The sequence below is a fragment of the Pseudorasbora parva genome, chromosome 13 (assembly GCF_024679245.1).
Source record: "Pseudorasbora parva isolate DD20220531a chromosome 13, ASM2467924v1, whole genome shotgun sequence".
NCBI classification, from domain to species: Eukaryota; Metazoa; Chordata; class Actinopteri; order Cypriniformes; family Gobionidae; genus Pseudorasbora; species Pseudorasbora parva.
Window position 1 is genome coordinate 12,266,764 of NC_090184.1, and position 233,435 is coordinate 12,500,198.

The following is a 233,435-nucleotide window of genomic DNA, read 5'->3' on the forward strand; positions in this document are numbered from 1 at the left end:
TTTCTATGCATATATATAGATTCCTTCTGATGCAGTGGTTTAAGGATGACCTTTTGAAATTATTTGTGGCCAAATAGTCTTTGAACTTGAACATTCTACACAGACTTTATGACTACCTGTTGTTTCATCAGTAGGTCAAGGAAGACATTTTTTTGGCAAAAAGACAAAAATCTGACCATAGATTCAATGAACTTGAACTTTCTATACACATAAATAGATTCCTTCTGATGTTTTATTATCTCTTTAAGGATGACCCTTTGAACTTATTTTTGCCAAAGAGTCTTTGAACTTGAACCTTCTTATAGACTTATGATTTTCTGTTGTTTCTTCTTGTAGATCAAGGATGAGATTTTTTTAACAAAGAAAAAAAAATATTCTGACCCTGGATCCCATGAACTTGAACTTTCTATGCATATAAATAGATTCCTTCTGATGCAGTGGTTCAGGGATGACCTATTGAACCTATTTGTGGCCAAATAGCCTTTGAACTTGAACATTCTACACAGCATTTATGACTACCTGTTGTTTCATCAGTAGGTCAAGGAAGACATTTTTTGGCAAAAAGACAAAAATCTGACCATAGATTCAATGAACTTGAACTTTCTATTCATGTAAATAGATTCCTTCTGATGTTTTATTAGCTCTTCAAGGATGACCATTTGAACTTATTTTTGGCCAAAGAGTCTTTGAACTTGAACCTTCTTTACAGACATATTATTTTCTGTTGTTTCTTCAGTATATCAAGGATGAGATTTTTTGACAAAAAAAAAGATTCTGACCCTGGATCCCACGAACTTGAAATTTCTATGTATATAAAAAGATTCCTTCTGATGCAATGGTTCAGGGATGACCTATTGAAACTATTTGTGGCCAAATAGTCTTTGAACTTGAACATTCTACACAGACTTTATGACTACCTGTTGTTTCATCAGTAGGTCAAGGAAGACATTTTTTGGCAATAATAAAAAAAAAAAATCTGACGCTTGATTCCATGAACTTTAACTTTCTATACATATAAATAGATTCCTTCTGATGTTTTTTTTATCTCTTCAAGGATGACCCTTTGAACTTATTTTTGCAAAAGAGTCTTTGAACTTGAACATTCTTTACAGACTTATGATTTTCTGTTGTTTCTTCTTGTGGATAAAGGAAGAGATTTTTTTGACAAAAAAAAAAAAAAAAAGATTCTGACCCTGGATCCCATGAACTTGAACTTTCTATGCATATAAATAGATTCCTTCTGATGAAGTGGTTCAGGAATGACCTATTGAACCTATTTGTGGCCAAATAGCCTTTGAACTTGAACATTCTACACAGACTTTTTGACTACCTGTTGTTTCATCAGTAGGTCAAGGAAGACATTTTTTGGCAAAAAAAAAAAAAAAAATCTGACACTTGATTCCATGAACTTGAACTTTCTATACATATAAATAGATTCCTTCTGATGTTTTATTATCTCTTCAAGGATGACCCTTTGAACTTATTTTTGCCAAAGATTCTTTGAACTTGAACCTTCTTTACAGACTTATGATTTTCTGTTGTTTCTTCTTGTGGATAAAGGATGAGATTTTTTTGACAAAAAAAAAAAAAAAAAGATTCTGACCCTGGATCCCATGAACTTGAAGTTTCTATGCATATAAAAAGATTCCTTCTGATGCAGTGGTTCAAGGATGACCTTTTGAACTTATTTGTGGCCAAATAGTCTTTGAACTTGAACATTCTTTACAGACGTATTACTTTCTGTTGTTTCTTCAGTATATCAAGGATGAGATTTTTGACAAAAAAAAAGATTCTGACCCTGGATCCCACGAACTTGAACTTTCTATGCATATAAAAAGATTCCTTCTGATGCAGTGGTTCAGGGATGACCTATTGAAACTATTTGTGGCCAAATAGTCTTTGAACTTGAACATTCTTTACAGACGTATTACTTTCTGTTGTTTCTTCAGTATATCAAGGATTAGATTTTTTGACAAAAAAAAAAAAGATTCTGACCGTGGATCCCATGAACTTTAACTTTCTATGCATATATATAGATTCCTTCTGATGCAGTGGTTTAAGGATGACCTTTTGAAATTATTTGTGGCCAAATAGTCTTTGAACTTGAACATTCTACACAGACTTTATGACTACCTGTTGTTTCATCAGTAGGTCAAGGAAGACATTTTTTGGCAAAAAGACAAAAATCTGACCATAGATTCAATGAACTTGAACTTTCTATACACATAAATAGATTCCTTCTGATGTTTTATTATCTCTTTAAGGATGACCCTTTGAACTTATTTTTGCCAAAGAGTCTTTGAACTTGAACCTTCTTATAGACTTATGATTTTCTGTTGTTTCTTCTTGTAGATCAAGGATGAGATTTTTTTAACAAAGAAAAAAAAATATTCTGACCCTGGATCCCATGAACTTGAACTTTCTATGCATATAAATAGATTCCTTCTGATGCAGTGGTTCAAGGATGACCCTTTGAACTTATTTGTGGCCAAATAGTCTTTGAACTTGAACATTCTACACAGACTTTATGACTACCTGTTGTTTCATCAGTAGGTCAAGGAAGACATTTTTTTTGGCAAAAAGACAAAAATCTGACCATAGATTCAATGAACTTGAACTTTCTATACATATTAATAGATTCCTTCTGATTTTTATTAGCTCTTCAAGGATGACCCTTTGAACTCATTTTTGATTTTTGTCATTTTTGATTTTTGTCTTCAAGGATGACCCTTTGAACTCATTTTAGATTTTTGTCTTTTTGCCAAAAAAAATGTCTTCCTTGACCTACTGATGAAACAACAGGTAGTCATAAAGTCTGTGTAGAATGTTCAAGTTCAAAGACTATTTGGTTTCATCAGTAGGTCAAGGAAGACATTTTTTGGCAACAAAAAAAAATAATCTGACGCTTGATTCCATGAACTTGAACTTTCTATACATGTAAATAGATTCCTTCTGATGTTTTATTATTTCTTCAAGGATGACCCTTTTAACTTATTTTTGCCAGAGTCTTTGAACTTGAACCTTCTTTACAGACTTATGATTTTCTGTTGTTTCTTCTTGTAGATCAAGGATGAGATTTTTTTAACAAAGTAAAAAAATATTCTGACCCTGGATCCCACGAACTTGAACTTTCTATGCATATAAAAAGATTCCTTCTGATGCAGTGGTTCAGGGATGACCTATTGAAACTATTTGTGGCCAAATAGTCTTTGAACTTGAACATTCTTTACAGACGTATTACTTTCTGTTGTTTCATCAGTAGGTCAAGGAAGACATTTATTGGCAAAAAGACAAAAATCTGACCATAGATTCAATGAACTTGAACTTTCTATACACATAAATAGATTCCTTCTGATGTTTTATTATCTCTTTAAGGATGACCCTTTGAACTTATTTTTGCCAAAGAGTCTTTGAACTTGAACCTTCTTATAGACTTATGATTTTCTGTTGTTTCTTCTTGTAGATAAAGGATGAGATTTTTTTGACAAAAAAAAAAAAAAGATTCTGACCCTGGATCCCATGAACTTGAACTTTCTATGCATATAAATAGATTCCTTCTGATGCAGTGGTTCAGGAATGACCTATTGAACCTATTTGTGGCCAAATAGCCTTTGAACTTGAACATTCTACACAGACTTTTTGACTACCTGTTGTTTCATCAGTAGGTCAAGGAAGACATTTTTTGGCAAAAAAAAAAAAAAATCTGACACTTGATTCCATGAACTTGAACTTTCTATACATATAAATAGATTCCTTCTGATGTTTTATTATCTCTTCAAGGATGACCCTTTGAACTTATTTTTGCCAAAGATTCTTTGAACTTGAACCTTCTTTACAGACTTATGATTTTCTGTTGTTTCGTCTTGTGGATAAAGGATGAGATTTTTTTGACAAAAAAAAAAAAAAAAAGATTCTGACCCTGGATCCCATGAACTTGAAGTTTCTATGCATATAAAAAGATTCCTTCTGATGCAGTGGTTCAAGGATGACCTTTTGAACTTATTTGTGGCCAAATAGTCTTTGAACTTGAACATTCTTTACAGACGTATTACTTTCTGTTGTTTCTTCAGTATATCAAGGATGAGATTTTTGACAAAAAAAAAGATTCTGACCCTGGATCCCACGAACTTGAACTTTCTATGCATATAAAAAGATTCCTTCTGATGCAGTGGTTCAGGGATGACCTATTGAAACTATTTGTGGCCAAATAGTCTTTGAACTGAACATTCTACACAGACTTTATGACTACCTGTTGTTTCATCAGTAGGTCAAGGAAGACATTTTTTGGCAAAAAGACAAAAATCTGACCATAGATTCAATGAACTTGAACTTTCTATACATATAAATAGATTCCTTCTGCTGTTTTATTAGCTCTTCAAGAATGACCCTTTAAACTTATTTTTGGCCAAAGAGTCTTTGAACTTGAACCTTCTTTACAGACTTATGACTTTCTGTTGTTTCTTCAGTATATCAAGGATGAGATTTTGATGAGACGTATTACTTTCTGTTGTTTCTTCAGTATATCAAGGATGAGATTTTTGACAAAAAAAAAGATTCTGACCCTGGATCCCATGAACTTGAAGTTTCTATGCATATAAAAAGATTCCTTCTGATGCAGTGGTTCAAGGATGACCTTTTGAACTTATTTGTGGCCAAATAGTCTTTGAACTTGAACATTCTTTACAGACGTATTACTTTCTGTTGTTTCTTCAGTATATCAAGGATTAGATTTTTTGACAAAAAAAAAAAGATTCTGACCGTGGATCCCATGAACTTTAACTTTCTATGCATATATATAGATTCCTTCTGATGCAGTGGTTTAAGGATGACCTTTTGAAATTATTTGTGGCCAAATAGTCTTTGAACTTGAACATTCTACACAGACTTTATGACTACCTGTTGTTTCATCAGTAGGTCAAGGAAGACATTTTTTGGCAAAAAGACAAAAATCTGACCATAGATTCAATGAACTTGAACTTTCTATACACATAAATAGATTCCTTCTGATGTTTTATTATCTCTTTAAGGATGACCCTTTGAACTTATTTTTGCCAAAGAGTCTTTGAACTTGAACTTTCTTATAGACTTATGATTTTCTGTTGTTTCTTCTTGTAGATCAAGGATGAGATTTTTTTAACAAAGAAAAAAAAATATTCTGACCCTGGATCCCATGAACTTGAACTTTCTATGCATATAAATAGATTCCTTCTGATGCAGTGGTTCAAGGATGACCCTTTGAACTTATTTGTGGCCAAATAGTCTTTGAACTTGAACATTCTACACAGACTTTATGACTACCTGTTGTTTCATCAGTAGGTCAAGGAAGACATTTTTTTTGGCAAAAAGACAAAAATCTGACCATAGATTCAATGAACTTGAACTTTCTATACATATTAATAGATTCCTTCTGATTTTTATTAGCTCTTCAAGGATGACCCTTTGAACTCATTTTTGGCCAAATAGCCTTTGAACTTGAACATTCTACACAGACTTTATGACTACCTGTTGTTTCATCAGTAGGTCAAGGAAGACATTTTTTGGCAAAAAAAAAAAAAATCTGACGCTTGATTCCATGAACTTGAACTTTCTATACATGTAAATAGATTCCTTCTGATGTTTTATTATCTCTTCAAGGATGACCCTTTGAACTTATTTTTCCCAGAGTCTTTGAACTTGAACCTTCTTTACAGACTTATGATTTTCTGTTGTTTCTTCTTGTAGATCAAGGATGAGATTTTTTTAACAAAGTAAAAAAATATTCTGACCCTGGATCCCATGAACTTGAATTTTTTATGCATATAAAAAGATTCCTTCTGATGCAGTGGTTCAAGGGTGACCTTTTGAACTTATTTGTGGCCAAATAGTCTTTGAACTTGAACATTCTTTACAGACGTATTACTTTCTGTTGTTTCTTCAGAATATCAAGGATGAGATTTTTTGACAAAAAAAAAAGATTCTGACCCTGGATCCCATGAACTTGAACTTTCTATGCATATAAAAAGATTCCTTCTGATGCAGTGGTTCAGGGATGACCTATTGAAACTATTTGTGGCCAAATAGTCTTTGAACTTGAACATTCTACACAGACTTTATGACTACCTGTTGTTTCATCAGTAGGTCAAGGAAGACATTTTTTGGCAAAAAGACAAAAATCTGACCATAGATTCAATGAACTTGAACTTTCTATACATATAAATAGATTCCTTCTGCTGTTTTATTAGCTCTTCAAGGATGACCCTTTAAACTTATTTTTGGCCAAAGAGTCTTTGAACTTGAACCTTCTTTACAGACTTATGACTTTCTGTTGTTTCTTCAGTATATCAAGGATGAGATTTTTTTGACAAAAAAAAAAAAAAAAAATTCTGACCCTGGATCACATGAACTTGAACTTTCTATGCATATAAAAAGATTCCTTCTGATGCAGTGGTTCAAGGACGACCTATTGAACCTATTTGTGGCCAAATAGCCTTTGAACTTGAACATTCTACACAGACTTTATGACTACCTGTTGTTTCATCAGTAGGTCAAGGAAGACATTTTTTGGCAATAAAAAAAAAAATCTGACTCTTGATTCCATGAACTTGAACTTTCTATACAAATAAATAGATTCCTTCTGATGTTTTTTTTTTTATCTCTTCAAGGATGACCCTTTGAACTTATTTTTGCATAAGAGTCTTTGAACTTAAAAATTCTTTACAGACTTATGATTTTCTGTTGTTTCTTCTTGTGGATAAAGGATGAGATTTTTTTGACAAAAAAAAAAAAGATTCTGACTCTGGATCCCATGAACTCGAACTTTCAATGCATATAAATAGATTCCTTCTGATGCACTGGTTCAAGGATGACCTTTTGAACTTATTTGTGGCCAAATTGTCTTTGAACTTGAACATTCTTTACAGACGTATTACTTTCTGTTGTTTCTTCAGAATATCAAGGATGAGATTTTTTGACAAAAAAAAGATTCTGACCCTGGATCCCATGAACTTGAACTTTCTATGCATATAAAAAGATTCCTTCTGATGCAGTGGTTCAGGGATGACCTATTGAAACTATTTGTGGCCAAATAGTCTTTGAACTTGAACATTCTACACAGACTTTATGACTACCTGATGTTTCATCAGTAGGTCAAGGAAGACATTTTTTGGCAAAAAGACAAAAATCTGACCATAGATTCAATGAACTTGAACTTTCAATACATATAAATAGATTCCTTCTGCTGTTTTATTAGCTCTTCAAGGATGACCCTTTGAACTTATTTTTGGCCAAAGAGTCTTTGAACTTGAACCTTCTTTACAGACTTATGACTTTCTGTTGTTTCTTCAGTATATCAAGGAGGAGATTTTTTTGACAAAAAAAAAAGATTCTGACCCTGGATCCCATGAACTTGAACTTTCTATGCATATATATAGATTCCTTCTGATGCAGTGGTTCAGGGATGACCTATTGAACCTATTTGTGGCCAAATAGCCTTTGAACTTGAACATTCTACACAGACTTTATGACTACCTGTTGTTTCATCATTAGGTCAAGGAAGACATTTTTTGGCAAAAAAAAATAAAAAATTCTGACGCTTGATTCCATGAACTTGAACTTTCTATACATGTAAATAGATTCCTTCTGATGTTTTATTATCTCTTCAAGGATGACCCTTTGAACTTATTTTTGCCAAAGATTCTTTGAACTTGAACCTTCTTTACAGACTTATGATTTTCTGTTGTTTCTTCTTGTAGATCAAGGATGAGATTTTTTTAACAAAGAAAAAAAAGATTCTGACCCTGGATTCCATGAACTTGAACTTTCTATGCATATAAATAGATTCCTTCTGATGCAGTGGTTCAAGGATGACCTTTTGAACTTATTTGTGGCCAAATAGTCTTTGAAGTTGAACATTCTACACAGACTTTATGACTACCTGTTGTTTCATCAGTAGGTCAAGGAAGACATTTTTTTTGGCAAAAAGACAAAAATCTGACCATAGATTCAATGAACTTGAACTTTCTATATATATTAATAGATTCCTTCTGATGTTTTATTAGCTCTTCAAGGATGACCCTTTGAACTTATTTTTGGCCAAAGAGCCTTTGAACTTGAACCTTCTTTACCGACTTATGTCTTTCTGTTGTTTCTTCAGTATATCAAGGATGAGATTTTTTTGACAAAAAAAGATTCTGACCCTGGATCCCATGAACTTGAACTTTCTATGCATATAAATAGATTCCTTCTGATGCAGTGGTTCAAGGATGACCTTTTGAACTTATTTGTGGCCAAAAAGTCTTTGAACTTGAACATTCTACACAGACTTTATGACTACCTGTTGTTTCATCAGTAGGTCAAGGATGAGATTTTTTGACCAAAAAAAAAAGATTCTGACCCTGGATCCCATGAACTTGAACTTTCTATGCATATATATAGATTCCTTCTGATGCAGTGGTTCAGGGATGACCTATTGAACCTATTTGTGGCCAAATAGCCTTTGAACTTGAACATTCTACACAGACTTTACGACTACCTGTTGTTTCATCAGTAGGTCAAGGAAGACATTTTTTGGCAAAAAAAAAAAAAAAAATTCTGACGCTTGATTCCATGAACTTGAACTTTCTGTACACGTAAATAGATTCCTTCTGATGTTTTATTATCTCTTCAAGGATGACCCTTTGAACTTATTTTTGCCAAAGAGTCTTTGAACTTGAACCTTCTTACAGACTTATGATTTTCTGTTGTTTCTTCTTTTAGATCAAGGATGAGATTTTTTTAACAAAGAAAAAAAAGATTCTGACCCTGGATCCCATGAACTTGAACTTTCTATGCATATAAATAGATTCCTTCTGATGCAGTGGTTCAAGGATGACCTTTTGAACTTATTTGTGGCCAAAAAGTCTTTGAACTTGAACATTCTACACAAACTTTATGACTACCTGTTGTTTCATCAGTAGGTCAAGAAAGACATTTTTTGGCAAAAAGACAAAAATCTGACCATAGATTCAATGAACTTGAACTTTCTATACATATAAATAGATTCCTTCTGATGTTTTATTAGCTCATCAAGGATGACCCTTTGAACTTATTTTTGGCCAAAGAGTCTTTGAACTTGAACCTTCTTTACAGACTGATGACTTTCTGTTGTTTCTTCAGTATATAAAGAATGAGATTTTTTTGACAAAAAAAAAGATTCTGACTCTGGATCCCATGAACTTGAACTTTCTATGCATATAAATAGATTCCTTCTGATGCAGTGGTTCAAGGATGACCTTTTGAACTTATTTGTGGCCAAATTGTCTTTGAGCTTGAACCTTCTTTACAGACATATGAGTTTCTGTTGTTTCTTCAGTATATCAAGGATGAGAGTTTTTGACAAAAAAAAATATTCTGACCCTGGATCCCATGAACTTGAACTTTCTATGCATATAAATAGATTCCTTCTGATGCAGTGGTTCAAGGATGTACTTTTGAACTTATTTGTGGCCAAATAGTCTTTGAGCTTGAACCTTCTTTACAGACGTATGACTTTCTGTTGTTTCTTTAGTATATCAAGAATGAGATTTTTAGACAAAAAAAAAAAAAGATTCTGACACTGGATCCCATGAACTTGAACGTACTATGCATATAAACAGATTCCTTCTGATGCAGTGGTTCAAGGATGACCTTTTAATCTTATTTGTGGCCAAACAGTCTTTGAACTTGAACATTATATACAGACTTTACGACTACCTGTTGTTTCAACGTGATCTCATGAAAATACGTGAGTATTTTTACGTAGTGTGATTCTACTACACGTATATTTACTAACGTTTTCACACACAATAAAACGTACAATACTGACTTATTAACAGCACTGAAATGTACAATATTGACGTATTGACAGCACTAAAATGTAAATTATCGACGTTAACGTGTAAGCAGCCAGCCACCGGCTCCCATAAATCATGGCATTAAAATTGTTTATTTTATATCCAATAGTCACATCAATACATGTTTTTAGTCACATTTATTAAATGCATTTTACTAAGTTAATCAACCTAATATAAAATAACAGAAATATAAAATAACATTTTGCTCTCGTGACATCACTACACACTCATTTCGGGTGACTATGTTAAAAGAAGACTGAATTTTAAAACCGTCAGATGAATAACATTCTTGCCAACCATTTTGTAGTATTTAGCTTGTTGTTTGCTGTGAGACATAAAAAGGCATTTTCTCCTATTCAGCAACTGGCGATCACAATATACACCAAAACACAACATCAATTCACAAAACGCAACACTTTATTCGTTTGCTGTAATCCAAATCGTTAGAATCCATATGTTTGCGAGAAACAAATCTAAAATTGAGCCCGGTGATCTTCATCTCCTCTCAGTAGCGCGACGGCAAACATCAATTCTCGCGCTCGTAAATTCAAATTTAAAAAACGCGCCCTCATGAAGCGTTACGACATGATTTACGGCAGTGGCATCGAACGCTCATTGGCTCTCGCCTGCTTCGTCACAGATTTTGACATGTCGTGTTTCAGTCAATCGACTGAAACACGACATGTCAAAATCTGTGACGAAGCAGGCGAGAGCCAATGAGCGTTCCCATTTCAATTGTATTTGAAATGGGAAACGCGCAACTTCACGGAGAGAAGCCGGATTAATATTTTCATTGATTAATAGCTAAGCTAACATTCTGCTCTGTACCTCATACAAAACTATTAACGTTATATACCACCAGAGAGGACTGCGACTGCAACACATCTTCATTTGAACTACTTTTGGTACCGCTTTTGACATTTTTGCAATAAATAAATTATTGTGAGTACACTGGTCTGTCTGTTATGCTTTGATTTATAACAGTACGTTGTTTTAATAAATGCTAATGGGTAGGTTTAGGGGTAAGTGTAGGATTAGCCGTTCAAAATATTTTTTTTAATGCTATATTGTTACCAAAATCGTCATTTTCCAACGTTTTACCTTTTATTTTCTTTATATTCTGTATTAAATTGGTAGGTTTAGATTTTAGGTAGTGTTAAGGGATCGTAGATTAATCAATAAAATGGTCAAAGGGAAATTATATAGATATCTTTATGATATAACAAAAAAAAAAAATGTTTTTACCAGAATAAAGTTTTCTATTCTCAAAAAAAAAAGATTTCATGATGGATTTGTAAATATTTTATGTTTTTTAGCTGTAAAAATGTAATAATACTACGTTTAAATGTTGCAAATACGTCTATATTTTACATTTTAGCACTTCTCCAAACGTACTAAGACATACGTTTAGTCTCTTTGAAAGTAACGTATTAATACCTACGTATTAAGGGTGAGACCAGGCTGGTTGTTTCATCAGTAGGTCAAGGAAGACATTTTTTTGAAAAAAAAAAAAAAAATTCTGACGCTTGATTCCATGAACTTGAACTTTCTATACATATAAATAGATTCCTTCTGATGTTTTATTATCTCTTCAAGGATGACCCTTTGAACTTATTTTTGGCCAAAGAGTTTTTGAACTTGATCCTTCTTTACAGACTTATGATTCCCTTTATCGAGGGAACTCGCACTGCGTCATCGTAGCAGATCGCCGCAGATCGTGGGGCTCGGAGTTGGATCTTTCAGCAGGATTAGGGAATGTTGAGGCATCTCTCTCTTCATCTGACGATTCAGAGGATCTTCCGCCACGTGTGGAAGCCCGCGCTGCGGCTTCTTCCCACGAGGCGGAGGATCAGGTGCTCATGCTGTCCGATTCCGAGGGGTCATTGACGATGAGCACCGAAGCAGGCGCAGTGGGGCAGTCGCCACCCCACTCGCAGGCTATGGAGGAGCTCGTGTAGGTTTTGACTTGCGCTGTGGCCAAGCTTAGTTTAGATTGGCCACAAGAAGAGGTGCACGTCCAGCCGCCAAATAAGCTGGACGAGCACTTCTTCAAGCGCCGAGCCCAGCCTCCACACAAGCAGTCTGCCGTTTTTCCCCGACCTGCACAGTGAGCTGTGCAGGGCGTGGGAAAAACCCTTCTCAGCGCGTTTGACTACGCCCCCTGCACTTGACTTCGCTAATGTGCTGGGGGCGTCTGAGAAGGGATATGTTGCGCTGCCGAGGGTTGAAGAGGCGCCACCTCTCACCCGAGACAGCAGCTTCATTGAAGACCCCGGCATTGCCCTCGAAACCATGCCGAGAGACATTAAAGCTGGTGGGAAGGGCATATAGTGCGGCTGGTCGCGCTGGTGGGTGCCTGCACACTTTTGCGGTTCTGCAGGCCTACCAAGCGGACTTGTTGAAGGAGCTCGATGAGGGCGAGGGTCCCTCCCTGGAGGATGTAACTGAGCTGAGGAAGGCTGCGGATTTGTCTCTCCGCGTCACCAAAGAGGCGGCCCGTGCTATCGGCCGCTCCATGGTGGGTTTGGTGTGCACGGAGAGGCATCTCTGGCTTAACCTGTCGGGGATCAGGGAGAGAGACAGACACTTTCTCCTTGATTCCCCGATTTCGCCTTTCGGCCTTTTCGGCGGCGCTGTGAGCACCGTCATCGAGAGGTTTCAGGAGGTGAAAAAGCAGGCAGCCGCATTCAGCCAGTTTATCCCTCGCCACTGGGGCTCCTCCAGCAGGGCTGCCTCGAGTGGGCAGTCTCAGCCAGCACAGGGCTCCTCGCACCGTGAGGTGCAGAAGCAGAGCGTCGCTTCTCTTGCCCCTCCTGAGGGAGCTTGGCAGACGAAGCGACGCTCTCACGGGAAGTCTTCGAAGCCGAAGACCGACCTGAGGGAGGTCATTCAGGCTAAGAAGGCTTCCAAGCGGTCCTAGCTGCGGCAGGGCCGCTGAGAGCTGTCCCCCACGGGGCGGAGCGACCGAGGTCGTTCTCCCCCGGAGCTCTCGGGAAATCGATGTTGTGCTCCCGCAGTCAAAAGGGCTCCGGGCCACGTCATTTCCCCATGTTCGCGCGCGGCTCTGGCCAGCACATATAAAATCTGCGGCAGAGCAGCGAATGCGTTCGCACACCGAAAATCTACCTCGACTAGTCCCTGCCGGTTATCCGCTTCAGGGGGTCGAAGGAGAGGTTCGGTCGATGCCCCAGGCCAGCCTCGAGAGGCTGGTGCCCTTATCAGAGTATCTCGGCGCATGGTCATGCCTTCCGAATATCTCTGTGTGGGCCCTGTGCACTGTAGAACGGGGCTACAGACTGCAGTTCAGAGTTCCTCCCCCAAAATTTGGGGGGATAGTCTGGACGGTGGTCGGTCCCGAGCAGGTGGGGGTAATGGGGCAGGAAGTACACTCTCTGCTGGTAAAAGGGGCGATAGAAAGGGTCCCCCCGCCAGAGAGGGAGGTCGGGTTCTACAGCCGGTACTTCATAGTCCCCAAGAAGGATGGGGGGTTGCGTCCAATTTTAGATCTCAGGCTTCTTAATCGGTCTCTGAGGAGATACAGGTTCAGGATGCTAACTATTCCTGTTATCGTGAGTCAGATCCAGTTCGAGGACTGGTTCGTCACGATAGATCTAAAGGACGCATACTTCCATATATCCATCCTTCCCAGTCACAGGAAGTTCCTGAGGTTCGCTTTCGGGGGCGAAGCCTTCCAATATCGGGTTCTTCCCTTTGGCCTAGCCTTGTCACCTCGCACCTTCACAAAGTGCATGGACGCAGCCCTGGCTCCGCTAAGACTCCAGGGCATCCGTGTACTGAATTATATCGACGACTGGCTGATCATGGCCAGATCGTACGATATGGCAGTTCAGCATTGAGATGCTGTTCTAGCCCACATGAGGTGCTTGGGACTGAGACTCAACGCGAAGAAGAGCGTGTTGACGCCCTCCCAGAGAATCACGTTCCTGGGAATAGTATGGGACTCGGTAACGATGCGGGCATGCATGTCACCCGCGCGTATCGAGACCGTGCAGGCTGAAGTCTCCAGTATAAGGCTGGGCCACTGCATCACTGTCAAGCAGTTCCAGAGACTCCTGGGTCTCATGGCAGCAGCGTCCAGTGTGATTCCGCTCGGCCTGCTCCACATGAGACCACTACAGTGGTGGCTGAGAACCAAGCCCAGATAGCAGACAAACAGTGAATCAGCGTTGAATCAATGTTAATGCATCAACTAAAATATCATTGAATCAATGTTGCGATGTCAATGTTGAGAATGTTGATTTTTCATCAGGTTTACACCCTGAAATAATGTTATTTCAACGATGAAAAATAGATCAAGATGGGCTTAAAATCAATAGTTTTCCAACTAAAATTAAACCACTTATTTAAGTGAATCAATGTTGAATCAATGTTAATGCATCAATCAAAATATCATTGAATCAATATTGAAATATAACTTTGATTTTTCATCAGGTTTTGCACCGTGAAATAATGTTATTTCAACAATGAAAAATAGATCAATCTTGCTTTATGTACAGCAGGATTCTATGCCAGTTAATTTGTCTCGTTATTTTATTCATTTTAATCAGAGACCGTGTGTGGCTGCAGTCGATATGATTTTGCATCAAAAAGTCACTCAAAGTAAACAACATCCTTCAGTTTACATGCAAATGTATTTATTTATGCCCCCACAGTTACAGCAGGAAATCTCACATTGACTTAAAACAATTACATCTGAATTTATAACACAAATGAGAAGAGCCTGGAAAAACATGACAATGTGCATCTGCAAAATGGAAGTAAATACAAATGTAAACTTGCCAATAAATACAGAAATGACACAGTACTACTGAAAGAAAGAATGTAGAAGAAATAATAAAATACTCCAAACTCCGGGGTTTCCACCATGAGCAATGCCCCGAAGCCTTTCAGGTTGTAATGGAGACAGTTTTGCACCGTCCCAGCAAAGATAAACCCTGATGCCTCTTATTATCAGCATTCACGGCATCTAAAACAACAAGAAGTTAGTAAATATTTGGAAATGTGATTAATTATACATTACAAATATAGCCTAATACAAAATGAAGTGAAACTTGAAATTTTATCAAAATCTTGATATCCCAGTTAAAACGGTAACATTAAATTCAGGACTATTTAATGCATTTTAGTATAGACTTTAAAGGACCTGCAGACGCACAATGAATGAAAAAGCAAAGGGAATATATCCGGTGTTTTATCTAATAATATTATTGTATTTAATAGTAAATAAATAAAGTGTGAAAATGAAACAAGTAAATGAATGACCAAATAGCTAAATTAAGAAAATAAAAGAGGAGCTGTATAGGCTAAATGGTGGTTTGGAAAATATATTTTTTTTCCATTTACAACACGAACTGGAGGCACAACTGTTTACTAAAATTTCTGTAGTTTGATATAGCTGCCTGCAGAACTTAAAGATCTCTTTTCTGTTTTCTTGCTGCATTAAAGATTAAACTGTAATGATGTAATTGTGATCTGCTCTAGTGATGATATCTCACAGCTGAAGTCAATCAGTTCTAGTTCTGCTTCAGCTGTGAGATACTCTCACGAGTGGCGAACACAATTACTGACAGAAATACATCTAACCTTCCGATCGCCTCTCGTTTATACACTGGACGAATATAGGATGATTCAAAATGATTCATCTGTGTGTGCAACGAGTAAGATACGTTTGTGGATCCGCGCCGCGCATTCATTGACTTGTGAGTCGATCCTATATGGTCTCAAAATCTAAATGAATCAAATAGGATCGACTCACAAGTCAATGAATGCATGCGCAGCACCGTTTCCACAAATGCACATTTTACTCGTTCGTTGCACGCACAGATTAATCATCTTAATACTAAAATCATCTCATAAAATAGATGAACACCTCACAACAAACGACGCACAACAAAAAAAGAAAAGAAAACTCTTTTTTTTTTAAAAGAGTTGCACGAATCAGAATTCGGACGCAATTCACAGTGTATATGCCAATCTTAAGGAAAAAAAAATGAATACAAATATGATATGGTTTGGTGAAAAACAAATTGAAACTCAATGTATTAAGATTATCCTGGCCGTTGGTTGTGTAACTTACGAGGGCGCTCGACTATTATTAACATTGCAGTTCACTAAAACTCGCTCAGGAGAAGCACACAAGTTGTAAAATGAATAAAAACACTAAATTAAAATTGAGATGAATTTTATAAATATATTTGTGTAGGCCTACTTACCTCTAAAAAACATGGTCGTTGTCATGTGTCTCTTTTTCGCGATTGAAGTCTGTTCAGCTGCGCTTGCTTTGGTTGATTGGTGGTTGTCTTGAAGGTGCATTACCGCCACCTACTGGATTGGATTGTGGCGCATTCGATAGGTAGGCACACATATTCTAAATTCTTTATTAACTTGTACATTCATGTACTAGCATGTACATTCTACATGATTTAAATAATAATAATAGGCTACATTTTTATTTATTTAAAACTGATAGACTAAATTTATGGTAGAAGTTCTTTGTTTTTGTTTTATTTGTTTTTTACATTTTTTATTATAATAACATGAAACACAGAATGACAACATTACATGCCAGTAAGCAGGAAAATAATATACCTTTTAAAAAGATTCATAGTTTTTACAGCTTTCTTATTGGAAGAGTCAGAAATCAAACACGCATACAATTTTAACTCTTCCAGAAAAATTTAAAGAAAGGCTTACAATTACAAAATTTACATTTATGTATTCTTTCTGAATCCACACACTCGTTGGTGTACTCGTCGTATCCTTTGAGGATAAAAAATGTGCTCGCATTCACACAAATGTAGCCAATTGATTTGGACTTGCCTTAACATGTTGAATAATGTGACAGATAGATTGACCGTAAGCCTCACCGGTGGAGAATTAAGCTGACCAAACTTCAGCATTGATTCAATGTTTGTCTTTTCAACACTGAAAAGCATGGAATTATCAACATTGATCCAATATTATTTAGCCGTGAATTTTCAACATTGGTCCAGTATGGTGTTAGCATTGAATTTTCAACATTGATCCAATATTACTTAGCATTGAAATTTCTACCTCAACCAAAATGATGATTCTGATGGAATTTCAACATTGAATCAATGTCACCATGCTATCTGGGAGGGGTTTTCCCCGAAGGGGAATCCCTTGCGTATGATCAGGGTAACGCGCAAATGCATTTGTTCCCTCGTTATATGGAAGAAACCTTGGTTTCTGTCCCTGGGGCTGGTATTGGGAGCATCATGTTGCCGGAAAACCGTTTCAACAGATGCATCCCTTACTGGTTGGGGCGTGGTCATTGAAGGCGGAGGAGTGAGAGGTCCTTGGACAGCCCAGCATGCTTCATGGCACATCAACTGCCTAGAGATGCTGGCGGTCTGGAAAGCTCTGAGGAGTTTTCTCGATTTATTTGGAGAGGTCTGCCCAGTGGAGGAAGTCAGATCAGTTGTTAGTGTGCTTTGGTCCACCTAGGAAAGGGCTGCCTGCGGCAAAACAGACTATTAGTAACTGGATTGTCCAGGCAATAGCCACGGCCTATCAGGTGCGCAACTTGCCTTCACCTATAGCCGTGGGGGCTCATTCTACCAGGGGCATGGCCTCCTCGTTAGCCCTCCTTTCCGGAGCTTCTTTGCAAGAGATTTGCGAGGCGGCTGGGTGGGCCACACCGCATACTTTCGTGAGATATTACAGTCTGCACCTCCCGGCGACGCCAGGCGCTAGGGTGCTCGCCCCCTGATTATGCACTCTGGTCCATATCAAGGGCCCCAAGAGAGGCGAGGACTAGTGGGTACTCGTTCCCCGATGTGTCATCTACGATGACGCAGTGTGAGTTCCCTCGATAAAGGGAACGTCTCGGGTTATGAATATAACCCATGTTCCCTGAGAGGGAATAAGACACTGCGTCTCGTAGCCCCGCCTATCTACAGAGCGTCCCGCTTCATAGCAGTAAGCTGCGTTTGCTTGTGCCGGCGTCCCTTTATACCGTGACGTCACTCGTTACGTCATCACGCAACACCAATCAAGATTGGACTTTTTTGATATGAACTCAGCAGCGTCACGCCGAGGGCGTTCCCCGATGTGTCATCTACGTTGACGCAGTGTCTCGTTCCCTCTCAGGGAACATGGGTTATATTCATAACCCGAGACGATTCCTTCTGATGTTTTATTAGTTCTTCAAAGATAACCCTTTGAACTTATTTTTGGCCAGAGTCTTTGAACTTGAACCTTCTTTACAGACGTATGACATTCTGTTGTTTCTTCAGTAGATTAAGGATGAGATTTTTTGACCCAAAAAAAAAATAAATTCTGGTAAATGGACTGGTGAATGGACTGCATTTATATAGCTCTTTTATCCAAAACACTTTACATTTTTGCCTCACATTCACCCATTCATACACCGACGGCGATGTCAGCCATGTAAGGCGCCATCCAGCTCGTCAGGAGCAGCTGGGGTTAGGTGTCTTGCTCATGGACACTTCGACACTTGGTCAGGTGGAACCGGGGATTGAACCACCAACTTTCTGGTTTGTAGACAACCTACATGCCGCCCCAACGGATTCTGACTCTAATTCTGATTCTAATTCTGACCCTGGATCCCATGAACTTGAACTTTCTATATATATAAATATATTCCTTCTAATGCAGTGGTTCAAGGATGACCTTTTTTGAACTTATTTGTGGCCAAATAGTCTTTGAACTTGAACATTCTATACAGACTTTATGACACCTTTTGTTTCATCAGTAGGTAAAGGAAGACATTTTTTTGACAAAAAATAAAAAGATTCCGACCCTAGATTCCATGAACTTGAACTTATATAACTTATATGAACTATAATATATATATATATATATATATTATATATATATATATATATTTCTTCTGATGCAATGGTTCAAGTGGCCAAATAATATTTTGTGGCCAAATAATCTTTGAACTTGAACCTTCTTTACAGACTTATGACTTTCTTTTGCTTCTTCAGTAGATCAAGGATGAGATTTTTTTGACAAAAACAAAAACAAAAATAATATTCTGACCCTGGATCCCATGAACTTATATATATTTCTTCTGATGCAATGGTTCAAGCATGACCTGTTGAACTTATTTGTGGCCAAATAGTCTTTGAACTTGAACCTTCTTTACAGACTTATGACATTCTGTTGTTTCTTAAGTAGATCAAGGATGAGAATTTTTTGAAAAAAAAAAGAAGAAAAGATTCTGACTCTGGATCCCATGAACGAACTTTATATACATATATTTAAATTCCTTCTGATGTAGTGGTTCAAATATTACCTTTTGAACTTATTTGTGGCCAAATAGTCTTTGAACTTGAACCTTCTTTACAGACGCACGACATTCTGCTGTTTCTTAGGTGTATCAAGGATAAGATTTTTTTGACAAAAAAAAAAAAAAAAAAAAAAAACACATTTTGACCATAGATTCCATAAACTTGAACTTCTATACATAAGATTCCTTCCGATGTTTTATTAGTTCTTCAAGGAAGACCCTTTGAACTTATTTTTGGCCAGAGTCTTTGAACTTGAACCTTCTTTACAGACGTATGACATTCTGTTGTTCCTTCAGTAGATTAAGGATGAGATTTTTTGACAAAAATAAATAAATAAATTCTGACCCTGAATCCCATGAACTTGAACTTTCTATGTATATAAATAGAATCCTTCTGATGCAGTGGTTCAAAGATGAACTTTTGAACCTATTTGTCGCCATATAGTCTTTGAACTTGAACCTTCTTTACACAATTATGACATTCTGTTGTTTTCTTCAGTAGACCAAGTATGAGATTTTTTGACAAAAAATAAAAAGATTCTGACCCTAGATTCCATGAACTTGAACTTTCTATACATATAAATAGATTCCTTTTGATGTTTTATTAGTTCTTCAAGAATGACCCTTTGAACTTATTTTTGGCCAATGAGTCTTTAAACGTGAACCGTTTAAACGAGTTTTTTTTTTTTTTTTTACAAGAGACTCACTCTACTGAAGAAGATGCTGCTTTTTGGAAAATGCAGTGGGGAGATACAATTTTGTTTAGTCATGGCTCCAATCGATCAGCAGGTGTCGCCATATGCCTGAACAATTGCCCTGGGAAGGTTGTGACTTTTCAGTCGTATGCTCACGGACATTGGATTGCTGCTGTGGTAAATTGCGAAGGTGTTTTTGTTATTTTAGTTAATGTTTATGGTTATAGTACTACTGGGCATTACAAGGTTTTATTTTCTTATATTACAGAGGTTGTCACGCAGCTAAAATTGACGTTTCATACAAATTTGATACTAGTTGGAGGTGGATGGATAGATCTCCTTCTAGTTATACAAGCCACCATTTCAATAGTATTATTAAGGAGCTGTGCCATTCAAATTCCCTTACATATATATGGAGGGTTAAGAATCCCAATGCTAGTCAGTTTTCTTGGGTCAGACCTAATGGATCTTCTAAGTCACGTATCGACTTTTGGCTTGTCCCTGAAGAGATTTCTGAGCTTGCTACTAATGTTTTAATTACTGCTTCACCGCTGACAGACCATTGCCTGATTTCCTTAACTTTGACACCAGCAACAAATCATACAGTTAGGAAAGACTATTGGAAATTTAATGCAGAACTTTTAAAAGATAAAGATTTTTGTAGTCAAATAAGAAATTTAATTAGTGAGATTATTGATGACTTTTCTTTAACCTCTAATGGGATTAAATGGGAGTATTTTAAATTTAAAACAAGGGAAATGTCAATCCGATTTAGTAAACAGAAAAGCAGAAAACTGAAACAAAAGGAGGTGAGGCTAATTCAGGAAATCAATGCCTGTTGTACAGAAGAAATGACTCAAGATGTTGAAAAATGACTTTCTCTTCAAGCTAAATTAGACAACATGTATCTATTAAAAGCAACCCAGTCTCCTGCTACTGCGTATCTATACCACGAGTTTGCAATTTCATTTGGCGTAGTATTTACACGCCAAAGTCACATTTGGCGTATGTATGGTACGCGACACCCTCCCGTTAAACTTCCATTGATTGACAATGCGTATGTATTGCACGCAGATATTTATTATAGGCCTAGTCAATGTCATCATCATCATCGTCCCGCCCCTTCAATCGGACGAAGATTCACGATTTCATCTCGTGCATGTGCCGAAGCAGCATGCAGAAATATTGATTTAGAATACTTATTTCGAATTATTATTATTATTATTATTTTTACAGAAACGTATTGTATATAACTTACTCAATCATTATCTCGAGTGGGGACGAATGTTGCCACTACATCTATAACGCAACTGAGGATCATAATAATTTGAGTTTTTTTTTTTTTTTTTTTTACAGTGTAATTCTAAACAATCCCCGACGGGGAAAGAAAAATGCTTGCAGAAGCTTCATTAATTCAATGTGAATAAATTATTGCTTGTTTACTTGTTCTATCTGCTTTTTTTTTTAAATGTTAAACGCGTTTTATTTGGTTGTGATTGTATTTGTAATAATAAAACTATAAACAATAAATAAATAAATAAACAAAGAAATAAAGCAATAAATATTCCTTTGCTGATTTAGGAACCACCCACTCCCGCTTGGAAACCAATCAAAAGCATTTGTTTTAGCGCCATCATATCCCGCCCCCTCATTGTATGTTTTTTTTTTTTTTTTTTTAATTCAGTATTAACAATACAATACACCAAAATTTGATTATGCCAGGGTTGATACACAAAATACACTACTAAAACAGGTATACAAGACAAACAATAACCACAAAATAAAATAGAAATAAAATAAAAATAAAAATAAAATAAAACGAGACCACATTACACAAAAGGATGCAAATTACACATATTTAGCGAGTACAAGATCAGTCTTAATAGCCTTTCTATTTTTAAGACCTCTTACAGTGGTGTGATATTGTTTTAGCTCTGCTAAAAGGTGTTCAAAATTTGGTTTGGACTCTGCCCATTTCTTCTTATGAATATGGAATTTTCCAAAGATTAAAAGCAATTGGACAAAAAAAGAAAAATCCTTATCTGTTCCACCATCTTCAAAGTAAATAAACACATCTTTTCCCTTTAATGTTAAATTTAGTCCAGTTTTACGTCTTATATAGTTTTCAACATCTCTCCAAAATATTTTACTATATATATACAATCATAAAACAGATGACAAATTGTTTCATCATAATTACCACAAAAGGTACAGGAATATTCAATGTCAATTTTAAATCTCTCTAATGTTTTCTTTGCTGGGTATATTCTATGTACAATTTTATAAGACACCTCCTTTATTTTATTATTTAAGAGGAACTTGTCCCCAATTAACCACATTCTTTCCCATTTGATTTCTTCAAACTGAGAAGCCCAAAAGGATCTTGCTGCAGGAAGTATCTTAGTATGCATTAGATTCCTAATGTATTTGTTTGGGCATTTTTTGGTAGTGATGTCAATGTCGCCAAGAAAAATTTCTTGTGTAGTCAAATAACTGCCGCTTACAACAGTCGAGTTATATTTTAACATCTGAATGATATTTCTTGGCACAGCATCAAAAACGATAGCATACTCCTTAGGGGAGACAGGAAATTTTGCTTTTAAAAGAAACTCGTCATATGTTAGTAACTGACCTTCTGTATTCATGAGTTGTTCAACTACAAGAATGTTGTTATCTACCCATCTTTGATAATATATAGATTTATTTTTATATTGAATATTCCTGTTGTTCCAAATATAACAGTTTGTGGGAGAAAAATTGTGCTTGTATATCATTTTCCAGGCTAGCAGGGCATGCTTGTGAAAGTTGGCCAACTTTACAGGTAACTTCTCAATTTTAAAATCGCATTTCAACAACAAGTTTAATCCTCCCAGTGAATCAAAAATCTGTTTGGGAAAGGTGTTCCAAATACTCTCTGCTTCCTTAAGTAAATTACTTAACCATCTCACCAAAAAAGAATTACTTAAGGTTTCAAAAGTCAACACTTCAAGACCACCATCTTTCCTTAAGTTACATAAAATATCTTTACGTAAATAATGGGATCTATTCCTCCAAATGAAATTAAATAAGATCTTATCAAGTTTTTTGTATACACTAGCTGGCATTCCCATGGATAAAGATAGATAGACGGCACGTGATATCCCTTCTGCCTTAGATAATAAAACTCTGCCATTCAGTGACAAGTCCCTCATCAACCATATATTAAATCTTTTCCTTATTTTCTCCACTATGGGGTCAAAATTGAGATTACAACGCCTTTTTTCATTTTTATCAATGATAACCCCCAAGTATGTTCTTATGACTGATACGTCACAATCCTTTAGTGACATCAGGGCAGATTTATTTAGATTCATTCTTAAGCCCGAGACTTCGGAGAATTTTGTTATAGAATCAATTGCTTTGATAACCTCATGCTTATTACGGAGAAATAATGCCGTGTCATCAGCTAACTGTGAAATTTTAAATTCTGTACCTAATGTCAATATACCTTGGAACTGGGCATTTTTAATATGTCTGGCCATGATTTGTGTAACAAGGAGAAAAAGAAAAGGACTAAGGGGACATCCTTGTCGTATTCCACGACCTACCTCAAATCTAGGAGTTGTACCATGAGCAAGTTTAACTGAGCTGTTACATCCCCTGTATAGAGTTTGAATAGCCTTTAAAAACTGTTCTCCAAAACCAAAGCATTTGACCGTTTTTAACATAAATTGATGACTAACTGTGTCAAATGCTTTGTAAAAATCGACAAATAGGACAAAACTATCATCTACTATGTATTCATTATAATCAATCATATCCAAAATCAAGCGTATATTATTACCTATATTCCGGCCTGGCATAAAGCCTGATTGTTCTTCATCAATTATATCATTTAACCCTGATTTTAATCTTTTAGCAAATATAAGTGCAAATATTTTAGCATCACTATTCAATAAACTAATTGGTCTCCAATTTTCAATACTTAATTTATCTTTGTTTGGTTTGGGTATCAGTTTAATAAGTCCTTGTCGCATAGTTGGTGGAAGTTCCCCTTTCTTAATGGCTTCTATATAAACTTTAACTAAAAAAGGAGCTAACAATTGGTCAAAAGCCTTGTAAAATTCACTTATTAGCCCATCATTCCCTGGCGATTTATTTTCTTTTAGAGAGGCAATACATTTTTGCACTTCTGATAAACAAATCTCTCTGTCACAAACCAATTTAAAGCCACCGTCAATGACATCAATATAATTTTGTTTACTTTTTAGAAAGAGATCCATATTTTTTGCATTTTCGACATCAGTAGAGTACAATCTTTGATAGAAATCAGCAATGTATTTTGATATCTGGATCTTATCATCACAGACAACATCATTGATTTTCAATTTACTTAGGGATGATACTTCAAAGTTTCTTTTTTCTAGATTAAAGAAATATTTAGTGCATTTTTCCCCTTTTTCAAGCCATTTCCTCCTAGATCTGACAAAAGCCCCTTTAGCTTTGTCTTCATACATCTTGTCCAATTTAAGTTGTAAAGAAGTTAGTTCTGTAAATTCACATCCAGTTAAATTAACTTTCTCTGATAACATTATTATTCTAGTGATAACTCTGGATTCTTCCTCTCTCTTGTCTTTGGCTATTTTCTTCCCTAGTTTTATAGCTAACTTACGAACTTCAAATTTCATCAGCTCCCAGCAGCTTCCAAAGTCGTTATCAAGAATAGCTTTTCTCCAATATTTTCCAATTATCACGGCTGCATCATCCTTAAATTGTTTATTTTGTAATAGCATTTGGTTTAGTTTCCAATAATCTCTGTTTGGTTTGTAACTAAGTATTATTAAATCTATCTTTATATAAATGGCTTGGTGATCTGTGAGAACAGTAGGTTCTATATGAACTGAAACCATCTTGTCATCGATCTCCGAAGAAATCAACCAGAAATCTATCCAGGACTTCTGTGACCTATCTTTATTACTCCAAGTATATATGATTTTGTTGGGATTTTTGTGTCTCCAGATATCAACAAGAATCATCCTTTGACATACATTCTCCAACTCATCTGAAGAACTATTTCTTGGAGGCCATCTATCCAGATTTCCATTCATAACTGTATTAAAATCACCACCCCATATAATCTTGGCAATAGGAAAAGTTGTAATCAGCTGGTTAATTATATTTTCTATTGTTGTAAATAATAGCTTGTTGTCTCTTTTGTTGTTACACGCATATATATTTACAATAATGAATTGGGAATGATCTACATCAACAACCAGTATTACCCATCTCCCATTTGAATCTGCTAAATGTTTAATAATGTGCCCTTTAAAGTTTCCCTGTAAAATAATGACCCCTGCTGATCGATTACTCCCAAATGAGAACCATATATTTTTCCCCTATTGACTCTCCCAAAAAGAAATATCCGATTTAGTAGCATGAGTCTCCTGTATGAAATAAAAATCAGCACCCTTGTTTTGAAAAAACAAAAATAAACATTTCCTTTTTAATTGGTCTCTAGCACCTCTGGCATTAACAGATAAAACAGATACAGACATAAAAACTCAGAACAAATAACGTTAACTGTATGAACTTCTGTGCAAAAACTGCAGAGATAACTGCTCTAATGTAATCATTAAGCTGCCTCAATGCCCCTTATTACACATGGGGGGTTACCTTAAGAAATGGTTGCACTTCAACAGAGCATACAAGATCTTTCCTCTTCAGGTGTCTTTAATTTCGTTTCCATTCACAAATGCTCTGATCCCCACAAAATAAGCCTTCTCTCCTCTCTTTCTTGCCGCTTCTACAGCTGGCCAGAGCCGGCCGCGAATGGCTCTGTCTTCAGTGGTCAGGTCTTCTTTAAAACGAAGCTTCTTGCTGCTCAGGAACTCACTCTTCTTAGATGCCCTCCAGATTAAGTCTCTCGCTGTTCTCGACATAAACCGGATGATCACTGGTCTTGGTTGCTGATTGGAATTACCATCTTTGCGTCTCCCAATTCTGTGGACAACGTCGATTGCCTCCAGCACTGCTCCAACCTCACTGTCCGACAGCACCGCACGGCAGATCTCTTGCACACGAGATTTCAAGTTGTCATCCTCTCTCTCTGGGATCCCATGCAAACGTAGGTTCTGTCGTCGGCTGTATCGATCACTCTCATTTACTTTAGTTTCCATTTCACAGACTTTTCTCTGGAGTGTCTCGCATGAAGCTTTTAAGATGTTATTCTGTTTTTTCAAATCTGCCACTTCTTTATGACAAAAGTCCAAAGACTTTTTCAGACCATCTATCTGGACTGTATTGTAGTGAACCGCCTTGTCGGTCTGATCCTCCCGTTCATTTATCTTGTCGATGACGGCAGAGATGATGGTATCCTGAAGTTCCAGCAGGGATGGCTGCTCTTCGTTGCCTCTTGCCTTTTTCATTTGAGGTTTTGTAGGTGTGTTAGGAGATGAGATACACTCCTCAAAAGCACTGGCCTGGCATGCATAAGAGTGTATTTCTCGGACAGTTCGTTTTTCCTTATTTGCCACCACTTCCATTGCGCTGTTATGCTAGCTGCAGAGTTAACAATTACTAGCTGGAATAATAAGACGCTATTTTTCCAAAAACCGGCAGAAAGAATGAAATTTAATAACACAGTCGAGCAACCAGTAAAATTAAAAAAAAACTTTTAGCAGCTAAATTAAATTCTAAATGTTAAACAGATCAGCAATCTTCAACAGTCGTTACAGCTCTATTCAAATCGCGTCTGGTCTCGCCGCCATCTTGAATCGGCCATCCTCATTGTATGGTGCTCAAGTTCACCTCGTGCGACGTCATCATAGTCCAAGTCGTCAATCATCAGAATACCGAGTAAGTAATTAGCAAAAACATATATGTAATTATATATGTAAAAAGTATCAGTTATTGCTAACTCAAATTATTGTAAATACAATTAATCGAACTTTTCTAAGTGAGCATGCTCATGTCGGCCTACAGTTGTCAGGCGGTTAATATCAGTTTAAAATAATTTCTCATTAAATGTTTTAGGGATAACATTTAGTGAGGGTCAACTGTGCGCAACCATTACTTTTTATTGATGCATCATATGTTTTTTGGTTACGTTATGATGATGAGCTCACACTACTGTATGCCCATGCCAGGCATTACGTGTAGATCACAGATGTGTGGATTAATCAATTCACTGTAAACCTGACTTAGCCCAACTTGTTTTTAGAAGTGAATTTTCCCCTATTTTACATTTTGTTCAAGCAGAATGTCCACAGGCTCTTTAGAAGCAGCACTTGTGCTTGGAGATGTGTTTCTTGATCAGATACAGGTAACTTTAGAAATTTTATCTTAAATATTTTTTTTTTAATTTATTTTTCCATGTTAAATAATTTTAAAGAAAACTACAAATGAATAGTTATATAGGGTAATGTATTGTTAATGTAAGGCAAGTATAAACTACTTTAAAACCTGTTCAATATACTATTTGCATTTTATACTATATACATTTTTTTAGAAAGAAGAAAAAAAGCCAGCCAAGAGGGCGAAGCCACATCCTACAACTGTGAAATGGAGGCAAAGGGACAGAAATGGGAATGTTGTGAGGTCGCTTCGAAAAAATCCCTCAATAAAAAAAAAAAAAAAAAAAAAGGTGAGCTAACCTCGGTGAGACAGTTGTAAATTCACAGTTATTGTTTAAATTTGCTGTTATTTCCAGTTGTGATTTATATTTCCCACATTAAAAAATACTAGTACTTTATAGTAAATACTATAGTATTTTTAAACCATACTATAGTAAAGTACTTGAATTAATTTGTTGTGGTAATTCTATAATTGATGTGGTAACATAACAACTATAGTAATATATATTTTACTTTACCCAATACTGTAGTAAGTTTTCTATAACTATAGGGTATATTATACAACAATATACTTTACAGTTTACTGTAGTGAAAACTAAAGTATACTACAGTATTCGTTACAGTCTTTCAGTTCAGTATAGTTAATACTACAGAATGCTGTTACAGCATATAAGTGTTGTAAATACACAATAATATAATATATACATTATATTACAATTTACTATAGTATGGTTCAAAAACACTATAGTATTTATTATAAGTTACTATAGTATTTTTTCCTGTGTGTTTCTCGATATTCAATAAATGTTTAGATTTATGCAGTCTGTTTAATCTTTATGTGCTCTTAATTACATATAGAAACCCAAAGCATAATGTATTATATTTGCTTAAATAACACAAAAACTATTTTAATTTTATTTTGTTTAAAGGTCCCACCAGTGTGCCCATCCAAGAGGAATTTGTTTATCGAGCAGAAACTGGTAACTACACTATGGTTATATGGAATGGCTTCTGGTTAATAGTTTAAGTAATATTCTGCCTGCTGCAATCTACATAATAGCATTTTTTTTAAATAAATGAGATCCTTGTAACACTGTAGAAAACTGATCCTGCATTAATGAGTTACTACACAGGAACAAAAAAGTAATGCATTATTAACATTTTAGTAACTACTATTAACTAACAAGAAATTCTGATTTATGAATTAGTAAGTTACAGTGCTCAGTCGAATTAGGTAGTTCACTATTAGCTAATCAGTAACTATTGTTTTTCAAACCTCCCAGGGAACTACTAATAACTTATACAGGTTCATAATTAACATGAATAATGCATAATGTATAATTAATTCTCAAGAGACATTCATGGTAACCCACTAGTAATGACTGAAGTATTACCAAATCCACAGAAGGAATCACTAATTATTTGGATCAGTATTCTAAAGTGAAGATCACGTTAACTCACTAGTAATTGCTTATTGCTTAAGTGTTACCAAATACATCAGAATGAATTACTGTACAAAACTATACAAAAACCTCAAAATGTTACAATGACTTCAGTAGTTACTAGAGAGTTACCATGTTTCTCACTTTAGAATACTGATCCAAATAATTAGTGATTCCTTCTTAAAGAATTGGTAATACTTCAGTCATTGCTAGTGGGTTACCATGATCTTTACTTTAGAATTAATTATACATTATTCACATTAATTATGAACCTGTAGTCCTTAGTAGTTCTCATGGAGCTATGAAAAAAAACAGAAGTTACTGATTAGCTAATAGTGAACTACCAACTTCAACTGAGCACTGTAACTTACTAATTCATTAATCAGAGTTTCTTGTTAGTTAATATCAGTTACTAGAGTGTTAATAATTTCCATTACTCATTTGTTCCTATGTAGTTATTCATTCATGAAGGATCAGTATTTTAAAGTGTTACCGAGATACTTGTACAATATCTCCATAAAACTGATTGTATTGTGTACTGACTATAACGCTGTTTCTTGTTTCTCCTTCCATGAAGCCTCACTCATTGAAGAATTGGAGCATATCCTAAATGACGAGTGTGTTCAGCCTGAAGAGGTGTCTTTTGCCACTACCTGGCAAAAGAGGCAATCCCTAAGCCATGAAAGATGGAACATTGCAAGGGAGGCCATGATTAAGAATCTTTTGGCAGCTGAAAATGTTCAGAAACACATATGCCAACACTGTCTTACAGCAGAGTCTATTGTACGGTGCAGGGACTGTCTACCTAGGCAGTTTCTATGCACCGTGTGTGATGGAGATGTTCATCAGCACCTACCTCTTCATAACAGAGACTCTATGGCCCATGGGTTCTTCAAGCCATTGTGTCCAACCACTGCAGTGAAGAGACATTCCGAGGGCATTGAGTTCTCTGAACAGGGTATGCCTTTCATGGGTCCCATCATTCTTTTCAGTCTGTACATTTTAAATGGTTGTTCATTAGTGTATAATTATAATATATATTTAAATAGTTATGATATATTATCATATTTTTAATAAATATATTAGACTATATTTAATTTTACCTTGTTTATGAATCCTTAAGGAGTTTATAATCATTGTTTTGCTTTTGAATTTTTAGTCCGATATCTTCCACTACTTTTACCAGAGAAAATTTGTGCCTGTTCAGAAAGTTTGTGCAGGTTGATCAGTGGCAAGCCCATTATTGTAATAAATTTTAATGGTAAGATTAAGTTTTTTCTCTTTATGATAACACAAATGATTAATTCTTGCATGTAATATCTGCATGGAATTTTAAATCTGTTGTGATGCAAGTGAACTTTTTTTTATTATAGGACGGTACAATCTCACCCTGCCATCATTGGAGAGCTCATGCTGTGGGAAAACATGGGAAGTGGGGCTGAGTGATCTCCTCAACTCTGGGTACTGGCCAGCCTCTATACATTTTGAGACCGTAAGGCTGGCCTTATTAGGTCTTTTCTGGATTTAAAACTTTTTGCTCCAGGTCTATCTAGTCAAGGGTTCCTTGGAATGCTTGATCGGAGAACAGAATACAATGGCAGGGTAAATATTCAGTGTATATTGTTTACATGATGTTTGTTCTTTAAAATGATAAAATTATTGGTTTGGTTATTTCAACAGAGTGGTAAAATATGTGGAGACACATTTCAGAAGGCCTTGCTGGAGTGGACCTTTGCCCAGCATGAGGTTGAGAGGCTTTGTGGTGTACAGCCTTTTAAATGTCCTGCTTGCAGTCCGTCCATGCATGCCATCTCAGTGGATGGGAACAGGAAGCTGTACAGGTTCCATAATGCACATGGGTATGTTTATTTTCTTTATTTTTTATTGTACTACTTAACTGTCTATATATCCTGTTTCTCTTTCTCATTACAATTAAGCACAGAGAAGGGATACTTCGATGGGACATTTATAATGAAGGATGAAGATGTTTCCTCCTTTGTGGGATATGTTCATGAAAAGACCAAGCATGTAATAACCCTTAACTTATTGTCATATTGTTTATTCATATTGCCCAGCTATATTATTATTATTCATATTATTATTCATTTTATTGTAATGTCTTGTAGGCCACAGGTAAAGGGGTGTGTGGCTCTTCTCAATGGACAGCAGCCAAGGAGTCTGCAAAAAAGTCAACATCAAAGATTGATGAGGAAGGCCTTGAGATTGTTGTGTGCCGACATGGAGGACTTTTAAAGGGCCTAAATATGTTTAGAGGGGAAATATTCGCATATCCCCTGTTCCTTCAAAAGGCCCTTTCAAAAGAAAATGTGTCATTCTTCTGCTCAGATGTCGCCTGCAAGTACTGGCCATACTTAAAGAGAGTGGTGGAACACTGTCCAGAGCTAAGGCCTTTATTAAATATGCGGCCACTATTATCAGTTATGCATGCCAAAGCACATCAGTGGAGTTGTGAGGTAAGATTTTTTCTTTACATTAAATTATATGAATTATATTTTTGTGGTGAGGACATGTACTTTTATTTGAACAGCCATTGTCTGTTTTGTTTTTGTTTTTGGTAGATAAAATGGTCTGGAAGAAACCAAGAAGGAGCTGGTCTTACAATTGGAGAAGAGGTGGAGCAAGTCAACTCATTCTTGTCGAGAGCTGCAATTTGCACTAAATACATGTCCAAAGCTGGTAAAAACATTAGATAAATACTACTTTTAACATATAGTTATTTCTAAGTATCAATGAGTTATGACTGTAACTTTTTTTAATATATTTTTTTGACCATCTAATAATAGCACGTTCAGACATGCTCACTGTTCTTGCTTCTGCATGGAACAAACGGAAGTCTGAAAATCTGGCCAAATGTTTGTCTCAACGATACATTAAGGTATTTTACTGATGCTAAAGTCAACCTTGTTCTTATTGTACAAAAAGTACATTTAAAGGGTTAGTTCACCCAAAAATTAAAACCCTTTCATTAATTATTTACCCTCATGCCGTTCCACACCTGCAAGACCTTCGTTCATCTTCAGAACACAAATTAAGATATTTTTGATGACAGAATGCTGTCAAATTTCCTTCCATAGACTGCCTTTGTTACTGGAACTTTGATGCTTCAAAAACTCCAAACTCGATAAAGAGATAAAAATAATCCAAATAAATTGAGTGGTTTATTCCAAATTTTCTGAAGAAAATCGATTGGGTGTTATGACTTACAGATTTAATTTAGGCTTTTACTAGCATGTAAACATTGATCAGCAAACGTAAGCAACCGAACTTGACTAATTTACACGAGAGCAAACCTCTTTCGAGGCTCAAACGTGCTGCGTAACCAATGAGGTTCATTCTTCATCTGTTCATCATAACAAGTGATCGATTCTCTTCAGAAAATGCGGTCTAAATCGCTTGATTTATATGGATTAATTTTACGATGTCTTTATGAACTTTTCAAAGCATCAAAGTGGTAGTTACAAAATTATGTGTATGTGGTATGTGCACCAGTATGTGAAAGGATATCTTACAGCCTTCTGTCATCAGAAATATCTTAATTTGTGTTCTAAAGATGAACAAAGGTCTTACAGGTGTAGAACGACATAAGGAAGAGTAATTAATCTCAGTTTGGGGTGAACTAACCCTATAACATAATTTAAGCAATTACATCTATTGCATACATTGTTGAACTATAAACCTTTATGATAAAATTAATTTGATAGTGTTTTGATATGTATTTAGACAACCGAAAGACTGAAAGTGGAAAGAGAGAGCTTTGAAAGCCTGCAGGCTGAGCTTAATGTTAGTAATGATGACATTCAGCAGTGGGTCAGTGATGTCCAGCAGTGTGCCGCAGGTAATAGGCCTACATTTTAAAGAGCCTGTTTTAATTTTTTTTATGTAATAACATTTTCCCCAGAATAAAGGTTTTGCACAGAAGGTAAAATATATCAAATGTGTAAAGCTAATTCTTTTTTTTGAGATGTAGTATCAAGTGCAAAGGATGACACTGGACTTTAGGGCAAAATTCGCGGCCTTTATGTCAGCATAAAGCTGAGAAAAATGAATCTGTACCATCAGACAGGTCAGATAAGATGATGATGATAAAAAATAATTAAGCTAAGGAATGAACTTGAATGATGTTATAATAATGTATTTTGTTGATTTATTAGATAGCAACAAGAGAAGGCACAAAATAAGGAGGAAAATTAACGAAGACAAGTCAACCTTGGCAGCTGCCATTAAGGACTTCAATGAACAGTCAGTCCACCAGCTTCCTTCCGTGGATGAACTGCTTACAGCTGATAATTTCCAATGGCCATGGGAGTCCCCTGACACTAGTAATTAACTTTAAAAAAAATATTCAGTGTATTTGATAAGTATTTGTCTGAGGTTAATACAGTCCTCCTCAGTGTTTAAAATATGGCAATTTTTGGACCTTCATTAATTGCAGGTAATGGCAACCTCTCAACTAAGAAGATGGTCTTTGACCGGTTCATGATGCTTTCCCGACTAAAGGAGGAGGAGCAGATCATAGTGATGGAGGTGAAGCAACACTGGCAATCATTGAAGGAAGCTGAATGTTCCCTGAGGGATCTCTCAGTTCAAATACAAACTAACAGTGAGTATCCATAACAAATGCAATAATTCAAAAAACATTAGGGATTGATTTTATTTATCCTCTTCAATGATTTCATTTCTTTTTGTGTAGACAGTGACTTTGAGCTTTCAGAGGAGAGCGCCAATGGACTACTGTGCCTTCTCAAGAGAAAACTGGAAGATCTTCAGTTTCTGCAAAATAATGCTAGGATGTTATACCGACAATGTGTTCTGGGACAGGCTTCTGACAGCATTCTATTTGATAACATTTCTGATGAAGAAACTGAGGCAGTAAACTACAACTCTGATGAAACAGACAGTGATGAGGGCTAAACCTGAGCATATGAAATATGTAATAAGCTGTATTTCTTTCTTTCTTTTTCCCTGTGAGAAACATTTTAGCATAGAATCGATTTAATGTTTTTCTAGGTTTTTTGAACCTAGAGTTTAAGGTTCAGTCGCAGTACAAGTTTGGCTATTTAAATGTGAATGTAAATCTGTTTATGTAAGACAGGTGTTTAAATCTACACATTTTTATAGTCCGTTTCACAAACAGCGTACAACCTCCATCCCTATTAATTCTTTTCTATTATTTCCATTTTTCTTAGCTCTCATGGGACCATGCAGTGTATATCTGTGAGGGATGTTTTGCAGTGTGTACATATCTTGCATTGATAGAAAGTAAAGTTTTCACCAAATAATTTTTTTCCCTCACTGTATGCAAAATAAAATACTTATATAGTGATCTACGAAAACAGTCTTGTCTTTTTATCTCCTCTCTGCTCAGGCAGGTTTTGCATGTGATGTGTAGATAATTCTGCAGTATATTCTCTTGACTAATACATACTGTTCTGATAAAAACTATGACAGTCAGTGCAGGCCTTACAAATTGTAGTCTTCCTAATTCCAAATTACATGACAAATTGTTGACAATAGGTTTTTTTTACATAATCCATTACATTACACATTTAAGGTTATAGACTATGATTTGTATTTAATTTGTTTATCTGCAAGTCATGTGACCATTAATGGAAATCAGAGAATACAAATATTATTATTTTCTTTTATTGTTAACCTAACTTAACTAAAAATCTCAGGGCTTACTTTAAGTAAAATTATTAGTGGGTCAAAGAGGTTAATTTGACAAAAACTGTCAAGAAATTGCATTCATGTGAAGGGGGGAGTGGGCCGACACCCTTGCCTCTTCATCATATGCATCTTCATCATATGCATCTTATCCTTTTGAATGATTTTTAATAACCTCATGAATTAAATAATCAGTTATTATCCTTTCAAAATAATGAATTATATTGACAATCAATGTTATGTGATCATTAATACATTTAACTATTATTTAATATGATTTTGACTCTATGTCTGCTGTATGGTGTCTAATTTGCTTTCCAGAGACGGTCTGACAAAGACAGTCTGACCCCTATCTATGTGCCCTGACATAGATAGCCTGACCTCTATCTCTGGGTCCTGACCAACAGAGCCTTGGAGAGAAAGTTAGAACTTCCAAGAGGTGAATCCTGCCTGTAGTTAGTAACCCCAGGACAGGAAGGGGTGGGAGGATTTGAGTCTCCCAATTGTGATTTCTTCCCATCTATATAGTGTGATTTTTCCCATTGATAGAAGTACATTTTTGTCTTTATATTTCTTTATATTTCTTTATAGAATGAGGTAGATGATATTAGTCATACTTTTCTTTCTGGAGATTTGTTTGTCATGTGGTGTTGATATGTCCTGTTGATAAGCTCACTGCTGCGCTAACCTTGGAGGAGAGATGTGCCCTAGAGTCTTGTGTGTGTGTGTGTGTGTGTGTTACATGTTCTGTGCAGGTCTATGGACTGGATTGGACCGCTTTTCTCACACCCTAGACCTCTTGGCGTCTTTCTAGGACTCCCCTGAAGTCAACACTACCCCAATCTTGGGATTGTCTGATGTATACATCCTGATTAACAACAACAATAACATCTATCTATTCTCGCGTGACACATTGTTTAGACTTTATGCCAATCAGTAATATTCCACGTGTTTGTAATGATGTAAATCATGCCCTTGAAATTGGTATAACTGGTGTGGTAATTTTGTGTAGAGTAGAGTCTGGCCTGACACCGCCCTGAGAGACCAACCCAGTCTCCTGCTACTGCGTATCTATACCACGAGATTGCAATTTCATTTGGCGTAGTATTTACACGCCAAAGTCACGTTTGGCGTACTGGGTTGCCCTCCCATTCCTTCTTCCATTCTATTTCATTAATACAGTCACTGTGTGTTTCTTGAACAAACATCACATCAATATTCTTTTGTTTGATAAGTTCAAACAACAATGCTTTTTTATGCATATCTCGGGCCCCGTTCAAGTTAAGAGAGCTCACCCTCATTGCACTCATTATAAAAAATAGTATGAGGGAACACAAACCAAACAAAAGCATAAAAAAGTACAGATTATGTGGTTTCAAAACCATCCTCAGATTGTAGTTCTAATTTCAGTTTGGTAACAAATTTCTTCAATCTATAAATTTCTTGCACTGTAAACTGTTGCCCTCCTTCACCTCTCATTAGCACTGTCACTGAGTGGATGAACTTCCTGCGGTCAGCAAAGAAGTCTTCAATTTGAACATTTTTCATATTTTTGGTCTTTTGCAGAAATAACCTTATTTTGTCAAAATTGTAATCACTGTGTCTACTTCGTCTCTCGTTGCTGTCCACTAAATCATTGTCAGAATCATCAACTGTACTGCATTCTGTATCAGAGTGTTTTTCAGACTCTATGTTCATTAGTCTGCTCACTTTGGCTGCTTCTGTACTCTTCCTAACCCTTTTCCTCTTAGTATTGGGTATTTTGAACAGTGTTTCATCACACATGTCAGTCCCCATCTCCTCCTCCATAACAGACACCGTCTCTTTCTCCCCACTCTCCGAACTTTCCTCCACCAACTCAGTCACCATTGTGTTAGTTTTCTCCTCTGTGCTCTCCCCTACACCAACAGTAAGCACTAAAACGGCTTCCTCCCTCTCACCTCCTGTGCTTCGCCCGCGACACTACCATCACCATCATCATCATCATCATCATCATCATCAGTCGCGATTACACTCGCACTATCCCGCACTGCTTCCCTACTCGGGCCCGACTCAGAGTCTAATTCATTCTCTCTCTCAGGACATGCACGCCTAACATGCCCCTCTTGCCCACAGCCAAAACATTTCATAGTACCAGACAATGCAAATACAACATAATCAAAGCCATCGACTCTGAATTTAAAAGTGACGTTCAGCTCATCCATATCGCTCTTTAAGATCATATGTAACTGCCGTCTGAAACATACTACATGTTTAAGCAAAGGTGATTTACACCCCAGTGGAATCCTTTTCATTTGGGACACAATCTTTCCATGTCTAGATAATTCATTAACTAGGAGCTCATCTTTAATGAAAGGTGGGACATTAGACAGCGTTATGGGCCTTTCACACCGAACGCGGAATGCGCTGCGCTTGCCGCGGGGTTCAGCGCAGCCCTTCAGATGCGCTTCACTGGCCAGCGCAAAGTAGGCGGAGTTTTCAAAACTTTTTGCGGGAGTTCTATATGTCTATTTCTATTCATTCAATCAGCAGCAAATATGTATCTGTCCCGTGCTAAAAAAGCGAGCGATTAAGCGATAGCAATAACCCTTCTAGTAAGAAGAAGAAGAAGAGAGAGAGCAGCAAGAAGAGGTATATATATATATATATATATATATATATATATATATATATATATATATATATATATATATATATATACACACACAGTGTGAAAACAAGGCATATATAAATAAGACGTATATCAATATATCATTATCATTATTATGTATATGCCTTGTTTGCACATTGTTTGTGTGTGTAGGCCTATATGTGTGTATTATATTATAATAATATTATTGTACTGACACGCACAGTACAAGATGTTCATCCATTTTGATTTCCGTGCTCGTTTCTTTCGATGTACCTTTTTATTGGCCGCGCGGGTAATCGGCACAGAGCGCAGAGGCAAAAGTTAAAAAGCTCGTCAAGGGTGCGCTCCGCTGCGCGTGCGCTTTGGTCGGCGCAGCAACAAACCGTCCTTGCGCGGCGCAAGCCATTGAAATGAATGGATTTCTTAGCGCAGCGGCGCCGTTGCCGCGTTCGGTGTGAAAGGCCCATTACCCTTTTTGCTGGCTGAACCAGCGGCATTACCGGTGTAAAAGTGTCCTGAATGACCACTCCGCTCTGAACTACACTGTTTACTTTCTCAATTGTATCCAGGAAAATGACCACAGCACTGTTCATTCGTGAAGCCGACATAATACTGTCAAAACCCACAGCTTCACCAACGGCCAGGCTACAATCTTCCACAGAGCAGTTCATCACAGGCGCGAGTTTTATCCCATGCCTCAGCAAACGCTGGCTGACAGCGCTCCACAACCCCAAACCCTCCTTAAGCTTTCCTAACGTAATTTCCAAGTAAACGTATAAACAGGAAACCAAAGAACAGTAAAAGAAACAATAAAGAAAGAAAAAAGAAAGAGCACACTCACTCACTGCAGCAACCTCGCTCACACGCAAACTCCGCCCACTCACTCACAGCATCCGCTCAGAGAGAGAGAGAGAGAGAGAGAGAGAGAGAGAGACTTTAGAATGTCTTTTATTTATACATTACTAAAAAAAAATTAAAACGAGAACATTCCCAACATCCCATGTCCACATCCAAACAGCAAAACATTTACCATTCACCAACAACCCTCCTCAAAGGATATTTACTTTAAAACCCCCCAAAACATCAGGTTCACATAAAAACCCTTCCACCCCCCAAAAATGATAAAAATACATCACATTGTTTGTTAGATTATAAAAAGAATATTCCAACGTTAATCTTTTTTTAACAAAACAATTAACCATAATAACCGGATCTATTTCACCCCCCTTTGCTTCTACTCTGTTCTTCCTGGTACACCAAATTGCTAATTTGGTAATACCATACAAAAAATGTAAAATAATCAATTTATGCTTTTTTTCAATAGAATATTTTGGACCAAAAATGAACAAATTGAGACAAAAAAACCCTAACATCTTCAAACTAAAACATTTCACAAGCTCCAAAATATTTTTTAAACGATAACATTGAATAAAAACATGGAAAATAGTCTCAGATTCACCACAAAAAGGGCAGCCCTCCCCTATCAAAGGATCCAGCCGTGCTATGTGTCTGTTCATAGCTAATATCCCATGTACAATCCGCCACTGAAGGTCTCCTACTCGTTTTTCAATGGGTCTTTTGTACAGGGACCACCAGCTTCCTTTCGGGGAAGAGCCTGACTCCAACACCGAAGTCCATTTACTTTCTTTCAAGTCTTTTAAACTTTTATAGTTACAACTTTTCACACATATCCTGTACATGGTCTTTCTTGGTATAGTTCTGAAAAAATCCACTTCTGGAATTCTTAATGACAATATATTTCCAGGAACTTCCTCCCAATCGTCAGTCTTTAAATCAATTTTGAAATCAGGGAAAACATATGGTTCTTTACATCTCTTGATGGTGGTAACATTTATAAAGTCTCTTACTGATCTTGGGAGTACCGATTCTAGTTCATCAATCACTCGTTGAGTGGTACGTACAGATCTGAACCCCACTTTGTCAGCCAGTTCTCTTGCCTCTATCCATCCACATCCTCTTCTGAGATCACTTAACTTAGATATTCCAGCTGAAGTCAGTGCAACTCTGATAGAATCAGATGACAAAAGAATAGTAGATATAAGATCATTAAAAAACAAAAGTTCTTCAAAAATCCATACATCAGGACTCTCCCATTCCCTAGAGAGAGTAAAAGTCCGCCATAATTCCAAAACACCAATATAAAAAGGTGTAAGTCCTCCCAGCAAAGTTCCTTTTAATTCTATTGCGAATAATTGTTTATCCAGTCCCATTCTTCCAGCTTTACGTAAAAGGGCACATGCAACATCCATCCAAACGTGGCTGATGATAAAGAAGGCGTTGAACAGCCATTAACCGAAAAGTTGCCAATCTGAACTTTATATCAATAAGTCCCTGTCCACCTTTATGCACTGGCAAAAAAAGGATAGCAGGCTTTAGCCAATGCTGTCCTGACCAAAAAAAATCCACCAGCATTTTCTGTATTTCTCTGATCAGATTGAAAGGTGGATCAAGAACCATAAACTTATGCTATGCAGTGTTGAGGCGATTAAATTGTTGGAATTCAGTACTCTTCCCCTATACGACAACTGGGGTATAGCAACCATTTCCATTTAGACAACTTAGCACAGACTTTTTCCACTAACCCTTCCCAATTTTTCTTTTCAAAATCATCACTGCCCATATATACCCCTAAATTTTTAAAGCCTGTTTTATTCCATTGAACATTTTTTGGGAGTTTAGGCAAAGAAATGTTTTTGTTAGATCCAAACCATAAGGCTTCTGTTTTCTCCCAGTTAAGTTTGGCTCTAAATATTTGACATCTTCTGTATTTTGGATTATCACAGAAATATCATCTGCATACGCAGAGAGTATAATAGATTCTTTCCTTAAAGCTCCTGTTATAACTATACCCTTTATTTTTTTCCGCATCAAACACAGTAATGGTTCGATTGCCAAACTATAAAGTTGTCCAGACATTGGGCATCCTTGTCTAATGCCTTTTTCCATTTTTACTGGAACACTCAAACCTCCTCCGACTTTTATCAAACATGTAGCATCATAATACAACACTTTTACCCAAGACAAAAAATGTTCTCCAAAACCATAACACTTAAGAACATGGTACAAGTATTGATGATCTACACGATCAAAAGCCTTCTCTTGATCTAGGGAAACAATACCAAAATCAACATTATACACCTTAGCATATTTTAAAATATCTCTCATTAAAAACAAATAGTCATAAATAGATCTCTTAGGTATACAATAGGATTGATCCTCAAATATTAATTTCTCCAACACATTTTTAAGTCTATTGACAATACACTTAGAGAATATCTTATAATCAGTGGTAAGAACAGACACAGGCCTCCAATTTTTTAGATCTCCTTTTTTTGGAATTAGAGAGAGAACAGCCCGCTGACAACTTTTAGGGAGTCTCTTCAAATTATAACTTTCCTTTAACACACTAAAAAAATCTTGTCCAATTTCTTTCCAATTTTTTTAATAAAACTCTGCCGGTAGTCCATCAATACCTGGTGATTTTCCTGTACCAAGCTTAACTGCTTCAGTCACTTCTCCGAAGGAAAAATCACATTCTAAGATTTGTGCATCTTGTTTATCCAAAACTGGCAGATCCGAAAAAAGTTCACTTGAAGAGCAAATAACAGTCTCTTCTTTTGCATATAAATTTGTATAAAAGTCCACTGCAAGTCTTCTCATCTCTTGAGGATCTGAAGTAATTGTCCCATTTGGTTTAACAAGACCATGCATAAAGTTCGGATGTTTTTTCTCCAAATAATAAAAAAAAAAGGTTGTTGGAGCATCCATATCTTGCACTGATACAAAACGTGATCTAACTAAGGCTGCTTTTGCTCTCTCTTGTAACATTTCCCTTAATTCTTGTTTTTTAACCTTTAATCTTTCTTGCAAAGCAGAAACATTTTTATTTTATCATACTATTTTGAATTTCCCAAATTTCTTGTTCCAAAAAAGCCAATCCATGCTTGAATGTATTTTGTGTTTGCAACAAAAAAGTCTGCCATAAAAGTTTGATCTGAACTTTTCACCACTGAAGCAGATTTTCAAAATCACTTTTCTGAGTAACCCAAACATTCCAATTTTTTTTAAAATGTTGAGGTTACATGTTTGAAATACCGGTGATGACTTCTGTCCTGTGATTGTTTTCGGTAGCGATCAAATGAAAGACTGATGGTTTTGAACTTTGACTTTGAACTTTAGATAGATAGATAGATAGATAGATAGATAGATAGATAGATAGATAGATAGATAGATAGATAGATAGATAGATAGATAGATAGATAGATAGATAGATAGATAGATAGATAGATAGATAGATAGATAGATAGATAGATAGATAGATAGATAGATAGATAGATAGATAGATAGATAGATAGATAGATAGATAGATAGATAGATAGATAGATAGATAGATAGATAGATAGATAGAATTTAGAATTGTATAGTTAGTACAGCTTTAAAATTGGCAGCATGTATTTTTTTCAGCATGAAATTCTATTTTGTTTCCTTGTAGTCTTTTTTCCTTCTGTTGTATTCCATGTGAAAAAAAGAGAATAAGACGCGTATGAACTCCATTTGCATGTCTTTTAAGGCCAGGATTATTTTATTGCACACATACATTTCAAAAAATATTTTTTAGCCTCTTTTCATTTTCCTTTTTTTCCTTTCCATTTTTCCATCTTTTTAAATAAACAAAAAATCAGAACAAACTTAACATTGTGGTGAGCAAAAGGACATTTGCAGTGTGCAAACCATGGATTAAATAACATCTGAATTGCTGTTTTCAACAGTTTTCCTTTCCCCTGTTCTCTGCAACAACATTCACAGACATTCAGCTGCATGCCTGCAAAAAAATTCAAAACACTCATATGTACATTGCACATGAGTAAGGATAAATATTAAAGCTTGAAGACCAAATAGATAACCTGTCTTACAGAGCTTCTTCACTTAGTCAATAATTCCTTGGCTTGATGAGCCTGAAGTACAGCTACTGCCTCTTCAATCTGAAGGGTACAAAACAAAAGTCACAGTGATCAAACAAAAACTGATCTATGAGGCTGCATCTTTACTGGCCTTGAGTAATTATTTTGACTGGGTGAACCTTAGAGTGCAGGGACTCTGGAGACTCAAGCATGTGCAGTAGTTCAGAGTTGTCAATCTCCAGCAGCATGCCTGTGATCTTTCCAGCAAGAGCAGGATGCAAAGCCTGGATAAGTGGATACAGCCTCTCACCTGTATGGGATGCAAACAATTATTCATTTGAATATGATGGAATACATAGAACTTGTGTACTATAGTCCATGTCTTTTGAAGCCATTCAATAACCTTATCTGCTGCTTTACACTAAGGGTGTTTTCACACTTGGGTCCTCTTTAAAAGAACATAACTCAGACTCCTTTAAGCGGACCAAGAAGTGAACCAAGTGAAAAAGGACACAGTTATCTTTATGTCCACACTGTCCTTGTACCTTAAAGAGGACTCAGATCTTTTTGGTCTACTTTAGTAGGAATATGGTCTCAGACCAGTTTGTGTTCCGACTGTTGCTTTTTGGATCTAGTCCAGTTCAGTGTATGATGGCTAACCCTATGGCCTTCAACAATTTATCCCATTCACTTACATTGTTTGTTCCTCAGTAACCAAGATATTTGTAAAGATTAGGCTATTTTTTTTATAGCATTACTACAAATGTGGTTGAATTAAGTAGCTTATGTTTTTACACAAAAATGTAATAATTTTTTTGCAATACTACATATTTTTGCACTAGTTATATCACACATCCACCTATGTAACTAACATTTATTTCGATTTTTCTTGATAAATGTTTATTTTATTGCAGAAGGCAATGATAACATCAGCATACAAATATAAACAATATAATACAATTATAAAAGAAAGATAACAATTAAATAAACTGTTTTAAATTTTCCAGGTAAAACATAGGTAGGCTATGTCTAAAAGCAGAATGGAATCACATGAAAAATAAAACTGCATATTCTTCACTGTGTAGTCTACTACACTGATTATTTTATTTGGCTAGTAATGCAGATGTTCACATTCACTTAAGACAAAACTACCTATTCATGTGAAACTTGTGTTTTTGACACTTTAAAATAAATACAGTAAGATGCTAAAGATTCCGTTGAGTATACGCGCAGTGACAGCTAGCTTCTGTGCATGTGCTTAGGCGCACGTAACACCATTTTAAACTGGCAAAGTGCACAGCCGCATCTCTCTCACACAGTTCGGAAGTGGTTGAAATTGCAATAAACAAGTGTAAGTTGTGAACAAATAATTTGTAGAGATTTGCCAGAAGCAGCAGCTATGATGAACAGCTGATTTGTACGGATGCATTTGATGACCAAACTACACTGGTATTAGCAAACAAAACTCAAGTAAGCCCAGAGAGGTTTGTGTTCAGACTGTGTTTTTAACAAACCGTACCATAAGATGAGATCGAACCGTACCCAGACCACTACCTCCCGAGATGGTCTCAGCTCGGTCCGCTTTAAAGGGGTCTGAGCTCATTAGGAGTGTTCATATGGGCCAAAAATCACACGAACCACGCTCAGACCCCTGAAAAGTGTGAAAACACCCTAAATAGTCAGACACTGAAGAGCTGGCACTAGTCTTTTTCTGTGCCTTTTCCAGCAGTATTGCTCTAAAGGGGATAAATGTATTATATTTTCATTGTATAATTATTACAGTTCTACAGAAGAGTAATTGTATTTATACTGTATTCACTGTACTACCGGGAGTACAATCCTGGCCCTGGAGTTGCCAAATCCCTGCAGAGTTTAGTTTCAACTTAATACCTGCCTAGAAGTTTCTAGTAATTTTCTAGTTTCAGGTGTTTAATTGGGGTTAGACAAACTTTCCAAGACTGCTGTACTATTTCTAGTAATACCCTCTCTCCTGACGAGTATTGTCATTTTAAGTCACCATTGCTGGTTGCATCAAACCTTTAATTTGTAAGTGACCGTGTGTGTAATGTACCCAGGAGCTGTTTCTGCTCTTTTAAGGGTGCAGCCGCCAACATTGAAGCAGTTAGAGGCTCCTGTCCTCTCACATGAACTGCTGGTTCTGTATTCTGCACCACCTAAAGAAAACAAAAGACTGTTATATTTGAAGTCCAAAAATATTTCCTTGTTATTACTGTAAAGCTGCTTTGAAGCAATCTGTATTATATAAAGCACTACATAAATAAGGCTTATTTGACTTATTAACTGTAATTAACACTGTTCATCTAACCTTCAACTCAACTACTGCAGCAGAGGAACCATCTGATGAAGATCTACTTGTTAGAGCTGCACATATAGATGTTCCAAGACAGCATTACCCATTCTTTTGTGGGTTTAAATTAGTGGTTTAATTTAAGAATACTGTTCTTTTGTACACTTATTTACCCATGTACCCCAACAATGCCCCTCTGCAGGTATCTTTATGTATATGGACTGCATTTATATAGCGCTTTTAACAGACCCTATGGCCATCCAAAGCGCTTTACATTTTTGCCTCACCCATTCACACACCGACGGCGATGTCAGCCATGTAAGGCGCCATCCAGCTCGTCGGGAGCAGCTGGGGTTAGGTGTCTTGCTCATGGACACCTCGACACTTTGGTCAGGTGGAACCGGGGATTGAACCACCAACCTTTCGGTTTGTAGACAACCTACATGAACCACTGAGCCACTGCCGCCCCAAACCACTGAGCCACTGCCGTATACTATAATACCTTTTTTCTAGAGTGCTCTGGGTTCGATAGGGATTACTGTAGATCGTTCTCAAGAAAATTGAATAAAACACAGAATGTCACCCTTCTCAGGAAAAAATGAATAAAGACTCTTGTACAAAAAAAAAAAAAATCAAGTGTCTCTCGTTTACTTATTTAGTACACTAAATGGATGCAAAATGAACCGTCACACAAGGCTTGAATCACAGAGGATGACATTACACAAATTATTAGTGTCTATTCAAACCTTTTACATCACTTTAAATGTAGTTCAGTCAGAAATTAAACTTCATTTGGGCCAGACACTAAATGTATCAAACACAAAATAAACAAAATACGGTGCAGGCCTGGATGATGCTTGTGTGCGGTTGAGCAGAAAAAAAAAAAAAACTATTGCCGCTTCACTCTTAAGAGAGCAAGCATTAATGGAAAGGATTACTAACACTCGCAGTCCAACCAATGACGAATCCATGAAGAGGAGTAGGTTAAGAGGAAGGAGAAAGTTTGTGATGCAACATATTCAGACATCAACATTCGTTGTGCGGTCCCAAACGGGTATTCCAGCGATGGCAGGGGAACTTTCAGGAATTCCTGGGTACCTGAAGCGCTACCTGGGTATCGACTCGAACGCTGCCGAAGGAGCTCAGTCTCAGGTTAATAAAAAACATTCCCGAAATTAAAGTGCGTGACATACAGTCTCTTGGATTTAACGCAAACACCTAACGTTACATGAATACCCGCTGAACTAATGAAGAGTTTAAAGGGGTACGCTGGAAAGATGAATCTGTATTTAAACTGGGTCATCAATGAAGTAGAAATGTGAAATTATTTTTTAACTTGGTGCCTTCTAGACTGAGAAAAGACAAAAAATGTATTTTTGTCTCATGGGGAAGAAAGACAACAATTCCCAGAATGCTTCGCTGCCCTGTCGAGGCCATTCCCAAAGCCACCAACTTGATTACAGTGACTGAGTTAGAGAAGACACTACAATTAAAGACTGAACGTGTCTGTTCAATATAATGAGTGAGTCACCGCGCGAGTATCACAGCACTGAGCACTAACTGCAGGAGTGAAAAAAATGAGCTGATGAGGTCTTGTGATGAGAGCTAAGGTAATCGCGACTACACTCGTGGCATACATTCACAACGCGAGTTCAGTCTGGCACACCTTTCAGTTCATGCCTTTGCAAGCTTAACTTTCATAGAAAACATGCGGAAATGGCTCCCTCAGCTGGCTGTTTAGCCTTTGGGCAAACATTCCTCCTATGATGCAAATATCGTCAATTTGCATCATAGGAGGAATTTTTCCAGAAATAAAATGCATAAATCTCTTGTCTCAGGGGGATATGAGGGGGGAAAGCACAATCATTTTAATATACTCCAGGGTTTCTACTGATACAAAGCCATATGCTAATCGCTGAAGTAACCCTTTAATATATTTTAACTTCTGGACGAAATTACATAAATGCTTTTCTCTTAGTTAACGATATATCCCTGCATTTATTTTACTGCGTCACACTCTGTCCTCGTTCATTTTCTCTCCGCTATTTTCTACTGCGTCACACTTCGTCCTCTCTTTTCGTGCTCTCTCCTCCCACCCCCTCTGACCAATCAGATCACTCTCCAAAACAAACTGACATGCAACATACCCAATCAGGCCTGGATAAGCTTTATACACTTTTAACAATATAAAGAATGTTTTCAAAACATGTGAATAGTAAATGTATACTATCTATATCAAGTATAAAACCCCAAAAACAAAATAAAAGGCAAATCTTGATGAAAATAAAATATTTTTTTTTCAACAGGGCTACACCCTCCCCTGCTAAAAGGTCTTCATGTCCTCATGAGACTTAAAATAGCACTCAATTCTCTACACCCTAACAGGTAAGGAAGGCATATATCATGGTATAAGGTAAGTGAGACTTTTCAAAGTTCTTATTGATAAGAGATTTGAATCATCATACCCATTTGTATTATCATAATGGGTCTGTCTCTTGGTTTTCCAGGTTCATCATAACTAAGGCGGATGACAGGCTTCACTTTTCTATGTTCTTTTGGCTCACAGATAGCCCCCACCTCCTTATCCAAGACACTAGAAGCAAGGATGTCTCCCTCTTCTAGTTCTGTGTCCACCACAGGTTCTGGGACAGGCAATAGGGAATCCTCCGTTTCTCCACTTTGACTTACCTCTTCTTGTTCATCCTCTTCCTCAGATACATCTGGATTCCAGATCCTTGGTCGGAATGTATACGATTTGGAAATCCGTAATGCACAAAGAACTTCTCAAATAAGACTTTTGCCACCTTAAAAGCCTTTTGATCGTTAGTTGTGAAAGCTTGTGCATATCTGGTGAAATGATTGGTCACTATCAGTACATTTGAGACTCCCTTAGAATCCAGCTCTATAGACAAAAAGTCTATACACACCAAATCAAGTGGCCCTGTGCTTGTGATCTGCTGTAAGGGCGCAGCTCTCTGGTCTTACGAGCAACACATCTACCGCAATGCTTGATGTACCGGGTAATCTCAAAGGCCATACTAGGCCAATAAAATCAGTTCTCTCAACTCCAAAATGTCATAGGTCATCATGCTTCCAGAACCATAGGCCTGTATTGCTCTGGCAGAATTAGCTGACACACCTCTTTTCCAGATCTTTGAATGAGTCGGTATAACACTCCTTTCTTCATCTGGATGTTAGGACTCTCCCTCTGAAGTATCATAAGGACAGGATCTTGTGTTTTCAGATCAGACATGGACTTCTTAGCCTCAGTCTGTTTCATTACAACCCCAATAGCCGGATCACCTCTTTGAGCTTTGATCAAATCCTCTCTACTTAACTGTTCAAAAGGAGCAACACTAACTTATGTTGGAAAAGCAAAAACATCTGGGATGGCTTCTGGGGAAGCCCTAAGCTGGTCTATAAATCGAGTGGTGTCATTCTCAATGACAAAAATTTGGCGATAAAGAGTTTTCACTCCAGAGAGGGGTATCTTGTCCCATTCTTCCTCGACAAGAGGTCAGCATCCACATTACTTCTTTCGGGTTTGTACTCTACATCAAAGTCATACGTAGTTAATGCAGCCAACCACCAATGGCCTGTAGCATTAGGTTTGGCAGTTGTTAGCACGTATGTGAGAGGATCGTTATCCGTCCTCACTGTAAATTTAGCCCCATAAAGATAATCATGGAACTTATCCACGATGCCCATTTCATAGCAAGGAATTCTAGCTGATGTATAGGATAATATATGTATACGGTGTATGTATGTATACGGTGTATACTATGTATACGGTCTGACTGACTTGGACTGACTGCTAGCAAAAGCAACGGACGTAGACCTTCAAGATGTTCCTGATTAAGTACTGCACCTAACCCATCCATACTCGCATCCACATGTAGAATGTAAGGTTTGCTTGGGTCAGCGAAAGCATCAGGGTCATCAGTGAGATACTATGATTTTCTCAAAGGAATCATCACATGCTTTGTCCCATCTTGCAGCAAAGGGTTCTGACTCTTTGAAATACTGCTTCTCGGCACTACTACCTTTTTTTCTGAGATGGTGAGTAACCCTTAGTTAACTCTGTCGAGGGTCTGACAATGGATTAATAATTAGCAATAAAACATCAATAATACCCACAGAACCCAAGGAATGATCGTAGTGACTTCAAATCTACAGGTTTCCTTCCAGTCAAGAACTGCTTCCACCCTTTCAGGGTCTGTTGTGATACCCGCTGCAGAAATTATATGGCCCAGATATTTCACCTGGGGCTGGCAAAATTGACACGTATCAAGTGAAAGTTTGAGGCCACACTCCTCCAGCCTATCCAGAACCACAGAACAGCAGGCATTCCTCATGCTCCTCAAGAGTTCTCCCGAACAATATCAGGTCACCCAGATTATTATCTGTAACAGATTCATATCTCCCACTGCAGCCTCCATCAATCGTTGGAATGTCGCTGAAACTCCTTTAATCTCATGCAGCTTCCTCTCAATCTGGAAGAAACCTAATGGACAAATGAACGGAGTTTTCTCCTCATCTTCATCCACCATTGCAATCTGATAATATCCGCTCCACAAATCCAGAACGGAAAACCATTTGCTGCCAGTCAGACACTCCAGAACATCATCAATACGGGGCATCATTTATTGATCAGGCACCGTAAGGGAGATCAATATGCGATAGTCAATGCACATGCGTATTCTGCCATTCTTCTTTCTTGCAATGACTATAGGGGAAGCGTAGGGACTGCGTGACTCTGATTATTCCGGCTGCCAACAGTTTCTGTAAATGACGCCGAACATCCTCAAGGTCAGCTGGGGCTAATCCACCTTGATCTCTCTCGGAATGGCTTGGAATTACCAGTCTTATCTGGTGTTTCACCCCCTTGGCTAGTCCCATATCCTGTTCATCTACTGAAAATACTCCAGATTTCTGTGACAATGCGTTGACGTGTTTTCCAGACTTCCGGAATTGGCGACTCACCTAAGTCAAACAAGCTGGGGTCTAGGACTTTGTGTGGAAACTGATTTCTGTGGCACTGTGACAGTGTCTACAATATATACTTGAGCCACTAGAGTACCAATCGGAACGCAGTTCCCTTGTGAGATTCATTTTGAAGGGGTACAAGGAAATTGTATACATCCACAGAAGGAGTCATCACCAGAGAAGGCATTAGGACACCGGCAGGAAGTTGATAATCTTCCGGCGTCTCTACAAGAAGAATGCGATTGACTTAATATTGGTGTGGCATGACTTTGCACACAGCATAACTAGTACTGCGAGAGGGGGATGGTTTGGGTCCTGGCCCCGCCCATTTTACGAGTCCCACAACATCAGTAGGATGTCAAAGACTGTTTGTCAACATTCAACTCATAAGGAAGTATTCTCAGCATTTTGATTGTACTGCTATTGACCAACTCTTTGCAGTGAGCCAACAGAGTATTAAGCATGGAAGTATTTGTGCCAAGAATGACTGAAACTGGATCTGGACAAACAAGAGCCAAGATTGAAATCTCTTTAGAGAGGGTTTTGAAGTTTTTTCCCTGATGAGGAAACGCTAATTCAACAGCTATATAACCCCGGTAAGGGTAAGTAGAATCGCCGAGAACCCATATATAGCAAGGTCTGAAAGAGGCATAAGAGGAACATGCAAAAGGTACTGCTGGTACCAACTTTCAAACACTATGGTGACACGAGGACCACTGTCCAGTAGGGCTTTACATGGCATGCCTTAAGCATGACACCAACCAGAAGAGATGGGCCCACCAACCCCTCAGGTAAGGGACTTGGCTTGAGAGACTCTACTTTTCCCTGTCGAACAGAAGTTCTCTACCATTGCCGATGTTGGTTCCTTTCCACCTCAACTCTTCCGAAGAGCACGGATCAGCTTTTGAATTACTTTTGCCGTGTTCTCAGACAAATTTCAATGGGTGGCAATATGGCCGTCTTCACCACAGCTGTAACAGAAAAAATCTGAAGTTTCAGGAGGTATCTGAGGTTTTCGGTTACTATTAGGCTTGCTTCGGCCATCTCTCCTGGGGAACTCCCCACATACCTTGTGAAACCATCATTACACTAAGCTGTTCTTGAAGCTGTTTCACTTAATTTCAATTGGCTTTTGAGCATTCTTGGGTTTAGTTTCTGGCTCTGTATCTCTTTTCTTCAACTTAGAAGTCAACACTTTGATTTCAGCTTTCAGCTCTTGAACTTCAGAAGAGCTTGACTTCATCTTTTTGTTAGCCTGAACCTGTCTTACCATTGGATTCAGCTTACACCACGAGGCTTCATATTCTTTCTCTCAAATTTCATTCAACAACTGCAAAAAGGTAGGAGGATTCCCTTTTCTCTCCCTTAAACACAGACACACTATGTCAGACTGTGTGGAACCTCCTGAGGTTCCTCCAATTTAGGCTAGCTGTTCTAGCCTAAATTGGTCTGTGCGTGGAGGAGATATTCCTCCTCGGCAAAACTCTTCTAAGAGATCTCTCCAACCTTTGCAAGAAATCAGACAGCTTTTCACCAGATGCTGGGGCATAGATCTGAAAGCAAAATACAAGTCCTCACCTGACTCCCCAAAAGCATTTTACCAAAAGCATTCTCCAATGCTTTTAAATAGTCAGAAAGGGTTGCATATGGCTCATTTAGCCTCAAGCTTGGAAAATGATCTAAAGCAGGACCATTTAAGCTTTCAACTATCCTTTTGCGTTTTTCTCGGTTGGAACAGCCACACTCGTAAATCATTAAATGTGCCTGAACAAGCCAATTTTCTTCACCTGGAGTGGGAATGGTTCCAGAAAAGGTTCTCAATTGTCAGAAAGCATTAGTATCACTACTAGGTCTCATGGTTTTCTTAAGCAGATCTCCAACTGCTCGGATGATACTATCAGGTGAACTTTCATGGAGGGGTTGCTTGGAAAAGAGCCCTGATATCCTCCATATTCTTGCGATAACTTGTGAAGTTTATCAGAAAACTGTTCTGACTCTCTGTAAGTAGAATTATCTTCCTGGGATGTTCTCCACTAACAGGTCAAATCTCAGGTGGGGTATGATCTGGGCTTGCTGGCTGCCTACACTAACACAGCTCAATTGTACATTGCATCTGTGATTAGTATTTTTCACCCCTTAAACATAATCTCCCAAAAACTTTTACTGTTTGTGCCAATTCTTCAATGTCCGATACATCCAAGTCAGTGGGTACTCCTCTTAACACAAAAGCATAGGAAGGGTTAATGCCTAAGCCCTCACAACATTCAATCAGCTCAACCATGTTTAGATCTTTGAGAATATCCATACCGAGTACTCAATGTGTCTCACAATAACACACTATACTAGAAAAATGGACACACTATACTAGAAAAAGGGAAGAAGATCCCAGCGGTGCCTCCATTTTATATGTAGCACTCTATACTACCTTTTTTTCTAGAGTGTTCTGGGTTCGATAGGGATTACTGAAGAAGGAAGGACAAGAGGAGTCACGTCACGTGGTCCCCCTTCATTTACAAGTGTAACAGCAGGCATAACCTCATAAATAGGTAGAATCCATCCACCATCTACTTAAGCCAATCAGATAACGGCCATGCCGTGCTGACCAGAGCCATAGAACTCAATACTTCCAAACAACTCCGCGCTGTCAATCTGTTTAAATAGGATTAAGCAGGATATACAGTATTTTCATTTGCAGCAATTTCTGGCAAATATTACACAATATGTGCATTGACTTCGACTAGGCTTTATAGTAGCATTTTACTCTGGGGAGAGATGAAGAGAACGTTAATCTTCATTTGGATCACGAGAGTACAATTTTACAGCGGTGAGTGTTGTAGCCAATCACATGTATTTTTATTTTATGTAATAACCAATCATGTGTTTAATTTACCGTGAATGAGAATCCTCTCAGTATCGAAAACTTCTGAACTAATTTTAGTGCAAGTTTACGTTGTACATGAATCTTCCCATTATCTACAAATCCTCTCATCATAAATAAAGATGGATTGTGAAGTTTAGTCAGATGTTTTAGTTTTTCATTAGACTTTGTAATGTTCCCTACAATTAGCTTATACATTTAACATTCCAGTACGAAAAAGTTGCAAAAATAGATATTTTAATGGTATAAATTTGATTAACTATAAAAATTCAAATATAGAAATACAAATTCAAAATAGAAAAAAAAAGTCTAATGAGCCAATAAGTGTTACTCTTCCACCATCTACTGGCTATAGGGTTGTTTTTATGAAATTTTCCAGCGAGTGCAATTGAGATAGCCTACACTAAAATGAATGGTGTTTAAAGGGTGTCATGAAGGGGCTTTTTTCTTTTTTTATACTGTTGTCTGAGGTCAACTAATGACGTTCGTGTGGTTTATACATAAAAAATAAATAAAAAAAAAACTAATAAGTAATAGGCTATTTTCTACACTGGTTTTGAGGCGGTCTTCTGAACGCTGGGTTTTGATGGGTGTGACACATTGGAGACTTGGAAGTAAATTTTGGATTGGATAAGATTTGCATACTTAAATGAGCATCAGCTCCTCTGTCATATCTAGCCCCTGTCAGTTCAGTTCACATGAGGGAGAGATTATTTTGAAAGCAGCAACTGTCACTTGTCTTTATCAAACAAACCAATTATTTATTTCTCATCCACCCGCGATTGTATTACATGGCCCACACCTGCACGGTCGATCAAACTGTGCGGGCCATGTAATGTCCAGGCCAAAAACTTAATTTTCCAAGTTTTCACTGTTGTTTCGCTACTACGCATCTTCTGAATCTCCAGATCAAAACACACGCGAGTAACACAGAGTAAAACAAGCGATGGTATGTAATCATATGAATATGAAAAATGACGTGATCATCAACATTACATAAATAACAAAATTACAATTTTTTTTCATTTCTCAGCTTTTTAGTCAAAATGGTGTTTTTTTAATGAAACTTACCCATATTCAAGTGTTGATAAAAAAGGAATGCAAGAAGCTAGAATAAAACTTTTTTGTTTGTTAAAAAGAAGAGGGTCAGCTCTGTCATGCTCAGATATACACAAAACAAAATATTCTATGGGCTATTCAATTTAGGTGAAAATGGTCAAAAACCCTGGCAGTGGCTGGCAACACTGGCAGGGAAAGAGTTAATAAGACATAACACTAATATGCACAAATAGAAGAGCCACAACAATATGGACTAAGGATGGACTTTGAAACTCGCTTATAACACAGAACAAACAAGATGTCTCTGCTTTTTGCTTTGTGCTTGCAGCATGGCTGCTGCCATAGTTTTGGTGACTTCTACTTTGATCGTGCTGGCTTTTCTACCTTCCTACCTGCATGCCCCACTGTCCTCGGAGCTACCCAGAGCTCTTCACCATGCTTTGAAACTCCATTTGAACCTTGCTAAAGAAAACTTCCTGGAGTCCATGCAGACACGCCTCAGAAACTCCCGTCCCGAAGCAACCAGCTAATGCTATCCGGGATCTGGCTTTACCTTGCAAAACCAACTATCCGTCCCTCCAAACACAACCGACTACCAGCCGAGTCACACCATCCTAATGCCTAGTTCAGACTGCATGATTTTTAAACTTGTCGGATCATTGATCTTTTCACACTGTCTATCTGGGGTAGCATTCAGTGTCTGCTGTGTTCACACTGCATGATGGATAAATGACAGTATAAATTAATAAATGGATAAATGAATGTCACACTGCATGACTGTACAAGAGGAAGAATCGCCAACAACTCTCTGGTGCACAAACTACGTTTCCCAACTAAACACCTGCGATGTGACAAGTAAACAACGCAAGATCACACGTGCATCAGAACAGAGTTCTTGCACGAGACTCGGAATTATTAAAAATGATAAACTGCAGAAAGTTTGCACTCCAAATTGTCTGTGCGCTGATTTGTGGAGAAAAAGAATACAAGATTATGGTGGAGGAACTTGTTGAAGAGACAGAGGGAGCAATGATTGTGTTCTGCAAAGAGAGTTTGAGGTAAATAAATAATTTTGCATTGTGCTGCTGCTGCTGCAGCTGGACATGCAAATGTTTGGGCTTTGTTTCTGTTTGATATAATTATAAACATATCTATTAAACTACTGATATTCTGGTCTATAACTCCTCCCTGAACCTCCTGCTGACCTGTATCTCACTCTCTCATTGGCTGTCGGTTATCGCCGATGTAATTTTCAGTCAGAACTCATTTCACACAGCAGGAATTTGAATCACCAACAGGTCCAGATATTTAGCATGCCAAATAGCTCATGGGCGTTGGCGATTCTCTCTGATCAGTGATCACATCTTTGCTAATTCACTCTGCGTGACTGTCACTCGCGTGCACAAGCACCAATTTGCCCAGGATTTCGGGCATTTGTCTGCGATTTCGCAAAACCTGTCTGCAAGTCAAAATCGGTGTGTGAACTAGGCTTAAAGGTCCCATGGCATGGGTTGTTTTATTGTTTTATAATGTTTCCTGGGGTGTATTTATATTGATAGTATGGTTTTTACATCAAAATAAAAAATAAAATAAAAGGCATTTTTTCAATACTGATATTAGCCCTCTGTTTAGAATGCTTCAAGAGGCGCGTCTGCTGTGAGCTGTGAAAACACCCACTGTTGTGATTGGCTGACATCTTTGCATTAAAAATAAGATAACGTGCAGATGGGGGCATGGTTTAGCTGGAGCAGCTGCAGCGCTGCCAGTCGAGAGAGAGACAGACAGAAACGGAGCTGGGGAAAGATTACTGAGGAAGTGTTATTGTACCGAGTTTTTGAGAGCACAAGTTTATTTTGTTTGTATCTGAGAGCTCTGAATAAAAACGAGTGAACTTTGCAACGTTATTTCTCTCACAAAATGCTTTCACCACAGTTAACAGCAAACACGACATCGACATGAATACAGTAAGAGCTTCTGTTGAGCATAATGAGCAGCGTCATTCAAACGGCAGTTTGGGCAAGTGTGCATTGCAGATAAACGCGTGACAGACCGATCCGAACATTATAAAGTGTTCTTTGATTGCTCTCTGTAGTTTAATAATTTAAATAACAGATTTGTCTCAAGCTGCTAACAGAAATGAAGTGAAGTTGATGGTTTTAGTCACTGGCTTGATTCACTGATGCATCAAGACGGCCAGCTGCAGGACTGACAGTTTTAAACGATTTAGAAAGAAAGTCTGTGTGAACTTGAATGATTAGCTACACATCAGAACTCACTGATCCTAGATCAGGTATTAATGAACACTCAGACAGTTACAGTAACTCACTGTTTGTGGCGCTGCTGTTGAATCCGTATGGTAAAGCCTGTGCTGCTGACATCCACTGATAAACTGACAACTTTCTCTACTAATTCTTTGGGCGGGCAAAGCAGAGGAAGGGACGGGAAACCTTTCCTGGTATGACGTCATAACAGGAGAATTCAAGATCAGCTCATCTGAGCTCTCATTTTCTCAAAGGCACAGAAAGACAACTCGTTTTATACTGATCAAAATTTCTAGCGACTTGAGGACAACATTCAGGCTAGGGGAACTCCTATTAATCTTTAAAAACCTCCAATAAAAATTCATGCCATGGGACCTTTAAGAGTAACCGATGCTCGTAGGAGCATTCAAACGCAAGTACATGACTCATTTTGGCTGAACTGGTAAAAATCGTATCCAAGCGAACAAACTAAGGTTGAACTGCTAGTATAAATATTCTCAGGTTGTGGCTAAGAAATCGTGTCTAAACGAGACACTTGGGACTTCAATCTTTTCCGTTAACAAACATCCCTTTTCCAGTAACTGTATGAATGTGTGTTTTCATTAGATTAGTTTGTGTTTAGAATAGGTCAATAAACCTTTGTTTACCTTTATCTATACAAGTGTCTTGGCTATTTGTTTTTAAAGCAGCGCTATGTAACTTTTCAACCTTTATAATACATTTTCAAGACTCTTGTGATGATACATCGACTTACAATAGGTTGAATGACACGTCTGCCATAGCTCGACGGGGTCTGTATCGTTTTTAATCTTACTTTTAAACTTCGGGTTTCGGGTAGTAACCCGAGAACAAAAAGAACTACAAAATTCGACTGCTTTACGGCATATACGTCACTTCCACCAACACCCACACAAATTCAGACGTGCGAGCCCAACTTTGTTTGTCGGATAATATAGTCATGTCCGAAGCAGCACAGACAAATAAGAAAGAAAAGGTTTTGTTGGAGGAACGCAATAAGAGGAAACGAAAAAGTGATTGGATTAAAGGCAGGACGAGGATCAACATTAGACCACCGTTTGCTCGTTGGCGTGAGCTGAAGGAGGCGTGCTCGACCGATTCTGTCATGCTTGTTATGGTGATTACCTACAAATCAAACATTGAATTGAAGGATCTTATAGATTCTGTAAAACGGTAACCAATAGACTGCTATAATGACACTGGCCTGTAAACGTGAGCATTGAAACATATGCCACTGACTGTACCTGGGATGAAGACATTTCACACGCAACGCCAGAAGAACACCTGCATGTGAACTCCTCCTGCAGTGTTCAGGGTAACTTGCACCAACCCACGGGGCCGCTTTTATGAAATTATTTGGCCCGCCCTGCACCACTGTATACATTTTTACAACCTGCCTGGCACCCGCGACCATTAAATAAATATACGGGGTCCGTGGGTAATGAGACAACCCACGCATCACTAGTTCAGGGCTATCAGGGTTGTCATGTCAACAAATGCACTTGCGATGGCATCCCCTGTTGTAGGATGACAGAGTTTACAACAGTAGTTGAGGACATTATTTTTTCCCAACTGTAGGGGGACCCCGAGAGCAAAAGTTACCCAGTGCTGCATAAAGTTACTGCCTCAAATTGATAAATTGTGTTACCCAAGCTCAGACACAGTGAACACAAAGTGAATGATATTTCCGTTGGCCACGGGTAATATCCAGATTCAAGATTGATAAAGTACTGTAACTCCAATATATCAGTGGAGGATTAGTTGTTAAAGTGAGAAATTCTAATTTTTAATAATTTAATATGTAGTTTGGTTCTTTTCACTGTAATTCAACACAATATATATCAATAAGAGTTATTTAATTCGAAACAGTTCTTACAGACGGAACATTCAATTTATCTCCTCCTTCATTTGATTCCACCATCACCAAAAGACAGTAAGAGACCTGGAAAGATGTCCTCATATCAACCTGAAAAACACCTTATCAAAAATTTAGACATTTGTCACTATCTATTGTCGGCCTCAAAATATTGCCAGTTGGCTTGATTGTATTGTGAAAAACTAATATAAAGACGGCCAATTGGAGAGATGGCTTTTATATTTTGTCTTTAGGCAGAAACTAACATACAAGAACACCTTGAAAGCATTGAAGACACCACACAGCCATGCTCGCTGATGGGACAAAGAGATACAGCGTTCATGGGTGCTACACAACTGTCGACAAGTAGCATTCTGCAATCTAGTTCAAATCTACCCGTCATATTTGTTCATGTCTAGGCAAACTGGATGATTTTACATTTTTAATTATCTTTTTTTTCCCTTTCTTTTTTTGTGTGCAACACCTCATGAATGTGATTGACTAAATGACTTTTACACATCTGGCATATGTTTTGAAGTAGGTGCTTTACCCATTTCCTAAATAAACTTTGGATTTATACCTCTGTCTGAAGATTGTTGATTTTATGTCCGATCTTGTACATTAACACCATATTAGTGTAAAAAATGTTTTTGCACCGAACAGAATACTTTATTAATAACACCAAGCATAATCCAATGGAATAAAGATAGTGTACTATCCCACTCTCCCCATAGTGTAAAATTAAAACAACAATTGTAAGTGCAACACTTTACATTCACTGTGTAAATTTTCTACACTGTAAGGCAGAGGTGGAGAGTAACGAATTACATTTACTCGTGTTACTGTAATTGAGTAGTTTTTCTGTGTACTTCTACTTTTTTAAGTAGTTTTAAAAATCTGTAATGTTACTTTTATTTAATTACATTTAATTAAAGTATTGTACTTCGCTACATTTTAAACCACATCCGTTACTGAGTAAAAATAAATCATTAACACAAAGAGGGGAGGAAAACAAATGTGATTCCGGAAACAACTATATTGAATAGAGGGCGCGGGACGCGGGAGAGAACAAGCGCGCAAATATCAGATTGAGACGAACTAGACAGACGTCAGTGACGCAGACCCAGGTGAAAGCAAAACGCCGTTGTTAACCCTGGCTAGTATGGAAATGCTTTGGATATAGAAAAAAAATAACGTGGTGTTGTCCTGGAGGATATCAAATTTGCACAAAATGTAGATGCAAATGAAGAAACACATAGAACATGTTCGGGAACACATCCCTCTGTGCAGATAAAGGTATGTTTATAACTTAAGGCCGATTGATCTCTGTGACAGAGGGAATCCTAGAATCCAGTCATGAACATTAACTTTACATTATACCAGAATTCACGTAATACACGCAAACTGATGGATAAACGAAAAACTCAAAAGTAGAGCTGGAAGCCTAGAACAGTGTTTCTCAACCGGGGTGCGCGGGGGTGCCATGTAAAAGGTGCCGGTACGCACTTGCACCGCAGTTCATCTCACATCTGATGATGACGCATCTTGGATACACGTGCTGGCTCCTCAGTGATAGGCTACACTACAACAGCGATAATAAAAGAAAAACTGGCAAAACGGTTTCTTTTTGTAAACTGTGTTCAATGCATGCGAATGCTGCAGTATGATCAGTCATTTCACCGTCATCACCCGGGTATATTCGCCAGAAGACGCGAATGAGAGCACGCGCGCTGTGAAGATCTGTCTCTGCACTCACCCGAGAATGCGCACACGTCTCACAGCGCGCAAATATTGAGTTCTCTTTCAAGTCTTGCACTAGAACGGACAAACTAATACAAAAAGTATGTCAACATGTCCATCTTGTTGAGTATCAAGCAGACATAGTCTGTATATGTCTTAAAGAGGTACTTCAGCGCTGGGAAGATGAATCTGTATTTAAACTGGGTCATCAATGCAGTAGAAATGTGAAATTATTTTTGAATTTGGTGTCTTCTAGACTGAGAAAAGACAGAAAATGTATTTTTGTCCCATGGGGATGAAAGACTACAATTCCCAGAATGCTTCGCTGCCCTGTGAGGCCATTCCCAACGCCACCAACTTGATTACTGTGACTGAGTTAGAGAAGACACTTCAATTAAAAACTGTAGTCTGTTCAATATAATGAGTGAGTCACCGCGCGAGTATCACAGCACTGAGCACTAACTGCACGAGTGATGAGAGCTGAGGTAATCGCGACTAACGTTACACTCACGGCATACATTCACAACGCGAGTTCAGTCTGGCACGTTTCAGTTCATGCCTTTGCAAGCTTAACTTTCATAGAAATTAATTTGAGAAGTTAAAAGACATACATTGCTCACCATAGCTCCGTTTAAACGAGTGCCTGTAGCTGAGCTGTGAGTGTGATCTCCATCCCCCATGCGCGGATTCAAAACATGCGGAAATAGCTCCCTCTGCTGGCTGTAGTCTTTAGCCTTTGGGCAAACATTCCTCCTATGATGCAAAAATCGTCAATTTGCATCATAGGAGGAATTTTTCCAGAAATAAAATGCATAAATCTCTTGTTTCAGGGGGATATGAGGGGGGAAAGTTCAATCATTTGAATATACTCGAGGGTTTATACTGATACAAAGCCATATGCTAATCGCTGAAGTAACCCTTTAAGTGAACTTTATACAGTCGAGAAAGAAGAGCATATCCCTGCATTATAAGTCTTAAAGGGGCAGCAACCTTTAATGTCAAAGAAAAGATAAGGACATCACTCACTGCTCTTGATTGAATAGCTTGTGTACGTTTAATAAGAATTCATCTTTAAACAGTTAAATATGCAGTTATTTTACATTTGATTATTTATTTAATTTCTCTACCTAAAACTAATGTTAGACCTACCTGGAAAACATGAAAAGCATTTTTTATTTTATCAGTATCTTTGCTCAATAGTATTTATTTTTGCTGCTGCTTGTATTTAAGTTATTTGTTCTTATTTTCTTTATTTTTATTAGTCCTTTATTCTCTGAACATAGCAAATACCGAACTGCACTGAAAGTATGCGAGGGGGTGCCACAAAATTACAAATTTTGCGAAGTGTGCCATGACTGAAAAAAGGTTGGGAAACAGTGGCCTAAAATAAATCAAATCGCAACATGGTCTGTGAATATTAAAGCACAAATCATTGCTATATGAATATATGATCTGCTTGTTCTGTCTCTGTGAATTAGCGTGTCCGTCTACTACAAGACTCTATTATTCTTAAACATTTTAACGAATTAATGATAAAAATAAGTTGTTAATCTAATTCATAATCATTTATTGAATTTAGTTTATTAGGCATGTTTTATTGAAATTTGAATGAACAAAACAAACATATAGTTTTAAGTTTGTTAAAGCATTTGTTCAACCCCACCCCCCACCCCCAAAAAAGACCAATCATCTTCATTAATTTAATATCATTTTAACTATTGATAATAACCATCATTTAATAATAGGTACAGTTTATTTATTAAATAATTGTTTAATACTGTGATGTTTTTTGAGATAGTTGTCATATCGTGAAAATCTCATTCTATCACAACCCTACAGGGGAGAGTCCCCCACCCCCACTGTTAAAAAAAGTAACTCAGTAACTTTTACTCTGAGATTTTAAATGAGCTACTTTTTACTTTTACTTGAGTGCATTTTTATACCAGTACTTTTACTTGTACTTAAGTAAAATTTAATTGAAGTAACAGTACTTTTACTTGAGTAGAATATTTTGTTAATCTTTCCACCTCTGCTGTAAGGTGCTAGAGTAACACTACATTCAATACTATAAACCGTGAACTTATTACACTATATATGATTGGGACCATATATGATCTTAAAGTGTTAAAATGAACACTTAATGTTAATGACTTTTTGTTTGCTGTAAGAAACCAAAATGGTTCTTACAGCAAAAGGACACTCCGTGGACCTTTTGCTGTAAGAACCATTTTGGGCTGGACAGTTATTGGACCCCTCAGGAACAGTAACAATGTCACAAGAAAAGGAAGGCATGTTCAAGTGTCTGTGAATCGCATATCAGTAGCCAAATTAGAAGACTTGTTGCAAAAGCAATTCAAACAGGATTTTCCCGAAACAGAAAAGGATTATCAAGTGGAAACGTCCAAGGAAGACCACCAATTTATAAAAAAAAAAAAAAAGGAGTCAGCTAAACTTTTAGATGGTCCGTACTACCGAAGAGGATTAGGGCCAAGCTAAAAAAAAAACATCTTGAGCATTTTGAGATTAAAGTCATTATAATGCGAGATTAAACCCAGTTAAATTTCGAGAAAAAAGTCGAAGTAAAATCTTGAGAATAAACTCATTAAATATTGAGAATAAAGTCTTTGTGTTTTGAGAAAAAAAAGATCTTTATTTCAAGAGAATAATGCATTCGATCAGTGTTCTTTGCATACAGACTGATGGCAGAGTTGGATCACTTAGTCAAGCTATAGTAGTGCTAGGCATTGGTCCTGCATTACTTCCTGCATAGTTATCTATTAATAACAGACCATTATTCTAAAGTGTTAACCTTTATGGAAGAAGCACAGCAAACCCACAAATCGAGGGATGGTGGGGCCTTGAATTTGTCCACTGTTTGTCATTTCATGTTGTACAAAAGCGAGTACATCACGCAAATTGGACAGATTTTTTTATACTAAAAAGAACTATTCTTTTTAAAGTTTGAATGCTAATTATAATTATAATGTCATAATTAGCTAAAGTTGATAGTACTTCTGTTACTAAAAGAAAGTCTGAAATATAGCTTGACTAAGTGATCCAACTCTGCCATGTCCTCTATCAGTATGCTATGCACTGATCGAATGCGTTATTCTCAAGATTTTATTTAAACTTTTTTCTCGAAACACAACAACTTTATTCTCAATATTTAATGAGTTTATTCTCGAGATTGTATCAACTTTTTTTCTCCAAATTTAATATAGTTTAATCTAGTTTAATCTCGCATTATAATGACTTTAATCTTGAGATGCTTTTTTTTTTTTTTAGCTTGGTGCTAATCCCCTTCCGTATATTATAGCTTGTGTCTGCCTTTGAAGAACAAAAATATTCAGATGGCAAATCATGCGGGCTCTGAATTTGAAAAGAAAATTCATTAGAAATCTATGAAGGACCAAATTACTCAAAATGAAATAATTAAATAAATAGTGTTTTCAATTAAACAAGTAAATGTACCAGTTTATTCTGAAATAATTAATTAAATCATTAATTTATTAATTAAATTAAATCATTAATTTAATTAAATACTAATTAAATAAATGTATTTATTTTGTAAAATTACATGAAATTGTTTAATATATTTCACAATTACCTCTCCACACACACTATTGTTATGTTTAAAAATCTATTTTTTCATTATTTAATGTGCTTTTTAAAAAAGACGTTTTTCATAATAATATGTTGCATTTACGAATAATGCCTATTTGACGAATCATGCATTTCCAAAGCACCATTTTCCCCATTTCACAAATGCCAATCAACAGGCAGTGGGTGGTGCTTGGCGCTGATTGGATAATCCTTTCAGATTGATTACTTTTTTCTGTCTGGGTCTGGAGAGTGGCAGAGGGAAATTAGGGAACTGATTGGAAACGAATATGGCGGTAGGAATTGATCAAGATAAAAACGCTGTATACACTGTAAAAACACTTAATTTTGATATATTTTCCCCAGAAAACAAGAAAAAAATCTCATTTTATAGCAAATACATCTTGATTTAAGAATATTTCTTAAACAAGAAAAAAAACAAAAACAAGAAGAGCATTTTTTTGCAGTGTATCGCACAGATGCGATAGCCGACTCCTGGGGGTTAAATATCTAAAAAATGAGCGCACAAGATTTATTTAATAAGAGAACACTCATCAAACAGTCACAACTATTCTAAAAGGGTCAAAGATTGAACAAAATTGACCATGTTGCCATGTTGTTACTGCCTCAAATCCAGCAGATTGTGGTTCAAGAGGGCAGAAGGTTAACACTTGCTAAATTAAAAAAAGGATCTCAGGCCCAAAAGTTTCACACCAATTGACTGGTCAAAGAACATGAACCAAATATCTGATAGCAGTGATATCTGCAGATTATCCAGAGATCAAGAGGTCAGTATTGGTCAATTTAATACACGCCCAACTAGGCATGTGCCGATATAAATTTTTCATGTTACGATTAATTGCTGAAGCTTTTATCATGGTATACGATGATATTGAAATAAGTTGCAAAAAAAGTGTTGTCATAACAGCTTTCAGAACTCTTTTTGTAATAAAAATAACTGAATGTTTAAATACAATAATACAATGCACCAAAAATATATACAGCTCTGGAAAAAATTAAGAGACCACTTAACATTGAGAAATGATTGTTAAGTGGTCTCTTAATTTTCCAGAGCTGTAAATGTACAACTTTTTGTACAAAAGTTTTTCGCAAATCTGTAATGGAAACGCAGCTACTGACGAGGTCGAACTGGAAGCCATGTTAATCTTGGACTAAATCGGCCACCGTATGAGTTAAAACTAAATCGGAATTGAGAGGAACAGAAACTAATATTCACTGGATTGTCATATACCTTTACACCGCTAGATGGGGGAAAATATCACACAGTGTAGCTTTAAAAACTTCACTAGCATGGTTGCTTTGTTTGCGGGGTTTCCGGGGTAATCGCTGCATTCTGCAGATCATCAGCCTTTGCTCCTGTCACTGAGCGCGCACGTCATTCAGCGCATCTCCACGTTCATGTGCTTCTCATTTACATCTCAGCACGTCCCTTTGACGCAGAATACAGCGGTGTTGAACATTTATACGGTTGATGTGCAAAGTATTCTTGAGTGCATTATAAAAAATGTAATTGTTAATAAATTATTATGTACAATATTTTGAAGTGCCTATGATAACAATATTGTGCATATTCATTATCGTGATATATCGGATTACCGAAAATCGGCACGTCTACGACCAACACAATAACACTTCAGTTACACTATATATATATATATATATATATATATATATATATATATATATATATATATATATATATATATATATATATATATATATATATATATATATATATATTAAAAAAAAAAGGCTCCATTTCAAAAATGTTATAGTGACTGATCATATCTAAATTTTTCAGTTTGCCAAATTGAAATTCTGTGAATTGATACATTTTTGAGTTGGCCGAATTTAATTTCTGTGAATTGATGCAATTTAATTTATAGAAATAGAAATTCAATTCGGCCAACTGGAAAATGTAGATGTGGTCAGTTACTTGAAAATTTTCAATTGGAGACCTGAATTTTTTTTTTTTACAGTGAGCTGATGAATCATTTCTCTTCTTGGACAAATATTCAGCGCATTGTAACGTGGATTCTGAAGTTTAAAACTATGCTGTTGGAACTTATGTGAAAGACAAAAACTTTTACTGCTGCAGAGATTCTAGCCAACTCGAGTAAAGTCAAACAGATTTTGAACTAAAGGATGCTTGATGTCAAAGCTAAATGGAATTAGCAACATTTCTGTTGATAATATTAAGGAGGCTGAGCTTGAAATAGTGAAATACTGTCAAAGAGAGAAGTTCACTGAGGAGATTTCGTCACTGCAAAGTGGCCAGGCTATAAAGAGAGGCAGTTCAATCTACAGATTAAACCCCGAGTTGAACAATGGAGTTTTACATGTCGGTGGAAGAATTAGCAATGCCGCTAAGCCAGAAGAAATCAAGTGGCCTATGATCATTCCGAAGAATCTTCATGTAACCAACTTAATTCTCCAGAATGTTCATGAGAAAACAGGACACAGTGGAAGAAATCACATTATTTTAACACTGCAACATAAACACTGGATTCTTGGTGTCAAATCTGCAATCAGAAAAATGCTTGCAAGATGTGTTACTTGTCGTCGCTTGCATTCCTCAACAAGAAAACAATTTATGGCATACCATCAGACAGGGTTCTGCCAGATGATCCACCTTTCACAAGAGTAGGTGTAGATTACTTTGGACTATTCATAGTTAAACGTGGCCCTTATACAAAAATCGGGCGTTATCTTCACTTGCTTAGCAATGGGACCAATTTTGTGGCTGCTTGGCGTGAGTTAAGGCAATCCACTGAAAATTGGAATAACCAAAGGATTCAGGACCAGTTTAGTCAGTAAGGAATTAAGTGGGTTTTCAATACTCCCACTGGATCTCACCATGGGATAGATTGGGTCGCTCAATAAGAAAAATCCTCTGTTCTATATGAGAAATGCCTTCAAACTTTTTTTTCTGTGAAGCAGAGGCCATAATCAAAAGTCATCCAATCACATCAGCATCAAGTGATGTGAATGACTTGGAAGCTTTGACTTTTGTTGTTACATAAGACAAAGCCATTTATAAAACTGTGAGTAGGATTTCTACTCAAAAAAAAAAACAAAAATTGCGTACGGCAAAAAAGATTCCGATTTATAAAACCTTGCATATGTAAGCAATGTTCCCTTTATAATAAATCACAGATCACCGGCAGATGTGCATACGTGAACCAGCCTCATATCCCGCCCTGTACACGCCTATTTTTAACCAGAAATGGCCAATGCAAATCATCTCATAAATGCTGATCGGCATGTAAATGAGTGAAATCCCATACCTGAAAACTGGCATGCGACACGCAAATGAGTGTGTCTGTGTGTGCCTGCGAGAGTGAGCGTGAATGTGCTGTACTAAACTTCTCATAGTCGTGACAATGTAACGTGTCCGGATGAAAAATAGGAATCACTCACTTAACTGGAGTTAACGCAAACACGGAAGCGAATGACATTAAACAGCTCACACTTTATTCACACTTTGTTACTTAATAAAACAAATTAACTAAATGGGAGCAACAGAAAACAGAAAATAATCTGCGCACATTGGAGTGTTCGGTGCCCAATACACATACCCGCAGTTTTACACGGAACGCGCATCTCAAAGGGGCCACACTATATTCCTACTCGTTACAACAACCACTTGTCAGTGTCAGCTAAGGTGTGTGTGTGTAATCAATTGCCTCAATCTTTAGTTAGTGTGTAATGTTGCTGTTAGAGCATAAAAAAATACCTGTAAAATTATAAAGCTTAAAGTCCAATGAGATTTTATTTAACAGAAGTTCTCTTTCAAAGCCTACAGCGAACGGCCGGTTTGGACTACACCCCTGCACTTCCTTCAGGAATCACATCACTAGAACAGTTTGTTACTAACCCTCCGCCCACAAGAACACGCAAAATAGGGGGCGTGGTCTTGTTGCTCTCCTGCGTGGAGAAGAGAGCACATTCAGCGCTTGCATCTCCCCGTTATGGTAAGAGGCGGGACCTTTCCGGGCAAAGTGCGCTAAGCTGCTGTCCAATCACAACACGGGAAGCACTGGCCTAATCAGAACTCGTTATGTATTTCTGAAAGAGGGACTTCATAGAACAAGGAAATCATCAGGCCGTTTTTAGGACAGAGGTAAAAGCGGTGTACAGATAAGCTGTACACCGGTGTATAATCAAACGGTGTATACACGGTGTATAATCAAAGCTTCGAAAACACGCGAAGAACGGGACCTTTAAAGGCGCACTATGTAGTATTTTTGCAATAAAATATCCAAAAACCACTAGACCAGTGTTATACATTTTGTTCAGTTGAGTACCTACAATATCACAAATGTTTCCAACAATTTGTAAATTGTGAGAAAATTGCAATTTTAACTAAGGACCGGGACGTTTCAGCATAGTGTCTGAGGAAGTCGCCTGTCAATTGCGTCATATCTGCACTATAACCTCTGTGTCGTGTTTTATTTGGCAGAAGCACTTTACTCTTAGCAGTGTGAACAAGTGAACGCACGGAGTAGCATCATATCATTTTCAAGCTGATTACCTGCATTACCTTAGCCTGACAAACCAGACCCACATCAAGATGTTTGGTCTGGAAACTCACCATTGACAGGACTCAGTCCAAGGGGCGGGATAAACGGTTGATTTTCAAACTCCCTCTGCACGCAATAGCAGGGCTGGACTGGTAATCTGGCATACCAGGCATTTGCCCGGTGGGCCGACGCACTTTGGGGCCAGTATAGTGTTTAAAAAAAATAAAAAATAAAAAAAAAATTGTACCACTGACAACATGCAGCGACAGCGGCCCATTGGTTTGTCTTCTGAATTGACAAGCCGAAGCGAGAGAGACCTCCCCTCCATATTAGGCGCTTTTTTCTATTTATTTATTTATTATTTAAGTGCATGGAACTGCAAAAGGCGAATATCCGCACAGCACAGCCGCTGACGAACATACGCTGCGTTTAAATACTGCTCTGATGGCACTTGGACTTTTGTTTTATACAATCGTGTGATATGGAAATATTACAGTTCTGTGGTGAATCAGTTGAAAACAGCCGCGAGCATATAGCCTATTCATGACGAGGTAAAGTGGAAAACGGCAATACACACAAACGTTTCACTAGCAGAACCACAACTTACTCTGCAGCTACTAACAGCGAAGAAATATGGTGTTTTGGAATAAACATTTCTTAAAAATGTTATCTTACATTTAAATGAAACTGGCCTACAGTTAAACTATAGTCTATAAAACTTATATTTTAAGTCTAGATCCCAATTCGATAATATCTATCATTATTTGTCCTAGTCCATTATTTCCTAGTCCCTAGGACATTATTTGTCCTAGTTTTATTTATATACGCCAATTTAAGGCCCCAACCCAAGCAAAAACATTCACGGGGAACTCATGGGCCGGATGTGCTGGGTATGCCAATAAGCAGCCGTGCTCAGCTCCACAACACTTCCTGCTCTGCTTCACACTACAGTAACGTTAATAACCGCATGCATGAACATGATTTCTGCCCGAGTCCTATTTTCCACCAGCTGTGAGGTGAAGACCACATGTCCCAAGATGCTGCGCTCAAAGTTTGCATCATCAAACTACGCATTTGTTTTGAATAGGCGCCCTCCAGTGGACGGAAAGTTGTACAGTGCACCTTTAACCCAATCGGCATTGTGCATTGGTATATTATATTCTAAAAATAATCTCTTTGAGAACGATATTTTCTGATATATCTACTGTCCTACCCCAAACACTAACTTTAGTATCATTGTTATTTTTTTGTGCCTGCTCTTAAGTCCTTTCCTTTTGGAAAAACTTTCGACCACTTAATCCTATAGTGATCTACTCGTAATAATTTCATTGTAGCATTTGTTATAGCTGGCACAATTTTATTAAAGGGGTCATATTGTACAGGTTTATATGATTCTTTAGTGTCCAAATGAAAACTTTAATATACTTTAATTAAACATGTTCATTAGTATTGTAAGAAAACACTTACCTGGTCAAAAACAGCTGTTTTCACCAAGCCATTTCAGTGCATACAACTTTAATGCTAATGAGCTTTGCTCATCCCACCCATCTGTTCTGTGGGGTGCAATGTACCAGAGTCAGACCCGGGACATGGCAACAGCTCTAACGAAATTCGACAATTAAGGCTAAACAGGACGTTTCTGAAAGGTTGGTTAATGTAATGTCACTTTGATCCTTCTTTATGTACTGGCAGGGTAATGTTAGCATTGTGAGATATGAATGACGAAGACACCAACACATTTTGCACCAGGCTTAAGGGTATACGGTGGGATTCTACCCATGGCTAAGCTGTCGATGGAGGAGCTTACTTCTTGTAGCATGTCAGTCATTAGGGCTGTGACCAGTTGCGTTTGAGCAAAGTCATTCTAGAAGACTGTAAACCGCTGTTTCATGGAGTTCATGGTCTGGTTTAACAGGACACTGTGGGTGTTTAGAATTACCACCATTCCTCTCAATGTCTTGCTGACAGTTTGTAAAGCTGCACTCTGTGTGGTGAGTTGCTTTTTTAGTTGGGGAAGTTCAGTCTGAATTTCGGCCACATGCCGTCTTATCGTGGCTATGTTCACTGCGTTGACACTGGACATGCCAATGTTAACCAGAGTTCCAACGACGACGGCGGCTCCGAGCAACACTCCCAGGAACCGTTTGGAGCGGCAGTTGTGTCCACCTAATTTTCCTTGGGTGACCATCATCATCTCCGGTTGGTTGAGCATGTGCTTGACATCGGCCTCTGCATGGAGAAGAGTGTCCTCTGTCCAACAGGCGCTGGCCCAGCTGTACTGGGCTACTGCGCGAGGGTAGTCTGCTCTGTAGTCGAGTCGAACGTACACTTTCTGGGTGTGCGTCCGGCAATGTGTGACCAGGAGTCCCGGTTGGTCTCTCAGTACAATGCCTGAGGCTGGTCCTGGTGTGATGTCTGGTGGCGGCTGGCCTCTGGATGACTGGAGGCACAGGTGGATGATCACAGACGTGTCTGCTAGGCATTTCCAAATCTGCCGCATGATCTCGGTGAAGAAGTGGATGCCTCGTTCTGAGTTGACTCTCAGTGGCAATCCGAACCGGAAAAAGATGCGATTCATCAGGTGGTATGCTGTTGTCTGGGCAGTGTCGTTGGGTGCTAGCAGACACTCTATGAATTTGGTAAACTGGCCCACCACCGTGAGAAAGTACTTGTTGCGTTTTGTCCTCCCGGTCGATTTGTAGGTCTGACCATGGGATCATGATCCCACTGCGGTGCAGTGGGGCTCTGTGATTCAGGTTCGCTGCACATGGTGTGTTGTGTACTTACATTAGCGTCACCCCCCTTTGCGACCGTGGCACCACAAGCAGTGGCGCTGTGCTGCCATCGGGTGCAAACCAGAGAATGGTGTCCTGAATACGCATCGTGTGTGGAGTTACGTACATGTCTGTGGCTGTCAGCAGTGAGCTCAGAGTCAGTGATAGGGTGGTTGGAGGGGTCAGAGCTGGTCAAGAATGGTCTTTATTTCAGTGTCAGAGGCATGCATATCAGCAATGTCGTTGTTGGAAATCTGCGGAGTTAGCGATAGCGGCTGCGAGGTGGGCATTGTAGCCGGTGCCGACCACTTGCTGTGGGTTAGCACTGCAACCTTGGGGCTGGATGTATCAGAGTCTATGGTTAGCTGATATGTGCAGAGTGGCGAACTAGAAACTTGCTCTGGGCCTTGGACCGTGTTCTCATGGCTAACTGAAGTAGTTCCCGTGACCTCTGTAACTTGACAGTCTGGCTCTGTGGGAGTTTCTGTGACATCTGTGACCTGACAGTCTTGCTCAGATGGCCTGTGGGTCTGGAGGGGAAGGGGTTCTCGCACTTGAGCCCAGAATTTCAGCAGTTTGAAGTCCAGTAAGGGTTCAAAGTGGTCCAGCAGGTCTTTGCCGATGAGAAACGGATACGTGTTCAAAGGTGAAGCATAGATAGGATGTACAAGACTCATAGGCCCAATTGCCAGGTGAATGGGAGCTACGGTTCTGAGCTGGATGTCATTTTGGCTGTTTGACTGCACATTCAGCTTACATGTGTGGAGGCTAAGAGTGCGGTTCTACCTCTGTGCTTCAAATTTGAGTTTGTCAAACAGTTGGGCAGATATCAACGTGAGGTTGGAGCCGGTGTCAACGAGGGCTTCGAGTCTCAGTTCTTTTTCCATGGTGATGGTTAAGTAGAGTTTGAGCCATTCCCTTTTCGATCAGGTTCCCTAAGAGTCTGGGTTTCGGGACCTGTGTGTTGATCAGTGAGCAGTCAGGATGTGTCCCGTGTGTCTCATTGTGAGTTCAGATACACTTTCATGTATCTTTGTGTGGAGTGATACTGTCTTGGTCAGGAGGTGTTGCTGTCAGCTGGAGTGCGTGGGTGCTGCTGACGTGGGATGCAACAGCTCGTTCAATAGTCTGTGGTTGGGAAACAGTGTTCTGGGTGTTTGGTTCAGTTGCAGAAAGGTCGGGAAGGTTGATTTCAGGCTTCAGGTCTAGTCATGCGGTATCTGGTCCTCCTTCTTGTCTTCCTTGTGAGGTTTCTTTTGGAGCAACTCTTTCAGTGCCTTCAGCAGTTCTGCAACTTCGCAGTTGGCCCCACTTTCCTTGTTAGGCGTGGGCTCCAGTCGGAGCTTACCAGTATCTTGTTGAGAGTGGCCCCTCTGTCGGCTTCCTTAGGCCTGGCGTTCTGGGAGTTCGGGTTTGGCTCCTTCTGGGTTGCCGGCCGGCTTGCTTTTTGGAGGGGGAGGGGGCAAGGCCGGTCCAAGGGTCCCCCAGAGCGATCGTTCTGGTACCTCGGATGGGCATCACTACAATCATGCTGCCCTCTGCTGGCTTGGAATGGTTTAGACTCTCTGTTGACGGGTCTGTAACTATGTTTCTGTTGGGCGCCCTCTAGGGTCAGCTCTGGATGATGCTCAGAGACAGGGCAAATGGTTGGGTGTTTTACAGCCTTTTCAGAAATGGTCTTTTGCTTGATGTAAACCTTGTGGGCCAGATCTCTCAACTTTTGGGTAGTCATGCTGCGCGGGCAAGCCAGAACTCCCAGATGGTGACTGATTGTGGGGTGAAGGTTTCGGAGGAACAGGGTTCTGAAGTTGATGTCTTCCTCCATGCCTGGTTCATTTTGTGCTCCGAAGTATGCACGCTGCAGTTGGTTATAAAAGTTCTGTGAGGTTTCAAGATGATTTTGCCTGAGGTCCATAGCAGTGATGAGCCCCTGGTCTGATTCTGGATCAGAGTATTCACGAATTAGAACTCGTCGTAGAGGTCTGTAGTTTGTTTTGACAGTCTCTGGTTGACGGTCTAGAAATCTACATACCTCAGAGTTAGACATGATTCTGAGTAGGTACAATCTGTCCCAAGTGTTCGCGTTAGCGACAGTCTGCAAGTGAAAGTATGTCTTGCAAGTAGGCATGAACTTTGTGTCCTCCTGCAGGGTCTGGGCTGAACGTAGGGATATTTCGGGCCAGCTTGTCAAGGTCTTTGGAAGGTACGTGGCTGTTGACCCTGACTTCTTGGAAGGGCTCCCTTTCCTCCACTGCTGACAGGGATTCGTGGAAGCTGGCGGGTGACATTCTGACTGGTGGGCTGTCACCCCTCCTTTTAGCTCTAGGTTCTTGGCTAAAAGGTGCGGACCCGCTGGTCGGGGAAAACTCTGTGTGGTGTGTTCCCCCTTCCCGGTCACTTTGGAGTTTATATGAATGTTTCAGTTCTCTGTGAACGATGAGCTTGTTCAGCAAAATATGAACTTGACCTTGATCTCAGTTCGGGCAGTCTGCAAGAGTTTTTTTGTAGGCGTTGGTTTTAGCATCTCTTTCTTTAAGTTCTGTGTTTGCTCTCTCTAGGAAAACTTTGGCACGGAGCTGTTGAGTTCTTTTCTGGCATCTTGCTCTGACTGTTCTCTGCAGTCTGAATCCAGACGAAGATTTTCCAGGGTCTTTTGAAGTCTTTTTACTTCCTTCTCTTGTTCTGTGTCCGTCTCGTCCTCTTTCCCGGTCTCTAGAAGTAGCTGATCTAGCTGATGCTGGATGAGGGCCTGGTTTCTCCAGGCCTCCTCAACTTGGAGCTTAAGTGCTACCGCTTCCTGTTCCAGGTCGGCGTTGCTCTTTTCGCCGAGTCGTGCCTGGACGACAAGGTTTTGGGCGAGGCTCCCGAGGATCTTGGTCAGTTCTTTGTGAGGGCAACTCTGTATCAGATCGTGTACCATCAGCTTGTCTAGCTCGGTTTCCAGTTGCTCCTGGCTCAGCTGCTGCAGTTCACTGGCGTCTTTGGACAGGACAATGCTCATCATAGCTTTCAGCCATATCGCTAGGCAGTCCTAAGGGACAGCGTGACTGGATGAGCAGGACATACTGGTTCACTGTGAGACGAGAGAAACACAACACACACACAAAGAGGCCAATGCAAGTTTGTTCAAAAGCGAACAAGCTATTGTGCGGACTATGCTGCCAATTCGAATTTTGGCTAACTGATGTGGACAGTTAGACAAATAGGCGGGCCAAATCTTGGGTCAGCCTGAAAGAGATTTTTGACAGGCGGTAGCCCTGTGGGTCACCTGGTGACGCCAGCAGCTCGGTTGTCCCTCTATTACTTAGTTTTCTTTGGGGTCTCTTGGTGAACTGAAAGAAACAAAATTACAACAGTCCGAACAGTGAAGATAGGGAAGAGCACAGTAAAAACAGAAACAAAAATAAATTATTTTGCAATGAAAGGAGAATAAGTGCGAACGCTGGGATTGTTAGAGAAAAACAAAAAGGGCTAAGCCTGCTACCTTTTGTAAGAGTTTCTGATAGGGCCTAAAACACGTGTGGCTATCGGGGTAGGAAACCTTGAAAGAGGGTGTGGCTTCGAGAGGAAAGGTGGGCCAAACGCTCAGGATATACAGTCCCTGACAAAAGTCTTGTCGCTTGTGTACAAATTGACCTAAAGTGTCGCTGAAATATATTTCTAATCAAGACATTTTTACAAGAAATGGCTCATTTTAATCCCAGCAGCTTTTGTGATAATGTTTCAGTGAAAAACTAAACTTTCAAAAAGTATTCTAATATTCACAGCTTGGTAAAGCCCATTGAGTCAATTTTTGCAGACATAAGTGTTGTCACCTTGTCATATGAGCTTCACCTGTGACTAATAATGGATCAATTAGATCTCAAGTGTGTATAAAAAGAACCCCAGTACACTAGACCTTCACATCAACTGCAACTAGACCTCTGCAAACATGCCTAAGATTCACCCTGAAACTAAAGTTTTTATTATCAAGAGGCTGAAGACCAGATCCATTGCTGATGTGGCAGACACCTTCAATGTGTTTCAGCGTCAAGTACAGAGGATAAAAAAAAAGATTTGAAGAGACTGGAGACGTTTTTGACAAGCCCAGGTCAGGCAGACCCCGCAAGACAACTGCTCGAGAGGACCGTTTGTTGGCTCGAAAATCCAAGGCCAGCCCATTTTCCACTGCAGCAGAGCTCCACGAGACCACAAGTCCCTGTGTCAACCAGAACAGTTTGTCGGATTCTGTCTCGAAATGGCCTCCATGGTCGAATCAGTGCCCAGAAGCCAGCACTAAACAAAAGACAATTGAAAAACTGTGTGGCATTTGCCAAGGCCCACAGCCTGCTTAAAGGATGGATGCTGGAAAAGTGGCAGAAGTTGGATTTTCAGATGAATCTTCTGTTGAATTACCCCACAGTCGCCGCAAATATTGCAGGAGACCTACTGGAGCCAGAATGGATCCGAGATTCACCCAGAAAACAGTGAAGTTTGGTGGCGGAAAAATCATGGTCTGGGGTTACATCCAGTATGGGGGTGTGCGAGAGATCTGCAGAGTGGAAGGCAACATCAATAGTCTAAAATACCAAGAAATCTTAGCTACCTCTTATATTCCCAACCATAAAAGAGGCCAAATTCTGCCGCAGGACGGTGCTCCATCGCATACTTCCATCTCCACATCAAAGTTCCTCAAGGCGAAGAAGATCAAGATGCTCCAGGATTGGCCAGCCCAGTCACCAGACATGAACATCATTGAGCATATGTGGGGTAGGATGAAAGAGGATGCATGGAAGACGAAACCAAAGAATATTGATGAACTCTGGGAGGCATGCAAGACTGCTTTCTTAGCTATTCCTGATGACTTCATCAATAAATTGTATGAATCCTTGCCAAACCGCATGGATGCAGTCCTTCAAGCTCATGGAAGTCATACAAGATATTACATTTGGATCTCACAGCACCACAACTTAATTTGCTGACATATTTTTGTATTTGCAGTAAATTTGTTCCATTTCTGTATAGGCGACAAAACTTTTGTCTTGCCAAAATTTGACCTTTCTGTCTTGATTAAATGATAAATATTTTTTCTGTGAAAATTATTTATTTCAGTGCATTAAACATCATTTGGGAGGGTTTTAGCTTTTCATATGAGCTATTTCTAACACCAATTAATTAATTAAAAGTCATTTGCTGTGTTGGTACCAACACAGCAAAATTGGTACGTTCCCCAGAACCCTCATTTTCAAGAGTGGCCCCCTATTAGCCCCCGGTTTAGGTAATGGTCACGAAATTGCCTTGCGTGTGTCGGCTGGACTGGTTGACTTCTTTGGAGTGTCAAATTGCTGATGTCGCCACTGCGTGCCGCAACGGTGGACAGAAGTAAAGGGAGCCGAGACTCACACGCAGCCGGTGTCGGTCAAGTCAGTCGGATGACTTTGCTCGTGGAGACCAATTTGAGTCGATTCTCAATTGACCACAGATGCTTGTGAACCCTACAACAAATACACAAAGGGGGTAAACCGGTGAAAATAAAATTAAATTAAAAAACTCTCGTTTACCGGATCATGTGATATATGGTTGCAGGCGGAAAATAAGTGGAAAGTTGTATATCAAGATCTAATTTGGAAAACAAAACAAAAGGTATCTATCAAATAATAATAAATCAAAAGGTGCTTTCGATACTGTTGGTACTTATCAAAACAAACCTAACCCAAATAAGAGAAAGAAAGAGAAAGAAAATAAATAAAATGAATAAAAAAAAAAAAAGACCAATTTTTTGAAAAGACCAATCTTGAGGTCAGAACTTATTGTTCTGATATTCAACTTAAATTTAAAAGAAGTTTAAATTAAATTTAAAAAAGCCTCTAAGGAGAGTGAAAATAATGTTAAAGTTTAATCAGTAACAAAAAAGAAAATTAATCAAAAGGGAAAAACAGGAATAATGCACTTCACACAGAATTGGAAGAAGGGAGAGAAGAAAAAAAAGAGAAAAAGGAGAGAGCTGTAAGCTGACTTAGCAAGGTACGGCCACACGGTGGCATCCTTCCTTCCCAGTGGACCGTTAGTAATTTGAGGAACCTGATTTCAATTCAAGTTAGAGAAAATAATTTTTCCCTTTAAACTCAAATTAAAATAAGGTTGTTTAATCAGCGAGAAAGGAAGATCTGGTCACTGCCTAGTGCCAGTAAAATTGCATAAATAAAAACGGTTACTAACAGTAATCAATAAACAATTGACATGCTTTAACTAGGCAGTCAAAATTAATGACAGAGTAGAACTATCCGAAACTGCACACGCGATGGCGCAGTCGAGTTCATCCAGACTAGGGTCAGTTTGGATGAATGCTCACTCAATGGGGCTGTTCCGCCCCCTTTGGTGATGCGCAATTCTAGAGTTGTTAGGCCACTTCCCAAGTGACTGCGCCCGCAGAATTATAAACAATAACAATTAATTTTTTTTAGATTGCGGCGGATCCTTTCATGCATTGGCACGAGAAACATGTGGTCACAGGAATTAACATATGTTTACATCACATTTAAAAGAAGTCCAATAGACCCTTTATCAAGACCGACATTTTCAGCATCTGATTCAAACGTTCTAGGTCTCTTTTGTGCTGCAGTGGCACAATAATTAAAAATATAACAAGAATGTGAATACAGGAATTAACGTCTGTTTACTTCACATTAAAGAACTCCGATAGACAAATTTATCAAACGGCTGAGGTTTTCAGCACATGATTAAAAGTGTTTTAGGTCTCCTTTTTGGGTAGCTAAGCCAAATGTTAAACCAGGAGCTATCGTTTATCTTAACGACATAATATCAGGCCTATTATTGGAAAGAGGAGTCTCACTCTGTTGCAATCTTCCGCATTGATAGAAGATTTCGTTGTTCAGATCAAGCGGGATAACAACATTGTACATGTAATATTGCAAATTTAGCATCTGTTAATATGCTTGCGCTGAGCTCGGCCTTGTGCCATCAGAGAGTTTGCTTTGCATGATTTGTCTCAATTAAAAAAAAAAAAAAAACCCAGAACAAACGCGTATGTAAAATATCAATACCTAAAAATACATATGTGAATATTGCTCATAAAAACAAAGTTTGAAACGTGCTTAATGTTCTCCACCATAAAATGTAACAACAATGAGCTCGGGGAATAATTAACTCGAATGGGACTCCTATTCATGAGTCTATGAATATGACTTGCTACAACTGTGTGTTCTACAACAGTCCCACCTACAACCGGTGGGTGTGTGTGTACGTGTGGGTCAGAGGTTGAAAGCAGGGGGGTTTGTGGGCTCTGTATGCTGGAGCCTAAAAATGCCTCAGGTGTCATCAACTTCAGCATTTACAAAGCCTCTCTTTGGGGGTAACAATATGGCTCGGAAGTCCTGGGGCGTCCCAAGACTTAAACGCACAATACCCTCTTGTAAGGTTTTTTTTCGGAAGACAATGCTGGCGACTCATCTGTTAATCAGTAGTATAGTTGCAATACAAGGGCCTTTGAATGGTTGATTAGATCATCCAGGATGCGTGATTATCGGAGCTCTGGCCATCCGGTCATGTGGTTAAATATTAACGGAATTACCATCTCCCATTGTTGCTCCACATTCATTATAAAGCATGCAAGCGTTCAGATCTGAATTCTTTATTCAGGAGCAGCTTCTTAGCAAAACCTGCTTTATACTGACCCTCGGTTAAAAAGCAGTCTGGTGAGAAATGCTTCACAGTTCGCACAAACATAAAAGCATTGATTAAAACAAAACTATGCCACTGCGTCTTCAGCGGTTTGGATTTAGGAACATTAGAATGACTGCTGTGTTCATTATTACACCCAAGAAAAGAACACCACAATCGCTTAGACGCCATTCTTCTCCAGCGTATCAACAATGGTGGACTGTGATGACAGAGCTCACTCAGGGCGGGTCTGATTTGAAACTGCTTGTCAATCAACAATCGTGGGAGGGGCGTCCAAACGTGTGACGTCACACGATCGAACGGCTCAGTGTGAGACAGGAGAAAACATGAGATAAAAAAAAAAATTCAATACAAATGAATACATTTTGATTTACGTTTGGATTTTACTAGATGTATATAGCCTAAAACAATCAGCACAAATAACACTGATGGATTTAATCTTCATGATAATGTGGACATAACGTATGAAATCGAGTGAAAATTAAATTCATATTAATTCTTATAATAGTTCTTCTCACATTTATTTTCTACAATATAACTTCAGTTCACGACCTCACCATCTATGTTGCAATTCTCTGTCTCCAGAATGCGCGTACATACTGCTCAAAATTTGTTTAAAAGGTGCGCACACTCTCCCATCAAGTTTGTTTTTTATAGATCACAACCTTTGCATGAGAACTGGCGTACGTACGTTTCCAGTCCCGTTTTCTGCGTACGCACGCTTAATAAATGAGACCCCTGATCTGTTTTGGAAACTTTGGTGTCGGGAATACTTGCCGCAGTTGCAACAGAGACAGAAGTGGAATAACACAACAAGAAACTTCTCTGTTGGAGCTATTGTTCTGATAGTTGATGACTGCCCCCAGGAATTCATAGATGTTAGCAAGGGTCATTGAAACCATGCCAGATAAGAAGAGTCTCATTCGACAAGTCCACATTAAGACAAAAACATTTTGGAAAGGCCCATAACAAAACTTTGCCTGTTGAAGGAGGCAGAATAAGTATAGTGCAAGCTAGAAGAACACAAATTTGTGTTACTTTGGACTTTTAGAATTTACAAAAAGATATTCAAATAATACAGCTCCTTCAGTTTAAATGTAAGTAATTGTTCCAAAGAGTTTGAGAACCATTAGGGGCGGTAATGTAGGAGCCTTATTTGCTTATTTATTACTGAAAAACATTGCAAATTAATGTGGTGCAGTTTAGAATGTAAAATTTCTTTATTTGTATCTACTATGGAGATCATTATTCTCTAATTTTACATTGAAATGTGTTACATGTTAAAATTGTACTCTGGCTCTATAAGAATTGCAACTAATGCGTTGTTCATTCTTTATGGGAAATAGAGTGGCGTTGCACAGTTTTGTTTACCGCATCAGTGACTATGTTTACATGGACAGCAGTAATCTAATTATTTACCTTATTCTAAATAAGACAATATTCTGATTAAGGTGTTTACATGAGTTGCTTTTAGAGTACTCCGTTCATGTTCCCGTTTTACATTTGATAGAACATAGATCGATTATGGCACGTCATTACGTTCCCATGCCACGCTATGTTCTCCAGCATCCAATCATAGCCTGACTTTGGCAGGTCTGTTAATTTTATGGGCTCAGGAAACTCGCTAACTTCACCTGCTGGGTGAAGAACTTCACCTGTGTTGCTGCTGGGCAGTGTTACTTTACATTAAGAAGTATAAAAAACATGCGTTTTTATAATGTTTTATATACATTTATGTTGATTTATTTTTGTAATATGTAGTCTCTTTCTGTTTTTTTGAAGAGACACTACCCCTCTTTCCTCCTTATTGACAGCCTACATTTAGAATAATAGCTTTGATTAATGATGAAAGGTTTAAAAATCGTGACTGTTTGGATTGTTTTTCCTGCCGTTGAGCCACAGGCGTTCACTGAATGACCCATCTGGTTTGCGATTACAGATACAAACTTATTGTATTTTACTTTTACAATGAGCATAATAATTACAAAAAAATAAAATAAATAATAATATAGAGAGGACGCAGTGTTCAGAATGAACAGTCAAGTAAAACACACCGCCCATAGCAACACGTTATGGCAACGACATTTCAGACTGAGGCCCCGTCCACACGGAGACGCGTTTAGCTGTATACGTATAAATTTTGTACCGTATCAGCGTTTCGTCCACACGGATCCGGCGTTTTAGAAGCATGAATCCGATATTTTTCTAAACCGGGTCCCAAAGTGGGTAAATCTGAAAACGATCGTCTTCATTCTTCGTGTGTACAGCGAATCCGTATATTTTCTGAAAAGGTGATGTCATCACACTACGCCCAGCACGGTGAAAGAGTTGAGGGATACAACTAGGCACTAGTTGCACTGGGCATGCGCACATCAATATTGCGTCATTTAATTACCGTATCTGCATTATTGTAAGGGTATGTTTTGGGTTGGAGTAGGTGTAGGTATTAATAAAACATCTGTTAAGTAGCAAATGTATTTATTGTTATTTTATTGTGAGATTTTGGCTCACCTCCGACCACTGCTATACCCCTTCTAGCCACAATTCTTCTCCGTTTTTAGTTTATTTCTGTGGCAGAATTACAGCGCCACACACTGGCCTGGCATGCAAACTACATCGTTTTTAGTCCGTTTTCTTAATCCCGTGTGGACGCAGATATTTCTTGAAACGAGGAAAAAAGATCGGATTAGGAAAGTGCTGGCTTCGTGTGGACGAGGCCTGACATGTACGTAAAAGATAAACGGGACTTTTCCGCCATTTGTTACTGGTTTGTAGACGTTATATTAATTATAATTCCAATTCTGTTTTATTGGCCACAATATTATCAATGATTGTTGAAAGGGGCACTTTTGATTAATTTTCAAAAAGGGCAGAGGCTTGTACCCACAAAGGCTCCCCTCTGCACTTCCCTGGTGTGCGTAAATGTTATGTGTCCTGTCACAAAATGCGGCAAAAATCTCCAACACGACATTAATAGCTAGATTAAGGTGTGTACATGTCTCCGATAATGCGACTAAAATAGGCATAGGCTACTCCACATGTCTTAATCCAATTTATGTTTAGTTAGTTTATGACTTAGATTAAGGTAATTAGAAATCGCTGTCTACATGGTAGCCTCTTAATCAGAGTATTGTCTTAATCAGATTAATATCGGAGTATTGTTGTCCATGTAAATGTAGTCAGTGATATTGGATTTAAGATAATTTGTTTCTTTTAATTTTTTTGCTTGATTTATTAATGGATCAAGATTAAAGGAAGGTTTTTCATAAAGAAACAGATTATGGGGATTGAATGGAATGGAAACTAATGCAATGCGCACATACAGGCGAGGCAAGGAGATGGGGAGAGAGGAAGCGTGGCCTACAAACTCCTTGTGAGATTGGAAGCCGGCTTCTGCTGATGAAACAAAATATTTTCCAGTAAATTTCTCTTAATTACACTCCTGACTCATGGTCTTCATTTTCACTACTGGTTTTGGGTCATAAACTGTTAACCGCTTACACCATGCGCTTGGTGTGACTCAATTGTCCAGTCAGCTGAAACCCCTGCCCTCTGCACAGAGAGCTGCAGAAACAGAAAAACAACCTGTGCCCAACAAAGATCTAAATCAATTGCTCAAATGGTTAGTCAAAATCAACAGCAGAAGAAAAAGACCCACATCATTCCCCTTTCTAGCTTTTCCTCACACAGCTCCTGCTGCCTGAAGGCTGGAGACCCTTGGTCAGCAAGGCTCTTTTTACCACACACACAAGCCTGGGAGTCTGCATGAACCAAAAAATAAAAACCTGAGTGTATATATTGAATCTATATTTATATAATTTAATATTTTTAAATAAATATCACAGGAAGAATCCAGATATCTAGCATAAATGTGATATTGATTTTATCAAGTTTACTAAACAAGAATTTAATATTAAGCGACTTACATTTTAGACACAATATTGCCCATTTTTACTCCATTTTGCCAAAGGGAATAGTTCAAAACAAAGTCACAGCATTGTATCGCGTCTCTGAGCAACACAGCAGTTAATGAATGAATCCGTTTTTTGAACGAATCATTTGAATCAATGATACAGTGACTAAGATAGATTAAGATAGTCACGATTCATTTCTGAATTAATCAGCCGTTTGAATGAATCAGTTGAACCTCAATGACTCACTCATTAACAGTGACTTGCTGCCACCTAGCGGTGGTTTTAATTTCACATTTAAAGAATCTTTTCATGTTTTAAATTTCAAATATCAGTATTCAACATCATTTGTTTAAAACATCAAAACATTATTTTTTGCAAAACTGCAGTTGTCGTCACCTTTAAGCTCATTAAACAGTTTGTGTAAATGCCACTTCTAATGCAGCTTCTGTTTCCTCTACAATGCGAAGATTAACTTTGTTGATACTTATTTAATTTGACTGGTAACAGCCCTATCATGTCCCTTATGTAGGGAAGATGTAATGTTCTCTCCCTGCCATTGGGGGGAGCTGACTGTTGTGTTTCTTTGGGGGAGTTGCCCCTTCCTTACCCCCACAGTCCTATTTCCTTTATGAAAAGGCAAGGAAGGCTATCACTGTAGTTTCTTAATAACTTAAAATTAACTTTAATTTCTCAAATTATATTAATCATCTATATTATTAAAGGAAATATACTGATGTTAACAAATTTACTAAAGCATATGTTAGATTATTTTAAAACTGTTTTGCATAAACTGTTTTGCATTTCTGATATTATTGCACGTTTACTATGTTCCATGTGGCCGAGTATATTTTTTTGTAATTTATGTTGTGTTTAAGGTTTATTTGTGTATTTTATGTTTTTATTGTTCCTATTTTGAATACATCTAGCTTTTATTTTTTTATCTGTCGCATTTTGTAGTCTTTTCTGAGCAAGGAATTTACTATTGAGTTGGCTGTGGTTTTCCATTATGGATTAATGTGTGTTGTAATTTTGAAGTTGATTTGAAATGACACAGTCTTATTTCCTTTATGAAAAGTGGCTGAACTGAAAAAGAAGCCCAATAAAAGAAAGCTGCTCAGCATTGACTCTACCAGCAACTTTGGTGTCCTTCCTATTCCCCCCTAACCCACACAACGCAGCGACAGTCGTGGAAGCACATCAACGAAGAGGGTTACATCTTTGGTGCCGCGACCTGGATCGGGTTTCTATGTCAACAGAAATAAGCTTTTTGACAAATAAACAGTTTAAATAGAGTGGAAAAAAGAAGAAAAAACAAGAAAAAAAAGCAGGGGAAAAAGAGCAAAAGAGAAAAAGAATAAAAAATAAATAAATAAATAAATCCCCACCTTTCTTTTGGCTTAAAGTGGCAGTGTTAATATTGTTAGACTGAACTGACTGATTTTTAGGGGCCAAGCACCGAAGGTGCGGAGGCACCTATTGAAACCGTTGTCGCACTTTCTTCTTCCGCCTCTATGGCAGGTCTATGGCAGCCCATAGAACCGTTTGCGGGAAAGTTGTAACGATTTGACATTCTGATAGAGGGCAGTCCCAACATTAATTAAATACACCAATTTTGGTGTCTCCAACTCAATCCCTCTAGCGCCACCACCTGTCCAAAGTTGCACTCATATTTATGCTAATAACTTTTGAACCTTAAGGGCTAGAAACAAAATTCTTGTTTCCTCAAATTTCTGAGCTCCTGCCAATCCGAAAGCACCCTATGACGTCATTTCCGACATTATATGTTTCCCACCATTTTGAATTTCCCCAAAATCCTACTTTTGCGAACTCGTCCTAGACTGTTCGTCCGATTTGCACGAAAATTGAACCAGATCATCTTCAGCCAGTGTCGACAAAAAGTTATGGAATTCAAGTTGATTCGTCAAATCTTTTCCGTTAAACGCGCAAACAAATTTTACGTAGCGCTTGCGAAAACAGACGTATGGCTGTATCTCCGCAACGCTTTATCGTATTCAGACCAAACTTGGTACATGTCGGCACAAGCATGTCTTGAGGCAACCTGCTGCGTTTCGGCGCAGCGCCACCTACTGGCCCGGAGATAGGAAAAATGGCTAATTTTGCTTTTTTTTGCTGAACCGTTTGCCCAAAAATCACAAAAGCGGTCTCGTCAGATTCGAGACGTCATGCCGAGTCGACTGATGTCCAATGTTACCATGTCGGCCATTTTGGCTGTCGGCCATCTTGAATTATGTGCCAAAATGCTGTATTTTATGAACGCATGAACGGATTGTTACGAAACTCGGCATGGGTCATCACCACGATGCCCTGAAGTAGCCTGAGAAGTTTCGAAACAGCGCCACCTAGTTGAGATTTTTTTTTAAAAGTGCTTATAACTTTGGGTGTGGTTGACTTATTTTCACGGGACTCATCTCCTTAGACTCCTGAATCGTTGCCGAGTCCAACGATACCACACTTGCCAGGTTTCGGCGTATGGTTTGTGCACCGTTGTAATTTAGCGCTTTAAGAAAATTAGCCGATATCTTCGAAATCACTGGTCCGATCGAGACGAAACCAGCGTCAGAAGTTCGGAAACATAGGTCGCTAGGCACAGTTGTAAGGCCAAATCTCAAAATTTTGATAGTAAGGGGTAGTAAAATCCAATCAAAGTCAGGCGTCAGGCTTAAACCCTATTGGAACTGTTCATTTCCCCATGATGCATCATTTTCCAGCTAAAACTGCTCGGGCAGACCAAACCGTAAGTCGTAGAGGCTTGAAACTTTCAGGGCTGGTAGTACTCACAACCACTGCAGACGTCACAGAAGCCCGCCCCGATCGGCCTGACGGGGGCGCTACAGCGATCAAAAGTACGAAACGGCGACCAAAAGTACGAAACGGCTCTTAACTCCTCAACCGTAAGGCTTAGCCTCGAGTGTCTTATATTGCTGGAATCCTTGGCTCGAGACGGACAAAATGCATGCCCCGGATTCGCTCACCCTTCAGGCGCCAATTTCGAGATATTTTAGGTTTTTTGTAAAACCTACTTTTGCAAATTACTCCCAGCTTATTTGACTGATCGGAACCAAACCACTGCAGAAATGTTCTCTGGAGAGAGACTATCAACAATTATCAAAAAAAAAAAACATTTTGATTTATGGTTGCTAAGGGGAGCCAAAATGTTTGATATGACCGGGACCTTATTTAATAAAATGGCTATAACTTGTGAACAGAACGAGATATTTCCACCAAATTAAGGTCACGTGTGAGTGAGATCAGTCTGAGATCACATGAAAAAAATCGCAATGATTGATTACTTGGTGGCGCTATAACAGGGGAAAAACTCATGAAACTGGCAATATACGCACCCAAACATTAGTCAGATGAAAATGGGCATTCATTGTCTTTATCCTTGGTGCCATGATAGTCTATGAGGACAATGGCGTATCACAAACAAAGCATACTTCATTGGCGCAATGCCCTGAAGGAGCCTGAGAATTTTCAAGCCAGTGTTTTTCACAGTATTCACCTCATTAGACTCCTGAATCCTTGCCGAGTCCAATAATACCAAACATTCCTGGTTTCACCTTATGGTTTGTAAAAAGGTGTACTTTAGCACCTAAAAAACCTTTGCGAATGTAGGAAACAGTTAGTCCAATTAAAACAAAACCACAATAGTAAATTCTGAATACTTACATAGGTCAATAGCTAAACAATAATGACCAAAACAAAGCCAAAATTTTGGAAGAAAAAAAAAATCCAATCAATGCAGCCCATGCTCTCAAATATATATTGCTATAACTTTAAAAGAAAATTAGATATTTACAACAAATTTGACATATATTTATGGACCCCTTTGAGGACACCTAAAAAAGCTATGATATTATATTTTTCCTTAGTTAATTTACCCACGAATGCTCTTTCCCATCTATGATCTAAGTTTATTTGTTTATTTGGATCCCCATTAGCCAATACCTAGGCAGTGACTACTCTTCCTGAGGTCCCAAAAAGTAAAAAATACAAAACTACATTGAAGCTGCAAGAGGAATAAAAGGGTCCTCGCAACTGTGCCACCACTACCTTGTGGTTGTAGGAACACAGAGCACGGTGGGCAATATGCATTTAAGTATATAAAAATAGGAGGACTATATCAATCATTTGTATTTGCCACACTTCCTGCTACTGGGCTGTACTCTGATCAGAGGGTGGACCTGTGCCAGGACATGAGCAATGCATCCCTGAAATGTCTGAAGAGAGTGTGTCAATTAAACTCTGCCCTGTAAATGCAGACTCGAAAAGACATCCTTATAAACCTGTCTCCGGCACGACAACTCCAATCTATCAAATGACTTCTGAACTGTAATGTTGCCAGTTTAAAAGGTAAAAAATAATCATACACTGTTATATGCAAAATAATAATCATACACTGTTTGTTCGTCGGCCAGAGGAGAACTGGCACCCCGACTTAGCCTGGTTTCTCCCAAGATTTTTTTATCTCCATCCTGGCCCTGAAGGAATTTTGGTTCCTTGCCACCGTTGCCTTTGGCTTGGCTTGCTCAGTTGGGGACACCTAAATTTCAACTATATTACTGATCTGCCCGCATTGACACTACATGATAATTGAAATTAGCTGGATAACATCACCATTTTCAACAGAGCAGTTGTACAAAATCTGTTGCATTATTTTCCTGTTAAAACTGTGAAGCTGCTTTGAAACTGGACTTGTTAAAAGTGCTTTATAAATAAAGGCGACTTGACCAGCTAGTGGCACTATGAATAACTAAAATTTTGCCGAAACAGACTTTGTCAGGATACCACGGACATGTTCAACAAAACTCAAGATCTTTGAAATTTAACATCATTAAGTCTATTAACTATTAGACTGACCAAATATGATGTTGTTTTGGTTCAATCTTAATTAGTAGTTAATCACAATTTACTCTTGCCCACAGGTGACAATATAACTGACTAAATATTGACATGTAGACCACCATCAGTGCTCGGGCCCTAATTAAATCCACAACAATAAAATGAAACATACAAATCCCATTAAATGTCCCTTCCTTTTAAAACTCATTTTACTTCTTAAAGTATGTAATATCTAATAGTAGTTTATTCTATATTTTCATTCCGATCACGACGAAACCAGCGCCGGAAGTTCGGAAACATAGGTCGATAGCTATACACTAATTCCCAAATGTCAAAATATTGATAGTAAGGGGTAGTAAAATCCAATCTAAGTCAGGTGTCAGTCATTTTTTACGTGTTTTTTTCATACAACTGTTTATAACTCCAAAACAAAATGAGATATTTTCACCAACCTCGACACACATATGTATGGGCTCACTCTGAGGACATATAAAAAATGGTGGGATTGTGCCTCTTGGTGGCGCTATAATAGAACAAAACATGAAACTCCCATTGACTTCCATGCAGTATTAGGGTATAAAATGCATATGCTATACTTTACGAATGCATTAGTGTATAATTACAAAACTCAGTATGTGTCTTCCGCTCTATGTCCTGAAGGTACTCAAAAAGTTTTCGGGCAACGCCACCTTGTGGTCAAAAGTTGTAATAAAGTGTACAAAAATGCTAATAACTTTTGATTAAATTAGCCTATTGCAATGAGACTGGTTATAAATCATTCTATGGCTCATGCCGAGAACATAGATACCAATTTTTCCCATATTTGGCAAACCTCTCTCCCCTCTATCTTGTTATTGGTTAAAAACCTACTTTTTCAAACTCGTCCTAGACCGTTTGTCCAATTTTCACCAAAATTAAATCGTATCGTCTTCAGACCATGTGAACAAATAATTATGGATTTCGTGTTGATAGACAAAACAGTTGTCATATACCACAGCAACGCAGTTGAGCTCTGATGCAAAAATTACTCTTGAGGCTGTATCTCTGCAATGCTTTGACATATTGACACCAAACTTTGCATGTGTCATTGTCTCCTCAATCTGACTACACCACATCAGTTTAGTAACAGTGCCACCTATTGGTCGAAAATGATAAACCATTAAATTATTATTATTGACTGTATTTAAAATTGTACTGCTTTTTTGCCTAAAATCAACTTAATAATTCTTAAATGGCTCATTGTTGCAGTTGGTTTGACACTTCCAGCAATGCTGGCATGTCTTTTCTTCTTTGCGCTTGGCCCCGACAATTGCTGCTTGCAGCTATATTTTGATATATTTTCTGATCTTTTGATATAGTGCTATAAGTGTCAATCCGTTGAGTTAAGTAACACATTTGTGAATAGCTGAGCTTTTTGAAACCATATTCCTTTTTTTGTGCGCCTGATTAGTATTTGAGTATTTTAATCTCTTGAAGTGAGCTATTTTTTTTCCCTCTCTCCATTTCATTTGATTTCATCCATGATAAAGTGCTTTGGTGAATATAGGAAACATAAGTAATATTTAACGCCTTCACTTACTGCATTGATTTGCACTTTCCTAAATTTTCCATATTAACATATGCAAACACATACAGTACATATAGTACATACACATTGTTTGCTGCACAGGCAGGAAGAGTCACAGAAGTGGAAGAAAAATGCAGAGGTTCCCTGAAACCACCCCTCATCGACCTCGTTCCCATCCCAAAGTACCACTAAGACAGCCCTTCCAGGCCACCCCATGGTTACCAGTAAAGCAGGATAAAATCCAACAGTATGAAATAAACAAACCTGTCGATGTGAGTATTCAAACTATCTCCCAGCCAAATGGTAACCCCCAACAGTATGTCAGACCAAAGACAGCGCAGCTAGCGGCACGCACAGAGAATGTGCCTCCCCCAGCAGTGAGCTGGCACCAGTCAGACACCTGCCCCAGTAGTTCTGTGCAACATAAGCTTTCAGCTCATGCCCAGGCCCCAAATAGCCCTTTCTTAACCCACACCCATCTAATGTGCCGACTGTTTCATCTCGAACTAACATGCATGACAATGTCACTACCATTCAGGCTTTACCAAACATGGCTAACAGTACGCCAACTGACATGCCTCCCTCTCCAAATTACCCATACCTGCCGCCAAGATTGACTGTGCAACCTAAAACTCACATTTCCACTTACCCAGGTATGATTCAGGCACCCTGTATGTACACTTCTCCATGTGGCCTGCACTCCCCTGCTGCAATGACTTTTTTTTACCCCAAACCAACTTGCCTGGTCATTCAACGGCCATTCAGATTCCTCCATCCTTCTGCTATGATGGGCAAAATGCCATGTACTCAAAACCACCTAGCTCACTCCTTCCCCCAGCACCTCCTGTCTTATCTGGAACCAGCTATCCTCACAAAACAGACCCCATTCAAGCGCAACAAGCTTCCAATGATCAACAGCACATCTCGCATTCAAAATGTGCCATTGTGTCATCCTTCTCTACTCCTGTGTATGCTACTATGACGATGCCAATGCATCCTGGTTCACATATGTATGTACAAACACCAAGTTCAGTGCAACAGCCCCAGACAGCATCTCCGTAGGTTGCTTATCAGCAAGATGCAAAAATTAATTCCTCTGCAATGACCACACCACAACCCAGCTTTACGCAGACACACCAAGTTTGAAGTATCCTAGTTCTCAGTGGTGGTCCTGATTGCAGAATACTTATTGAAGACTGGATACGGGACATGCAGTATCTCCTTGATGCTGGAGGAATGCCTGCAAATCTGTCATTTGCTACTGTAGTGTAACATTTGAATGGTGAAGCCAGGAGGCTAGTTCTGAATCTCCCTCCTAATGAGCAGACTACTGGCAGAGCCTTTGAGGAACTACGAGCTCAATATAGTAATCTGCAAACATCTCTGGACCCATTAGCTAATTTCTATGAGAGATGCCAGCGCCCTGGCGAGTCAGCATGTTCATATGCCATTGCTCAGGATGCCAGTTTACGTTCAGTGGAAGAGGCACAGTATGGAGGTCAATCTTTTCCAGACAGAGACAGCAAACTGACTCGTCAGTTCATTAGAAGTTTGAGTGATGAAGAGGTTTAGTCACAGGATAGCACCGATGAAGCCTAGACTTTTAAGTTTCCGTGAACTCCAAACAAAACTTCGTAACCTTGCAAGGGAGACAAAGAAGTTTCAGGCACAGCCAAGGGCCAAAAAGTTATACACCCAGGCTCAGTTTACAACGAGTGGTAACCAGACTGACGAAAAGCAGAGAAAATAGAAAGGAAATACACAAAACTTACTGAACTCACAGCCATGGTAAAGAAACTGGTGAGCAGCCAACAGAGTCAGATCAATAGGTTGACACAGCTGGAGGCTAGAGTTGGAGCATGTGTAGGGCCTGTGGTTACCGGGCAACCCAGGCATGCAACAGTGTCCCCAGCAACATGAAACATGCAGGTCTAAACCAGCTGATACCCCACTAGTAGGTCTGTGTAATGAAGGGGTGGTTAAAGTGAATGGAGAGATGTGTAAGGCTCTCATTGACTCTGGCTCTCAAGTAACCACAATTACTGATGAGTTCTGGCGAGGGCATCCTGTCCTATGTACTCCGGATTTGCACCCATAAGACATCCCCATTAAAAGGTCTCCACTGGTCAACCTTTATCATGTTGGTGTGCTTAGTATCAGCCTTAAGTTTTTGGGAAGGGTCTACTCAAATGTTCCAGCCTTTGTTGTCCCTGTGACAGAGTACCGATCCTGTGTTCCATTGCTCATTTGGGACTAATGTAATAAGGGGTTCCAGAAATTACCTCCAAGCATTATATGGCAAAATATATCTTGCCAAAGTCAAGTTAACAAATCCTGAGTGGCATTCTGCACTGGTGGCTGTAAGTAAAAATGAACCGGATGGGTCTAGGGGTAAAGTGGGCAAAGTACAGTATGCTGGCCACAGAATAAGAATACCAGCTGGTATGGAGCAGGATGTTATCGGCAGAGTTATGGGTGAACCAAAGAGAACCATACACAGTTCTGGTGGAGAGCCAGTCCTCCAAAAGGATACCAGAAGGCCTGATGGTTGCCAGGCTGGTTGCTAATGTGGACAAAAGCTGTCTTCCCAGTTGCTTCTTGAATCTGTCTGGGAAAGATGTGATTGTCCATACAAAGGTTCTGCTTGCAGATGCTTTTCTTATCCAGAATGTTGTTGAAGAAGGAGAAAAGTGCCAAATGCCATGCCAGAACCAGTTGCATCCGAGTCAGTGTGGGTATTCAGTGATACCATCCTGTCAAAGTCAACAGCAGACTACCAGTGTTGAGTCTGTTAATGCTATGACATGTGGAGTTGATCTTAGTGCTGCAGCAGTGGAAGGTGAGGAACAGTTGGCGTTGCTCCGAGAATTGTTAAGGAGAAATGATGATGTCTTCTCCAAACACTCCATGGACTATGGCCATACGACCACTGTGCAACATAATACCTTTGGTAGACCCAAAACCTCTTCTCCTCCCTAATCGGAAAATACCCCCATATTTATTTAGAAAAGGTGGTACACTCTTTTAATGATGTTGAAATGTGTGTATTTAATTAAAACTCTAATTGATAATCTGCACAACTAAGATTTTAGTAACTGTTAATTTATTGTATGTTTCTATTTCTACCTCCCCAGGGACTACCGGTGGAAAATAGCAATTTGCTAAAACCCGGTGCAATGCATCTCTCCTTGTTATAAACAAGGTTAATGTTTATATTGTGCACTGTCCCGGTCTCAAATAAAAGTAATAATACTAATAATAAAAATAAAAAGTCGGTAATGAAAAAAAAAGCTAGCAGCATGGTCACAGGATATCCTAGACCAAATAGATTCCACCCACCATGATGTTTCCTGTGATTTTGACCTACAGATTTGGCAGACCTACCTACAGTTTTTTTATTTTGTTTTTTTAAGGTTTGAACATGAGGCAAAGTGTTATATGCTTAAGAGTCACAACTTCATTACATCCATTACATCCATTACACTATTATATCACTATACATATGCCACACTGATGCAGGCTTTCCATATTACTTTTAAATTCCTATTTCTTGGTGACCTGAAATGGGAATACCAGAAACCTAAATTGGTGCCTATGTTGGTCATATTCCAGCAGCCTCAACATCACCAACATAGGCACCAATTTAGGTTTCTGGTTCAAATCCTCTCTTACAAACAAAGCAGAGACATGCACATTAATTAATTGTGTAAATAAAATTAAAAAAAGATTAATTGTGCACACACCTTTCATTATTGTAAGAGAATGCTGTGAAATCATGAACTAAAATGAGTTGATTATAACAGTACCATTCAGCCTTCAACTGTCCTCGATGCCCACTGAACATTAATGACTCTAGTAGCCTAAAATAATGAACACTTGATGGCTGCTCTGCCAAGTCCGCGTTATCAGCTAGGACCTGGGTACCAATCTTTGATTTGAAAGCCATGTTTCTAGCATCTGTAAAACTGCTTTCTTCTATCTTAAATATACCTAAACTACAGCACATGCTTTTAAAGCAAAATGCAGAACAGTTGGTTCATGTGTTCATGACCTCAAGGCTAGATTATTGTATTGGTCTTCCAGTTCTAGGTGGTTGCCCTGCTTGCTTAATAAATAAAAACTGCAGCTGGTCCAAAAAGCTGCAGCTCGAGTTCTTACTAGAACCAGGAAGTATGACCAAATTAGGCCAATTCTCTCAAAACTGCACTGGCTCCCTATTAAACACTGTATACATTTTCAAATCTAGCTAATTACTTACAAACCACTAAATGTCTCAATGCATTATACTTCATCAGGCCTATTGCGGTCTCAAAATTCTGGCCAGTTGATAATACCTAGAATATCAAAATCAACTGCAGGCAGTTGATCATTTTCCTATTTAGCACCTAAGCTGTGGAAAAGTCTTCCTGGCATTGTTTAGGAAGCAGACACACTCTATCAGTTTAAATCTAGACTAAAAACACATCTCTCTACTAGGGCTGTAATCTCCCAGTCGATACATTCTGGCTCGAGCAAGATTCAAGATACATTTATCATTAGTTTTGCCACGTTAATTTAATCAGATTGAAAACACCCCTATTAGCAATTTGTGCATTCCGAGTACCCCTATTTCGCAGGTAACAGTCTGTCTTCAGAACACCCCCATTTTGGATTAGCCCAAACCACTGGAGAAGAGAGACGGAACGAAGCAGGCTACTTTGCTGTATTTATTTAAAGGGTTAGTTCACCCAAAAATGAAAATTCTGTCATTAATTACTTACCCTAATGTCGTTTGACACCCGTAATACCTCCGTTCATCTTTGAGCACAAATGAAGACATTTTTGTTGAAATCCAATGGCTCAGACAGGCCTTAATTGACACCAATGTCACTTCCTCTCTCAAGACACAAAGCACTAAAGACGTCATTACAAAGCCCATCTCACTACAATGGTTCTACAATAATTTTATGAAGTGGCGAGAATAATTTTTGTGCGCAAAAAAACTAAATAAAGACTTGTGTACTGATGGGCCAATTTAAAAAAGTTTCAAACTGCTTGCTTTTAAAGGTCCCGTTCTTCACGATTCCATCTTTCAAACTTTAGTTAGTTTGTAATGTTGCTGTTAGAGCATAAATAATACCTGTAAAATTATAAAGCTCAAAGTTCAATGCCAAGCGAGATATTTTATTTAACAGAAGTTCCCTTTCAAAGCCTACAGCGAACGGCCAGTTTTGACTACAGCAGGAAGTGCAGGGATGTAATGACGTCACTAGAACCGTTTGTTGACTAACCCTCCACCCACAAGAACACGCAAAATAGGGGGCAAAGTGCGCTAAGCTGCTGTCCAATCACAACACGGGAAGCGCTGGCCCAATCAGAACTCGTTACGTATTTCTGAAGGTGGGACTTCATAGAACAAGGAAATCATCAGGCCGTTTTTAGGACGGAGAAAACAGCGCTGTACAGATGAGAAAATTGTGTGAAAAATACTTTTTTTTTTACATGCGAAACATGAACTCATGTTATATTGCACACTGTAAACACAATCAAAGCTTCGAAAACACGCGAAGAACAGGACCTTTAAAATTTACAGTGGTTTGTGAAAGTAGTGTCTCGGTAAGTGCAAGCTTTTGTGTCAGGTTATGTTACAATGCTAATTGGGCAGAGCGAGGCATTAATACACAGAATTTTATTGTTATAATTAGCATTGCGACATAATGCTAATTATAATAGTAAAATTCTGTCTATTAATGCCTTGTCCCGCCCAATGTGAGATACACCAATCAGATGATTTCCAGAATCTCAATCATTTTTGAGATTGAATAATAACTTGTGTTTTTCTATGGGTGTTCGATCCTCCTTGCCATAATTACTTCACAAACGCAGAGGTGTATATAAAAAAATAATAATAATATGCTTGTCTGTGCCAAAAAAACAAAACAAACAAAACAAAAAACACCCATATTTCAACATCCTTATTGGCGCACTAGTAAAGCGTATGGCTAATAGAGCACTGTTTTGTCATGATCAACATGGTTTTGAATCCACCTTTTGCAGAGCTTGCTCTTCTCTCTTTTCTCATCAAAAATCATTTATTGCATCGGAAAGGAATACATTTCTATAAAAAAAAGAAAATGTTTTAAATGTGGAAATAAAGTGCCTAACAAAATGCTTAATTATAATAAAAACATTTAGTGGGAAGGGTTAGGGATCGGTTTAGGGGGGCTTTTAGTGGCTGCATCCATTTAATAACTTAAAAATTATTGTAAAAAGTATTATTATTAATAAATAAGCTGATAACACCACCGTTTTCTCCAGAACGACTGTACAGCCAAATAAAAATTTGTTGCAATACTGTCCTGTTTAACACTGTGAAGCTGCTTTGAAATAATCGTCATTGTAAAAGCGCTATATACACAGGTCCTTCTCCAAAAATTAGCATATTGTGATAAAGTTCATTATTTTCCATTATGTAATGATAAAAATTAAAATTTCATATATTTTAGATTCATTGCACACCAACTGAAATATTTCAGGTCTTTTATTGTTTTAATACTGATGATTTTGGCATACAGCTCATGAAAACCTCAAAAAAAATCTCAAATTTGCATATCACAAAAAAGGTTCTCTAAACCAGCTATTAACCAAATCATCTGAATTAACTAATTAACTCTAAACACCTGCAAAAGATTCCTGAGGCTTTTAAAAACTCAAAACCGCAATCTCATTACTCAAAACCGCAATCATAGGTAAGACTGCCAACCAGAAGGCCATCATTGACACCCTCAAGCGAGAGAGTAAGACACAGACATTTCTGAAAGAATAGGCTGTTCCCAGAGTTTTGTATCAAGGCACCTCAGTGGGACGTCTGTGGGAAGGAAAAAGTGTGGCAAAAAACGCTGCACAACGAGAAAGTGACCGGACCCTGAGGAAGATTATGGAGAAGGACCAATTCCAGAGCTTACTAGAAGCACGCAAACGCAACTCGGCCATCGTCATTATGGCCCCGCCCACCGACTCTATACACGATGTGATTGGCCCGTCCAGAGTGAGAGAAATACAGCTCAGAAGGGTATTGAGAGTTCCTAGACGACACTGGCGGGCAGATTATATTTGCTGCCGCTAGGGTGTGTCTAGATTTCTAGGCTAGTGTCAAGTGTCAAGTACCCACAGTCAGTGATGGTCTGGGGTGCTATGTCAGCTACTGGTGTTGGTCTACTGTGTTTTATCAATGGCAGGGTCAATGCAGCTAGCTATCAGGAGATTTTGGAGAACTTCAAGCTTCCATCTGCTGAAAAGCTTTATGGAGATGGTCGTGTCCCCCGCACTTTTAATAAACTGTATTTTCATCCCCCGCACTTTTACTGGGTCTCACCGATCATAGTCGACCCGCTCAGAGCGGGATTCGAACCGGCGTTACCTGTGCGGGAGGCAGGCACATTAACAAGGACGCTAAAGACAGCTTTCTCCAAACTCGGTTGATAGCGCGCTTCTTGATGTCACGGCCCATGGGCAAGTGTATTTACATAGAAACCAATGTGAATACACCAAATTCAGGGACAAAAAAATTATCCATGCATGACATATTTTATTCGTATCTAAATATGAGGAGGGCGCCCTCTCATACAGTCCAAAAGCGGATTCTTAGATGTAATACCCTGTCACGCTGGAGCTGCAGCTGAAGGAAAACAATCGTTATGAGTGATGAAACATGACGACCACAATCAGATGATTGCGACAATATGCTTTGTGTTTTTTTCAAGCCATCTCAGTGTAGGCTATTTATTTACAATAAAGTATATAATATGAACAATGCAGTGCTAACTGACAGTTTTTTAAAGGTCCCATTCTTTGCGATTCCATCTTTCAAACTTTAGTTAGTGTGTAATGTTGCTGTTAGAGCATAAATAATACCTGTACAATTATAAAGCTCAAAGTTCAATGCCAAGCGAGATATTTTATTTAACAGAAGTTCCCTTTCAAAGCCTACAGCGAACGGCCGGTTTGGACTACAGCCCTGCACTTCCTGCTTTAATGACGCAACTAAAACCGTCTATTGATGGACCCTCCGCCCAGAACACGCAAATTCAGGGGCGTTGTCCTTTTGCTCTCGCAGGTCGAGAATAGGAAGCGTTGTTTTTGTAGAGTGTTTGTCGCCATGCCATTGAAACGGTTATTTTCATCCCAGAGTCAAATCACTTTTGTTTGGCCTTCCCACGGGCGCTGTACGTAGAGATCAATGGCTACAGTTTATGGTTAACTCGGTTCCAGAAAATTATAATCACAATTTAAAACTATGTGCAGCACATTTTTTATTCTATTCTTAGGCAATAGGAACAGAAAGTTATTAGTAATATTCTTTATTTTAATTAAGACTTGAAAAACCTTACTTAAACTTAACTTTATGCTCCCCTGGGAATTTTTTTTGTGTGTAAAATAAATCATTAAATGGCTCTTTCTGGAGAGTTTTGTGCAGAGAAATGGAGAAATTGAGTTTTACATGACCAATGAGGGTCTTTTTTTTTTTTCGTTCTGAAGTAAACAGTTTAATTTTTTTTTTTTTTTTTTAAGTCTGGCCAATCCGGGCCCCCTCTAAACGTGGGGCCCCTAGGCTGCAGCCTAAGCAAGCCTGTGCGTTAATCCGCACCCGACCTTGATTATTTGACAGTATTAGCACAGTAAGACTACTTAGTCCGGTAATCACGTGTGACAGGCGCACGCATTTAAAACCTGCATGAAATGTTTAACCAGCAAGGCTTTAAAACACCGCTAAACAGCCCCTAACTTTAGTGTATTTGATTGGATATTTGCTCATATCAGCGTGCAGACTCACAGGCACACTCAAACAGAGGAATATTTAAAACGGAGAGGAATATAAATAATTAATAAAATACGACAACAACAACAACAACAACAAAAAAACGCAATTCACAAGCGCGTATTGAATCGTAATTACAGTACCAAATGGTTCAATATTATATTGAGAATTGTGGCATGCTAGTGAATATAATCTATGCTATTACCACTTGGTGTAAATAGCATCTATTTATTATTTGCACAGTGTAAATAGCAGTTACCATTAAGAAAATATGCTCTTATGCACTTGGTGTAAATGGCAACTAGATTCTATTTACACTTAGTTCAACTAGCCGCCGCCATAACACTATTGTGCCTATATATACAAAGAGACAATTACTCAAGGTCCCCTTCCTTCAAAAGCTAGGTTAAAGAGATAGAGGTTTTTAGGTGTTGGTTGAAAACCTATAGATGGAGCCTGTTGAATATAGTCCGGAAAGCTATTCCACAATTTAGGAGCTAAAGCACAGTCACCTTTTAACTTTTCCATAGCACAAGCCACATGCCAACATTTGATCCATTGATTTCAACATCCTAAACGATGTATAAAAAACTAAAAGTTTATTGACATAAATTGGAGACATGTTGTGAAGAGCTTAAAAAAATCCTAAAATGGAACTGGCAGCCAATGAAGAGAGGATGACTGGAGTAATGTGATCCTTTTTTGTACAGTCAGAAGCCTGACATTCTATACAAGCAGCAAACTAAATAATTGTGCACTTTTTACAACAGTTTTGAATCCTTTTTTTTCTGCTATGTTCGCAAGTTTGCAAACTCCACAGAGGACTTCTACCCGGCAGTCAATGCGACATTATGTCCTGAAAGTGCGGACTCAGAGGAAGACTGTGAGGGTTTAGGGTGCCATTTGGGACAGGGCCAAAGGTGATTATTGCATTGATGATCGTTCTCATAGGTTTTACAGGGTCCAGTAGCTATCTATGGTCATTAACTAGTAAAGTTCCATCATATAATTATACACTTATTTTCCGCAAGGGCATATCCTGAGGTCCTCAATAGTTTGAGTATATTTTGATCCATTTATTTTACTCATCGGCCATGCTGTTCAGGTTTCTCTCTTGTGGGTTCCCTGAACAGGTTCTGATGGCTACTTTTATCAAGCCGTAAGTGGAAGTCACGCCAGTGGTTTCAACTCCTCCAACTGCAGATTCAAAGAACTACGGTTCTCCAACTTGTATATGAATAGGACAGTCTCTTGGATCAGGTTGCTACAAATGCAGCTCAAACATGCAGTCTGCTTCCTCTATCATAGTGTTGTGTACATCGTCGCCATCAGCATTATAGTACAAAAAAGTTCTGATGCAAATTGCTCAAACACTCCAACGTCAAGTAATAATTGTCTTGCAATCACAGGTGGCGGTATGCTTCTAGAATTTAATACTGCTCACTGATCCTGTTTTCATTAGTATATATAAGCTTTCATGAACTTGTCCGTGGTCTAACATGGTCTCTGTGCAGGTGGCCTATCGTAGCCTTCATCTCTACTCTGCCTTTTCACCACGAGGCTATGGCTGTTTTAGTTGTGTGGCTTTGTTCCTGTAAAGGTATTCTCTAAGCACTTGGATTTCCCTGCGCAAGAGGGCCCTCTGACTTGCGGAGCAGCGATGCTTCCGATCGCTGCTCTGAGAAGCTGGCAATTACCACAGCCTCTGCCAAATTGCGTGCGACATTGCGAATTCTAGTGCAGCCCTAGTCAAGATGGTTTTCTTCAGCACTTTGAACCTATAGTATGCTAAACCTTCAGGTAATACTAAGATTACCCATGCATCGTAATAAGCATCAGATAAGTTACATTTTATCAACAAAGTCCTTTTAATTAAATCTTATACGGTAAGTATTCTATCAGAAGCTGGCCGTTGGACCATTTATCCTATCAAAAGATGGCCCGTGGCCCATGTGTCCCATCAAAAGATGGCCCGTGGCCCATGTGTCCCATCAAAAGATGGCCCGTGGCCCATGTGTCCCATCAAAAGATGGCCCGTGGCCCATGTGTCCCATCAAAAGATGGCCCGTGGCCCATGTGTCCCATCAAAAGATGGCCCGTGGCCCATGTGTCCCATCAAAAGATGGCCCGTGGCCCATGTGTCCCATCAAAAGATGGCCCGTGGCCCATGTGTCCCATCAAAAGATGGCCCGTGGCCCATGTGTCCCATCAAAAGATGGCCCGTGGCCCATGTGTCCCATCAAAAGATGGCCCGTGGCCCATGTGTCCCATCAAAAGATGGCCCGTGGCCCATGTGTCCTATCAAAAGATGGCCCGTGGCCCATGTGTCCTATCAAAAGATGGCCCGTGGCCCATGTGTCCTATCAAAAGATGGCCCGTGACCCATGTGTCCTATCAAAAGATGGCCCGTGGCCCATGTGTCCTATCAAAAGATTGTATTCAGGCAGGATACGCAGATTCCATACCCTCGGAATGCGAATTACGAATGGGGCCTACGCCAAAGAACTTGGTTGCTTGCTGAGCTCCTAAATAAATGTTATTGTCACAGCATTAATTCTCCCGAGTCTTTCTGGGAGAAATGAAGCTAGCGCAAGTTCTGCCAGGAAGATTCAATCGTTACGTCACTAATTACCTTCTCATCTATCCAATCACATCTTTTACCGTAGCATATAAAGGTTGTACTTATGTTTGAGTTCGCAGATACTGCCGCTTCAGCACCACCATCCTCCCAACCACCACCAAGATGGGACCTTTCCTCCTTTCCCCCTACACAACCAGCCAGGCTTTCATATCATCCTCAACACCACCAGATGGGATCTTCCCTCTACCCTGAAGACTATAGGATGTCTCTCCCTCAATCCACCCCACCACCACCAGATGGCCCCCTTCCTTACTTTGCGGGGGTTGAGCTGCGCCCCTGCCTCCGTATCCAGGCAGGATACGCAGATTCCATACCCTCGGAATGCGAATTACGAATGGGGCCTACGCCAAAGAACTTGGTTGCTTGCTGAGCTCCTAAATAAATGTTATTGTCACAGCATTAATTGTCCCCGAGTCTTTCTGGCAGAACTACTGCCACGAGCGTGGACACGTTTACCTCAGCTCTCGTCATGAGAGCTCATTCAGCTCATCACGATGCGTGTAATCTGACTCCTGCCACGTTTGTGCTGACACTTCCTCAGCGGCTAGATCACAATAAATTGAACAGACACTTTCAGTTTTTAATTGTAGTGTCTGTTCTCTAACTGAACTGATTTTATGAAGATGAACGTGGTGGTGGGAAAGTAAAAGTGATTCAGTAGCTGTGGCTTTGGGAGTGGCCTCACAGGGCAGCGAAGCATTCTGGGAATTGTAGTCTTTCATCCCCATGAGACAAATACATTTTTCTTTTCTCAGAAAAGAATACATTTGTCTTTTCTCAGTCTAGAATAATAAATAATTTCATATTTCTACTACATTAATGACCGAGTTTAAATACAGATTCATCTTCCCAGCGCTGAAGTACCCCTTTATCCCCATGGAAAATCTATGGGGTATTGTGAAGAGGAAGATGTGAAAAGCCAGACCTAACAATGCAGAAGAGATCAGAGCAGTCTGGGCCCTTATAACACCCAAGCAGTGCCACAGACTGATTGACTCCACGCCATGCTGCATTGTTGCAGTAATTCAGGCAAAAGGAACCCCAATTAAGTATTGAGTGCTGTACATGTTCATGCTTTTCCTTAGTTGTCAGTTACATTATAAATTTTCCTTAGTTGTCAGTTACAGTATAATCATCAAAATTAAAATAAATAAACATTTGAAATACATCAGTCTGTGTGTAATAAATTAATATAATGTATAAGTTTCACTTTTTGAATGGAATTAGTGAAATCAACTTTTTGATGATATTCTAGCTATAATGACCAGCCCCTGTATCTGCCTACCATTAAGGGAGCCCATGCTGACCCCTGTCCACTGCTGAAAGTGCCAACAGTTGGCACGTGATCATCAGATCTAGACTACAGAGCAATAGAAGATAGCGTGGTTTGATGGATCACGCCGCTTACCTGAGGAACACAACACAAGATGCACTATTGGAAGAAGGCAAGCCGACGGAGGAAGTGTAATGCTTTGGGCAACGTTCTGCTGGGAAACCTTGGGTCCTGCCATCTATGTGGATATTACTTTAACATGTACCACCCACCTATGCATTGTTGCAGATCATGTAAACCCGTTCATGGAAATGGTATTCCCTGGTTCATAAAGTACACAATATTTACATAATATATAACATATAAAAACACATACATACAATGTTTTACATTACATATTAATACATTAAATATTTTTTTTATATTTCCATCTCACAATTGTGTGCAAATGGTCCCCAAGTGGCTCCAGGCTCAAATAATACTTGCCACACATGCTCTGCTTCATGACAGAGTTCTGCTGGATTATGGCATGACAATTCTGATACAGGTGTGCATCTTCATTTTACCTGGTGAACAACAGGAGCTGGAGCATTGATGACCTGCTGTACATTTCTGACCCCTGCTGAGTATTTGTATTGACCGACTCCTCTGATTACAGCTCCAGTTCTCCCACCAGCAGTCTGTGTTCCAATATTGGCTAAGCCAAGAGAGAAAAAGGGTAAATTTCAACAAAAGACACTTCACATTCCAGCAAACAGGACACACAAAATTGTACCAACATCCAACAACACTAGCTCATTAGATTAAATGTATGCCCAAGGTGATAAATACACTCAGCTCCCTCTCTCTTTGCGCCCTGACGAAACTTACCAATTCACAAGATAAACAGAATGCATAGTGGAAATAATGCTCTGCTAGGTGGTTGCCCTGCTTTCTTAATAAATTAGCTGCATAGTTTTGGACCAGCTACTGTTTGAGTTCTTACTAGAAACAGGAAGTATGACCATTTTAGCCCAGTTCTGTCAACACTGCACTGGCTCCCTATTAAACATTGTATAATAATAATAAAAAAAATTACTTACAAAATCACTAAATGGCTTAGCTCCCCAGTACTTGAATGAGTACTTAATACATTATACTCCATCACGTCTATTGCAGTCTCAAAATTTTGGCCAGTTAATAACTGCTGACGGTCAATCCATTTCCTATTTAGCACCTAAAATTTGGATTTGTCTTCCTGGCATTGTTTGGGAAGCAGACACACTCTGTCAGCTTAAAGCTAGACTAAAAACCCTTCTCTTTACTATGGCATACACATTAGAGGTCTTCACGAGGCACCCGAGAGCCATGGACCCGGGATCCAACCTGGGACCCGTACGGGTTCGGGTCTATACAGTATTTTAAATGGTCAGCCGGGTCCCAATCTATTACTTCGGGTTCCGGGTCTGTTTAACATTGTAGCTATGTAATGCATTGCTAAAACTTGGAGAACACTTGGCTGTGATCGTCTAGTGTGTTTTGTGTAACTTGCAAATTGCTAAATTAGGATAAGAAAAAAGTGTGAGCCGGGAAATAAGGTTTAGAAAAAAAACAAAAAAACAAGAGCTCTCTTGCTTGCTCTCTCAGCCGTTTATAAAGCGGGCTGATTTAATACATGTCCACGGTAATAATGTACTCAACAATACATTTCAAATCAGCAACAAGACCTCAGGTGAACTGTCACATACATGTTTTCTGTGATGCTCAAATTGCATAAAAAAGCTTATATTTTAGGTTGCTCCAGCTAACGTGGAAGTGCAGTCTCAAGCGTGTCATGTTTCCATGGCAACCCAAACTTCCGCTGTGACTGTCACTGTACAAATAATGTGAATGAACCATCTTGTTTGAGAGTCAGATTAGTCTGACTAACAATACTAAGATTTTAAAGTTTTGGTAGTCAGACTTGGCTCACAAAGATCATGGCAAATACATAATGCTAACTAACGTCAGCGACCATGGAATAAATCCATCACCGTGACAAATTGGACTTTTACAGCTGAAATGATGAGTAAATCAAGCATGCTTAGAACAACAAGAGAGGGATATGGTACACAATCAGGTACAAGGAAGGGAGATGACGGATATGACCTTACGTAGGCTGAGACAAAGTTATTTTTCGCAACTTGTTTATTGACTTGTTAAGAGCAGTTTATAGTAGAATATGAGATAGTCGGGTCTGTGTTGCTATCAAATAATAGACGGATCCATGTCGGTTCTGGGTACTATATTTCTCGGATCTGCACGCTTCCGGGTCCATGATTTTTTGGACCTGTGAAGACCTCTAATACACATATCAATTTCTATTTAAATCAGTTAAAGGGGTCATGAACAGTTTTTTTAATGTTGTCTGAAGTCAACTAATAAATATTCGTATGGTTTTTAATTTCAAAAACATCAATGAATAAGTAATAGACTATTTTGTACCCTGGTTTTGAGCCTCTCTGAAGAAACATTCAGTTTGCATGGACGTGACGCACTGAAGACTTGGAAGTACACGACCACTGCTACGATTGGATAAATCTTGCATATTAAATGAGCGTCAGGCTCACATACCCCCGGGACATTGGTCTTTGCGAGCCCTGGCTCATACATGTCCGAGTTTGAACCAACACCAGAAATAAAGGATTCTCCAGCCTGTGACAGCGTGCTAAGGCATGTTCAGTTAGACTCATGCACATAAGCAACACAATAACAATGCATTTCTATCACATTTATGTAATCTCAATCTCTTATTTACAAACAAATACATGGTTGAGACCCACAATGTCTTTCCCATGTGAGCTGGATATTTATTAAAATTAAAGTTCATCCATGCATGCATAATATTGAAATCAGAATGAAGTTTATGGGATATTGCTTAGATATTGCTTCGATGTGATTTAGCTCCACGTAGGCCTGTGACATCTTCGATGGGCATGGCTAAAGAAGCAGACATACATATTTATCTGTTGAGGTGACTTTTCAGAATTTGATGACATCAAGGGTCGACATATTCTGAGATTGAGCGTTTTCTGGGCCTGGTATCAATAAAAGCTTTTCTTTGATTAACACGGAAGTTTTCAGCTCCAAAACTGATCTTTTAAGGCAGAATGAAAAGTTGATTTCTCAATTAATCACCCCTTTAAAGGATTGTTAGGCTGCATTAACTCTGCAGGTATACAGGAACCAGGAACACTTCCCACCTGATGTACTTGTTAAAAGAAAGAATGGCATCTATGCTAATGATAGTCTCTCTGTTTATCCCAAAGGTTAACTGTAGTCTGCCGGATCCAGATCAGATGGTGGTCCTGTGCCTAGACATGACCCCAACACAGCACTGAAGTGTCAGCAGAGGCCATGTCTAAGGCCTCCTTCCCCTCTATACAGATAAAAACGCATATGCACACATACATATTCAAACACACTTGCCAATAGGCTAAACAAGTAATGCTTTGCGTACATGCAGTCACTTTTTTTTTGGGGGGGGGGGGGGGGGGTTGCATGGAGATGGTGGTGGTATAGTTTCAAAACCCATTTCATGGTTTGCGCTCTCTGGTGCTGAGAGACACCAGGTGCTGTTGCCCTGCAAATGGGCTTCCAGAATGCATAGGGTTTTTTCTGTTTTAGCTGAGGATGGTGTTTAAGTGGCACCAAAGTAAATAACTAATCAGTTTCAGCTAGTTTTTACAACACAAATTAATCCAAAAATTACTTTAGCTTTTCTTCTAAAGCAAAAATAATTTCCTATTATATTACTGTAAAGCTACTTTGAAGCAATCGTTCGTGTAAAGTGCTATATAAATGAAGGGGTGACTTGACACACAAACAGCCTTACCCATTCGCTGGGTGTTGTTAACGATGTGAGGAACCTGGGTGGAAGCCTGGCGGACTGTGCTGATGATAGTGGAGGGCCTGCGTGGTACAGCTTGCCTCACAAACTGAGCTGTAAATGGAGCTAGAGCAGCCAATAAGAGAAATTAACTTATCCAAATACAAAGACAGAACAAAAACAAAAACAGACCAAGTAGTGTAACATTTTTTTGATTGTAGTGACCATTTATTATTGCAATTTATAGTAATATTTAAAGTATTCCTAAGAAGTCTAGTTAAGCACAATTGTTTTGAAGTGATGGTGCTTTATGTAAAGTTATCTAGTATAAGTAAGTTACGAATTTGTAGCAGTAAATGAAGAGGTGTCATATCAAAAAGTTCAATAGGAGCACCACAAGGCTCAGTACTTGCGTTCCAGGCAGGATTTTGATCCTGTAAACTACAACTTTAAACCACTACTTTGTAGCATTCCAGGTAAAGTCACACTAAACTGCCCAATCGCAAGGAATTGTGGTAGCTAGATGCGGAGGTAGACAGAGTACACCGTCATTACTTGAGTAAAATTTAGCAAGGGGTATCTGTACTTTTACTCAAATGCAAGTACTACAGTCAGACGTTTACTTAAAGGGTTAGTTCACCCAAAAATGAAATTGATGTCTTTAATGACTCACCCTAATGTCGTTCCACACCCGTACGACCTCCATTCATCTTTAGAACACCGTTTAAGATTTTTATATTTTAGTCCCAGAGCATATGCAGTCTATGCACACTTTACTGTCCATGTCCAGAAAGCTAATAAAACGTCAAAGTAGTCCATATGTGACATCAGTTGGTCGATTAGAATCTCTTGAAGCATGGAAAATACATTTTGATGTATTTTGATGTCATGCCAATGTCATGTGATTTCAGCAGTTTGGATCACGTGTCAAACTGCTGAAATCACATGACATTGGCCATCTGAATCATTGATCGATTCACTGATTCATGGCTGTTTAAATCTTTATTTAAGGTTTGAAAACAAACACGGAAGAGAAGACTGATGCTGAATAAAATCGTATTGTGTATAATGTATTTTCGATGCTTCAAGAGATTCTAATCAACCAACTGATGTCACATATGGACTACTTTGATGTTTTTATTAGCTTTCTGGACATGGACAGTACAGTGTGCATAGACTGCATATGCTCTGGGAATAAAATATAAAATATCTTAAACTGTGTTCTGAAGATGAACAGAGGTCTTACGCCGGTTTCACTGCACGCGCAAGCAGTGCGTTGGCAAGGCAGGAGCAGTGCATATGGAGAGCCGGAGCCGCACACTCCCTTTGTGCTTTCACACTGGCAGTGTTCATCTCGTGTATTGCAAATACAGAGGAATATTGTCCATTCTGTCATATTTTTCGGTGTTCTCCTTCGACACTGTCATTCTCGTGCTTTGATTTATGATGGGAAGCATATATGCTGCAAATGCGACCGTTTTCCACTCTGTCCCAAAAACACATGCATATAACATGCTGTATTATAGATAGTTTCCATGATAAAAGTAACCTTAAAGTTAAGAGATGCCTCTGGGTTTAATCATTTAAACTGCCTGTTGAAGTTTAGACAAAAACTTTTGGCAGTGATGCGTTTTCATGCATTTCATTATTTTATTTCACAGCACAGGATGTCATGTGGTGATAATGAAACTCATGGAACACTTCACTTAATGATTTTATGGTGAAATTGGTTTTTGATCAATTTGATCAAAAACTATGCACTGTGGCTTTAATTCAGCATGAGCAGCGTGGCAAAAATAGACTCGACGCCGAAACGATCTCGGCACTGCTGCTTCTGCTCTGCTCCTGCGACGTGCTGCCGCGCCGCCTCTGCGTGCAGTGTGAATGCTTTAATCTGTTAACACGGGTACCGCAAAAAAACACGCGCTGCTTACGCCCTGCTAACGCGTGCAGTATGAAACCGGCCTTACGGGTGTGGAACGACATTAGGGTGAGTCATTAATGACATCAAATATCATGTTTGGGTGAACTAACCCTTTAAGTAATATGGAGCACCAACCCTGCACAAATTAAAAATAAATAAATGAATGAACGAGTAAATAAATGAATAAATAAATAAATATACACATATGTAAACTAATAAAAACATAAATAGATAAATAAATGTGATAATAGGAAAATAAATAACAGAATAAACGACTTGATAAAATAAATATGATACATTTTTAATCAAATACAATTTTGTATTATCATTCACTTAATTTATTATTTTCTGCTTTTATAAAAATATATCTTTTTAACTTTTATTTATTTGTTAATTAAATGTAACATTTATTTTTACATTTATTTTTATATTTATGCGTTTATTTATTTTTTACATTTATTGTTCCCTCATGTATTTATTTTTACATTTATTGATCGATTGATTTATTTATTTCTTTTTCCGTGTGCAACATGGAAATGAGGAGGGCAGTCCATGTGTAGCTTCAGCTCATCATTGGTTGAGAGCTCACCACAGTCTATGAAGCTCACGCACGCAGAATCAGACCAGCTGAGGAGAGTTGTCAGTAAATGACGGCCGCATAGTTTTCACTAAACAAACGTATCAATGTTTCCAGCAGTTTGACCCATTGAGAGATACGTTTCAATGGTACTTATGAGAAGAAAGTGCGATGGTCGTCCCACCTTACTACCATCTGACTCACGGGCTTTGAATATGCTGGGCTGGGACATACAGTGTTTTGCAACGTGTCTTAATTATCGCGGCAACATTTCAGTCTTTACTTCCACATCCATATCGGAATATAACCCTCCTAAAACATCTAGTTTTAATAACAGTAATTTGATGCATTGTTTTCGACTTCATTCGCTAAGTAGCGCAACTCTCTAACGTTAGCTGTTTGTGAAATGTCCGCCATAGTATACACATGCAAGAGATGACCTTATAACCTGTCGAGGTCAAAATCACTACTATAAGGATCACTGGACCTTATCTCTCAATGAGTCAAACTGTTGGAAACATCGATAAGTTTGTTTAGTGAAAGAACTATGCGGCCGTCATTTACTGACAACTCTCCTCAGCTGGTCTGATTCTGCGTGCGTGAGCTTCATAGACTGTGGTGAGCTCAACCAATGATGCGCTGAAGCTACACAAGGACCGCCCTCCTCATTTCCATGTTGCACACGGAAAAAGAGAAATAAATCAATCAATCGATCAATAAATGTACAAATAAATACATGAGGGAAAAATAAATGTAAAAAATAAATGAACGTACTGAAGTACTTGTTTTTAAAAGTTCAAGAGCATATTTTCTAAATATTGCATTACTATTGCCACAGTGCTTACATTTATGTACAGAAACATCCTACATGGAGTTATGAAAAATGTTAATGTTAGGGGTGTCCATGGTTAACCAATTAACCGTTAAAAATTGCGTAACAGAGGGAAACATTTTGCTCGGTTAAGTGGCGTCAATGGCGTGCTTTGAATTTAGTTGTAATATATTTTTGCACCACTAGAGAACGCCAGAGCACTCCCAGACGTGTAATATCCACAAGAAGAAGTCATGACCAGTTTTCTAACATGAAGCAGGCAAAGAAAAGTACAGCGTGGGAGCACTTTAAAATTGAGAATGACACTGCAAAATGCAAGTATGCAATGCAGTGCTTACCGTATTTTTCAGGCTTTAACGGAGCAGAAGAAAAAGTTTGAAGTGAGAAACTTGTGAGGGACTAGCGAAAAGCAGAGGTTACTTTAACTCTAATGAAAGAAAAAAAAAAGCTAATCGCGGACTGAAAGCAAGATGGCCAGAGCTGAAGAAGCGAGTCCACAGATGCTTGAACTCTCTGCCGGAGCGAGTCAAACGCTATGTGAATCGTTCTCGGCTGCATATTTTACTACATGCAGTTTGTAATTTGCAGAATAGGATTTTCTTTATGGGGGAATTTTGTTTGTGTTCAGTCTTTCTAAGTTGTTGTCTTTAAGTTAATATTTCAGTTAAGAGTGTAACAGACTTTATTTGATCTCGCATAATGTATTCATTTGGTACGCACTGGCGCTCGTTATGTATATGTGTGCAATGTATTTTTCCCCTCGGGGCTTGCCGTAGATAGGTTGGTGCATGCGCACTTGTTTGGTACTAGAGTGTTGCGGCTTTTGGGGTTTTTCAGGTTGGTGATTTACATGTGTGACGGAGAATAAAGGAAGGAATGTTCAGACGGCTGTCGTTTGTTGTTTTTCTTATGACAAAATATTTTAGGCGAACCCTGCACGAACGCTCGGTCACAAGAGCTTTTTTTCTGTTTTCAGTTATTTTCTTTTTCAAGGGTAGGCTACAGGAGCAGCATAGAGCCCCCTCTCGTGGCTAAATATTTATTATTTTATTAATTAAATTTGATATACAAGTCGCACCTGACTATATGTCGCAGGACCAGCCAAACTATGAAAAAAGTGCGACTTATAGTCCCATCTCAACAGCTAACACCCGGGAGACATAATTAGAGAGGCGTTGCACTTGCATTGCTTGTGAACTGGAGCACATCTCATCCTAATTTAACGAAACTCAGCGTAGGCCTCACATACATGAAATATAGCTTTAGAAAGCTTGAAATGTCTTTTAACAATTTAAAATGAAAAGAAATAGGCTACTCTCTGATTATGTAATCCATGATGTGCATTTCCCTCTATAGGCGCGTTCACTACGGAGATTGCGGTCGTTAACTTAATAAACTAAAAATAATAACCCTGACGCACACTATGGTTAACCGAGTATTAACCGCTAAGGGCCTCGGTTAACGGTTGATGAAAAACTTGAAAACGTGCAGCCCTAGTTAATGTTAATACTTTGGAGAATGTAAAAGGAATTGAAAGTAAAATCTGGTTATTCATCTTTTTACCATGTTGCTTTATTTAACATTTCTCACTTGCCCACAAGGCAATAGCACAATGGCAATGCACTGACAAACCTCTGCTAGAGTTTTAATGGATTTTTTCACCCACATTTGAACCTGACTGTGTTAAAGCAGCACTAGGTAACTTTTCAACCGTCATAATATATTTTTTTAAGACTCTTGTGATGATAAATCGACTTACAATAGGTTGAATGACACGTCTGCCATAGCCTGACGGGGTCTGTATCGTTTTTAATCGTACTTTTAAACTTCGGGTTTTCGGGTAGTAATCCGAGAACAAAAAGAACTACAAAATTCGACTGCTTTACGGCATATACGTCACTTCGACCAACACCCACACTTCCTTAAATTCGGACGTGCGAGCCCAAATTTGTTCGTCGGATAATATAGTCATGTCCGAAGCAGCACAGACAAATAAGAAAGAAAAGGTTTTGTTGGAGGAAAGCAATAAGAGGAAACGAAAAAGTGATGGGATTAAAGGCAGGACTAGGATCAGCATGTGACCAGCGTTTGCTCGTCGGCGTGAGCTGAAGGAGGCGAGCCTGACCCATGCTGTCCTGCTTGTTATGGTGATTACCTACCACTCAAACATTGAACTGAAGTATCATATAGATTCTGTAAAACGGTAACCAATAGACTACTATAATGATGCTGGCTTGTAAACGTGAGCATCGTGATTATTTGGCGTTTTTGAAAAAAATAAAACCCATGAAATTATATTAATATGACATGCTGAAACATGCCACTGACTGTAACGTTACCTGGGATGAAGACATTTCACACGCGCCGCCAGAAGAACTCTGAACTCCTCTTGCAGTGTTCAGGGGAACTGTTAGTGCTGCACCAACCCGCGGCGCCACTTTTATGAAGTTATTTGGCCCGCACCGCACCACTGTATATATTTTTACAACCCGCCCCGCACCCGCGACCATTAAATAGACATACGGGGTCCGTGGGTTATGAGACGACCCACGCATCACTAGTTCAGGGCTATCAGGGTTGTCATGTCAACAAATGCACGCGCGATGGCATCCCCTGTTGTAGGATGACAGATCTTATGACAGTAGTTGAGGACATTATTTATTCCAAACTGTAGGGGGACCCCGAGAGCAAAAGTAGCCAAGTGCTGCTTTAAACACACCGCATCCTCAAGAACATCACGGGTTGGCACATTCCCGGGATGGACCTGCTACATCATCCATTGTTTCGTCCATGGTTTCATCTCTTATCTAAATCTGACCATGGAGTTGACTTTGGATTGTGCAGGTGCCACTGATTGGGCTAACCTATCAGCAATCACCTTCAGCTTTCCACCAATCACATTTGAGAGGGAAACGACATTGAGGGTTTCCAAGATTTTTCTTCTTACCTTTTTTAGTACAAGTTCTTACGGTTATGGATAGAACTGTAGCGGAGTAAAGAGTACAATATTTGCCTCTCAAATGTACAAAATGAGTAAAGTCATGAGTACTCTTCAAAAATGATACTCGAGTAAAGTACAGAGCCCTCAAAATTGTACTTAAGTACTGTACTCAAGTAAATGTACTGTCCAGGTCTGGCTAGGTGCACAGCATCATGTTAATTCATGCTAATTTCAAATACTTATTTCACTGACAACAGTAGCCTGGCCAGGATATTGTCATTAAAAGCACAGTGGACCGCACAGGGCTTATGCTCAGTCATTTACAATAATTTCCATCACCAAAGGTGCTTACTCCTTGCTTATTTGAGGGAAACTGAGGAGAAAAAAAAAAAAAAAAAAAAAAACAGCCCATAAGACAAGAGAAGCAGTTATAACTTAAGTTATTTGTATATTTGGAAGTATTAATTAATTCTAGCACTCAATGGACTGAAAACTAGCTAACACTAGAAAAGCTGCTGATAATGCATAACATATAATGCATAACATTTTTGGATAAATAACGTTAGAGCAATACCTTATTTTAAAAGTGCCCTAGAATGAATTGAAACAATGTTAATTGTTTTCTGATATCTACAAAGAGGGTATGTGGCTTATTTAAGGGCAAACATTTTCCAGATACAGTTTTACAGGTCCATTTACAACCCTATAAATTGTCCCTAGGATGTAATGCTCTGTTTTTGCTATATTTGGAAAAGTCATTAATATTAAAATTAGAGCTCTGCTCTGATTGGCTTTTTTCAGCAGCTCACAGAAGTTCAGTTGTTCAGCAAAGCAGCTTGTGAGTCCTGACCGACAGAACACAGACCGACTGAATGACACTAAGCAGAACATCTCAAAAGGAGATTGCTAAAATGCAGCCTACTTGTTTATTGGCGTTTTCTGGGCACACATGCATATGGTTGCCAGATTGTACACGTTTAGGTAAAACACCGGATAGTATACACGTTCTTTTCACAGAAAAGCTCTGTTTGCGGGATTTAAATTACAGAAATCTGGCAACTGCACGAATGCACAAAACCAAAACCAGTGATTTTAGACTCATCTTTTTTTGTCAATGATATTGCTTTATATAACGTTAGTCACAATGTAGGCTAAGCAGTTACTGATGTACTCTGAAATACAAGCATGCAAAACATAATTGACACCCTCAAGCGAGAGGATTTCTGAACGAATAGGCTGTTCCCAGAGTGCTGTATCAAGGCACCTCAGTGGGAAGTCTGAGGGAAGGAAAAAGTGTGGCAAAAAACGATGCAGAACGAGAAGAGGTGACAGGACCCTGAGGAAGATTGTGGAGAAGGACCGATTCCAGACCTTGGGGGACCTGCGGAAGCAGTGGACTAAGTCTGGAGTATAAACATCCAGAGCCACCGTGCACAGGCGTGTGCAGGAAATGGAGTACAGGCGCTGCATTCCCCAGGTCAAGCCAATTTTATGCTACAGAGAAGCAGCACTGTTGCTCAGTGGTCCAAAGTACTTTTTTCGATGAAAGCAAATTTTGCATGTCATTCGGAAATCAAGGTGCCAGAGTCTGGAGGAAGACTGGGGAGAAGGAAATGCCAAAATGCCTGAAGTCCAGTGTCAGTACCCACAGTCAGTGATGGTCTGGGGTGCCATGTCAGCTGCTGGTGTTGGTCCACTGTGTTTTATCAAGGGCAGAGTCAATGCAGCTAGCTATCAGGAGATTTTGGAGCACTTCATGCTTCTATCTGCTGAAAAGCTTTATGGAGATGAATATTTGGTTATTCAGCACAACCTGGCACTTGCTCACAGTGCCAAAACCACTGGTAAATGGTTTACTGACCATGGTATTACTGTGCTCAGTTGGCCTGCCAACTCTCCTGACCTGAACCCCATAGAGAATTTGTGGGATATTGTGAAGAGAAAGTTGAGAGACGCAAGACCCAACACACTGGAGGAGCTTAAGGCCACGATCGAAGCATCCTGGGCCTCCATAACACCTCAGCAGTGCCACAGGCTGATTGTCTCCATGCCACGCCACATTGAAGCAGTCATTTCTGCAAAAGGATTCCCGACCAAATATTGAGTGTATAACGGAACAATTATTTGAAGGTTGACTTTTTGTATTAAAAACACTTGTCTTTTATTGGTTGGATGAAATATGCTATTTTTTTGAGATGGGAATTTTGGGTTTTCATGAGCTGTATGCCAAAATAATCAGTATTAAAAAATAAAAGACCTGAAATATTTCAGTTGGTGTGCAATGAATATAAAATATATGAAAGTTAAATTATCATCATTACATTATGGAAAATAATGAACTTTATCACAATATGCTAAATTTTGGAGAAGGACCTGTAGAGGGTATGTGGCTTATTTAAGGGGAAAAAAAATGTCCAGATACAGTTTTACAGGTCCATTTACAACCCTATAAATTGTGCCTAGGATGTAATGCTCTGTTTTTGCCTTATTTGGAAGAGTCATGAATATTAATGTTGAGCTCTGCTCTGATTGGCTTATTTCAGCAGCTCGTGAGTCCTGATTGTCTTGACAGAACACTGACCGACTAAATGAAATGAAGCAAAACATCTCAAATGGAGATTGATAAAATGCAGCTTACTTGTTTATTTGGCGGTTTCAGATCATTTGCGCGCAAGAAAGAGCTCGCATTCGTGCGGTTGCCAGATTTCAGTAATTAAATCCCACAAACAGAGCTTTTCTGTGAAAAGAAACCCATATACACTCCGGTTTTTTACCTAAACATGTCCAATCTGGCAACCATATGCATGCGAGCTCTCTCTCGCACACGGACGATCTGAAAACACCAATAAACAAGCAAGCTGCATTTTATCAATCTCCATTTGAGATGTTCTGCTTAAACTGTGTCGTTCAGTCTACATTTTAGACGTCTATTTTCGTCAACGATATTGCATGTTTATATGACGTTAGTCACAATGTAGGCTAAGGTTACGCAGTGTCTGTGATGTAGCCTAATCTGAAATACAAATAGGCAAAAACATCATAGGAAACACCATACTTCAGTTCTCAAAAATATACATAACTTATATATTTATAACTTTGTAAAAATATAAGTTTTATATTATATATATATATATATATATATATATATATATATATATATATATATATATATATATATATATAAAACTTATATTTTTACAAAATGAATAGCCTTGTCAAATGACTATCGTTTTAACTTGTATGTTGGAAAAGGTGACGTTTGCTACAAAGATCGAGTAAACGTTCTAAGCAAAGTATCTACGGTTGTATTTTGTAATACAAAATAATATTACCTTTGTCATTAGACACACTATTTAGTTTTGTATGGTACTTGGTGTTTCCTATTGTTACTGTACTAGCATCTTGCGTTATCTAGACAATGCTGTCTCTCTAAGAAACTTTCAATTTAATCAGAAATTGTTTAAACAGTCAATAAGTGGATAAAATCGCTACTTACTGCTTGCAGGAATATAGTTGCCACTTCTTCAGTTTAAGACGCTGAGCGAAGCTTGCTTGAAATGGGCCGAACAAACGAACGTTCTTGAATTAAATTGTTGTGGTATTGGATTATAAACATCAACCATGACTGTTGACATTTTTTTTTTTTCTGTGGGAAGGATATGTAAAGTCCTCTGGTCTCCTGAACAGCCTGGAACATGAAGTGTGTCCATGCGAGCAGCTTGTTTACCCGATGAGTCACTCCATTTTCCGCCTGACAATGAACATGTTTGGACAGATGCAAATGTTGGGGGCGTGCAAATAAATTATCCCTAATGCTTGCGTCACTGCTGGGTTTATGTTGAGAAGCCTTTTTTTTTCCATGGAGTTTTGGATTCACGAGAATTACATATGGTGGCAATGATGATTGAGACTGATGATGTATGTGATGTCCATGTACTGAACTCTTATTATTTCGCCATGACAAGGTTAATTCAATTTTTCATTCTAGGGCACCTTTAAGCCGATTATGCTTAATAAGCCGACAATGAACAATGGTCATGTAAACGCGGTAACCTGTTTTCTTTTAAATGGTCATAAACGGCATAAGCATAAACCGGTCGGGACAGGTAGTTTTTTTTTTTCACCTCAATTTCGTGCAGCATGTAAACGCATTAATCTGCTTTCTGTCGGCTTATTGAAGTGTGCATGTGTGATAGGTGACAAAAACGCATAAATTAGAGCAGATTTAAATGCATCCACACAGAGCGAGCTAGCATTTTGCATTAAATAAGGACATATAATCACAAACACAAAATTGTAAAGATGTGTTCTCTTCTCATGCAGCAGAAGTAGAAGAGGTTCAGTCAAAACGCTGCGTCTGGAACTGCATTAGGGATAATATGAGCCGAAAAACTCCCGCTGACACGGTGCACACTTTATTTAAAATCACAACTGACGTAACATTTGAAAAACTCTGAGTCCGATACGGACATTATTATTTTTGACGTCACTACAAGGAAATAACCCGGTTAATTAATGAAGTCATGTAAACGCGGTTTACTTGCATTGTTAGTGTATGTTAACACACCCACTGACTCTGCAGGACCGTGACAGCTATTTTTGTAAATTAATTATGAATTACTTTCGGGTAGTTTGGGGAATTTCTAATGTAACCTATTGCTGGGCTAACTATGATTAGCAATGTGGATTATTTTAAGAGTCGATTCAAAGGATGGCACACACATCTATTACTGTATGTTTATACATATATTAGCTATAAGCCAGCTAATGTTAGTGCGCTGAAAGTTGACAACTTTTCACCTATTAATACTAGATTTTATTTATAACCTATAAAACAGAAACATGCTGATTTGTACTAGCTAAAAACCAACACACCAGTACATATGCATAGATTATTTTACCTGATCTGAAGTGTGCACTGCAAACAAGGATTATTTATACAGTCACGATATTGCATTCAACCACAATTGCCTTGTTTTCTGTGAAAGAATGTCTGCTGGAATCCGGTAAAACTTTAGTTTTGAACCGGAAGTGCAGTTCCTTTTATTCTGGCAGGCAAAAACACAACAAGACGGCATTTTAAAGTCAAAACCTTGAACTTTTAGCATGCCTGCTATGAGTTCTACTTATGTTTTGTCTTCAGCTAAAGTAGTGACATCACAGTGATGTAGGCGATTACGGGGTCTATACAAGTCATTATTAATTTTTTGTGCACAAAAACTAACTAGACAAAAAATAACTAACAAAATTAGTTATTCCAATTTTAACCAAGTATACCAAAAATACAATTGCAGGGTATCTCTTTTTAGTACATAAATATGTACAGTTTATTTGTAGTACACTTGTCATAAAATAAGTGTATTATAAAAAAAATATTGTGGTATATTTCTTTTTCACTAGATACATGTTCTTTGATTCTTAGATGAACAGAACGTTCAAAAGAACAGCATATAAAAACACTTCCAGACCTCAAATTTTTGAATTGGGAAATCTGTAGTGATATGGCTTGTGCTGTATTGCATTTGTCAGATGGGTTGCTTGCACTTGTATTACTGTATTTTTCCGAATACAAGACAACCTGTGACCTTTTTCATATTTAAATTTTTGTATTGAAAGTATGGTAAATACTAGCTAAAACATACCAACGATCACATTTAAAAAACTTTTTGGCATGCCAAAAAAATAACCTGTAGCCCACTTGAATTATATAACAATTAGGCTATCATCTCTAATCCATTCATAGTAAAAAAAACTGTGTAGACTACCAAATTTACATTAACAGTAGAAGTGAAATCTGGGTACCTTATGTTTTAAAAGACACATACGGGGCAAGTTTGGTTCCATCACCAAGGCATGCAAACATGATAATCATACAGCTCTTAGATTGTAAGCTTTTCTTTGACTGTTTGCAATTTAAAGATTATTGTTTTTGTGCTTATTTTACGCAGATTTGGTGCCACCTATTGTTGTGGATATATTATTGACATGTAAGAGTCTAGACGCTGAATAAAAGACATGTTTTTTTCAGATGCATTTCTAAGAAAAATCTTATATTCGTAACATACTGTGTCTTCTATTTGAAAAATAAATAAATAAAAACTATCGGTAAATCGTCGTCAGATGGGTTTCATTTTTAAAGCATTAAACTATTAAAATTTAGTAACTGACTTTTGATGACATATTGATGAAGAACAGGCCTCACCTTGTGTCCTAGGAGCATGAGCTGTCCAGCGTGGCACAGGCCGCAGGTTTGGTACAGTGTTGTATATAGAGCGAACCTGATGCTGGAAAAAACAGATTTCTAAGTTCACATAGCATAAGTAATGCAGATATTGCAATCATTATGTAAAACCAAACATACATATAGTCCCCTCCACCTACTTGCGGCACAGAGGTCATGTAGTAACCGGAGCTCTGCTGGTAGGTGGTGGTAATTGCAGGGCTGGGGATGGCTCGAACGCTGGCCAGTCTCTGCATGTACTGGTTGGTAAGGATGGCTTTTCGCTCCTCTTTTCTCTGGGCAAGAGCCACATAAAGTGGTTTTGTGCTAACAATACGGCCATTCATCTCAGTCACTGCCTTTGTGGCCTCTTCGGGAGAGGAAAAACACACAAAGCCAAAGCCCCTACTGTGGCCTCCATCTGTCATCACCTATCCCCCCCCCCAAAAAAAAGATTAAATTATAATAATGCATAAAACAAAATGTGAGAAAACGTCCCATATAGAACGACTGAGTTTGCTAAAATGCCTAAATTGCTGTGCAGGAATGCAATTTTAATGGATTAATACAAAATTCTATACAAATTGAGTAATACAATATTTGTGTGAACAAGATGATTTAAAGGGGTACTTCAGCACTGGGAAGGTGAATCTGTATTTAAACTGGGTCATTAATGTAGTGAAAATGTGAAATTAAATCATTTTAAGTAATTATTTTTGTAAAATTATTTTTGAATTTGGTGCCTTCTAGATTGAGAAAAGGCATTTTCATAAAATCAGTTCAGTTGGAGAACAGACACTACAATTAAAAACTAAACGTGTCTGTTCAATATAATGTGATTTAGCTGCTGAGCGAGTGTTACCGCACAAACGCTGCAGGAGTCAGATTACAATCATCGTGATGAATGAGCTCTCATGACGAGAGCTGAGGTAATCGCATTCGCGGCATACATTCCTCAGCACGTTTAATCTTATGCTTTTTCAGTTTATGCCTTTGGACGCTTAACTTTCATACGAATTAATTAGAGAAGTTGAAACAAATACTTTTTTACTCAGCACAGCTCCGTTTACATGAATGCCTGCAGCTGCCCAAGCCGAGTGGTGTTAGTTCGATCCCACCCACCCCCCATGCACGGGTTGAAAACATGCGGAAATAGCTCCCTCTACTGGCTGTAGTCTTTAGCCTCTGGCCAAATTTTCATTTGAATATACTCAAGGGTTTTTACTGATACAAAGCCATATGCTAATCGCTGAAGTAACCCTTTAAATGTTGAAAAATAGATATTTTTGATTACTTTAAAGCAGGAAGAACAATTGATGCCACACATTGGTAGGACACACTAATAATATTAATGATAGATTTTAAGGATTTTATATTATACTCCTACTCAGACTACAAAGTACAGTAAAATGATTTGCAAGTTGTTACATTCATTAAACACGTGTAAAGACATGTAATATTGTGTGCTTTGCATTACTTTTGCACTAGTGATGGTTCCATAAGGTGCAAACTCTTTCCTCAACTTCTCATCATCAATGCTGTCATCTAGATTTTTTACATAGAGATTAACCCCCTAAAATGAAAAACAATGCATCAAAACATATTCCTAAATATCAACATAAATGAGCATAAGAAAATCCTTCTCACACGATTAGGATAATATCTAATTCAGGCTGTTTGCAGATTTATAGACATCACCATGCAGGTAAGCATGTGTGTGTACCTGGTAGCGTTGTATGCGCTCCTGCTTTATTTGCTCAAACTTGCGTTTGAGTTCTCCCTGCCTCTCCAGTCTTTTCTGAGCTCTACCCACAAACAGGACTCTGCCATTCAGCTCTTTGCCATTCATTTCAGTTACGGCCTAACATGAAAAGAAGGAAAGACTTCAATCTCCATATCTCCGAGCTATTAACACGTACCATATAACAATTTGTTGGATTACCCTCCTGGCATCTGTGTGGTTTTCAAAGTTGACAAATCCAAAGCCACGAGAGCGCCCCCTTTCATCAGTCATCACACAGACACTAAGAGTCTTACCTGTGGACCAGATCCAACTTTAAGCGATGCAGAATCTATATTCTTTATGAAAAGTGCTTGTGGAAGCAGCTGTAAGAAAAAACTGGTGGTTTTATTTTGCATATTGTGGAAAGAGCATGTAGGAAGATCTAGCAAAACTGCAACCATCTACTACAGTATCACATCGGACAGTGCATTGTGTCATTGGGGGAAATTCCACTCATTCACTGCTATAGGAAAGGAAAAATTGCCTAAACTCATTAAATCATCAAAATCAACAACATGCATGCTCGACCCTATACTGACTAAGCTACTAAAAAAGATGCTTCCAGAGGTCATAGAGCCACTTCTTAATATCAATGTATCTTTATAATTAGGATATGTGCTAAATTAAGCGGACTATTATCACTGCTTATCTAAAAAAAAAAAAAAAAAAAAAAAAGGCAACTTAAGATTTAATCAATTACAGGCCAATCTCAGATCTACCCTTTGTGTCAAAAATACTAGAAATAGATAGTATATATAGACCGTATCCTCACAACTATTCTCCTTTTTAGAAAGAAATTATATCTGTGAGGATTTCTAGTCAGGATTTAGACCGTATCATAGTACTGACACTTCTCTCATTAGTTACAAATGATTTGCTCTTATCCAATTGTGGTTGTATCTTGCTATTAGTGTTACTTGATCTTAGCTCTGCATTCGATATTATCGACAACAACATTCTTTTGAAAAGACTCATTATGTTGGCATTAGTGGAATTGGCGTGGTTTAAAATCATACTTAAGTTTGTAGCAGTAAATTAAGAAAGGTCTTGTCGATCACACGTTCAGTATGGAGTACCGCAAGACTCGGTGCTAGCACAGCTGATAAAAAAAAAAAAAAAATTGGATGACTAATTATTTCCTACAAATCAATTCTGAATTTTTAACTATTGAAAAAAAAAAGAATAAAAAAAAAACTGCACATAGTAACCTAGAACACTGTCTAACGCTTGATGGTTGCTCTGTCAAGTCCTCGTCATCAATTAGGAATCTGGGTGTGCTCTTTTTATACCAATATTTCATTTGAAAGCCATGTTTCTAGCATTTGAATATGTAAATGAATACCATGAATAATAAATACAAATACATGAAGTAACATTAATAGGATTCTTAAAGTCATGTAACCAAATTCAACGTTATTTTGACTAGAAGTGGGTTACTTAGATGACTATATCAGGTCTATAGTAAACCAAGAGAACTCCGTCAGATAGGGGCTTAAGGAAAGTTTGTCCAAAAATGGGTCATGTATTTCTACACACACTGTAAACATTTATCTGACGAAGCGCTGGTGCTGTAAATTACTCACAAATCTTATGATGATTTAATAATCTCCATTCAGTTTTCACACAATAGTGTTCATGTCTTTTGCATAACATTTCACCATTTCATGCTTTTTATCTTCAGAAAGATCTGTCTCCCTCCCCATATTGTATGACAACTCTCAGCAAGCAATAGTCATAATTTCGCTCAGTTTTGGGTTAGGTGGACGCATATGGAAGACAAAAAAAAAAAAACACCTGACCCCAAAAAATTCTAACCAAAGGTTTTTCAGCTGTTTTTTGTAGTATTCAGTGTCCTTAATAACATACTAAAAGTTTACCAAAGTTTGACTACTAGAAAGGTGTAATTTTCAAGATGGCCTCCAAGATGGACACAAAGCCCTTAAAATATCCTACCTCCTTCATTATTTGACCTAGCCAAGTAATCTTGGTGTCTAACCCCATGATTTCTGGGTCTATGAATCCATTGGACTTGTCTGAATTGCACTGACATAATTACATGCTCATGGAATACATGTTTTTGTGAGATTACTGTAAGGTTTTATCTTTGTTTGGGGTGAAACAGATGTGAATGATTTAGCCTACATCATGTAACTCCTACTCAGAACTTGTTTTTGGACATATCCTTTTTTTGTGTGCTAAAACACTTTTCATTCAATGTAAACATTCATTCGACAACAAACATTTTTTGCATTTCAGAACCTTAGGAAATGGACAGCAGCCGACACGAACACACACACCCAGTGCCGCCGCTCCCACCACGCGCTGCGCGTAGGGCACCAAGTGCTGAGGGGGGCACCACAAGGATTTTCTCTCAACACATTAGGTCTTGTCGCAGTCTTGGGCTACAGTGTGATATGGCTGCTGGCAAATGATCCACTGTAATTGCACAACTGTCTGCCGAACACAACAGTGCAGTTGCAGGGCATATGGAGTACCATGCATGTCTACTTGTGGATCATGTCAAGTTAGAAATTGTGAGAATCACTATAATCAACCCCAATGGGAAGAGTGTGACGACTAGTAAATCTAGTGAAGGTCGAAATAAGAGGAGATACGAAATAAGAGGAAACAACTGAAGAAAATAGAAAAATATATGTATAAATAAGAAAAAGTATTAAAAAAAGGCAAAAAATTATAATATTTTAAAAATATATTAAAAAATAAAACGAAAAAATAAAAGGGGTTAGCGGTACTGAGCCTTCACGTGGCAGCCCTGTTTTGAATCTGTTTGATATTACAATACTACAGTTCTAATGAATTAATGATTTATTCGGAATCAAAATAATGGTTATGGAAGCCATTCAACCATAGAAACCATCAAAAGTACACATCAAAATCCCCAGTGTTAAATTAACACTGCTCAGAGTTTGAGTTCACACCCACAAGTGTTAAAAGTAACACTGAAAGAGTGTTAGAGATAATTAAAGGATTAATTGAGTAATGATTGGCCATTAGTGATGAACACCTGCTGTTAACAATCAGAACCACTGAAGGGAAGAGTCAACTTTTTAGGTCCATTATGGTGGTAAGTGTTTGCTTTAGTTTTTTAATATTAGATTGTGTCTGAGACAAACCAAGAGAAAATGTATCCAAACCAGGTGTCGTTGGTCATGTTGTGACATAAATATAATCAAAGACTAGGCTAAGAATAGTCACAGTTAACCTGTTAAGCTGAATTCCAAATTTTGAAAAAATCCTAAGAAATGCATACTCAGACTAAAACAGATACAGTTTGTGAATCCTTTGCACTAAAAGCATAATTATGGTCTCATTTGAAAGCAGACACCTGGCAGTTTACTGTAAAGTCAAAATGATAATATATTTTTATAATCAAAAAAAGCTATAATAAGCTTCAAAGTTTTGTAAAGTTATTAGAAATTTATTTGTATGAAATATCTTTATGAAAATAAAATTGAAGTGGGCCTTGGAGAAATCTAGAAATGCACTACAGCTAAAGCCACAAGTCTGACCATGTTATATTTCAGATCTGAAGATGATAAGTCTAAAACTCTGAATTCTATTAAACGTTTTACAAGATCGTTTCATGCGATTTTATTTTGAGATATGGCAATAAACATCAGTTGATATTTTAGAGATGTCTTCTCAGCTTTCATTCGTTATATTGCCTCTATTGTTTAGAGGTGCAAACTGCCCCATTCAGTTTGTCTCCCCGGCACACATTCACACTTCTGCGGACTGGTTATGGCTCCAATTATTATTCTTTTGTCTGCATTATAATTACTAACGATTCTCTATTCAAACTGTTCTATTCAAACCTCATTTCTAAATCAAACCTCTCACTTTACCCTCACTGAGACTCTATCGAATGCATTTCGTCCAAATAAGCATTTCAGTAGTTTTCCATTTAGAAAATGTTCATAAAAATTAAGTATTTACTCAGTGGCAGGTGCATAGGGCAAGCTAGCATGTTAGCTTAGCACACCAGCAAAACAACAATTTATATGATTAAAATCAGGTTTTATTCAAAACTTGCTTTATATCACTTTATAATTTATAAGTCGACTGTTTTATATAACAATATGTGATCTCATATAGCTTCGGGTCAAAAAATCTGACAGAAAATATACAATGCTAAAAGCTATGTGGAATAGCATTGCATTATAAATATAATCTATTATGAAACCACCCAACATAGCATAAAGAACACAGACCAACCTTATATTGCCGCGATTGTGTGTTTATTGTCTTAAAACGTGTCTATCTGCATAAAATAGCGATCTGACGATCTCTGGAAGCTGTTTGGTTAGGTCAGATACTTCCTGAATGTCAAATGGTGTGTCTATTCTTCATCTATCCATATATGGGGTGAATTTTCAGTAGTACAGCTTTCCAGCGCCCTCCGGCTGCCAGAATGAATTGAAAACAGCATATCACAGTATACTGCGCTCATAATGATAAATCCGCGGATTTTGGATAAAGATTTAATAAATAATACTTCTCTGTATAGAAATTTGACTCAAACATGTGAGAATCTATCAATATTTCTCCACATCTGCACACATTTGAAGTAAAAGCCCTGATGGAAGTTGTTTTGTCGAGTGTATTCATGACAACCACAGAGGAGTTTTTTATGAATGGGAGCAAATGACGCGCATATTACAATCAAAAGGTAGCGACGCCCATGATCATATTCATAATCCCTGGCACATTAACACATTACGGTCACTATAAGACTTTGAGAATAAAACAGAGGTAAAAAAATTAAACTTTAGTCTTAGATCTTTTTAATGATGTATAGTTTGTCAAGGTAATTACTTACATCTGATAGTAATTTTGAGCTAATTTAAGCAAAGAGAGCTTCAGTGTGTCCTTGTGACGGTTAACAGGTTAAATACATGATGATTATGCCACTATCAAAATATAACACCTAAAAGACATTCTCTGTTCTTTCTTTGCCACAACAAGTTTGTATTTTTTTAAACACAGAGCAGCCAGGAAAAATAATTATGTTTTAAAAGTAAAAGTCAAAAGCTAATCTACTTGTTAACAGCAGGTGTTCATCACTAATTGTCAATCACCACTCATTCATTTAATTATCTCATTAACTTTAACACTGCTTCAATGTTATTTTAACACACTTGAGTGTGGAGTTTGCGGTGTAGGCAAAACGATATGAGAAAGGAGAAATATGCAATTACTTAATAGGAATTGTACTTATTTTTGGTATAAATATGCTTGTAACCAATTGCCTTAATATATATTTGTACTTCTAATCACTTATCCATCATGCAGTAATTAGAATATTACATGACCAAAACATGCATCAGGCACCATTATTCCTAGTCTAGGAGGAATACAAATGAGTAATGGTCATTTTAAGGACCTGACGGTCATCATTTTGAAAATGGGGACTTTCTTGGAGTCAAACTTTGGCAAACTTTTAGTATGTTTTTAAGTACATCTGATAGGGGTGTGCCTTAAAAAAAAAAAAAAAAAAAAAAAAAGATTCACAGAAGAATCTAGATTCTCATTTGCAACGATTCAGAATCGATCTGAAATGTCCAAGAATCGATTTAATAAATTAATAAAATCAGCTGGCTGTTCGCCTCCATTTTGTAACTAGCCTACGCGACGTAAAGTCCTGCAACGGCATAAAAGTGGCTAAAACGGGTGGATTGTGACATTTATAAAAATCACGGGTGGGGATGCGGGCGGATAATTAAATTCCGTGCAGGCGGGTAGAAGCACGCATGAAAAATGTGTGCAATATTTCTGTGGCGAGGTGGACGAGCAAGAGAGCGAGCGAGACCGAGGCGTGATGGCGAATGAGCATTACCTGCGAGCCACACTGGTCTCGAGTCCTCTGAGGGAGCTAGGAGGCATAGAAGGACGAGAGATCGCCACACCTGGATTTGACATTGAGTTGTGTTTACGTTTTATTATGTGTGAGTGTCTGGGGCACTTGTCCGTGAGAGGCTGCCCACGTTACTTTCGTTTTGTTTGGTTAAAGTCTTCTAAATGTTCTGCCTCCTTCTTTCCCCTCGAACATACTTATTACAATTTGTCCAAATTACCATTAAACGCAACAACGATATGCCATTTGACCATCACGTCACCACCACTACGACGGTTTAACTTCTGTGCCTCTCGTAGCCCAGATGGAACGAGCGTTGCAGGAGTAGCAATGAATATAGCACTTTCGACATACATTTCGTGATTGTAATAAAGGTTAAATGTTAAGTAAACGTAAAGTTGGTGAGTGGAGTATATGAAATTGTTGACAACGAGTCTTTAAAGGCAGAGCCTCTTTCATTAGCCCACTCACGACGCTGTTGATGTTGAGAGAGGTGCAAGATAAAAAAATAAAGCATTTTAATTTGAATGATTTTAGCGTGTGCGATTTAATCGCGGGCACGGGTCGGGTAACGGGCCAAATATTAACGGGTCTGGGCAGGTGCGGATTTAATTTTGATATTTTCAAAATCGAATCGTTTTGAATCGGAAATCTTTTTGAATCGAAAATCGATTATGTATCGAATCGTGGCCTCAAAAATCGGAAACAAATTAAATCGTGAGCTGGTAAAAGATTCCCTGCCCTAACATGAAAAACAAAAGTGATTATATTAATATATTAAACTTTTCTCTTTTTTCACTTTTGCATTTAAAAGCATTGATTTGTAAAACTGGGGGAAGTTATTCATTTCTTACTAGGTTAGTTACAAAAAGAATATTCTGCAAATTTAAGCTTGTATGGTTTCATCAAATCCCTGTCTTCATATAACTCCAACATATCTTTTATAGAATTTTTTTTTAGGAGCAGATACATTAATTAAATCATTATTAAGTCTAGGAATAAGACTAAAATTATTTAGAATTTTGACACTTAAATTTTACACCGCTTTATATGTAACCCCTCCTGTTTGAACCACCTGCTCCAAGTAGTGCATTGTTGTCGGTGCTCTAACAAGTTGGCTAAAGGCTGCAACCTCTAGCGCAAGTCGCTAGTGTGTCTCTTGAGGTGAGAGGAGTGAGGTTTACTTGCACAGTGACTAGCTGGCCTCTGCTATATATACATATGATCCATGAAGTTAGATTAAAAATTCCTTTATAAAATTGCTTACCAAATTCATTGAAGATGCTCTTCAGTCTCTCACTGTCAATATCTTCACCAAAGTTCTTAATATACACATTGGTGAACTCCATGGCTTTAACTCCCAACTCTGCCTCACGCTCCTTACGAGACTTAAAATGCCCCACAAACCTGTAAATGCAGGTTCATTTTTACTGGCAAACATTTCTCCACTAGCAAATAAAGTATATACCTTTTTGAGCTCTGATTTTCATGCATAAACTGAAAACATGGCTAGCTGGCAAGGACTCTGGCAATTCAAAGCACAAATAAAGAGGAGGGGGTATTTGGGTCACACACACAAAAAAAAAAAAAACTTAAAGCAGTGATTTTCACCTTTTTCTTTTCTTTTTTCTTTTTTAACTCATAAGCCCCTGTTGTCTAACATAAATAAATAAATAAAAGTAGTAATAATAATAATTCAGCATATCACACATATGCTAAGGTATTCTGGGATTCCAGAAGTAATTATTGCAAAGCAACTTGTTCACAAACTTATTCATTGTAAGGTTATTCATCTTATTCATCACAAACAACTTCATGATCCATGAAAACAATTTAGGGCATTAATGCATTTAAATTTAAAATTAGATCTTGTTTATACAAATCTAACCTTTCATTGAAGAAAAACAAAAGAAAGTATATTTGTAAAAATATAATCGAAATATAAAGTATATTTGTAAATATTTAAAAAAATTGTTAAATTATTTAACCTATATTTATCCAAATTGTGACTGCTATAAAACATTACACTTTCTGCGCAAGATGAATACAAAGGGCGGCCTTTTGAAAAGATAGATTGAGTCATCACCCAAGTTTGCTGGCAAAGACGGAGCCTTTGGTTGAGCCCTCACCAATTAATTACTAATTGTGGACCATTCCAAAAAAAAAAACCATTTACAAAACCAACTAATTTGACTATAGAAAGGAGATTTGTTTTTTATTTGCACTTTTTTCAATTAAAGAAAGGTTCAAGAGAAATGTATATTAAAAAACAAAATGTCCCAACTCAACTCGGAATTTTGGGTTATACTTTTAAATTCTGGGTGAGAACCACTGCTGTAAGTAAATGTTGTACGACAAATCGCATTGTCAATACTTACACTTTGCGATCATTTAAAAGCATGCCGTTCATTGTCTCAATGGCTCTGTTGGCAGCTTCTTGGGTCTCAAAGTGCACAAAACCATAACCCTTTGAGCCATTCTCATCACAAACCACCTAGAATTAAAAATAACTGTTAAGGCATAAGGACAAAACCTTTGATAATAATAAAGACAGTTCTAAAATAATTCTAAAATGTAAAAGAAAACCTGAGTCCACACCACAGCTATAAAGATAACAGCATCCCTTTCAGAACATGTTTTTTCCACTTGATGAATGTTAGAAAATTTGACAGTCAATCAGATTCAATACTTCTAGAGCTTGAGCCTCTAAAATCAATGACAAACTGTAATGCACACTTATATTAAAGTTATCCGCTAGTGTGGATGCCAACCTAGTTATATTTATAGTATAGTTATATAGTTATAGTTTTTGTTCTTGGAGTGAATTAACTGTTTACTGTGGGGGGAATTTGGTGCCTTAATTCCGATAAACACAGTGATGAAACAGGATGTACCTTACATGACAAGATGTTACCAAAAGCAGAAAAGGTGTCATAGAGAGCCTTGTTGTCAATAGACTCATCCATGTTCTTGATGAAGATGTTTCCCACACCAGATTTTCTCAAACCTGGATCTCGCTGTGACCACATTATCCTGATTGGACGACCCTTGATGACTTCATAGTTCATTGTGTCAAGGGCACATTCCGCTTAAATATAAATACATGCACCTTAATATATCATACATGTTTCATTTTATAATAATACATTTGGAATCAGCTGACTTCTAAAGAGAACTTAAAAAGTGAACAGACATGATTTGAGAGAATAATTACATACACACACAAAAATAACCAATCATTTGATGCAGCCTTGGTGAGCAAATGGGACTTGAGAGAGAGAGAGACAGAGAGAGAGAGAGACAGAGAGAGAGACAGAGACAGAGACAGAGACAGAGACAGAGACAGAGACAGAGACAGAGACAGAGACAGAGACAGAGACAGAGACAGAGACAGACAGAGAGAGACAGAGAGAGACAGAGAGAGACAGAGAGAGACAGAGAGAGACAGAGAGAGACAGAGAGAGAGAGAGAGAGAGAGAGAGAGAGAGAGAGAGAGAGAGAGAGAGAGAGAGAGAGAGAGAGAGAGAGAGAGAGAGAGAACAAGAGTAGCGTTTTTAAGGGTGCGTTCACACTTGTAGTTCGGTAGTTCGGTTAGTTTGGTCCGGAACAAAAAATAAAACATATAGTCCTGGTCTGCTTAGCATTCACACTGGCATTTTTAACAGCGAACCTAAAAGTTACCGAACCAAAGGCATAGGGAGACGGTCACAACCTGATTGGTCGGCTTATATGACGTAGGAGCTTGCCTACTGAACATTCAAAACAATGCAAAACAAAACATTCAAAACAGTACTGGATTAAACGCGATCATTTAATGCGTGTACATAAGGCATTATTTTTCCCAGCTGAGAACTTATGAAGAGCTCATAAAATGTTCAAAACATTCAAAACAATGCTGTGGGCTGGATTAAACGTGATCATTTTAGGCATATAGGCTACATATGGCATTATTTTTACCAGCTGAGAACTCATGAAGAGCTCATAAAATGTTCAAAACAACACTGTGTGCTGGATTAAACGCGATCATTTTATGCGTGTACATATGGCATTATTTTTACCCGTTGAGAACTCATGAAGAGCTCATAAAAGTATTTCCTCCGTTGTATGCAGAAAAGAGACAGCCGTCTCTTATACAAAAGAGACGGCGCAGTTCTGTTGTCTGTACCGACTAATGGGCAACAGGGGTCCTTTCATGAGAAGAACCAGGTATGCTTTTTGTGCATACACAAAAATTTAGGTATTCATTTTGGCTACACTGATCTTTCCGCGTCTTCAAATCAGCTGACTATGCGTCACATCTTGTGACATTACGTCCAGTTTTTGGTCTGTTTACATGTCTTTTGTCCATGTTGCGTTCATATATCAATCAAACCTCACCAGAGTTCGTTTGGAAGTGGACCGAGACCCATCTTTTTAGCGGTCTCAGTCCGCTTGTTTGGTGCGCACCAGGGTTCGGATGGCAGCGTTCACATATGTTCAAATGAACCGCACTAAACAAGCAATCGCACCAGGGTTCGTTTTAATCGAACCAAACATGACAAGTGTGAACGCACCCTAAAATAATTTCTTTAATAAATCACTTAAAGTATACTTTTAAAAAAATGAATTTCATAAACTATGACTACATTTTATGACCCTTGAATTCAACTTAATACAAATCTTCTTGGTCACTAAATACCAGAACAAAATTGCAATTAAAAAGGATTGTTAATTCAATTATGAATGGTGCAAAACCCTGGTAAGAGTGCTCTCACCATCAGCAGGCTGCTGGAAGTTGATGTATGCATATCCAAGTGATCGCCGTGTAATTACATCACGGCACACACGGATGGACATAATCTGACCAGCAGGAGAAAATTTCTGGTACAGCATGGCCTCAGTGACATCAGGATGAAGGTCACCCACATACAGAGAGGCTAACGGGTATGCTGGTCCACTGCTATTCATCCTTCATAAGCTCTCTGCAAAAAGAGTGCTTTATTACAAAAATGTGTTTTTTCACAGTATGTTCCTATTGGCTGATAAATTTTAATATTATGCAGCCGATTAAATGGTTCTTCTAAGTTTGTCTGTTGCTTGTTACTGTATAGGCCCTTTCACACTGCACGTCGGACCCGCAATATTCCCGGAACATTGCCCGGTCGCCTTCTGTGTGAAAGCAACCACGTCCCGGAATTGATTACCGAATTGAACCCAGGTCGTGGACCTAGTAACATTGCGGGGTTCGATCCGGGACAAGCGCTGTGTGAACAAAAGCCAAAACTAATGCTGCAATGTGTACATAGTTATCGTGCGACTCCTAGAGCTTGTTTTTTCAATAACAGAACCCTGCAGTGAAAGAAGAGCTAGTCAGTGTTTTAAACACAGAGAGTGTTCATATACAAAAAAAACAAATTAAACAAGCAGAAATGTGTGCAAACTGGACGCAAGTCGAGACCACGGAGCTCCTTACTCTCCGCGCTGAAGCTGAGATCGCTCGCCATTATACGTCACAGCCGGATGTCACGTGTCAACTCGATCCGGGACCGTTACGGGTTGTGTGTGAAAGCATACATATTACGGTATTTCGCTGGCAGTGTGAATGGACCAAATCTAGCAGCTCGGAAACAAATGCCGGGTCGTATTATCCGCGTATTTGCCGGAATCGCAGTGTGAAAGGGGCTTATCTAACAGCTGAGAAATTACAAAAGGCATAGTTTACTCCAATTCACAAGAAGTGAATCTCGTACGCTCTGGCGTCATGTATGCGATTCACTTCTGGCGTAAACTACGCCAGCTCATGTATACCGGAAGTGATCTCTTTACATGTACACAATGCCAGAGCGTGTATATTGACCTTATCGGAAGTGAAGCGCTTCCTAGGCTGTTGGATATAGCGTTGTATTTGAGCAGTGGCGCCACCAGGGGGTGGCCCGGGGTGGCCGTGGCCACCCCTGGCCAACCCCTGGCCACCCCACTGGCCATGGCGTAGGTTTAGGGGGGGACGTTAGGTACTAGTCCCAATCAATATTTAGAATTGTTCCCAATATTTAGAATTGTTCCACAAGCAAAATGACGCGTCCCGTATCAAACCAATACGGGACGCGATGCAAGATTGCGTTTTAGCCGCGCTTTGCTGCCATAGCAATGGAGTCTCGAGAACATGCGCTGGAAACTTGCGCGTTTTTTTTTAAAACATGTCGAGCTCGCGTCCACAGTTTGAACGCAAGAGGATTTTCAGATATAGGGCTGAATAGAAAAAAAAAATGTATCATGAGTGGGTCTGTCCAGTAACTTAAGATGAACCTAAGACAAACTGCACCCTTTGCAGAGAAGCATTTCAGTGTCTCAGACTGTCTGACTTAAAGCATGCGATGAAAGACACATCCGTGAACTAAAGGTAGGCCTATTGGTTTTTTAATGGATAATATATTCATATAATATTCCATACATTATCAGAGCTTGGTAGACTTATTTTTCTAGACATTAGAACGGTTAATTAATAGATTATAGCCTAATTAATGTTATCAATTTATCATTTAGCAGTTTAACATTTAAAAAATATTTAGATTAAAATGGGACAAATAATTACATTATATATATATATATATATATATATATATATATATATATGTGTGTGTGTGTGTGTGTGTGTGTGTGTGTGTGTGTGTGTGTGTGTGTGTGTGTGTGTGTGTGTGTGTGTGTGTATGTGTGTGTGTGTGTGTGTGTGTGTGTGTGTGTGTGTGTGTGTGTGTGTGTGTGTGTGTGTGTGTGTGTGTGTATATACATACACACACACACACATATATATATGTATGTATATATATGTATGTATATATATGTATGTATATATATGTATGTATATATATGTATGTATATATATGTGAGTGAGATATAGATATATATATATATATATATATATATATATATATATATATATATATATATATATATATATATATATATATATATATATATATATATATATATATATATATATATATATATATATATATATATATATATACACATACACAAACATACACACAAAATGATATATATATAATATTGAAAATAAGTCATTTTGTGTGTATGTTGTTTTTTATCCAAATAAGTTTTGAAAATCATTTATGAACTTGGAAAATAAAGAGTATTATTATTTTGGTACTGGATAAATTGAACTGAAGAGCCTCATAAACTAATAGACTTATTAATAAACTATGGTGTATTTCCATACTCAGTAACATAAATAATAGACTATACAGGCCGGTTTACTACACCAGTAGAATAAAATTCTGAAATTATGGTTTCTAGTTTTGGTGTGCCACCCCAAGATTTTAAGTGGCCCCATCTGGCCACCCCTATGAAAAATTTCTGGAGGCGCCACTGTATTTGAGGTAAAAAAATAAATTAAAATAAATATTATAAAAAAATAAAATAAAATAAATAAATAAATAAATAAAATACGGCTTGATTTCTCACACAAACTGATCGTTTTGTGTCTTAAGATATCAATGTGTCGTCATGAGCCACAGGGTCTTTTTGTGCATGTTGTCCAAGCATGTTTTTTTTTTTTTGCTCTCATAGAACTGTTAACATTACCCAATGACGTGCATGATATGATTGGCCCACAGCAACGGTTGGAGTTAAAAATCTTCATTTGTGTTCTACTAAAGAAATACAGACACCTACATGCACTAGATGCACTGGGGGTAAGCAGATAAACATCAAATTTTAATTTTTGGGTGAACTAACCCTTTAATGAATGTGGGTGAGAAATCTCCAAACTTGTTGAATGTGATCGAACACAGATTGAATCAGCCCACAGCTAACAATGTTGTTAACAGGCGCTCAAAGTCGAGCAGACAGCGGCCCTCAGCTCAGAGCGCAGCCGAGCCCAGGCCTCTGATGTGGGTGACACCACAGTCAGAAACATTAGCAGCAGGGACGCAATTACGTGCTGCTTTCCACAAGCAACGGTTTCTAATGTAAACAGGGATATTCAGAACATTCTGATGAAACATGACGGGAAATCGGCTTATTATTCATGTGGGGAAGAACGATATTCAGAGCAGTCAGAACTCATTTCAATTAACTTTTTGAAAGACTTCGAAAACTGAAAGTGCAGCTGTTCATCAGTGGACTACTGCCAGCAAGAGGAACAAATAGATTACCATGTTTGCTTGGGCTTAATACATGGCTGCAAAAAAAACTTTGGGGGTGTCGTCGGGGGTCAGACTGGTGAACTGTTACGCTTTATGACTGGTCTGAACATTAAGATGGATGAAAGTTAATCCATGACCTGGATGACGAAAACATATTTCAGCTTCTGAAAACACCAGAGCAACAGCCCCCATCACCAGACAAGTTATTCCTCTCTCCAGCATCCCCACTTTTGAGCTTCTCAGAGAAAACCAGATTAAAATCACACTCAAACAGCTTACCCTTCCCCTCTTCCCGCGATATTTCTTTGATTACAATGCCAGGGCCCACACCCTCTTCTATCTGTTGTAGATGCCCCAAAAATAACTGATTCCAGCTCTCAGTGATGCGTTTTAGGTCCACGCTATGTTAACAGTAACTTTATCAAATGTTTACAGAACAAGTGGGAACTCCATGTGTCTGTCTCCTTCTCAATCCCTGTTCCACTACTGTATTACTGTAACTGAGTTGGAGAATAATAGACACTACAATTAAATACTAAACGCAAGAAGTTAAAACACTTACATTGCTCAGCATAGCACCGCTTACATGTATTGTAGGGCAGCGAAGCAAGTGAATTCTGGGAATTGTCGTCTTCATCCCCATGAGACAAATGTATTTTCCATAATTTCTTAGTCTAGAAGGCACCAATTTCAAAATTTCACATTTCTACTACATTAATGACCCAGTTTAAATACAAAGCTTAATGCTAAATCACTGAAGTAACACTAAGAACAAATCATATCTAGTAAATTACTTAACCACAAACAACCTAGATTTTTTGCTTCTAAATGAAATGTGGCTATAAGAAAACTGCAGTGCAACAGTCCTCAATGAAAAAGCCCCCCTTAACTTTACTTTTATAAGTGTCTGCAGAGCGGTTAGGAGAGTTGGAGGTGTTGCTGCTCTTTTTAAAGATGTCTATCATTGCAAGCAAGTGACTATTTGTCTCTTGAATATCTGGGTATTGTGTTAAAAGGTACTCCACGCATCCTACTTATCGTTATTTACAGGCCTTCAAAATACTCTCCAGCCTTTATTGAGGATGAAGTGTTATCAACAGTTTCCTCTAGGGAATTGACCGATATATCGGGCCGATATTTGTGCTTTTAACGTGTATCGTCCGATACAAGTTTGCGGTGTTCACCAATATTTTTTTCTGGCATTGTTTACAGACAGACATCCACACAGGCAGCTCTGTGCTGCTGGAGATGTGCAGTTTATGCACTGCCCCTCCCCACTATAAGAGTGCTGCAATATCTAAACTCAGCAAAAAAAGAAACGTCCTCTTACTTTCAACTGTTTTTACTTTCAGTAACCTTAATGCATGTAAATATTTGTATGAGCACTAAAAGAGTCAACACCATAAGACATAAACTAAAAATGTTTCACAGACATGTGACTAACAGAAATAGAATAATGTGTCCCTGAATGAAGGGAGGCTCAAAATCGAAAGTACCAGTCAGTATCTGGTGTGGCCACCAGCTGCTTGAAGAACTGCAGTGCATCTCCTCCTCATGGACTGGACCAGATTTGTCAATTCTTGCTGTGAGATGTTACCCTACTCTTCCACCAAGGCACTTGCAAGTTCTTGGACATTTCTGGGGGGAATGGCCCTAGCCCTCACCCTGCAATCCAACAGGTCCCAGACATGCTCAATGGGATTGAGATCTGGACTCTTCGCTGGCCATGGCAGAACACTAACATTGCTGTCATGCAGAAACTCACGCACAGAACGAGCAGTATGGCTGGTGGCATTGTCCTGCTGGAGGATCATGTCTGGATGAGCATGCATAGAGGGTACCACATGAGGGAGGAGGATGTCTTCCCTGTACCATAAGGCATTGAGATTGGCTGCAATGACAACAAGCTCAGTCTGATGGTGATGTGATATACCGTCCCAGACCATTACAGACCCCCCACCTCCGAATCGATTCCACTCCAGGGTACAGGCCTCAGTATAACGCTCATTCCTTCAACGATAAACTTCGATGATCAGCTGTTCTTCCTGTCTCTCTGTAGCGCTGTCTTAGGCGTCTCACAGTGCATTAACATGCATGGAAAAAACCCTTACAATGTTTAAACCCTTACAATGAAGATCTGTAAAGTTATTTTGATTTTTACAACATTATTGTTGAAATACACAGTCCTGAATAAGGGACGTTTCTTTTTTTGCTGAGTTTGGATCTAGACAATGGTAAATCTTTCAAAGGATCGTTTAACTGTTTGACAGCTGAAACATTCTCATACACTTTGAAAATGAAAAACATTACTCTATTGTGCTTGCAACTATAGCTAAGCAAGTTTGTGCGTCGAAATGAAAACCGCGAATGCTCGTCTATGAAACTGTAAATAGCCAAGTTGTAGGCTATCCGTATGCATTCAGTAGCTGTTACGAACACCAGTCATAGGATTAAGTAATGCAACATTTTTCTGTGGTATTTGTGGGAGTTTTATTCAGCGATCACCTGGCTGCGGTTTAGGTGTGTGTACATCTCCAGTGCGTTTCCCACACAGAGTAGCAGTGCCACGTGCGTGCACTCATTATCTTCAAACTATCTTGCTCTTCCCTTCCTCGCACATATTAAAAAAAAAAAAAAAAAAAAAAAAAAAAAAAAAAAAAAAAAAAAAAATCGATGGTAAAAGGTTGAAAGAACAAAGTTTCACGTGGAGCAGTGTTCCTCATTGCGCGGGTCACATGGCAGTACATAATACGGTGAAATTATCATGCAGTCTATAGGCTAATTTACATATATTTAATAAAAACAAGCATGCTACAACGTAACCCATTAAAAACCCTAAGTCTCTGCTCGATTACAAACAATTTATATTTAAAATACAGTGGCATTACCAGATGAAAAAAATGACTAGAAAGGATATTTAAACTTCCTCTGCCCTTACTCCATTGGCTCACTGTTTTCAGTGAGGGGTGTGTGGGGTAAAGAAGTGGGGCAATGCACATATGCACAATTCTTTAAATGATGTTTCTTAAAAAACTAAGTTCGGGAGAAGCACGTGCAAATGATCTACCTAATCATGATGTCATTCCAACCAGCTGTCAACAATCAGTAATCATCATGTCTACCAATCAGCTCAAGTAGAGGATCACATAAATAGCCAGTCAACTCACCAATGTTCCTTGACAAAGTTTGCAGCATTCTGGCAGGTCACTTTTTCTACCCACGCTGTCAACATGGCTCCACACGCTGCTTGAAGCTATGCTACAATGCTAAAAAACTTTCCTTACAAATTCCTAAGCTACCTAAAGCCCCTTTTGGCCGATTTTCATCAGCATTCTTTCAAACCAATGGCTCCTCAACATCACGGTAAAAGAATTCCTGTTTTTTCCAAAGTGTAATGTGGTCTTTGCCACAATTCAATCAATGAGGAGTCAATTGTTTGAGCAGCGCTCAGACACTGTAAAGAGTGCACACTGCACAGACTTGCAGCAGGACAGCTACAACAGCTCCTGTCCCAAGAAATAGAAATGTATCTTAAATAACATAGTTCTGGCACGCATCAAGCTTTGTTGTGATCTTGCTGCCTCTGTGTACAACAGACAGAAACTTGACACACACAAAGTGCATTTGCCGTGGTGATAAACAATACTTGCTCGCAAAGCGAATGAATGTATCGTGAGGCTAAGTAACTTAAATGTTGACAATACAGCATAATGATTATTTAAGCCATCTTATATTTTGGAGACAGAAACATACATCACATCTTCCTAATTGTGATTAAACTTTTGAATGTGGCGCCGTGTTGCGTTCAGAATATTACAGTTTCAGAGCATTTACAATCAATGTATGGCGCCAAGTTCTTATGAACCAGGACTGTTTTCTTTATTGTGATTATATTGTAATATTGTATGCTAAATTTAATAAGAGTTGGACCCAAATGGGTCTCTTTCAAAATAAGAGTCCCATTATGGTTTTACAAACATGCTTTTCCATTTTGTTCCATCTAACTTTTTCTCCACCACAGAAGCAGTGATGTTCCATCTTCTCCCATAGGAGCTCAGTTTCTCTGGCTAATTTCTCCTCTGCCATAACAGTGCTATTCTCTCTGCTCCCACAGGAGCTCAGTTTTCTGGCTAATCTTTTTCTCCTCCGTGCCACAGCAGCGCTGTTATCTCTGCTCCCGCAGGAGCTCAGTTTCTCCGGCTATTTTTCTCCTGTGCCACAGCAGTGCTGTTCTTTCTGCTCCCACAGGCGCCCAGTTTCTCTGGCTAATTTCGCCAGTATCCATAACAGTGTGTTTCCTTTTGCTCCCACAGGAGCTCAGTTTCTCTGGCTAATTCCTCCAGTGTCCATAACAGTGTGCTTCCTTCTGCTCCCACAGGAGCCCGGTTTCTCTGGCTAATTTCGCCAGTATCCATAACAGTGTGTTTCCTTTTGCTCCCACAGGAGCTCAGTTTCTCTGGCTAATTCCTCCAGTGTCCATAACAGTGTGCTTCCTTCTGCTCCCACAGGAGCTCAGTTTTTCGGGCTAATCTCTTCTCCACTGCTGTAGCAGTGCTGTTCCCTCTGCTCCCACAGGAGCTCAGTTTATCTGGCTAACCGTTTTTCCACTGCTCCCACAGGAGCTCAGTTTTTCTGGCTAACCGTTTCTCCACTGCTGCAAGCAGTGCAGTTCCCTCTGCTCCCACAGGAGCTCGGTTTCTCTGGCTAACCGTTTCTCCACTGCCAAAACAGTGTTGTTCTTTATGCTTCCGCAGGAGCTGAAGAAAATTGGTCCTACCCATTGCAATGTTTGAGAATGAAATTTATCCATCTGACGAAGATCCTCTACAGCATTCCACAGCTGCAAGGAGCACCACAACCCAACAAGACACCGTGACTGAATCTCCAGCAACACAGCGTGGCCGTCGGCCCAGCCGAGCCACATCCCGTACACCGAGACTCAGAGGCTTGCCATTGCCTCCACCTTCAAGATATCCACCATCTCCAGCTTCCTCCTACTCCTCAGTACAACCTACGATTCCAGCAATAGAGAAATGGACCGTACTAGGGTTAAGACAAGCGCTAATCAGTGTCGAGGATAATTTTCCAGAAGAATTAATAAAGCCAAATTATACAACCTGTACGTGTCACTTCAAGCAGCTTCTCCATCTCCAAAATCCACTCCACCTTCCAAAACTACAAACAGATCAAGGAAACATAAGGATCCGAACTCACGCTCTCAAAAGACCCCTTCTCCCACAGAATTGGTTCTTCCTCGAGCACCAGGCCACTGCAGCAGGCCCTCAGCTAGCCCGGGCCGCGCCCCAGTTCCAGCCACCGCTGCCATCGTCGCCGCCACCCAGCCCAACTCATCTCTCTGCTCCGCCGAGCCAGAGACCGTGGGTGTTTTCCAGCATTGCACCCCAGGTTACAATACCAGTTTCCTCTGCCCCAGGCAATCCTTTAAGCGTAAGTACGCTTCCGCCAGCAGCTCAAGCTTTGTATCACAGCCTTTTCCTGTCACTTTTTCTAACCCCTTCCCTTGGCCTGCAGCCCCACCATCAAACTCTAGCGCGAGGCTGCCTCCGCTAGCGGTGCAGGCCCAGCAGCTTTTTGTCCTCCTTAGCTTTCCTCTTTCCCCTTTTTCCCATTCCTTCTTTGTCGGGAACCGACTGAAACGAGAGGTTGCCTCCGCAAGCGGTTTTCGGCCCCTGGTTTTCTATCCGCCTAACACTTTTTCCCAAACTAGTGCTCCATTCACCCTGTTTTCTGCAACACAGATGCCCTTCCCGCCGAATTCTACAGCCTTGGAACTGCCCCCTGTCGCCAGCAACATTAGAGCACAGATCCTCACAGAAATTCAGGCTGTTGGCGCCAGAGGCGGACCCATTCCCATTCCCAACCCCAGTACCAAAGTATTGAGAGCTAATATTCCCATAAACCACCCATTGAGACCCCTCATTGACGCTTCTCTCAATTCCATCCTTCAAGCTGTTTCCCCCAGAACCCTTCAATCCTACCTAACTGCATGGAAGTGTTTCAAGTCTTTTCACTCCATATACAAGCTGAATTTTCCAGATTATTCTTCGCTTACCATCACTTCATTCATATCTTATCTCAACAGCACCAAGAACCTCCAGGTCAGCTCCATCAAGGGTTATCTAAGCGGAATTCAATTTTTTCACAAACTTGCGTTTGGTCTGCCCTCTCCAGAAATATCCAATTCACAAACATCCATGCTCATCAAAGGCATCCGAAAGACTCAACCCACCCACCCAGACGCCAGACAACCAATAACTCTAGATATACTTACCAAATGTATCTCCACCCTCCGCCGAGGATACCACTACACCAATACTGCCCGCACTCTGGATGCAATGTTCATATTGGCTTTCTTCGGTTTTCTCAGAAGCTCAGAAATTACCATCACATCCACCTTCAACCCAAAGCTTCATCCTACAATTTCAGACCTAGCAGTGCTAGATAACGAAACAATCTCTTACTTCATCAAACAAAGCAAGACGGACCAAATGAAAAAAGGGCATTCCATTTACATTTTCAACCTTCCATCACCAATCCAGCCGTATCAATCCCTTTTAGCCTACCTTCATTTCAGAAGTTCGCAGACTAAACTTTTCTCTGAACCACTCTTCACAGACGATGCTAACCGCCCTGTCACACGTCTCTGGTTCCAAAAACACCTCAAGTCTATACTGATTCTATCCGGCATCTCAGCAGACAACTTTTCTAGCCATTCATTCCGCATAGGTGCAGCAACCACAGCTGCTCAAAAAGGTCTCTCCCAGCACCAGATCCAAAAACTTGGTCGCTGGTCGTCAGAGGCTTTCAAGAGCTACATCCGCTCCAATCGCTCCCACATCAAAGAAGCCCAACAGACCCTCATCAGCTAAAATTGTTTCAGCTTCAGCTTTTTTCCATACACTCAATCCTACAGGATCACCACATCCGCTCCATTTCAACATCACCAAATTCACTAAGTGAATCAATAATATTCACTGCCGTAGCAGCATCTCTCCAGTTACTCCCGCAGGAACCCACCTCAAATTTCCACTGCCGCAGCAGTGTTATCTCCTTCGCTCAAACAGAAGCTCAGTTTTTCCATCCAGCCGGCTCTCACTGCCACAGCAGTGTTATCTCCTCCGCTCTAACAGAAGCTCAGTATTCCCCATCCAGCTGGCTGTCACTGCCGCAGCAGTGTTATCTCCTTCGCCCAAACAGAAGCTCAGTTTTTCCATCCAGCCGGCTCTCACTGCAACAGCAGTGTTATCTCCTCCGCTCTAACAGAAGCTCAGTATTCCCCATCCAGCTGGCTGTCACTGCCGCAGCAACGCTATCTCCTCTGCTCTAACAGAAGTTCAGGATTCTCCATCCAGCTGGCTGTCACCGCCGCAGCAGTGTTAACTCCGCTCAAACAGAAGCTCAGGATTCTCCATCCAGCTGGCTCCCACTGCCGCAGCAGTGTTAACTCCTCCGCTCCAATAGAAGCTCAGTATTCCCCATCCAGCTGGCTGTCACTGCCGCAGCAGTGTTATCTCCTCCGCTCTAACAGAAGCTCAGTATTCCCCATCCAGCTGGCTGTCACTGCCGCAGCAACGCTATCTCCTGCTCTAACAGAAGTTCAGGATTCTCCATCCAGCTGGCTGTCACTGCCGCAGCAGTGTTATCTCCTCCGCTCAAACAGAAACTCAGGATTCTCCATCCAGCTGGCTCTCACTGCCGCAGCAGTGTTACCTCCTCCCCTCTAACAGAAGCTCAGGATTCTCCATCCAGCTGGCTGTCACTGCCACAGCAGTGTTATCCCCTCCCCTCTAACAGAAGCTCAGGATTCTCCATCCAGCTGGCTGTCACTGCCACAGCAGTGTTATCTCCTCCGCTCTAACAGAAGCTCAGGACTCTCCATCCAGCTGGCTGTCACTGCCGCAGCAGTGTTATCCCCTCCGCTCTAACAGAAGCTCCGTATTCTCCATCCAGCCAGCTGTCACTGCCGCAGCAGTGTTATCTCCTCCACTCCAATAGAATCTCAGTATTCCCCCATCCAGCTGGCTCTCACGGCCGCAGCAGTATCTCCTCAGTTCTAACAGAAGCTAAGCTTTCCATCCAGCTGGTTCTCACCGCCGCAGCAACGTTATCTCCTCCGCTCTAACAAAAGCTCCGTATTCTCCATCCAGCTGGCTGTCACTGCCGCAGCAGTGTTATCTCCTCCGCTCTAACAGAAGCTCCGTATTCCCCATCCAGCTGGCTCTCACTGCCGCAGCAGTGTTATCTCCTCCGTTCAAACAGAAGCTAAGCTTTTCCATCCAGCTGGTTCTCACTGCCGCAGCAGTGTTATCTCATTCGCTCCAGCAGAAGCCCAGTTTCTCCAACCGACTTTTACTGCAAACAGTGTCATCTCCTCCGCTCCAACAGAAGCCAGTTCCTCCACCCAAAGCCTCCACTACCACAGCAGTGATACCGCCTCAGCTCCCGCAAGAGTTCCGTTTTTCCATTCAACTTGCTCGTACTGCCGCAGCAGTGATCTCTCCATATTTCCGCAGGAGTTGAGGTTCTACTTCCAACCCGGGGGTTTCAAAAAAAAAACAAGTTAAAACGGCTCGTCCCCACGGCTGCAGCAGTATCGACAACTCCGCTCTCGCAAAGCCCGATACTCCACCGAAACCCGTTTCAATACCACAGCAATGTCGCCATCTCCTTTCCCACAGGAGCCCAATCGTCCATACAAATGGTTCGTTTGGATAGTTGGAAAGCAAGTTGAAACGTCCCGTATCTTTGCTGCAGCAGTTACAGTCAATTCCGCTCCCGCAGGAGCTCTGATACGCCCTTCCAAAACCCGTTCCACTGTCTCAGCAGTCTCACCGTTCCCTTACAGAGAGCCTAATTCTCTGTACAACTGGGTCTTCGGATAGTTTGGGAAAGCAGATTCAAAGGGCTCATCTCCACTGCCAGCAGTATCACCAACCTCACTCCTGCAGGAGTTCTGTTCCTCCATCCAAACTAGTCCCACCACCACAGCAGTGTCATCTTCTCAACTCCTACAGGAGCCTAATTCTCTGTACAGCCAGCCCATTGGATACGTTCGAAAGCATGCTGAAACAGCTCGTCTCCACTGCCACAGCACTGCTATCTCCTCCCGCCTACAAGCAACCACCCCCAGCTGACTACCAACGAGTTTCACCCGTCTGATACCACTACCACCAAAACCTCAGAAAATAATGATCAAAGATCTCCCGATCCAGTAACTAACCCCCCTTCAATCGGCACAGCACCAGTTCATGCTCTGCAACTTTTGGGGGGCATCAACATCATTTACTGGCTGCTGTCCTATGCTAGTAGCAATTTTTTGGGGGAGTACTCTGGGTTCGGGCCAAATACCGAGCTTGGAGCCCTCTCCTCGGACAGCACGCCAAATACGCATACCATTTATTCTATCTGAATTATTTGTAAGTGTGAACTCGTGAAATGATGTTTCTTAAAAAACTAAGTTCGGGAGAAGCACGTGCAAATGATCTACCTAATCATGATGTCATTCCAACCAGCTGTCAACAATCAGTAATCATCATGTCTACCAATCAGCTCAAGTAGAGGATCACATAAATAGCCAGTCAACTCACCAATGTTCCTTGACAAAGTTTGCAGCATCCCTCCACCACCCCTTCTACCTCACACGCACCTGGTTAACTTTCCTAACCAGAGATACGGGGGGGGGGGGGGGGGGGGAGTACTCTGGGTTCGGGCCAAATACCGAGCTTGGAGCCCTCTCCTCGGACAGCACGCCAAATACGCATACCATTTATTCTATCTGAATTATTTGTAAGTGTGAACTCGTGAAGTTGTTTTTTTGTTCAGTATTTGGTTCAGTAATACTGTTTGCAATAGTGTTATTTTATTTAGCGTTATTTAATCATTTTATTTATGCTTAAATATTTATTTTTAGTATTTTCAGCACTGAACCCGTTTTTACTTTTTGTTAAATATTATTTACTTGTTCTACCTCACCTATTTTTACCATTCATTAAATGTAGTTTTTTTGTTTTGTTAGCTCCATAAATGTTTCTTTTTTTAACTTTTAACATTTGTTATCGTAATCATTGTGTCATTTTATGACTTAAATTGAGGGAGCAAAAGCAGTATTGGCTTCAAATATCGGCTCAAGAATCGGCAGTCCGTATCGGTCATCAGCTAAGGCCGATAAAAAAAAAGATTAATCTGTATCGGCACAAAAAATAAATAAAAATCCATATCAGTCTAACAGCTCATGACTTTTCTTAACACTTTTGATCACATAGCATGTACATGGACCCACACACAATCATGGACACACTAGATTTACTTATCAGTAAGGGTCTAAACATTTCATTGATTGTTATTAAGGATGTGGCACTGTCTAATCATTTCTGTATTTTCTTTGATATATCAATCTCTCCTGCCATTGAAGCTAGATCTGTCTCTGTCAAAAAGAGATGCTTAAATGAGAACACTAATGAGATATCTCTAACACCAAACATATCTCTGCAGACTCTGAGTTAAAAGGGTCAAGGACAAAAATCAACAAAGTTAAGTGTGTAATTGATAATATTGCTCCTCTGAAAGTCAGGAAAAAAAAAGTAGCAAACAAAAAGCACCTTGGAGAAAAAAGTAGCAAACAAAAAGCACCTTGGAGAAACTCAACAGCAGTACAAATAATGAAAAGACAATTCAAGAAATCTGAATGCATGTGGCAGAAGACAAAACATGCAGTCCATTATAACCTCTATAAAGACAGCCTTCATGCTTTCAATGTGAAACTAGGCAAAGGTAGACAGACCTTCTCAAATATTATAAACAGAAACAAACAACACGCACACTTTTCGCTACTGTCAAGAGACTATCAACCTGCGCCCTTGACACACTCCCCACTTCTTTTTCTAAAAGACTGTTTAACTGTTAAGAAGCAGATCTTTTAGAAGTGGTAATCTCTTCACTTCTCTACGGGACTTTTCCAAACTCCATATTGAGCAACTACACACTGTAAAAAAAAAAAAAAATCTGTATTTTTTACAGAATTTCCCTGTTTTTTCATTGTACAGGGAAATGCCTGTTGTTTTAATGTAATTTAAATTTTGACTATTAAAGAGCATATTGCAGGTTAGAGACTCCAGTGAGTCAGTGTATAGAAAAATAATGTAGGACCTAGATTTTCTTTAAAATATACTTGTAAATACGCTAATAAGGCTTTTGAGTCGTTTTTGTGAGAAAATATTTTGTGAGCAAATTTTTGCGTAGACCGGAAGTGACATAACGAGAGGTGACTGTCAACCATAGGAAAACAATGGATCGCAATGGCAAACGCTGTGGAAATTATAAATGTTTATTAATACTCATATGGCAGACCACAGCCATGCAATTGTGACACAATAAGGGTCAGGCCAGGATTAGAGAGAACAACGATTAGAGGAGATGAATGGAGTTGTTGTGTGAGGAGAAACAGTTGTATGTTTTTAAACATACAAAATCAAAAAAATTGTGAGTCGGCTCGATTTTCACCAGCATGGCTGTCCCCTATTGCCAAATCATGCACAACAATGTCACAGGCTAGATCTGAGTATTATTATGGTACTATATGGTACTGAGTACTATAGCTCAGTTGCTGCAACCATACAGTGCCTTTTTTACACACGCGCACACACACGCGCACGCACACACACGCACACACACGCACACACACGCGCACACACGCGCACACACGCGCACACACGCGCACACACGCGCACACACGCGCACACACGCGCACGCACACGCACGCACACGCACGCACACGCACGCACACACACGCACGCACACGCACGCACGCGCACGCACACACACGCACACACACGCACACACACGCACACACACGCACACGCACACACACACACTCTCTCTCCTGTTGTTTCTGTTGAAAAGGGCTGCTATTCTATGCTTTTCAACAAATCATTTGCTCACAAGTAATGTTTTCTTTATAGCCGAGCCACAGACATTATAACGTGTTATTGTGATCCTTTATCCACTGATTCTGTGTTATGGGTTTATTTTGTGCCGATTCACCGTCGATAGTGTGAGGATGTATTACATTTTGAGTATGCATTTGAGTGAACGACATACATACATACATACATACATACATACATACATACAATTTCCTCAAATAAAAGCCTGAAGTCAATTAAACGCCGGGCCTCTGATAGTGGCCGGGGTAAGCACAAATAAAGGCCAGTCTGAAATAAAGGCCGGGGGAAAAGGTGTGGATAATCTCCTAAATGGCATTAATTTAATGTGCATTCAAATTCACCGTAATGTTCAGTAGGGTTAGTTGTGCCGTGACGGCTGACCGACATCACGATGGAGCGAAACCATCACCATGACGCCATGCGCATGCGAGTCTTGCCAGTGCAACAAACACTAATCCTGGTCTGTTATATAGTTAACCTAAAAACTTTACAGGGATTGCTTCGTAAATTAAATTGAGAATATAACGGACGCATGTGCCATTTTAAATAGGCTACTGTAGTCTATGAGAGATGCAACGTCTGTGAAAATGCCGTGTCAGGAAGGCTACAAATATCGGTATTCACAATGCGTGCGTCTCAATCTGCTCCATCAGTAGTCAGGGAGCTTATTAAGACGCACCTAATATTAGCCTCTCGTCTGTTTTATGTCTTAAGGGGGTAACACCCAAGCCTCGAAGCTCAGCTCCACGTCTCAAAAAAGGCTTGTTTATACTTTTGTCTGGCTCCAATGCGCGAGCCTCCGCTGACTGCGCGCGCTCCTCCCCAAACGGATGTGCCGTTCATACTTGACGCGCTCACCCTTGTGCTATTGTTTGAAACGACAGAGCGATTTGGAGTAATTGTTCTATAAACCAACAGGAAAAAGCGTAGAGAAGAAGTGGGCTAATGTACACAGGTGATGTGGGTTTTTTTTGGTTAAAGGTACTAAAATAAATATCACTACAAAAGAATTGTGTAAAACTAAACCTTGGGTTGATATTTTATTTATTTGATTAAACATGGATCTTAATTTAAAATGGCTTATTTCTGCTTTTGTAGGCTCATTCAGTAAATATGAGCACCTAATGTGCAAACTGGAGGCCGGTGTGATGAGACGTCATGCTCGGCTAGATTCGCCGAGAACTCGTTCATCTTTCGGATGCGGAGCTGCGCACGGAGTTACAAAAAATGTGTATTATGTTGTTGTAGTGATATTTTTGCAAATGTTTCTTAAAAAAATAAATAATAAAAAAAAACACAAAAAAAAAAAACAATGATATTTGTCCACTGGAACGATCACTTTAAATTGAAAACGGTTTACTTAAAGCAATTTTATATATTATATATATATTATATATATATAATATAATATATATAATATAAATATATATATATATATATTATAAATATATATATATAATATAAATATATATATATATATATATATTATAAATATATATATATATATATATATATATATATATATATATTATAAATATATATATATAATATAAATATATATATATATATATAATATAAATATATATATATATATATATATTATAAATATATATATTATAAATATATATATTATAAATATATATATATATATATATATATATATATATATATATATATATATATATATATATATATATATATATATATATATATATATATATATATATATATATATATATATATATATATATATATATATATATATATATATATATATATATATATATGTCTTGTTCAAAATAATAGCAGTACAATGTGACTAACCAGAATAATCAAGGTTTTTCGTATATTTTTTTTATTGCTACGTGGCAAACAAGTTACCAGTAGGTTCAGTAGATTCTCAGAAAACAAATGAGACCCAGCATTCATGATATGCACGCTCTTAAGGCTGTGCAATTGGGCAATTAGTTGAATTAGTTGAAAGGGGTGTGTTCAAAAAAAATAGCAGTGTGGCATTCAATCACTGAGGTCATCAATTTTGTGAAGAAACAGGTGTGAATCAGGTGGCCCCTATTTAAGGATGAAGCCAAGACTTGTTGAACATGCATTTGAAAGCTGAGGAAAATGGGTCATTCAAGACATTGTTCAGAAGAACAGCGTACTTTGATTAAAAAGTTGATTAGAGAGGGGAAAACCTATAAAGAGGTGCAAAAAAATGATAGGCTGTTCAGCTAAAATGATCTCCAATGCCTTAAAATGGAGAGCAAAACCAGAGAGACGTGGAAGAAAACGGAAGACAACCATCAAAATGGATAGAAGAATAACCAGAATGGCAAAGGCTCAGTCAGTGATCACCTCCAGGATGATCAAAGACAGTCTGGAGTTACCTGTAAGTACTGTGACAGAAGACGTCTGTGTGAAGCTAATCTATTTTCAAGAATCCCCCGCAAAGGCCCTCTGTTAAAAAAAAGGCATGTGCAGAAGAGGTTACAATTTGCCAAAGAACACATAAACTGGCCTAAAGAGAAATGGAGGAACATTTTGTGGACTGATGAGAGTAAAATTGTTCTTTTTGGGTCCAAGGGCCACAGGCAGTTTGTGAGACGACCCCCAAACTCTGAATTCAAGCCACAGTACACAGTGAAGACAGTGAAGCATGGAGGTGCAAGCATCATGATATGGGCATGTTTCTCCTACTATGGTGTTGGGCCTATTTATCGCATACCAGGGATCATGGATCAGTTTGCATATGTTAAAATACTTGAAGAGGTCATCTTGCCCTATGCTGAAGAGGACATGCCCTTGAAACGGTTGTTTTAACAAGACAATGACCCAAAACACACTAGTAAACGGGCAAAGTCTTGGTTCCAAACCAACAAAATTAATGTTATGGAGTGGCCAGCCCAATCTCCAGACCTTGATCCAATTGAGAACTTGTGGGGTGATATCAAAAATGCTGTTTCTGAAGCAAAACCAAGAAATGTGAATGAATTGTGGAATGTTGTTAAAGAATCATGGAGTGGAATAACAGCTGAGAGGTGCCACAAGTTGGTTGACTCCATGCCACACAGATGTCAAGCAGTTTTAAAAAACTGGGGTCATACAACTAAATATTAGTTTAGTGATTCACAGGATTGCTAAATCCCAGAAGAAAAAAAAATGTTTGTACAGTCAAAGGTAGACACTGCAATTTTTTTTGAACACACCCCTTTCAACTAATTGCCCAATTGCACAGCCTTAAGAGCGTGCATATCATGAATGCTGGGTCTTGTTTGTTTTCTGACAATTTACTGAACCTACTGGTAACTTGTTTGCCACGTAGCAATAAAAAAAATATACTAAAAACCTTGATTATTCTGGTTAGTCACATTGTACTGCTATTATTTTGAGCAATACTGTATGTTCATCTCAATTTTTTTTAACCTGCAATATGCTCTTTAAATTTACAGGAATTGCTTGTATTTTGGCATTACATCCATTTTAGTTTTTCAAGAGGAATTTTTTTTTTTTTTTTTTGTATTTTTACATTAGTTCGATTCATATTTTAGATTTTCTATTTTCTGTAAAAATAGAAAATGTGCAGCTTTGTGTGTGCGTGCGTATGCGCGGGACGCAGATTCAAATTTGCCGCCTGTTAATTTTTTTAAGTGTTGTTAATTTTCCGTTAGTCATACAAACAGCAGTTCGGAGTGAGCAGTACAGTGATGTTAGGGCGGGTGATTTGAATTTATTTTAGGCTATGCTTGTAATAAACGGTTACTGCAGATCATACCGAGCAGCCGTGAGCAGGAACATTGAAACTGTGGACATTCAGAACTGTTTGAGGAAAAATAACGCCATTTCTCGTCAACTAGAGCGACTTTTGACAAGGAGTCAGCGGCCATCATATCAACCGATCACTGCTAAGGTAAGAGTCTCATTCTATGATATTAATATCGTGTGGCTGCACACGTTATTTTAAAAAAAAAAAGCTATTATTGGCATTTCTAATCGGAGTTCAGTCACAACTAGTGTAGAGTGTAAAACACTAAACATGTCGCAGCTGTTTATATGTGGCAGTTGGGTTTGGAAGTTTGAAAGATTGTTTATATGTATGTATATATATATATATATATATATATATATATATATATATATATATATATATATACGTATATATATGTACGTATATATACACACACATATATATATATATATATATATATAGTGTGTGTGTGTGTGTGTGTGTGTGTGTGTGTGTGTGTGTGTGTGTGTGTGTGTGTGGTCCTTCTCACACAGGTCCTTCTCAAAATGTTTTGCATAGTGATAAAGTTCATTATTTTCCATAATGTAATGATAAAAATTAAACTTTCATATATTTTAGATTCATTGCACACCAACTGAAATATTTCAGGTCTTTTATTGTTGTAAGATTGATGATTTTGGCATACAGCTCATGAAAACCCAAAATTCCTGTCTCAAAACATTTGCATATCATGAAAAGGTTCTCTAAACGAGCTATTAACCTAATCATCTGAACCATCTAATTAACTCTAAACACCTGCAAAAGATTCCTGAGGCTTTTAAAAACTCTCAGCCTGGTTCATTACTCAAAACCACAATCATGAGTAAGACTGCTGGCCCGACCCGGTCCAGAAGGCCATCATTGACACCCTCAAGCGAGAGAGTAAGACACACAAAGAAATTTCTGAACGAATAGGCTGTTCCCAGAGTGCTGTATCAAGGCACCTCAGTGGGAAGTCTGTGAGAAGGAAAAAAAGTGTGGCAAAAAATGCTGCACAACAAGAAGAGGTGACCGGACCCTGAGGAAGATTGTGGAGAAGGACCGATTCCAGATCTTGGGGGAGCTGTGGAAGCAGTGGACTGAGTCTGGAGTATAAACATCCAGAGCCACCGTGCACAGGCGTGTGCAGGAAATAGGCAACAGGTGTCACATTCCCCAGGTCAAGCCACTTTTGGGCGACAGAGAAGCAGCACTGGACTGTTGCTCAGTGGTCCAAAGTACTTTTTTCGGATGAAAGCAAATTTTGCATGTCATTCAGAAATCAAGGAACCAGAGTCTGGAGGAAGACTGGGGAGAAGGAAATGCCAAAATGCCTGAAGTCCAGTGTCAAGTACCCACAGTCAGTGGTGCCATGTCAGCTGCTGGTGTTGGTCCACTGTGTTTTATCAAGGTCAGGGTCAATGCAGCTAGCTATCAGGAGATTTGGGAGCACTTCATGCTTCCATCTGCTGAAAAGCTTTATGGAGATGAAGATTTTGTTTTTCAGCACGACCTGGCACCTGCTCACAGTGCCAAAACAACTGGTAAATGTTTTACTGACCATGGTATTACTGTGGTCAATTGGCCTGCCAACTCTCCTGACCTGAACCCCATAGAGAATCTGTGGGATATTTTGAAGAGAAAGTTGACAGACGCAAGACAACACTCTGGATGAGCTTAAGGCCGCTATCGAAGCATCCTGGGCCTCCATAATACCTCAGCAGTGCCACAGGCTGATTGCCTCCATGCCACGCCGCATTGAAGCAGTCATTTCTACAAAAGGATTCCCGGCCAAGTATTGAGTGCTATTAAAAACATTTCTTTTATTGGTCGGATGAATTATGCTAATTTTTTGAGACAGGAATTTTGGGTTTTCATGAGCTGTATGCCAAAATCATCAGTATTAAAACAATAAAAAGACCCGAAATATTTCAGTAGGTGTGCAATGAATCTAAAATATATGAAAGTTTAATTTTTATCATTACATTATGGAAAATAATGAACTATCACAATATGCTAATTTTTTGAGAAGGAACTGTGTAGTTATAACTCTGAATGTATATTTGTAACTGAATATATAAATGTACCTCTGAATATAGTTATAACTCTGAATATATAAATGTAGCTTTGAATATATAGTTACTATAGTAACTATATTCAGAGTTACATTTAGAGTTATAACTATACATTCAAAGCTACATTTATATATTTAGAGTCAGTTATAACTCACATGCTCTGATTCAATGCCAGCACACTCCACTCAATCGCTCAAATCCCACTCCGACATGAAATTTCAACGTAATGTTACTATACTATAGCCTTCGTTTAAGCTATTTCAGTGATAAATAAAAGTCAAGCATATAGACACACATTTTTTTTTTAGTTATACAAAAACTGTCCGAAATCAATTCGGCAACAAAAACATGAGATCCAAAATATTAACAAAACCAGGGGCTTATTGCACAAAATTAGGATAAGGGATTAAGCCGGGATATCTTGGTGATCTTGTCATTTTTATGCAAAATTTAGTACACAGCTGTCATGTAAACATACCCTGAAGGCAAACTCATACCACGAATGATAACGATAATGAAAGATAACTGCATTTATTAGTGGATAAATTGAGCCAGGATCACCAAAATATCCCACCTTAATCCCTTATCCTAGTATTGTGCAATAGGCCCATGGTGTCGTGTGTGTGTGTGCGTGTGCATGTTCATCTGTATGTGTATGATATGCATACACAACTGTGTGTTTGCATTTATGCACAATTTAGACTTGGGCACTTTTGCAGGACAAACTGCAAGTTAATTTACAACTCAACTTGTAAAAAAAAAGTCCAGTCCAGAAAGTACAGTAGCAAAATAATTAAGACCTGCTCCAAACAGTATCAACATGGCAAAAATAATAATAAAAAAAATAAAAAAAACAGCCTCTGTGTGATACTTTTAACAAGAGGTGTTTATTCAAGAGACACAATAGATTTTAAAACTTTGCAGTTTCTCTTTTTTTCACCGCGCGGACGATGCGCGTGCAACAGCGAATTGAGCGCTAGGAGAAAAAAAAAAAACGTCAACTAGATGTGCACGTGCCTATCCCGTCTTTACACGCTCACTGCCAAAGGAGTACTTTGAAAGGCTCGCGTGCGCGTCTGCGCGAGGCAGAAAGGAACGTAGTAAGGGAAGTATATTCTTATCAGTTGTGTTTCCAATTTGAGCTTGATCCTCAAATGCTTGGGAAAATGTAACGTTAGCTTGTTGTAGACGCTACCGCACTACTTGATCAACAGAAGAGCTTCGCTACTGAAAAGCTATTTCATTGAGAAAACAGCGACGCTACCACCACGCTACTGAAAAATGTAGCTAAGCTAGTAGCGTCACTACTTGTAGCGACGCTACTGCCCAACACTGCAATTGACTGATTGTTAGGCTTCATTAACTAGGTCAGCCGGAACCGGGAACACTTCCCATAACACCTGATGTACTCGTTACATCATAAAAAGAGTGGCATCCACACTAATGTTAGTCTCTATATATCCTGAGGTTTACTGCAGATGGCCGGAACCAGGCCATGTCCGGATCAGATGGTGGACCTGCGTCTGGACATGACCAGCTAATCCTGGAGTGTCTGCTGAGTCTGTGTCAATTGGTGTCTTCTCTGAATTTGCCATCCTCAATAAACCCGTTTCCGGCGCAATAACTCCAATCTTTCAAGTATTCATATTCTTGTGTAATCGATGCGCCATCCTAAATGAACCAGTCTCTTGCGTGATACTGAAAATTTTGAATATTTCTATCTAATATGATGTATGACTTGCAGGGTTGGCAGAATAATAATTATCAGTGATGCCAGTAGTGTTACATAGTAACGCGTTACTCTAATCTGACTACTTTTTTCCAGTAACAAGTAATCTAACGCCTTACTATTTCCAAACCAGTAATCAGATTAAAGTTACTTATCAAAGTCACTGTGAGTTATTATTTTAGTCATTTTCCTTAGTAAAAACCGACAGCCTATCAAAACTCTCAGCCCGAGTCTGGCTGGAGCCTGTGTTTTTTATTTATTTATTTATTTATTTATTTTTTACATTGTTGCAGCCATTAAAATAGTTCAGTTTTGTTTTTAATGTCAAAGTAGTTATATTTCATTTTGTTTCTTTATTAACCTAATTTAGAAAAATGTTCAGAGCAATTATTTGTTTGTAAAATTAAAGTTGATATAGGCAAGACAATTCAAGAGTTGGTTTGGGAGACTAAATTGATTAAACATGCGGTTAACTCACTGGGTCGTCAATTTAACAAACGAAAAATTGCTATAAACATTTTTCTAAATGAACTTAATAAAGAAACAAAACGAAATATAACTACTTTGACATCAAAAACAAAAGTGGGCTAGTTATTATACCACCACAAAAAAGGCATTTTTGACGAGCTGAGGCAGGCTGATAGTCTAGCCTACTGCTCGCAACGGCGCTCAAAAAAACGAAACGGACTACACAATCTAAAAAAAAAAAAAAAAAAAAAATTGTAAAAAGGCCATAAGTCTAGCAGCTGCACTGAAGAAACGGACTCTTTAACCCTGCGCGAGCCATATCTTGACAGTGGCGCAAGCTATCATGGTCTCATGTTTCCAAATGCACAGCACATCTCATTGTTCCTTTTAATTATTAAAATAAATATAGAACGAAGGAGAAGCCTAAAACAAGGGGCGTAAAAAAGTTGGGGCTGTCAAGTTTGGGCATAAATGCAGAGCTCTAGTCAGGATACATTGTTGACGTAACTGTTAAAAATGCACCTCCAATAAAGTGTGTTGCCAAAAACGGTTGTCATTTCTATGTTGAGGCAGCAGGGGTGTTGTCGGCAACTGCTGAATGTAACTAAAAGTAACTTGTAATCTAACTTAGTTACTTTTAAAATCAAGTAATCTGTAAAGTAACTAAGTTACTTTTTAAAGGAGTAATCAGTAATCAGATTACTTTTTCAAAGTAACTGTGGCAACACTGATAATTATACACTGTTTAATTAGGTCATATTTAGTTCTATAAACTATCCAAATCAAACTAGCCAAATCAAATTTTCTTGCAATATTGTACTGTTTAACACTGAAGCTGCTTTGAAATAATCGTCATTGTAAAAGCGCTATAAAGTTGATTGATATTGAGCGGAGCTCACATGCTGCTTTATAAACAAATGCTCTAAGTTATAACTATATATTCAGGATTTACATTTATATATTCAAAGTTATAACTATATATTCAGAATTTACATTTATATATTCAGATTTATAACTATATATTCAGGATTTACATTTATATATTCAGAGTTTAACTATATATATCTGTCTATATATATATCTATATATATCTATGAAATAAATGCTTTTCTCCAAAACACGTTGGCCACAATTGTTGGTACCCTTTTATTAAATACTTTTTGCAACCTCCTTTTCCCAAGATAAAAGCTCTGATTCTTCTTCTATAATGCCTGATGAGTTTGGAGAACACCTGAATAGAGATCAGAGACCATTCCTCCATACTGAATCTCTCCAGATCCTTCAGATTCACAGATGCATGCTGGTGCTTCTTCTCTTCAGTTCAGCCATACATCTTCTATAGGGTTAATGTCAGGAAACTGGGATGGTCATGGCAAAAGCTTCATTTTGTGCTCAGTGGCACATTTGTGTGTTGATTTTGATGTTTGTTTTGGATCGTTGTCCTGATGGGAGATCCAACCACGGCCCATTATAAGATTTCTAGCAGAATCCATCAGGTTGATTTTTTATCTTTTGGTATTTGCTAGAATCCATGATACCATGTATGTGAACAAGATGTCCAGGACCTCCAGCAAAAAAATAGGCCCACAACATTAAAGATCCAGTGTTATTTTTAACCGTGGGCATGGGGTACTTTTTATCCCTGTTTGCACCAAACCCATCTGGTAGATTTGCTGCCAAAAAGGTTTTTTATAGTTTCATCTGACCACAGAACCAGGTCCCTTTTGACTTTCCAGTCGTGTCTGACAACTGAATATGCTGGAGTTTGTTTATAGATGAGCGAGGAGGATTTTTCTTGAATCCCTCCCAAACAACATGTGGTGAGGTAGAGGTTGTTTGAACTTTTTTTTAGGCTTTCTGACCCCAAGACTCAACTAATCTCTGCGATTCTCCATCTGTGATCCTTTGAGAGTCGTTGTGCACTCAAGCATTCCTCCTCGCTGTGCATTAGGACAATATACACACACGTCCTCTTCCAGGCAGATTTGTAACATCTTTAGTTAAATGGAGCTTCTTAATTATTGCCCTGATGGTGGAAATGGGGATTTTCAATGCTTTAGCTATTTTCCTACATCCGCTTTCTATTTTGTGAAGCTCAACAATCTTTTGCTGCACATCAGAAATATATTCTTTGGTTTCACTCATTGTGATAAATGATTAAGCAAATTTGGCTTTTATGCCTCCTTAAATTTATACTCCTCTGAAACAAGACATCATAGCTGAACAATTTCATGTTCCTTGTCACCCTGGTGTGCAAAAAAAAAAAAAAAAAAATTAATGTAAAAATACTTCAGAGATATTTTCCCGCATTTAAAATTCTAGGGATACCAACAATTGTGGCCAACGTGTTTTAGAGAAAATATTTTATTTCATAATGTGATTTACCTCCCATTTTCAATTATTTTACTTAAATGCAAGGTTGGATTTTTGTGAATTTTTTAAAATAAAAAGACCAAAGGGATAAACATTTTTATTTTATAGCTATATTTGATCATATTTACCAGGACTGTGTGTGTGTATATATATGTATGTGTATATATACACATATTTTATATATGTATATATGCGTGTGTGTGTGTGTGTGTGTGTGTGTGTGTGTGTGTGTGTGTGTGTGTGTGTGTGTGTGTGTGTGTGTGTGCGCGCGCACACACACGTCCATGATGAGTGTTCAGATATGCGTGTATATAGTGAAATTAGCACTTGTGTGCATATGCGCGTATATACGCACACCAAACGGCTTGATTTCAGACAGGTGAAAACTTATAAGGACATAAAATAAATAAAAAAACACGATGGATTTTTATCATTATAGGATGGTTGTGTACAGTCACTACCAACACACATTGCTGTATAATCAACTTGTAAAAGTGAATGTACCATTATTGACCCCTTTAATTTAGCATCTGCTACGGCTACTCACAAATCAGGTAACCAATTACACCTCGTCTACACACCCTACTGCTCCACGGACAACACTTTAGTTACCCATTGCACACCTCAGACCACTTTCTCATCACTCTTAACCTCATACTGACTCCTGACACAACACACTCCTACACAGATTAGCTTTCGGCATAATCCAAGCTCACTCTCATCCTCTCACCTATCCACTATGGTTTCATCTTCACTCCCTCCACCTGCTCAGTTCTCAGCACTGGACACTAACAGGTGCTACTGACACACTTTGCTCAACTCTAACATCCTCCTTAGACAGTTTGCGGCCCCCTTCATCCAGACCAGCCCGCCCACCCCATCTGCCGCCTGGCTGACTGATGTTCTCTGTGAACATCACTCTGGACTCAGAACAGAGAGAAAATGGTGAAAATCTAAAAACTCTACTGACCTTACTTTGTATCAGTGTCTTCTTTCTCTCCAAACGTCTACACTGCTAAAACAACATACTGCCACAACAAAATCAACAATTGCTCTGACTCTCACACATTCTTTGTCCTCCTCCTCCTCCTTCATCAACTCTTATAAGCTGATGACTTTGCAACATTTTTCACAAACAAAACCTCCCTCATCAGCAACCAGTTCTCTTCACCACAAACTGACACGCACATCTCAACAACTAACTCAAACATGCTTTCATCCTTCTCTCTGCTCTCCGAGGCAGATATTTCTAAACTCATCCTTTCCAATCACTCTACTACCGGTCTGCTTGATCCTATACCAACTCACCTCCTTCAGGCCATTTCTTCTTCAATCCCTCCTGCACTCACTCGCATTTTCAACACTTCTCTTCACACAGGAACCTTTCCCACAGCATTTAAGCAGGCTCAGGGAACCCCACTGCTTAAGAAACCTTCTCTGAATCCAGCACTTTTAGAAAACTACAGACCGGTATCCCTTCTGCCTTTCATTGCAAAGACACTTGAGCGAGTTGTGTTCAATCAACTCTCTATGTTTCTTGAACAGAACAACCTCCTGGACAACAACCAAACCGGCTTTAAAAGCAGCCACTCGAATAAGACTGCCCTGCTCTCAGTTACTGAGGCACTGAGACTGGCAAAAGCAGCTTCCAAATCCTCAGTGCTCATCCTGATGGATCTGTCTGCTGCTTTTGACAGTTAACCACCAGATCCTCCTGTCAACTCTAAAGATGATGGGCATCTCAGGAACTGCTATCCAATGGTTCAGGCCTTACCTCTCAGTAGGGCTGGACAATAATTCAATATCAATATATATCGCGATATAATTTTTCTCAATAACGGTGATATGATTTTTAAACACATTTCCGATATTTCGATATGACTGACGTTCATGGCGCAGCCATCAGAAAGAGCAGAACACGATTGGCTTTCTTGCGTGATGACGTACACCACGGACACGCAGCCAGTGCTCAGCAGTAGTAGGCTGATATCCAACGCGGCTCGTTTTAGCTACAAAAAGAGTTTCCCTGACCGCAACACAAATGTGACTGAACGAGCTTCCACAAGTAAGGAGAAATAAATAGTTGATAAGAGAAGAAAGACTAACTTTCTTTAGTGGCGTGGAAGTGGTTCGTCTATCTATAAAGCACTATTCGCACGGGATAATAATCTAGGGACCTCTGTGATTTAGAAATGACTCCCCCACATCTGAGTTTTGCGTGGCGCATTCGCACGGGATAAGCAAAGCCTGTGATTTTACTCGAATTTACTGACTTCTCCCGGATATGATGTCAAGACTTCGTTATAGCTGTATGAAATCATAAACAGGCATCGATATCGTTTTGATTATTTTACAGTAGCCTAATAAATAAATATAATTTCGTTCAGTTAGTGAACAGACGCCATGAACTGATCTCAGACCAGCGGTAGGAATCAGATTTCATTTATCACGAGTGAGAAGCTGACAATATACCTACGGCGGAAGATTCAGTTTCAAAACTAAATGTAAAAGCGCCTATTTAAACAAGATTGTCATTGTACTGTACTGTACTGTTCTGTTTTTCATTAAGAACAGTATTGATGTTAATATTAAACACACTATTCAATCAGATTACTCTCAAATTGATACTCATTCTAAAGTGAAAGTATAATCCGCGTGGGCGCGGCTGCACGGGAATGACTGAACGGTGCGCATTATGAATGCAGAATTTATTCTTCGTGAAAGATAAAGATAGAAATGCTCACAGGGAGAAAAAAAGCTTGCAAAAAGTACATACAATCCGCCTAATCCTGGCCAAATCACAGATGTCGATTCGCACGGGACTAATATTATCACAGGACCTCGGTGTTCGGCGAAATATGGTAGGTAATTTGCGGGGGAATTTTTACTTTACAATTTACAGACATGGCCGATTCGCACGGGATTAAGATCACAGAAATTCTCTGCAATTATTACAAATCACCAGATGTCCCCAGATAATAATAATACCGTGCGAATGGGGCTGATATTAAACTTCAGGTTTCAGTGAGCTGCAAAATGTGCCGGAGAGGTGCCGACTAGGGGACAATACATCGACATAGACGCATCAATCTAATGTCTACGATGCCAAGCGTTAAAAATAATCCATGTAGACTATTTGTGTAAGAGGCAAGTGGCACATTTGTTTTAATACTTTCCACATTTGCACACAATGTCATGTATTAACACCAACGGGTTCATTCTCGTTTAAATTACCTTTCAAAGTGAAAGACGGTCAGACATGGCTTCACGAAAATGTATAATTTGCTCGTGTGTTAAAGCCTTGCAAAAAGCAGCGTGCACTCATCTCAAACAGAGCACAAATAGGCCACTGAATTGAGTCTTCTTTTATTTATTTTTTGTGCATCAGTAGATAAAGGTATAGTTTTGAATTAAAAGGAGAATATAGCGCTATGAATCGTTCTTCACTGAAATTTAAAACTTAAAAGAAAATGCTCAATAAACTGCGTCTGCGAAGTGAGAGTCTTATGTTTATTTGACAGTGATTTCACATTTCTTGTTCGTATAAAGGCTAAATACAAATAAAAGGTGAACATTAATTTATTTGTACCGTTTTTATTTCTAAAATATTATATAATTTTATAGGAGGAGGTTTCATAGACTTGGCAAATTAATTTTTCAGAAGTTTGTAGGTACAGAAATCCTACAAATGGTAGTTTTTCTAAAGCTTTTATATAGTTCATATCGATATCGAAATTTTATCGTATCGACCAAAATTAAGAAATATATCGTGATATAAATTTTGGCCATATCGTCCAGCCCTACCTCTCAGGTAGGTCCTACAGGGTGTCATGGAGAGGTGAAGTGTCAGTCACATCATCTAGCTACTGGGGTTCCCCAGGTCTCAGTGCTTGGGCCACTTCTCTTCTCCATCTACATGTCGTCATTAGGATCTGTCATTCAGAAACACGTCTCCTCCTATCACTGCTATGCTGATGACACAACTCTATGTAACATACCCGAGTTGTGTGCTGATGACACAACTCGGGCATGTTACATAGTTATCATAACTATCAAAATCCAGTGTTCTGTATATTGCGTACGTGAGTTTTTGTTGTAGATGGCTATTGCTGCGCGTTTAGCTAGAATACAAAACCAACCCATTGGGCCACTGAATCTGCATTAACGACAACAGCTGGGGCAACAGCCTTAGTCCTAATGGGTTGTTATCATAGCTATCAAAATCCAGTGTTCGGCACTTTGCGTACGTGAGTTTTTGTTGTAGATGTCTGTCTTTAAAAAAAAATAAAAAAAAAATTGTGTATTGTGCTAATTAATTGAGATTTCTTACAGCTCTTACAGGTTTTTGGCCTTGTCTGTTCCGTTGCTTCTATTACTCTCCCCTTTTTTGTAAGTCGCTTTGGATAAAAGCGTCTGCTAAATGATTAAATGTAAATGTTCTCATTTCAACCAGATGATCCTACAGTTGGTGTTCGTACCGCTGCCTGCCTGACAGACATTTCTGGCTGGATGAAAGAGAATCACCTTCAACTTAATCTTGCAAAGTCAGAATTACTTGTTGTCTCAACCAACCCAGCACTTCATCAAAATTTCTCCATTCAGCTCGGTTCATCAACCATAACTCCATCCAGGACAGCCAGGAACCTTGGAGTTGTGATTGATGACCAGTTAAGCTTCACTGACCACATTACTGCAACAGCCCAGTCCCACAGATTTGCCTTATACAACATTACACGGCCCTGCTCGCGAGGTAGTACTTTTTCAAAGTTCAGAAACTTTCGAGGGCGGGACTTGGGCGCTGAACAAGCTGATTGGTTTAGCATTTTATTTCAACCGGCATTTTTAAAAGTCTTTTGCGAGGTTTGGTCTACGTTCAGTAAATATCAGTCTTGCTCTCTGTCGGATGGGCCGCGTTCGTCTCAGCCATCTCATCCGTAATAGCTGATAATAATATACATTGTCATTTTAAATCTAGCTTTACAAGCCTTCTGAATATACTGCATGCTGCTGAATCTGCATATTAGTGCTCTTTTCTGTCGTTGTTCATTACCTCTTTAGTAAATCTATACATAACCAGCAAAAACAGCACAGCTTGAATCTCTTCCATACTCCTTATTAATTTTTTTACAGTCTATTTTTCACCATGTAAATGACTTGACCGATTACTTTTATTTGTGCATCCTTAAATGACGTGACAGCGCGGGCCGCGCTCATGTTGACAAGAGAGGAAAGCTACATTTTCTGAGGGGTAAACTTTTTATTTCGTAAGTTATGAAGATAATGTTGGAATAATGACACAGCGTATATTGCCCCAGGCAGTTTTTACTTTAACTGCGCCTGACAGAAGATTTTTTTTTTTTCTGAGATGATTATTACACTTTACAACAAATAAATAGCTTATATAATACTGTATTAGTCCTGGTGGCCGTTAAGAGTTGCTATGGCTACAGTTAACACATTCCAGCAGGTGGAGAAAACAGCGTTTTACATTTTTGATGTGGCAGACAGCTGCATGTGACAAAATGTTTGCGATTGAAAGTCATCACATGTAAACACCAGATCGGTTTAGATAACATCTCATGTAAACAGTCCACTAAATCTTTCAATCGGTACAAAAAAAAAAAAAAAAAGTCATTTTTTGTTCAGAAAAATGATTACTGTCCATCACTGACTTGGAGGAGCAGTCACGCGCAGTCCTACATCACCGAACTTGAGCATAGTTTTGCTAGTTATTCATTTACAATTATTTACATAACTACCAGATCTAGTGTGATGAAATAAGCACAGAAAGGCCAGATATACAGCTGCTGTGTGGTGTTTAAGGGTCATGAAACCCCAAAACACTTTTTTTGAGATGCAAACATATGTATAGGCTGCACATCATTTAAAACACTAAGGGTACTCATTAATGTTATTCATATGTGGAAAAAAAAAGTTATATTTGCATTTTTCAGAGCGATTTCTGTCTTCCGGTTTTAAAAGCTGAGTTGGAGCAACGTCACAAATGCTGACGTCAGCATGTGCTTTTTGGCCCAAGTATGGGCTGCTGGGGACATGCTGACGTCGACCGCTCCGAGCGATTCTCGATATATATTCATGACAAAGCTCATTCAGTCCAATCGCTGTGCTGTAGTATGCATACAAGATAATTTAGTTAACATACATGAGACAGTCACTTCTGTCAGGCTCATCATCTTCCATCATTATTGTATGTTAGGGAAGTTTTGAAAGCAGCGTACGAAAAGTCAAGGAGGAAAGAGAGGCGTTGTGCTGATACGAAGTAACGTAAGGGCGCCGATCGAGCTGTGGAAGCCTTTGCTACAAAGGCTCGGTAAAGTAAAATTAACCCGAGGAATCGCACGCCGAACCTCCAAGCATTGACTATCTAATTTATGTCAGGAGTGCAAAATAACCGATCTGTAGGCTAATGAACAATATTTTTGATGAAATAAGAATCAAAAGCCACCTTTTCATTTTATTTGTGGTCATAGACATGCACTAAGCATGTGTTCGGGCTCTTAGTGAAACAGCATGCTGCATATTTGGACAAATATAGATTTAGCTGCCTGTGACAGTGCGGATCGTCACGGCAACCCAGCGTGCGTCGCTCTGTGCTTCAGATGCGCGGTCAAGACTATGAAACCTCAAACCCCTTCGCTTTTACCCCGATCTAGAATTATGCTGCCTTCACGTGCCATCGGAAATTTGATCATTCCGACTTCTGAAGTCGTGATTATGAAATCATTGCATTCAAGTTTCAAAATGTGAGGGCGTTCATGTGCAATTTTTACCTAGGAAACTCGTATTTACGATAATTCCGAGAGCACCTGAAGGCAGCATTACATCTCTATCGCATTGCAAGCATGTTCATAAGTGGTTCATGTTCTCTTAGTCTTATCACGTTGGTGCGTTCTTCATCTTGCCAAACAGCGTGCATATTTGGACAAATATAGTTTAATTATCACGTTTGCAAAATATTGTGTCGTACAGAATAACATTTATTTTCATTTCTCACTGAATGCTGATTTGAAGAGCTGAATAACTTGCGATCTCTGCTGCACTCCACTTAATGTCTCAAAGCCCTCTCATTCGCTGTACTCATCCCTCATTTAATCTCACTGTTGTAAACAATGCCAACGTGAACCAAGAACATGTCTCAGAATCGCTCTAACTACTGCTGTTGGTATCGTATCGCTAATCTTAATGCGCCTAATGACACTTCCCTACTTATGCAAACCATTCCCTCTTTCCACACAATACCCATCCCACCTTTTCACAGTCGACCACGCCCGCCCCTTTTAACGTTTATCTTTTCATTATCTATAACCATAATCAGGTAAATGAAATATGAAATATGTTGTTAGTTGGACTCGTGCTCATGTACTATAGAGTTGTTCATGAGAACGGTTTGTGTTTTTGTGATGGAAAGGGTGACTTTTTCTTTGAATATTCGACCTGGAGTAGTAACAGAAATTCTGCCGAAGTCATTGCCTGGGTTACGCATGCGAGGGGCCAAGCATAGGGGCGAGACCCTTTTGGGGGTAGGGGCGTTTGTTTTGGTGATTTGAAATCTCAACAACAGTTACCAGAAAGCACTTACCCCATCTTTAATCGTGTCTTATGTAAACTTGTCTGACTGCTTAAATTCCACTTAATTTGCCCTTGCAGAGAGGCTGCTCACTGCGGAGCCATGGGTGGAGTGTGAAGTCTAGCTTCCACTCTTTAGATATCAACCAATCAATCAACTTTATTTATATAGCGCTTTTACAATCACGATTGTGTCAAAACAGCTTCACAGTGTCAAACAGGACAATATTACAACAAAATTAGATTTGGCTGTACAGTCGTTCTGGAGAAAACAGTGATGTTATCATATTTTAATTTATCATATAGCGACAATGTTGGCAGATCTGTATTATAGTTTATAGAATTAATTAAAACCTAAAATGTATGAATTATTTGTATAATTAGTTGAATAACTTTGATCAATTGTAGTGTCCCCAACTGAGCAAGCCAAGCCAAAGCCGCAAATATCATTTGCGTATAATGGGTGGAGCTAAAAGGTCCAACCACACCATCCCCATAAAGTTATCCCTCCACCCATTAGATCAGGGGTGTCCAAGCTCGGTTAAAACAAAAATGTTTTTGAATGTTATCTTTTGTTTTGTTGTATTTTTCACCAACACCAAGCTGACAATAATTCAAGTCACTGGGAGACTGCAGACAGCTGTCAGTCTCTGTATTGCATAAATAGAAAGCCAGTTAAAGGCTTAGCTCAATCAAAAATTTTGCCTATGATTTACTCATCCTCAAGTCATCCTAGGTGTACATGACATTCTTTTTTCAGACAAATAAAATCCGAATTATATTAAAGGTACCCTAGAATGAAAAATTGAATTAACCTTGCCATGGTGAAATAATAAGAGTTCAGTACATGGACATCACATACTGTGAGTCTCAAACATCATTGCCTCCTACTTCTTATGTAAATCTCGTGAATCCATAACACAAGGGAAAAAAAGTGCTTCTCCACATAAACCCAACAATGACGCAATCGTTGGGGATCATTTATATGGACGCCCCCAACATTTGCATCTGTCCAAACATGTGCACTGTCAGGCGGAAATGGGACCGAATCATCAAAACAAGCTGCTCGCATGGACACACTTAATGTTCCAGGCTGTTCAGGAGACTTGTCTACCCTTCCCACAGATAAAAAATGTCAACAGTCATGGTTGATGTTTAATCAGATATCACAACAATTTAATTCAAGATAGTTCGTTTGTTCGGCCCATTTCAAGCAAGCTTCGCTCAGCGACTTAAACTGAAGAAAGTGGCAACTATATTCCCGCAAGCAGTAAGTAGCAATTTATCCACTTATTGACTGTTTAAACAATTTCTGATTGAATTGAAAGTTTCTTAGAGACACAGCATTGTCTAGATAACGCAAGATGCTAGTACAGTAACAATAGGAAACACCAAGTACCATACGAAACTAAATAGTGTGTCTAATGACAAAGGGTAACATTTTGTATTACAAAATACAACCGTAGATAACGTTACTTTGCTTAGATCATTCTAGCAAACATCACCTTTTCCGAGAGAGAGAGAGAGAGAGAGAGAGAGACAGAGACAGAGACAGATAGATGCATTGCCATTGGCAACCAGTGCAGTTTGATGAAGAAAGGCGTAACATGTGCTTTCTTCGGCTCATTAAAGACCACTCTCGCCGCTGCATTCTGGATCAGCTGCAAGGGTTTGATAGTGCATGCTGGAAGCCCAGCCAGAAGAGCATTACAATAGTCCAGTCTGGAGAGAACAAGAGCTTAAACCAGGAGTTGTGCAGCCTGTTCTGATAGGAAGGGTCTGATATGGACATGTTTAGGTATAACACTGGATATCATATGGGTTTTCACACAGAAAAGCCGAAAATTCTGTGATTGTGATGGAAGTGATGCCTAAGTCAAAGACAAGCAGGATCTGTGGTCCACACACTGATTTCCAACACATATTTAATTATTTGCATTTGTAAAAGTAGACATGATTTTATGAATATTTATAGCCTGCTTTTATATTTCTGAGCAACTAACTCCACTCCTACCCTAAACCTACCCACTCAACAATATAAAACACAAACGCAACTGAATGTAGACTACAGTCAGACAGTTATTTATTGTAAAAACAGACCAAAAACAGTATAGAAGTAATAACTCATGTTGCATTCCAAGTCTTCTGAAGTCAAACGATAACTTCATGTGAAGAACAGAGTTGATCTTAATGTTTTCATCGTTGAAATGATGATCGCGCGCCACACACGCACTCATTCATATTTCTCATTCAAATGATACAAACAACTCTTCAGCATGATGCCGTCGGTCACGAGACACACGAGAGCCAATGGCATTTTATAATCAAAGCGAACGTAATGACGCAATTGGTCAAGCGACATACAACAGCCAATGCAGTCAAAGCTGATGTGACGTTTCTTCCGGGGGCAATATTTGAAATGTATTAATATTCGGCGGATGGACTCGATGTTACTGATCGCTTTTGGGGATTTCCTTCATAGAAATCAATTGTTTGGCCTCGGAACACTTGGAATATTTGTAGTTTCTGAATAAATTGCGCCTCTGCCGTATCTGTGTATCTGCCTGTTATATCCTGTTTTTTTTATAATATACAAATGGGTAGGTTTAGGGAAGGGATTGAGTTAAGTGTTCAAAACGTGTCTGAATAAAAAGAAAAGAAAATTATGCTGACTGAATAAAACTGATGAATATAAGGGGTTGGAACAGGGAATCCGTGTGTGGACCACAGATGCTGCCTGTCATTGACATAACAGGCATCACTTCAGTGGACCCATCACAGAATTTTATGTGATTCTGTGAAACTACCACAGATTTTTGAGTTAAGGGTCTGTGTTCATTTCACGGAATTCTGTGAGATCAGGTTGGTTTAACAGCAAATGATATAGATCCTGAACCAGGCGACTACCTTCTGTTAAGTTTGGAACATGTAGTCGATGATTTAGCTCAGCTCAGTGCTGATATGGATATAGACTTGGATCAAGAAGGGTCTGTCTGCCAGTGTTAATTTCGTTGACGAAGACTATGACGAAAAATATTCGTCAACTAACCTTTTTCACGGACGAAAACTAAATAAAAACTAAATAAAAAGTCATATATGATGACGAAAAACGTGACGAAATATAACTGACACTTTAGTCAACGAATAAAAATGAGACGAAAATATATGGGAGGGACGAATGGAGAAGAGATCCAATCATAAGTACTCTTTTGTGGGCCGTGTTGGGAAGAAATCCAATCAGAGCGAATCTTTAGGTTGATCTATGCAGAAGCAGCCGAGCCATTTTAAAAAGCCGCGGCAAATGCACGCGCAACAGCTAAACAAACGCAGCAGCAGTTACACAGAAAAGACAGAACAGAAATGTCAGAGGCAGGACGAAAACGATCGAATTGACATCCGGTCACATTTCACATATGACAACAAGACTACCTGTAAACCGTGTGGAGCAAAAATCGCTGGGAAAAACACCACCAACTTGAAGCGACATTTACAGACGACTCATCCCGAAATACATGCCAAAGCACGCACCCCACATTTATTTTATCAGATAAACAACCGTGTTTCCGCTAGCTGCTAAACTTGTAATAAAATAGAAGCTTAAGAAAACCACGTCTGACCTGTATTGATTAACGTTAGACCAGCGTTTCCCAACCGGGGTGCCGTGTAAAACGCACTTGCACCGCGGTTCATCTCACATCTGTTGATGACGCATCTTTAATATATGGGTTGTAACTTGAAAATAATGCTTTATGTATGTTTCTGTCGATGGATACACGTGCTGGCTCCTCAGTGATAGGCTACACTACAACAGCGATAATAAAAGAAAAACTGGCAAAACGGTTTCTCTTTGTGAACTGTGTTCAATGCATGAGACTGCTGCCGGTTGTCCAGTCATTTCGCCGTCCTCACCCGGGACGCGAATGAGAGCGTGCACGCGCTGTGTGAAGATCTGTCATCCGAGAGCGCGCACACGTCCCACAGCGCGCAAATATTGAGTTCTTTCAAGTCTTGCGCTTGAAAGGACAAACTCATACAAAAAGTATGTCAACATGTCCATCTTGTTAAGTATCCAAGCAGACATTGTCTGAATACGCCTTAAGTAAACTTTATACAATCGAGAAAGACGACGCATACCCCTGTATTAGGTCTTAAAGGGGCAGCAACCTTTAATGTCAAAGAAAATATGAGGACTCACTGCTCTTGATTGAATAGCTTGTGTAAGTTAAATAAGGATTAATCTTTCATTTAAACAGTTAATATGTAGTTATTTTACATTTAAATAATTAATTATTCTATTTCTCTACCTAAAACTAACGTTAGACCTACCTGAAAAACAGGAAATGCAGTGTTCATTTTATCAGTATCTTTGCTCAATAGTATTTATTTGTGCTGCTGCTTGTATTTAAGTTATTTGTTCTTATTTTCTTTATTTTTAATAGTCCTTTATTCTGTGAACATAGCAAATACCGAACCGTACTGAAACCGTGAACCTAAAACGTTATACAAACCGACCCGTGAGACTAAGACTAAAACTCTTATGAAATTTAGTCGACTAAAACTAGACTAAGACTAAAAGATTTCAGATGACTAAAATGGGACTAAAACTAAATGGTGTGTTATTCAAAAGACTAAGACTAAGACTAAATCTGAATTTGCTGTCAAAATTAACACTGCTGTCTGCAGATCAGTTTTACCCCAACTAACCACACAAGTTTTACCACACAAAGTTTTGCCTGCACATGCGCATTTCATTGTGAGAGTTTTATGTTGTCGAGATGTCCATTACGGCATTGGAAAGGAATAATTTCATGATTTACCATAGCTTACCAGGATTTACCATAGTTTACCACAATTTACCATGATCTAGTAAGATTCTACCATAGTTTACCATGAAAAAAACATCAAAAAATATTTATAGTAAAAACCTTATCAGGAACTTACTCAAAAAAACTTAAAAAGAAGAAAAATAAAAAATAAATAAAAAGAATAAATAAATAAATAAAATAACAAGCATGAGGAACACAGTTGCAGCTTGTATACAATTGATTAAGAAGAGACCTCTTAAACTGGTGAAAAGAGGAGATTGAGCTCAAAGACCAAGATAAACCTTTCCAATCAGAAAGAGCTTTAAATTTAAAGGCTTGCCTCCCAGTTTCTTTAGTTATATTTGGTACACAAAACAAAAGATGGTTGGAGTCTCTTAAATTATAGGATGATTGATATGGAATCAATTGTTATTTCAAATATGATGGGTAATTTGAGAAAATACAATTGTGAACAAACTGCAACAAGAAACTGTCGTCGAACATTTAGTGAAAGAAGATTCAGTGACTGATACATTTGACAATGATGAGTTTTAAATGGACACCTCAGAACAAATCCGCAGAGATACTGTAGATAACATTCAAAGGTGGTATCGGTGTTCTTATAAACAACATCCGTATAATCAATTATAGGCAATAGTAGCCAAGCAATAATTTATCTAATCTGTTTTGTAAAACAATTGAGCGGAATAATATTCTTAGCAACAATTTATATTTTTCACAATATAATCAATGAGATCTGAAGGCAAGTTGGGAGTCGAGCCAGAGGCCCTGGGGCCTCATTTATAAAACTTTGCGTGGATTTCATCCTAAAAGTGTACGTACGTACAAAAGATAATTTTTAAAAATTAGATTTATAAAACCATGCATATGCCAGAAGCTGCGCAAAAATCCCTTTATAAATAACACCCAGCAGCAGATTGTGCATACGTGCTTCTCCACCCTGTCTCCTCCCCGAAATCTCCATATAGAGCTCACAACGCCTAGTTTTACCATGCATGACCTCATCTGCATATCATTTGCATGCATATTCCCATCCACATGACACCATGTCTAAGGGGGGGGGGGGGGAGGGGGTGAAATGCTGTTCAAGCATACTGAGCTTTCACTGTTAAAGACTTGGATTCCCATCCTAAACATAGACAAAGTTTCAAAATATAATGTTGGACGTTTGATGGCGTATTTCTGTGTCAAAAATACTCCTTCCGGTTTCTCACAAGTTTCGGGTGAGTTTTTTTCGAGTATGGGTCCGCTTGACGTCGATAGAGCGGAAGGTCCTTGTATGGGCCATACGGCTCTTCTCCCGGCAAAGTATGCGCGGGCGTGACTAGAGCGAGAGAGGACGCCTAGGGCCCAATAATTTCCGCGATCACGGAATCGCGGACGGAATGGCGGAATTGGCATATTAACGCGGAATCTGCATATAAACGCGGAATCTGGTGTTAACGCAGATTTCCCCAGAATTTTACATATTTGTAATGAAATTCTGTGTCATGTGGGTGGAGAACGTATGTCTGAGGATGGAACCACGAGGCGCCGCTCGCAGAACGCAAGCTTCTGGAGGGTCTGTAAGTCTGAACAAGTGAGTTTAGGTACATTGGTGCAGAGCCAGTGGTTGTTTTGTAGGCGATAACTAGTGCCTAGAATTTGATGCGAGCAGCCATTGGCAACCAGTGCAGTTTGATGAAGAAAGGCGTAACATGCGCTTTCTTCGGCTCATTAAAGACCACTCTCGCCGCTGCATTCTGGATCAGCTGCAAGGGTTTGATAGTGCATGCTGGAAGCCCAGCCAGAAGAGCATTACAATAGTCCAGTCTGGAGAGAACAAGAGCTTAAACCAGGAGTTGTGCAGCCTGTTCTGATAGGAAGGGTCTGATATTTCTAATGTTGTATAAAGCAAATCTGCAGGACCGGGCTGTTGCAGTAATGTGGTCAGTGAAGTTTAACTGGTCATCAATCACAACTCCAAGGTTTCTGGCTGTCCTTGATGGAGTTATGGTCGATGAACCAAGCTGAATGGAGAAACCAAAGTGCAGTGTTATGTTGCATCATATTTTTTCTAAAAAGTAAATGTGATGTTTGTTACCTCAAAAATTGAAGGTCATTTCTGTTTTTTGTTTTATGTTCTATTATATTAACATTAAAAGCACACTCTTTTTTTCACCAAAATAATAGTAAAGGGTAAAAAAAAAAACTTAATTGCCAAACATTTTAACGGAAAAAAAGGAATCTGCAAAAAATAAAACGGAAAAAACGGAATTTGGGAAAAAATAAAACGGAATTTGGGAAAAAATAAAACAGATTTTATAGGGCCCTACACGCCCATAAACACTCTCTCAGCTGCAGACTACTCGTTATAGTCCGTGCCGCGCTCCACTTTATTCCTATGGGTGACATCAAGCAACTTCAACGCTTCAGCACAGCATTCCGGGAAGGCAGCGCTGCATTTAAACCGATTTGAAAGCAGAAATGATGGGAAGCTTCACAACATCGCTTCAGTCGTGTCGCAAAAGTGGATCACCACGGGCACTGATGTCACAGGACTTCACCAAATTATACCAAAGAAGTGTGTTTTTGACGGAGCGGTCCCAGCGATAAAGGTTCGGTCCTGCTTTGGAAGCAAGCGGTGAGTAAAACTGCTTCAAATGTCTATGTTGTTGGCTATCATCGTGTGAGTAAACATCAGTAAACGACACGATCGTGTATAGTTAATTTATCAATGGAGCATGCGATCTATGGTGTGTTTAAATACATTTGTTTAGCCGACCAATATAGGTGTCAGTTTGTTTATTGTAAAACCACCCAAACATAAACCTAGCATTCTCACAAAGCGTGCTTCGTCATTCAAATGCGCTAACGTTTCTCCATTGTTGTTCTATGTATAACGTTATACTGGTCTGACGTGCAAAACCGTTTTGCTTGCTACTGCTGAGGTTTAGTCGCATACAATAGACCATAAAACGAATCATGTCCTCATAAACTGCGAATAAACACACACAAATGTTGACAGGCTACTAAATACAGTACATATCACAGAGACGGACGTCCTGATGTTGTTGCTTCTCCTGTTCAATTTATTTCAGCCTACGGATCTGATTCTGGATCATATCTGTATAAGTTGAATCTGGTTGATAGCTATGGTTTATATAGGGTAGCATTTTCTTCTCCACGCTTGAGGACGTCACCTCTTTGTGTGTACTCGTCATTCTTTAGCTCCGCCCACACGATACGCCTCGAGGCGCTCGTTTTTTCCCTGAAAGACTCTGTACAGCCTATATTCCTTTTATAAATATAATAAAACTAAAGACTTTTTGGAGATATGAAGGATGCAATACTACTCTATAGGTACTCAAGATTGACATGAGATTGACTGAGTGTTTCACCCCCCCTTTAACACTGTCAAAGGTAAAAGACATTGAACAATATAAGATACAGACTATAAATTCTATTTGTGCCTTACACATTACATTGCTAAATATCAATCAATATCCTTTTTATGTTTTAGAATAAATATATCAAAATATTCATAAAAACATAAATAAAGTGTTTTTTAGGCTAATTAAAAATATTTCATTCATTTTAAACACTTCAAATTAAATAAAATTCATGCAGTTTTGCTGATAATGTCCCTAGATGAAAACTCATTATCTCCTTATTCTGCATCACATTGTCGCTATATGATAAATTAAAATAAGCTGATAACATCACTGTTTTCTCCAGAACGACTGTACAGCCAAATCTAATTTTGTTGCAATATTTTGTCCTGTTTGACACTGTGAAGCTGCTTTGACACAATTGTGATTGTAAAAGCACTATATAAATAAAGTTGATTGATTGATTGATTGATTGATTGATTGATTGATTGGCGTAATCCTCCAACAGTGCCATCATGAAGCATTGCCTACCCGGGTCACCGGAGGATTTGTTTTAACAAATAGACTGATCGTTAACACCTCAACAAAATCACAGAATTAATTTGTGGGGGAAAATTTAAGACAAAAATGTTATAGTGAACACATGCTTATTTATGACGGTTTTGTAATGTAATAGTTAGGACTGAAGATGAGTAGCGATTGTGCTTCATGACTGTATTTGCAGACTTCGACATTTTATGATACAAGTAGCCTACATTAAGGAAAATATTTCATTTTTACACTGTGTTGTGCAGTTCTCTAATAAAAGGGTTTTTCATGCTATTCTGCATCACATGTAGTCGCGCCATCTCCTCCTGCACTCCCGTTGTAGACGATGTGACTGTAAGGCAGCGATATATTATTTTAATACATTTTGAATTACGTTTGGATTTTACTAGATGCATATAGCCTAAAACAATCAGCACAAATAACACTGTTGGATTTAATCTTCATGACAATGTGGATATAACGTATGAAATGGAGTGAAAATGAAATGGCATTAATTAATTCTTATAATCTCACATTTATTTTCTACAACCTAACTTCAGTTCACAATTTCACCATCTGTGTCGCCAATTCTCTTTGTCTCTAGAATGTGCGTATGTTCAGCTCAAAGTTTGCTTAAAGGTGTGCACATTCTCCCATCAAGTTTGTTTTTATAGGTCACAACCATTGCGTGAGAACTGGTGTACGTACGTTTCCAGCCCCGTTTTGTGCGTACGCACGCTTTATAAATGAGACCCCAGATATTTAATCTCCTCCACATTCTCTATAGGTGTACCATCCAGAAATTTTACCTGCTTATGAAATGCAGATCTGGTTGCAAATAGCATGCTATAAGACTTATTTTAATTCAATAAAAGCAGATTTGAAGAGAACCATATTTGAATAAGATTAAAATCAAATTGAGGTTTGAATCCTAAATATCTCCAAGCGGCAACCTCCTGTTGTCTCCCTTAAAGCCAATACGGAAGTAATTTAAACTGACATTCCTCAACTCGTCACTAGGGACAGGCTCCAGAAGGGAACAGAATCTCATTGAGCCCCATGTTAAAATTCCCAACTTTACAGCAGAAAAAAAAGAAGAAGAAAAAAGAAAAAAAAAAGAAGAAAAAAAAACTTGTTAAGAGCCTGTGTATAAATTGTGGTTTTGGTCTATACAGCAAATTTGCCCTTCATGACAACTGTGAGGTTTTTTTATTTTTATAACTCATTAATTTACATTATTTAAAGCCTTAAAGTTCTGCATTAAGGGTGTGGTTACTTTGAGTGGCAGGTGGATAGCCATTTATCCGGCGTCTATAGTCATTGTGTCACTCAAGCTCCGCCCACATCCTGCCTCTTTGCCCATTTTCTGTTATCAGGGAGCGACTTGCAATAACGCTTTGCCAAAATGGGAACAGCCATGTCTCTACGCTTCAGAGTGGCTTATTGGAATCCTATGGGTGACGTCACTGATACTACGTCCATATTTTGTATGGATATATCATAATTAGATGTGTGTATGTGTGTGTGTATATATATATATATATATATATATATATATATATATATATATATATATATATATATATATATATATATATATATATATATATATACATACACACAAAACGGGGCTGGAAACATACGTACGCCAGTTCCTACGCAAAGGTTGTGATCTATAAAAAACAATTGACGGAAGAATGTGCACACCTTTAAGCAAACTTTAGTAAATAAAACTTTTTGAAAACCAATATTGCTATAAGTTATAGCCTAATAAAACACGAATGTAAAAAAAAAAAAAATTGTATACCATTTTTTCTTTAACTCTGCAACTGTCTGTTCTGTCCCACTGACGATTGATGGCAGAAGCAATACTTTGCCACTCGCACTGCTTCTTTTTATTAGTGACCCCACTGCTGTGGCCACCAAATAACACCGTTTCCCGAGCCTCCACCTCCCCTACAAGTGTTTTAATCTCAGTGTCTGAGAAATTACGTTTTTTCCCCTCTTTTCTCACCTGTCGCCATTATTCAAAGTAACAGAAATACACATTTTCACTTTCTTGAATTAATTCATTTGCGGGTCGCATGCCAGTTTTCCTGGTATATATGGGATTCAACTCATTTACATGCCTTTCAGCATTAATGAGGTGATTTGCATTGACTATTTATGGTTAAAAATGTGCGTGTACAGGGCGGGATATGAGGCTGGTTCACATACGCATATCTGCGGGATTTATAAAGAGAACATTGCTTACAGGCATGCATACGAACAATTTTATAAATCTAAACTTTTGACATTCACAATTTTTGGCTTTTGGGCGGACGTAAACATTTAGTAGGGATCATATGCACAGTTTTATAAATGAGACCGCAGATGATTGAAAAAACAAATAGAAGAAAAATGCTAATTAAAGGCATTGGCCATTGAAATCAGTAATAATGTTATTACTGATTTCATTGAAAAGTAGGTAATAATGTTATTGCATCTAAGTTTGGAAGGAAGATTTGTAATGGTTAAGTCTCTACCAAAATTGCTTAGGGTTTTCGATGTTATCTGATAACGATTGTTTATAATAATTTGATTTTGTATTCCTCATTTTTAGTTGTACAAGTATTTCTTAGTTACTTATATTCAAACAAATCATCACCTTTGTCGTGTGGTATCTGACCCAGGATTTATCTAATTTAAATATGTGTATTAAATCCCTGCCAATCCAAGGTAAATGACTACCCATGACCTTAAACGGTTATTTCACCGAAAAATGAAAATTCTGTCAATAATTACTTACCCTAATGTTGGTCGACACCCGTAAGACTGCCATTCATCTTTGGAACACAGTTTAAGATATTTTATTCAGCATTATCTTCTTTCCTGTGTTTGTTTTCAATCCACAAACAAAGAGTCGAACGGTTATGAATCAGCGTACTGATTCATGATTCGGATCGTTGTCTAACTGCCAAACTGCTGAAATCACGTGACATTGGTGATCTGAATTCTGAATAAAAGAAAATGCTGAATAAAATCATAGTTTGTTATTTTTGGACCACAATGTATTTTAGATGCTCCAAGGGATTCTAAAAAAACCAACTGATGTCACATATTGACTACTTTGATTATGTATTTATTACCTTTTTGGAAAGGGACAGTATACCATACATTCAAAGGAGGAACAGAAAGCTCTTGGACTAAATATAAAATATCTTAAACTGTGTTCTGAAGATAAACAGAGGTCTTACGGGTGTGGAACGACATTAGGGTAAGTAATTATTGACAGAATTAAAATTTTGGGGGGAACTAACCCTTTAATAGACGTCCAAGGTGCATGTTTATCTATGACTTTAAGAAGCTCTGAGAGAAAGAAGTTTCAGGGATCTTCAACATAAGGAATTATTTGAAATATGGACCAGTCAATATTAATTGAATCTTTGATAAAGGCCTCTGTGTTCAGTTAAAGGGTTAGTTCACCCAAAAATGAAATGTCTTTCATTAATGACTCACCCCAATGTCGTTCCACACCCGTAAGACGTCTGTTCATCCTCAGAACACAGTTTAAGATATTTTAGATTTAGTCCGAGGGCTTTCTGTCCTTTAAATGTAAGTGTATGCCCACTTGCTGTCCACGTCCATAAGGTAATGAAAACGTCATCAAAGTAGTCCACATTTGAAATCAGTTGGTTAGTTAGACTCTTTTGAAGAGTCAACAATACATTTTGGTCCAAAAATAACAAAAAATGTGACTTTATTCAGCATTGTCTTCTCTTCCGCGTTTGTTTTCAAACCTCAAATAAAGAATTAAACGGTCGCGAATCAGTGATTGATTCGTGATTCATATCGCCAATGTCACTTGATTTCAGCAGTTTGCCAGTTTGACACGAGATCCGAATCTTGAATCATGACCATTTGATTCTTTATTTGAGGAACACAAGAGAAGACAATGCTGAATAGTCGTATTTTTTGTTATTTTTGCACCAAAATGTATTGTCATGCTTTGCTCATTTTGGGTAAACTAACCCTTTAACCTAGCCTGACAAGCCAGACCCACATCAAGATGTTTGGTCTGGAAACTCACCATAGACAGGGCTCAATCCGAGGGGCGGGATAAACGGTTGTCTTTCAAACTCCCTCTGCACACGATAGGATAGCGTTACATCAACCAGAGCAACGAAGGTGAAACAGAGCTTGTTGATAGACTAAACATTCATCGTATCCGGTCGGCTAAACTCCGAACACATCTTCCCTTTTTAAGAATGACTTCAGTGCCGTTCTTTGTTCTTTTCTCAGAGAACAGCTTAACTCCAAGTCTTCCAGAATCACAGTCAAAGCTGATTCGAAAGACCCCCGCCATTCGCCAGTTTCTGTGTTTACGAGACAACAGAAGCACGCAAACGCAACTCAGCCGTCGTCATTATGGCCCCGCCCGCCGACTCTATACACGATGTGATTGGCCCGCCCAGATTGTGAGGAATACAGCTCAGAAGGGTATTGAGAGTTCCTAGACGACACTTGCGGGCAGATTAAATTTGCTGCCGCTAGGGTGCGTCTAGATTTCTAGGCTACCTTTAACCTGACAGTAAAGTCAATCATGCTAGAAACATTATTTTTATTATATAGTTATTTATTTCAGAATTTAATTGCTTATTTATTCATTTATTTCTGCACTTCTTTTAGCATTTCTTTATTAATTAATTTATTTATTTCCACATTTATTTATTTATTTATTTTATTCTGCATTTATTTATTTATGCATTTATTTATTAGGGACAATACAGTTTGTCCACAGTTCAATACATACTATGGTTTTTTAACCACAGCTTTCAGTTCAGGTCGGTTCAGATGGCTAGTCACATCAGTTTTTTGCCATTCTATTCTTAGGCCGACAGGAACAAAAAGTATTACTTTATTTCAATACTCTTCATTGATTTGACTTAAAAGACTTGGAAAAACCTTACTTAAACTTAAAACTTTACTTAAAAAAAAAAAAAAACGTGTACATATTTCCGCACATGCGCACTTCAATAAGCCGACAGAAAGCAGGCTAATGCATTTAATGCTGCGCAAAATCGGGGTAAGGGGCAAAAACTACCTCCCGACCGGTTAATGCTTACACCGTTTATGACCTTACTCCGATAAAAGAAAACAGGTTACCGCGTTTACATGACCATGTTCAATGTCGGCTTAAGAACATGTAAACGCACCCAATGAAGGCCTGTCTGAGCCATCAGATTTCAGCAAAAATATCTTGATTTGTGTTCGGAAGATTACAGGTGTCGAACGACATTAGGATAGGTAATTACAGAATTTTCATTTTTGGGTGAACTAGCCCTTTAATTCAGAAACTTTCTGTCAAAGGAATTAAAGCGCTTTGAGTGCCTGAAAAGCGCTATATAAATGTAACAAATTAAAAATTAAATTATAAAAATAAATTATAAAAAAATTAAAACCATTATTGCAGAAGTTAGTGAAGATGGTCATTCTCTTTCAAATATAAGTAACTGGGAAATCTCCTTTGGTAAAAAAAAGAAATAAACCTTATTAGAGAGATAAGGGAATGCTGTAACAAAAAAACTGGACGGATCTGGCAGAACAACTTTTACAATCCAAATTGATAGTATCCATGGTGATAAGGCGAAGGGAGCTTGCATTTGGTCAAGGGTTAAATGTATAAAGGAAATTTGGCATACTTTCGTAGGTTGGAAAAGAGCATGGAAGCAAAAGGAGAAAAATAATATACAATCTTTAATTGTTGATGGTCACGGGTCATCAAATTCTAAAGATTTTGATCAACTCATTTTTCTTTTTTTAGCAGTAATTTGTACAAGTCATTTTTTTCTAAAAGGAATGCAGATGTCTTTTTTGATAGTATTAGACCATTCATCACTCTTTATAAGAGATTGTTTAGAGAGGTATCTGGGGCCATATTCACAAAACTAAAAGTAGCTTAAAGTACAATACTCAATGTGATCATAAGCAATATGATAAAGTATTGAAGAGTATTCCGAAGGCTTGGTTAGAAATACAGTGCCCTATATTAATGAAGCGCTTTATCTATACCATAAGCAGGATATTATTATGAATAATTTACGACATGAACGGGTGGCTTTTGACATAATGTAATGGTAATTTTTACTGAACAACATTTTTATTTGGGGAAAATTCTATATTCATTAAGTGCAAATGTCTTAAAACAAAGCTTTCGTTGTGTTTGTCAGAAATAATAGGAAACGTAGTTCTATTAAGTTAAATTTCTGTTTAGCTCTGTTATTTATTAATTGAAATTGATTTGGAATTGCCTTATTGTAATTGTAAAAAACAAAACAAAAAAATGCTCGACTTTAAACAGGAAATCTCGCAAAATCTCTCCCGTTAAACTTGACTTAAGAGTAAACAAGCATGGCGGACGACTGGCGAGGACTGCTTTTTGCTTTTTACAGAAATGTTTAAAGCAACTTGGTGTTTATTATCACGTGATCCGCAGTGGAGCGTGCTGCTTTCCCTGCTGTTGTGCTGTAGGCTAGCCTACTTCTTGTGATCTGCTCCGCGGAACGAGTTGGGCATATTGATGCTTACTTTTGAATTGACTTCGTTCTTTTTTCTATTTGCAATTTTACTTGTCAATCAATGCTCATTTTCAAACGAATCATTTTAAAAATCCACTCAAAGGCGGAAAAAGATCCTTAAAAAGAAAATGACATGCTTCCTGCCCAATTTCATATGCATATTGGGCACTCCCAAGCTACAGTATCTTTGGGCAAAAAGTTCTATTTAAACAACGTTTTAAAAAAAGAAAATAAACCATCTGTAGAAACAATGTTAGTAACAATTACCTGGTGAAATGTGGAGTAAATAAGCATATCATCCAGTGTAAGCTGCAAGAGGGCGCCACCCCGTTGTGACTGTTTTAGTGTCAGTTTAATTATTACTGAGGAACACCTGTCATCGGTAACGCACTCCACTGTGTACCAATTAAATTCATCTGTGAGAATTTTTTCCCGTCTTGTTCCGCGTAAAAAAAAAATAGTTCTTTTGAGGGTCAGTGTCCAATAGCGATGTAAAGTCCGATTCGTTTCCTCGAACCAATGAACCACCAATCAATGAAAAACAACTTAAAGTTAATAATGAAAACATATATGTGTATATATATATATATATATATATATATATATATATATATATATATATATATATATATATATATATATATATATATATATATATATATATATATATATATATATATATATATATCAAACTCTTATCACCCAGACATAATTTAACTAAATATATCTACATATAGTTGAGGACAGAGTGAGTGGGTAAGCCCGTCATACAAACTTGAGAGCACTTCTTGTTTTCTTGTTAAACTATTTACTTTTGTGAGGAAGAAAATACTTCATGTAGCCTTGGCTACAGTATGCCTACCACTTGTGAAGTTGTGTGACAGTTTTAGAATTTTAATTTGCACTACAAAGAGTTTAGGCTAAGTTAGGCTAATATATTTTTATTGTTATTAATATTTTCTATTTTTGGTAGACTTTTCTTAAGGAGCATAATTTATTTTTAGATGTATTTTTTGGCCAGTTGGGGTCTGTGTAATAAATATTACAGTTCTAAACAATCTATTTTGTTTTATTGTTCCTCTATAGTACTGATATTTACAATAATGTATTGAATTTGATAGGTGTCTCTCACATTGTCCCACAGCAACATTAAAATAGTGTAGATTAGTGTACAATGTTTTATAATAATAATTTATTATATTTAGTGTCCATTTCATTTTTTTAACATTTAATATTGAGGGCATCCAAGTTATTTGACATATTTGAACATATATAAAAAAAAAAGTGTAACACAGTAGTTACTTTTCCTGGTAATTAGTTACTTTCATAATGATATAACTCAGTTACTAATTTAGTTACTATTTGTAAGAAGTAACTAGTAACTATAACTAATTACAAAAAAGTAATTTTCAAAGTAACTTGACCAACACTGTATATTGATTAACTTTCAAAGCACTCTCCTCACAAACCCATCAACCAGACTGAGCCAACAGGGACTCGTTAAGTAAGATCTGGGGGTTTGAAGCTTCTGACATGCAAAGTGAAACTCGCAAGTAATTGGACAGAAAGTGAGGCTTCATTTGTCATCGATCACGTGACACAGGGAAACCAATACACACCCCGATACAGAGCTTCACTACAAATTGTGTCGCACAAATTGTGTGCAATACGCACATTGAAGCTTTAGTGTCATATGTAACATCACGATCCGACCTTCAGAGGACTCAGCAGACTGGGCATCTTTCAAATCCAATCTCCCTGCCCTTCCGCTGCATCAGGGGAAACACGATACAGCAGACTCCTTTCCTACAGCAGGAGGGAACCAGCATAAAGGAGTTTGTTTAACGGTTCCTGTTTGCAGTGGAGGGGCTCAACATCAGGCAAGTTGAACTAAAGGACAGTTTTAACAACCGCCTCAATAATCCTGTCATGCCTGGGAGATGGGAATGCTGGGGACGCTATCATTTTGTCAGTTTGTGGGGTATGTTTACAATTGGGATGGTGGAGGAGTCCCCTGGAGGGGTAGTCTTCCACCTCTTGGGCCTCCCCAATTTTCCCCACAGACTGCCAAGTCCCCAGTCCTGCGATGACCCCTTCAGGGAGAGGGAGGAGAAAGAATGGGGTCACCACATCTGCCACCTACCCGGAGGTCCTGTGTCCGGCTGTCTGTGTTCCGGTGGATCGTGTTCCGGTGGTCCCAGTTCCGATGGTTCCAAATTCAGTGATTCCGAAATGGAGGAGGAAGAGAAGAAGTTCCTTCGACTGTTCCTGTGATCCCAGATCCGGCAGTCTGTGTTCTGGTGGATCGTGTTCCGGTGGATCATGTTCCGGTGGTCCCTGTTCTGTTGGTCCCTGTTCCGGTGGATCCTGGTCCATATTCTGGTGGTCCGTGTTCCGGTGGACCCAGTTCCAGAGGATCCTGTTCAGTAGGATTGTGTTCCAGTGGTCCCAGTTCTGGTGATCACAAGTCCAGCATTCCCTAGTCCAGAGCCACCCAGGGTGATTGCTTTACTATGGTTGGCCAGTGCATCAATTCTGGGGGCCCCAAGTCCGGCGATCTCTAGTCCAGAGCCACCCAGAGTGATTGCTCTACCATGGTTGACCAGTGCAGTGAGTCCAGTGGTCCGTGTTCCAGTGGATTATGTTCCGTTGGACCCACTTCCAGTGGTCCCTGTTCCGGCGGTCCAAGTTCCGGTGGATCATGTTCCGGTGGTCCCTGTTCCAGTGGATCCTGGTCCATATTCCGGTGGTCTGTGTTCTGGTGGTCCCAGTTTCGGTGATGCCAAGTCCAGCGATCTCTAGTCCAGAGTAGGGATGGGCGATATCTTAAATTTACCGGTAAAAATTCTCACCATGATAAGAATTTGTCTTCTGTGATAAGAACGATCAAGCCTATGTTGATGGCGCGACCCATTCGCATCTCTTGTGCAGTGCGTAAACAAATATGGCGGAAGCTGCGGAGGGGTTTATTGCTGAAGGAGGAGCTATCTCTACAACCTGGAGCTAGTACACACAGATATATATTCACGCGATGAGCACTTGGACTGAGCGCAAAGATTTGCGCTTTGTCAAACGATCCGTAAAGCGGGCCATTTCAGTTAATCTCAGTTGATACGCAGTATATTTGAAGCACAGTAAACACTAGTGTGAGGTGTCCGACTGAGAGCGCTCAGTCTTTCTCACAGACTCAAAGAGAGACGTAGAGAGTCTTATACCACGCATAATGATCAGCGTGCTACATGCAAACAATATTCTTGTTGTATTTTCCTGTAAAATAATGGCGTTCGTTGGGAACTATTCAGCCTAATGCGCAAACGGCAATCTCATTGGCTGGCGTGCACCTATTACTGTACCCGTTTTGATTTCAGCAAATCAGTTCAAGGAACCACTGACAACATCATTAATATTCATAAACCCAACAACTCCTCAATCCTTACGCTATGTTCACAACAAACGCGAATTGAGCGTCAAAATTGCGTCTACTGCGTTGACATTTTGAATCCATTCGCGCGTCCGCAGCTAATTGGACATGCGTAGAAATCGAGCATTTGAAGCGAAATAGACGCGTGTTAAAGGCGCTCCAGGTGAAATATATTAAGCATTAACAGCCACACGTGGTTCAGCCAATGCACTACCTGGATTATCTTAACTGCATGTATATTTAAATAAAATATAAAGTAATGAAACTTCACTTTGCCCTTAGTCAAAATGATTTGGTAGGCAACAATAGATTAATTGGACCAAAGATCGCCCATTATATGTACACAAGATGAAGCATTTGTCATGTTAACCTCTACAGAGACATCCGAGCCAGCGGCAAATGCCAGAAGGACTGGCTGAGGAAAGGCTGCTCTCGCTGGGGTTAAGAAGCGCTGAGCGCCTGGAGATTGCCTGGATCTCACAACTCCAAAAACGCAAGAGTCTTCTTTTTAAATAGGCTCTGTCTATGAGACGCTCAAATACAGCTAAATAGAGAGAGCTCTGTTGATAACTAAACACATATTTAATTACTACAGTAGTGATTTCTCGCTAGAAATGATATCAGAAGTGGAATATGTTGGTAAAAAACATACATTTACACACAAACTGACCCGCAAACGCAACTTCTAGACGGCATCTTTTTTCCCAGCTCAACTGTCACTGAATGGAAAGCACAGGATTGTGGGATATCAAAGGCAGCGAAGGACACGTGTACACCTTTTTTTTTTTTTTCGAAGAACCCCCCGAGAAGTTATTGTTTAGGGCTAGTAGTTGGCAGGTTTTGTTGTAAAAACTTGGTAACCCTGTCTGCACGTGCGCTGGAATAAACAATCTTTGCCGGTGTTGTAAAAAAATTAAAGAATTTAATGGTACACAGAGTACTTACCCAACATGATCATCATTTTTGAGAGAAATTTGTGAAGGTGAATGCATATACAAACAAGCTCTCCGTTTAAGATTTGAACAAATATAATCCAAGCCCCTTTGATGACGTGCATGATTACGTTACTGTTTATCATCTGTCCGGCATCGTCTAAAGCCCGCCCTGATGATTTCATTGGAGATAATTACTCCTCTATGGAGCAAGGCCAGACCGAACTGCCCGACCTAAAACAATTGTGGGCGGGGTTAAATTCGGCTAGCATCCAGGCGAAACATATGTGACACAAAACTGCAAATCCACATTTCACTGCCTGAATTCCTGTTGTTTCTGCAAATTGCAGTGATGCAGTGAACCCATACCAAGACGTTCAAAATCCAACAAAAGTAATAAAATATATATAGGCCTATAGTCTATCTGGTCTTTGCTGTATTGAGTGATTTATTTATATATTTTAATAGGTAATTTTATGTATGTAAATGTTATTTTAATAGTTTTTCAAAAGTTTAACTAAAATCACAAAACATGTAGACTACCACTGTCAGAAGCTCTGTGGTAGCCTACATAAAGATCAACATTGCAATTAATTTATTACAATTATACATTCACACAACAAAAAAAACATTTTCACAGCATTTAAGAATGAATGGAAGCACCTTTTAATTATTTTATCATTTTAACAGTTTTAAGTAACTTCATTAAAATAGCAAGTATGTTACAGAAAACAGTTTTCAAAGGAGGAGATTTGGACATTCGTCATTTGATTTATCAGAATTATGAAGTTAACAAACAGTCAATAGTTTTAACTTCATGTTCGTAATAATGCATCGCATAATAAACAAACAAAACGTCTGTCTTTTTTTACAGTCCATTGTTGATCATCACGTTCCAGCAGCTGCAGCGTTGATAGGTGGCCTGGCCATGACGAGTTCCATGACGACAGCAGGCCTGAAGGCGGAAGTAAGACAATCAACAACTAAACACGGAACAGCGATTGACGTTAACAGCAGTGTCTAGAAACAAACAGAATCAGAGGGATTTCTTAGTTTCGGACTACATAAAACAATATGTCCGTTTTCGGCAAATTGTTTGGCGGTGGGGGGAAAGGCGGCAAAGGCCCAAATCCACAAGAAGCAATCCAGAAACTCCGTGAGACAGAAGAAATGTTAACCAAAAAACAAGAGTACTTGGAGCAAAAGATTGACGCGGAACTATTAACAGCAAAGAAAAACGGCACGAAAAACAAACGAGGTAGGTGTTAAAAACGAACCGTCCCGTTTTGCCATATGTGTGTTAAATAACTTTTAAAAAGGAAGCGATCCTCTTTTTCCCCCTCCCTATCGGTCGTCGATTTCAGTAGTGCTGGGTAGCTACACCCATGCGTCACTTGACCTAAATTGAGTGTTAATCGAAACTATGAAGATGATTTATAAAAAAAATAATTATATTTCGGCTAGAAGAACGTGGATATGAACATTCAGAAACTGAATTCAGGAGTTTTGGCTCAATAAATGGTTGTATTTCATATTACTTATTTACGCCTGATTAGTATCATGTGGTGTGTTGTGAAAGAACAGTAATGTACAGGGAACATGGTAAACTACATCGAGTGCGAGTATATATATATATATATATATATATATATATATATATATATATATATATATATATATATATATATATATATATATACATATATATATATATATATATATATACATACATACACACACACACACACACACACACACACACACACACACACACACACACACACACACACACACACACACATATATATATATATATATATATATATATATATATATATATATATATATATATATCTCCATATCCATATCCATCCCAATTATCCTAAATTAACAGTGTATTTAATTTATATGTTACCATTAAGTGATGGTGTGCATGTCTGTCTCTTTCTTTCTCAAGCTGCTTTACAGGCCCTGAAAAGAAAGAAGCGATATGAAAAGCAACTTGCTCAGATTGATGGAACTCTCTCTACTATTGAGTTCCAGCGAGAAGCATTAGAGAATGCCAATACAAACACAGAAGTGCTTAAAAACATGGGTTTTGCAGCCAAGGCCATGAAGACAGCCCATGAAAATATGTAAGATACTTAATTGAAATGTTCTGTTGATTCTTTAGCACAGAAAATTGCATATAATGATATTACTGAATGTTTTCAGGGATCTAGACAAAGTGGATGACCTCATGCAAGACATCACAGACCAACAGGAGTTGGCACAGGAGATTTCTGATGCCATTTCAAGACCTGTAGGTTTTGGAGAAGACTTTGATGAGGTGAGTTAAAAAAAAAAAAAAAAAGTAGTCTCCAGTTTTCTCCAACCCCAACAGAACGTTTTAGGATTAAAAAAATAAAAACACATTTTGACTAAAGCAACATTTTAAATAATAATAATAATACATTTTTTTGACATAGATCGTGTGACTGTTTTTGCTTCTATTGAAGCACAAGATGCTCTTTGCATCATTTTAAATCATGCAGGAGAACATGAGCAGGTTTTACAAAGACTTGTAGAGTTCTATGTTGCTGACAAAAAAGCAAAAGGAAGATTAAGTAAATGCTTAGGAAATTAGACATTTTTCAGTTCAATGTAAAAAAAAGTATTTTCACTACTGTACTTATATTGTTGTTACACACTATGCACAGTTCTACCTAACCCTCTGATTAAGGTGAAATGGTTGTAGGGCTGCACAATAATGGTTAAACTGGTAATTATGATTAATTTTGCTAAAAATTATAATCATGATTGTTCTATAAAAAAGGGTAATGTAGTTATGGCCATTTTGCATGTTCTTTACCAACCTACACTACACCCAAAAGGCCTGTAGGTGGCACACCAACTTCATTTAACCAACTATGAAAACTTCATTAGATGGTAAATCAATACAAAACACATGGTTTTGGTGAACACTTTGTAATCTGTAGTCACATAATATTTAAAGCAACACAGTTTGTTTGCAAATGAGACAAACCACAGATTCAACCTATAAGGTGTTGCATTTGTTGAAATTCATTGCTGAAGGTTTGATAATGGCAGATTTAGTCACACTAATAGTACAAGTGGCTTGTGAAGAAACAAAGACTGGCTGTATGACACTTTCATTGAAGCAGAATTTTGCTGTGGAGATCCTTAAAGCGCACGTTTGTTTTCAGATCATCAGCACTCCTTCCTCCATTTAGAGGGAGCGTGTTTACAGAGTTTCCAGATTGCCCATATTAAGTAAAACATATAAAGAAAGAAAGTATATCCTTTTAAGGGAAAAGTTCTATTTGGGGGATTTAAGCTCTTTGCACCTGGCAACCACAAGCATGACTGCTAGCGGAGGCTCGTTACCAATGCAGGATAACGCAAATCCCAAAGAAAAACGCGTTTTAAGGATAAATAATGAGCAGGCCAATATCGTGACAATTATTAGAAATCAATCAAGAGAAGCATATATTGTTATCGCGAATAAAGTATCACATTTTAATTGCGATAACGATATATGATTCTCTCGATTGATTTCAAATAATTGTCACGATATTTGCTTTTTTAATTGTGCAGCTCTAAATGGTTGTTAATAGATGTATCCCTCATTGCTTTTTGCTGCAACATTCTCTTCAAATGCAGTTTTTACAGATGTTGACTGAACAATATGATTCTTGCTTTTTCTAGGATGAACTCTTGGCTGAATTGGAGGAGTTGGAACAAGAGGAACTGGACAAGAACTTGCTGGAAATTAGTGGCACGGAGGATGTATCACTGCCCAGTGTGCCTTCAAATCCATTACCCAAAAAAACAGCTGTCGGTTCGTGCCATGCTGTTTATTACATTTAAAAATAGTACTTAAATTCATGTATAAAATATTTAAGTCTATAAAAAATCTAGTGACTAACTATTGTAGATTGGTAGTGACTTTTTTGAATCACAAAAAAAAAGAAAAGAAAAGATCTTTACGTCAGGAAATACATATGAAATTTGACTTTGGTAAGGTAAAGAGAAATGGAATCAATACCACTTTAATAGTCTTTAATACTAAAATGCTGAGAGGTTCCCCTGTTGAAACCCTCAATTACCATCTGTCTTTGTGTTTCTCTAGCCCACAAAAAGAGAGAAGAGGAGGATGAGGATGACATGGAAGAACTGAAGGCATGGGCCATGTGAATCTACCCAATCTGACAGACTTTCATTGCTCGTCCTGGTTGGCTTGTGGAGGCAAACCCATGTACTTTCAGAGGGTTAACACTACAAAACAAATTTACAATAGCTCTTGCAGTATGACTAAAATAAGTCTAGAAAAACAAGAGTTACAAATGGAAATGGATATGAAGCAGGTTTTCAAAGTTAATAGGACAATACAATCTGATGACATATGTGAAGTGACCCTTAAATATTTGGCCATTGTTATTTAGGTGATGCATTAGTAGTGTTTCTAATTTTTGTTTCTTATTTGACTCTTCAAAAAGTGGTTGTTTTGATTTGTCATTAAATTTGCATGTTTGCCAACAACAAGTTTTATATACATGGTCAACTTACTCACATCTAATCTAATATATAAATTATGTTTGGTACTGTTGTTTCCTCTTTGCTTCAAGCTTTGATTTAAATGTGTTCTGTTAGGTTAAGGTTAGTCAGCACTTCCAGAGACATAAATGTTTTTACACTTTGCGGACAGTGACACAAAAAAAGCAACCCTGAATTAACTGACTGATTACACGCACGCACGCAAACAAACAAACACAAATATCCCATCCTGTATTGTTTGGTGCTGTCCAAATGGTTGCATAACATGACCTATTTCCATTGTAACAAAAATACCTTTCCCTTTGTTATCTTTTCTTCTCTGATTCATTGATATTCTGAAGGTTTTCTCCTGGCAGTAGATGACTAATTATTCAAAACATACAAAATAAATAATACTACTTTTTCCCCTCTCTCCTCATACGGGAGCATATACTTTTTCAAGATGCAAATATGCTGTATCTATTCAGGTTTGAGGCATATGTGGTGTATGTGTACATTTGTATGTTTAAAAAAAATCAGATGGCTTTTATTTGAGAGATCATTAAACTTTTGGATTCATTTCTTTGGTGTTAGTCATTCTGTTGCATCCACCATAGCTCTTGTTAAAATTATGTATTAAAAAAAGGAACTTCTGTCTTAGTTCTTGGTCTCAAAAACATATAGGCTACAACGACGTTTCTGCTGTGTTATGTGCCTTAATGGCATGCTGATGCAACTTGAGTAGCATGCCTTTGTGAAATGCTTCAGCTGACTGATGAGATTTACTATAAGAGTAAGGTGTATATACTGTATGTTCCTCTCTTGTCTTGTTTATTTTTTGGCAAGTGTCTTATTGTTCTTTATTTTACCTTTATGTAGGTAATGGGTTTGGGTGGATTCATTTTCAATAAAGCACATGGCTGTTTGTTTCTGAAAAGAAAGTCTTGCTAATACGTTTAACATTCGTTCGATTCATGATATGCGCCATATATGTTTGGAAGAACACACAAAGCAAACTATTATAATTATTAATATAGCCTACTGTAAATCTAAATCTTTTTTAAAAAAATGTTTATTCAATGCCATGAGAACGAGAGGTATTACATACTCATAGAATCAGGGTATCACATTAACATTAGCTGCCAGGAAATTTAAATAAATAAAAAATTACATAAAGTCCAGAGCTTTTAAAGCATTTATGTTACGTTTTTTTTTAGTTTTTTTTAAACGTTTTTTTCTCATTTTGTTTTTGTTTTTTGCTTGTTCCAAGATGTTAACATATAATTTAAAGTAATTTACAAAATGTGTAAAGCTTCGTTTACATTGAGGCCACTTCTTTTTCTGAAAATCTAAATCGAAACGGAAAGTCGCATAGTATTGTCGTAGAGGTGATGTAATCATTTGTCGTCGGAAGAACGCTCACTGCTTGTGCTGATGCAAGACAGTGGATGGATAAGCGCAGTCGCGTTAACAGTGTGATCAATATTTAACAGGACGAGACATTGATATTTAATTCAGTCATCATGTCAGAAGACGAGGTACTGTGCTAATTGTATATTTTCTTGATATTGTTTCTTGATCTTGACACAGTTGAGTAGAAATATTCAATCCTGTTATAACTTTGGAATAGATGATAGTGCGGTTGCAGTGTTGCCCATAACGTAACATTACTCTGTACTTGGCAGTATTTTTTTTATTGCATTACGTATTAATTCTAGTTGTATACATTGCTAAAACTAACAAAGAACAAGAAATATTGCTTGAGCAGTAAAACATAGCCTTCTTTTAGTGCAGCGAGGCATACTTAAGCAAATTAACCTGGTGCGTGGTGCCTTATGTGTTCAAAGATTTTATTCGACCCCACCACAACAAAGAAGAAAAAGAAGAAGAAGAAGCCCTTCATGCTCGACGAAGATGTAGATGGATTTGGAGAGGAGGCCCAGCAGATTGAACAGAGAGAAGTTGAACCTGAAGCAGGAGAGGAGCGAGAAATGGACCCTGAAGATGATGACGTCAAGACAAGGGGTGAGAAGATGCAAGTAATTAACATCAGTGCTCAATTTATTCCTTAGTTGAAACCATTACGTTTTTTTGCTTTCTTACCGTGGCGCTGGATTTCTTGTTGTATCTAAACCAGAACCTTAAATTAAAATTTCATGTGTAAAGGAGTTTGTATAAAATGTGCAATTTGAGATTGGACCTTTACCACAGTGTTCTCCAACTATCTTCACAGAACCTTCGGATGATTTAGATGATCTGAACTTCGTTAATCAGAAAAAGAAGAAAAAGAAACCAAAGAAGGTGTTTGAAAACGATGTTGATGAAGGCATGAAGGTTAGCAGTTGTTTATAAGGATATTGCCAGGGAATTGTTATATGATTCATTCTGTTGCAATACACAAAATGTTTTTACTCTGACCAGTCACCTGACATGGATGCATAATTAACTCTTTAAAGTGTCTTTAGGTATTATGTACTGACACTTAAATAATTTGACCATTTACATCATTTAAAAAAAAATAATGTCCCCTTTAATCAAACATTTTCCTTGTTTATGTCACTTGAACATGAGTCACAATAGTTGACAAGAAGACAATAGCTTCTTCTGTTTTATTGTCGACTTTAACTTAGCTTTTTTTATTTTTTTTTTAAATTGGACCTCATATTAAGTGTCTGTACTCTGTACTAATGTTTAATATTAATTATTTGATACACTTAACACTTGAATGGATCCCTGTGTTATCATTTCTCATAATTTACCTAGGATTAACAAATTAAAAAATGTCACATATTTTGTCACTATATGAAAATGTTCAAAAGTGTTCAAACGTTGAATTATAGCCTACTGTTTATTTAGCGCTGTAATGAAGTTTGTTTGTATGGGAAGGAGGAGGCGGGAACCAGCGAACATTCAAAATACTTGAATCAAATAAATTAACAAAGTGAAAGTAACCCCTCATGGGCGACTGCCCGCACACACATAATAAAACCTAAACAAAACCATTACATAAACCCCAAGCCTGGGGTCTGTTCTTCGTACTTCACTTAATACATCTGAGATGATTTGACAGATTCCAGATCTTCTAATCGTGATAACTGATCTCAGGCTAATTTGATTCTTCAAACGAATTTGCAGATTGGATTAAAATATCTGGTTTAAGTTATCTAAGATTACTCGGTATTCCTGCATTCACTGAAGAGGGCAGATGCATTGATACTCGAAACCACGATCAGCAATGCAGTCATTGGCTGTCGTCAAGACAACGTAATGACATCATATAATTAAAAAGGCCACCTGACAAAAAAAGAAAAAACATGATTTCTGCACCTTTATAAGGCAACAACCAAATAACCAAACCAATAATAAAAAAGTTATAATAGATCAATTATATTTCTTAACATGATTCCCAATTATTTATATTCCCGGTTTTATAGTATTTTTACACCCTTTACATTTTTATTTCAATGTTGTAATTAGCAATTCATAAAAATGTTTTAATCAATTTGAAGTAAAACTATTACGTAGAAACAGATTAATTAAAGTTTCTCAAGGGTCAAGATCAAGTTATCTGCATCTTTGTGCTGCATTAATCCACTCCCATAATATGAGCACGGCTCAGAGTAACTGCATGTGTGTAAGACTCCAATAAAATTATAAAGACATTATTCCTGGGACATATTTTAAGTATCACCTCAAGATGCAATCTAATCCGGTTTACATTAAATAAGATGCTCCCGAGCAGGTTTAAGTTTACGGACCTGTTGCTATCACATCAAGTCCAGGATGAGCATCGAAGAACCAAACAATCTGAGATTATGTCAAATCATCAACAATCAAATCCAGCTAACTAAATTAGCAACGTATGAAGAACGGAGTGACGCTCATCCTTATATGCCTCCGAGCTACCTCATGAAAGGGCACGAGACTGGCGTGGCTCGCAGGTGACGGAGTACTGAGTACATGCTTGGCACCGCAATGCAGAGTTAACACTGCAAAAACCTTGTAAACCGTAAGCAGGGTTTACAAGGTATCTAAAAGCAGCAGGGTTTAGAACAATGATAACCCTGGGTTAAGTGCAGTGTGAAAAGTCCTATTGTGTGCATTGTTTTTTTAACTAAATTATTGAAACATATTTTCCAAAAGAACCAGTTTGCAGAAAAATAATTGGATTTCTCATAACTAATGTGATGCCCATTAAGCATATTCTTGTATTTGATAGTTCTTTTAACTTCGTTGACTTTGAACTTTGTTGTTTGTTTGTTTTTGTTTTTTTGGGGTTTTTTTGTGACCAGGAGCTGAAAATTGAAGGAGACCAGCAGGAAATAATGGAGGAAGATGATTTGGACTTGTTGCTTCCAGCTAAAAAAAAGAAAGCAAAAAAAGTGGAATTTGTCGAGGAAAGAGACACTCTGGAAAAAGATGATGGTATGAACATATACTTCATTTAATTAGAATGTGCTGATTAATTAATTTGTGATGAAATAAGGACATTTTATTCTAAATTCTAATCAGCCTCACTCTATATAGGAATTAGTCAGGCTACTCTTAATAGGCTACAATTGCTATGCAATACAGCTGCTAGGCTCCTGACTGGTGACAAGAAACATGAACATATCACACCTACCCTAATTTCATTACCCTGGTTGCTGGTCTGCTACAGAATTGATTTTAAAATTCTTTTTAAAATTCCCTCTTAAGGGTTTTAATGCACTACTTGATATACTAAATGATGTATTTTAATCTTTGAGTTTATGACAGTTATTAGCTCTGATTAAGTATTTAAATGTCTGAATTCTTCGCTTACATTTTACTACAGTCATTGAGGATGATAAAAGCACAGAAGGGATCACATTCAGTTCACAATCGGGCCCAGCATGGGCAGGTTCAGAGAGAGATTACAGTTATGATGAGGTATGATGATGATTCATATGAGTACTTTCTCTCTTCTATCTCACACATCACTCTACCGTGCCTGTGACATAATTCTCCTTTAATTTATTACATTATTTACTTGTCTGTCTTTACAGTTGTTGAGCCGGGTGTTTAACATCATGAGGGAGAAAAACCCTGATATGGTTGCAGGGGAAAAGAGGAAGTTTGTGATGAAGCCACCTCAGGTGGTCCGAGTTGGGACCAAGAAAACATCTTTTGTAAACTTCACTGACATCTGCAAACTGTGAGTGCAAACATTTAGCATGTTTACTGGTTCCTGAGAAAACTAGGAATGAGTCAGTCACATTATGGTATTTTGTCCTACCTTTTCATTTGTTAAAAAATACATTGTGTTTATCAAGAAATACACACTAACAATGACTTAAATCAGGTTTTTTAGTTTTATTGCATTTTTTTTTTTTTCATTTAAATTTCTGAAGATTGAATTTAAAGGGACTTGTCAGGGACTTGATACAACTGTTCTAATATCATAATAAAATAAATCCTCATTCAAATTATCAAATTAATATTTGAAAAACGCTAGTGGACTAAAATGCAAAAAAAGGGGAAAAAAGAGAAAAAGTCCTGAAAATTTCTCAATGTCCTGAAATTTTAAAAAATATATGCATATATTATAAATATAATTCATAATGTTTGTAAAAAAACAAATTCATATAATATTTGTATTGCGTGTTTACTTTTTTAATTTCCAGGTTGCATCGACAGCCCAAACATCTTTTGGCATTCCTTTTAGCTGAGTTAGGAACGAGGTGAGTTTTTAATTACTTTTGACAAATTATGTCAGATGTGAAAAGGTGATTTCTCCATTAACTAAAGAGATGTCTTATTATTTCTAGTGGCTCCATAGATGGAAATAACCAGCTTGTAATCAAAGGACGCTTTCAACAGAAACAAATAGAGAATGTCCTGAGAAGATATATAAGTAAGTAGAATATAATTAATGTATGAATATGTAGCTTCTGTTGGTTGGACAATGAAATTTAAACACATGACTTTAGACCACAATTTATTTATTTATTTTATTTATTTAGTTTTTTTGGTCAACAAGCAAAATTCCAGTTGCAATCAACAATAATGTATTAGTATGCCTTTTGTGGCCAATACAGCATCAATTAGTCTTGGGAATGACACATACAAGTCCTGCACAGTGGCCAGAGGGATTTTGAGCCATTCTACTTCCAGAACAGTGATCCGGTCACTATGTGATGCTGGTGGAGAAAAAAGTTTACTGCCTTGCTCCTCTAAAATACCCTAAAGTGGCTCAAAAATATTTAGATCTATTTACAGTGCAGGCCATGGGAGATGTTCAACTTCACCTTCCCTTTTCATCAACCCATTCTGTCACAAGTCTTAAAGGGGGGGTGAAATGCTGTTTCATGCATACTGATCTTTTTACACTGTTAAAGACTTGGAATCCCATACTAAACATAGACAAAGTTTCAAAAGTTAAGGTGGACGTTTGATGGGAGTATTTCTTTGTCAAAAATACTACTTCCGGTTAGTCATAAGTTTCGGCAAGTTTTTTGAGATCATGCGTCCCCATTGACGTTAGTGGGGGCGGAATTTCCTTGTATGGGCCTTACGGACAATTCTACCGGAAGCGCGTGAGAGAGAGCGAGGGAGAGAGCGAAAGCAACAGCCTACGCCCATCAAAGCGGGGCTTGTAGGATGCTGGACAGGTGACAATTACACATAGCACATAACAATGTCACCAAAAAAGTGGGTTTTTGGTTGCCAGACCAAGACAGTCCTGCACAGATTCGCCAAAAACCCCGCGTTAAGGCAACAGTGGATGTAATTTGCTTTTCCGGATCAGCAACTGAGTTGCGCGAATGTTTATATCTGTTCGCTGCATTTCGGTGCCGACTGTTTCATAAACAAGGCCCAGCTCGACGCCGAATTTTCCCAATCGCCTAATGCTGAAGGATGGAGCAGTCCCAACGTTAGAAGGGTGAGTGAGACTGCTTTTAGTCCGCTTACTGTCTACACAAACCACGCGTAAACACACAAACACACGTGCACAACTGCACTTCCCACATGTACACCTTCAAAGACAAAAATACGACGATATAATTCAAGTATAAATATGTAAATAACACAAGCCGCTAAGCATATTATATAGTTAGTGTATAACTTGTAACTTACCACATACAGACGTCCTGCTCTAGTCGTTTTTTCTGCTGCTCCTGTTCAACTGCAGCCTCTGGGTCTGATTCCGGATCATAGATGTATGGCTGTATCTGATTAAAAGCCATATTTTTATTTTGAATAAAGTTTTTTTCCGCTGTTAGGGATGACGCTCGACTCAACACACAGCGCGCTGCTGCACACGTCATTATTTAGCTCCGCTCACACGACACGCCCCCACCCGCTCGGCTTTTTTCGGAAAGACTCGGAACAGCGCATCTTTCTTATATAATTATTAAAAAAATAAAAACTTTTCGGAGATATGCAGGATGCAATGCTACTCTATAGGTACTCAAGATTGACATGACACTGACTGAAACTGAGTGTTTCACCCCCCCTTTAATGTGTATTTGTGTATTATCATGCCGATACTTTTTTGTGTATTATCATGCTGATACCATGTGCAGCCATTAGGTGCGCATGGTCCTTCAGAATAGTTCAGTATTCCTTTGCAAACACAGTAGGGAATTTAGCCCAAACCATCACTGATCCATCCTGTGCTTTACCCTGAGCACGCAACAGTCCAGGTGGCTCTTTGAGCCAGTGAAGTCAACGTTATTTATATAGTGCTTTTGCAATGCCGATTGTTTCAAAGCAGCTTCACGGTGTTAAATAGGAAAGTATTGCAACAAAATTTGATTTGGCTGTACAGTCGTTTCAATTTTAATTTATCATATGACGACAATAAATAGTTGATACAGTTAATTTAATAATTCATTTTATTTGGATACTTAGATCGAAATTTTAGTGTCCCCAACTGAGCAAGCCAAGCCAAAAGCGACAGCGACAAGGAACCAAAACTCCATCAGGGCATGATGGTGAAAATAAACCTTGGGAGAAACCAGGCTCAGTTGGGGGGCCAGTTTGCCTCTGGCCTCTGGCCTACCTCGAACTTTTGAATATTCCGATCTAATATGATTCTGTAAGGCCTGTAATGTTGCTAGAATATTAATCATACACCACAAGAGACAGGTTTATTGAGGAAATACAGTGCCTAGCAAATGTACCCAATTAACTCTTCCACATTTTTAACATGTTAAAACTAGGGATGCACCGATACCATTTTTTCAGAACCGATCCAATCCGATATAAAAAAATTGGTTGATACCAATGCAGTTTTGTTTAAAAATTCTATGTAGAATTTCTATACCTCAATGTGTTGAACTGATAATCGCTCTTTTGTGAGTTAAACACAACTTCATTATAAAGGAAAAACAACACACAAACACACAAAAAATATATATCTATAACAAAAATACTACTATAAACTAGATGGTGAATAAGTTCAATTGGTGCGTAATTCAGCAGCTAAAGTTACAAAATCACGAGTGCACAATAATTGTATAAAATCTAAACATTTAGTGAAAAACAAGTAAACATACAGGTCCTTCTCAAAAAATTAGCATATTGTGATAAAGTTAATTATTTTCCATAAATGTAATGATAAAAATTAAACTTTCATATATTTTAGATTAATTGCACACCAACTGAAATATTTCAGGTCTTTTTTTGTTTTAATACTGATGATTTTGGCATACAGCTCATGAAAACATGAAAATCTCAAAAAATTAGCATATCATGAAAAGGTTCTCTAAACGAGCTATTAGCCTAATCATCTGAATCAGCTAATTAACTCTAAACACCTGCAAAAGATTCCTGAGGCTTTTAAAAACTCCCAGCCTGGTTCATTACTCACATCCGCAATCATGGGTAAGACTGCCGACCTGACTGCTGTCCAGAAGGCCATCAATGACACCCTCAAGCGAGAGGGTAAGACACAGAAAGAAATTTCTCAACGAAATAGGCTTTTCCCAGAGTGCTGTATCAAGGCACCTCAGTGGGAAGTCTGTGGGAAGGAAAAAGTGAACACTATTAAGGAACACTATATCGAGCCCAACCTTTAGTTTAGACGGATAATGTTTTAATTTGTGTTAGTGAGGCCAGCAGTGGGCGTTCACCCTGTGGTCTGAGTGGGTCCTAACACCCCAGTATAGTGATGGGGACACTATATTGTCAAAGAGCACCGTCCATCAGATGAGATGTTAAACCGAGGTCCTGACTCTCTGTGGTCATTAAAAATCCCATGGCACTTCTCGTAAAAGAGTAGGGGTGTAACCCTGGTGTCCTGGCCAAATTCCCCCTATTGGCCCTACCAATCATGGCCTCCTAATAATCCCCATCCACTGAATTGGCTCTATCACCCTCTCTCCTCTCCACCAATCGCTGGTGTGTAGTGAGCACACTGGCGGCGTTGTACTGTGGCTACCGTCGCATCATCCATGAGTAGAGACCTATTTTGAGTGCAAAGCACTTTGGGTGTACAGTAGTATATATGAAAGCACTATATAAATGCCTCATTCATTCATTCATTCATTCATTCTCATTTGCTCTATACTCGCGTTTTCCTCTATTAACTCCAGTCACGCAGCAGCTCTTCTGCCCCTCAGCCCCGGCTGAGGGGCATGTTCCGGCAGGAAAGTGACGTCCATGCATACCCTATATAAGCGTGTATGCGCATCAGTCAGCAGTCAGCGTGCAGCAGTCTGTCTGCATTGAGAAATTCAAAGCACAAAAGGAAGATATATCGATGCGTAGTATACAATATTTTATTAAGCTGTTTCTTTTAACAGTTTAACATTTCAGTTACTGTATGTGAAGAACAATACAATATCTAGTCCAGTGCTGTGATCTAACAGACACCCGGTAGAAAGTAGCACGATTTACAGCAATAAACAGCAGCAAGATAAAGTCATTTTATGAGAAACCATAGACCGTTATCAATAGATCAAGCATAATACCAGGAACAATGAATCAACTTGGAGAGTTTCATCTGATGGAGCCAAATACAGGGCAATCTTAGATGAAAGCCTGTTAGAGTCTTCGAAGAACTTGAGACTGGGGCAGAGGTTCACCTTCCAGCAGGACAACGACACTGAATGGTTTAGAACAAAGCATATTCATGTCTTGGAATGGCCTATTCAAAGTTCAGACCTAAATCCAATTGAGAATCTGTGGCGAGACTTGAAAATTTCTTTTCACAGATACTCCATTCAATCCGAATGAGCCTGAGTTATTTTGAAAAGAAGAATGGGCAAAAATTTCACTCTTTAGATATGTAAAACTGATAGAGACATACCCCAAAAGACTTGCAGCAAAAGGTGGTTCTACAAAGTATTGATTTATGGGGGCTGAATACAAATGACTTTTTTTCAGATATTTTTCAGATATCTTTCAGATATCCACACTTTTTAGATATTAATTTGGAAAAATGTTTGGACACCATTTATCATTTTCCTTCCACTTCACAATTATGTTCCACCAATTAAATAATTTTGTTTGTGGTTGTAACGTGTCAAAATGTGGATAAGTTCAGTGGGTATGAATAATTTTGCAAGGCACTGTATATGAATATTTGAAGGATCAGAGTCATCGCGCCGGAGACGGGTTTATTTAGGTTGATGCGTCGAGTGAACAATTATTAAATATGAATATGACATGTCTGTGAGGCAAATTCAGAGGAGACACTAATTGACATGGTCTCTGCAGACACTAGAGGGAGGCACTGGTTATGTCTGGGCGCAGATCCAACATCTGATCTGGATCCGGCTGACTGCAGTAAACCTCAGTTTAAACAGAGAGACTAACATTAGCGTAGATGCCATTCTTTTTATGATGTAATGAGTACATCAGGTGTTATGGGAAGTGTTCTCGTTTCAGCTGACCTAGTTAATGCAGCCTAGTACCTAGTGAATCAGTCAATTGATTTTAATAGAAGTTAAAAATGTTTAATGTGTATGAATGCAAGAGTAAACAGATGTGTTTTAGTCTAGATTTAAACTGACAGACGTCTGCTTCTTGAACAATGTGAGGAAGACTGTTCCAGAGTTTAGGTGCTAAATAGGAAAAGGATTGACCGTCTGCAGTTGATTTTGATATTCTAGGTATTATCAACTGGCCAGAATTTTGAGACCGCAATAGACGTGATGGAGTATAATGTGTTAAGAGCTCACTTAAGTACTGCAGAGCTAAACTATTTAATGCTTTATAAGTATGATTTTAAAATGTTTGCAATGCTTAATAGGGAGCCAGTACAGCGTTATCAGAACTGGGCTAATATGATCATAGTTCCTGGTTCTATTAGGGCTGGGCGATATGGCAAAAAAAAAAAAAAATCGATTTTAATCGACCCCCAACCCCCCCACCCACTTAAAATCAATCTGCAGATGACAAAGAAATTGTTCAAAACAAGTGGAAAACTTTCAGCATGTGAATAAACCCAGACTATTCCACAGTATAAATGGGCACCATATATTTTGCAATGTACAGTGTACATATCAAAAGTTTATTCATTGATATGCAGATGAAATTATCTTTTATTAACAACAGTAATGTGCAAAAAAAGTATAGGGAAATTTTTTATGTTATGCTCTTATTAAATATAGATTACCATTGTTCTTCAATAGTCTCACACTGAACTGACTGACAGCTTCAGTGATTATTAAAGGAGCTCTTTACTTTTTTCTGTGTAAGTTAGTCACAATCTGAAGAAAAGTTTAGTTTTTCATGAGACTTTGCGACTACGCACTTTTCTCCATATATTAGGGAATGGAAATAGCTAATAAATCAATAAGTGCTCTTCGGCTGATTATAGTGGTGGGCATTTCATATCTTTTTTTTTTTTAATAAAAGTGTTTGTTTGCCACAAAATGGATTACATATAACATTTTTTTAAAAAACAGTCGACTATTTCTTCCACAAGACCCCTTTAAACTTGTAGTTTTACAAACCATAACATTAAAAATAACATTAAAATGGGATATTTAGACCTTTGAAGTGCTGGAAATAAGTGTGAAGCTCTTAAAACCCCTTGGAAAGGGCTTGAATTTCAATCTCAAAAGGATATACGAATCCTGAGATAAATAATGACAACAACAACATTAAAGGGGTACTTCAGCACTGGAAAGATGAATCTGTATTTAAACTGGGTCATTAATGTAGTAGAAATGTGAAATTATTTTTGATTTTGGTGCCTTCTAGACTGAGAAAAGACAGAAAATGTATTTTTGTCTCATGGGGATGAAAGACTACAATTCCCAGAATGCTCCTCTGCCCTGTGAGGCCATTCCCAAAGCCACCACAACTGGATTACTGTGACTTGATTTAGAGAACAGACACTACAATTAAATACTGAACGTGTCTGTTCAATATAACGATCGAGTTGCCGTGTGAGTCTCACAGCACTAACGCTGCAGAAGTCAGATTACATTTAATGTCATAAATGAGCTGATGAGCTCTCGTGATGTGAGCTGAGGTAATCACGACCACATTCAGGGCATACATTCACAACGCGTGTTCATTCTGGCACATTTTCAGTTCATGCCTTTGGAAGCTTAGCTTTCATAGAAATTAATTTGAGAAGTTCAAACACTTACATTGCTCACCCGATCCGTTTAAATGAATGCCTGCAGCTGCGAGCTGTGCTGTGAATGTGATCTCCCATCCCCGGGTTGAAAACATGTGGAAACGGCTCCCTCTGCTGGCTGTAGTCTTTAGCCTCTGGCCAAAAATTCCAAAGATGACGCAAATATCGTCAATTTGCGTCACGGGAGGAATTTTTCCAGAAATAAAATGCAGTCATTTGATTATACTCCAGGGTTTCTACTGATACAAAGCCATATGTTAATTGCTGAAGTAACCCTTTAAATCCATGTGGTTTTACTACAGTAAATCATGGTGACTGTTGGTGATTTGTGACTGAAACCCCTGACCTTCACTCAAGTTGTCTCCAAGTCAGATCTGTTTGATCTGATATCTGTGGTTCATAACGGAGAATACTGCGCCGAACGCTGTTTATCAGTGTCCGTTATGAGATCGGCTCGTGTATGAGCTCACGCTGCTTTCGTTGTCCGCGCAGCTCAAATGATTAGTGCGGTTCCGTTCAGACTTCAAAAACACTTTGCAGCGGGGTATTGTTAATTGTTCTGTGAAAAACTGAACAAATTAAGAATGACACTGTATGTTGTTAGACACTATCCTTGTTGTTTTTGTGTGTCTCTGTGGCAAATGCGTGGGGGAGGGCTGAGCCATTATGGGAGCCCAGAGGGGAGCGTCGGCGGATTTTAAAGAGAGAACCCATTTTCATTCACAAAAATCCACGTAAACTACACACTCGAATGAATCGATTAAAATCGATTTATTGCCCAGCCCTAGTTTCTAGTAAGAACTCGAGCTGCTGCGTTTCGGACCAGCTGCAGTTTATTTATTAAGCGAGCAGGGCAACCACCCAGTAGAGCATTACAGTAATCTAGCCTTGAGCTCATGAATGCATAAACTAACTTTTTAGTATTTTGCATTGAAAGCATGTGCCGTAATTTATTTAGATATACTTTTCTGAATTAAGCTGCAGGAAATTACTATTCATCCATTTATTTAAAAAATCAGCTATGCATTCAGTTAATCTTGTGAATTAGTAAGATTCATCAGGGCATGAAGAAATATAGAGCTAAGTTTCGACAGCATAACATAGCATAAACAGGGTAAAAAGCAACGGTCCTAGCACCGAGCCTTGCATACTGAACTTGTGATCGGTGTGACCTTTTCATTTACTGCTACAAACTGATAATGGTTATATAAGTGTGTAAAACTATGCCAATGCAATTCCACTAATGCCAACATAATTTTCGAGTCCATTCAAAAGAATGTTGTGGTCGATAGTATCGAATGCATCGTTAAGATCGAGTAACACTAATAAAGAGATACAACCATGATCAGATGATAAGAGTAAATCATTTGTAACTCTGATGAGAGCAGTCTCAGTACTACAGTCTAAATCCTGACTAGAAATCCTCACAGTTACCATTTCTTTCTTAAAAGAAACATAATTGTGAAGACACTGCCTTTTCAAGTACTTTTGACAGAAACTGTAGATTTGAGATTGGCCTGTAATTGACTAATTCTGTAGGATCGAGTTTTTTTTTTTTTAAATAAGTGGATTAATTATAACTAATTTAAAAGTTGTAGGTACATATCCTGATGTCAAGGATGAATCAGTGATATTGAGAAGAGGATTTGTGACCTCTGGAAGCATCTCTTTTAATAGCCTAGCGGTATAGGGTCAAGCATACATGTAGTTGATTTTTATGATTTAGCAAGTTTAGCTAATTCTTCCTGTCCTATAGCAGTAAATGAGTGTAATTTCTGGAGAGAGAGAGTGAGCTCTGTGCATGTTTCAGCTCTTTCGGATAATTCAGTGAGAAATGAATAGAAATTACATTCTGTTTGATGTGATGATGATCAATATTTCTACAAATTTGAGCACTTTTGAACTAAGAGCTGAACTGAAAGCTGTGTGGACACAACTTAACCGCTGCAGACGAGAGAGAATTAATTTGTGTGTGATAATCCATAAAATATCGCTCATAAAGGATTGATTATTTTGCACTCCTGACATAAATTAAGAAATTAATGTCACTGCAACCCAGTTTTATCATAAACAGTGTTCAAATATCAACGCTGGAGTCTTTAATCTCTCTAATGATACTGATTTTGTTCATATAAAGTATGTGTGATGTTTTAACGAGCAGTGAAATTGTACATCATCTGTTCGCTATGTGAATATATAGTAAAGTGTCATTTATTTCTGTGATCAAAGCTGAATTTATCATCATTACTCCAGTCTTCAGTGTCACTAATCATTCTCATATTAGGATTTGATGCTCAACAAACATTTATGATTATTATCAGTGTTGAAAAGTTTTGCTGCTCATGGTGCTGCTTCATTTTTGTGGAAACCACCATACCATTCAAACATTTGTGGTAAAATGAAAAAAGAGATCAGAGAGATTTTTTGTTGATCAGACATAGGCTACATTAAATTGATCACAAGTGATATTTTTAATACTACCAAAGATAATAATTTATTTACTTTCTATCATCAAAGAATCCTGAAAAATAAAATGTATCATGGTTTCTACAACATTTTATCAGCACAACTGTTTTCAACACAGATGATCATCAAAAATGTTTCTTGATTATGAAATCCTCATATGACAATGATTAGTGAAGGATCATGTGACACTGAAGATTGGAGTAATGATGATAAATTCAGCTTTGATCACAGTAATAAATTACACTTTACTATATTCACATAGAGAAAGGCTGTTTTCATTTGTAATGGTATTTCACAATATTACTGTTGTAACTGTATTTTTGATTAAATAAATGCAGCTTTGGTGAGCAGAAGATAAACATTTAAAAAGCTGCCAGTTAGGACTGCATTATTCATATATACTTTATTGTCAATAAATAGCCTACATTGAGATTGAGATTGCTTGAAAAACACACATAAAGCATATTGTCGCAATCGTCTGATTGTCGCAGTCACGTTCCATCACTCATAACGATTGTTTTCCTTCAGCTGTAGCTCCAGCGTGACAAGTTTCTACGAATCCGCTTTTGGACTTTCTGTGAGGACGCCCTCCTCATATTTAGATACGAACAAAATGACAGGTCATAGATCATTTTTTTGTCTCTGAATTTACACTTGCCCGTGACCCATGGTATTGATTTAAACTAGCTAGAAGAAAAGCTAGCGATGTCAAATTTAACTTGATAGGCAATATTAAACAATATGTGGTGATGAGTAAGTTATATTTAGCAGTATAGACAACAAAGAAAATATATCAAATAGAGATTCAAAAGCAAAGCTGTACAGAGCTACAAACGCTTCAGCAGGCAGAAAGTTACTTTTTTTGGCTACAATCTGGGTTAGTACCCAGACATCCCTTTCAGACAGTTTCTGCATCGACAGTTATACCTGGTGGATGTGGTTTATCCCACATGGTAGTATGCTGACATTATCCTGGATACCATGGTTCTTGATACACCACAAAGACTTGTTGTCCTGGTCACAGATGAGCAGCAGCAAGATGCACACTAAATATGTGTCCTTTTTTTGAACTTTTAATGTCTTACATGTTGTGTGGATTGCAGTTTTTTTAATGTACAGCTGTGCTATTGCTCTGCTAATTTAACCTTCATACTCTCTTACTAGTGGCATGTAAAATTAGTGAAGATTGGCCACCAGGTTGAGCATATATGGACTTTAAAATTCCAGCACTATATTGACCAATATTTCAGTTTTATTGTTAAAGGGTTAGTTCACCCAAAAATGAAAATTATTTCATTCATTACTCCCCCTCATGTTGTTGGACACCTGTAAGACCTTTGTTCATCTTCGGAACACAAATGAAGATATTTTTGTTGAAAGCTGATGGCTGAGAAAGGCTTCAGAGAGGCCTCCTTTGGCATTCTGTACATTCCCACTGACCCACTCACAAGGCCCATAAAAGGCACTAAAGATGTCTTTACAAAGTCCATCTCATTACAGTGGCTGTACAATAATTTTACAATGTGACAAAAATAGTTAGTGCGCACAAAAAAAATCTAAATAACGATTTAATCCACCAAAATATTAACGTGAACTAGACGCATGCGCGAAAATATTATGCAGCTCCGCCGCTCGAATCATAGCGACTACATGACCCGGAAGAGGAGGAGCGCCGCTATCGCATAAGTTCCAGGTGAGTTTATGTCAGAGACCTACACAGAAGACAATAACTTGGCCGATAAAGTCATTATTTTGATTTTTTTGCACACAAAAACTATTCTCGTTGCTTCGGAAAATTATTTTACAGCCAATGTAGTGAGATGGACTTTGTAACGACGTCCTTAGTGCATTTAATGGGTCTTGTGAGTGGGTCAGTGGAAATATACTGAATGCCAATGGAGGCCTTTTTGAAGCCTTTCTCAGCCATCAGCTTTCAACAAAAATATCTTTATTTATGTTCCGAAGATGAACGAAGGTGTTACGGGTTTCTAACGACATGAGGGTGAGTAATTAATGAAATAATTTTCATTTTTGGGTGAACTAACCATTTAAATCCCTATATGTACTGTGCCATTACCTCTCATCAAACACTCCTAGTACATACTTGCTGTTAGCATAATTTAGTTTGGCCATGTTCATATAAACCTAATATCAAATTTTAAACATTTTAAAAGCAGTTCATGTATTCTATTAACCATTAGACTTGATTAATGTAATTGTTTATGCAAGTGAAGCATCTTTCTGTCATTTGCTATTGAGTCAAGACGCATACATATTTCCCCATTACATATTTATACTATAGCTACACAATTACGTTTTTATTTATTTATGTAAATGTCAATGTGACCACCTTTTGAATGTAGTGTGTTTTGTATGATTGGGTTTATATCATTCCACTTTACTCTTGGTTTAAAGGTGAAGAACACAGCATTGTTTTCTGCTAGTACATTTAGTTTAACTAATAGATTTTTGACAAGGCATTTTCTCTGTTTCACAGAGGAATATGTGACTTGTCATACCTGCCGCTCACCGGATACAATTCTGCAGAAGGACACACGTCTCTACTTCCTGCAGTGTGAAACCTGTCACTCGCGTTGCTCTGTAGCCAGTATCAAAACTGGCTTCCAGGCTGTCACCGGCAAAAGAGCCCAGCTTCGAGCCAAAGCCAACTAATATAAACACCCTATTTTGGCCTCTTCCCCAGACTGATGCTCTGCTGACCATTGTCCTTACTGCTCTCCTCTGAAGCGCAGTGGAATGACTCAAGGCTTGGACCTCTTGAGTGAGCTGTAGAAAGTTTTGAGGGTAATTTATATGAATAAACCTGACTCTAAAGCAAGTGTGCTTTAGTGAACAGGCTGCCTCTGATTTTCTTGTTTTGCTTTACCTCCATCCTGCCCCGCATATTTGATAACCAGAGTGTATTTTATTATATATATATATATATATATATATATATATATATATATATATATATATATATATATATATATATATAATATTGGAAAATTAACCACAGCCTTTTATATTGGGACATTTTTGTTTTTTTATCAAAGGAAAACTAGTCTTCCAAATGTCAATGTATGTTTTTATGGGACAGTCGTTGCACAAGTATGCAATAATGTTCAGACTAGATCCAAGGGAGTGTTTGATGATCCAGATATTCAGCAAAAGTGTTACTTTCAATCTTCTCTGGACTCTAGAAAATGAGAACACAGTTCCTATTTAGTTAAACATAATCACAGATTTGTGCTGTTTTCTTTAGTAGAGCATTGGACAGCAAATGATTGGGCATGTTTCGCAGTGCTTACCTGGAAATAAAGGCTTTTTGTTTGCATATATTCGAAATGTGATTTTTATTTTATTTTATTTGAAATAAACATGAACATTTTTTTTTTTTTTGCACTTTTTCCTTCTTATCATTGATGCATTCATGAAAGTTGAGATAACGATCCAGACTGGTTATTGAGAAAAAAACAACATAAAAATAGTGACATGGATCATGAACACTTAAAAGAAAAAGTAGGATTATCATTCAACTGTCACTGGAAATGACATTTGGATCTGAAAGACTGACAGAGCTGGCATGGAGAGCGAAGAAGAGGCCATAGAGCAAGTCAAGACAAGTAAACTTTATTTATATAGCGCTGTTTACAATGCCAATTGTTTCAAAGCAGCTTCACAGTGTTAAACAGGAAAATAATGCAACAGAATTTGATTCGGCTGTAAAGCCGCTGTGGAGAAAACTGATGTCATCTAGCTTATTTCAATTGTCATTAGCGACAATGTTGGCAGATCAGTAATTTAGTTGATATAGTAAACAAGTAAAAAAAAACAAAAAAAAACAGTTTATGTAATTTTAGAATTGAATTGAATGTTATTTTTGAATTGTCTATGAATTGGTTCAAAGACAATTGGAAAAGCATTTGGGGCAGACCTGACCTGTTAAAGAAGGATGGCATCCATTTCTTTTTGGATTTCATGAGAGCTGTACATTCCAAAAAAGTTGGGACAGGTAGCATTAAGAGCCAGAAAAAGTTACATGTACTTAAGGAACAGCTCGAGAACCAATTTGCAACTTATCAACCATACTGGATGCCTGTGATCTTCTGGCTCTTAGACGGCACTGCATCACATACAGGAATGCTACTTTATTGGAAATCACAAAATGGGCTCAGGAATACTTCCAGAAAACATTGTCAGTGAACACAAACTACCGTGCCATTCGGCGTTGCCGGCTAAAACTCTATAGTTCAAAAAAGAAGCCATATCTAAACATGATCCAGAAGGGCAGACACTCAGTTCAAAACCCTGCATCTGAATGCTGAATGCGTAGCTGATATAAAAAATTGGATGACCAGTAATTTCCTGCAACTTAATTCAGAAAAAACAGATTTTAATTATTGGACAAAAAAGCTCCACAAGTAGCTTGTAACACTTATGTTGGTCACATATATAAATAAAGGGTATCCTGGCAATCATGTGTAAAGAAGAATTTACACCCTAGGTGTAAGGCATAAAGGCATAAAGAATAGACACCCTAAAAGGCAACAATATTGACAAAACATTACATTCAAAGAAAATAAAATAAATTCACATCCCAACCACAACGTGTTGTGTTCAATCAGAAATAAAGTCCATTCCCTTTCAGTCGGTCACGTTCGACGTACGTCAGAACTAGACCGACGAATGGGGATCACTTCTGGGAGCCCCTATCAGCTTCGAGATTTAGAAAACGGGCCAATGAACATTGGCATGCGTGCTTTGCATATCGCACCCTGCCCCGCTGCGCCGGTATAAAGCGGAAACGATCACCACACACCATTGTCATTTACTTCGGAGCCGAATGGCGTTGATGAAGCATCTGACTGCCTGCAATCTAGCATGCGAAAGAGAGAAAGCGTGTGCTGGGGGAAATCGCTCTTGTGTTGGCCAGACGGAACGAGACAGCGCGACCGCGATCTCTGCTGCTGAGAGAGCTGCTGTTTTCACAGAAAACTGAGGAAGTTGCACTTACACACACACACACACACACACACACACCACACACAGTTGGTTCGGTGGGCGTATTCCTTTTTCTAGTGAGAGCAGAAAACAGGCTGCACACAAATCCTGTCATTTCTGCCGCGGTCGATCCCTGGGTGCTTCGATTCCCCTTTCTCCTTGTGTAACCATGCGCATGCGCCAACTGCGGTGGCAGCAAGTCTGAGTAGCTCCGTGTGTGTTTGTGTTGCGATTGTATTAATAGTTAACGCTAATAGTATGGGCGCGATAATGTATTCGCGGGAAGAGCTCCTTCACCTGCGGGGAAGTGGAAAGTCCAAAGGTATTATTCATCCTATCCCGCGTGAACTCAAGAAACCTTTCCGTGGTCGCCGTGCGGGTGTCAAGTTTAGGACCAGGAAGTGGAGATATAAGCCTTTCCTACCAGCGATCATCATGGGGAATATAAACTCTCTACCCAATAAAAGCGAGGAGATGGAGGCCCTGGTGAGAATGGACAGAACTTATCGTGAGTGCAGCCTGTATTGTTTTACTGAGACGTGGCTAACTGATAGCATTCCTGATATTGCTGTTAGTATACCGGGTTTTACCATGGTACGGGCGGATAAGGATCCTAGATCGAGTGGTAAAACCAAAGGAGGTGGACTCGCACTGTTTGTGAATAATAAATGGTGCTGTCCCAGTCACATAACTGAAATGCAAGGTTTGCTGTCGGGACATAGAGGTGTTAGTGGTGAGCTTGAGACCATATTATGTGCCACGGGAATTTTCCCACATTGTCGCCATTGTTGTTTACATCCCTCCGTGCACTGATCCTATAGTAGCGGGTGACGTCATTCAGGACACAGTGGCAAAAAGTCAGTTGCAACATTCGGAGGCAATGTATGTTATTTCGGGGGATTTTAATCACGTGGACATCAGTACTCATCTGGGTGGCTTTATGCAGTATGTAAACTGTCCTACAAGACTAAACAACACACTGGACCTGTGCTATATTAACGTTAAGGATGCTTATAATGCACTGGCCCTGCCCCCACTTGGAAAGTCAGATCATAACTTGATTTTCCTTAAATCATCGTACAGACCCTGTGTGAGGAGGCTGCCTACAACCAGCAGATCATACAGGAAATGGACTCCAGAGACTAGCGAAGCTCTGAGGGACTGTTTTCAGTCTACGGACTGGAGCACACTTATGAATACACAGGGGACTGACGATAATATTGATAGGGTAGTGGACTGTGTTACTGATTACATAAATTTTTGCACGGATGTGGTAGTCCCTGTAAGAACAGTGAAGTGTTTCCCGAATAATAAGCCTTGGATTACGAGTAGCATTAAGAACCTGCTGAATAGGGGTGTGCATTGTCACTTCCTTCACGATTCGATTCGATTACGATTCACCAGGTAACGATTCAATTCGATTCGATTCTACGATGCATTGTGATGCATCAAAATTCTACTGCACACAAAGCAAATTTTTCATCAGTCATGAGGCAATACAAGCAGATATTAAACAACAGATTGTATTGGCTGCTATGTGTCTCCTGTATCTTTGACATAAAAGTTATAAAATAAAATAAAATGTAATTAAATAAAATGCAATTAGCCCTTAAATGCAAGACTGTTTCACCAAACATTCTTACATATTCAGGTCGTTAGCGACCCAGATCTATATTTAACATGGATAGACCTCTACCTGTCGTGATAATATATAAAACTCCTGATTTTAGAGTAACAGCTACAGAAGAATAAAATAAAACCTATTTCGTTACCTTTTGGAGCTTGGAAGGATTCAGTTTGAGCAGATGTTTAATACCATCATTATCTGTCCTCGTCAGAGCTCGTTTACCAGTATATTCAGCAACTGCCTCATATTCGCGATCTCCAGCATATTCTCCAAACTCATTTTCAATGTCTTCAAAATCAATATTTTGATCACTGACAGCTTCTTGACCACATCCATCATCAAGAGACAGTGACACTAACATATGATTGTGTTTAGTACTTGCTCTCTGAAGTAAATCACTAACCCATTTCAAGTTTTGCAGATTATAATTGTTTCGTTTTCTGTCAGAGGTAACTATGAGTGAAACGTCACTTCATCATTGGGTATCAGACATTGCCACCTTGTGGAATAAAGGTGAATTGCGGCGGTTTTCGTCATTATAGATTCATTGATTATTGTGCAAAAAAAAAATATACGTACAATCCTACACACCTCGGGTCGTTGGCGCGTTTTTAATAACCCGTCTATCGCGGTCATCTCCCTCCGCCTCAGCCATCTTCCTTGTTGTTGTTGTTATTCTCTCGGAACCGGAAGTATTTGAAACTTCACAACTTTATCGTCCGCCAGAAAATAAACAGTGACATAATCGATTATGGCACTTTGCCGCATCGATGCTGAATCGTTCATACCCCGCATCGCGATGCATCGCCGAATCGATTATTGTTGACACCCCTACTGCTGAATCAGAAAAAGGAGGCATTTAAGGCTGGTGACAGGGACAGGGCCAGGACTATTCAACATGATCTGAAAAGAAACATAAGGAAGGCCAGAGGGGAATATAAAAGGAAGTTGGAGAGGAAACTTCAGAACGGCAGTACAAGGGAAGTGTGGAAGGGCATGAGAGCCATTACTGGCTTCAAGGGGAAGGGGGATGCGATGTCAGGGGATACTTTAATGGCCAATGAGTTCAATTGCTTTTACAGCAGGTTCGACCCTGCATGCACTCCCTTACCATCTCTAACCAACAGCTGCACCATCCCTGCTGCTGTCTCTTGTTCTATCCCACCAAGCGGCTCTATCACTGATACTTCCGCCTCCTGCTCTGTTCCATCCAGCGGCTTGACCGTCTATACTGCTGCCTCCGGCTCTGTTCCATCCAGCGGCTCTGCCATCTATACTGCTGCCAACTGCTCTGTTCCATTCCGCGGCCCTACCATCTATAATGCTGCCAACTGCTCTGTCCCATCCTGCGGCTCTACCATCTCTACTGCTGCCTCCTGCTCTGTTCCACCCAGCGGCTCTACCATCTATAATGCTGCCTCCTGCTCTGTTCCACCCAGCGGCTCTACCATCTCTACTACTGCCTCCTGCTCTGTTCCATCCAGCGGCTCTACCATCTTTACTGCTGCCTCCTGCTCTGTTCCACCCAGCGGCTCTACCATCTCTACTGCTGCCTCCTGCCCTGTTCCATCCAGCGGCTCTACCATCTATACTGCTGCCTCCTGCTTTGTTCCATCCAGCGGCTCTAACATCTATACTGCTGCCTCCTGCTTTGATCCACCCAGCGGCTCTACCATCTCTACAGCTGCCTCCTGCTCTGTTCCATCCAGCGGCTCTACCATCTCTACAGCTGCCTCCTGCTCTGATCCACCCAGCGGCTCTACCATCTCTACTGCTGCCTCCTGCTCTGTTCCATCCAGCGGCTCTACTATCTCTACTGCTGCCTCCTGCTCTGTTCCATCCAGCGGCTCTACAATCTCTACTGCTGCCTTCTGCTCTGTGCCATCCAGCGGCTCTACCATCTATACTGCTGCCTCCTGCTCTGTTCCATCCAGCGGCTCTACCATCTATAATGCTGCCTCCTGCTCTGTTCCATCCAGCGGCTCTACCATCTATAATGCTGCCTCCTGCTCTGTTTCACCCAGCGGCTCTACCATCTATAATGCTGCCAACTGCTCTGTTCCATCCAGCGGCTCTACCATCTATACTGCTGCCAACTGCTTTGTTCCATCCAGCGGCTCTACCATCTATAATGCTGCCAACTGCTCTGTTCCATCCTGCAGCTTGAACATCTATAATGCTGCCAACTGCTCTGTTCCATCCAGTGGCTCTAACATCTATACTGCTGCCTCCTGCTCTGTTCCATCCAGTGGCTCGACTATCTATAATGCTGCCTCCAGTTCCACTACACCTGCCGGTTATAATACCTCTGCTGCGTTGGTACCTTTTTTTGGCTATTTCAGTGTTGATGAGGTGCGGGTGGAGATGAGAAGAGTGCGCCCTTATAAATCTGCGGGCCCGGATGACATTTTACCTCGGGTCATAAAGGATTGTGCGTCAGAGTTGGCTGTGCCTTTACACGCCATTTTTAACATGAGTCTACAAACTGGGCAGGTTCCAGTTAGGTGGAAGACATCATGCATTGTCCCGGTGCCCAAAGTAGGGAGAACGGCGGGGGTCAAGGACTATAGACCAGTGGCTCTGACATCTGTGATTATGAAGACCTTTGAGAGGCTTCTGCTACGGCTATTGAAACCCCAAGTGCAGCAAGCACTTGATCCACTACAGTTCGCATATCAAGAAAATGTGGGAGTGGAGGACGCGGTCTTGTATATGCTCCATCGGACTCTGTCTTTCTTAGAAGGATCTGGGGGATATGTCAGAATAATGTTCTTTGACTTCTCAAGTGCATTTAACACTATTCAGCCCTTGATCCTTAGAGAGAAACTCGAGAGATTAGGTTTGGATTCTACATTCATTGAGTGGATATCGAATTACTTAGAAAACCGGCCACAGTATGTCAGACTGGGAAATGCTGTCTCTGGAACTGTTATGACAAACATCAGAGTTCCACAGGGAACAGTGCTTTCCCCTTTCCTCTTCACCCTATATACAACTCACTTCGCATATAAGTCTAGTTCTTGCCACATCCAAAAATATTCAGATGATACAGCAGTGGTGGCATGTGTGAAGGGAGGGGACGAGGTGGAGTACAGCAGGGTACTTGAGGATTTCACACACTGGAGCAGGTGCAATGGCCTCAACCTTAATATAACTAAAACAAAGGAGATGATTGTGGACTTTAGAAGGCAGAAGACTCATCATCCGTCTGTGTTGATCGGTAGAGAAAGCATCGAGGTGGTCCCCACCTATAAATATCTGGGTGTCCATCTCGATAACAAACTTGACTGGTCCGTACATGCTAATGTAGCATATAAGAAAGGTCAGAGCAGACTCTTCTTTCTCAGAAGACTCAAATCATTTGATGTCTGCAATGATATGTTGTACCTTTTTTATCAGTCTGTTGTTGCCAGTGCTATATTTTTCAGTGTTGTGTGCTGGGGGAACTGCCTGACTGTCAGAGACAGTAAACGACTAGATAAACTGGTCAAAAAATGTGGGTCGGTCCTGGGGAGAGGCGTGGACTCTGTGGGAGTTTTGGCAGAGAGAAGAATGATGAGCATGACACAGGCCATCCTCAACAACAGCAGTCATCCTTTACATGACTTTTTGGTAGCTCAGAAGAGCACACGTAGCGATCGGCTTCTCTCTCTCTGTGCTGTAGGACTGAACGATTCCGGAGATCTTTTGTACCGGCTGCTATAAGACTTTACAATGAATGCCGCTGATTTGCACTTTATTACTATTGATAGTAACTCTTAACTAAATTTATGTATTTATTTATTATTTGTCATTATTTATTTATTGCTTGGGCAGAGTGTGTTTTTGTTTTTATTTTTATTTATCTGTTCTTAATTCTTGTACTTACTGTGTCTATTTCTTATGGAATGCTACTCGACACCTGAATTTCCCCTGCTGGGGATGAATAAAGTATTTATCTATCTATCTATCTATCTTATCTTCAACTCCTAAAAGAGCAGATTTTCCTCACAAAGAGCTCACAAGAGCTACACATCCTTTTCAGGCTGTCTTTCCACCCGTGCGTTTCTGGATGCGGTCGTTCCCTGTTGCCCGCTGACAGTCACAAGCGCTGTATCACGTGTCTGGGCTTACAGCACGCTGAGGCAGCGTTTGTGGATAGTTTGTGTTCCCACTGCGGGAACATGAATATTGCGGCGCTGAGGTCGAGACTCGCCTTCCTCCGAGAAGGGGGAGTCCCCCTACCCATAGCTCAATCTAGGTCTATTCCTGCCCAGCAGAATAGACCTACTTTGATGGATGGCCGGGGTGACCTGAGGATTACGGTTAGGACAAACCCGTCAAGTGAGCCTCCGCGGGACCCTAATCCCTCACGACCGCCGCAACCGGTGGTGTTTCCGGGAGACCCCGTTGGCCACCCACATGCGCAGCCGACGGTGTCTTTTGGGGCACCCGTGGACGAACACATGTCGATCGCTGCATTGGAGGGGGAGTTTCAGTCCTCTGGGGATGAAGATTTGACTGTACAGCCTCCCTCTGGGAGACTGGCAATGGTCGAGTTGGACCCGGAGTTGATGGCTATGCTTTCCCGGGCCGCCGAAAAGGTCGGGCTTGAGTGGAAGCCTCCACCTCGTCCCGAGCCTTCTAGGTTGGACGATTGGTTTCTCGGGGCGGGCCGCACTGGTTCTAAGTGTCCCGCCCCGGTACCTTTCTTCCCGGAGGTGCATGAGGAGCTGACTAGGTCGTGAAAAGAACCGTTTAGCGCCCGCGGGCGACCTAGTGGCTCCTCCCCCCTCACTACCCTTGACGCCGGGCAGGCCAGGGGGTATGAGGGTCTCCCGTCGGTGGAGCAGGCGGTCACGATGCAACTGTGTCCGACGTCCGCCCCCGCCTGGCGCGGGGACCGGAAGCTCCCATCTGGGGCTTGTAGGTTCTCTTCCGGTCTGTCCGCGAAGGCCTATAGGTCCTGTGGCCAGGCCGCGTCCGCCCTGCATGCCATGGCGTTGCTTCAGGTGCATCAAGCACAGGCACTCATGGACATGCACGAGGGTAGTCCTGGCCCAGAAGTCCTCCGGGGAGGAGCCCTTTTCATCGCCGCCCGTACTATTTGCCAGGCGATGGTCCAGGAGCGGCATCTCTGGCTCAACCTGGCCGACATGAGGGAGACCGATAAGTCCCGGTTCCTGGACTCCCCTATTTCGTCGGCTGGGTTGTTCGGCGACGCGGTCGAGAGCTTTGCCCAGCAGTTCTCGGCTGCCCAGAAGCAGATGGAGGCCATCCGGCACATCCTGCCCCGGCGATCCGCTGCTGCCTCCACCCCGCCGCCGGTGGCAGCACCTTCGCCTGCTCGTCGCCGAGGGCGTCCGCCCGCCGCCGCCCCTGCTCCCGCCGCCCAGCAGCAGTCTCCACCCGGGCGTAGACGTGGAGCCTAGAGCTGTAATCGGGCCTTAAAAGTTAGGCCCGACAAGGACCGAGCCCGACAGAATTCGGCCCGAGACCGAAAAAGTATATTTTGATTGACAGTGTTGATGCAAAGTCCTTAACTTTACTTGTACTATAGTGGCTGGAAAAGATGGGTTCTTCTTACTCGTCAAAAAGTCAGTCAAAATCCGTAAACAAGTGCGAGTTTAATAATCAAACACAAAAAAATACAAAAATGTACAAATCCTATTGTTTCCTGTATCCTATGACGCTTGTCAAACCTTTATCTTGTATTACCTTAAACGTTTAAACACAAGATTTATCCATAATTGACAAGATCGACGAGAAGGTAAGAAAACTGTTTCTCCCCTTTTTCTTCCTAAAACTCAATCTTCTGCGCTCGTGAAGTGGGCATAAACTTGGCGCCACCTGCGTCTGGAATACAGGTCTTTTTTGTCAAAAACCCCAGGAGGCATGGACGGCTTTACTTTGAGCAGCAGCAAATGATTTGGAGTGAGGGCCTCTAAGTCATTTGGGTCATTGGAGACCTTAGTGATGGGACGACTATTGATTATTGCCTCCACCTCACATAAGAGCGTTTGAAGACTTTCTTCATCAAGAGACTGCTGTTTTACAGTGGAGTTCAGAATTTTTCTGACAGTCCGTATTTGTCGTTCCCAAACTCCTCCATGGTGGGATGCAGTTGGGGGGTTGAAAATCCACTGTACACCTTTTGCAAGCAATGTGGTTTGAATCCTGTCATTATTCAAACTTTGTATGGCTCCCTTTCTGCCCCAATGAAATTTGTTCCATTGTCAGACCTGATTGTTTGAACCTGACCCCTTCTAGAAATAAATCTTCTTAGTTCATGAATGCACGAGTCCGTATCCAAAGAGCTAGCAATCTCAACGTGAACAGCTCTTAACGTCAGGCAAGTAAAGATTACCCCATATCTTTTAATCAATGTCCTTCCTTTTTTGATTTCAAATGGGCCAAAATAATCAATGCCCACATTTGTGAATGGGGGTTCATCTGGCAAAAGTCTGTCACGGGGAAGATCAGCCATGAATTGTGTGCTTGTTATGCAGTGCTGACGTTTACAAACTGTGCATTGAGACAGGATTTTTCTGATGGCTGTTTGCGATTTTGGAATCCAGTATTTCTCTCGCAACTTTGACAACATGTGATTACGGCCGCTATGACCTACATCTTCATGAATTGATCTTCAGATGTGCAACATGATGGTCCTTTGCTAAGATAGCAGGATGCTTCAACTCCTCAGACATAGCTGATCTGCTTAGTCTGCCACCTACTCTTAAGATTTTATCTTGCAAAACTGGTGACAACCTGTAAAGAGGGTTACTGCATTTCACATTTTTACCTTGCTGGAGGGTTTTTATTTCCTCGGGAAACATGATTGTTTGGCTGTAGCGAATGATCTCTTTATCAGCTTTTTCAACATCACTTATAGTCAATGTTAAACCTGACAGTGAAGCTTTGAAGGTTTCCATTTCCATTTCAAGATCAGTATTCACTGTTAGACTGTGGCACAGCTTTTTTCTTTTTTCTACCAGTGCCTTCAGAATGGTTTTTAATTTGAGGAACCATGCAATGGCTCTTCTTAACCTGTACCACTCGGAGTAGTGTGAAAAGAACTGAGAAGTATAGTCATAATTATCTGCACACACTACATTGACAGAGACTTCCTTAACTTCCAGATCATTTGCAGTTATCTTAAGAGTGTGATTTGGCATTTTTGGCCATTCTGATTCTGGCTTAGTCAGAAAGGATGGACCTATGAGCCATGAATTTGCTTTAAGGAAAGCATCTATAGTGAGTCCTCTTGAGGCAATGTCGGCTGGGTTGTCAGAAGATCTCACATACCTCCATTGCGACACCTTTGAGAGCTCCCTGATGGCAGTTACCCTGTTGACCACAAAAGTACGGAACCATGTGCTTTCATTGTTGAGATACTTCAGGACTGAAGTATTATCTGTCCAAAATACAGACTCCTGAAGAATCAAGTCCAATTCAGATATCAGCATATTGTCCATTCTAGAAGCCATTGTAGCTGCTGTGAGCTCAAGACGTGGCACAGTAACTGACTTTACTGGAGCAACCCTTGCTTTAGCCATTACAAAGGCACAATGTTGGTCACCTCTGCAGTTCTCCATGAGCAAGTAAGACACCGTGCCATAACCCAGTTCACTGGTGTCTGCAAAATGGTGCAACTGTGCTGAGGTGACTTCTCCAAAGTCAAGTGGCTTCATGCATCTCTCAACCTGAAAGTCATTTAAGTTCTGAAGACTAGCCAACCACAGGTTCCACTGATGTCTGAGTGGTTCTGGAATACTGTCATCCCATTCATGTTTTGTTCTACAAATCTCTTGCAGTATTTGGTTTGCAGGAAGAATAACTGGAGAAAGTATTCCAAGGGGATCATAAATTGAGCTGACCATGGACAAGATTCCTCTCCTTGTAAGAGGCTTTTCCTGTAGAGTTAATTTGAACTGCAAAGTGTCTGTCTCTACACACCACTGAACCCCTAGGGCTCTTTCCAATGGTAACTTTTCTTTCTCCAGATCCAAGTCTTTCACTGTCTTTGCTTTGCTCTCTTCACTTATAGATGCAAGAACAGTCCGACTGTTGGATATCCACTTGGTCAAGTTAAATCCTCCTGATGCACACACCTCCCTTAATTCATGCATTAGAGCAATACCCTGCTGTTCCGCAGCCACAGACGTCAAACAGTCGTCCACATAGAAATTTCTAAGGACTGTCTGAGTTACCTCCGATCTGTGATGTGCACTGTTGTCTTTTGCACACCTTTGCAGAGCGTAGATTGCACAACTTGGGGAGGATGTAGCACCAAATAAGTGGACAGTCATTATGTATTCCTCCATTTCCTGCGCAGTGTTTCCTTTTGGCCACCAAAGGAATCTTAACAGGTCTTTATCTTTATCAGGAACTCTGACCTGATGAAACATTCCTTCTACATCTGCTGCAAGGGCAATCGGCTCATGTCTGAACCTTGTCAGCACACCAATGAAAGAAGTATTTAAGTTGGGTCCTTGTAACAGTTGAGAGTTAAGTGATTTTCCTTGGTAGGTAGCTGCGCAGTCAAACACCACTCGAAGTTTGTGTTTCTGTGGGTGATACACCCCGTGGTGTGGAATGTACCAGATTCTGCCAGAGTTTCCTTCAGTTTCACATGCAGGGATTTTCTCAGCATTACCTTTGAGTAACATGTCATCCATGAAACTACAGTAGTCATTGTGGAAAGCTGAACTTCTTTTGAATTTCCTTTTCAGAAATTGAGTGCGCAGAGATGCAACAACATAGTTGTTTGGAAACACTACATCCTTTTTTTCTCAAAGGAAGGCCAATGCAGTAATGTCCATCAACAAGCTCTACGGACTGTGATACAGACTCCATAAACTGTCTATCCTCTATAGACATTTCCAAAATTTCAGCTTGCTTACATTCAGGAAAATCATAACTCATTTGCTGTTGAATTAGGTTCTCCAAGCTTACCACTGAAATCCTGTTTGGCAAATCACCTGTGGCCATCCTGTGGTTCTGTCAGTTTGGATGTTCTCTCTTTCCAAAGGTCCATTTACAATCCAGCCCAAGATGGTCTTGACAGCATAAGGCCCATTTCCTCTGCTGTTGATAACTTTCCATGGCTCAAGAATCTTGTGTACATTTGTTCCTATTAGTAAGCAAATACCTGAATTGATCTGAGGAAGATGCACCTCTTCAAGGTATTTCCATTTCTTAACATACTTCTGTTGCGGAATGTTTTCTCTTTTAACTGGAATCACTTTTTGTGAGAACACCTGAGGGAGACCCACAAAACTGTTTTCATTCAGTCCACTTACTTCCAGTTCGGTGAAAACGTGTGTACTAACAGACCTTTCCTGTCCCATAGTACGCAGCAGGATGTTTGTTTTCCTACCAGTTAGCTTTAACTCCTTCATTAGTTGTTCTGTGCAAAATGTTGCAGAACTTCCTGGGTCCAAGAAGGCGTAGGTCGTAACCTCATGATTGCTTGTTTGGGATTTAACTCTGACTGGTACAATGGCCATAGAGCACACAAAACCACCAGGACCAGTACAGCTGCAAGTTTCACTGGTTGTGGTACATGATTCAGTGACAGTTGTGGAACTGTCTCCATTTTGTGATCCTGGAAGTGCTGGCTTTTCCAGGAGATGAAGAATGGTTGGATGCTTTAGTGAGCATTTTTGAGAAACAATTCTTTGCACACAACCTTTAGTCATGTGACCTGGTAATAAGCAACCATAGCACAAGCCCTTAGCTTTCAGAAAGTCCAGCTTTTCCTTGTGTGGCTTGTGCTTCAAAGCGTTGCAAACGTCCAATCCATGCTCTTTATTACAGTATAAGCAGTGGGTTCCATGCCTTGCCTTTGCTCCTTCTTTTACCATTATTCTTTGTTTATTGAGCTCTGGAAGAGGTGGCACACTTGTGGCAAATGTTGTTTTCCTTTCTTTCACTTGTAAGTTACTTGATTTAACTTACAAGTGAAAGAAAGGAAAACAACATTTGTATCTTTTAATCAGATACAGCCATACATCTATGATCCGGAATCAGACCCAGAGGCTGAAGTTGAACAGGAGCAGCAGCAAAAAACGACTAGAGCAGGACGTCTCTATGTGGTACAAGTTATACACTAACTATATAATATGCTTAGCGACTTGTGTTATTTACATATTTATACTTGAATTATATCGTCGTATTTTTTGTCTTTGAAGGTGTACATGTGGGAAGTGCAGTTGTGCACGCGTGTGTGTGTGTGTGTGTGTGTGTGTGTGTGTGTGTGTTTACGCGTGGTTTGTGTAGACAATTGTAGTAAGCGGACTGGTTTTGCACGGCAGGCTAGTGTTTACATATAAAGACATGGAATAGTAGCGCATTTGAATGAAGAAGCGCGCTTATTTAGTTCAACATATTTCCCCACTCTTTGTGTATTGTTGTTTGGAGTGCTTTTACAATACACAAACATAAAGTTACACATATAGTGGCCAGCTAAACAAATGTACACGCACTACATCGCATGCTCCATTGATCAATTAACTATACGTGATCATGTTTGGGCTACTTGATGGGGATAGGCAAAAACACAGACATTTGAAGCAGTCTTACTCACCGCCTGCGGTTCTAACGTTGGGACCTTTATCGTTGGGACTGCTCCATCCTTCAGCATTAGGTGATCGGAAAATCCGGCGTCAAACTGGGCCTTGTTTATAAAACAGTCGGCACCGAAATGCAGTGAACAGACATAAACCTTTGCGGAACTCAGTTGCTGATCCAGAAAAGCAAATTCCATCCACTGTTGCCTTAACGCGGGTTTTTTTGGCCATCTGTACAGGACTGTCTTGGTCTGGCAACCGAACACGCACTTTTTTGGTGACATTGTTAATTTCTTGAAGTCACATCACCTGTGCAGCGCAGCCTACGAGCCAGCGCTTTGATGGGCGTAGCCTGTTGCTTTCGCACTCTCCCTCTCTCTCTCACGCTCTTCCGGTAGAATTGCCCGTACGGCCCATATAAGGAAATTCCGACCTATTAACGTCAAGTGGACCCATGATCGAAAAAAAACTTGCCGAAATTTATGACTAACCGAAAGTAGTATTTTTGACAAAGAAATACTCCCATCAAACGTCCACCTTAACTTTTGAAACTTTGTCTATGTTTAGTATGGGATTCCAAGTCTTTAACAGTGTAAAAAGATCAGTATGCATGAAACAGCATTTCACCCCCCCCTTTAACATCATTTAGTCAAGACTTACATAGCTATAGGCCACTGGAAGTTGGAACAAAGAAATAAAATAAGTCTTCTGTAACATCTTAACTTTACACTTAGCCTAAATAGGCTTATGGGCCCATAAAAAAAGTATCTCTTAACAAATGAAATCAATATAAATTTTAAATTTAACGAATTAATTAAATTAATTAACGAAATAAAACTAAAAGTTACTTAAAATAGATTAGGCAGCGGCCTAAGATAAACGAAACCAGGACTTGCTCGAGCCGTCTTTCTCCACAATCACCAATAGCTACTAATATAAATAGGCCAACGCGCCAATAAAAAAATAGTATTTATTAACAAATTAAATTAAGATAAATTGTAAATTAAGATGGGCATTTGGTAATAACTAAATTAAGATAAATGCTCCGCTGGATTCGCTTCGGCCCTTCTCTCCACAACCCGGCCTCAACGCAACGTTGAACAGCAGCTGAAATTGAATAAAAGAATAATGCCAGCATTAGCCAATATACTCTGTATACATTATGCATTTAATACTCAATTAATATTTAATTTTAATAAAATGAAAAAAAAAAACCCCTTTACTCACCAAGATTAGGCTACATGTTTTTGTGGAGCAAAATTATTGAAGCCACTGTGGATGGCTTCAGCGCAGTCCTGTGCTCACTGATGGTGCGTCCAGCATCACTGAACACCCTTTTACTGCAACTGCTACTGGCCGGGATGCATAATACTGATCTGGCTAATTTAGCAAGTTTTGGGAAGGTTGGTTTGTTGGCCTTCCACCAGCCAAGAACATCCGTTTCATTTTCCATGACAGCCGTTTCAATGTAGCGAGTGACCTCGTCATCTTCCCAGTCAGCTTGCCTGACATTTTCCCACTCTGCAAAATTCGCCCTTTTTGCCGGAGGAGTGGGTTCGACTCCGGAGAGCTCTGGGACTGGGTTTTGAATCTCCACATCTGGTGCACCTGCAGCCATGGCTTTCAGAAGAGTGCGGACATGAGCATGTACGGCATTCCTGTCTGAGTGTGAGAACATTCTCAGCTGGTTAAATTTTAGCCAGAGGAATGTTGCAATCTTGTGGAGGTTGTGATTTGGGATCGCTTCGGGACCTGTTTGCCGCCCCGGGCACGGCCCATTGCCAGTGGCTTTACTCCCTGACCGAGGGGACCCTCGGCATGGAGGCGCTGGCACACATCTGGCCCCGGGGCCTACGCTAACATGCGTTTTCCCCAGTAAGCCTTCTTGAACAGACACTGTGCATGGTCAGGGAGGACGAGGAGCAGGTTCCGTTGACATGGTTACGGGAACTAGTGCTCCTTGCGACAGCACCTCCTTGGCCCATTCCTCTGAGGAAGGACCTCCTGACTCAGAGACGGGGCACCCTCCGGCACCCGTGGTCCCGGGACGGGACGCGGAGGTTCTAGGTGGCCTGCCACAGGCTGTGGCAGACACCATCGCTTCCGCTAGAGCTCCCTCTACGCGGCACCTCTATGCGTTGAAGTGGAACCTGTTCGTCGACTGGTGCTCTTCTCGTCGAGAAGACCCTCCAAGATGTTCGGTCACAGCCGTGCTATCCTTCCTACAAGATGGGTTGGAGAGAAGGCTGTCTCCCTCCCTGGCCGCTATTGCTGCACATCACAAACTAGTAGAAGGTAAGTCTTTGGGGAAGCACGACCTGATCGTCAGGTTCCTGAGGGGCGCGAGGAGATTAAATCCGCCTCGCCCCCCTCTATACCCTCTTGGGACCTTTCTCTGGTGCTTAGTTCACTTCGGAGACCTCCCTTTGAGCCTTTGCAAGCAGTGGAGTTAAAAATTCTGTCTCTGAAGACAGTACTCCTGGTCGCATTGGCCTCTATCAAGAGGGTAGGGGACCTGCAGGCATTTTCGGTTGACGAATCGTGCCTGGAATTCGGGCCGGACTACTCTCATGTTGTCCTGAGACCCCGGCCCGGATACGTGCCCAAGGTTCCCACCATTCCCTTCCGGGACCAGGTGGTGAGCCTGCAAGCGCTGCCTTCGGAGGAGGCAGACCCAGCCCTAGCTTTTCTCTGTCCTGTCCAAGCTCTTCGGATGTATGTGGACAGAACGCAAAGCTTTAGGACCTCAGAGCAGCTCTTCGTCTGTTACGGAGGACAGCAAAAGGGAAAGGCTGTCTCCAAGCAGAGGATGGCCCACTAGATAGTGGATGCCATCGTCTTGGCGTATGAGTCCCAAGACATGCCCTGCCCGCTCGGGATTAGGGCCCACTCCACCAGGGGCCAGCACCAGGGCACTCGCTGACAGATATTTGTAGAGCTGCGGGCTGGGCGACACCCAACACGTTTGCTAGATTTTATAGGCTACGTGTAGGACCGGTATCTTCTTGTGTACTCACTCCTCAGAGTCGGTAGCACCGAAGTCCCCGTTCTAGTGTCGGCTTGCTGCGCCACTCCCTTCCCCATGGAACGGATATGAGCGCTTATATGCTCCAGTCGAGTTTCCCAGCATGGCGAAACCTGTCGAGTCCTCCGCAACCCTCGGCAGTCAGACGTGGCGGAGCGTCTGACGCCAGGTCTAACACTTGTATGCAGTGTGGAACTTGTGTTAGGCTGGGTTCCATATGCAGTGACCCCCACGGTGGTCCCATATGTGTATTCTCCACGGTACAGCTCCCTACGGCGAGCCCGTGTCTTTCCCTTGGCAGAGCCCGCTCTGTCGTCTCAGTGCGGTGACTGTCCCCCGCCCATCTGGGCCGGGGCCACCCCTGGGACTCCCGTATGTAGCACTGCCCACTGCTAGTCCATACGTGTAATTTCCACATGTTATCTCCTTCGGGGGAGTGTGGCTTCCGCAGCAGCCTCCAGGGGCACGCTTCCCAGCGTTATCCAATAGTCCACTGTTTGGGTCTTGTGGGATAGCAGTAGGGCTAGGGTCCGAGGGACTCCGGCAGGGCGCTGGAAGTGGTAGTAACTGTGGCGTTTTCCATAGGGATCCCCATTCGTCGGTCTAGTTCTGACGTATGTTGAACGTGACCGACTGAAAGGGAATGTCTCAGTTACGTATGTAACCCTAATTTCCTGAAGGAGGGAACGGAGACGTACGTCCCGGCGCCACGGTTGCTGTACCATCACTGCAGTTCGAGCCTTGGTTCGGCTCTTCAGTGAAAAACAATGGTGCGTGGTGATCGCTTCCGCTTTATAACCGCGCAGCGGGGCGGGGTGCGATATGCAAAGCACGCACGGCAATGTTCATTGGCCTGTTTTCTAAATCTCGAAGCTGATAGGGGCTCCCAGAAGTGATCCCCATTCGTCGATCTATATTCGCGAGATAAACTGTACTATGACAGCACGAGGGGCAGATTTGCTGCCACGTGGATTCTGCTTTTTCCCCAACCTGTGAACCGAATCTATGGCAAGGGGGAACTTGCCCTTCCCTTCAGGATATGTTTGCTCACTTTGTCCCTTATGTTCTCCTTCTCTTTTTCTGGAACCACTCGCAGCCGAAGGTTCCATTGCCTGGAGTATCTCTTCAGGTCAGCTAGACAAGTTTCACATGTCATTCGTTGCTCCCTGCTTTATAACTGAGAAGCTAGGTGATCAACCTTCACCTTCACACCTTTAACTTCGGCAGAAACAGGTTCTTGAACGAATCGTTCTTTTGAGACGGTTCTCAGCAAATAACCGGTCGAGCCGGTTCACTAATCGAACTGAATCGAACTTTAGTTCCGTGTTGATGACGCAAGATGCATTATAATCACATTATAAAATAACAAAAAAAAATTCATGTCATGGGACCTTTAAGTAATCTGCTGCTTCTTTTAGCTAAATTCAGTATACATAAATTTTGGGGAAATAAGCCTTTATTTTTAAGGCTAAAATCAGAAGTGCAACAATACCTTAATACTATATTATGTTTAAAAAATAAAAAAAGCTGTAAAATGTGTTTCTACTCGTAAACATTTTCAACTTTTAAGTTGTATTTATGTCTTTCTCTATTTATTCATTTATATTCATTATTATAGCATAAAATGTGGAAGATTAGCGGACAGGCTGTCGATTGCGTTGGAACAATAAGCTATTTCCTCACAAAAGCATAAAAAACAGCCTCTTTCTTGTCTCCTTTCCTAGGCTCCTTCCCTGCGTACTACAAGGTTAGCAGGCATTGTTTGCCCAAGCAAAATGGCATCTTGTTTTTTTTTTTTTTTTTTTTTTTGCAAGAACTTTATTGAACAAAAAGAATTTAACAACCATAAATGGCATGGTACAAAACATACAATTCCTTAAACAGACAAAAGGCAAGCATTAAATAGAGAGTGTTTTCAAGAATCTGTTTTTATGTAAGACAAAAATTTCCCAAGAATAATGTGTTAATAGCTAAATCATTTGATTCTTCTTTCATAAACATACCAAAAATAATATTTTCTTTTGTTAAAACAGATACATTTTCAATTTTAGGAAATAACCAGTAATGCATATCCTCCCAAAAGGCACAGGCATAGTTACAGTCATAGAAAATATGTTCTGTTGTTTCAATCTGATCAACACAGAAAGAGCAGTTGTTCACATCAAGACCAAATCGATATCTGAACAACTCTCTAAAAGGATATATTCCATTAATAATTTTAAAATGGGCCTCCTTTGCTTTTGGTGAAACTAGGTATTTAAAAGGGGGGTGAAACACTCAGTTTTAGTCAATCTCATGTCAATTGCCCGGATCAAATTCAAAGCCCTGACTCTTGCTTATGGATCTTCCACAAGCGCAGCACCCGCATACTTCGACTCACTCCTTCGCGTCTACACACCCACCAGAAGCCTTCGCTCAGCTAATGAGCGAAGGCTTGTGGTACCATCACAGAGAGGCATGAGATCCCTCTCTCGAACTTTTTCTTTCATTGTTCCGGGTTGGTGGAACGATCTTCCGTCCTCCATACGCACAACAGAATCACTCACTTCGTTCAAAAGACAGGTAAAAACTCATCTCTTCCATGAGCACTTAATCTTACATTAAAAAAAATAAAATAATAATAATAAAAAAAAAATTCCCCCTCTAATTCTCCTTTCTTCTTTCCTTTTCTGGTCTTTGCTACTCTGAGCAGTGTACAAATCTTAGTATTTAGGGCACTTTTTGTGTTTCGTTGCCTCTTCTTGACGGATCACTTCCTGTTCTCCTGAGTTGTAAGTCGCTTTGGATAAAAGCGTCTGCTAAATGCATAAATGTAAATGTATGTAAATGTAAGCTTCCCGTCATTTCTGCGTTCAAATCGGTTCTAATGCAGCGCTGCCTTCCCGGAATGCTGTGCTGAAGCCTTGAAGTCGCTTGATGTCACACATAGGAATAAAGTGGAGCGCGGCGCGACCATAGGGCGCGACAGAAGTGTTGCACGGACGAGTGGATCTGCAGCTTGAGAGCAGTGTTTATGGGCGTGCATTTGGTCTCTCGCTCTAGTCACGCTCGCGCGCACCCTTCCAGGAGAAGACCCCATATGGCCCATTCAAGGACATTCCGCTCTGTCGACGTCAAGCGGACCCATACTCGAAAAAAACTTTCCGAAACTTGTGAGAAACCGGAAGGAGTATTTTTGACACATCAAACGTCCAACCTAGTTTTTGAAACTTTGTCTATGTTTAGGATGGGAATCCAAGTCTTTAACAGTGTAAAAAGCTCAGTATGCATGTAACAGCATTTCACCCCCCCCCCCCCCCCCCCCAAAAGGTATTTTGTTCTTAAAATTTTAACTTCAGCTTTATAAAAGTATTAAAAAATGTAAAGTTTATTTGAAGAAAAGGGATACAATTCCTTAACAAATGCCTTTCAAGTTGTGATATTAGGTACATTTAAATTAATGAGAGAAATTCCGTTCACCAAAAGCTTAGGAAGAGAAGTTATATTACTTTGATATGAATTGAGGGTCAACTGGATTATCGATTGTGGAATTGCTTTGATGATAACATCATATTGTTTCCTGTCAGTTAACATAAATCTTGAACAAAAAATCTCAAAAGAGATAATTCCAGTATTGTCTAAAATATGCATTACTTGCCATATTCCTTTCTCCCACCAATTTTTGTAAAATAAAGACTTATTCCTAAAAGTCACATATCTACAATTCCACAAGGGGATATTATGGGAACTGAAGTTATGCTTATAGACCAATTTCCAATAAAGTAAACCTGTTGATGAAACAATGACAATTTAAAAGGGAGTCTTTTAAGGTCATAATCGCATCTAAGGAGAAAAATGATTAATCCTAATTTTATAAAAATTTGGCTGGGGATATGAAACCAAAAACTATTTTCATTTTTCAAAAAAGATCTTAACCAGTTTGTTTTAATAGTGCCATTAATGCATTCAAAATCGAAGGCTTTTAGGCCTTCTTCTTCAAAGTCTTTTTTACCACCAAAGTTCCTTTTCTAATGTAGTGTTTTTCCTTTCCAAATAAAATTTAAATTGGCTTGGTTTATAGCTTTTATTACATTATTAGAAAATGAAATTGAGTAAGCAGGGTAGATAAGTCTAGAAATGCACTCAAATTTCATGAGAAAAATTCGGCCAATAATAGAGATTTCTCTTTGAGACCACAAAATTCAAATAGGTTTTGCACTTTTCTAAATTATTCCAAATTTTAAGATTATTAAGTGATGTGTTATTCTTTGTAATATGAATCCCTAAGTATTTAACAGTATCTTTTATAAGAATATTATAAAAAATAAACAGAGGGGAATTATGATTTGGTAATAATTCACATTTTTTAATATTTAGTTTCAAGCCAGATGCCCTAGAGAAAAGCTCCACAGTTTGAAGAATTTTTGGAACTTAGTTAATGTTTTTCATAAAAATGGTTGTGTCATTAGCCAATTGAATGATGACTAATTGTTTGCCAAATACTGTTAATTTTTCAAAATCAGAGTTTTTAATAAGAATGGAGAACATTTCCGCTGCAGCAATAAAGAGCAATGGAGAAATGGGACAACTTTGTTTAATTCCTTTATCAATTGAAAATATTGCTGTTGTACCCTGTGGTAAAGTAATAGAGCTATTAGTGTCTTAAAAAAATAATTCAACCATATTAATCAAATTCTCACCTAATCCAAATAATTGTAATGTATGAAACATCAATTTGTGTTCGACTGTATCAAACACTTTAAAAAAATCTAAAAATAAAATAAAACCTTCATTCTCAATTAAATAGTTATAATCCAGTAAGTCAAGCACAAGTCGTATATTATTGTGAATTGATTGGCCCTTTAAAAAACCTGATTGTGTCTCTGAAATTATCTGTAGGGGGTTTGCGCAAGATGGCGACCGTGGAGGTTGTAAATCCGTGAGGTGGGAAAGTTTCATCTCCAAATTCCATACTTTTGTGGTAACTAGTTTAATTTGGTCGCATAGAAATTCTGCTAACTTGTTTACTCCGCATTTGAACTGTATTTGGTGCAAAAAATATATACCACTAATAAGTTTAATCCGTTAATGTGCAAGCTGATTGACGTCGCTGAAAATCATGGCCGGAAAACGCAAAGAAAGACAAAGTTCCAAGAAAGACTGTCAAGAGGTGTGGACGAATGCTGAACAGGAAATTGTGGAGGTGCATAATTATGCACAAATCCTACAGTACCGTGAAACTTTGCTTTCTAAAGATTTGACCGAACTTGATTCGGCTCCGCATACCCCCGATTCAAAGAAATCAAAGAATGAGCCATCTCTTCTGGACCTGCAAAACGTCGTAAGATTGTTGACAGAAAAAATCAATGAAAGAGCTGACGGTCTGAAGAAAATCATTAAAAAGAATTCTGACGGGATCGAGGCTCTTCAGAAATCCACCGAATTCTTGTCTCGTGAAATTAACGACATTAAAGGGGGGGTGAAACACTCAGTTTCAGTCAGTGTCATGTCAATCTTGAGTACCTATAGAGTAGCATTGCATCCTGCATATCTCCGAAAAGTCTTTATTTTTTTAATAATTATATAAGAAAGATGCGCTGTTCCGAGTCTTTCCGAAAAAAGCCGAGCGGGTGGGGGCGTATCGTGTGAGCGGAGCTAAATAGTGACGTGTGCGCCGCCGTGTTGAGTACGTCGTAATGCTGTCATCCCTAACAGCGGGAAAAACTTTATTCAAACTAAAAATATGGCTTTTAATCAGATACAGCCATACATCTATGATCCGGAATCAGACCCAGAGGCTGCAGTTGAACAGGAGCAGCAGCAAAAACGACTAGAGGAGGACGTCTCTATCTGGTACAAGTTATACACTAACTATATAATATGCTTAGCGGCTTGTGTTATTTACATATTTATACTTGAATTATATCGTCGTATTTTTGTCTTTGAAGGTGTACATGTGGGAAGTGCAGTTGTGCACGTGTGTGTGTGTGTGTTTACGCGTGGTTTGTGTAGACAACACGGAATAGTAGCACATTTGAATGAAGAAGCGTGCTTATTTAGTTCAACATATTTCCCCACTCTTTGTGTATTGTTGTTTGGAGTGCTTTTACAATACACAAACATAAAGTTACACATATAGTGGCCAGCTAAACAAATGTACACGCACTACACATCGCATGCTCCATTGATCAATTTCTATATATAGTAATATATATAGTAACTATACGTGATCATGTTTGGGCTACTTGATGAGCATAGACACAGACATTTGAAGCAGTCTAACTCACCGCCCGCGGTTCTAACGTTGGGACTGCTCCATCCTTCAGCATTAGGCGATTGGAAAAGCCGGCGTCGAGCTGGGCCTTGTTTATGAAACAGTCGGCACCGAAATGCAGTGAACAGATATAAACATTCGCGCAACTCAGTTGCTGATCCGGAAAAGCAAATTACATCCACTGTTGCCTTAACGCGGGGTTTTTGGAGAATCTGTGCAGGACTGTCTTGGTCTGGCAACCAAAAACGCACTTTTTGATGTCATTGTTAATTGTGCACATTACCTGTGCAGCGCAGCCTACGAGCCAGCGCTTTGATGGGCATAGCCTGTTGCTTTCGCTCTCTCCCTCTCTCTCTCTCTCACGCGCTTCCGGTAGAATTGTCCGTACGGCCCATACAAGGAAATTCCGCCCCCATTAACGTCAAAGGGGACGCATGATCTCAAAAAACTTGCCGAAACTTATGACTAACCGGAAGTAGTATTTTTGACAAAGAAATACCCCCATCAAACGTCCACCTTAACTTTTGAAACTTTGTCCATGTTTAGTATGGGATTCCATGTCTTTAACAGTGTAAAAAGATCAGTATGCATGAAACAGCATTTCACCCCCCCTTTAAAGCAGAACTGACTGGTCTGAAAACATCGAGTAGTACTCACGACAAGAAAATACTGGATCTGGAAGCTAAAGTGAACGAAATGGAAAGATATAGAAGGCGCTGGAACCTGAGGCTTTATTGTCTTGACGAACGTGCAGGAGAAGATATTAAAAAGAAGGTCGTGGACATTTGCGCTGCAGTGCTTCCAGATGAAAGGGGAAAGTTCGTTACTGAGATCGACGTGGTTCATCGGGTGGGAAGGAGGCTTGATGTGATCCAGAAACCAAGAGCCGTGATTCTTCTTTTCAGATCCAAGCATATCAGAGATTTACTGTGGAAAAGTGCAAAGACAAGCAGTTTTTTGAAGGAAAAGAAGTTGAGGTTTGCTGAAGATCTAACAGCAGTTGATAAAGAAATCAGGAGTCAGCTGTGGCCGAGTGTTGAAGCTGCACGAAAAGAAGGCAAGAGGGCTTTGTTGGGATCAGGGCATTTGTGGACGGGAAGGAGATATTTGTGAAGTAGGCAATGACTTTTTGTCTGACTCGTGTTTAACAAGCCTACAGTATGGTAACCTTACCAGATTAACTTCAATGCTATGCAGGGAGGTTTGGAGATGTAAACTTTTGTTCTGAAGTTCTGTGAGTATGGGTTCACTCGCTTTTTTCTCTCTTAATGTAAGAGGTATGAGAAACTTAGTTAAAAGAAAAGCAATCTTTTTGTTTTGTAGAAAATATTTTTGTGATTTTTATTTCATCCAAGAGACGCATGCATCTGAATCAGACTTCCAGTTTTGGAAAAGCCAGTGGGGAAACGATATGTGGATGTCATATGGTAGCAATCATTCTGCAGGTGTTGCAATTTTGAAAGGTAAATTTAGAGGAAAAATTATTAAAAGTTTTTCAAATTCTTTGGGAAGATGGGTCATTTTGATTGTCGAATTCAATCAGCAATATTTTGTGTTAGGGAATATATATGCAACAAACAGTGTTGTAAAGAATAAAAGTTTATTACTAGACTTTGAAGAAAAAATCAGAAATGTTTTGGATACTTTTCCGGATGCTAAACTAATTCTTGGAGGGGATTATAATTCTATCTGGGATAATAACCTGGACTGTATTCCTCCTCGTGTGAATAGTTTAAATAACTTTAGTGAATTACATAATTTGTGTTTGGGATTAGATTTAATTGATATTTGGAGGACTCAAAACCCTACTAAACAAGAATTTACCTGGTGTTCTGGTGACAGGAGTAAACAATCTAGGATAGACTTTTGGCTCATATCTAGTGTACTAGAAAATCAAGTCAGTCATGTTACTGTAGAAACTTCTGTCCTTACTGACCATAAAGTCATCTATCTAGTTATTAACTTATCTGGAAATACCGATAATAGTGTAAGAACACGAGCACACTGGAAATTAAATAAGGCAATATTGGAAGATGACTTGTTTAAAAAGGAAGTTAAAAATATAATTTTGAGTTGCTGGAACAATGCAAAGAGTTCAAATAAATACGGTAGCAATTGGGAATACATGAAGTATCTTATAAGGAAACAAGCCATTGTTAGAGGGAAAATAATAGCAAAGGCTAAAAGGAATAGAGAGGAACAAGTAATAAAAGAAATAGTTATTCTGACAAGCAATAATGTGACGAATCAACAGGACAAACTCAGGTTATTTAAATTACAGTTACAATTAGACAAGATGTATGAATATAAAGCATTTGTAAGGTCTAGAGGAAAATGGCTTGAAGAAGAGGAGAAAAATTCCAGATATTTTTTTAACTTAGAAAAAAGAAACACTGAGCTAAATTCTTTGTTAAGATTAAATATAAATGGGGAGGTGTCTGAAGATCCGGTTAAAATTTCTAATTATATATCAACCTTTTATCAGACATTATACAGCAAAGAGGTTGATGGCAATACAAGACAATTTCTAGATAGCATAAAAGCAAATGCCAAATGTATAGATCAGGATTGTATGATGTTGTGTGACAAAGATATTTCTTTAGATGAAGTTAGATTTGCGTTCAGTAAATTAAAAGATAATAAATCTCCGGGTAACGATGGTTTGATTAGTGAATTTTACAAGGAATATCAAGAACATCTATCAGAATTTATATTATGTGTGTTTAATGAAGCCATAGAATGTGGTGAGTTACCTCCATCATTACGTCAGGGACTGATTAGTCTGATTCCAAAAGCTAATAAAGATACTACCCTTATCGACAATTGGAGACCGATTACATTACTTAATAACGATATGAAGATATTTGCTATTATTTTTGCAGAAAGATTAAAAAAATGCTTAGAACAAATTATAGATGACTGCCAATCAGGATTCATGAAGGGCAGACATATAAGTAATAACATTCGTTTGGTCCTAGATTTAATTGATTATAATGAATATATTGATAGTGAAAGTTTTATATTCTTTGTAGATTTTTATAAAGCGTTTGACACTGTTAAACACAATTTTATGTTTGAGACTTTAGACTTTTTTGGCTTTGGTAATTTCTTTAAAAGGGCCATTTGTACGTTATATAATGGGTGTAATAGCTCAGTAAAACTTACAAATGGCACTACCCCCAGATTTGTTTTAGAAAGAGGAATAAGGCAGGGATGCCCAATATCACCTTTTTTGTTTTTACTTGTAACTCAGACAATGACTCTTTATATTCAAAAATTTAACTTTTATGGCATTAAGATTTTAGATAGAGAAATAAAATGCTGTCAATTAGCAGATGATACAACAATATTTGTTCGAGATTCATCAGAAATTAAAAATGTGATTGATTGTTTTAATAATTTTTCATTAGTCTCAGGGTTAAAATTAAATTTAAACAAATGTGAGATGTTCCCTCTAAAAAATTGTGATCTTCTTGATATTAATGGCATCCCTGTAAAAAATGTTATCACTTATTTAGGAATAAAAATATGTTAAGACGAAAAGGAAAGGGGTCAGCTTAATTTTCAATCTGTAGTTCAAAAAGTAAAAAATAGATTTAATTTATGGTTAATGCGAGACTTGTCAATTAATGGGAGAATTCTTTTATCAAAAACTGAATGTTTATCTCGTCTGCTCTATCCTGCTATTTCTCTAGAAGTCCCTAAAAACATCATTAAAGAAGTCGATAAGAATCTTATTAATTTCATTTGGAGAAATAGATCTCATTACATTAAAAAAGGTACCTTAACTAATTCGGTTTGTAATGGAGGTTTAAATGTGCTTGATTTCAGCACTTCAAATACAATTTTAAAAAATAGATGGCTCAAGCATTACTATCAATACAAAAATAAAATTTGGTATTTAATTCCTAATCTAATTTTTGAAAAGATGGGTGGGGTTGCCTTTCTGCTGCAGTGCAGCTTTGACATCTGTAAAATTCCTGTTAGACTAAGTAATTTTCACAAGCAGGTGCTACTCTCATGGATGCTTATTTACAAACACAATTTTTCTCCAAACAAATGTATAATTTGGAATAACCGATATATAATGTTTAAACATAAAACTTTGTTTTTTCAAAAATGGGTTGATAATGGCATCATATTTGTTAAACAGTTATTCAATGAAAATGGGCACCTATATACATATGTAGAATTTCTTAAAAAATATAATATTCCAATAACCCCAAAAGAATATTGTATAGTGTTCGATGCTATACCATCCGTTTAAAATCTCTGTTTAAAGGAAATGTGAATAACGAGACTGTGAGTTTCAGAACTGATGTTGCAATTAAAGGAGTTAATATTACTGATAGAAGATGGAATAATTACTTTATTAGGATGTTACTTACTGAATTCAGCGCAATATCTTCTAAAACATATTGGCATTCTAAAGTTGAGTGTATTGACTGGAAATATGCATGGTTGCTGCTAAAAAAATATTGCATAATTAATAAGGTGAGAGAAGTACATTTTAAGATACTTCATCTGGTGTACCCAGTTAAAACTCTGTTTCTTCGATTTTGCGCTGATGTTGATATTGATTGTGATTTCTGTGGCACTGAGGAGGAAAATGTTGTCCATTTATTTTTCAGTTGCATTTACAGCCAAATGTTTTGGGTAGATTTGGAATGCTATCTTTGTAAATGTTTAGGGATCAAAGTTTGTTTTTCTGAAAAAGATGTGTTTTTTTATTTTTATGGACCACAATTGTCACCAGATGTGGCATTCACTATTAATCTCTGTTTGATAATGGGAAAATATCATATTCATATAAGCAAAAATGGGCTAAAGAAAACCCCAATTTTTTGTTGTTTCGGATAGAAATGAAGAGTTATATTGAATTATTACTTGGGATGAAAAACAGCAAAGCAAAACGTACTAGGTCTTTATGTGAAGCTTTCAGGTTATTTACTTAATGTTCTCATACTCTCTTTTTGTTTTTTTCTTTTCTTTTAATTATATAATTTAATTTTTTAGACTACATTTAATTGTTCTTGTATTGTTGAATTTGTGAATATTATAT

General features: G+C 38.9%; 5 protein-coding genes and 1 long non-coding RNA gene across 7 annotated transcripts; 5 read left to right on the forward strand and 1 right to left on the reverse strand.

Moving 5' to 3' along the window:
- Positions 1-26,610: 26,610 nt before the first annotated feature.
- LOC137038076 (uncharacterized) lies at positions 26,611-27,637 on the forward strand. The gene is made up of 3 exons (XR_010897369.1): positions 26,611-26,678; positions 27,081-27,144; positions 27,331-27,637. It is a non-coding gene; the product is annotated as an uncharacterized lncRNA (long non-coding RNA).
- A 472-nt stretch (positions 27,638-28,109) lies between these two features.
- On the forward strand, positions 28,110-32,493 carry LOC137039283 (uncharacterized). The gene is made up of 10 exons (XM_067414635.1): positions 28,110-28,155; positions 29,195-29,575; positions 29,777-29,878; positions 29,991-30,109; positions 30,298-30,476; positions 30,555-30,645; positions 30,744-31,091; positions 31,197-31,314; positions 31,422-31,513; positions 32,359-32,493. Exons 2-10 carry the CDS (start codon positions 29,326-29,328, stop codon positions 32,491-32,493), a joined length of 1,434 nt encoding a protein of 477 aa, XP_067270736.1. The 5' UTR covers positions 28,110-28,155; positions 29,195-29,325.
- A 9,021-nt stretch (positions 32,494-41,514) lies between these two features.
- Positions 41,515-178,370, reverse strand: pabpc1l (poly(A) binding protein, cytoplasmic 1-like). 2 transcript variants are annotated; one of them, XM_067412520.1, is made up of 16 exons: positions 178,265-178,370; positions 129,368-129,574; positions 127,508-127,701; positions 126,992-127,107; positions 125,881-126,020; positions 118,898-118,992; positions 118,679-118,816; positions 118,433-118,528; positions 117,117-117,386; positions 116,938-117,019; positions 104,468-104,587; positions 101,181-101,311; positions 43,928-44,030; positions 42,036-42,166; positions 41,869-41,937; positions 41,515-41,777 (listed from the first exon to the last, which is right to left on the reverse strand). In XM_067412520.1, exons 2-15 carry the CDS (start codon positions 129,558-129,560, stop codon positions 41,878-41,880), a joined length of 1,869 nt encoding a protein of 622 aa, XP_067268621.1. In that variant the 5' UTR covers positions 129,561-129,574; positions 178,265-178,370; the 3' UTR covers positions 41,515-41,777; positions 41,869-41,877. The 2 variants fall into 2 exon arrangements, with proteins under 2 accessions (XP_067268621.1, XP_067268622.1); XM_067412521.1 differs by having other exon boundaries at positions 41,860-41,937.
- On the forward strand, positions 137,543-140,597 carry LOC137039285 (uncharacterized). Its single transcript, XM_067414636.1, has 2 exons — positions 137,543-137,805; positions 137,847-140,597. Exons 1-2 carry the CDS (start codon positions 137,543-137,545, stop codon positions 139,645-139,647), a joined length of 2,064 nt encoding a protein of 687 aa, XP_067270737.1. The 3' UTR covers positions 139,648-140,597.
- A 4,895-nt stretch (positions 178,371-183,265) lies between the features above and the next one.
- On the forward strand, positions 183,266-187,465 carry chmp4bb (charged multivesicular body protein 4Bb). The gene is made up of 5 exons (XM_067412522.1): positions 183,266-183,608; positions 184,308-184,485; positions 184,565-184,679; positions 186,059-186,191; positions 186,483-187,465. The coding sequence occupies exons 1-5, from the start codon at positions 183,425-183,427 to the stop codon at positions 186,545-186,547; spliced, it is 675 nt and encodes a 224-aa protein (XP_067268623.1). The 5' UTR covers positions 183,266-183,424; the 3' UTR covers positions 186,548-187,465.
- Positions 187,466-188,287: 822 nt separating this feature from the next.
- Positions 188,288-204,854, forward strand: LOC137038079 (eukaryotic translation initiation factor 2 subunit 2-like). Its single transcript, XM_067412523.1, has 9 exons — positions 188,288-188,424; positions 188,734-188,911; positions 189,120-189,220; positions 191,179-191,311; positions 191,703-191,797; positions 191,914-192,062; positions 192,532-192,588; positions 192,676-192,761; positions 204,412-204,854. Exons 1-9 carry the CDS (start codon positions 188,410-188,412, stop codon positions 204,585-204,587), a joined length of 990 nt encoding a protein of 329 aa, XP_067268624.1. The 5' UTR covers positions 188,288-188,409; the 3' UTR covers positions 204,588-204,854.
- The last annotated feature ends 28,581 nt before the right edge of the window (positions 204,855-233,435 follow it).

What these genes read in the sequence shown, in the direction of transcription:
- LOC137039283 (XM_067414635.1), top strand. Translation starts at nt 29,326, where the DNA reads ATGATTAAGAATCTTTTGGCAGCTGAAAATGTTCAGAAACACATATGC. An exon ending in TATTGTAATAAATTTTAATG is followed by an intron (nt 29,879 to 29,990) that starts GTAAGATTAAGT and finishes TTTTTATTATAG; the next exon opens with GACGGTACAATCTCACCCTG. An exon ending in CACATCAGTGGAGTTGTGAG is followed by an intron (nt 31,092 to 31,196) that starts GTAAGATTTTTT and finishes TGTTTTTGGTAG; the next exon opens with ATAAAATGGTCTGGAAGAAA.
- chmp4bb (XM_067412522.1), top strand. Translation starts at nt 183,425, where the DNA reads ATGTCCGTTTTCGGCAAATTGTTTGGCGGTGGGGGGAAAGGCGGCAAA. An exon ending in CGGCACGAAAAACAAACGAG is followed by an intron (nt 183,609 to 184,307) that starts GTAGGTGTTAAA and finishes TTCTTTCTCAAG; the next exon opens with CTGCTTTACAGGCCCTGAAA. An exon ending in AAGACAGCCCATGAAAATAT is followed by an intron (nt 184,486 to 184,564) that starts GTAAGATACTTA and finishes GAATGTTTTCAG; the next exon opens with GGATCTAGACAAAGTGGATG.
- pabpc1l (XM_067412520.1), bottom strand. Translation starts at nt 129,560, where the DNA reads ATGAATAGCAGTGGACCAGCATACCCGTTAGCCTCTCTGTATGTGGGT. An exon ending in GAGCATCTTCAATGAATTTG is followed by an intron (nt 118,993 to 125,880) that starts GTAAGCAATTTT and finishes TCTGGTCCACAG; the next exon opens with GTAAGACTCTTAGTGTCTGT. An exon ending in ACATGACCTCTGTGCCGCAA is followed by an intron (nt 117,020 to 117,116) that starts GTAGGTGGAGGG and finishes TGTTTTTTCCAG; the next exon opens with CATCAGGTTCGCTCTATATA.
- LOC137038079 (XM_067412523.1), top strand. An exon ending in ATGTTGATGAAGGCATGAAG is followed by an intron (nt 189,221 to 191,178) that starts GTTAGCAGTTGT and finishes TTTTGTGACCAG; the next exon opens with GAGCTGAAAATTGAAGGAGA. An exon ending in GAGATTACAGTTATGATGAG is followed by an intron (nt 191,798 to 191,913) that starts GTATGATGATGA and finishes CTGTCTTTACAG; the next exon opens with TTGTTGAGCCGGGTGTTTAA.
- LOC137039285 (XM_067414636.1), top strand. Translation starts at nt 137,543, where the DNA reads ATGTTTGAGAATGAAATTTATCCATCTGACGAAGATCCTCTACAGCAT. An exon ending in GAGAAATGGACCGTACTAGG is followed by an intron (nt 137,806 to 137,846) that starts GTTAAGACAAGC and finishes ATAATTTTCCAG; the next exon opens with AAGAATTAATAAAGCCAAAT.